The sequence below is a fragment of the Notamacropus eugenii genome, chromosome 4 (genome assembly GCF_028372415.1).
Source record: "Notamacropus eugenii isolate mMacEug1 chromosome 4, mMacEug1.pri_v2, whole genome shotgun sequence".
In the NCBI taxonomy this organism is placed as follows: Eukaryota; Metazoa; Chordata; class Mammalia; order Diprotodontia; family Macropodidae; genus Notamacropus; species Notamacropus eugenii.
In genome coordinates, this window is record NC_092875.1 from 244,663,257 (window position 1) to 244,951,614 (window position 288,358).

The 288,358-nt window shown below is 36.4% G+C and overlaps 1 protein-coding gene across 2 annotated transcripts; it reads right to left on the minus strand.

Moving 5' to 3' along the window:
• Nucleotides 1-28,417: 28,417 nt before the first annotated feature.
• ROCK1 (Rho associated coiled-coil containing protein kinase 1) lies at nt 28,418-177,721 on the minus strand. Of its 2 annotated transcripts, none has more exons than XM_072604357.1 (33): nt 177,269-177,721; nt 128,880-128,961; nt 119,145-119,245; nt 117,063-117,200; nt 115,324-115,499; nt 114,901-114,985; nt 110,335-110,479; nt 109,900-110,038; nt 104,928-105,019; nt 96,891-97,050; nt 92,859-92,925; nt 89,684-89,772; nt 88,754-88,802; nt 71,261-71,396; nt 70,671-70,762; nt 70,285-70,531; nt 67,156-67,262; nt 65,973-66,123; nt 63,263-63,423; nt 57,774-57,958; nt 54,605-54,674; nt 52,089-52,183; nt 49,539-49,704; nt 48,260-48,350; nt 47,363-47,451; nt 46,282-46,470; nt 44,623-44,782; nt 37,136-37,206; nt 36,621-36,709; nt 35,434-35,512; nt 35,028-35,289; nt 33,804-34,011; nt 28,418-29,924 (listed from the first exon to the last, which is right to left on the minus strand). In XM_072604357.1, the coding sequence occupies exons 1-33, from the start codon at nt 177,359-177,361 to the stop codon at nt 29,921-29,923; spliced, it is 4,068 nt and encodes a 1,355-aa protein (XP_072460458.1). In that variant the 5' UTR covers nt 177,362-177,721; the 3' UTR covers nt 28,418-29,920. The 2 variants fall into 2 exon arrangements, with proteins under 2 accessions (XP_072460458.1, XP_072460457.1); XM_072604356.1 differs by having other exon boundaries at nt 89,684-89,769; nt 177,269-177,546.
• Nucleotides 177,722-288,358: the final 110,637 nt, after the last annotated feature.

The following is a 288,358-nucleotide window of genomic DNA, read 5'->3' on the forward strand; positions in this document are numbered from 1 at the left end:
AAAGCTGTTAATTCTCTTTTCATAATTTTTTGTATCACTGTCATTTCTTTTCCCATTTTTTCCTCTATTTTATCTCCTTTAACTCTTCTAGGAATTCTTGTTGGGCTTGTGTCCAATTAGCCTTTTTTTCTTTGAGGCTTTGCTTATGCCTGCTTTCATATGGTGTCTACTTCTAAGATTGGTCTTCCCTGACACTGTAGTAGCTTTATATGGTCAAGATTTTTTATTTGTTTGTTCCTTTGCTTTGCTGTTTGCTCCTTTTTCCAGCCTATTTCTTAACTTTGATTTTATGTTAAAGTTGTACCTGCAGATGGGGTGGCATTGTCCCAAGTTTCAGGATTTTTAATGCTGCAGTTTTCAAAACTAGTTCATGGGGTCTACAAGTTTTTGGTGTTTCCAAGGTGGTATAATTTGGGCAGAATTGCAGTCACTGCTCTCCTGGTATGCACTCTGGTCCTTACCTAAGTAGCGCCCCTGCTCTTCTGTAGCAACAAGCACTAATGCTCCTCCAGCCCTGTTCTCCTGTCAGCAAGTGCCAGCACTCCTTTGTGCCCTGTGACCATGGCCCTTGGTCCCTTATAACTGATCACAAGTACTGCTCTCCATCCTGGAACTGTGGCCCAGAACTGTATAAGGGCAGTATAGGTGTTGATCAGCCACAGTTACACCCAGTGTCAGGAAAAGGTCCCCTATGATCTCTTTCTGACCAGTTGTTCAACCCTCTTACCGTCTTTGGACTGAGAGGTTCCAAAGCTGTTGATGTTGATGCTCTTGCTACTGCCTCAGAGGCCCACTGTTGGTGTGTGCTCTGGGCCAGCCCCCATGCCAGTGTCACATACCTCTCCTGCTGACTGCCTGAGTTTTCATAGGCTGGAAAAAAATGTCTGATTCTGACCTTTTGTTGGCTCCACCACTCAAAAATTTGATTTGAAGCATTATTTTCAAGTTGTTTGAAAAAGAATGTTGAAATAATTTAGCTGAGTTGCTGCCTCTACTCCACTATCTTGGCTCCACCTCTTAAATTTATTTTTATTATTTTCTTAAATGATTTTTTTATTGAATGTTATTTTTTTTGCATTGGCCAGTAAGTGATATAGTTAATATTTCTGCTTGAATACACACTTGCTTTTTGTAAACGTACTAGCCATATTTCCCAGTGGATAAACGATCAAAAGATATGATTAATTTTCAGATGAAATAATCAAAGCTAGCTATAGCCATATAAAAAAATACTCTAATTTAGTATTTATTGAAGAAATGCAAATTAAAACATTTCTGAGGTACTCCCTCATACCTATCTATTAGATTGGCTAATAGATCAGAAAAGGTAAATGACAAATGTTGGAGGGGATGTGGGGAAAATGAGACATTACTGTCCTGTTGGTGAAGTTGTGAAGTGACTCAACCATTCTGTAGAGCAATTTGGAACTATGGCCAAAAGAGTTATAAAACCATGCATACCTTTTGATTTATCAATACCACTAGTAGGTATGTATCCCAGAAAGGAAAAGGACCTACATGTACAAAGTATTTATAGCAGCTCTTTTTGGGGGGCAAAGAATTAAAAATTGAGGAGATGCCCATCAAAAGTAGGGAGTAGCTGAACTAGTTGTGGTATGTGATTATGATGGAATACTATTATACAGGATGCTCTCAGAAAAAAAACTGAAAGACTTGCATGAGCTGATGCAAACTAAAATGTACAGTATAAAAAGTAACAGCAATATTGTAAGATGATCAGCCACAAATGACTGTATTCTCAGCAATGCAACGATCCAAGGCAACTCTGAAGAACTTATAATGAAAAATGCTATCCATCCCCAGAGAAAGAATTAATGGTGTCTGAATACAGATTGAAGTAAACTTTAAAAAAGGAACTTTATTTTTCTTGATTTTTTGTGTCTTTTTTCCGCAACATGACTATTATGGATATGTTTTGCATGACTACACATGTATAATCTATATTAAACTGCTTACTTTCTCAATGAGTAGGGAAGGGGGGAGAATTTGGAACTCAAAGTTTTAAAAACGAATGTTAAAAATAGTCTACCTGTAACTGAGGAAAAACAAAATACTACACAAAAGCTAAAAAAAAAAAAAGAACTGGGCATAGCTAAAATACATATACTCCTATATATTTCCTTCAGTAGTCCCAAGAGGTTTATTATATCTGTATTTTCTAAAATTCTATGTAGATTCTCAACTTCTTTCTTATCTATTGTCTAATTAGATTTGTTGTCTAGCTCTTAGAGAGATATATTGAGGTCCCCAAATTTTATAGTTTTACCACCTATTTTCTTTGCTATTTGCTTAGTTTTCCTTTAAGTATTTATGCCATTTGGTACATATATGTTAAGCATTGAAATGAATTCATTGTCTATGGTATCTTTCAGGAAAATGTAATTTCCTTGTTTATTTAATTAAGTCTACTTTTGCTATTGCCTTATTTGAAATTATGATAACTACCCCCCATTTTTTTGTTTTGTTTTAGTTCACCTTGGGCCAAATAGATTTTGCCCAAATTCCTTACTTTAATTCTGTTTGAATCTTTATGTTTCAACTGTGTGAGGTTGTTTGGTAAACAACATATTTTTGTAAACACTACAGTTTACATTTTGCGAACAACTGCTTTCTAATCCATTCTGTCATATTCTTCCATTCTATTGGATGAGTGCATATCATTCACATTTATAGCAATAAGCATTGTGTATTTCCCTCCATCTAATTTTCTTGTACTTTTTCTTCTTGTTTCTTACTCCCTTCATCTTTATCACAAGTGCTAACCCTTTTTTCTTTTCTGTTTAAATCCCTCTTCCCAATCCTCTTCTCCAAGTTTAGGATTTGTTTTGCTTATTACTAATATGTCCCTTAATCTTACCTGCCACTCATTCCCCCTCTTCTCCAACATGCTTTTTTCACCTCTCACTGTTCCCTCCTGTTTCCCATGTTCTATACCAGATTCTTTATAGGTATGTTCATCTATCCTTTGATCATTTCAGATAAAAGTGAGATTCAAGTGACACCTGTTCCCGCCACCCCTTCCTTACTTGTGTATACAACTACTTGTGTGTTCTGATTATGTGAGATAATAAGTTCTCAACTTTCCTTTTTTTTTCTGAATCAGTGTATCCTTTTTCTCCTCCTTTCCTTTTTTCTTTCAACATAATCAAAACTTAGAACAAGACCAAACACTGGTAGTCCCTTCGTCTTGCCTCTAATTACATTATGATTTGGAGAGGAAACTTATATCATCCTCACTCCCATAATATAATTGTTCATCCTTTCAAAGATGCTTCCAGTTATTTACCTGACATCCTGTTTTATGTTTTTCTTGATTCCTATGTTTGCATGTTAAAGTTTCTATTTAGCTTTAGGGTTTTGGTTTTTTTTTTAGTCAGGATTGTTTCGAAGTTCTCTTTTTCATTGAAGGTTTATTTTCTTTGTAGGAAAAAAAGACACTTTTATGGGTAATTAATTCACTTTTGATTGTAAACCTTATCTTTTGCCTTTTGGAATACCACATTCTCTTCATAATTTTATAGTAGTAGTAGTCAAAGCTTGTATGATCCTGTGATTTCTCAGTACTTAAATTCGTTCTTTGCAGCCATTTGTACTGGTTTTTCTTTGATATGGATGCACTAGATTTTGGGTATGGCTTTCCTGATATTTTTCATTAGGGGATTTCTTTTAGGAGATGAACAGTGGATTCTTTTTGTTTTCACTTTTTCCTCTCGTTCTAAGATGTCTGAAAAAGTTTTATTTTATGATTTTTTGAAATGATATCTAGACTTTTTTTGGTCTTTTAGGTTGTCCAGTGATTCTTATGTTAGCTTTGGCTTTGCTTTCAATATTTCTTATTGCCTTGTAGAATTATTAACTTCTGGTTGATTCTTTCTAATTTTCAGAGAATCTGTTACTTTGGTAAAGTTTTCTAACTTTTGTGCCAAGCTATTTTCTTTCCAAATCTTTTTTCCAGTTTTCATTTCTTTTCCAATTCTTTCCACTATTGCTCTCATTTATAATATCATTGCAACTCTCTTTTAAAATTCATCATTTTTTTAGAAATTCCAACTTATGGGCAAACTCTTTTTCCTTGAAGTTTTGCTTGTAAGTATTTTTGAGTTATTTTCCTTTTCTGGGTTTGTTTCTTGGAGTATTTCTGATATCATACCTTTTTAGTTTACTCATTCTTAGGAATCTGAGTAACATACTCCTCTTCCAGGGGTTGAGTCAATAAACATTTATTAAACTCCAACTATGTGCCAGGCACTGTGCTAAGGGATACAGATATGAAAGAAAAAGATAGTCCCTGCCCTCAAGGAGTTTACAATCCATTGGAGGAAGACAATGGATAAAAGAAAGGTGAAAAGCCAGAGAGAGGAGGAGAAAGGGGGAAAGATATATTGTTAAGAGTGTGTGGGAGAATTCAGTGAAGTAAAAATGAATAACAGCTTGGTGGCAAATGAGTCTCCAATCCCTCCTCTCCTGGAGATTAGAATGTAAGTGACTGTGCTAAAGCCTCTGGGATACGGATAGAAGAAGCCCTTTTCTTTACCCTAGGGACCATGTCCAAAATCTACCCTCCTCCAGGGACTGGGATTAGAGTGACAGAACTATGGTTCCTGTGCCCAGACCTGGGCTTTCTTGTTCTTCCTATTCTTCCATCTTGGTTGGTCTTCACTTCAACTTTTCCATGTTTCTTCATAATTCTCATATTTCAAAAATTGTATTGTATGCCATTCCATCAATATGCCAATCATTGAACTTCCATATTATTTCTAGTTTTTCTGGTAATATATTGGTTACATTTTAAAATGTGTTTTTATATAGGCTTTTAAATTATTCCCTTGGGATATATTCCCAGGTATGGAAAAACTAGACCAAAAGGAACAGCCAGTTATATGAAGCATGCATCACTTTTTAAAACTCAAAAGAATTCACAGCACACTTTGAAAGAGATTAAGTTTTGTCAGTAACATCTTATATTGAAGTAAAATACTGAGAATGGGAGAACATAGCAGCAATAGTGTGAGCTGTGATTACTGCTTAATTTCTCTGGGTCTTAGTATCCTGATCTATAAAATGGGAGGAGGAGTGCTGTGTACTTGATGATCTTCAAGGTTCTTTTCTGATGATTCCTTTCAATGCCACTTCACTGGAATGGACAAAAATTTGCATTTATTACCTCACCATTAGCCAATGAAGTATTGTTTGCATTTTCACTGAAGAGTCCATATATACTTTGTTCAAATAATAAAAGTATGAACACTCTAGAAGTAGTTTTCTATCTTAACAAAGTTTTAAATATGAATATAGCATTTTTTCCTGTCTTCAAGTTTATTAAAACAGGAACATACTAATATCTATTTTTACTATTGCTTACTTCTTTTTACATTAATATGGTGCTATAAGTCATAAACAACCTGCTAAGATCATTAAATGTTGGTGAAATAAGTTTCCCAACTTTTGCTGAAGAATTATTTCTAAAGTAAAAAATAAAATTTGTATCTGTAAAATATTTGGCCAGTTTGGGAGCAAAAAAATTTCCATTTGGCTCCTCTGCAGAAATTCAGATAATTTTACCATAGCTAGTTTGAAATGAGACTGAAATATGTTCTTGTAAACTTCCAAGATACCAAAATTCCCTAGGGAATCCAAATGTAAGCTATTTTTACTTTATTCCAACTTCTCTAGTTTAAATGCCAACACAGCCTGCATTTCACTATTTGCAGCCACCAGTATTACATAATCTTCACTTGATTCTCCTAAAACTTTCTGTAAAGACGTTAAAGATATTACTCTCCAAACTGAGCAAGATTTTAAAGTACTGATGACAAAAGCTAGAGACAAAATGATAAAGTTGGAGAGTTGGGTGGCAGTAAGTACCAGTGAAAACAAAGTAATAAAGAACTTTGATTTAACTACAGAAGTGGTGTATAGTATCAAATGATAAACTTAGCCTGACAGGATTTCTAAAATTATAATTATGCTAATTAATTACTGAAATTCCTACTGGCAGGTCACTCAGATACTATGGCAACCAGTTCAGATGTGTTTTTTCTTTGAAACCTGTTGCCTAGATGTCAACAAATCCATTAGAACAGGTTAACTTAATTGCCCAGGAAGTACCAAAATGTTTTTCTCATGTAGTGTACTTGCTTTCATCTGCTCCATAATTTGTTCCTTGTTTTTCTCTGATTCCATTTGCTTTGAACTAAAGAAAAGCTCATTGTCCCCATTAATTCTGAATTTTCTTGTAGCAATCATTCCTACAAATTGTTTTCCAATGCGCAACAGTCAGTTCATCAAAATCATTTTAACATTTTAACCCCCAAATAGCTATTTTGGGTTGTATCCTAGTATTCTTTGTGGGGGTCAGCAGAGTAGCAGATATGACAGAAATGGCTTCCTTAGTATTATTGTCATCTTTGGGTAGAATGAGTTTAACCCTTTTGTGCTGACATGGGTGCAGTGACAGCAGTATTGTTGTTGACCATCTTTCATTCTCGAAGAGGACCAATGATATCAGGAAGGTGATACCTTGATTTGCAAGTAAATTGGATTTAAGTCAGGCAGGGCTGTGCAAAGTCACCAGCCTCACTCTCTCCTCCACAGTCATGGGGTCCAGTGGCAAGATGTAGATCAGGACAACTGGAGACAGCCCTAGATGACGTGAAGACCTTGGCTTTTTAAGCTAAGGTCTTTCCTAGGTCTCAGTTTATCAGAGGTAATGCCCATTCAGTGATTAAGGCTAGGTAAGAAATGAGACAAAAAATGGACTCTTTTACCTAGTCACAAAAAAAAAAATCAATCTGGGAAGGGAAGACCCTCAGAGTTTCTGACCAAAACAGAAACAACTACTGTATATACATACTATAATTTGTAATAAGAAAGTAAGCAATAAAATTTCCATCGTATAACAAAGGAAAAAGCACTACAAAAATACTTAAGTACAAATTTTCACTGATACCCAGAAAACAGAACAAGAAAAATATCTTGAATTTTTATGACTCTGCTATACCAAACAGCTTGGGCAAAAATGTACTCCTGTATAGGTACTTTCCTGAGATCTTTCAGGTCCTAGTGCCTCCTAACCAAATTAACTTGTATTTATTTTGTATACATTTGTACTTATCTATGTATCTCTCTCTCTCTGTATATGTACAGAAAGGTGGTAGAAGACGTACTTTCAAATCTAAGCTTTATTACTTATCATTTGTGAGTGTAACTTCACCAAAACCTTCGTTTCTTGGCGTGGAATAGAATGCAATATAGATGTCAGTAATTTTGTTGCTGGCAGATATGTCTAATAATGTAATAGGGAACAGGGACATAACACAATAGCCCTGTCTGTATCACCAAGGCTTTTGTTCCCATCCTTAGATTTATTTGCTTACTAATGAAAAAAGCAATGGGAGGGAGGGGAACTTTATCACCTTGACTTTAAAAAATCTCTTATGGAGTTTTGTTCAGAGAATCTCAGGAATTGGTTTTGGGGACAAAGAATGATAATCAGGAATTTAATAGTGGAGAAAAAGACTTCAAATTATATTACAAAGTAGATTTTATCAGAATCAGCTGGTATTGGTTAAAAAATAAAGGTAGACCAGTGGAACAGATTGAACAAGAGAGAATCAGAAACAATGGAAATTAATAACCCAGTATTTGATAAACCCAAACACATAAACTACTTTGGAAAGGATGTCTTACTTGATAAAAATTGCTTGGAAAACTGCAAAGAGGTCTGGCAGGAATTACACTTACATCAACATCTTATACTCTGCTATACCATAAATTGTAAATGAGTACAAGATCATGCTATAAAAAATTAGAAGAGAAGCATATCATATACCTCTCACAGCTATAGGTAGGAGACATAACTTAACCAAACAAGGAACTGAGGCAATTACAAAAGATAGAATAGATAACTTTGATTACATGAAGCTGAAAAGCTTTTGCACAAACAAAATTAATGTATCTAGAATAAGAAAGGAAGCAATCAAATGGGTGAAAAAATATTTCATATTTTTCAGGTAAGGGTTTGGTATTCCAGATATGTAAAAAATGCACATAGCCTGTATATGCATATTTCAAAAGCATTTAACAAAAGCCATTCCCCAATAGGTAAGTCATCAAATGATATGAACAGACAGTTATCAAAAGAAGGATGCTCCAAATCAATGATAATAAGAGAAATGTAAAACAACCCTGAGAGCTCACCTCACAGTCTGCAAATTGACAAAGCTGTCAAGAGATGGAGTGGTTGTGGAAGAAAAGCCCACTAGACCATTGTTGGTGGAATTGTGAATCACTTTAACTATTTTAGGAAGCAATTTGGAATTATACAAATAAAGTGACCAGAATATTTATACCCTTGGACCCAGAGATTCCATTCCTAGACCAAGGTCATTGATAAGAAAGTCATTGTATATAACCAAAATATATATAACAACAATTTCTGTCTTGAAACAAAGTACATAACTATCAATTAGAGAATAGCTAAACAAATTGGGTTACATGAATGTAATGGAATATTGTTGTGAAACAAGAAATGTAACGACTGCAGAGAAACATGGAAAGATCCACATTAATCTAGCATTGCCAAGAAAACAACATACACAATGTTGTATTTACAATGATGTAAATACAACAATCACAAAAAAGTGAATGTTGCAAAATTATAAAGAAGAAGTATAGCTAGAAAGAAGAGATGTGAGAAGATACCCCCTTTTGCCCCTTTGCAAGGATGGGATGCCCTCAAATATACATTGCCCATATTTTCAGACTTTTTATGATGTATCCATCAGTTATGTTGATTTTCACCTTTTCTTTTTGTCTTTAAAAATACTATTTAATGTATGGGAAGGTTCTCTGGGAGGAGGAAGAGGAGAGAGATTATAGAAATTATGGTGATACAAAAAAAAAACCAAGACATTAATAAAAACTTATTTTAACTTAGTTTAAGTGAATGAAGAAACTATGAAGAAAAGTCATGGCTCAAAAGAATAGATATGAGACGACACCCCCAGAACACCGCCTTGTAAAAGGTTCACAAGTTCTGTACATTGCATCTATTTTCAAGCTTTTTCAATGTAGTGATCAACTATGCTGTTTTTTCCCCTCTTATTTTTCTTTCATTTCATTTCTTTCTTTTTTGGTTTTTAAAATACTATTGGCTATATGGAAAAGATCTCTGAGAGGGAAATGGAGTGGAGCACTGAGAGAAATTATGGCATGTAAAAAAGATATCAATAAAATCTATTTTCAAAAAAGAAAGTTTTCTAAACTTTTTAAAAAGAGATAGTTGCCTTGCAACTGTACCAAATAGTTGATATGGTGGGGAGATAGTAACCAAACAATAGAAAGTCTTAGCCTGGGTCATTCTGCTGGCATCTGTTGGCTGCCTGACTGGCAGTGGTCACTTATAGCCATAGTCTATGCACTAAAAGAATTTTAGCTTTCCTTTCCCAGGGAGTCTTAATAGCTGCTGTGTTCTAGTAGAGAACAGCAAAGTGCACCAGATGTGGATGAAGATCAGTAGATGGTAGCAGAGAACAGTTCAGTTACCATAAGATCACCAAAGATGTAGACACCATGCTCAACATATACAAATGTAACATCAAGAGAGAAGTGTAAACATGAAGCTTAACCTCTAGTAACGTGAGGAAATACCAAGAAGACATTGTTGACTCCGAGTTATGTTTCCTTGGCTTCATATTTGCCCTTCCTGCAGTAGTTTAGTGATGACAAAATTTTATCTTTATCCATGTGTCCTCTAGGCATTTCTGTGGCTACACATGTACCTCGCTTCTGTTCCTTTACATAAATATTCCCTACATGTGTGCTTTCTGTGAGTGGTCCCTGGTCATCCATTTCACAGAATTGCTGTAAGGATTAAACAAAATTATTTATGTAAAGAAGTTTGCAGACTTTTAAGTGCTATATAAATGAGTTATTATTTCTGCCCTTCTAACTTTTATGAGTTCTTTATGATAATTATTTTGTTTAAATTCCATGGGAACTTTAAAAGTCATGGAATCATCACTTTAAAGTGGTAAGGGACCTCAGAGGGCAACTAGTTTGTCTTACTCATTATATAGATGAGGATAACTGAGAGCCAGAGAACTTAAGTCATTTGCCCAACATCACACAGAACAGCGAGTAATAAACCTGGGAACTGAACCTGTGTCCTCTGATGCCAAATTCATTGGTCTTTTCACCGTGCCAGATTGATATGTTTTCTATGATTCCCATTCAGAAGACTATGTAGGTCTAGTGAATCCAACTTTTCCTAACATTTTTTCAAGTCTATTCTTTTCTTTTTCTATTGAGTTTATCAATCTCTGACAAAGGAAGGATTAAAGTCACCTAAAATTAGTGTTATACTGCCCATGCCTCTTCATTTCAGTTAGCTTTCCCTTAAGAACTGGGTTTTTTTTAAATAAATGAATGAAAAAATCATTAATTAAGCATACAGACTGGCATATATGATTATGTTATAGGTGTGGTGCTAAAGATGGAACACAAATACAAACATGTAAGATAATCTCTTCGCTCAAGGCACTAACTTTCTAATGGGGTGAGGGGAGGATGCAGCACACAAATGGGAGTTTTAAGGAAGTAGAATGGTACACATGCAGCAGTATATTTTGGAAATGGTCAGGAAATGATATGGAGGCTTGGTCCACAGTAAAGAAGTGGTGAAATCTTTATCAGAGGCCAGGTCCCAGAAAATGATTGTAGGTTTTGGTGGGAGACACGGGGGGAAATGGTCAGAAAATAGATGACTGTCATTTGCTGCACATCTACTAAATAACCACATTGTTTCACAACCTATATCAAGAGCATTTAGGTTTGCTCTACGTTTATATTAGATACTGCTGGAAACATCTGGTATCATGTGGAGATGTAATAGATTTTATTCCACTTGTTTTGAATCTGGATGAATTCTTATGCTTTATTATGCGTTTCTTATAAGATTATTTTCTAATCAATTCTATAAATTGTTTCCTTTTGATTGGTGTATATAACTCATAAGCATTCTTTATAATTGCTGTTTGGCTTTCCTTACATGCAATCTTTTAAAATTACCTTTCATTTTATCAGCACAAGGTGCTGTATTGTCAGTTTTGGGCTTTTTAACAGCTTGGTCTTGATTTAAATACAAAGTGTCTTTTATTTAAAGAGGAAAAGAATAATTTAAAGAGTTAGAAAAATATTCATTGCCCATAACGGGACCATTCTGACATAATAAAAATGACATTACCAAAGTTAAAGCTCTTATTCTATTGTAACTGAAGCTTGGCTTTACTTTGTTTTCTGCAAGTCCTGATCTCCTAGATCACCTAAGATTGGGATACTTTGCTTTTAGAAAATACTCTGCATTCCTATGCCACTTGGGTGGGAGTAGCCCCTTTCTACTGGCCACATAGCCATAACAGACTCTATCTTTAAAAATGATCAGACAAGGAAATGCTTTCTGTGTCTGTGTCTGTCTGTCTGTCTCTCTCTCTCCCTCTCTGTCTGTCTGTCTGTCTGTCTCTCTGTCTGTCTCTCTCTCCCTCTCTGTCTGTCTGTCTGTCTCTCTCTCTCTCTCTCTGTTTCTGTCTCTCTGTCTCTCTCTGTCTCTGTCTCTCTCTTTCTCTGTCTGTCTGTGTCTCTCTGCCTCTGTCTCTGTCTCTGTCTCTTCTGTAGTGTCCAGAATGTTCACCCATAGCATGCATACTTTGGCCCCAAGAATTGGGCTTGGGGTTCTGTTCTGTTCTAGTTCATTTGTCCTTTTCAGTACTAACTGCAGACAGTGGAATCCGCATTGGACCAGGATGTGAGCCATGACAATCTTGGAGACAGGAATCCAGACCAGAGTTACAGCTAACCAACTTAGCAGGGAAGCTTGGACAACCTAGGGTGCCCAGTATTTGAGCCCAAGGGAGTCATTGGACCTTAATTTGGGACTACGCTGCATAGGATCTGAAATAAACTGTGAATCTACACCCTATCTCTTCCATTCCCTTCCCCAGAGGCTGACGTGGTTCAGAGTAGGGGATTATGCCCCCCCAGATGTTGGATGGAGATGTTTGTATGTTTATTCTTATGATACCTTTTAAGTAGGTATTCTTTTATAAAAGCTAATCTGGCTGTTAAGTGGTTAAATGGAACTTAGTTGCAAGAACCCCCTAAAATTAGGGGAACACAATTAGTGGGGTCTAGGACCAATGGTAGAAAATATAGACACCCTGAAACTCCGTTAAAGGTATTGGTCTGTTTGAGGGATGGGTAAATGTAACACACTTGACATTTAGACAGTGGGGGCCAGGATAACCACCCTCACCTGTAGGGGCTCCTCTAAGACAAAACCAGACCCTTTACATTTAAATACAAGAACCTCTGGATAAATTCTTTGCCCAGGATTTTTAATTTATGGCATTCAAAACTTTGAGATCTTAGAGAAATTGGCAGTTTTCTCTCCCCCCACCCCAAACAGAACAAAGCAAAACAAAAAAACCGAAACTGTAATTGTACCATCAATTTTTTCTCTGGTCTGTGTTCCTTGACGTGTCAGTTTCATTGATTTAATCTTGAAAACTTTTCATTTATTACTTGTTTAAATATTGATGCTTTATTATTGAATCTGTATAACTTGATTTTAAGTTTGATGTGAGAAATCTGGACTCACTAGATTGCTACTGTCGAGCAGAAATGTTTGTTTTTAAGTTTTGCATTGAAAAAGACCTAAACCGCTTGCCTTTTTTTGCAAGAGCAAAATGTCCTACAACTTCTTAGGGTAATAATGTTTAAAATCCGCAAGTAGCTGACATTCTTCTCTCATTTCTACTTAGTTCTCTAGCTACTTCTCTAACTGACCCTGCTCTTGTCCTGATAGGTGAGTTTGCAATTCCAAGGGCTTCACCCTTCTTGCAGTGGTGGCAAGATTCCATGGGAGGAATCTGAGGTACCTTTTGGAATAAGAATTCGAGGGCATAACAGCCTTGGAGGCAGAATTACAAACCAGATGTACAGCCAGCCAGCCCAGCAGGGAAGTTTTGAGAAGAGAAGGTGCCTGGGATACAAGATTCTGGGTCCAGTGGGGATTTTACTACATGTGTCTAGAACTGCAAAAAACAAATGAAGCAAAACAGACCAAAACAACACTCCAACCCTGATTCTCGGGGCCACAGGGTGAAGGTGGAGAGAAAGATAGTTCTTTCCCTCATCTAGTTAATTCATGGCACCCATGCCTGGATCAAAATGACCTTACCCTCTTTGGGTGCTTCAGAAAAGTGAAAATCTGATTGTCCCAGTCCTGAAGTTTTAAAGATGCAGCCTGTTACAGCTACTGAGAAAACAGAAAGAGGCGACTCCTTCCCTCCTGGTAGGGGAACACAGCATGGATTCTCTCAGAAGCAGAGGGTCTCCATCTTAGGTGATCTGGACATACATCAAGCTAAGCCCTGTTTAGACTCTACCAATCAAACCGTCAAAGGGAACCTTTACAGAATTTGATATAGTAATACAATTTATTTGGAGGAATAAAAGATCTGGAATATCAGTGGAAATAGTAGAAGAGAAAGGACAGAAGAGGAATAGCATTTCTGGACCTGAAGCTATGTAGCACAGTGTGAGTCCTTGTACTAACACACAGCCCCCTCCCTCTGCAGCCAATGCCAAAAACTGATAATAGTGATCTTACTTTGTCATGATGCGCCGCTTCCCGACATGGCCTCACATTCACTCCAAATGCAGATTGTGGAATTTCTCTTTTGCAAATGAATATAATCTTTTTGTTGTCACTGTGGCTTGATCTATCTTCCCCAGATGAATGTAGCTTTGGAATTATGCTCTCTCCCCAACATCTGCTGTTTAACTTTCAATAATGGCATCAGATTTCAAATGTTATTTCATTTTTCCTGTAAACCTCTTTCCTTTTCAGTCATCCAGATGATGAGTTTCTAGGATACTAGGATCCTACATTCAGAACTGGATGGTACCTCAGAGGCCTACTAGTACAATCCCCTCATACTGAGGGTCATGGAAATTAAATGACCTACCCAGCGCCACATGGTTGAAGTGTCAGAGGCAGGATTTGGCCCCAGACCATCTGATTCTAGAGGCAGTTAGGTGGTGCAGTGTCTAAAGCATTGATTCTGAAGACTTGAAGATCTGAGTTCAAATCCTCCCTCAGGCACCTACTAGTTTTATGACCATAAGAAAGTCATTTAACCTATCTCAGTTTTTTATCTGCAAAAAAGAGATAAAAATGTTACCTATCTCCCAGAGCTGTTGTGAAGATCAATGAGAATAATATTTTCAAAGCACATTGCAAACCTTTAAATGCTAGATGTAATAATTATCATTATTATTTACATCGTACCATCTCCTCATTGGGATAGCAGTGTGAGGGGGAAACTCTTCCTTTGAATTTCTAGCTTTTATCTTTCGAGTGTCCTTATACCCCCCAAAAATCAATTAACTTACTGCAAAAGCAGCCTTACACCTTACTTACGTTAAATCCTAGGTTACCTTTTTAAAATTTCTTTTCGCCATTCAATCAATATATAGCAGTAAAGCCCCTCCCAGCTCTGGATTTCTCTTCAGGAAAGAATCAGAACTTCCAGCCTTCCTTGAGAAAGTTTTCTGTGATACATATGTTTATTTGTTCTTTAATCTTTACTTTTTTAGTCTGCTTAAGCTGCTCTCTTCTGAGTCTACTGTCCTGAGATTTTCCACATTTTTTTCTATAATGTCAGTTCTCATTTTCATCTTTTTAAATCTATCAGTTAACAGATATGTGAACTTAAAGATTTTTAATCTTTCTACTGCTTCCTTTGACTCTAAGTCATTCAGAAGGTTCTAGAAGGATATTAACTCTTGTTAGAGGTATAAATGCTGCTCCGGTATTGTTATTTTCTTCTGGGACGTTCTCTTCATTTTCTTCTACCCTGTATTTTTTATTAGTTATATTGAAAGTTCCTTATAGCTTTTATTTCTGTTCATTTTCCGTTGACTTCTCTTCTATGAGGTTTTTTTCTCCTCCTTTCTCCTGCTACGTTAATTTCTAACATCATATTTAGCACATTTGTCATTGTTTTGAGGTGGTACAAAGGAGTTGGGCTTAGCAACATCCATTTTTATTTTGGAAAAGTAAAAAGTTTACAGCCAACTCAGTTGGCCTGAAATGTGGTTTGCTAAAAAAATGGGCTTCTTCTGAGTTCCGTCTTAAAGATCACTGGGGAATTTGTTTCATCTATTTTGCAATCGCTTCCTATTACTCTTACATTGGTACACAGTGTGATTCTATTTTCAGTTCGTTTCTCTGAATTCTTTCCAAAATTTCTATGCAACTATTAAAAGGTTTCAGAACTCAACTAGTGCTGAATGCACATAAAGGGTATTTTAAAATCTCTTTCTTTGAAAAAAATCCATAATTTTTATTATGATAACTATAAACACCACCCAACACAATCATTTCTACATACAAAGAAGACACAAAGAGGACTGCATATTAAAACTATAAATCAATATTATACATAGTTTGGTTTTTTAAGTTTAAAGTAATTTTAGCACAGTAGTTAGTATAATACTGATGTTAGCATATATAATGCTGATTGATCTCTTCTATACATATTTTAAATGTTTTCTTCATTCTATTTCATTTCTTCTTTTTGGGGGGACCTTATTATCAGTACTTGTCCTTTCAATATTTCCTCCAAATCCCCAAATTAAAAGCTTTCCCTTGTAACAAAAAAGGTAAACAACTTCACTCATTGACTATGTCTGAAAATGTAGGTCTCATTCTACATCTGGCATTTAATAAATGCTAGTTGAATACCTGTCCTTCCATATCATCTTCAATAGTTTTCCTTTTTTGCATTTTTTTCCAAGTAAGATTTGCAAAGTGCCTCACACATATTTTCTTATTTGATTCTTAAAATAGCCATGTAAGTTAGGTGCTATTAGTGTTTCTATTTTATAGATGAAGAAACTGGGATGGAGAGAAATTAAGTGAATTGTCCAAGATCACAAAACTCTTGTTTGAGGATGGATTTGAAGTCAAGACTTCTTGACTACAAGTTCATCTCTTTATCCACAACATGACTTCTCTACCTCACTATCATTTATCTCTTGGAAAATAAAGGATCTTGTTCTTACATATTTGTATCAATTAAATGTATGTCTTGAATATGAGACTTTCACCTGGGAAATTTATTAAAAAGATCTCCCCCGCCCCATTTCTCTTCTAATTCTAAATGCATCAGTATTTGTGCAAAACCTTTTAAAATTTATGTAAGCAAAATCATCAGTTTTACCATTTTATCTCCTATGATTCTCTCTTTTGTTTGGTTAAGAACTCTTCCCCTTCCTTTAGCTATGAAAGGTATCTCTTCCATTGATTCTCCAATTATTTTGTGAAATGATCATTTATTGTTTAAAATGATCTGGTGTGAGATATTGATCTGTAACTAATTTCTGGCTTTCCAATTTTTGCAGAAATTTCCTGGTATTTGAAGTCTTTAGACTTATTGAATAATATACTAACATGTACAATTACCTGTGGTTCTTGTGTAATCTGTTCCACTGATCAAATTTTCTGTTTATTTAAACCAGTAAAAAATAACTGATTACTTTACTTCCTTAGGCATAGTTTAAGATCTGACTCCATTCAAGACTTCCTTCCTTTCTACTTTTTTCTCATTATTTACATTGATATTCTTGGCTTTCTGTTCTCTAATTATTGGCTTTTATTTCTGTAAAGGGTGTTCTGTAGTTAAATTACTATAGTCATGTTCTGTCTTAGTTGGATTCCTGGATATTTTATGCATTCTATTCCTATTTTGAATAGAATATATTTTTCTGTCTCTTCCTGCTGTGTTCGTTTGGTAATATAAAGATTGATTGTTTTTATAGGTTTATTTTATATCCTGTTATTTGGTTTAAACTATTGTTCAACTAATTTCTTAGTTGAATCTTTAGGGTTCTCTAAATCATAATCTCATTTGCAAAAAGTGAATTTTATTTTCTCTTTGTCTATTTTTATTCCTTCAATGGATTATTCTCATATTAATCTAAAACTAGTATTTCTAACTTATATCAAGTAGTAGTGATGACAACGAATAGCTATGCTTTCTCTTTTGATCTTATTATATATGCTATTTATCCTGTGCAGATAAGTTGGCTTATGGTTTTAGATAGTTATTATTTATCACATTAAGGAATGTTCCATGTAATCCAATTTTTCCTTACTGAGTCCCTTTTTAAAAATTAATTTTTTTAATAAATGGAAATCTCCCTTCTTTTGCTCTATCTCCTCACTACATTAAGGAAGAAGAAAAAAATCCCTGTTTCAAATATGTATAATCAAGGAAAACATTCACACCTAGACTTGGTCAAAAATAAAAAGTTTCTGTTTGCCTCCTGAATTTATCACCTCTCTATTAAAACGTGGGTAGCATGTTTTATCACGAGTCCTCTGGAACTGTGGTTATTGCACTGATGTTTTTCATAATTGTTTGTCTTTAAAATATTGTTTCCATGTAAATTGTTTTTCTATTTCTGCTCACTTTACTTTGTCATAGTTCATAAAAATCTTCCTCAGTTTCTCTAAAACTATTCCCTTCATCATTTCTTGTAGCAAATGTGTCATAACTTGTTCAGTCATTCCCTAATTCTTTGTTACCACAGAAAGAGCTGCTATAAATACTTTTGTACATCCTTATACTTTCTTTTGCTTAGAATGAATCTCTCCCTAGGTCCTCTTTCCTTCCTGTTTCCCTGTTTAATGAAATCTATTTAGTTACCCAACTGTGTGTGTATGCATGCACATGTATTCTTCTTTAACTTGGCAATTTCAAATGAAAGGGGGGTTCAAATGTCTCTTGTGTGTACTTCAATTTGTATGTCATGATGATTTGTGATCTTTTTCCCTTTCACTCCTTCTCCGGACCAGTTTCATTCCTCTTACCCTCCCTTTCCATTCTTGTGTTAAGATATCTATCGTCTCCCTTATTTAGAATGTGAACTCTTAGAGAGTAGGAACTGTCTGATTTTTCTATTTGCATCCCCATCATGTAACATTGTTCTTTGCACATACTAAGTTGTTAAAAAATACTTCATTCATCTTTTCAGTCAAAATCATCAAAACAGAAGAGAACTACTCCCCTTTTTACTCGCTCTATGATGACAGAGGTTGGAGGGCATACATAGATCATCCCCCTATATTTGGATATAAACAGTTTATCTTTGTATCCTTATGATTGTTTGCTCATTTACTTTTTTATGTTTCTCTTGACTCTTATGTTTATATTTCAAAATTGATAATCAGCTCTGGTCTTTTCATCAGGAATGTTTGGAAGTCCTCTATTTCTTAAAAGCCCATTTTTTTTCCCACTGTAGGATTATACTCAGTTTTACTGGGTAAATTATTTTTAATTGTATACCTATACCTTTTGTCTTTGGAATATTAGATTTCTGATCCTTTATAGTGGTGTCTGCTAAATCCTAACTGTGGATCCTTGGTACTTGAATTCTTTCTTTCTTTTTGCAACATTTTTACTTTGACCTGGAAGCTCTAGATTTTGGCTACAATAATATTTCTGAGAGGTTTTATTTGAAGTTTCTTTTAGAAGGTGACTGGTGAATTCTTTATTTCCACTTTGCTTTCTGATTTTTAAGAGATCTGGGCAGTTTTATGATTTATTGAAAAATTATGCCTAACGGGTTTTTTTTGTTATAGATTTGAGGTAGTTCAATGATTCTTAAATCATCTCTCCTTGAAATGTTTTTGTGGTGAGTCGTCTTTGCTGTGAGATAATTTATATTGCTTCTAATTTTTTTTTAGTCTTTTGACTTTAATATTTCTTCTTGTCTCATGGACTCATTATCCTTTTTTTTGGTGCATTCTAATTTCAGGGAGTTTGTTGCTTGGATAAGGTTTTGTATCTCTTGTAAACAATGTCTTAATTCTATTTCCAATTCTTTTTTCCATAGTTCTCATTTCTTTTCTACCCTTTTCCCTCAAGAGATCTTATTTTTTAAAAATATAAACATTTTTAAAAATTTAAAACCTCTTGCTTCATCTCTTCTAGGAATTCTAGTTGCATTTTTTTGCCCAAGATATTTTCTTTGAGGTTTTACTTATAGATGTTTTGGAATCATTATTTTCTTCTGAGTTTGTGTCAGTTAGTCAATCAATATTTAATAAGCACCTCCTGTGTGCCAGGCAAACAAGGAAAGGCCAAAAACAGTCCCTTCCCTCAAGAAGCTCACAATCTAATTGGGGAGCTCATGTGTAAACAATTATGTACAAACAAGCTACGTACAAGACAAATGGGAAATGATCAATAGAGGAAAGGCCCTAGAAGTAAGAGATATCAAGAAAGGTGGAATTTTCAGAGATCAGGAAGAGAATGTTCTAGGCATTGGGGTCAGTCAGGAGACAGGGAGTCTTGTGTAAGGAGAAAGCAAGGACACCAGTGTCACTAGGGTACATTGCAGACTGTAAGATGTAAGAAACCTGGAAAAGTAGGGAGGGGCCATGCTATGTAGTGCTTTAAATAGCAAACAAAGAATCTTATATTTTATCCTGGAGGTGATAGGGAAACATTGGAGTTTGTTGAGCAGGGGAGGGGTGGGTTACATGGTCAGATCTGTCAGATCCTCCAAGTGGAGGATGAATTGGAGTGGGAAGAGTCTTATGGCAGGAAGACCACCCAGTAGGCTTTCAGGTGTGAAGGTATGAGGGCCTGCACCAAGGAAGGTGGTGGCAGTGTCAGAGAAGAGAAGGGGTTATATGCAAAAGACTGACTCTTGGTGGGGGCGGGGTGGAAGAGAGTGAAGAGTCAAGGACTATATCTGCCTATACCAGTTGAGAGTCTGGGCAAACAGAAAGATGGTAGTATCCTTAACAGTAATAGGGAAGTATGGAAATGGAATGGTTTTGTGGGGAAAGGATGAGTTTAGTTTGAGACTTGTTGCATTTAAAATATCTACGGTACTTCCAGTAAGAGATGTCCAAAAGACAGCTGGAGGTAAGCAGAGAGGTTAGAGCTAGATTAATAAATTTGAGAATCATCATCAATATAGAGATAGTCATTGAATCTAGTTTGTGAAAGCTAATTAAGTGATTAAATGAGATATTATAGAGGAAAAAGATGAGAACCCAAGACAGAGCCTTGTGGAACACTCAAAGACAGCAGGCATGTCCTGTATGAAGGTCCAGCAAAAGACAATGAGAAGGAGTTGTCATATAGGTTGGAGGAGAATGAGGAGAGTAGTGTCTACAAAACCTGGAGAGATCAGAGTGTAAGGGAGAAGAGGGTGATTGACAGTGTTAAAGGCTGCAGAGAATTTAAAAATGGTGAAGACTGAGAAAAAAAATTAGATTTTGCAAGTAAGAGGTCACTGATAATTTGGGAGAGAGCAGTTTCAGTTGAATGATGAAGCCAGAAGTAAATCTAGAGAACTGAGTGAGAGGAGAGAAAGTAGAGGCACCTATTGTAGAAAACCTCAGAGTTTAGTCATAAAAATGAGGAAAGATATGGGATGACAGCTAGGGTAGGTTTTTTGCGGAGTGGGGAGACACGGGCATGTTTGTAGGCAGTAATGAAGCTGCTAGTAGACAAGGGGTGATCAAAACTAAGAGTGGGGATAATAGAGAGGACAGTCTGCTGGTGGGGATGGTACAGAATGGGACCACCTGTGCTTGCACAGGGCTTAGCATTGGTGAAGGGAAGAGCCATCACTGTGTCAGACAAGGCTGAAGGAGACAGTGGCTGAAGGCATTTGAATAATGTGAAGTAAGGAGAGGGACCTTGTGGAGAACAGCTTTAATTTTTTCTGTAAAATATGGGGCAAGGTTCTCAGCTGAAAGGGTAGGGGTATGAGGAGATGTAGGCAGTTTGAGGGGATGAAAAGGTTAGGAAGAACCCTTGTGACAAGTGGAATATGAAGCTGATGATGGAGGTATAAAAGAATTGCCTGGAAACAGTGAGGGTGGAGTTGAGGTTATGTAATATACATTTGTAGTGAACCCAGTTAGCAGAGTTGTATCATTATGATGATCATGCTTTGCTCTCCTCCCTTATGAAAACATCATAAGACTATTGGGACACTTCTCTTCCCACAGGAGACTTGGGACAGGTCAGGAAGCACAGGACAGTGGAATGGAGCTCTCCCCTTTCTCCACAAAAGAGCAGACAGATGCAACACAATGATGTCTTCTTCCTTTTAACTTAAAGGCAGGATACTGGTTTTTTCATGTAATATTTTATTTTCCCCAACTACATGTAAAAATAATTATTAATATTCTTTTTCAAAAAGTTTTGAATTCTGAATTCTATCCCTTCCTCCTTTCCCCACTCCCTGAGACAGTAAGCAGTATCTGATGTAGTTTATACATGTACACATGTAATATGTAACATGTACACATTTATACATGTATACATGTAAAACATTTCCATATTAGTCATTCTGTGCAAGAAAACTTGAACAGAACAAAAAAAAAAAGAAAGTGAAAAATAGCATGGTCTAGTGTGTATTCAGATGACAGTTCTTTCTCCTGAGATGGATAATATTTTTCATCATTAGGCTTTTGGGATTGTCTTGGATCATTATTGCTAAGAACAGCTTTCATTCACTGTTCATCATACAATATTGCTGTTACTGTTTACGATATTCTTCTGGTTCTGCTCACTTCACTTTGAAAGGGATACTGATTCTAGATGGAGTAGCTTTCCTTCTCTTCCAGAGGAAGTGTCTTGAATATCCCTGTCATCATAATAGCCTTTTTTTAAAAGGCAAGTTTTTATTGGTGACTTTTGTTTTTCACATCAGCACAGCTTTCCCTGATGTTCCTCCCTTCTCCCTTCCAGAGATCCATCCTATATTAAAAAAATAGTATATTCTTAAAGACAGAAAAGAAGAGGAAAAATCAGCATAAATTATTAAGACATTGAAAAAATCTGAAATATATGCAACATGCAACACTTGTCATCTGCTTCTACAGGGAGTGAGTTGGAGTGCCTTCTCATCTCTTCTTTCAAGCCATGCTTGCTCTTTATAATTCTGCAGCATCAGTTTTTGGTGTGTGACCATGCACACGCATGCACGCATGTGGGTTTATGTTCCTTCCCTTTACATTGTTGTACTCGTTGTCTGTTGTATCACCAAGGCAATATTCACAGCACTGAGGGCGACTATGAATATACTGACATAGTTCTGAATCGCAAAGAATAACAAGACTCTTCATATAGAAGGCAGAAGAAAAACATTTATTCAGACACCAGAAAGCCAAATCTGTCATAGTAACCAAGAAGTCAATACACATTAGCACTGTAGGGGACAAAGCCATTCCCAAGCCTCCTCCCCACCCCCCACTTTCCCACAAACAAGAATTCAAGAGTCTAGCTGTGCCTGCTTGCCTGTGTCCTCTCCTCCTTCGGCCCTAACTGCTCTCACTAACTTCCTCCCAGTTCTTCTCCACCCTTCCTGTGCCACCCTTTCAGCAAGCTCCTCCTACCACATGTGACTTAGGTTTCTATGTGATTTAAGCAGGTCACATGGGTTTATTGATGAATGGGAAAGTTCTACCCATTTAAATTACCATTGCACCAATTCATGTAGATTTTTCTGCATTTCTCTGTGTATTAATTAAATTCCTTAAAGCTCAGCAATGCTAGTCCATTACATTCAGGAACCAAAATTTGTGCAGCCATTCCCCAGTGGATGTTAATCTATTTTGTTTGTAATTCTTTGCTATCACAGAAAATGTTACTATAAAAATTTTTATGTGAATTTTCTTATTAATGGCTTACTTAATTTATAAGCTCAGTAACAGAATCTCTGGGTCAAAGTATATGGACTTTTTCATCACTTTATTTGCATCAATTCAAACTGATTTCCAAAATGAATGCACCAATTCACAGATATACCAACTAGGCAATTATGTGCCTTTTTTCCCACAACCTGTGGGAGAATGACTATTGCCATTTTTTGTCATTTTTGTCAATTTGCATGATGTAAGGTGAAACCTCACTGTTGTTTTGATTTTCATTTTTCTTCTTACTGATTTGGAGCATTCCTTCATGTGGTTGTTAACCTGTTTCAGTTCTTCTCTTAAGAACTATTTGTTCATATCCTGTGACCATTTATCTACTGGAGAATGACCATATGTAAATATACATATTATGTTCATTGTTCATATATCTTGGATAGCAAATCCTTAGCAGAAAAATTTGATAAATTTTTTTTGTTTGATTGCCTTCCTTCTATCTTACATTCGTCCATTTTACCTGTGCAGTTTTTCAATTTAGTACAGTCCAAATTATCTATTTTATCTCTTATAATTGCCTCTATCCATTGTTTGATTTTCCCAGTAGTTTTTTTTTTTTATCATATAGACATATGTAAGTAATGTACATTTTCTGGTTTATTGAATGCTGAATTGTTAGGTTCTATTGATTCTTCCTGGCCCGGTATGCTCCACTGATCTCTCTTTCAACAGAATATGGTTTTGATGACTACTGCTTTGTAATATAGTTTGAGGTCTTAACATGCTATTTTGCTTTCATCTCTACTTCTTTTCATAATTTTCTTTGTTCTTATTTTCCCAAATGAGTTTTATCATTTTATCAATATCTCCTTGGTTGTTTGCTTGGTACAACACTAAAAGGGGACTCTTGGCCCTTGCCTGTTTCCAGAGGTTTAATTTCATATTTTACCTTTTGCTTCATTTCTTTAAGTCATTCTTGTAATGCCTGTAGGGGGAGGCATGTTTTTTTTCTCTGAGGCTTTGCATGTACTTGTAGATTCACTCTCTTCTGTGTTTTCCTCTTGGGTTTCTTAACTTGCATTATAGGATTTCTTGACTCTCTGATGGGAGGTTTTTTATTTTCCTGTTTATTCATGTTTCCAGCCTCAGTTCTTAGATTGGGACTTTGTGCTACAGTCAGCCTCTGCTCTTTTGGATAGGGTGGGCTGGCTGCTATAATTGTGGCCTGGGTCAGTAAGAATAAGCCAAAGCTTCTATATCATTGTCCTAGTGGCTCAACGTAAGTTTTGGTCCTTGTCTCCTCTTTGAACAATCTCCTACTGAGACTTTGCTCTGCCCCTGATGTGGCCCTGGCAATCCCTAACCAGATATAGGTTGTGCTGGTCACAGGTCTTCTCCCTGAAGTCTACCACAGTGTACTGCCCCCCAAGTGATAGTTCTAGACCTTGTAGGTATATCAGTGGGCTGGCTAGGGGCTGTGCTGGTCCTGTCTCCTCCTGTGGTACTGGGCCTGCCTAGGTATTGGCTTCAGGCCTCACAGAATGCCCCAAGTGTGCCCACACTGCTTGGCTCTGTCTCCCTGTGCAGCAACCTTTGGGGACTGACTACTCTGACTCCAAACCTAATCAGCCTCTGCCTCTAACTCTACATTTGGATATCACCAGATGGTCAATATTGAAATCAGATTGAGTATATATTTTGCAGCTACAGGTGAAGCTCTATACAGTTGGTTAAAACAAGACCTGGAGCTGACTGTAGCTCAGACCATGAGTTTCTTGTTGCAAAATTCATATTTAAATTGAAGAAAAGTAGGGAAAACCCATTAAATCATATAGGTATGACCTAAATAACACCCCTTAAAATGAAGTGGAAGTGGTGAATAGCTGTAAGGGATTAGATCTAGTAAAGTGCCTGAAGAGCTATGACAGAAGTTAGTAATATCATGCAGAAAGCAGCAAAAAAAAAAATGACAAAGAAAAAAAGAGCAAGAAAGCAAATTGACCGTCTACAATGAGGCTGCACAAATAGCTGAGGAAAGAAGGAAAGGTAAATGAGAAAGGTGAATGATATACTCGAATTCCAGAGAATAGCAAAGAGAGCTACGGTTTTCTTAAATTAGCAATGCAAAGAAATACAAGAAAACAACTGAATGGGAGAGACAAAAGATCTCTTCAAGAAAATAAGAGGTACCAAGGGGATGTTTTATGAAAAAATAGGTATGATAAAAGACAAAAATAGCAGAAAAGATTAAGAGGTAGCAAATACATGAAAGAACTATATAAGAAAGATTTTAACATCACCAGTAACATGATGGTGTGATTACTGACTTAGAGCCACACATCTTAGAGAATGAAATCTTGCTAACAATAAGAAAAATAGTGGAGGTGACAATTCCAGCTGAGCTTTTTAAAATCCTAAAAGATGATGATGTTAAAGTACTGCACTCAAAATGCCTGCAAATTTGGGACACTCAATAGTGGTTGGTCACTGGACTGGAAAAGATCAGTTTATGTCCCAATTCTAAAGGAGGGCAATGTCAAGGAACGTTCACATTACTGAACAATTGCATTCATTTCAAACACCAACAAGGTTTATACACTTAAGATTCTGCAAGGTAGGCTTCAGCAATGTGTGAACCAAGAATAACCAGAACAGGATGGCTTTAGAAGAGCTAGAGAAACTACAGACCAAAATTGCCAACATTTTCTGGATTGTGGAGAAAGCAAGGGAGTTTGAAAAACATCCACTTCTGCTTCGCTGTCTATGCTAAAGCCTTTGACTGTGTGGATCACAATAAAATAGCAAGTCCTCAGAAATGGGAGTGCCGGATCATTTTACAGCTCCTGAGGAACTTGTATGTGGTCACAAACAACAGCTGGAACTGTTGTGTCCGACTCTTCATGACCCCATTTGGGGTTTTCTTGCCATTTCCTTTGCCTCATTTTACAGATGAAGAACAGAGGTTAAGTGACTTGCCTAGGATCATATAGCTAATAAGTATCTGAGGCTAGATCTGAACTCATGAAGATGGTTCTTCCTGACTCTGGGCTGGGCACTGCATGCCCTGCACCACCTTGCTTGCCCCATGTGCTGAGTACATCATGTGAAAAGCCAGGCTAGACAAATCAAAAGCCAGAGAAATATATCAACAGTCTTAGAAATGTAGATGATACCACTGATGGCAGAAAGTGAAGAATTGCAAAACTCCTTGATGAAGGTGAAAGAGAAGTGCAAAAGCTGGCTTGAAGCTTAACTTTAAAAAAAAAACACCTAAGGTCTTGGCCACTGGTCACATTACTCCTGGCAAATAGATAATAGAAGCAGGGTCAGATTTTATCTACTTGGGCTCAAAGGTCACTATAGACAGTGACTTCAGCCATGAAACTAAGATTCCTTGGAAGGAAAGCTTTGGCAAATCTGGACAGCACATTAAAAAAGTAGAGACATTACTTTGCCTGCAAAGGTCCACATGGTCAAAGTTCTGGTTTTTCCAGTAGTAAAGTCTGTAGTTGTAAAGTCTGTGAGAGCTGAACTATTAGGAAAGCTGAGCATCACAAAATCAATACTTTTGTGGATCAAATCAGTCAATACTTTAACTCAGATTACTCATTGGAAGGTCAAATACTGAAGCTGGAGCTTCATAACAAGCCACATAACAAGAAGACAGGAATCATTGGAAAAAACCCTGATGTTGGGAAAAACTGAAGGCAAAAGGAGAAGGAGACAGCAGAGCGTGAGATGGATCACGTCATGAACCAATGAACATGAGCTTGGACAGACTTTAGAAGATCGTGAAGGATGGAAGGGCTTGGTGTACGATGGTCCATGGGATCACGAAGAGTCAGACATGACTGAAGGAACAGCATCTGTCTGTCTCCTGCTCCTCACAGGCAAGGGTCTAAGGTCCACTGGCTCTTGATCGCTCAGAGTGCCCTGAGGCTTCTGGTATTCCTGGATCAAATCCAAGTGGAGGAAGAGGGGAAGCATTTATTCTGAGCACCTACTAGGTGCCAGGCATTACACTTGATCCTCAGACTCTGTGAGGTAGCTACTATTATTACTCATATTTTGCGGTTGAGGAAACTGAGGCAAACAGAGGTAAAGTCACTTGCCCAGGGTCATACAGCTAAGGTTGGATTTGAACTCAGGCCTTCCTATCTCGAGGCCTAGTGCTTTACATTGTGCTACTAAGCAGTAGATTATTTCTACTCTCTGGTTTTACCATTGCTTTTTAGTTGCATTTTGAGAACACTAATGGATGAGCCAGACTCATCCAATATATACTTTGTCATCTTAACCAATCTCCATAGCATATAAAAAAATGTTTATTTCTTTCATAGCATATATAACAAATTTTATTTCTTTTGGAGGATATGTAAAAATTTTTATTGAAACTTTGTTTTTACACTTTCTTTACTTCCCAATTTCCCACCCTTATTACAAAGAACAAAACAGAAAGAGGAAAAAAGCAGATTATTAACACCAATCAGTGCATCTACTGAGTTGATACTCTATAAAGTGTATTATAGTTTCCCACCTTTGCGAAGAAAGGAGAGCATATTCTCATCTTTTCTTTGAGGCCAAACTCAGTCATTATCATTATATTCTTTTTTGTTTGTTTGCATTTTCCAATTACATTGTTTTAGTCATTGTGTGTACTGTTTTATTTTTCCATACTTTACATTGCAGCCATTTGTCTGCCATGCTATGTGTCTTTGTCTACTTTATATTACTTCTAATAGTGTAGTAATATTCTGTTTCATTCATATTCTCCAGTTGACAGATGGGCACTTGGTTTCTAGTTCTTTGCTACTATGAAAATCACTGATAGACATATTTTCATCTATTTAGGAGCTTTCTATTTTTTAGTCTCTTTGGAGCATATGCCTCCCAGTGAGATATCTGCATCAAAGATTTTGAAATTTAAACTACTTTCTTGGGATAATTCAAGATTCATTGTACACATACTTTGATAAAATTTAGAAGAATGTTTTTTTGTTACTGTTAAAATAAAACTTAAAGTCCAAACCAAATAACAATGCAGGGCTCGCTCCGGCTCCGTATTCTTACCTGCACTATGCATACCTAATTAATCTACCCAGTAGTTCTGCAACTTGTTGAGCAATCACTTCCATGAATAAACTAATACAACTGATTGTTCAACCACATAGAGGACAGCAGTGCTCAGTATTGCTTCTACCCTCATATACATAAGACTAAGGCAGGTGCTAGACTGACTTGTACCTGAGTTTCTGGATAGTATCTGTTCTGATAGATTGTAAGGAAACAGGACAAACTAGTCTATTTTTTCTCTTTAAAATGGTATTCCATACCTGCTTTAGAGCAGAAACTACTGTGCTTTTTTTAGAGGGTCAGAAGAGATGCAAAACAGATGGCTGTAAAGGCTGCTGCAGGTGTGTGGCTTGGGTTTTGTTGTTTTTTTTAATAGAGTCTAATTTCAGAACCTTTTTTTTAGCCCTTTTAGAGGAATCAATTTTATATATATAAATATATATGTATATTTACACACACACACACAGACACACATATATACATATACACACATAAAAGTTGATTATTTTGTAGCATGCCCCTATGTATTCTAGAAAACATTCAATTTTAGAAAATATCATAACAGTCATTTCAAAAGTATCCTTTCATAAATTACTTTTATTTCTCATTAAATGAGCACAGAGTCATTAGCATATTAATAACAGATATGTTTATTATTACATATCCATCAGTGCGGCTTTCAATACCACTTGAAACATGCATATCGTCCTAGAGACGAATCAGTTTTCCAGTGCTTCTTATCTGATACACATAACTGCAAAGCCGTTATAAATTACTGAGGAGGTATTTGGTTAAAAAAAATAAAAAAAAAATCATACTGCCCAGACCAGGAATCAACTCTTATCCTAGAAGAAGAGTTTAACAGTATTTATCTGGTAATTCCTATATTAACTGGAAAACACCACAGATGTATGCCATACAGTTTGCTTTTGCTTTTATGAATGCACCTTTCTATACTTTTTGCAGATATCTTTATGAATTCATTCACTGTAGCAGGTAATTTCATGCAAAGATTGTACTCAATTTATGAAATTCAAACCAACCTCTAAAAATACTTTAAATTAAACCAGTTATCAATAAAAAGCCCACTGACACACATTGTCAGGAAATATGGTTTTGTTTTTTGAAATTTCTACATTTAGACATGGCAGTAAAATAATTCTCTCAAATTAAGGCACTAGAAGGGCAATGCACCACCCATTAAAAGTGTTCTAAAAATAATTTACATTTCAAACAGTGCATACATTTCTTATATGTTTGTTAACTTAACGTCTTTATCACTTAAAACCATAAGGAAATAACATTATAAAATTACAGAAATGATGTACCCGAAAATATGCTTTCAAACTTGGTTCTTTTGTACAGTTAGTTCCTAATGCCTCTAATATTACAATAATTCAGTATGGCTTGGCAAAAATGCATAGATTAAATGTAATTATTTTTTTGTCTTCTCCTACCCCTCAATCAAGAAATCTGCTGAGACATATACAGTATTTTGTAAAAGCATAATGTAAAATAATGGCCCACTCTAGAAAGGGTAATTAAAATTTAAGGCTGTTACACTTTACAGTGAGGGCACTGAAGTTCAAGTGATCATATTACTTCTTTAACATAGTTCTGCAGTCCTGCGAGAGCACAAAAACTTGAGTCTTTACAGAAATTTCAGTCTGTCTCATTTTGAGATAGTTTCTTTACTTCTCCCATGAGCTGATCTAGAATATTGAAATTCTCCCTTCCTCTCATCCACAAGAGGAAAATTCTGTTCCATCATGATTGACAGGCATTTTCTTAGAAATGTAAAAAGGCAGCACCTTTTAAAAAAATATACCTAGCTAAGCTTTTTATTTGCTTTTACTTGCATTACATAGTAATAATTAATCTAATCTACCTGTAGGCAAACCCGCAATAAAAACCCTCAGTGTGCTTTTGTGCCAAAGCAAGGAGGATAGAATAACAGCAATCTTAACCCTGAAGCCTGTGATAGTTGTGTCAGAAGGAACAGTCTGTCTGCCTCTGCATGGTTAAAGAAGCCCCGTTTCTCAGATGACATCCCACAAGATTCCGTAAATCAATATGATGTGGTTAGCTGTTAAAAAAAAAGTTTAATGTTTACATTCAGAAGGTGTATCACTAAATATTATTTTAATATTCAATTAATTTTCAATTAATATTCAACATCTGGAAAGTCATTTCTAAGCAATTAAAGCAATAATTTAGGATACATAAACTTAAGTAACATTTACTAAAATCATACAGATTTACTCTGTGGTGATAAATGATTTTACTGCCCTATTAAATATAAATACTAAATAAAACAAGTAGTAAAAGTCATAGCTCAACACGCCCCCCAAGTCAGAACTGTACTGCACATATAATAGGGTTAAGTTAACATTGCAGTTATTTTTAGATTATTATTAATTAATGTTTCTTAATGACAGTGCTAAGTAGTACAGCATTTGAAAGTACCTTCTGAATTAAAAAACTAAATTCTATTAGTCACAATTTTATAGTAAAGCATATTTTCATATTACTTTAATTCTTTAAAAAATGCTAATCTATGTAAGGTAACTCTCATAATATTAATCAATGAGTAAGTATTAATATGCTCAGCATTGTCCTGGGTACTGTAGTGGGATATAAAATAAGTAAAAAGACTTGTTACTTGTCCTCAAGAATTTGATAAACTCTGTTAAAGGGATGACTGATAGATATTATAGGGACAATACAAGAAAGCATACCAGGCACTAAATTGTGATTGATGTCAATTCAGAGGACTAGGGATCCATAAGGTTTGGTGCAATCAGGAAAATTTTCAAGAAGAAAGTGGAAGCAAGCAATGACGTAAGGCTATATGAAACTTGGAGAGGCACTGGGCAAGAGTGAAGTGACATGAAGATAGGAGACACATTTAGGGACTTGAAATCCCTGAGAAAAGTTCAAACTTGATGTAGTAGAAAATAGGGTTCCAGTGAAGTATTTTACAACAAGAACATTAAAGAAGCAGTGCCTAAGGAACAACAATCTAGCCAGCCACGTGGCTAGACTGGAGAAAAAATAAAAGAACTGGAGGCGGGGAGAAAGAAGTTAGCAGGTTATTACAATAAGGTGTAAAAATTTCATCGAGAGGTTGTGGCAGGAGAACTAATGAGGGAGGGAACTACCTAAGGGGCATTTGTAAGAAAGAACTTACAGGACTTGGTGACACTGCTAGATATCGGGGCAAGTAAATAAAAACTCTAAAGATTCTGAACATGAGTAACTTGGGAGGATGATGGTGCTGCTGATAATGACAAATCAGAAGCAAATCCAAGGACTAATTATTCTGGATAAAGGAGTTTGCCAAAATTAGAATTTTGAGAAGTCCAACATATCTCTCTAAGTTTATTACTTAAAAATCATCCAAACAAACACTTACAAGTGGGACAAAGTATTAACGGTTAAGGAGATCATTCTACCATAATTTCTTAAGGAATCTTTAAGCACCTTACAGCTAAAAGGTTTGCAACATAACTTGACTATCCAACATTTTAGTTCTGGAAAGAAAAATGTTCCTAAGTTAATGATACTTAACTTGATCATCCCTTTTTACCAGTTTGGAGGCGAGATGATCTTGTTTATTAGCTGCTCAACATTTACATGAAGGTGGAGGGTGCAAAATATGTTGTCCTGACTGTCGTTTATTTTCTTCCCTAAGTATAGACTGCTGACCTGGAGCTCAGTGTCAGTAGGCCTTCAGATTGCAAACCAATTCCTTATGAAATATGCACTACGGACAACCGTGCCTTCCATTTCCTTGGTTGGCCTCATGATTTAAATTCAGTCCTTTTATTTAACTTTATTTATACTTATATTTTTGGGGCAGGAGGTGCAACAAAGGTCAGCTGAATGGCCTGCACCCCACAAACACGGCAAGCTAGATGCCCTTTTCCCCAAAAAAGGTTTTTGGAGGCCTCTGCCACTGCTAAATAGGCTTCCCACTGCAGATTTAGATGGCCCTGATTTCATTCCTGAGAATAATGACAGCCTTATGCTTAAGAGCACAGCTCCTGGGAATCTAGTGGAGGGTCAAATGAAAGTCTCCTCTCAAGAGAACAGTAAGCCTAGTCCCAAATTTAGCTCAGGAGAGCTACTGGAAAAGTGTTATTTCCTTATATTCAGAACTATTTAGTTTTTATGTAAGTCATTCAAAAATTAAAAATAAGATGTCTGATTTACACAGTTTTTTATAAAAACATCAGAGCCTTCTCTAGCAAGTCCAATCCATATTCTGAGAAGGAAATGCATGGGAAACCATTCACAGGGAGGGTTCTGCTATGCATGTGCAAGGGAGTGGATTGAGGGGAGAAGAGAAACAGTCCTGAAGCTATCTCTAAGGCCCCATGGGAAAAGGTATAGTAAAGCACATTCCTTTATGGAGAAATAATTTACCAAGAACAGTCCATTTTATTACCATTAATACATTTCAAAAACCAAAAAAAATTTTCAAATTTTCCAACTTCTGTTGGACAATTTTTTTGTGGGGGGAGAGTGATTTAAGGAGGGGTTAAAGGAAAGCCACTCTTTATAAAAATTTCTTTTGGAAGGGAGAGACAAGGCAATAGGGGTTAAGTGACTTGCCCAAGGTCACATCAAGTGTCTGAGGCTGGATTTGAACTCGGGTCCCCCTCATTCCAGGGCTGGTGCTCTATTCACTATATTACTGAGCTTCCCCTGAAAAAATTCTTTAATCACCAATATGGTAAACATTCTACATACCTGCCATCTATATTTCTAGGGATCTCAATCATCTGGACCAAAGTCAGGTATATGAAGTGAGAAAATTTCTCTTAGAAAAAAAGTGGTTTTAAAAAAAAATGTTTGCTCTAGTGCAACTACCCACACTACTTAGAATGGTGCAAAATTAAGCTTAATTAGTAATAAGTCTTTTATTTGATTTGTTATACAGGATGGCATATGAAAAGGAAGGGGAGGGAATATTGTTGGAAGGTATCCTATGAGAGTTGAAAGCAAAGGTAGGGGAGACAACTAATAAAGCAGTGCAGTTCTGCACTTGTTTAACTATTGCTGAGGGTATGCTGTATCAGAATTCAGGAAAGGTTTCTAAGGCATCACAAAAAAGGTTAAATAATGTTCATCATACGACATAAGAAGACAAAGAGCTCTGTAATATGTGGGTAAAATAATTTTCAAAAAGTGGTTTCCTGCTGTCAATAAATGAGGTATCACTATACCTTAGTCACCAGTGAAAATGGATTAAAAGAAAACTCCTTTCTTTACTTTTGGATGTTTTATTATTCTAATTTTGGACTAAAATAGGACTACTTTATTATAGTTTATTATTTATTCTACATTATATTTTATTTATATAATCATATTTTATTATATTATAACAATTATTTTTATTATTTATTGTTATATTTATTATATTATTGTATTTTATTATATTATTATATATTATTATATTATAGGACTATTTATCAGAAATCCTCTTTCCATTTACAAAATGTGAAAATTATCACACTACACAGTATCATCTTGGGAAAGTTAAATTGCAGATTATCTAAGTCCACCCTCACTATAGTTTACACAGGGACTGAAACTGCTCAGTCACGGTCCCAGAGGTGGGCACTGGTAGAGTCCCAGGCTTCTTGATACCCAATCCACTGCTCTTCCTATAGTACTGTGTTCCCTTAGATTGAGGAATACTAAAGACCTACGTGTATAGCAATATACATTTAACTTGGAATTAGGGGGTAAATACAAAATGGATGCTCTACTCATTTGTAAATGTTCTTTGTTTCTAAAGACTCACTCAATTCATAACAATTTTTTAATTCATGTCTGAAATCCTTCTACAAATGATAATCTTTTTTATGAAAACTAGGTTTTAAGAACAAAGGTGTTACTACTGTTAACGAAAGATGCCTAATCACTGTGTTAGAAACAATGGTATTTAAAGTCTTACCTAGTTTTTCCAGATGTATTTTTGACAACTTTCCGGAAAGACTGATTTGCACTAGACCTGGTAGAAAGTGTTCTAGGAGATGCACGAACAAAACTGGATGGTGGATTTTTAGGGATCTTCTTTACTAAATGGGTTACCCATTTCTTCTGTTCATCCTGAGAACATGCTAACAGCAGCATATCTCTTGCTGATGTTACATCATAACTCACTATGAGTAGACAGGAAAACACAAAAATTAAATATGTAAGTAAATGTAAATTTCTAAATATGAGTTGTAATACCTCTCAATTTCAAAATATTTCTAATTGCTCTTATTTCATTACGTCAAAGATCTTATTAATGTGGACACTGTTTCCTTTAAAACCCAAGTGTATCTCCTGTTGTAATGGTGCTTATCCATGTCATTCGATAAATCCTTCCAGAAGATCAACATGTGGAAGACTTCCTCTGAGTCTTTAGGAGAGTTTCACTTCTTTTTTCAATCATACATTTCCTCAATGGTATCTCTTCTGCCATTGCTTACTTGCCAAGTCATCACTGGTAATTTACTGTGGTCTGTGTCAACTCTTTTCATACTGTTCTTTAGGTCACCAGTAAGGCCATATAATAACACTGAAAAAATCTTGATGCTAAAAAAAATTTTTTTTTTACCTTCAGAAGCACTGGATCCTTAAAACCACTGCCTCATTAACCAAGATCCATCAAATTTTCTTCCTTCTCCTAATCAATTATGTGATGAGTTCAGTGTCCATATGCAGGGCTTATTCAAGACATGTAATTCTTATATTTTATGGAACTTTTCATAATCATCACCTATTTTCCTAAGGCTGCCAGTTTTGGCCTAGGATTTCAGAATTTTAACAATGCTTTTTAAAGTTGCTTCTGATGGCATCAATGAATAACAATGTAAATAAACTTGTTCATCCAAAATATCCAAATATCTAAAACAAACTTGTTTATCCAAAGATAAAACTTAAAAACTATAGCTCATGTTAAAACTATTTAGGATTAAGAAGCTATACTTATCCCTTTCAAAAACATATAACAAACTATTCCTGGGATTAAATAATGTGAGCTCTATGCTTACAATCAAATTTATAGCTATAAAAACCTGGCTGTCTTCCTTGTATAATGTTTTGGTTAGAAGTGATGCTTTAAGTTCCTCAAAGTTAGGATTAAATGTATTAAAAGTTGTAAGAAAAAATATCTGCCTTTTTCTTTTACCTTTGCATGGTGAAATTAAGTCTTCTTTTTTGTCTAAATGATCTCTGTGGCACTTAACATGGCATCTTCGACATTCAAGGGCAGGGGGTGGCTTAAAAACATGCCAGAGAGGTTTGGCACAAGCCTCACAGTTGGCTGGAAAGTGATAGAGTGTAGGAATGAACTCATGGCCTTTGTGATTCTGGAAATTAGTCTTCTCAGCTTGTTGTACTGGCTCCATCTCCAAATCTTTCCTACATTCACCTTCATTTGCATATAGTATCTATTTTGAAAGAGTTGAGAAAGGAGATAAAATATCAATATATAGAGCAAAGAAATACTGAAACATTTTATATTTACTCTATAAACCAGATGCCCAATTAATACTGAATTAGCATTTAAAAAAATTGTCACTTAGCGTTTTCACCTGGAATATTTTAGGAATTTCTTCAGTTTCTGCTCTATATACATCACCTTGGGTTACAGGTCGAACATGGAATAGTTTGCTGAAATTATATAAAAAAGACATTTTTAAAAAGTCATCTATACTACATTTAATCTATGATAAAGTGAAAACCATTTGATAGAAGGGCTGGAGCACGATATACTTTTAAATCAATTTCCATAAGTATATCTATTTTCACCGCTTACTTGAAATTTCAGTCACCATCGATATTTTCCATCAAGAAGTATCAGAACTCTCAAGTATTTATCATTGTTCTATTGATCACCATCTTCCAATTCTAACAAGGAACCACAAATCCCTGAATTTTTAAAGGCCCTACTTAACATAAATGAACTTCATAAAAGGGAAAAAGTCCTGCTTATTACAGGATATAGCTATTATAAGTCAGTCTCTGCTTGCAATTATAGGACTTACTGCAGGGACTGCCTTTTATCTCAGTGGGCAGATATTCTTTATTTCCCTCCTACTTAGTAAACAGATATTATATGGCAGATTACTAAAACAGTGGTGGAGTAGACTACAACATGTTAGACTAGAATATGTTACCAAAGATAACTTGTAGAGGGAAAACCCCTCCCACAAAATCAGAGCTTTTATGACCAAAAAGGAGGTAGGTTAGCCTTGTAGTAAGATGGAGGATGGTTCACTCAACATGCTTCACCTAGTATCCATGCAACGTCAGAAGATCTCAAGGAAGATACTCATCAAGCTGCATGGCCAGCCTGCAGAAGATTTATGGGAGTGCACGGACAAGCCTCAGAGAGGATGGTTAGATGTGGGTGGTTTGTGATCTAAACCATCAGAGGAAATAACTACATCTACCAAAGAGATCCCAGATTAAGCATCATGATATCTACAATTTAAACCCATTCAGCACTTTAAATCTAAAGTGGAAAACCATAAGCCTTCACTTGTGGAATCTTTGAATCTAGAATTATGGTAGTTTTTCTTGCACATCTTGCCAAAGGAAGATAATAACATTATTTAAAGAAAATATATATGGTGAAAGAAAAATGTAGGTAGCTAAATGACACAGTAATTTGAAAATGACTGTTCTTTTTTAATAACATTAAACTCAAAGTAATTGTGATTACATTGAATTCCATACTTATTAAGAATAAGTTACCTAAAACTGAAAAGCAACTTACTCTATGTCTAGTACCATAGATGGATTTGACTGTTCCTTATCCTGTTCATCATTGTAGAACAAAATTTTTTTGCTGCTTACTACAACATACTGAAAAAAAGGAAAAAAGGGAAAAGTTAATGAGAACAAAACTTGCTTGGTTTAAAAATATAAGAAATCGTTAGAGTTGCATATTTATAGATATTCTAGAACTAAACTCTACTTAGCTTTGAACCTAATGATCTCTAAAGCAAAAATAACAGCCTGTACTAAATATTTACCTGAATCTAATATGAAAGAAGCAAAATCAAATGGAAAAAACTGTCAAATATTAAGTTTCATGTAAAACTCTGTACTCTTAAATTTTAAATTCAGTATATGCTACACATATTTTGATTATATAATATTATGCAACTGCTTTGAAATTAGTCCTATTTGGGCCGCAACATACACAACTTCTCTCTTTAAACAATAAATGGCATAAGTAAATGGCATGTATTAATCTTTAAAAATTCAGAAATAAGAAGTATATGCTACCTGTTTCTTCCAGCCGTATCGTTTTATATTTCCTCTGTTTGGGACTGATAGCCAACCTTCAATTCTTGATTCTATATCAAAACAAATTTCCAATTTGAGATCTTTAAATATATAACAGAGAAAATGAACATAAAGCACATGTGACAGCATGCAGTACAGGCGTTTGAAATAAAAAGTGCTATAATTTGCTTTTTCATGCGTCAATCACAAATTAACTTAACAGCCATACAAATACTGCAGGACAAAATAATAAGCTTTTCCCCCATTAAATTTAACATTTAACATTTAATTACAGAAGAACGGGGTAAAAATAAACCTTCAAGAGCAAGGCAAAAGTATTCAACAATGGATTGCAGCTAAAATGGAACATAATTTAAAAGATCATTTAACATTCAAAGTAGCTACAAAAAATATTTAGCAAAAAAGGATGCGGCAAGTAAAACAAACCAGAGCCATCATGTTTACACAAAAGAGGGCAAGCAAAAGTACACAAGTGTCCTATTACTCACAGAAGACAAGAATAGAAGATAAATAAATAAGGAATGCAGGAAGAATCAACTAGACATAAAGAATAAGAGACAAGCATTTTATTCAGTCTTCATAGGACAATATTCTAATGAGCACTGTGGTAAACCCAACCCAACTATATTAATAAATCTGTCCCAATTTTTAAAAAATGCATCTTTATCTCAATGAGTATAACATGTAAAATTCTCTTCCAAAAGTGAAATATAGGCCTTTTATGTTTGTGGTCTTGGAATTTAAGTATAACAACAACAAAAGAATCTGGGCAGCCAGAGTACAGCTAGAGTTTTTTTGGTAAGAGAAATTTCATTACAACAAATATGATCATGGAATTTCATTTATCATTATTATTATTGTTAGGAAAAATAACTTTTTCAGAAAATCACTCAAGTAAATGGTTCTATTGACAAGAGTTGTTTCACAGCAGGCTACAAAAACATGAAAATCTTCATCATCTATTTCAAACAAATGCTCTTCCAGATTTCCCGAGTAGTTCCTACTATTTTAGTGAAAAGAAATCACAACAGAACAACTCTACTCCAGCCACTTGTTCTTTCTGTCTAACAAGACAATGGAACTGCCACATGCAGTCATTTTTTGGATATCTGGGAAGGCAATGCTGGACTTGATGAATAGATACTAATACCGATCATGCCTATACTGCATTAAAAATTTTAAACCATGATCAATCTAATCCAAATTTTCAATATTAGCTTCTTATAAGTTACGTGAAGAAGCAACAGGTTCTGGATAGTCTGAATTTTTTTAAATTTCTGAATCAGAAATCATAAAAGGCCTGAATTTCACATATCTGTGATATCTGGTATGAGGCATACTCAGCATCTATAGCAGTTAAAATGCAAGAACCTTACGCTCAAATAAAGGTGGATTGAATTTATAGCTTTATGGAGGATACTGCCAAATAAAGAACGCTACAGTGATATGGAAATTTCTTATTGGGAATCAGAGGGCCTTCCTGCTTTCTTTAAAGATGTAGGAAAGGTCTAACAAATTAGAGCCCAGGAAAATTTTCTTTTTGAGGTGTGTAGTGGGTAGGAAGAGGAGAAAACATCACACAAATGCTCTTCCTTGCTCAATGCTCTCTCCCATCCCACTCCCATTCTTGTCATAAACCAAACTTATATGGAGTCCCCCAAAATGTTCACCAGTTACTATGTAACAGGATTTTTGTTACAGTTCTGCATCAAAGGCAAAGGGAACAAATCCATTAACAATGTAGGAAATGTTTCTAACATTTACAATACTTTAATGAATCTCTGATGTTATCTATGTGGACATTCCTTGCAGTGAGCAGAAAGGGAAGGGAAGATGCCTTTATACACAGCCCACTATATACTTTTTACATATATTATTATCTCATTTTATCCTTACAACTCTGCAAGGTAGGAGCTATTATCCTCATTTTACAATCGAGGAAACTGAAACAAAGTTTCAGTGACTTAACCAGGGCCACACACTTAGTGTCTGAGGCCAAATTACAATTCAGGTCTTCCTAATTTGAGGCCTGGTGCTCTATCCACTGAGTATTCAGCTGCTCTAAGATGATGTAGGCCATAATTCATCCATGTCTGCCCATGCAATGCTTCTCTCGCTCAGGGGAAACATGGAGCATGCTGGGGGCCCTCCTCAAGTTCTTTTGACATTGAAAAGATACCAGTGGATCATGCAAATTATGCATAGATTTACATTATTTCTAATATTAGAGTAAAAGTATGTTCTTTTCCTCAAATATTTGTTGCTTTTGGCTACCTCTCCATCACTGTTGATTTTTCTATGATGTCCTTGTTGTAGAGATGCTTGTTATGTCCACCCCTTTCCCTTTCCAGGGCCTTTTGCTTTTGTGCGTTTCCCATACTCTGTACTCTTGTTCTCTCTTCTTTCAGATTACCAAGTTTAGGGGATATCTTTATTTTCCAGAGGTGAGGGGGGTCAGTTGGGACACTGCAACAGGGAGACTCTGAGAAGCAATTGTAATTGGATATATTTTACTGGTCCCATTCTTAAAACACTGCCTTAAACCCAGAGGGTCTGGGTTCAAATACTTTCTGCCACCTAAGCTCGTGTTACATGAGTGAGTTGGACTAGATGACCTCTGAGGTTACTTAGAGCTGTATATCTATCATGTATTGTCTCTAAGGCTGATTTAAGGATTTGTAGCCATCCACTCTCTCTAGAAGTAGGTTCTTTTCCAGGGCTTTACCAAAGAGGCTAACTCCAATAGTTTGCCTAAAGCAGTAACAGCCATAAGGAACAGACAGCCAACCTGTGGTGGTATAGTCACGTGTGGTAGTGGGAAAAGCTGAGGCAGTAGTGCCAGGAATGACAGGCTACTGAGTCAGTCTTCAGTTATTTATTTATTTTTTCAATAAAAACTACCTTCTGGTTACATTTTTTGGTATTAATAAATTAGTGCTGCCTACCTACTGAAATCCATTTCTATTACTTTGTATTTATTTATCAATTTACTTACATCTCTCCAGTAGAAGGCAAGCTCCTTGAAGGCCAAGACTATTTCAGTTTCTATCTTTGAATCTTGGAGCCTAGGACTGTGCTTTACATGCTGTTGCTGTTCAATCCTTTCAGTTGTGTCCGACTCTTTTGTGACCCCACATGAGACTGTCTTGGCAAAGATACTGGAGTGCTTTGCCATTTCTTTCTCCAGCTTATTTTACAGATGAGGAAACTGAGGCAATAGGGTTCGGTGACTTGCTCAGGGTCACACAGCTAGTAAGTGTCTGAGGCCAGATTTGTACTTATGAAAATGAGTTTTCCTGACTTCAGGAACGATATTCTATCCATTGTACCAGTAAGATGCCTATTCCATGTCTGTTAAGTAAAATTCAACCCTTTAACAAACTCAAAGTCTTACTTCCTGTAACCATTTCTTATGAATTGTCAACACTACAATTATATTTTTGGGGAATCACTATAAGGCAGTTTTTGTTAGTCAACATTTACCTAATATGAATTTTCCAAGTTACTAGTAAGTAACAACATAAAACTGGGTAACAAAATCAAACTGTTCACATTATTCTACAATGTCTCTTTACAAATCTGAACATTTTAAGTTTTCCTCTTGAGTCTGCAAAATTTCAAGATAAGGAATATAGCAACAAGAAAAGGTTCACTTTTTTAGGTTTCATTTTTAAGATGTTACAAATTCATTTTTCTCATTTTTTCCCTCACTTTGCAATGTTTTTGCACTTGGTTCATTCTATACTTGCATTACATTTTATTATGTCAATTTACCCTTTAAGCTTTTGCATTCAAGTGGGTCAAAAACTAGAGAAAAATAATTAGAAATTATCTTCATCTAGATTTAGCACACATTTAGAATAAAAGTACAGAGTAAAATCCAATTTACACTCACTATTCACAACCTATATGGAAGAACAATGATGGGTGCTCAGAAAATAATTTCAGAGAGTTTTATTGACTAATGCTCTTCTTAAGGAATTGTTAAAACCCTCAAGGTTCAAAAATCAAAAGAATGATGAGAGGTATCAATAAAAGCTAGTTAGCAACTTCTTAGCAATGACTTTCCTTAAGTTAAGTGAGGTAGGAGAATGAGAGCCCCTCCTTTCTCTTGTACTTTAGATCTGCCCTTTTAAATTAAATCATCCAGTAGTCACAAATCGGTATTGATTCTCTACAAAATTTGACCTTATGTAAAGGAGAAAATGATACAAGTTCCTTTTGCATTTCTAAATAAGTTACCTCATTCTGTCAATTCTACCTCAGTCTCTTTCAATTAGCTTTATACCTATTACCTCTGCCACAACGATCAGAAATCCTCTTTCCCATAAATCTAAACATTGCAATAGCCAAAGACAGCTTTATGCCTTTCCTCTTCATTCCTCACATCCTTGTCATTCATTTTCCTGTAATCTTATCTGGTAATGCCTAAATGGTAATTCCTCTTATCAAAAAGCCTTCACAAGAGCTCCTAATTCTTCAGGAAGTAAAGCTCAAAGCCCTTTGCACAGTACTCATGGTCCTCTACAATCTGGCAGTAAACTTAATCTCATATACTCCCTTAAGCATACTCTATAATTTCAATCAAAGAATGTTTACTGTCCATCGAGCACATAAGCTCTCTTCCATTTTATTTATCTGCTCTCCTCTGTGGTTGGGACATGGTCTCTTTTTGATACCCTTTTGTTTAATTCCTCCTTCCCCAACTTTATTTTAAGATCCACATTTTCTTCCTTCTACCTCCTTTTCTAGTTCCGCTCCCCGCCTCCATCAAGAAAAATAAAACCCATTATAAATCATGTATCATTAGGCAAAACAAATTCCCACGTAAGTCATCTCAAAAAACAAAAAAAGTATTCATCTGCAGTGAGTCCATAAGTTCTCCATTTGGAGGTAGGGACCATGTTTCATCATGAGCTCTCTGGAATTGTGACTGGCCATTGTGTTGATCAGTGTTCCCAAGTCTTTCAAATTTACTGGGATTTTTTTTTTCTTTTTACAATAGTGCTGTTTTGTATAAATTGTTCTCCTGGTTTTGCTCACTTCACTTGAGATCAGTTCATACAAGTCTTCCTAGGTTTCTTTGAAACCACTGCTCTCATTTTTTATGGCACAATTATATTCCATCACATTCATATACCATAACTTTCTAAACCATTCCCATATTGATATACATCCCTTTGGTTTCTAATTCTCTGGTAGTACAAAAAGAAAGGTTCTATAAATATGTTTATACATACATCTCCTTTTCCTTTGATCTCTTAAGAGTACAGATGTAGCATTTGGGACCTAGTATTCGACCTACTATTTATAGGTCAAAGGGAAAGAACAGTTTAATAGCTTTCAGGGTTCAGTTCCAAATTGTTTTCCAGGCTCGAGCAGTTCACAATTCTAACAACAGTGCACTAATATACCAGTTTTCCCTCCTAGTAATTCTTTAAAGTCAAACCTAAAGACCACCTCTTCCAGAAAGTCTTTGGACTAGAAAAGAAAAGACAAAGATAACAGATACCCAAAATATATAAGAATGGAGTATGACAACACCTAGCTGCTGAGGGAAATTATTATTTTTCCATTATATTGATAATCAATTATTTAATTAGGATTAAAGTTTTTTTCCCTTTATCTCCTCATTCAGGGACCAGGCCCTATAAGCCAGTCTCTGAAGGGCATTGCTAATAGATGAGATTGCCCCAATCCTCTGGGTACATTCTCTGTGATCTTCAGTGGGACCCCACCCAACTAGAAAACCTTTCTTTAGAGAGTAAACAGAATCTAATTTAGGTGAATTCTTGCTTTTAGTAAATAAGCCTATGCCACTGTAACCTTTCAGTGGAGTTTAGGTTAACCCAGCTTATAAAGGAGAAAACCCAAAACCAGAGTGATCTGGGTAGAGACAGATTCCCCTGTCCAGATTGCTAGAAGCAGCTGAGTCTCATGAGCCACAGTCTCAGCAGGAGGAGCTGAAGATTTTGAGTCTACCTCCTCATTAATAAGTCCACTCCCTTATTAATTGTTACCAATCAGGGCTGTTTTTCACTTGTGAGGGACATCTCCTTTTCCAAAGATACTTACGCATTCAGGGGGATCTCCATGGTTTTGTCTTTGGTTACCAAGAGACCAATCAATGACCATCAATTTATTGATTAATTGCCACCCTAATTAATAAACTGATCATTACCCAGAAACTCTGTGTCTTGGGCTTTTCATTCATCTTACTGCTACTGATGAATTCAAGTAACTCCCCTAGATGAACTAGATCTTAGGATACTGAAGGAATTGAGGTATGTGATTGTAAAGCCACTGCCAGTAGTCTTTGAACAACTTTGGACATCGATTTGTGGAAAATTGTTGAAAAACCATGGAAACTTGGAAATATCATGGGACTGGAGTAAAACAAAGATTGCTCTAATTTTCAAAATAGGAAAGAGAAAGGAGTATGCTAACTACAGCCTGGTGGGCTTGATTTTGAATCTAAGTAAGATTCTAGAATATATCATTAAAAGGATGGTCAACGAATATCTAGAAGAGGAAGTAATGATCACAATGAACCAGTATGGCTTCACCAATTCTGGTTAAGTTGGACTAAACTTCATTTATTGTACTCTGCCATGGTCAGACCACATACAGGGTATTAGTTTCAGTTCTGGGTGCCATATTTCAGGAATGACACTGATTAATCTAGAGTATCCAGAAGAAGGTAACCAATAAGAGGATTCTGAGACCATGCCACGAAGATCAGCAGCCAGAGGCAACTGCACAGCCACCCTCAGGTACGTAGCTGTGCTCACATATGGGATGTGACCCAGGGCTTCTGAAGGTATGTCAGTGGTGCATAAACCCTGGCAAACTCTACTATGCTGAAAGGGCTTCAAGTATGGCCCCGATAAATGAATATGTATTTAAAATATAAAATTATATTTCAATACTAATAAACAACTCACATTATACTATGTTCAATTTATGACTACTAAGATGGACTTAAAAGTTCACACACCTCAAAGGATGAGTCAAACTTCCATGCCACCTTTCCCTACTAAGGGTATCATAAATCATAATCCTTAGTCCAAGAACACTAACAAGCTAATTTTGAAGAGCTGTTTTTCTTGAAAGAAGTTACAACTCTCTGTAAGTGCACTGGGACACAGAACTGATTTTGAATTTCTTCATAAGATTAGTACTGCTCACAACTGTTCCAAATCTCCTTAGTAACTGAGTCAAACAGTAATAGGTTCACTCTAGAACTATTTTTAGCAGTTTGACATTTATTCTATGTATGTTTAAGTCAATCTAAAATAACATGACTATGAAACTATTCAAGAGGCTTTTGCAAATAGAAATGAACATGTTCTTTAATTCCATGAACAAAACAGAATACAAAAAGTAGAAAATGAAATGAGAGAAAAACACCAATTCCCACAAAGTCAAAAACAATTAAAAAGGTAAATAAAATAGAAGCACCTTACCTGGAAGGTTTCCATCAGTTTCATCGGCACTAGGAAAACTAGTAACACTGGTAGAATCTGAAAGGTCCAAAAGTTTCCCACGCAATTGCTCTATGTCACTTTCTTTGCTAGCCAGCTGCATCTGAAGTTCATTCCTGTGTGTGCACTCTTCAACCAATTGCTGTGTTCATTTCATAATTTTTTAAAAAAATGCAAAGAATGTTAGAACCAAAGAATTTTCAATAACAAGGATCAATTATACTAAATTATAAACTCTCTAGAAACCAAAGAATAAAATGAAGATTACACATAAAAACTACAAAAATGTGTGATTACATGCAAGAAGTTATGAAACCTTGATAAGTAACAACCTCTCAGAAACTCAATTTCCTTATCTGAAAAAACTAGGATAAAAATAAATATGCTCACAACAGTTTATTGTGAGTATCAAATGGATGTAAAAGTATTTTGTAAATTATAAAACACTAGACAAACAATGATAAGAAAAACATTTTCAGAGCCTTGGGGTTTTGGAGATCCAATTCCCTGATTTTTATTATTCTCTTGGTAAGGAGGAGGACTTCTCCCAGTGACACATTTTTTAAAAAAATAATAAAAATTTATTATTATTGTTATTCCTTTAGTTCTTGTAATATGCTTTAAAATAAAATACGCAGTATAGAAAATGTTCAAAGTTGAAGAAAGCATTTTTTTCCTGCCCCAAAACAGCTTACATTAAACAAAAAACCTTCACGGGAAAAAGAAAATTTAATACCAGCAATTATATACTCTTTATTAGAGTATAATTATTAGAATTAGAATTAGAAACTGGTAGTCTAGTGGGAGTAAGTAAACTCTCATATTATTTGTTGCTATTCTGTCATTTCAGTCATGTCCAACTCTTCATGTCCCCATTTGGGGTTTTCTTGACAAAGATACTGGAGTGGTTTGCCATTTCCTTCTCCAGCTCATTTTACAGATGAGGAAACTGAGGCAAACTTGTTAAGCGCCTTGTCCAAGGTCACACAGCTAGTAAGTGTCTGAGGCCAGATTTGCACTTAGGAAGATGAGAATTCCCAACCCTCTATCCATTGTGCCATGTAACTGCCCCAAACTAAATTATCTTTTAAAACTTAAAAAACAATTAAAACCTCCAGCAGAAGTCAAATTCTATTCCAGATATACTAGTGACTGAGTTCTACCCTGCTCAGTTTCTGCCTTGAGATCCTAAGGTAATAGTATTTCTTTAGTTCTTTTTATCAGTCAAACAATACTTGTAGGAATCTTTTGCGGAATAATAGAACAGCTGGGAGGTAGGAGAGGTCCCTACTTCTGATCTCAAAAGTATGACAATCAATCTTAGGGAGAAGTATAAATGTGTAGACAGAAAAATTCAGGTCAGTCTATATAGCGGGTTAATTTGTACATTAGTTAAGACACAGTAAGTATACAAATAGGTATAGGACCTATACTTGGGTTTGGCCTTTTGAATGAGTCTAAGTTTTACAGAACAAATACTTTTATTAAGGGAGGTTGTTCCATGAAGCTTGGATTTGATCAAAGGGCTATATTTGAGAACTTAGAAGGCCACACGCAGCCTTGAGGCCGCAAGTTCCCACCCTCAGTATAGGTAATAAAGTTTTAAGAATAAAAAAAAATCCAACACAAATACAACTTTACCGCTTGCATTTCATTGAGCTCCTTCTGGTGTTTCACTACCATCTGATTGAATTTCTCTCTTTCTTGGTTGAGTTCCAACTGTAACTTTCTGTTTTCCTTTTCCTTCTTTCTCAAATCTTGTGTATTAGCCTTCTTTCTATCAATTTTAAAATCTTTGCGATTCATTATTTCTGCCAACTTGTTTACAGCCTATAAAGCATGCATGAAAAAGGACATAATAGTTCTCCATAAGCAATTTGAGCATTTTTAAAGGGAAAAACTTATTAATAAAAACTTATTCAATATCAAAGTGAAAAAGACTAGCGTAAATAGGCACATCAGTAAATCAACAAGGGCCTATTATGTGCGCGGTCATGTGGAAACAAAGGCAAAAATGAAGCAGTCCTCACGGAATTTACAATGCCGCTGCATTCCATTCTTATAATTTGTAAGACAGGCTTACAAAAATTCTTCAGTAGAGTGCAAGAAATTAAAGTCATCTATTATAAATGTCATTGTCGTTTCTAGAGTGAGAATTAGAAATTTGTATTCATATAAAAAACACCCATACACAACATTTTCCATGAACCCTCATCCTCTAAGTCAAACAGAGCAGTCCCAACGCAGTCCTCTGACCAGAATGAGGAAATTCGAGCCTCACATGACACAGCTTCAAGTTGTTCTGGTCCCTCTCACTCTCACTCTTGTGCCCATAAGTCACTTCACTAACTTTAGTCAATTTGTTCTCCTGCCCAGCCAGGCCCCCATCCATTCTTTCCCACTTTTAATTTCAGGTATTCTATGTAAAATGGAATAGAGCTGTTTTTCACAAATGCTAAGCTATTTTTCCTTCTCAGTACACCCTGAAAAGCTCTATTTTAAACATCAGTATGAATTGATTACTACATGCCCATTCATCCCATTAACAATAAATAAATACTACTATTTATTTTTAATATCATTAAATATAATTGTTAACTGCAAGGTTTTCAAAGGCAGGTCATGATTTATTTTGTTTAGTGTTAAATTACATAAATTAGCATAAACTTAAATATTAAGTTGACAACTGTAAAATAATCTGAAAAATAGTCAAAGTACATACCTGTATTTTTAGGGTTCTTTCAGTATTAATATTCTTTTCAAAAGAAGCTTTAAGATTATTGATCTCCTCTTCTTTCTTCAATTTATAATCTGTTCAATGAGTTAAAATATTTTGGGGAGGCAAAAATAAGTATTTTTCATAAAATAAATATTAAATAACAGGTGGGGTTTTTTTTCTCCTCCAAATTTATTTGTTTTCAATTTTCAACAATTCCATAAGTTTTAAATTTTCTCCCCTTTCCTCTTCCCTCCTCCCCAAGATGGCATGCAATATTATATGGGCTCTATACATACATTCTTATTAAATACATTTTCACATTAGTCATGTTGCATAGAAGAATTAAAACGAATGGGAGAGAGCATGAGTAAAACTAAACAAAACCAAACACAACAAAAGAGAAAATACTCTTTATTCTGTGATCTGATTCCATAGTTCTTTCTCTGGATGTGGATGGCATTTTGCATCGAGTCCTTTGGAAATGTTTTAGATCCTTGCATTGCTGAGAAGGGATAAGTGTATCAAAAATAGTCCTCAAACCCTGTGACTGTGACTGTGTATATTGTTCTCCTGGTTCTGCTTACTTCATTCAGCATCAGTTCATATAAGTCTATCCAGGTATTTCTGAAGTCTGCCTGTTCATCATTTCTTATAGCGCAATAGTATTCCATTACATTCATATACCACAACCTATTCAGCCATTCCCCAATTGATGGGCATTCCCTCGGTGGTGGAATTCTTGGCTAAAAAGAGCTGCTATAAATATTTTTGTACATGTGGGTTACAGGTGACTTTTAAACTTAATATTCTATTATATACTTAGATTTTTGAAAATTTATTTTACCTTAGTCTATTATACACTGAGCAAAATTTCTTTATTAATTATTAAAATCCACTTACCTTCTAGTCCCTTTATTTTTTCAGCAAATTCTTCATTTTCCTTTCTTAATAATTCAATATCTTTGGTTAATGTACTGTTTATTTCTTCCAGCTAAATGAGGCAAAAAAAAAATCACAACCTAAAACTGACTTTCAGTCAAACCAATGATCCTCAAAATGAATTTTTCACGTTTCATATAAATACAGATTATCATGAACTAATCATGGGGAATATCTGAATTTCAACTTAAAATATATTTATATAATAATTATTATAATTATATTACATTATATAACATACAATAAAATTTATTATTATAAAATTTATCATTTTAATCAATTTTAATCAATTCAGGTTCTGCTCATACCCTTTCCTTGCCAGATTAATATAGATGTTTATGGATATGTTCCCATGTGAAGAGTTATAAAAATCAGTCCTAGTTTTTTAGCAGTTGTTGCACAGATATTTCGCAATTTAAAAAGGAACCCAAACAAATCCATCTTTGCTCTCTCTACCCCACCAGTCTGTCTCATCCTGGCTGCTCAGAAGAATGAAGGGCTACAGAAATGCCCTCACATTTAGAGAGTCAGCTCTATAGCTACAGTCATAGAGTTATGTTACTCTAGGGAACTTAGAATCTTTTTGGGCCCAAATCCCTTCATTTGTCAAATAATGGGGTTGGACTAACTCATAGTACAGAGGGTTCAAAGTCAGGAAAGACTTCAGACCTCATCTAATCCAACTCCATCATTATACAGATGAGAAAACTGAGGCTAACAGATATAAAATGACTCGCCTAAAGTCACATAACTACATTAAACCAAATCTATGTTTCTTCATGTTTAAAATTCTATGATTCTAATATTAAGACCAGGTCATATCTGACTATACAATAAACTTTAGATGAAATGAATATATGTGATTATACACAAATATACACATACACACATACAATTTATTTAATATGCGGACCTTTGGAATATTTGGAGTAAATGCTCAGTTTCAAGTATGACTTCTTTCTACCTGGCACATGAGTCAGCACCACATTTTATATTAGTAGATACATGCATAGAAAATAAAAATAAATTTTAATATTTGCCCAAATAAAACTAAGAAAACATGATACCCCAAAGAGAATAGAATATGATACACTTCAAAGCAAAGTACATTTTAGAGTTATCAATGGTTTTGAACTTTCTAAGCTATTGCTCCTTGATTGGGGTAGCAGGAACATGCCAATAGCTAAGGATATAACACTTAGTGGTACTTAAATTCATTATTTTGGTAATGTCAACTTACCCGACTGACAGTGTGATCTTTATCTGCAATTTCTTGTTTATTTCGTGAAGCTACTTTCTTACACTCTTGGGTCAATTCAAAATATTGTTCTTCCAAGAGACGTCGAGCCAACTGCTCTGATTCAGCTTTTGTTTCTGCCAGGTCTAATTGTGCAGCAAACGTTTCTCTACAACAGAGAGTAAAAGATTTAAGAATGGATATTTTTAGGGAAAGTAAATAAATTGAAGTTATCCAATTGGATTATTTGTGTGTGTCTATAAACTGCCATTAAAAAGATCACAGGACCTACAATTTCTTAATCATGGGTATCACACTTAAACTGTTACAAAATCCCAATAAAGACATGAAGTTGGCCTTCATGTATCCCTCTGGAGCTATGAAAAAATAAAGTCAAATGTTTAACAAAGTATTTACTATTCTTTCACCTAAGCAGAGGCAGTAACTAAGTATTTAGTATTGAAAAAAACCTAATAATAGAGCTCTGTGCCAAAAGTTTTATTTCATTTGCCTATAATAAAACAAATTCAGAAACTCAATGTTAATGATGGGAGTAAGGGTCCAAATACACATTCCTCTAAATCACAATTTAGGCACTGGAGGATGTTAATTCTTTCCTGAGACTCAGAAGTTGAAGTATGAAGAATCCTCTCACAAAAATTCTGGCTACAATGCTAATCTGTTGAGCACGACTGCTAGGTTAAAATTTGTGGTGGCCATAGTCAACTGGCAACCACAGACAGTTACACACATTTTTATAGTCTGTAATCTGTGATTTCATTGGTAAGGAAACTCCCTTTACCAAGGCAGTTAAACAACTGCAAAGTCTGGCTTAGAGACCTGCCTGATCAAGTGATTTACTCAGGGTCACACAACCTAATTCATTAGAGGTACGACAAACCACAGCTTTTTGACTTTAAGGCCAGCTCTCTTATCTACTATGCAACACTGCCCCTCGGGGTGACATTCTAACATTTTAATAAGCTTGCCATGGAGGTATACATGGTACAGTTGGAAAAACTCTGCCTTTGGGAGACTGAAGATCTGTTCACATCCTGATGACGCTTAACACTTGTACAACCTTAGCAAAGTCACTCGGGGGCCTCAGATTCTTCATTTATAAAATGAAGTGACTGGATTGGACAGCCTCTGAAGTCACTTCCAATGCCAGCTCTATGATTTACCTTATATCTTGATTTGCTACAATTAACACAGGTTTATTTCTTTAAAATGAATGGGTCATAGAATCCTAGAAATGAGAAGGTCCTCAGAAGTCATACAATTCACTGTCTTGCTGTATCAAATAATTCCTTCTCAACTTTCTGGACAGGTGGCTGGTTATCCAGCCCCTTGCCTGAACATTTCAAATGATGGGAAACTCATTGCTTCACAAAGTAACTCATTTGGGATCTTAAAGACAATTTAAATTATTTTTAAAAGTTCTGCATTATGTTCAGCAGAATTCTGCCTCCTAATAGGTTTCACAATTTGGTCCTATCTCTGCCCTTTGGAGGAGTACCAAATAAATCTCTTTTTATTTGACAGTCATTTGATGTCTGAAGACTGCTATCATATCTCTCTCCTTCGCCAAGTCTATTATTTGTGAGATTATATTTTAAATACAGTTTCCATAATCTACTATCACCTAAATCTACCCTCACACTAAACTATAATCTATCTCTCTTACAATAGGACAATTACCTCCTTTGATTTCTTCTATTAACAATCTAAAATTATGTCAAGTCTATTTGACCAATATTTCAATGTTTTCTCTCATCATACTACCTCCTAACAACAAACTCAATAAGCTCTAAACTTCTGATTTTAAGTACCACACATAAATTTAGTAGCTTCCTATTACCTCAAGGATAAAACACAAACTCTACACCTGGAATTTAAGGCCCTTAACAACTGGCTTCCAACCTAGCTTCTTAGCTTTAAATCACAGTAATACCTTCACACGTGCTACATTCCCATCAAATGGGACTACAGATTTTCCTGGCTCAACATGCATTCATCGCTCTGTCCCGTAGAACTCAAATACAACCAAGTCTCCCTTCTTGTCTCTTAGAATCCTTATCTGACTGTTGTTGTTTGTCCTTCCTTCTTCAAGAGAGCTATGACATCAGGGAGGTGATGTCATGACATGCAAGTGAATTTGATTTAAGTGAGGGATGGTTAACTGTAAGACTCAGCTTTAGTACCACCTCCTTTTGAAGCCTTTCCTGCTTCTGTTCTCCACTCCCCCTCCCCTAAAACTCTCTCTAGGAATTAGTTCTGTCTTCTGTGTACATGTTGAAGTGGGAGACAGATTCATTTGTGTCTAGGTCCCAGTGTCTTGCACAAGTTAAGTACTTAATAAATGTTTGTTGAATTAAATGTTGAAACAAAATTAAAACTTCAGTTCAAACTTACTCCTAACTAGACCAAAAATAAAAAATATTGCATAGGACTGGATAAACTCAGCTAACTTCATTAGTTTTAGTGAATAATTTCAAACTAAAACTTAAGACAACTTTATGTGATTTCTGAGCCAAAGTAAAATAGACATACTTTTCATTTTGCAGTTCCTGTATTTTCTTTAGATTTTCTCGATTTTTTTCTTCAATGTCCTCTTTAAGTTCCTTTACCTGAGTTTTATAAAGTGTCTGCAAAATAAGTACCAAGGAGAAATAAGCGGTTTTTATGTAGCCAGTTAAAAAATAATTCAACTGAATTGTGTTAAGATAATCCAGCAAGCTAATCATCTGAACTTAATAACTACAACTTTTAAACATCACTTCATAAAGTTAATATTGTCTGCAAAACATTCTCCATTTTATTATTGAAATCTATCATATTTAATTTCAACAGTGTATAAATACTACAAAATTTAATTTCAAAATAATTACTTGACTCTAGGATCTAACACTTCCCAACTTTGATATACAATCCTTTAACTTTTATAATTACATTTATTTATTGAAATAAAATGTGGAGAAGGCAAAAGTTAAAGCATCATCTAGTACAGTAATATTTACAAGAAATACTTATGCTGCCAAAGTAACGACCCCTTTAAGCAGAAGCACAAGAATAGTTTACATGATGACATCAATAATGTAAATGGACACAAAAGTGAAAGATTTAAGAATGCTGATCAATGACTTCAGGGGATGCAATTAAGAAATATTGCCTGTCTCTTATTAGAGAGGTTGTGATGTATGGATGTACAATGAGGCATACATTTTCAGACATGGCCAATACACTTTGCTTAGCAGTATTTCTTTGTTACTGGTGACGCTTCTAGGACAGTGGGGAAGAAGCAGAGCAGTGTGGCACTGGGAAGTGATAGTGACTTATGCAAAAAGGACATTAGTAAAACATTTTTTAAAAAATAAGGAAAAGAAAGTTCACTCCTCCAAAGACAAGCTACATGGATGCCTACGGAAACGCAAATAAAATAAGAATGATGATGGCTTGATCTAGTTTAAGTGTCTACATGTCCTAAAGTGTTTCATTCTATCATTAGAAGTTACATTCTCTCACCTCTCTTTTAACCGTGAAATATTGAGCTTCACAAAGGAAACCTACCTAGGGATGAAAAATAATACTCTGCTTCTGAGCATTATAAGTAAGCGTTCACTGAAGTTCCTTACCATACTTGCTGATTACTTATTCTTATCTTCTTTCTTTCTTTTTTAAAAGACTAGATATCTCTATCTTGCCAACATTGGAAATACTGGGGGCTACTCATGGTCCTGGTCCCTCAGTAGCATGGGACCTTTGACCAGTTCCATTTTCTGACCTAGGTTGGTTTCCTCCCAACCTCCTCTTTGGGAAACTTGGTGACCTCTGCTCTCAGAGGCTCACCATATTAATATAGTTTATTCTTATTTTAAACAGTTTAAAACACAGTATTTTGAAGGTACCAAATCAGGCAAATCTTGGCCCTCATTCATAACTCATGTTTAAAAAAAAAAGTTCTCTTAAAATAACTAAGAAGTTTGAATAGATAAAATACGAAAGAATTTAGTATGTGCTATTACACTCTATGGAATATAACTTGAGAAATTACTTTATCTTTCATATTAAATGCCAAACATATGAAAACATTTCTTTTTAACCTATATTCAGGGTTTTAAAATGCCAGATTATTTTTATCAACCGGGCTTTCTGGATTGCTATGAGAATAAACTTCTATTTTTGCAATGTGCAGGGGGTAGGGGAAAGAAGCTGAAGTGGCAACTCATACTCATCAGGAAAGCACGGATTCTTTACAATTCTACAGGTACCCCAAAACAACAAGGCTGCTCTCAGCAGTCAGTGACATTGTGTTTGATCCTTCTCCTGTGAGCAATTCAGTAAAACAGGGCTATGTTACAGATTCAATGCTGCGCAATTACAATACAGAATATGTTCAAGACCCTGGCAGTTCTGTGAATGTGCTTTTCATCTTTTAACTAACAAGTCATTGTTGGTTTAAATTCAACATCCAAAACAGAATTTAATATTACAGAACATTTTACACAATCAGTGCAGTACTGGGAACTTATGAGAAGGGAAATAAAAGAGGCAGCTGAATCTTGCATAAGCAATACTGAACTAATTTTCCTTTTTACTATGAGAAGAGCATATTTTTCAGTTTTATATTGAGAATAAAAAGCAGAAAAGCAAATTAACAAAACATATTAAATCAAGTGATTGACAGAATAAATTATCAAGATAACAAGAGTCTCTTTACCAAACTAGAAAGTACCTCTGGTACATTCAGCTTTGTTTATGGGTGAAACCAGATAAGAATAACTGCCATAACACAAAGCAACACAAAAAACAGTGCTGGATAGAATATGTGCAAAGGACAGAGAACAGAGAGATACCAAAGATAGTAGTATTTCCTTTAATTATTAACCATATCATCAATTCCTTCCATTCAAAACAACAATACAGATCGGAAATGGAGGGAAAAGCCCTCCGCCTCTGACACTTGATAGGCAGAGCCTTTCACTTCTTAGAAGTAGCTGACCACATTTTAAGATTTTTTTTTTTTTACAATTCCTCTACAAAAATCAACAAATGCTTCTATAACTTACTGAAAAATATTGTTCAGCTTCAAGCTGATCCTGTAGTTCCCGCATCTGTCCTTCGTTTCCACAATATTGTCTTCAGAAAAAAGAGGAAAAAGTCAATAAATGTATCTGCTTATAATAAAGTAAATAGTTGTAGAACCTATTTAAACCTATTTAAAATAAAAACAGGATTGTTTAAATAGCTCTATTTTAAATATATCCCCATGCTACTAATATATAAATCAATAATTCAGTTAGTTACAGTATTGTTTCCATTCCTCTGTTGAAAAAAATATTGCATAAAGAACGTTTCTCTTAGTGAGGACCAACTATTCACAAAGGAAAAAAACAAAGAACAAACAACACTTAGGGACTGACCTTAATTGTAAAAAACAACTTAACTGAGTAGTTTGGGAGACTGAAAGAGAAACCAAAAGAGAACATAGATCTAATTTTAAAAAGCTGAACTTATACATTATAGTTAGTTAGGTAAAAGAGACAGAACAGGAAAGAAGGAGGAAGAAACAAAGAGGACAATGATGGAGAAAAGATAGCCTAATAAAGAAAAATTGATAAAAAGGAAGACAGAGAGGGGCAAAGAGGTATATAAATACACTTTATGAAAAACAAGCCCATAATCAAAGACCGAAAGATAGTGACACCAAAGCCGAGTGACACCCAAAGAGAGAAAAAAAATGTATATGTCTGTGTATATTTCATGAAAAAATTCTATCTAGTCACTCCTTAAAATATTCTAAACAATGAAAAATTATAACTACTTTTGAAATCAAGAGGTACAACCAGAGGCATCACATTTTAGTGTTTTCCTATAGGATGCATGACCTCCAAGTCATACCTTCCTCACTCCTACTATAAAACTCTCAACTCAGCAAAGACACTAGTTCTTTTGATACCTCAAGAGCATGGATACCCTTGAATGGTTGGTTGGGAGTAAGGACTAGAAAGAGAAGGGAGAGGGGCAGATTTTTACTGTATGTGCAAAGTATTCATTTTAACTGGTAAACAAACATACAATCTAAAAAGGTAGGAATGGGCATGATTTATGTATGATACAGCAACTTGAAAAGGAGGCATAAACTGTTTCCTAAAAACAGAAAGGTCCAAGAACAGATACTGATTATCTAATTGGCCCTACAGCTTCTCTTTTATCTCTATCCTATCAATGAGCTGGAAATGAGGAAATATGGTGGGAAGTATATTAAATAAAAGGCAGGAATTTGAAAAAGAAAAGAATGTAAGTTTGGTATAGGATCTAAAATTTACTATCTGTAAATTAAAGTGCCAAGTCAAGAGTCAGAGGAACTGAGTTTAAATTTCTATACCATTTATTATTTTTGTGACTCTGGCTAAGTCTCTTAACCTCTCTGGGATCTTAGTTTCTTTAACTGTAAAATGAGGTGGTTTGACAAAATGATGTCCAAGGATCCTTCAAGACCTAAACCTGTGATTTACATAAAAAAGAATTAAACCAACTGTCTCCAAGAGATAAGACCTGGTAGAAGTCACAGGGGAAGGTGGGGGGTAGGATGAGAGGGGGTGGTTGTTAGCTTAGGAAGTTGTTCCCTATAAATACGAAGGACTAAAAGAATTGATAAGACCTTTGTAAATTACAATTTTTTTCTGTTGATTTATCATTGCAATTCTTTATGTTTCCCTGAACTGCTTACTTATTTATTTGCTGTTTTCAGGGAGCACAGTTAAGGCTCCCTCTCTGAGAGCTAAGCTAGATATTGCAGGGACTTGGCTTTCAGAAAAGAAGAGTGGTTAACTATTAGAGAACAGGAGTCTTAGAAAACAGGAGTCAATAGTAAGCTCAATCCTGAAGCTTGCTAAAGGAGGAGAGTCGGAGAAGATCATGGTGGAAATCAGTGATCCCATGGTGCCAACAGCCCTTTAAAACACAAATTACTTTAACCAGTAGTAACTCCATAATAAAATAATCAAATTTTCCTAATAAGAAAAATGCAAATCAAGATAACCTTAGGATACTACTTTATATCCACTTTAAAAAAAAGCAGCAAAAATTAAATTTAATGCTGGTGGTAGTAGGAAAGTAGGTGTTCCAATACATTCCTTGGGGAGGGCTGTAGACTGGTTGAAACATTTATAACTTAGCAAGGATGGTTTGTTCAGCAGTTTCAGTTATGTCCTACTCTTTGTGACCCTATGTTAAGTCTTCTTGGAAAAGATATTAAAGTGGTTTGCCATTTCCTTCTCCAGCTCATTTTACAGATGAAGAACTGAGATGAACAGGGTTAAGTGACTCACTCAAGGTCACACAGCTAGTAAATGTCTTCCTGACTCCAGGCCTGGTGCTCTATTCACTGTACCACCTACCTGCCCAGCAAAAGCAGTTAAAGAGTTATTGAAATAATTGTACCTCTTGACCCAGCAATTGCAATGCCAGGACTTCATCTCAAAAACATCATAAAAAAAAGAAAAAAAAAGTTTACAAAAGTATTTATAGCTGTTCTATTGGAAATATCTCCCACCCCCAAAAAAAGAAACAATTCATTATAGTCTAATAACTGGAAGACAACTGAGCATGGAAATATAATACAATACAAAGAAAAAAGGGGAAAGACCTATACACAGTTATGTAAGTAAAGATCAGCAGACCTATCACCATATATACACTGAAAATGGTGTTGCAAAAAAAGAAGAAAAGAAAAAAACACCACAAGTAGCAAAGTTTCAGGAAGAACTGGAAGGAAACACAGAACAAAGGCATTTTAAAAGTCTTCACGTGTTAATTTGCTTTATTCTACCTATCAAATGTGAAAAGTTTGACATAAAACTTCTTTCTTATTATGAAGATATGAATTTTTTGTTGACATTAAGTTTACAATAAAATTTTTAAACAAAAATTATTTGCAGGAGATGCAGCATACCATCTTATGAATCAACAAGCTTTTAAGGTGAAAGTAATCTAACCAATGATGGAACTGGCTATTTTTCTTATTGTTATGAAGCTTAAACAGGTATCTGGACTAAATCTGGACCAATGTGAGAAACAGATCAGTCAGTACAATGCAAGGGGTTTTAACATATGGTTTCTATTGATCTAAACACATGTTATCAAAGTATCTTGCATACAATATACACCAACAAAAGATCTCAAGTTTATGAGAAAAGGAAATTCACTTAAAATGTTCATTTTATCACAACTTACCTTGTGAGCTGAGCTAGTTCAAATTCCAATAATCTCTTTGCTTCTAATAATGTATTGATCTCTTGTTTCATTTGCTTTTCTAACCCTTTCAAATTGTCCTTCTCAAAAGCTTGAGTTTTCAATTCATTCTGTATCAGTAACCGCTTATTTGATTCTTGCTCCAGCTGCAGTGTTAGATTCTTAACCTACGAATGAGAAACATATATACTTTTGCAACTGCTTAGTGTTCATTTGAAAGAATATTTAACAAACTTTAATGTCCATTATGGTTCCTTAACTTATTTGAGGACATCTAAGCACTCTTAAATGACCCTATTAAAAAGAATTTTTGATAAACCCTATTAACTTGGAAATCAAGCTATTAGTGGTGCATTGTAAACTTAGCTTCAAAAACTTAACTTCTGCCACCTCTATGGGAATGGGAATATATTCTAGAATTCTGCTAGGAAATGAAACCAAGTCCATTGGTCTACAGTTTTGAGTCTCATATTTTCTTCCAGCTTTCTGAAAACTGTCAAATGTTCTTTTCCAGTCCTGTGATGTGTCTCCCATTCACCACAATCTTTAAAATGTCACTGTTCCTTTAGCACCTTGGAATGTAGCTTCCTGGGCTTGGTGACTTCAACTCATTAAAAACAGTTAACACTACCATCAAAATGCTTCATACAGATTATCTCATTTGAGTTTCACAATCCTGTGACATAGGTGCTCTTTATCCCCATTTTACAGATGAAGGAAAAACTGAGGCTCAAAATGATAAAGTCATTCACCCCTGTTCACACAACCATTAAGTTTTGAAGGCAGAATTTGAATGTAGGTCTTCCTAAGGTTGGATCTGGCATTACACCACTTTGTTTTCTCAAGCCCTAGCCTCCTACCAAGTTGGAGAAGCAAATGGGCTTGCCTGATGCAGTCTCCAAGCAGAACTCTCCTTTCCAGGGAGGGTCTCTGGAGTCCAAGCATCACTCAGTCTCCTCATGGACCAAAGTTCTAATATCAAGCTGAATGAATCATTATTGGGAGAAGCAGATTTCGTAAAAAAAACAATTTCCCATTGGGAAGATGGGGATCAAATCTCTCCAAACACTACCTTCTCCTTTAACCCATTCTATACCTCAAGGGAGTAAAGAGAACTTTTGTTTGATGACACCAAGAGCTATACTACCTTGCTTGCTCTAGATAAGCTATGCTGCCCATGCAAAAAACAAAAACAAACCACTCAGTTCCACAGAGGGTCAGTCTGGGGGGACAGGAACATGGATATTCTAAATGATGGGTTCCCATATATCACAGGATCATATAAATGGTCTAAGAACATTTATTTAGACAGTTTAAATCTAAAGTTGACAGCCATGTTTGGGGTCAAAGAGGAAAATGGTTACAAAATTACAGATATTTAAGTTACTCTTTCTTGCGTGCTAGAGAGTAAAAGCTATCTCAAGTGCTCTAATTTTGATCAACTAAGTTTTCAAATCAAGTATCAATATACACAGTAAGTTCTTGAATGTATGAGAAACACACACCTGACACCAAGGATGCTAGTTACTCTTAATCTTCCTATTTACCTTGGGTTTCAATTCCCTAAGCCCCTTTGGGGCCTGACCTTTTGTATTAACCTTAGCTTTCCTCACCAGTCACAGTTTTGAGTTTTATTGCTGACAATTATTTCAGCACTATGCCATGTTTTTGTAGTTAACCTATTGGCTGTGCTTGCTTCTGTATTCTGTATGTTTAAATAAATATTGGTTATTTAGTTCCATGTGTATCTACATTAGTTCCTTTGTAATATATAATTCCTTTCTCCCTTTTCTTTTTCATGAGAATTATTTCTTTTGGTATCTTTAGAACCTTAGATCTTTACATTACTTACAGGCTGACTTCCTTTGGAGAATTTTAATCCATGGGATCTATGTATCCCTCTCCATGAAACATCTGAAATCTAATTTCCCCAAAGCTAGTGTCCATGTCAAATTTCACTCATTTTTCCTCTCCTCTATCACACTTTCTCCTCTAGGACTAGGCACTTTCTCCTCTCCTTCCTTTCCCCCTCCCCTGCCACATACTCATCATTTAGTTTTTCTTTTCTGGTACAGAAGACAAGTTTCTCTAATTTCTTGCTCTACCTTTTAAGGATTGAAAAATTAACCCCCTATCACTCTGACCACCTGGAAGGAAATTATCATCTACTTTGCTTTTAGCAGAAAGAAAAATTTAGTAGTTGTCCAGACACTGATAGCCTTCATCACTGTCTCTACGTCAAGGTTATGATTTGTTTTCTGATTTCATCTATTTCCTCTTTCTGTGCAGGTATTTATAGTATATATCAATGATAATACTGTTTCTGTTTTCGCCTCCACTTATTTGCTTTATAGCATATAGTTTTCCAAACCTCCCTCTGCCTTCTTCCTGAATTTATTCACACCCAGTCTTTTAACTATTCACTTTCTTCTAAATAAAGTATGTTCTTTGAGACCTGTATTTCAATCTTGGGTCTTAATCATGCATCTCATCATCCCAAGCCTCGAGTTTCTCCTTAGTTGGGATCTCCAGTTCACTAGGCCTATCATCCATACTTCAGATATAGCTACACTAAGTCATGCATTTATTGCTGGCTTGATTCATATACTTTTCAGTAACTCTTCTACCTAAGAAGTTATTCTTACTCCATTACAGACAGTATCTATATTATATCTAGGCTTGTGGATATACATGAACAGTTTTCTCCCTATCCCTTCTTTTTATTTTAACATCTTTTTGATTAGATTTTCAAGATTCCAGGAAAATATAGTTTTATTAGTCTTTGTTAGGTGTATTTTATCTTTAAACAAGATCTGAATCCCATTCTCAGAAAACTATTTTTAAAACAAGGCTATTCATTTCCAAATGTGCCCTTCTCTTCTGAAGTCCTTGCATTTGATAAGCAGCAGTGAGAAAACCACCACCCAAACCCCTAAGGTCTTCAGTTTCTTTCCCAAGACCCAATCATTTTTCATAATGCTTTCTAGATTTCTTCTAAGAGAAGAAATTCATGCCCATGTCATTTTTTTTAAATAGTGAAAATATGATTTGAAAATATTTGCAAGGTCATATCCTGAAAACATGCCAAGCAAGATCATAGGACTTATTTTCTAAAAAACATGGCAGATGGAATAAAGTAGCGAAAAAGTTGAGGTAGGGAATGTAATTACTATAGAAAGTTATTGTTAACATAGTCCAGGTGAGAGGTGATTGAACTTAAACTAGGATGGTAGCTCTGTGAGTGAAGAGAAGGGGATGTATATGAGACACTACAGAAAAAAAAAATATAGGATTTGACAAATGAATGGATATGTAGGGTGAGAAATCTAGGGTGACACTGGGGAAGCAGAAGTAAAATGGTGCCTTCAGGAGTAAGTGGGAAATTTGGAGGGGAGATGGGGGGGGAGAGGGGGGAAGACAAAGGAAAATAATAAGTTCTGCTTTAGATACTTGAATTTTGAGATGGCTGTGGGATATTCAGTTCAAATATATTCAACCAAAGCAGTTGGTGATGTGAGACTTGAGCTCTGAAGATAGACAAGGGCTAGATAAACAGATCTAGGAAACACTGTACATACAGTTGATCGATAAACCCATGGAAGCTGATGAGATTACTATAAGAGGGGGGAGGGAGAGAAAAACAGACATAGAGAGAAGATGACCCAATACAAAGTTCACAGTCAGTGAGCATGACATAGATCTTCCCACTCTAATCCATGCACACAGGGACCAAAGTGATTTTTCCTAAAGCATAGGACTAACCATGCTGATCACCCACTCAATAAACTCCAATGGTCCTTTAATATCTCTAGGATCAAATATACACTGCTTTGTCTGGAGTTTAAAGCTCTTCCCAACCTGGTCTATCTTTCCAGGATTTTTGTTTTACATAGTCTTTTCCTTCATGTACTCTGTGGTCTAGCCACACTTAAACTACTTGCCAATCCTGACTCATCATGCTCTCCCTCTTGCCCTCTACTTTTTTAAGAGTGCATGATATTCTTTTAAACTTCAGCTCAGTCACCACTTCCTATAGGAGGTTCCCCATCAGTCCCACAGCTGCCAATGTTTTTCCATTTGCTCTGTATTTATCTTGTGTGTTTAATGTATATGTTGTTTTCCCCTTTATAATGTAGGCTCCTTGATGGCAGAGACAGGTTTTTGTTTTTTTTCTTTTTACTCTCAGACTTTAGGACAGTGTCTGGAATATAACTGCTTAATAAATGTTCGATAACTGACTGATTCCTGACTCAAAAGTTCACTATTCAAAACTAGGACAGGCAGTAAACATCAAAGTGTGACAAAGTCTTTCAGCAACATAAGTAGTGCTAAAACTGATAATAAAAAAAAGGCAAGATAAAAAGGTTTTTTTCTAAAGCTATACTGGGATTGTAGAGGAGATTCTTTTTCATGTACAGGTTGGACTTGATTTCCTCTGAAATCCCTTCCAGTCCTGAGTTTGTGATTCTGTCATTTATCTAACATGTATTAGCTATAAAATAAAATGTTTTAAGCCAAATTAAATTCTCCATGTACTTAAGTTAAATATCTTCTGATATGTATATTTGCTCTTCTTCATATGATTTTTTAGTTAGTTAAAAATTATGAGTGTTTAAATACTATGTTTTAGATTTCATTTCAGGGTATAGCATATCCTATCATCAAAGATGATTTTATCACACAGTAAGTTCCTCTAAAGTTGGAGGTGAATTTCTATCATATTGTTTTATATTCCCAATGCTTAAGAGAATGGACAGTTTATAAGTATTTACCGATGCCCAATTTTGTTAGGAAGTACTCAAACCAACGAAATCACAGCTCTCTCCTACATCCCAACTTTTCTATCAATACCTTTTCTCTTTTTTCCCCACTCCTGGTTGGCTACTGCTGTTTCCCCCAATCCCTATACCACCTATATCCCTAAAGGAATGAATCCAGAGTTTTTTCTCCATTCAAACCCTTGGACTCTTTCCCTGATCTCCCCTTTGCAGCAATCATGAGCTAGATTCCTCTAGCTTTCCCACTCACAAGAACAGACATGGCCATTCACACTTTTTGTATGAGCAGTAAGTAACCAACTCTAATCCTTCCAGTAAGAGGGAAGACTACTGGGCTTTATCAATATGACAGACTGCCTTCTGGACCTCCACACATTGCTACCTTATCTGCTGATGCTCCCTTAGGGTCATTGGGCCTTACCATTTATCCAGCAGCTGACCCCTCCTATATATGTTATCTCCCCCTAATCAGAAAGTTAGCGTCTTGATAGCAAGGTCTATCTTTTATGTTTGCAACCCAGAACTTAGCACAGTCCTTGAAACATTCATTTATAACAGGCACAGCTTAATATCAAGTTATGTCCTTAACACAAATTATCTATACTATTTTACCTCATTCACAAACTTTCTTTAACACACAGCTGTTTCTCTTTCACACTAAGAACAAAGACAATAGTATCCTTTTTTTCTTACTTCATCTTCCATCCTTTCTTTGTGTTCTGTCAAATGCTCCAGTTTTTGCTGAGACTGTTTCAAGTCAACATCCAACATGGAACACTGCTTTTCAACATGAACAATTCTATTTTCAGCTTTCTCTCGTGCTGCTCTCTCTTCCTTCAGTTTCTTTTCCATTTCTATAAAATGATGGAATTAAATTAGTTCTTAACAACTAGCTTCTAATGAGACAATTTTGTTACTCTTTATTCAAAATGGTTCTATCAGCAAAATGCATGCCAAGTGTTTCTAATATCTATGACAATATGAAGTACCATTAACAAGTTTTTGTATACTTGAGTGTTTTTATAAGCAAATCATTACAGGAAGTATAAAAAAAACTGAATAATGTAGTAGACCCTTCCATGTACAGACTGGCCCAAAGGTTATCTGACATTTATCCAGAATCTTTTGTTCATGAGAAGGCAAAGAGCAAATCTGGAACATATATTGACCATAGTCTTCATTCCAAGCCAAGAGAAGAGGAGGAAAAGAAGATGAAAATTAGAAATGAAGAAGCAGCTGAAAATGAAGGCTGAGCAAGGACTAATCATCTCTGTATTTTCCACATCGCCTTGTACATAACAGAAGACCAACAAATACTTAACACACAGTGAAAATGAATGTCTTTTCTCATGGCAGATTTTGTTTTCTAAATTTTAAGCACTTCATAACATTTTAAAAGTCAACTTTATTGATGCTTCTTGTTGTTATTTCTAGGCACTGCACTTACATGGAATTGAATCCTCTCTTGGATTTTCTTTTTAAAAACTAATGCCTTTTGTTTTTATAGTACATTCATTCTTGAATATATCCTCCAAGTCACATGTGCATATATGTATGTATATGTGTACACACACACACACACACACACACATGATCTATGCAGTGTAAATGGGTAGAAATCTCAAAAGGAAGGAAAGCACTAGCAGTAAGAGACGACAGGGAAAAGTCTCTTGTAAATGGTAGTATATGAGATTAGTCTTGTAGGAGGTCTGGGAAGCCAAGAGAGACAGGTCAGAAGGATAAACATTTCAGGCATGGGGATCCACGTCAGTGAAAAGGTATGAATTCAGAAGGTGAGATGTTATGTGCAAGAAACAGCAAGTTGGCCAGTATTGTTGGATTTCAGAGTTGATTTTGGGGAGTAAATTAAGACGACTATAAAAGTAGGAAGTAGGTTGTGAATGGCTTTAAAATGCCCATATGATTATTTTTATATTTGATCCTGGAGACCAAGAGTTGCTGGAGTTTACTAAGTAGAGGAGTGACAAGGTCAGACTTGTACTTTAGAAAGCTCGATTTAGCAATCAGATGAAAGATGGGCTACAGTGGAAAGAGATGCAAGGTGTGGAGACCAACCAGAAAGCTACTGCAATGGCACAGATAAGAAATAATGAAGGACTGTACCAGGGGGAGGAGAAATCTCAAAGTTGTTTTACTTTGCACTTCTCTTATTACTAGTGATTTTGGTGCAAACATTTATGTAGTTGTTAATAGTTTGTAATTCTTAAGAACTGTTTCTTCATATGCTTTAACAGCTTACCCAATGAGGAATAGATCTTGGTCTTCTATATCTGTGTTAGTTCCTTTTTATCCTGGATATCAGATCCATATCAGAGATATATGATGCATCAGTTTTTTTCTTCAATCACTTATTTCTGATTTTATCCCAGCTGCATTAATCTTGCTCTTGTAAAAGCTTTGCAATTTCACACAACCATTATGTGGTCTATTTTACCTTTTACTTTCTCCTCTATGCCTTGTTTTCTTAAGAATTTTCTCCCCAAATTAGCAAAAACATGAATATTATGTATCTACACCCATATACACACATACTGTGTTTTCTTTTGCAACATGGCTAATATGGAAATATGTTTTGCATGACTTTACATGGATAATCGATACCAAAATTGCTTGCCTTCTCAAAAAGGGAAATGGAGAAGGATGGAGGGAATTTAGAACTCAAAATTTTTAAAAATGAATATTAAATATTTTTACATGCAAATGAGAAATATTTAATGAAATAAACAAAAATATATTCCATATACACTGTGTGTGTGTGTTGTGTTTATATTTGTTAGGTAATGGCCAAAGAAACTGTGGTGTATAACTATGACAAAATATGACTACACTTTAAGAAAAGATTAAAAAAAAAAGGAATTCAGAAAAGCACATGAAAGATTTGTATGAACTGATGCAGAGCCAAGAATAAAATACCAGGAAAACAATACACAAAATGATGACAACAGTATAAATGAAAAGACCTCTCCTTCTCCACCCCAAGGACAAACAATTTTGGCTCCAGAGGATAGATAAGAAAAAAGTACAGCCCTCCTTTCTTTGAAGAGGCTGGGGACTAGATTTGGAGTTTTACATAATCTGTCAGAATCAATTAATGTTCTGGTTAATTTAGCTGAATTGATTTTTTTCTTTCTTTTTTATTCTTTGTTAGAAGAGATGGCTGGGTAGGAAATAGGTAAAGAATATAATCAGGAAAAGAGTGCTTGAAAAAAACAAGATATTAATAAACATAAATAATTTTTAAAGTATTGGACTTTCTTTTAAGAATTAAAATACTGATGTCTGATTGGAACTATGGTTGCTCAAAATATAAAGATTACAAAAATTATTTAAAGCTATCAGCTTTCTGCTAATTTTATAGGGAAATATAAAAATTAACACTTACCACACATTGCTACTGATTTTGCCTCTTCAATAGACTGATGCTTGTCAGTTAAACGGGCTTTAGTCACTTTATGCTCATTTACTTCCTGTTCTAATCTTTGTTGTAACGATTTTAGCTTGTAATTTAAATCTATTTCCAAATTATTCTTTTCCTGCAATATAGGAGTAAGTCATATGTAGTTATAAAATAAAAATTGCCACAGAACTCAAATATCAGCTATCCTCATTATTAGTGGTATGAAATAATGATAGCATATTTAATTAGATATTTTTCCTTCCCTAAAACAGCTCCCAGTTAACCATATCAATAACAAAAATCAAGGAATTTTTTTTCCTTTGAATAAACTTTTTTTTTATCCTCTGAAATAGTCACTTATGCATATAGAAATGCTCTTAGGAGCTTAAAGAACATCAAGCAGATTCACAGCTGGAAAAAAATGAATATCATAATTTTTTATTTCTAATTTTTTGCTTCTTTTCTTATAGATCATGGTTGAGTATGTTTTGACAGAAGAGAAGCAAATAACATCAATGAAAAACTTGCCATTCTTCTTTCGACAGGAAAACAATTTACAGCCATTGTGAAATACTGTCTCAATCTAACGTAACCCTAATTTCTGGCTCCTTTAACTGTAACCAACTACATTCTTTATTCCTTCTCTCTTTCATTACTAGGTATAGTCATCTGGTTACTTCAGGTTCTAGCGAACCTGCAATTCTGGTGGGAAATGGGCAAGGGATAGGGATGTCATAGGGATGTCACATTGCACTGAGATGGACATGCAGCAGCTGGTTGCTCTTTTTGGCTGGAAAACCAGGAAACAACCAAAAAACGTGAAATTAGCAAAATAAGGAAATCCTAAATATTTTCAATTATTAGGCATTTTTACTTCTGCTTCTCTCTGCCTCTCACACACCCCCCTTTGACATATGACATAATTCCTTACTTGAAGCACTTTTTCCTCCTTACATTTAAAAAACTTGACTAATAAAATCTCTGCATGATACAAAAACATTTTAAATTTATTTAAAATACAGAATAACACAGTATTTAATTCTTCCCTTTCACAGATTTAAACATTTACATTTTAGGAAATTACTATTGCTTAAAATAGAAATATTAAAAATATGTTAATCTATTAATATTATCTCCAAAACCCAAAGTGAGATACTTCCTTCCATACTTTTTCTGAATGATTAAGCATATCTTGAGCCTCTTTTCTTTCCTCTTCCACTCTTTCAAGATTATGTTTAAGGTGTTTCACTTCCTCTTGTAAGGATGTAATTCGAGCTAACAAGAAAAGAGGAAAAAATCATAAATACTCTGGATAGTATAAATTTTGCTTTGTTTGTTCCTCACCCAGAGTAATTTGAAGCAGAAAATATCCCTATCTGGTGAAAATTATTAAATACATTCATGCAGGTTAGGTGATATAAATGCAAAACAAACAAAAACAAACCAACCAAAACTACTAGAACATTGTATCACCTAATATTAGCTTGTCTATTTCTACAGGCAAATTTCTCTCATAGCTTTTCTGAATTTTGAACCTGCTACAGATTATAGATACAAATCACATAAAAACAGTAAGTCACATCCATATAGGGCTTTAATGGACATGAAGAGCTTTTTATATAGTAATCAACCAACAAGCAATTTAGTAAGCATCTACAATGTGCTAAGCATTGTATTAGACCCTGAGGACACAGAGAAAAGTAACAGCTCTTGACCTCTAGGATTTTACAGTCTAGTAGGAGAAGACAACATATACATAAATAAGGATATCTATAAATCTATATAGACATATGTAGAAAGATATCTATCTATCTATCTAATAGGGATACAAAATAATTTGGGAAAGGAGAAAAACACAGGTGTGTAGAAAGTCCATTGTAGGTATGGGGACAGTCAACACTGAGAGAAGATGAAGAACCATGTTAATGTCACACTTCTTCCCTCTTGCCTCCTCTTTATATCTTCTACTTATATTGTCTTTTCCATTTCTTCCTCAATTTTAGATTTTTGTGGTATAAATGACAAATGACCCCTTTTTTAAAGAATCTCTTTTTATGCAATGACCTTGCTTTGAGCTATTCCATACACACATAAAAATTGGTTATATTATTTTCTGCTTTCAGCCTATGCTAACTCTTGATTCTAAAAACAAAAGTTCCTATTTTGTGATATTATGAAAACAACAAATCACGATCAGAAACTAAAGATTAGACTACACAGAGAAAGATAAAGGCCAGGATTAGGAGACCATGTGTACTGGCTGAAAAGAGTAGATATACTTAAGAGGGATTTATAATTAACCAGTAAACATTTATTAAAGGAAATAATGATCAATCACAAAATCAAGTTCTTTTTGAAAAGACTGCTATTTTAAAAGTTTTAAACTGGAACTAAAACGATGAAAGAATCCTAAGGTCATCTATCTCATCGACATTCTTTAAAGTAAGCATTATGAACCCTTCTAGGAAACTTCTGGGAAAATAAGAATTAATGTCATGAATGACTTCTTTGTTTTATTTTCTGTACCTGACCAAAAGGTTAATTTGGGTCTTTGTCTAATTTAAAGCCTATCCAACTTATTATTTTTAATTTTGAAATGCTTCCTGCTATATTTTAGCTAGTAACATATGTTTACATTGACATATAATATTTTACAGCCTATAAATAATTTCCTTAAAACTATGCAGTAGATATTTCTTCATTTTAGGGGAGGCGGGGAGGGGAAAATGAGACTCAGAAAGGTTAAGCTCCTCATTTTTAGTAAATGTTAGAACTGGGCCTTGAACTCAGGTTTTTCTGACTCCAAAAGCAGTTCTTTTTTTACCACACTATTTACTACAAACTAAACTATACCCTCCTTCAGGACAGGGGCCGTGTCTAAGCTTTGTACATATTAAACATAACAGAGTAAAATTATGTCAATCTTTAGGGAACTGATTCATTATAAAACCATGTAAATAACTACTCAATATTCTTCTCTGTTATCTAAAAACCAGCCTCTAATCAGAGGTGAAATGAGGTGGTAAAAAATCCTCTTGGCCTTTTGATGCATAAAGTTAATACTTCTCCTTGGTTCCAAGATAACACAAAACGTTCCTAGTAGATGATTACTGAGATAACTGTCAAGCATCATGTCGTGATGGTATAATAGAGTTGATTTTCTTTTGCTGCACTTTGGGATAAGTGTAGCCCTGAAAATGATCCAGTTTGCTGCAATAACTTCAGAACCAATGGGATGCCCTACTTTTTCTGCTTCCATAGCCACAGAAATTAAATTTAATTAGTATTCATTAAATAACTAGGAGAAGGCATGGCATTTTGGTAAGTAAAATGTTAAGGAAGGCATATTTCTGCTCTCAAGAACTTACAATTTACTCCTGTGATTTTCTCCATGGAACCAGAATTTAATACCAAACCTAACTTTGAAACCTTACGTATGCTTCCATACCATGATTAAAGCTCAAACATCCCTTTCTTCCTGGGTGTTGTTTTGCTACTGCCAATATTTACCTATTCTGCCATGTTGCAGATGCCTTAAAAGAACAGAGAAGCAGTTGGAATGAGCTGGGCAAACAATGTCAGATATATCTGGGGCAGATGACATTTCGTTTCTACTCCTAAACTAGTACTTCTAGGTCTTATACTCCTTCGTCCTTGTAAAACTCACCCAGAATTTCATTAATACCTTTATCACAACCCCTCCCAAATATTAGTCTCTGTGTACAAAGGTTATATTTCAACATTCATGTTCTCATTCCTGCTGATATAGGGCATAAAGCCATTCTCAGCCCTTATTTCTTAGGTGGGTAACACTCCTGATTCTAATCTCATTCAGTATAAATCTTATGTGAGTCTAAGGAAGTCATATAATTTCTGTTCTGTAGTTTCATCATCTGTAAAGCCATGGATTTTTCCATTTGTCTACCTTCTGGGTTTTACTTACCCTAGTAAGGGTAAAGCAAATTTAAAAAAATAAAAATATTTTAAGAAGTGGTAATGGCATTATGGCTTGAGTATATTTGGGTGCTGGGCCTGGAGTCAGAAAAACCTGGACTTAAATGCTGCCTTGACATTCATTAGCTGTGATGCCAGGGGTACATCCTGTAAGAACTATCTTCATTGGTGGAGGGAGGGTTACAATATCAACAATCCTCCAAGCTGATAAAGTTCAGAGACTCTCTGTGTATTTACAAAGTATAAGTCAAGTAAGGAATTAATTACTTTGAAAGAAATTAAACTGCACCTGCTTCTGGTTTCACCAAAGTATTTGGCTCTGTCCTCTTATTGGACACTTTACCTTGCAGATCTCCAATCAGCTCAGATCCGTGACTCCGGTCTCTTCGTTCAGCTTCTAACGCAGCCTGAAGCTGGTAATAATCCTTGTCCACTTGGGATTTGGTTGTCTCTAAAATTCTGTTTCGCTCTTGTAGTTCTCTGTTTAGGGACTCTAATTGACTTACTGACTTGCTCAGTTCTGTGTGGCTCTTTCTTAATCTTGCTGCTGTGTCTGATTCTGTCCTCAGTAAGTCATTGGCTTCTTTTAGCTGTTAGGAGAGAGACAAATGGGTCTTTGGCTAAAGTACAATCAGGACCACAAAACTATGGTTTAATTAAAATTTATTATTAATTAAAAATTAAAACCACAACACCAAAAGAAAAGTTGATTGTAAAAAGAAGTCTTACTTGCTTCTGTAACTGTGCCATTTTCTCATTTGTGAGCTGAGAATTCTGACTAATTTTCTTCAGGTCATCTAACTGATCTTTTAATGTAGAAACTAGAAAAAATGAACATAATATTTCAAAATTTCTCTCAGAAAAATGCTAAATTCTTTTAAAAAGACAGTCAGAGGTGAAAAATTCATTCACATTAGTCTTCCTCTATCAAGTCTTCAAGCCAAAGGATCTTGATTTCACAATGTAAAACTAAAAACTGATTCCTAATTATATAGCTGCAGTATATATTTTATCACTTTTAAATTTTTAACCATTAATACTCACAAATCTTCCTTAACTCTTCTAGTTGTCTCAATTTTTAAAATCAGAACCAAAATATATCACAACTTTGTTAAAACTATCAACAAGCATTTGTTAAGTGCTTGTATTGTGCTAAAACACACCTTGCTAAAAGAGAAGACTTCTATATAAATTTAATTTATAGTGGGCATCTTTTGAATTACTTCAGAGAGTCACAACCTTATTACCACAACATCTTCTAAAACATAGTGCCAGGGCACAGATCTTCAACCGCAGTGAATTCCAAAACTGTCACTTACCCTCATTCTCAACATTCCGTCTCTTCTCATTCTCCTGTTCTATTTTCCTTTGGTACTCATTAACTCTGTGTTGCAGTAACATTTTCTCTTTCTCAATCTGAGACACTGTGGATTCTAAATTTTTTCTTTGATTTCCCTGAAATAAGAGATATTAATAGATTTCTTACCTTATTGCCATTCTAATCTCTTTAAAATTTTGGAAGGTAGTCTTAAAAAAAAATCTATCAAGGATTATAAGATACTAAGAAGCCAAAGAGAAAGGTTTTGTTTTGTTATTTTTTCTAAAAAAATACAAGAAAAAACTTTTAAAAAACTGGAACTCTAACACTGATCTGCTGATCTGCCTCGTGAGGTAGAGAATTTCACCATTAGAAGTAAAACCTCCAGGAAATTCTGTAGTTATAGGAGGAAAACCTTTAATTGTTTTTCTATTTTTTCTTGAATTTAGGAGAAAATGAAAATATATGAAATGTTTATTACTTTTAGTGATCTCTACAGACCTATAGTGTTAATATAAAAACACAAAAAATATATTATCTTTTTCTGCTCACAAAATTATTGTTTGGCATATTAAATTTAAAAAGGATCATTTTAATCAAGACAATAATTCCAAATTTACTGGATGACTAAAAACGTAAATTAAATTAGTAATTTAATTATTCCTCAAACTTGTTATGAAATGAGCTAAAAATTGCTAAATTTTAATCAATACATCTTAATTTTCTTTGCCAGTTTCTAAGCAGCCAAAAACTTGATAATTGGAGTAGAAATCAAAATTACAGTAAAACAAAGTTACTATATTTTCTGTATTCAATGTCCCATCACTTAGATGCAAAAAACAAAGGAACTGAGGGAAAATAATTCAGTACGTATAATTTTTTTTGGCATATCAAATTCTATCTCATCAATTTCATGTTCTGAGACATCACTCCTAGTAAGCTGTTCTAATGAATAATCTCATAATGAATGTTGGACACGTGAAAGTGTGACTGGATTGAGACATTCTACTTCTTTACATGTTTATTTCTTGATGTGTTACCATTTTAAGCAGACCAATGCCTCTGACAAGCAACAGAAATTTAAGGAACCTAGAGCAGGTTTGTGAAGCATAAAGAATGAGAAGCTGGAAGCCAAGATGTCCAAGTAGCAGGAAGCAATACAACCTACTTCTTTCCCCTCAACCTCCTGTGCCTGCCTCATTTGCTCCAAAAAGACCTAGAAAATACACCAGACTGAATCCTGATAGGGGAATCCAAGAAAAAGTCACAGTGAGTTATTTTTTCCAGTCAAAGTTGGTACAGGGAAGCAGGAAGATCTAGGGACACTTAGATGGGTATGGAATCTGGCCAGAAGCAAAGTATCAAAGGAAAGGCTGTGTAATGGGGCAAGAGGAAGTCTCAGACTCATACCTAGGTAACCCAGATCTATTGCAGAACAGTAATGAGGACAGGTATCAACTGACAGTTTTGTTGCCTACTACCTAGTTCTAGGTCATAGATCCAAGGAGGTAGCATTTAGATAAGGAACAGTAGAAAAGCACTAAATAGTATATTGAGAAGGAACAAGTTCAGAAGCAAGCAGCAGCTGTGTAGCTCAGACCCCCAGAAAGAGAGTGGAGTCTCAGTTCGAGCTTCTCACCCAGTCTAGAAACTTGCAGAAGAATAATCAGGGCAGGAATCCCAGGCCAAAAAGAAGCTTGCATTGCTGTCACTCTGAAATAGCAGAGCTTCCCAGATGGCTAATAAGGGCTGAGCCTAGTGGCAGTCTGCTGTTACTTAGACCCAAATCCAAGTGAGGAATTTGCAGAGCTCAGACCAAGGGGGCAGCAATCAGATTTTGCCCTGGATCAGAACACTTAGTGAGCACTGAACGCTTACAGGTCTCTGCCAGGAGCTATCCCTCAGAACCTGGAATAACACAAAACTTAATACCTCAAGAAAGCAATAGCAGGACCTGCCCAGATCCAAAGTCAGGAAGCAGGCTGGAAGATTAAGCAAACAAAAATAAGAGTCCCATCATAAAAAACTACTGTAATGACAGGGATGCTTAAGATACAAATCCAGAAGAAGAGAATGAAAGCCTCAAAGAAAAACAGCTTGGACACAAATTAAATTAGATTCCTGGAAGAGATGAAGCAAGAATATTAAAAAAAGGAAAAAACGGAAAATAAATGAGAGTCATAGAAGAAAGAATTTCAAACAAGAAGCACAAAATCGTGCCCAAGTAACAAATGCCATGAAAATTGTTGTTGTTCAGTCATTTCATTTGTGCCCAACTCCTGGTAACCCCGTTTGGGGTTTTCTTCATTGAGATACTAGAGTGGCTCACCATTTCCTTCTCCAGCTCATTTTACAGATGAGGAGCCAAGGCAGAATTAAGTGACTTGCCCAGGGTCACACAGTTACTAAGTGTCTAAAGTCAGAACTGAACTCATGAAAATGAGTCTTCCTGACTCCAGGCCTGGCACTCTATCCACTGTGCCACCCAGCTGCCGCTGAAAATAAAAATGGAACAAATAGAAGCCAAGGATTTCATAAAGGGACAAGAAATATTAAAACGAAGTTAAAAGACTAAAAAGAAATAGAATGCATCTTATGACAAAAACAACTGACCTGGAAAACATCAAAGGAAAAAAATTAATTATCACTGGACTATCTGAACACTATGATCAGAAAAAAACCTAGGTATGATTTGTGAAATCTTAATGAGAATTCAAAGGAACATTATAGCCAAAATCTAAAGTTTCTGGGTCAAAAAAAAAAACCACAAGTAGCCAGAAAAAATGAATTCAGTTACCAAGGAGCTAGTCAGAATACATGATTTAGCAATCACCTCTCTGAAGGAATGAAGAGCTTGGAATATGTTACTCCAGAAGGCAAGTGACAGACTTGTAGCCAAGAATATAACTTATCCAGCAAAACTGAGCATAATCCTACATGGGAAAAATAAAACTTTAAATGAAATGGAGAATCTACAAGCATTCCTGAAGAAAAGACCTGTGAGCTATGTAGAAACTACGAGAGGGTAGGGGAAGCAGCTGACACCTGAATCTCATTCTCCTCTGACGTGGCCAGAAGAGGGGAATATACGAATACATGCACACGTACAGAAATACATTCACTCATTAGGGAAATGGGAAAGAAAAGGGGGAGGTGGACTTAGAGGGAGAATAAGTTAAGGGACAGGTTAGTCCTAAGCAAAACAATAAAGGTATATGAAAATATTTATAGCTTTTTAATGAGAATCTGGGAGGATGCCCCAAAACCAGGGCATATAGATAAACAAGTTACAGTATATAAATGTGATGGAGTAATTTTGTGCTGTAAGAAATGATGAAGGGGATGCTTTCAGAGAAACTTGGGAAGACTTGTATGACCTAACAGTGAAGTGAACAGAACCAGGAAAACAATTTACACAATAATAAGGTAAGGACAAATAACTCTGAAAGAATTAGGAACTCAAATCATGATGAAACATACTACCAATTTCATGAAAGGAAAGTAAAAGACTCAGAGTGCACAATGAGGTATATTTCTGAACATGACCCAAGTAGAAATTTGTTTTGTCTAAGTATTTGGTTTTTTTTTTTGGTTAGGTGATACTTTTTTTTCTTTCTTTTTTTTTTTTTAGCATGTAAAGCATCTTTATTTCAGACAGTATCATCATTTCATAATCAAATGTCCCTGTTAGGTTATATGTAGGTACACCTCATTTATCTGGCATCCCTGAGTGATGAGGGCCTCCACCTAAGTGAGTGTTCCTGATAGCTTGAGCCTTTTCTGTTTTTGATCATTTGATCATTTTTTGATTGTTTGATCATTCATTCAACAGAATTGATTTTAATTGTTTTTAAGGAGAATGGTTGCTAAAACACAGACCATCCCTTTATATATTTAAACTACACTAGAATTATGGCATGTTACGAATGGAAAATCAGTAAATCAGAAATAATGATAACATTGACAACACTAATAACTAATTTACATGATGCTTTAGGGCTTGGAAAATACATCACTTAATTATTTCACTGGATCCTCACATCCACCCTGTGAGGTAGGTGCTATTATGATCTCCATATTTTAGATATGGAGAACAAGAGCTTGTGACTTGCCCAGAGGTCATACATCTATTAAGTTTCATAGGCAGAATCTGAATTCGTATCTTCCTGAGTCCTTGTCCAACACTCTCTCCTCTGTGCCACCTCATCTTACAGAGAAGGAAAATGAAGCCTAAAGAGACTGTGACCTGTGCCATGTCATGTAGTTAAGTAAGAGGCCAAAGTGGCATGTGAAACAGGTCCTCTGATGCCAACACGTATGCTCTTTGCACTGGGACCCACATCATGCTGCCTTTCCCAGATCATTAAGCATATGCCTTCCTTCTTCCACCTCTGGCACTTTGGTATTTTTTTTTTAAATTTATTTATTTAACTTTTAAGATTCATTTCCACAAAATTTTGGGTTCCAAATTTTCTATTTGTCCCCTCCCCCCACCCCAAAACACCAAGCATTCTAATTGCCCCTATCACCAATCTGCCCTCTCCTCTATCATCCCTCCCTTCCCTTGTCCCCATCTTCTTTTTTTGTCCTGTAGGGCCAGATAACTTTCTATACCCCATTACCTGTAGTTCTTATTTCCTAGTAGCAAGAACAGTACTCGACAGTTGTTCCTAAAACTTTGAGTTCCCACTTCTCTTCATCCCTCCTTCCCCACCCATTCCCTTTGGGAAGACAAGCAATTCAATATAGGCCATATCTGTGTAGTTTTGCAAATGACTTCCATAACAGTTGTGTTGTGTAAGACTAACTATATTTCCCTCCACCCTATCCTGCCCCCCATTGCTTCTGTTCTCTCTTTTGATCCTATCCTTCCCCAAGAGTGTTGACTTCAAATTGCTCCCTCCTCCCGTTGCCCTCCCTTCCATCATCCCCCCCACCCTGCTTATCCCCTTCTCCCCCACATTTCTATATTGTAAGATAGGTTGTCATACCAAAATGAGTGTGCATTTTATTCCTTCCTTTAGTCAAATGTGATGAGAGTAAACTTTATGTTTTTCTCTTGCCTCCCCTCTTTTTCCCTCCACTAAAAAGTCTTTTGCTTGCCTCTTTTATGAGAGATAATTTGCCCCATTCCATTTCTCCCTTTCTCCTCCCAATATATTTCTTTCTCACTGCTTAATTTCATTTTTTAAAGATATGATCCCATCCTATTCAATTCACTCTGTGCGTGCGTGCGTGCGTGCATGCGTGTGTGTGTGTGTGTGTAATCCCACCCAGTACCCAGATACTGAAAAATTTCAAGAGTTACAAATATTGTCTTTCCATGTAGGAATGTAAACAGTTCAACTTTAGTAAGTCCCTTATGACTTCTCCTTGCTGTTTACCTTTTCATGCTTCTCTTCAATCTTGTGTTTGAAAGTCAAATTTTCTTTTCAGCTCTGGTCTTGTCATCAAGAATGCTTGAAAGTCCTCTATTTCATTGAAAGACCATTGTTCCCCCTGAAGTATTATACTCAGTTTTGTTGGGCAGGTGATTCTTGGTTTTAGTCCTAGTTCCTTTGACTTCTGGAATATCATATTCCATGCCCTTCGATCCCTTAATGTAGAAGCTGCTAGATCTTGTGTTATCCTGATTGTATTTCCACAATACTTGAATTGTTTCTTTCTAGCTGCTTGCAATATTTTCTCCTTGACCAGGGAACTCTGGAATGTGGCCACAATGTTCCTAGGAGTTTCTCTTTTTGGATCTCTTTCAGGTGGTGATCGGTGGATTCCCTGAATACTTATTTTGCCCTCTGGTTCTAGAATATCAGGGAAGTTTTCCTTCATAATTTCATGAAAGATGATATCTAGGCTCTTTTTTTGATCATGGCTTTCAAGTAGTCCTATAATTTTTAAGTTGTCTCTCCTGGATCTATTTTCCAGGTCAGTTGTTTTTCCAATGAGATATTTCACATTATCTTCCATTTTTTCATTCTTTTGGTTTTGTTTTGTGATTTCTTGGTTTCTCATAAAGTCATTGGCCTCCATCTGTTCCATTCTCATTTTGAAAGACCTATTTTCTTCAATGAGCTTTTGAACCTCCTTTTCCATTTGGCTAATTCTGCTTTTTAAAGCATTCTTCTCCTCATTGGCTTTTTGAACCTCTTTTGCCAATTGAGTTAGCCTATTTTTCCAGGTATTATTTTCTTCAGCATTTTTTTTGGGTCTCCTTTAGTAAGGTGTTGACCTGCTTTTCATGCTTTTCTTGCATCTCTCTCATTTCTCTTCCCAGTTTTTCCTCCACCTCTCTAACTTGATTTTCAAAATCCTTTTTGAGCTCTTCCATGGCCTGAGCCCATTGAATATTTATTTTGGATGTTTGGGATACAGAAGCCTTGATTTCTATGTCTTTCCCTGATGGTAAGCATTGTTCTTCCTCATCAAAAAGGATGGGAGGAGATATCTGTTCACCAAGAAAGTAACCTTCTATGGTCTTATTTTTTTTCCCTTTTCTGAGCATTTCCCCAGCCAGTTACTTGACTTCTGAGTTTCCTCTCCACACCAACCTCGCATCCAGATCCATCCAGCTAGTGCTTAGGGGCTGGAATTCAAATGCTGCTTCCCAGCCTCAGGGCTTTCAGCAGGGGTGGGGCTGCTATTCAGTGTGAAATTAAGTTCAGGTGCTGGGGTGGGGGCAGGGCCACCACAAGGGGCTCAGTTCCCTCAGGGGGTTTACAAGGAGACCTTCAACAATGGATCCAAGCTCCTGCCTGCTTTGAGAGCCCCTGTCCGCTGCCACCTCCGCTGCTGCCTCTCGAGGGGGCCTGAGTTATGGAGACACCCCGCTTCCCTCTCGGCAAGCTGAAAAGACCCTCTCGCTGACCTTTGGCACCTGTGGGTGGAGGGACCTGCGAGGCTGCTGAAGATTCCATCCCTGAAGCCTGCTCGGATCTGCTCCTCTTGGTGCCACATGGCCAAGGCAGGGCTGCGCTCTGCTCCGGGTCCGGTGTGCAATGGACCTTTCATGTCGGTTTTTCAGGTCTCTCTGGAACAGAAATCTCCACTTCATTGTTGTGTGGCTTCTGCTGCTCCAGGATTTGTTGGGAGTTCTTTACAGTTATTTTTTGGGCTGTGGGTTTGGAGCTAGCATATGTGTATCTTTGCACTCTGCCACCTTGGCTCCTCCCCCAGGTGATACTTCTTTTTAAAGCATTTACAATATGGAACACAAAAGGATTTTTTTTTTTTAAACATTAACCAACTGAGACACAAATAATATTTATGTTGCTAATTTCACAAGCTCTTGGCCCAATTGTCTCCATAGTATTACTAAGAATTAAAGGACCCTAACTTAATATTGTTGGTCTAAAGTCCTATGCCTAATAGCTTAATTTAAGACAACCTCGGATGTTCCCCTACCAATAATCTATAATTGAATAGATCTGGTATTAAGCTTACAAACCTTTTGACTATAGGAAATTGCCACCAAGAGTAGGGACATTGCGGGGATACAATATCTCCCCAACTTCATGTCTATTCCAGGCAGGATTAGATTATCCACGTGTATTCAGTCAGGTTTAAAGTCTGCCAGGGGAAAATGAGTCAGGAGAATCCCACCTTAGCCTATGCTGAACAGCCGCTCTCCCACCCTTCCCTTGAGATCACCTTATGCAGTTCATACCAGCATCTCATCAGCTTACTGGCATCATGGATTGGAGGCTAAGATCGCCTTTCTTGCTACCCATATCTGGAGTTAGACTCAGAAGAACATTCACTTAATAGTCCCATAGCATCTAAAAATGGCAAGTTCCATTAACCGGGTTTCAAATATGATTATAGTTTCACTTTGGCAAAGGAATATCTTTTGAGGCAAGTCTTAAGTGGCTTACATGTCTTTCTAGACATGTTCTAGTTCCCGATTAAATGGCAATCATAAAATCAAATTTACCATTAAAACCTTGACTTTTCCATCAGTGTCAAACTTTACCAGAGGTAACCTTCCTCTAGGAAATTTGGACTGAAATTCTTTTCTCCAAACTAAAGATGTCATTGATTTATTCTCAGTAATTATTTCAGTCTATTGTTTTAATACTAATTGCTTTTACCACACTTTGTAACATGTCCAGTTTTTCTCCCCATCACTCCTCTCCCCCCGCTTCCTAATACCTTGTATTCTGATTATTCCTTCCCTCCATGTACCCTCCCCTCCATCACACCCCACCCCTCTCCTATCCCCATCTTCTCTCTTTTCTTGCAGGGCAAGATAAATTTCCATACCCCATTCCCTGTAGTTCTTATTTCCCAATTATATGCAATAAAAATTCTCAGCATTCATTTCTAATACTTTGAATTCCAACTTCTCTCCCTCCCCAACCCCACTGAGAAGGGAAGCAATTCAATACAGACTAAGTATATGTTGTTTTGCAAAAGACTTCTAAAATAATGTTGTGTAATATTAATTATAATGGCCTCTGTCCTACCCTATCCCCCTTTATTTTTGCCCCCTACAATTGACCCTGTCCCTTCTCAAAAGTGTTTATTTCTAGTGACTCCCTTCTCTCATTTGCCCCCCACTTCTAACATTCCCCTCACTCCACTTGTCGCCTCCTCTCCTACTTTCCTGTGGTGTATATAAATTTTCATATCAAATTTAGTAAGCATGTTATTCTCTCCTTCAGCCACGTGTGGGGAGAGTAGCTTTATTCCCCCCCCCCTCCCCTTCTCCCTTATCTCCTTCATTGAATAAGATTTTTCTTATCTCTTTTATGAGTTATAGCCTGCCCTGTTCCATTGCTCCCTTTCTCTTCCCAGAATTTTCCTCCTTCACCCCTTAATTTTTATTTTATTTTATTGTGTGTGTGTGTATATATCATCTCTTCTGACATAACACACCCTGTACTCTGTGTGTGTGTGTGTGTGTGTGTGTGTGTACAATCTCTCCAACTACCCAAATACTGAGAAAAGATTCAAGAGTTAAACATATTTTCTTTCCATGTAGTAATGCAAACAGTTCAGCTTTAGAGAGTCTTTTATGATTTTTCTTTTCTGTTTACTTGTTCATGCTTCTCTTGATTTTTGTCTTAGGAAGCCAAATTTTTAAATACAGATCTGGTCTTTTCCTCAACATGAAATCTTGAAAGTCGTCAATATCATTGAATGACCATTTTTTCCCTTGAAGAATTATATTCATATTTGCTGGGTAGGTGATTCTTGGTTTCAATCCCAGTTCCTTTGACTTCTGAAATATCCCATTCCAAGCCCTTCGATCCCTTAATGTTGAAGCTGCCAGATCCTGTGTTATCCTGATTGTATTTCCACAGTACTCAAATTGTTTCTTTCTGGCTGCTTGCAGTATTTTCTCTTTGATTTGGGAACTCTGAAATTTGGCCACAATATTCCTAGGAGTTTCTCTGTTGGGGTTTCTTTCAGGAGGTGATCGGTGAATTCTTTCAACATCCATTTTGCCTCCTGATTCTAGAACACCAGGGCAGTTTTCCTTGATAATTTCATGGAAGATAACGTCTAGGCTCTTTTTTTGACTATGGCTTTCAGGTAGTCCAATAATTTTTAAATTATTTCTTCTGGATCTATTTTCCAGGTCAGTTGTTTTTCCAATGAGTTGTTTCACATTATCTTCTATTTTTTCAAATTTTTGGTTTTGTTTACTAACTTCTTGGTTTAACTCAGTCTTTCATCTCCCTGAACTCAATTCTCTCTTTCAACAAATTATTTTGTTCAGTGTGCTTTTGAACCTTCTCCTCCATCTGGCTAATTCTGCTTTTTAATATCTCCTCCTTGTTGGCTTTTTGGACCTCTTTTTCCAATTGAGTTAGCCTCTTTTTAAAGCTGTTATTTTCCTCAGCATTTTTTTGGTTCTCCTTTAATAAGCTGCTAACTTGTCTTTTAAGGTCTTCCATTGCCTGAGCCCAGTTTAAGTTCCCTTCGCAGGCAGATTCCTTGACTTCCTCTGACAGTATGCCTTGTTCTTCCTCATCCGAAAGGATGGGGGGGGGGGAGACACCTGTTCCCCAAGAAAGTAACCTTCTATGGTCTTATTTTTTTTCCCTTTTTTGGGCATTTTCCCAGCCAGTTACTTGACTTCTGAGTTTCCTCTCCATAACCACCTCGCCTCCAGTTCCACCCAGCCAGCACTTGGGGACTGAGATTCAAATGAGCAGCCCCCAAGTCTCAGGGCTTTTGGAGGGGGCAGGGCTGCTATTCAGTGTGACATTAAGATCAGCAGCTCCAGTGGGGGCAGGGCCGCCACCCAGGGCTCAGTTCCCTTAGGGACTTTCTGAAGAGACCTTCAACAGTGAATGTGTATTACTGCCTGCTTTGGGAGCCCCTGTCTGCTGCTGCCTCCTGAGGAGAGTTGAGTTATGGGGACACCCCGCTCCCCTCTCGGCCAGCTGAAAAGACCCTCTCACTGACCTTTGGCGCCTGTGGTTTGAGGGATCTGCGCTGATGCTGGAGATTCTGTCCCAGAAGCCTGCTCGGATATGCTCCTCTCGGTGCCACATGGCCAAGGCAGGGCTGGGCTCTGCTCCGTGTCTGGTGCACAACAGACCTTTCCCGTCGGTCTTTCAGGTCTCTCTGGAACAGAAATCTGCTCCACTCCCTTGTTCTGTGGCTTCTGCTGCTTCAGAATTTGTTGAGAGTTCTTCTTTACAGGTATTTTATGGGCTGTGGGGTAGAAGCTAAGCGTCTGTGCGTCTTTCTACTCCGCCATCTTGCTGCATATGTCGTGTCTAAGTATTTGTAACAATGGGTTTGTTTTTCTTTTGTTTTGACTCAGAAGTGGGGGTGGGAGTGGGGCTGAGGTAGGAGGGAGTAAAATCTGGTTTTTGCTAATTAAAAAAATAAACTTTGAATGAAATATAAATATTAAAGAAATCAGTCATTAGAAGCCTTCCTGTTGTCCATGTATTTGTTAAACATAAACAGTTCTCTCATCAAAAACAGAAGAGGCTATGCCATACAAAGGTTCTGCCACCATTTCATAGCAGTTATACTGGGCAGAGTAATCGATATAACAGAGTTAAAATGGATGGAAGATGAAAATTATATCAATTCGTTTTGCCTAATTTGTACAGTATTTTGCAACTCCTGAAAATAGCTTTCTAACATCAAATGCAAAGTACACTGGCTTGTTCTGTGGCTCAGGTGGATAAAGTAGCTGTTATCATCACTCCTATATCATGTCTTTGTACATCTTAAATTATGTAGATTAAATGAATTATCATTAAAATTCTTGAGATACTCTATTATTTTTCCTCAAAGAGCTTATCTGATTTTTAATAACGTTATAGAACAATATTGCTCTTTTTCATCAAAGGCCACTACCTCAGAATTTCCACATCACAATTTTCTTTATATCCTCTTATTTTTGTTGTTTCTAAGAGAGAAAGGATTATACAATTTCTTTCATTCTTCTAAAGATTTTTGGAAGCATGTCCAATTTCATGCTAGAGGAAGGCCCTATGATACAGGTCTTTTTGCAGTAACACTTGGACAGTTATCTAGTATGAGTTCTCTCGCTGACTTTATGCTTCAGGTCAGAAATCCTAGGATCAAGTTACAGCTTCTCTCCCACTCCAATTTTTTTTTTAAGAGATTCTCTTTTTCCCTCTGTTCTGAGTAATCAGGAAAAGCTCTTTGATTCTTATCTCTACCAGAAAAAAATGGATGTTACTGGCAGTGTTTACCCTACTCCCTTGAGACCTAGTAAGGAGAACAGGAAAAGCTCTACCAAATTATAGAACAAAAGTCAACAATAAGCCTCCTACAATAAAAAAAATGGCACTGAAACCATTTTTTTTCTTCTGTGAAAAAAGATAGTTTGCCTTGAGAGACAGAATTTGTTTTACTCTTGTAGTTGACAGTTATACTACAGGAACTAAAAATATGATACTAAAGATAGATATAAGAACTTTCACTCAGCATTGTAAAAATATTTTTATAACTGGGACACTAAGATTTTCCATGGAATAAAAAAGGTTAAAAGCAGATAAAGGCAGCATGTAGTGAACAGGGGGATGACCTAGCCTGGAGTGAAGAAGACTTGGTTCAAAACCACCTTTAATCCATATCAGCTGCTCAGACATATTAGATATGCCACCTAGGGCAAGCAGGGGAAACTTTCCGTTCCTCCAGACAACTCTAAGCCTTTAAGATTCACTGATCTGCATTGAAAGATGAAGCTTCCTCCAAGAGAGCTCCCAATACTAAACAAATAATGGATCTTAACTTTGCAACTTCCTCCCCATCTCCCATAACCATTCACTCTGTAGTGAGGTGATGGAGGTCTGAACTATGTTGACGGTAGTGTGAATGGAAGGAAAAGGAAAGAGATGAGAGACTGGTAGAGGTAGAATGAGTAAATTTGGCAACTGATGTAAATATGCAGAAAGAGAAAGAGTAAGGATGAATGTCTGGCATTTTAAACCTAGTGACCATAAAGATGGTGGGATAAGATAGGGAAGTTTGAAAGGGAAGTAAGTTTGCACATGTAAGATATCTATGGCACACCCAATTCAAAATATCCATTAAGCAAACAGATATATAAGAGAAAAACCTATAGCACTGGAATTAGTGGTAGGAATAATGCCAAAATAGACAAGGAAATACTTTAAAAGGGAAGCAAGTAGATCAAAGGTCACCATGCAAAGCCACTATGGGCAGCTGAATGGTACAGTGGATAGAGTGCCAAGACTATAGCCAAGAAGACTTGAACTTCAATCTATCCTCATACACTTACTGAGACCCTGGGCAAGTCATTTAACCCTGTTTGCCTCAGTTTCTTCACCTGTAAAATGAGCCAGAGAAGAAAATGGCAAAGTACTTTGGTATCTTTGCCAAGAAAACCCCAAATGTGGGGTGAGGAAAAATTGGACATGAATGAAATGACATATCATTTAAATCCATTTTTGTGTGTTTCTTAAAGGCATACTATCAGTATGTTTTATTATAGATTGGCTGAAAAAAAGTAGGACAGTCTAATTGCCCTATAAATAACTATTCCTATGACAAACAGCAATTACTACTACTTTTTCCTACAATCTAATTCTTTTAACCAAATGAACTAAATAATCTTAAACAAAACCTTGCCCATTTGAGAATACCTATGTTCACAAAAGTACTATATGTCAATTTTATGATACTATTTTCTTCTTACCCTACTCTTCTGCATTTTCTAGGTTCAAGTCTATTCTACCAGCTTTACTATATACTTTTCACCACTATTACCACCTACAATTGAGAGGCAGCAGTAAATGGTGGATTTAAGCTTCAGATTCAAATTGGTTAAAATACTAAACAAATATTTGGTATCTGTGACATTATGGCAAACCATGTAACCATTCAGGGCCTCAGTTTCCTCATCTATAAAAGGTAACATGCGCACTACATAGTATATAGTTGTTTATAGTAAAGTCCTCTGCAAATATTAAAGTTCTCTAGAAACAAATTATTTTGATTAAAACTTTGATGGCTACATGATCTCATCATTGTAGATACTCCATTAAAATTTGGAGAACACAACACACTCATGCCTTCACATGTGTGAAACTCTTGTCCATGTTCTCCCATGAATCCTTCATAGGAAATCTTATCCTGTGAGTTGGGGGAATCTTCTTCTAGATTTCCTGATCCTACATAGATATAAATAAGAGTATGTAGGCTATCCTGTTGGTTATCCCTTACTCTCAATACAAGACCAGCTTCTCTCTTTTTTCAGCCATACAGATGTACCTCTTATACCACTTTTCTTCTGTGACTTTTTGCTGTTAAGATACTATACTCTCCTCGTGTCAACCATGTGCCTCTCCATTGTCCTTTAGATCACCTATAATTTTTTTTCTAAAGAAGCAATGTGTGAATTCATTAGAAGTATTTTTGCCAACTATTTCAATAAAAAACAGTAATTTAGATTAAGGGGCAGTTAGAGCACCAGAACTGGAATCAGGAAGATCCAACTTCAATTCATTCTCAGACACTTACAAGCTCTGTGACACTGGGAGAGTCACTTAACCCTGTCTGCCTCAGTTTCCTCATCTGTAAAATGAGCTGGGGAAAGAAATGGCAAATTACTCCAGTATCTTTGCCAAGAAAACCCCAATGAGGTCATGGAGAGTTAGATGCAATTGAAATACAACTGAACAATGATTAAATTTAAATGAAATATATGACTATTCACAAAAACACAAACTGCAGACCAAAAAAAAAAAAAAAAAGAATAGCCTTCATAGTTTACCCCAAAGAATAAATTGAACAAATCATTATTTGAACTCTCAAAAAAAAAAAAAAAAGGGTAACCAGAAGGATTTATAAGAAAACCCTATCAAACATTCACCAAACAATTGAATCCAATATCATATTTTTTTTTAAAAAAATCAAAAAAATAGGAAAAGATGAGATCCTACTAAATGTCTACCATGACACAAACATGATCTTGACAATCAAATAAGAATCAAAACAGAAAGAAAACCAAACAACTTCCTCAAAGACACAAAAACTCAAGTAGAATATTAGTAAAGAGGTTACAGGAATACATCAAAAAGATTGAATAGAATAACCAAGTTAGATTCACTACAGCGATAGTGGAATACTAGGCAAACTATAAAAACAATCAAACACATCTACAATGAGAACAATAAAAATTATCTAAGGGAATAAATGCAGGCAAAGAAGAAATAGATCTCCTTAGAGAACCCATTAGCCAACTTTTAAAAATGGAAATAATAACGTTAGCAAAGTTGCAGGACACAAAATAAATCCATACAAGTCAATGGCATCTCCACAAACCACCAAAAAAACTCAATAGGAAGAAACAGAAAGAGAATGATGTTCAGGCAATACCTGCTCTCCCTACCCCTTCTTACATGTTTATGTATTCTTTTTATATACTTCAACTATAAGAATTAAGTTCCATTTCCTTCATCCTTGTTTCTTCCCAGTTTATTCAATTTTGTCTATATTTTTCCTCTTAAGACCATCAGGAGAATGAAACTGCCCCTAACATACTTATCTGTCCTATTTTAATTCTGTTTATGAAATATTACATCAACTATTAGAACATTAAGATTCTGAGTGTTTCTTTTTCTCCCGTTAGGATGACAACACTTAATCATTGTTTAAACCCTTCCAAATCATTCAACTTTTTGGGTTTAAAATTTTAATTATTCAATTCTATTTTATTTTCATTTCTAAATTATCTGCCCCAGTCATCTATAATTTTGAAATTTTTTTCTCAACTGTAGCCATGTTTACCTACTATTCTACTGAAATTTATACATAATATGCTAAAATGTCAAAGTATTCTAAAAATAAAGACATAAAAGACATAAAACAATGCTAAGCAACACAATGACCAAATATAATTTTGTAGTACCAGTAATGGAAAATGGTACCCACCTTCGGACAGAAGTTATAATCCCAATGTGCAGAATGAAAAGTACATTTTTAGACACAGCCAATATAAGAATTTATTTTCCTTACTTTGTTATAAATTTATTATGAGGTTGTTGTTTTTGTTTTTTCTTTTTTTCCAGAAGGGAAGGGAGAAAACAAATGATTTTCATTTAAAAAATTTTTTTTAAAGAAATGAAGTGTACCAGATCTCAAATTGTATTATAAAGCAGCAATTATCAAAACCACTTGGTACTGGCTAAGAAACAGAAGGGCAGACAAGTGGAATAGGCTACATACTCAAGACATAGTAGACAATGAATTTAGCAATCTACTATTTGATAAACCCAAGGACACCAGCTTCCGGGATAAGAACTCACTGTTCAACAAAAATTGCTGGGAAAACTGGATAAAAGTGTGGCAGAAACTAGGTATAGACCAATGCCTGACACCGTACACAAGAATAAAATCCAAATGGGTACATGATCTAGGTATAAAGATGGATAACTATGGACAAATTAGTGGAGCAAGGAATAGTGTATTTATCAGATTTGTGGAGAAGAGAAGAATTTTTGACTAAAGAAGAGACAGAAAACATTAGGAAGTGCAAGATGGATAATTTTCATTACATTAAGCTGAAAAGTTTTTGCACAACCAAACCCAATGCAACCAAAATTTGGAGGGATGTAGAAAATGGAAAGAATTTTTACAGCTAATCTTGGGAATAAAGGCCTCATTTCTATATATAGAGAACTGAGTCAAATGTACAAAAATATAAGTCATTTCACAATTGATAAATGGTCAAAGCATATGAACAGGCAATTTTCAGAGGAAGAAATTAAAGATATTTATAGTCATATGAAAAAATGCTCTAAATCACTACTGATTAGAGAGATGCAAATCAAAACAACTCTGAGGTACCACATCACACCTATCAGACTGGCAAACATGACAGAACAGGAAAATGATAAATGTTGGAGAGGATGTAGGAGAGTTGGAACACTAATTCCCTGTTGGTGTAGCTGTGAGCTGATGCAACCATTCTGGAGAGCAATTTGGAACTATGCCCAAAGGGCTACAAAAATATGCATACCCTTTGACCTAGCAATATTGCTTCTAGGACTGTATCCCCCAAGAGATTATAAAAATGGGATAGGGTCCCACATGTACAAAAATATTTACAGTAGCTCTCTTTGTGGCGGCTAAAAACTGGAAATCAAGGGGATGCCCATCAATTGGGGAATGGCTGAACAAGCTGTAGTATATGAATGTAATGGAATACTATTGTGTTATAAGAAATGATGAACAGGAAGACTTCAGAGAGGCCTGGCAAGATTTATATGATCTGATGCTAAGTGAAAGGAGCAGAAACAGGAGAACTTTGTGCACAGCAATGACCACAGTGTGCAAGAGTTTTTTCTGGTAGACCTGGAACTTCACTGCAATGCAAGGACTTAAAAAAAAAATTCCCAATGGTCTTCTAAGGCAAAATGCCTTCCACATTCACAGAAAGAACTATGGAACTCAACTGCAGATTGTAGCAGATTGTGTGTGTGTGTGTGTGTGTGTGTGTGTGTGTGTGTGTGTGTGTGTGTGTGTGTTGCGTTTTAGTTTGTTATATGATTTCTCCCACTCATTTTAATTCTTCAACACACCATGACTATAGTGAAAATGTATTTAATAGGAATGTATGTATAGAACCTATACAAAACTGTACGCTGTCTCGGGGAGGGAGGGGGGAAAAATAATAATCTAAGTTATATGGTAGTTATTGTAGAACACTGAAAATAAATAAAATTAATTAATAATAATAAAAGAAATGAAGTAATCAGGGAACTAAATTGATACAAAATATTCACTTCATAATTTTGAATTAATTATTGATTACAAACATATTCTGTGACCCATAGTATAGTTACATAGTATAGGCTTTAAAATCCAGTCCTCTATTTCATGGTGTGACTTTGAGTCGAAGGTCAAGCCTTCACCATAAGCTACCCTTCTATTTAGTATTTCAATATGTAGACTTTATGTTAAATATTGTTATGAGACACCAAAACAAACTTTTACATTTAAAAACTCTTAAAGGCCAGAAACCAAAACCTACCTCTTCATCCAGTTCTTTCATTATCTTGTCTAGTTTTATGTTTGAAGTTCTACAAAACAAAATTGGGTATGATGAAAATGCAATCCCTTCTTGATTATTTGGATACTGATTATCAACATCTCTCTTCCCTCTCGTTATTTGTATTTGCATTTTGGCTATTTCATTGATCATTGTCACTTTAATGGAGGATTGGGCAATGGAAAAAAAACCAATGATAAACTTCAAATAATACTGGCAAAAGTGAGGTTTTGGGATCATCTTTGTGTTTCATTTATCCAATAATATCCTACTCTGCGATGACAAGGATATCATTTTAATCTATGGTTATTTCAATCAAGAAACATTTACAGGTCATCTTTAAGTCCCCTACTATGCAGTTACTTAAAAAGAAATTCTCAAATCTTCTATCTTCTTAAGTATACTTTCCTTTCTTGAATTATACTAGAATTAAGCCATTAGAAAAACAGCATTAGGGCTACTGAAAATCACAACAGAAAATAGGGCGTTTCAACAGCATAGCTACATGAGAAATATATTTAAATCCAATCTTGTGATTCTGTCCATTTTACAAAAACTATTTTTTAATTTGTTCCTTCAGTTTGCCAACCAACACTGAACAGTCAACTGCAGTACCGTACTAAATGTCATGTAGATCATTTTAAAACTGTCATGCTACGAAAAAGAAACTGTATTTCAAAACTTTGGGAGAAAACATCTATCATAATTCCAACATCAGCAAATACTCATTTCCACTTCCTGAACAGACATACTCATGAGGCACATGTTCACAATAAGAACTATTAAATATTCCTTTGACAACTTTAAATTGATTATAAACACTTTCCATGACCCTTATTGTACAGGCTTTGAAATAAGCATCTTCTACACAATTTAAAGTTTGTAAGACATGCTATTCAAGTTTAGTCTCACCTGCACTTTTGCTCCATTTCATCTTTTAACTGTATTTCATTATGCAGTTGTTCTTCCAGCTTATAGATTGTATTTTGCAAACTTTCCTGCTTTAAAGAATAACATAACATTCATTTTTTACAAAAAACAGAGCATTCTAAGAGTAATGAACCAAATTTATAAAGATAAATCTCTACTATTTAGAGGCTAATTATTCCATTTTAGATTTTTCTGCTTTTTTGCTTATTACTTTCCAGATTTCACTGTTTGCAGTTCTGTAGGAAGGTTATTTAGATAAGGAGAAGAACTATAATTCAAATCAATAAATTTTCCAACTTTTCTACTTTTATAAAAAAAATTACAGAGGTTTTGGTTGGGGTTAAAGGTGTATTGAAACTAATGGACAAATGAGACCTCTAATAAAACAGCGAGTTTTTATAAAAAACTGATATTTAAATAAATGTAGCTATGTTTATTTGTAATTTGCAGTTAACTATACATTTATCATATAAAGAGACCAAGTTAGCCTAAAGTGGAAACCAAATTTGTTACTGTCTGAAAGACAAAAAAATGAACTCATGTTCATTCACATAGAGTATTATCACACTAAAAAGATAGTTAGAAAAGCTAAAGATTGCACATACAAACAATTATATCAACCATATGTAATGAGTTCCACAAAGGATTTCACTTGGCTTACTATAATGCTTTCAGATCTAAACATGTTAGTATGGAAATATCTTTAACAAAGCTCTACCAAAATGCTTTTAATCTAGGCACTAGATAAGGGGTTGTTAACCTTGCATACCCTGGCAAACTTGATTTTAAGAAAAAAGATTCTGATGATTTTATTTCAATGTAATCAATTTCTTTCATAATCTATATATTTTATTTTATGCAATTAAGAATATTTTTAAAATTCTGAGAAGGGGTCCATATGGGCACCACCAGACTTCCAAAGGAGTTCACAAAATTAAAATAGGTTAAGAGCCCCTATCTAGACGAATTTATATCTTTCAATGAGAGTAAGGAAAAAGACATTGACAAGGGACACTTGACTGACACAAATTATGATCAGTGCTAGTATATATATGGAATGATATTCAAGGAATCTATGAAAAGGTTCAATTAGGGAGTAGGTCACTATGTATGTCATGAGGATACTTTCTGGGATACATAATGAGTAAACAAAAAGCTCAGGCAGTCCCTTCCTTTCTTCAGTCTCCACCTATTCCTTCCCCTTAGCTGGATCCAAGGAGAGGGGAGCCCATACTGAAGCAAGTGCGCTGACAGCTAAGAAACTCAAGATCTCCCTTGGTAGGTAATCCTGTGCCCTTCCCAAGTGGTATAATTAAGTGGCACAGTCTTTTTTTCAGTTACTATAAGGAAGAGGTGCACAAAGAATAAAATAAATATAATATATAAATAAATAATTAATGATAATATTAAATAATAATTATATAATAATAATAAATATAAATTATTTACAAAATAAAATATAAAAATAAATAAATAAATAAATGATAGGGATGATAATAAATAGATAAATAAAATAAATATAAAAATAAAATAAAATTCTCTAATGACTTGGGAAAATGCATCTCTTCGCAGAGGAACAGAGCTATGTGTGTAAAATATTGCATATGCTATGTCAGATTCAGGTAATGACATTTTGGTGAATTTTGATGAACTTTATTCTTTTTCTTCTTTATTCTTTGCTACAAAGGATGGCTCACTGGGTAGGAGAAGGCGAAGAGACATATTTTGAAAATGACTGAATTGTAAAAACAAGTATCAATGAACTTTCAAAAAAATCTTATTTTTGAATTAAGTTGCAGCACCATCTATGTCTTACATTTTATCAGTCAGACACAACACAAAAATCAGTAAGTGCACACGTGATAACTTGGAGAAAGAGAAATTACTAGAAACTAGGGGAGAGGGAGATATGAGGGAAAGATTACAGCTAGCATTTATATACTGATCTAAGGTTTGCAAAACAATATACATGCATTAATATATGTATAATAACGCATACATTTACACATATAATTACAACAACTCTTACGAGTCAGATGCTATTATCATTCTCATCTCATAGATGAGTAAACTGAGTCTGAGAGCTGAAGTGACTTGTTCACACTAAGAAGTGTAAGCTGTGAAATATACCATTGAAGATGACTGGCCAACAACAAAGTAGCTTCATTAAGCATTTAAAATTTCAGTATGCCTTTAACTTTATAAGGAGATAGCAGTTATCTAACCCTACCTTCTGTAGACTCAAGATATTTTAAATTATACAACACCTAAAGAGAGATTCTACTTTGCTTTGTCACTAATTACTATATAACTAAATGTTCTATTGTCTGTGGAAGTAAAAATGGTGCACTACAATTAACTACAGACTAGAAGAAATAAAAAGACACAGGTTCTAATTCTAATTTTGTCAATATTATTTGAGTACCCTTGTGCAAGTCACTTAACTTCCCTGGACCTCTCAGTCTGCTCACCTGAAATAGTAGGTGGACAAGTTGATCTCTAAGGACTTTAAGGACAGTAAATCAAGATCTAGACCTTTTATGCTTTTCTTTTGTTCCATATCCCCTGCCAAATGCTTCAATTCATTTTTGGATGAAAAATATCAGGGAAAAGGGAAAGAATTACACAATTAAACATGGTTGAGAAAAATGTGCTATTTCTCACCAGATAATACACATTATTATTAACAAAGAGTTTGATGAATTGTAGGCTCCCAATGTAGCAGGAATAGGAAAAAAACTCTACTGGAGAACTGTTCCACTAAGTACGTGTAATTCATACTTCAGATTTCTTTGAAAAATACTAGTTAACAAAAAGAATCTCTATTTGTACACATGCACACTAACAAGTAAATTCCTTTCTTTGCTACTCTGTACTGTCTAGAACACCCATTAGAAAGAACTATTTTCCCTAATATTACCTTTCCAAGGCAGTATTTATGTTTCAATGGACAAAATAAATGAATTGTCAGATTCTAAACTCCTAGAATTAAAAGGATGCCTTGGAAAGAAGTTCCATAGCACACTTTTACTGAATAATTGCCTAACCATGAAACAATAACCTCATTTCACATTCAACCACATTTAAACCACACAAATAGTACTTCCTACTTCCATCCCAAACCAAAGTCAACTAATAATCATAAGGAAATACATACCAAGCTTTTATCCACATTGGAGGTGGTTCTATTATCATTAGGATTTGCTGAAGATACAGATAAATATCTAGGAGAGAGGGGTATAAAAAGATTTTAAAGGTTATTTTAAAAGCCAGTATCAATGATCAAGAATTGAACCTATGACATATTTAGTACTATGCTATAAAACAAATGCAAGGATACAAAAACGAAAATTAAAACATAACATAATACCTTATATACTGGGGTTTCCAAAGTTAAAAGTCTTATCTGAAATCGATAGCAAAGACATTAAGAGACTGATCACCTTCCTCACTGCCTGACCATCTCTTCACTGTATTGCTTGCTATCATTCTCAATCTTTCTTTTCCAGGCCCCAATTTTGAATGCTCTCTCTGAGTCTCCCAGCTCTAATTGGTGTTTTTTTACCTTTATCTTGCCCAGAAATAGGTTTTCATACCAACTCTCAGCCACTTCCACATCACGCCATCATGTGCTGCTTCCAGATTCCTGCTCCCCTTTAAATGCTATCTTCCTTTCAGAATATAAACTCCTTGAGGGCAGAGACTGTCTCATATGCTTGGATTTCTATTGCTTAGCACCGTGCCAGGCACATAGTAACCCCTTAATAAATGTTTTATCAATCTATTATCATTGAGTAAAATAAGATCATCCAAATTTCCACTACTTCCTGCTTTAACCCATCACTTGTAACTTTAGAGGTGGAGGAGGTATGAAACTTTAAATAGTTACTTCAAACCTGTCAGAATATCAAATATTCTAGAAAAAATAATACAACAAAAGTTTCTGGGACTCTGGAAGTATCAAGTAGAGGTCAAAGCCCTTAAAACCTTCAAATGGTGGTGTAATACAATGTCACTTCATGTGCACAGAGATATACAAAAAGGGAATAGAGCTGCTTTGAGAGAAGGACACAGGAAATATTAAAGTACAATCTGTCAGCGATCATTCAGACAGGATACCAATATACAATAGGATGTTTGTCATGTGCCTTCTAAGTATAGTGTCCTCCAGCTCTTAAGATTCTATGAAATAATTTTACCTCAGTCTCTCTAATGAATCTACAAGTGGGAAAAAGTTTTAAATACAGTATGGAAAATGCAAAGAAGCTACAAGCACTAAGTTTCTTCTTTTTCCTTTTCCAAAATGGTTCTTTTTTCCTCCCTGTATTGTTTTGTACATTTAGTAGATTTTTCTGGAGGAGAATAGAATAGTTAGGAATTCCAGAAGATAAAGGGAAGTAAAACAATCAAACTTCCTGCCTGAGTGCTATTCACAGCTTTTACTGTGAAGGCTAAGCCACAATTCAGTAGTAAAAAATGTTTCAACTTGATTACAGGGTATCTGGCTTTTACAATCTTCTATTTCACTTCAGAGAGAAGGAGGTTTAAAAAATAAACTTCATGATACCAATAGATCTGATCAATATAGGTGGACTTTACTTTGAGCATCTACAATGTTGCTAGATGCAACAAATATAAAATATGACAACAGAATAAATAAGACAATGCTATCAGTCAATTAATGTATATTTTTGTAAAGATTTTTATATACCAGGGATATTTTTATATACTAAGAAAAGAGACTGAGCTCACAGTTTTCTTGTTACAGGAAACTGCTAGGTGAGAAAAATCCCTCTACCAATGCACTTTGGGACCTTCTCTGCGGCCATACATCCCTCATCTTTTAATTGTGAAGTTGAAATTTGAAACCCAAATGTATTTGATTTCATCTTATTAAAACTGGTCCAAAACTCTAACCTGTCAAAATACATATACGTATCTTATAAATATACATTATGTGTGTATCTGTCATCCAATGTATTAGCTATGTGATCGAGATTCTCTTCATCAGTAGATATGTCTATTATCTATACTCTTATCCAAATCACTGATAAAAATGCTCAACAGTATAAGGCCAAAGCACAGACCTTTGGGAAAGTACATTAAAGACCTCAAGCTGACACCAGAGGATCTCTCTAAGTCTCATATCTGTTACTTAGCTTCAAATGTTCATTGGTTTTTGTTTTCTTTCTATTTTGACATAGATCAGGACTCTCATTTGGATGTTCATACTCTTTTTCTCTTGTTTTCACAATGACGTATTTCTCTGTTTTTAAGAGGACTATCCCTCCTGATAATCTGGAAAGTGGGAAAATATCTGAGGTCTTCTACCTTCTCTTCAATGAGACAGACTAGCTTGCACTTTAAGTAAAGAAAACTGCCACTCAGCTAAGGCAAAAATGCAAAACATTGTATATACTATATAGATCCCTGCAAAATTTGCCCTGCTTTCCATACTTTTTGGAAACGTGACTCTTAGTCCATTGTTATTCTTGTTAGTACCTCCTGGAGAACTCAAAAATAAGGTTTAACTGCTAAAAAATAATAAAAGCCAAGGTAGGCCTTTTCTAGGGGGAGGGAAGGGGAAAGAGAATTGGGTAGGACATTTGCAAAGAGATAAGAACAATGAGATTTTGGATCAAAGCTACTTTCCATCACCAATGGTAAGTTCACCAAAACCAAAACATAGCATTTATCAAAAAAAAATCAGAAGCATTAGAAAAAAAAGATTACTTTTTACAGTTTTGCTGTCTATATTTTGATATGGGATATTTTTCTTACAAACTACCAAAATGAAGTTTAGCCATTTATTTGGTACTATAACAAAAAAAACCCCATAACACAAAAGTCAATATTAATCCTGTGGTATTCATGATTAGAAGATACATAATGCAGTGTTAGTTTATTTTCTCATTTTTTCTGAGACAGATGTGAAGAGGATTCGGCATCTTTTGTAAAAAGATGCAGGTCAAAAAAAAATGAAAATTTTCATAGTAAGGCAATAAATATGGAAGTTTTCAAGGTAATAAAGTCAATTTTTTTTAAACCTGCTCTGTTGAAATGGATATGCAGGACTGGGTTATATAGGTCCTCTAATCAGAAAAAAAAAAAGTTGAGATAAGCAGGTTTACATTTCAGTAAATGTACAATTCTGTGAAATTTTTTGGTATTGTGCTAATTATTTCTCAGAAGGACTAAACTTTCCAAATTTTCAATTACAGAATGTGAGAGCTGCAAAAGATTTCAGAGCCTATTTAGTCCAACTAAATTCATTTTATATGAGAAAACTGAGGCCTAGAGATGGAAACTGATTCAGCTCTAGGTCAGTCAGCCAAGATCATAACCCAGACTTTTAAATTACCCAATTCAGTGCTACTTCCACTAGAACACACTGCCTTCTAGGCACATTCTTGGGTATATTTTTTAATGCTATGTATGATTAAAAAAAAACTAAGCCTTACACAAAGAAATACTAAGGGAAATATATTTTACATTTCCCCTAGTTTAATACAATTGTGGTACTTCTTCAGCAGTTATAGTAAGTCAAGTGGTGTTTTGAAACAAGCATTAAATGTTAATGTTAACTGACTGATTATAAGTTTCAAATATTTAATTAACCAAAGTTTAAATCTGCTCAATATTAGTAGGTTAATCCTAGCATTTTATAATAATTAAGCAATCAAATCAATGACACATATTCTAATAGACTAAAGAAGGCTTGCTCTTTAACTAAAGTTAAAGATGTATCCCAAAGAGCTAATAACTATGATTTTTCAATGGTATTAATTTAATGATAGTAGAATTTCAGGTTTCTGTTATTCTAAAATTCAATTTTTACCCAAATTCTTTGAATGTTAAAATTAACCATATCTTTGAATTTTAGCTATAATACATATACATAATACATGTAATACATAAAACACATAACACAAATGCCCAAATTTGAGGGAAAACATACATTCTGTGTAACTCAAAAGAATTTCTGAAAGGCAATGAGATTTTCACTAAACATGGAATAATATAAAAGAAATTAAATAGAAAATCCTGTAGCTTTTCTTGAAAAGCCAGAAGGTGGATTTAATGTTACTAAAACATCTTCTATGATGTGAAGTATTATTAAAATTATCTATCATATGATGATTTTGCTGTGTCTACTGCTGCTAATAAAAATATTTTTCAGAATGCTTACCTACGATTGCTATAATATGTAAATCCTACAAAAGGTAGCTGATTGCCAACAAAAGCTTTTGGAATAGGGAATGTTTCTTCATCTCCCTTGTCTTCTTCTAAGTCATCAAAATTACTGGTATCGATATCACTACTGAGATCAGGTACAACAGGTGCAACAGCTAAGGATAAAAAAAAAACTGGTTATTTGGCTAAAATGTAAAATAAAAATCAACAAAGAATCAATCCAAACTACTGAGAGTTTCACTTTTTTCTAAGTAACTTGAGGTTGTTCAAGTCTCATGTGGCAAATCTAAAATAATTATCAATAAGCTATATAAGTACATTCCCAATCCACAGAAATTAAGTATGGAATAAAATTGAATCCAGTTCCTCTAGTCATTCTATAATGAGTAAAAAGAAAATGATGTGCTTCTCCCTACAACACTTATATTATCACATTTAGCATATAATCAAATTATGGAATAACACTTATGCAGGAGGCATCACAAAAAAGATTTTTATTATATGGATGGACTAATGTGGAGGATTAAGTGTAACCAAGTTAGTAAAATACCAATAATATCATACAACCTGCTAGCTTGTGGTTATAGGGTTTTTGGACAAAATATTTCATTGTAATGACTATCATCATAAATAGATTTCATCTTTAATAACCATTACTGCCCATAATATTTTGAAATAGATTGAAAATGGCATTCAGAATCAGTCTTTGTTTCAATAATAAAACATCATGCTATTAATAACTTTTATTTCTTACATCTGATAGCTAATAAAGCACTTAGCCAACCACTGTGCCGAGCACTTTACAGTTATTATTTCACTCGATCTTCACAACAACCTTAGGACATAGGTGCTATTATTATCCTCATTTTACATGTGAGGAAACCGAGGCAAACAGATGTAACATCTAGTAAGTGCCTCAGGCCAGATCTGAATGCAGGTCTTCCTGACTTTAGGCCTGGTACTCTTTCCAGTGTACCAAATGCTCAACAAAATGCTGTTACCTAGTATTTTATACTAAATCCATCTTATGTGAGATTATGAGAAATTATGTGAATATTCATGGATGTTATTAGTACATATTCTTCTTCATGCAGATCAAATGACATCATGATGAACTTCATCGTTCTTCAAGTACAATTACAATTATGAGTTCTTCCTCAAGCTTAATTTAAACATTCAGAAAGATACTTCTGCTTTGGGGAGCCTTGTGGTTTTATAATAAATAAAATGCTTAATGCTCTTAAGAACCATAGTAAAAATTGGTTTTCAGAAAACTAAGTGGATTTCCTGTGTGGTAGTAGTGATACATATCAGAGTTCTCCAACACTGTGGGACTGACTATAATTCTTTTCCTTAAAAGAAACTGAAACTGTACTCAAGAGTTAACTGGTTAACTTAATCAGTGAATTAAGGCTCAAGCCATTAACACAGTTTTCTGGTCACCTAAGTAAAACAAATCCATCAGGCAGTCTAGTTGTTTCAGTGGCTTCAAACAAGCAGACCAGCAACATAACTAACACTAGGAGACTATGCTCAACTCAATTGACTATATCCTTGATTAATATCCTTCCTTTTCCTACTCTAAAAGTCCTTCCCCTACTATGGCTATGCAAACCTCCTCTGGTTATAGCTGAGTAAACTTCCTTTTGCTAAGTGTCTAGATGGACTACTAATATTCATTTTGTTCCAGTCTCAAATTTCCACCATATCAGTCTGGTCAGACTTGACCCACTACTACCTTATACTCAAAAAGAATTGACTATATTTAAATGTGGTGTTATTTGTTAACTTCCTTGTAGAATAATGAATGCAAGATGAGGCAGTGGACAGAGCCCTGGATATGGAGTCAAGAAGACCCTAGTTCAAATCTGACTTGGACACTTACTAGCTGTGGGACCCTGGGCAAATCATTAAACCCCATCTGCCTCAGTTTCCTCTTCTATAAAATGAGCTGGAGAAGGAAATGATAAATGACTACAATGTCTTTACCAAGAAAACTTCAAATGGAATCACAAAGAATCAGACAAGATTGAAACAACTGAACAACAACAAAAATTGTGTAACAAATTATAAATAAGAGTAATTTTTTGATACAACATGTCAATTTCTTCCTTTCCAATATTCTTTCCCAAATAACACATTCTTTAAAATTATTTCTGAAATAATCTATTGCTTATTCCTCTCACACTGACACACACACATACACATGCGCACACGCATGCACAGATGCACATACAATACGCACACGCATGCACATGCACTTTAAAAGTTTTGGGGGTTTTTTGTTGGCTTCATTTGTAATTGATTTTATCAAAGCTGCAAAAATTTTTCTAGACTTCCGCCATTCTTCAAATCATAGAAGTTTTATAGGCAAATATTGAACTTAAAAGTGAAAAATAAGTATCTACATAATAAAATGAGCATTTAAAATGTTTCTATTCTGAAAACACAAAAAACTTTACAACTTCCATATACACAATAGAATTCAAAAAAGAAAATATGTAAAATCATGAATCTTCACTCTGTACCACTTGTTTTTTTAAGTATATAATAAATAACACAAGTTGCTTTCAGTACTCTCTTGCTTCTTTGTGCTTGTTTCTGAACTTCCTTCTGTTTTCTTCTTTTAATTTTTTTTAAAATGTTATTTCAATGGCCCCTTTTATCCTAAACTCTTTACAACTAAAAGCGGTGTGGGGAAAAAAAACAATCTTTGTTATAAATAAGCATATTCAAGCAAAACAAATACACTCAGTGGCTATGTCCAAAATACATACACACAATTAAAAAATGTATTTTAGCGTTTGTTATCCACTGCAACATTCAAACATGTATTAAGCATTTCTTATGTACAATGTACTGTTAGGATCTAAGAAAAATACAAAATGTGACAGTCCCTCCTTCCTTCCAGGAGCTTGCATGACCCAGATAGCATGGGTGATAACAGAGAGATCCAAATACAAATGTGATAAGTACGTAGGAAAAATACAAAATCCTATGAGATCGTATGAAGGGGAAATCACTTTTGGCTGTAAAACGATGAGGCAGGAAAACTATAACAATTATACACAGTCCTACAAACTCACCACTAAAAAGTAACATTAGCACCTCATCATGATATGCAAGTGGCTCTAGGTTTCTGAATGTCCTCTCCAAATGGAACATTTTCCAGAGTGGATCTAAAAACATTGGCTCTACACCACCTATCATAAAACTACCTCATCACTAGAAGACTGTTCACTAGGGTCAAATATCTCTTCTGGCCACAGAAATCATTCTAGAGGCTAACTCTAGCTAGAGTTTAGAGGCTAATTTACCTATACTCAAGGAGGTACTAGCCACACCAATGAAATCATAGATTCTTAACATATAGAAGTAATCTCTTTAATGCAATGATTAAGCTATATAAATAAAACTCCATGTACCCAAGGATAAATGTATTATGTCATTACTCCATAACGTTTAGTGAATTGTCTTTTAATAACTTAAGATTTTAAATAACATATTTAAAATTAGGCCTGCTAAATAAAATCACTTTTATCATAAATTCTAAATTTTAAACCTTCTAAGCCCCCCAAATTTCTTTTTTGCACTAAGATCCAAAACTCAGTCTGTTTGATGTTGACAGTTTCCATTGAGGATTTTTACACAACAGTTTTAAAGATTTGATAGCAGATGCATTCTTGCTTTTCCTAGTCTGCTCTGGTGCAGATGGGCTCTAAGTGAAACAAAATAGTATAAGAGTTGCCCTTCTTGTAGCTTTCACTAAGTAGTAAGCTTCTTTGTTTTCACTATACAATATTACACATGTGGGAAAAACCTTTTCTAGTCTCTATTCTTTTTTGACAGAACTGGGAATAGTAAAAGTTATCATAATTCAATTCTGAAAACATCAGAAGGCCACATTATACCCAAAGTCATCATGAATAGAAGAGGTCACCTAAGCAGAATGAAAGAACTCTTGGTATTGGCTGGAATTAAAGGAAGAAGAGAATAACAATAAGATTAAACTCTTTTTTTCCTCAACCACAGAGCAAAGACTAAAGGGGTAAGTAAAACTACCAAAATGTCCATTAAAAGGCAAAATGCAACTGCCAGAGAGAGCTACTTTTTAACTCTCCTCACTACCGGGCTACATCTGGGGGTGATGGTATGCTGATTTCACATTGTACTTATCTCTCATTTAACCCCTGTGTTTGTACTTTCTGCTGCCCAGCTGCTTTATGAAGAATGCTGCAAAGCACAAACTACAGCACTGAATCAATTTAACCATTCACCAGTTCCTTCCTATACAACTAACTGCTTCATTCATGCATCTATTTCTGCTGCAGCATTAAAATGACATGTTCAAAAAATACTTTCCCCACTTTGGGGGAGGGGAATAGGGTAGATGATACCAAAATCTTACTGGTTTTGACATTCACTAAATGGGAAACCCTCACAATGAAAAATCTCCCAACATCTACCTTTCTAGCTAGAGTATTATTATTACTTTACTCTAAAAATAGTCCCTCTTGTCTTCTCAATATTTACTCTAATTTTTGTCACTGGAGCTTCATTTGTTGCTTCATTTATAAAACGTATTAACTAAAGGAAATAAAATTCCACTTTTTAATAAATACTCTATAGACCCTATTTTGTTCTTATTGATATAAGAGGCAGTCATAGAAGAGTGGAATGATAGCTGGCCTCAAGGCCAAAGAGACCTGGGGTCAAATCCTGCCTCTGACATATGCTGGCTGCATGACCCTAGAAATATCACATTCCTCTAGGCAACTCTCTAAGGCTTAAGTTTCAGAGAAAACACTGACTTGCATTAAGAGAGGTATTCTCCTCTCCCAGGAGTTCCCTTTATCAATGAACTCAGTGGGCTAGCCTTACCAATAACTGAACACGTTTTATCATAAAAATAAAAAATGCATCTCAGAAAATTTTATTTTATTTTATTTTTTTATCATTTTATTTATTTATCTAAATTTCTTTAACATTCATTTTCACAAAATTTTGGGTTCCAAATTTTCTCCCCATTTCTCCCCTCCTCCCACCCCAAAACACCAAGCACTGTAATTGCCCCTATCACCAATCTGCCCTCTCTTCCATCATCCCTCCCTTCCCTTGTCCCCATCTTCTCTTTTGTCCTGTAGGGCCAGATAACTTTCTATACCTCTTTACCTGTATTTCTTATTTCCTAGTAGCAAGAACAGTACTCAACAGTTGTTCCTAAAACTTTGAGTTCCAACTTCTCTTCATCCCTCCCTCCCCACCCATTCCCTTTGGGAAGACAAGCAATTCAATATAGGCCATATCTGTGTAGTTTTGCAAATGACTTCCATAATAGTTGTGTTGTGTAAGACAGACTATATTTCTCTCCATCCTATCCTGCCCCACATTGCTTCTACTCTCTCTTTTGATGCTGCCCCTTCCCAAGAGTGTAGTCTTCAAATTGCTCCCTCCTCCCACTGCCCTTCCTTCCATCATCCCCCCCCACCCTGCTTATCCCCTTCTCCCCCACTTTCCTGAACTATAAGATAGGCTTTCATACCAAAATGAGTATGCATTTTATTCCTTCCTTTAGTCGAATGTGATGAGAGTAATCTTCATGTTTTTCTCTCTCACCTCCCCTCTTTTTCCCTCCACTAAAAAGTCTTTTGCTTGCCTCTTTTATGAGAGATAATTTGCCCCATTCCATTTCTCCCCTTCTCCTTCCCAATATATCTCTCTCATCGCTTAATTTCATTTTTTAAAGATATGATCCCATCTTATTCAATTCACTCTGTGCTGTCTCTGTATGTGTGTGCATGTGTGCATGTATAATTCCACCAAATACCCAGATACTGAAAAGTTTCAAGAGTCACAAATATTGTCTTTCCATGTAGGAATGTAAACAGTTCAACTTTAGTAAGTCCCTTATGAATTCTCTTTGCTGTTTACCTTTTCATGCTTCTCTTCAATCTTGTGTTTGAAAGTCAAATTTTCTTTTCAGCTCTGGTTTTGTCATCAAGAATGCTTGAAAGTCTTCTATTTCATTGAAAGACCATTTTTTCCCCTGAAGTATTATACTCAGTTTTGTTGGGTAGGTGATTCTTGGTTTTAGTCCTAGTTCCTTTGACTTCTGGAATATCATATTCCATGCCCTTTGATCCCTTAATGTAGAAGCTGCTAGATCTTGTGTTATCCTGATTGTATTTCCACAATACTTGAATTGTTTCTTTCTAGCTGCTTGCAATATTTTCTCCTTGACCAGGGAACTCTGGAATTTGGCCACAGTGTTCCTAGGAGTTTCTCTTTTTGGATCTCTTTCAGGTGGTGATCGGTGGATTCCCTGAATACTTATTTTGCCCTCTGGTTCTAGAATATCAGGGAAGTTTTCCTTCATAATTTCATGAAAGATGATATCTAGGCTCTTTTTTTGATCATGGCTTTCAGGTAGTCCCATAATTTTTAAATTGTCTCTCCTGGATCTATTTTCCAGGTCAGTTGTTTTTCCAATGAGATATTTCACATTATCTTCCATTTTTTCATTCTTTTGGTTTTGTTTTGTGATTTCCTGGTTTCTCATAAAGTCATTGGCCTCCATCTGTTCCATTCTCATTTTGAAAGAACTATTTTCTTCAGTGAGCTTTTGAACCTCCTTTTCCATTTGGCTAATTCTGCTTTTTAAAGCATTCTTCTCCTCATTGGCTTTTTGAACCTCTTTTGCCAATTGAGTTAGCCTATTTTTTCAAGGTGTTATTTCCTTCAGCATTTTTTTGGGTCTCCTTTAGCAGGGTGTTAACCTGCTTTTCATGCTTTTCTTGCATCTCTCTCATTTCTCTTCCCAGTTTTTCCACCACCTCTAACTTGATTTTCAAAATCCTTTTTGAGCTCTTCCATGGCCTGAGCCCACTGAATATTAATTATGGATGTTTGGGATACAGAAGCCTTGATGTTTATGTCTTTCTCTGATGGTAAGCATTGTTCTTCCTCATCAAAAAGGATGGGAGGAGATATCTGTTCACCAAGAAAGTAGCCTTCTATGGTCTTATTTTTTTTCCCTTTTCTGGGCATTTTCCCTGCCAGTGACTAGACTTCTGAGTTTCCTTTCCACACCCACCTCGTGTCCAGATCCGCCCAGGTAGGCTTAGCAGCTGAGATTCAAATGCTGCTCCCCAGCCTCAGGTTTTTTGGTGGGAGCAGGGCTGTTATTCAGTGTGGAATTAAGTTCAGCTGCTCAGGTGGGAGCAGGGACGCCACAACAATGGATCCAAGCTCCTGTCTGTTTTGGGAGCCCCTGTCTGCTACAGCCTCTGCTGCTGCCTCCTGAGGGGGCCTGAGTTATGGGGACATCCCACTCCCCTCTCGGCAAGCCAAAAAGACTCTCTCACTGACCTTCAGCGCCTGTCGGTGGAGGGACCTGCACAGCCACTGGAGATTCCACCTCTGAAGCCTGCTTGGATCTGCTCCCCGTGGCGCCGCTTGGCCAAGGCAGGGCTGGGCTCTGCTCTGGGTCTGGTACGCGACAGACCTTTGGCGTCGGTTTTTTCAGGTCTCTCTGGAACAGAAATCTCCTCCACTTTGTTGTTGTGTGGCTTCTGCTGCTCCAGAATTTGTTGGGAGTTCTTCTTTACAGGTATTTTATGGGCTGTGGGTTCGGAGCTGGCATAGTGTATCTTTCTACTCCGCCATCTTGGCTCCTCCCCCTCCATCACAGAAAATTTTAAGGAACATAAATGATTTTTTTTCTCACTGTCTCGATTCCATAGGCAATATAAACACACATGACTTACAAACATCTTTTAATGCCAACTGCAGGTGCAGGTTAGTGCCTTCCTTGTTGCCACCCTGGTATTAAAGAAGGGTACATTTTCTTGCTTTTAATGATCTCTATCAAAATGTGAAATACTACTGATGTGCATAACGTGAGTTACTTATTTTTAAGCAGACACAAAAATGACCACATCAATTGGAAAGTAATTTTTTTTTTGAATAAAGAATTATCTCTGTGTACACACATGCATGTGTTAGGATAGAAGAATAGGGTGTGACAACTTACTGTCTCGAAGAGTTTCCCACGCCCACTGATCATTTTTGAAGAAGAGATGTCGTTTGATTTCTTCCACACCATTTCGTCCTAATCTCACTTCCCTGTTTTAAGAAATTAATGACACAAGACATTCTTAAGATACTAAAATAGTTCACAATTACATGGTATTTTATAGTTTATAAGAGTTTCTCACAAAAAAATAACAACACATATAGTAGGTAATAAGGGAGCTTACTGGCTATAAAATACACTGTATTTAAAAATAAAGTTATAATATCCTAAATGTTGATTAATATGAACTTGAAAAGGCTATTTGTAGAATTTTGTATAATTTGTATAATAATCATTTTGATCACACCTCAGCTTGGCTAATAACTGGAGAAAGTAGGAAAAAGGACATTAAAAAGGAAAGTTAGGAGAAATTTTAAGAAAAGAAGTTTCTTAACAGTCAAAGTGATTTTTTAAATTAATAATTAGAATTCATAGATCAAGTGTCTTTATGTAGTTCCATAATAAAACAAGTTCACTTTCTTTGATGACTTTTTAAAAAACTCCCTTAATATCCTAGATACAAATATTGCTTAATAGCTGACTTTTGAATTCTTATTTTTTAAGCAGTAGGAAATTTTGGTTTTGTTCAAACAACAGCCCTGCTGTCTTCTACCAGCTGCTGCATGAATGCTATCTTTTATAATATAACTATTCAAAAGTGGAGCAGTTGGGACCTGAAAACCCACGATAAAGGGACAACAAAACCATCTAAGTCATAGTTCTCATTTATATACGTAGCACTTTGAAAATAAAGTGCTTCTCTCAAAACAACTCTGAGATATGCAGGGGGGAAAAAGGTTTTAGATATAATTCAGAAACAAGGAAATGGAGGCTCAGAGGGTGAGTTGCCCAAGAAATAGAGCTAGTTAAATGGCAAAGTCCAGCCAAGAATTCACCATCTTGTCTTTACTCAGTCCCATGTTCTTTCCACTGTATCATGCTGCCTCCTGACCTCTCTAATAAGATAGGAAATGTTTATCAAAACAGAGAAGCAATGGCATTAAATAGTTATCTGTGGGTCTAACATATAAGCAAAACACATTGGAAAATCTGAAGTTCAACTGCAATCCCACAAACAACAGGAAATTTATCTGGTTTTCTACAAAAGACAGATGGATGCAATGATATTTAGACACAAATGAAAAGGCCAATGATTTGTTCAGTCAAATCATCTAAGTTAGATTTTTTACACGAGCTTATCAGCTTTCTAACCATCAAAAGACTATTAAAAATCTCCCCAGAGAAATTTCTGCACTATGATGCCTAACGTTGGTCCAAGAAGGACAACTGAAGCAGCACCTAGGTTCACCCTTCCAATTTTAAAATTACTAAATCTAAATTAAAGTTTTTTAGGAGGAGGAAGAATATTTTAAATTTCAAAAGCCCTCTGATTTATGCAAGAAATGTCTGTTAAATAGGAAGTTCCAATAAATTGAGATAATCTGTCTGAGTAGGAGAGAGAGTAATTGCTATGAAGATTTTCTACAGTTCCCAGGCCCTGCTTCTATTAATATTTGGTATGCATTGGACCTCTGTTTCTGTCTTTGGCCTCCTCTGGGGACAGTAATTACTAGATCAACAATTCAGGTCACTTTTCCAAATTGATTTCCGGATAGTTGAATAGGACCACCTCAATAGTCACTCCAAAATACAATCTCCACTTTAAAAAAAAATCATCTTTGGCATTGGGGTTTTTTTTTTGTTTTGTTTTGACTACATGTCACAATGACTTCCAGACGGCCTAATTACTTTACGTATAGGAGAGAGAAAAGAGTGTTCTTGAAGAATAAGCCCCTATGAATCATAGCTCTAAGTTCTTCTTTAAAGCTGCACACTTTATCTAAGCCCTCCAGCACTATACTATCTGTTCTCTAATGAACAATTACCTGGAAATTAACTAGATAGGAAAACAGAAAGAAGAGGCAAACCACAACCTCCTAAAATTCTATCTGTCCTTCTGCCTCACTCCTACCTAATCTATCCTGTATCCTCAGCAAGATCCCCAGTGACTCCACCTCTCCCTACTTTCCAGGTCTAGCATTTTTCTCTGGTTTCCCTTTTATCCCTTTGCTTCCTGCCCTTATAATTAATCACTTCAAATAAAAGTCTTTCCACTTTGTCCTACTGTCACTCATGCTCTGACAGATCTCAATCCTGTGTTGTCCTCCCATCATTCATCTATTGCTACACACAAGGGCTGCTGAATGTCACACTAAAGAAAGTTTCACACCTATGCTGTTAACAATATGGTATCCAATACTGACTGGGATCTCACTACTACAAGATAATCATTTTATCTTTTCCTGATTGATTTCCAATCCCACAGCAGCTATTTCAAACCTTCTCTTTTCTTTTCAAGCTTTCTATACCACCCAGTTCACCCACTCCTTCCCTCTCACTTGAGGAAAGCCACTTCTTACTTTACTCTAAGAAAAAAGTTATTCATTATGAATTCCCTCTTCTTGACTATTCATCAAAATATCTATATCATCCTACATTCTCTCCTCTTTTTCTCTTGCTTCTAAGGCTTGGATCTTCCTAAGACCAACTCCTCTACTTGTGCCTCTGATTCTATCTTTGCCTCTTTGATTATCTTTGTCCCACTCATTTGTAATCTCTCCTTCTCCACTAGTTCCTTCTCAACTGCCCAGAAATACACCCACATCTCCTCTGTTCTTAAAACATAACGCTCCCCCACAAAAAACCAGACACCTCACTTGACTCCTCTATTCCCCCTGCCATTTTAAAAGTGATTCTCCCATATCTCTTTACCTTTTCATAGACAAACTCTAAGAAAAAGTCATTCATATTGGTTGCATCCCATTTACTTATCAATCCCCTGCAATGTAACTTCCCTCTCAACTGAACTGGTTCTCTCCAAATAATTAAATCTGATGGAACTGTTCTCAGTCCTTCTCCTTTTTGCGTTTGCTTTTTTTGTGTTGCTTTTGACACTATGGACAATACCTGCTGGGCACTCCTTCCTCAAGGCAATGCTCTTTCCCGATTCTCCTGTCTTTCTGACCATTACTCCTTAGTTTCTTTTGCAAGGTCATTATCCAGATGTTACCCCAAATCTTGGGTGTATCAAATAACTATTCTCTGGGCTCTCTTCTTTCTCTTTGTGACTTCATCAGTTTCCCTTCAACCTCACTACCTTCCAACCACTCATTACAATAATCATTTCTAATGTGGATGATTCCTAAATCTATATCTCTATGCCTCATGTCTTTCCTGAACTCCATTTCTGTATCATCCATCAACTGCTGGGCATTTCCACTTGAATATTCACATGTAGCATTTTAAATTATATACGTCCAAAATGGAACTCCTTATCTGGAAGTCATCAAAAAAATGGTAAACAGCTGCTTTGTGCAATGGTCTAGAGAGAATTCCCTTTAAGGGACACATTGTACTGGACAAGGTCTGACATTGTTCCCAAATCTTATCTAAAATGCTGTGAAAAGAAAATCAAACCAATGTCTTCCCTTAAAAATTACCTCCAAAAAACATTTCCCCTGCTTTGAAATAATCAATTCACTACTGGAAGTTCCTCTAAGTAGACATACACTGTCCTTAAACCATCCCTCCTTTGGCTACACTGGAAAAGAAGTGAGCAGCACTTATTCCTCTTATCTGGCTGCTTGTCATCCTACCATTTCATTATCCTCATCTCCCTCTTCCCTCAAAATGAACTAAGTATACAAAACTAAACATTTTTTAAATTTTCCTTCCATGTTGATGGAAGATGCTAGCAATAAGTTGCAACTGTAGCCCCACAAGGTCATTTCACTGTTAGAAAGGACAAAGGCTCAAGAATGAAATCTGGGAACATGAAAGGTAAGTCTAAACAAAACACTAAGTCTTTCAATAACTTTAAAAGCTCCTTCCTCTCCTAAGCTCTTAGCTTTTGAAAATATGCATGCAGAAGTAGCTTCACATAAACAGTCTCAGTCTAAATATCAAGGAAATTCTGAAAGATGGAAGGTATTTTAAAATTAAATTACAACTAACTAATCCTTCTCCAGTGAATGGACATGAAATAAGTTCTAGGAATTCTAGCAGCACTAGGAAAGGAAGGTAACTTACAGAAGACTTAGCATGGCAAATAAGGTTTCTGCCAAGCAAGCATAACAATTCTATATGGCCAATGACAACTGTTGCAGAAAAGGAAAAGGAGTTAGGTCTTTATGTTACTACAAACCATACCCAACAAGGAAGAAGATAAGACTTGAAAATTTCAGATTAAGAATTAATTTACTTTTGCCTCAACTTTAGAACACCATACCTCAAGAAACTCAGGTACTACTCATAAAGTTCTGTTCTGAGATAGTTATGTGACCCCAGACAAATCAGGGGGCTATGAGCTTTTTCATTAGTAAAAGAGAAGTTATTAGAATAGATCAAGAATCTCAGATCCCAAAGATATAGCCCCACCTACAAGGAGTTCTTTTGTCTTTGTGAAGAAAAAAAAACATTATATAATACAATTGGACTAATACTCTAAACAAAATATGCGATTTTGATGTGAGATCACTGGATTCCATGATCTTTAAAATCCTTTCAACAGCTAAAATTCTATCAATCTATGATCATAGCTTATTTATTTCTGTGCTTTAGTCAATAGGGGAGAGAAGCTCAATGATTAATGAAGGTTGCCAAGAGTTTAAGGTACAAAACAAAATTCAAATACTAGGATAATATCCCTTCTCCCTACCACACACGTTGTTTCAGATTAAAACAAGAGAGAAAATTATGCAACTTTTACTGGGTTCATGAATGAGATACCTGTTAATTTAAAAATAAAACATTTGATATTATGAATACTTAATAGCCACAATATAGGTCCTCATTACAGATAAGATGGAGAATGAAAATCCCCTTGGCATTCTAGTTTTAAAATATTTTGTCTGCTTGTAAGATATTTTACCTGTCTGTAAGGAAGGCACAAATAAGATTTTTTGCTTCTTTTGATATATCATTATCATCAGGGAAGGTAAGAGAATTCTTATGGTTCATAATTTTGCTATATGTCCCAACCAGTGAATCTGCATAAAACGGTGTATCACCTGAAAAATGTAATATGAGAAATAAAACAAAATTTTCCTACATTTAAACCATCAAGATCAAGTTTAAAAAGCATACAAATTTACATGCAATACACATGAGTTAAAGCTAAAAGATAAGAATATTTGGCACTTCAAAAACACTGATATATCACTAAAATATACCTTATGGCTAAATTATTGACTTGAAGTTTTTCTTCCACATAAACAAAAATAAAAGCTAAAGGTTAACAGTTTAATGACAAGTTTTTAGGATAAATAAACTGTGCTATAAATATATTAAGTTCTGTTTTACTCACCTACAAGCATTTCATATAAAAATACTCCAACTGACCACCAGTCACATTCTCGCCCATAATAGCCATCACCACCTTGGGATTTTAATACTTCAGGAGAAATATAGTCAGGTGTTCCAACTGCTGTATCACATCGTACCATACCTTCCTATAAAAAGTGGAAAATCAGAGTATGAATCTGAATATAGAGAGAAACTCATGCAAAGGAATTTTTTTCCTTAATAAAACCTTTTTAGAATTACCACAGAGGAGGAATCAAGGAAAGCCTTCTTCCTTCACACACTGAAACCATCCAGCCTTCCCAGACTTCCAAATTATCTAGAAAAAGATATCTATCTGTCAAGTTTCTCTCACATCAAGAATCTACTTAGAATCTTGAAGTCAATTTATTCTCCATATTTCTAGAAAGTCGGAATTTCCTCTATCCCACAACAAAACTCCAAAACTCACACCCTCTTAAATCTTTCTGTGCAATAACACCACCTAATTAGGTGAAAAACTCTTTCTCCTGCTACTTTGATCCGTATTGTTGTACTTATTCAACCTAATTACACTTTCTCCCCAGTACCTATCCTTCTGTTTCCACCTTTGCCGCTATGTCCTCCAGATATTTATTCTACTGGCATCTTCCAATTTTTTCTTCTTTTACAGACCTTCTATTTTCTGGCACTAAATGAAAGAGGATACTCTTCACTATCACAGTAAGAGAGTATGAGAACACATGGAGAGAGAATGACTTCACTAATTCCTTACTGTCCACTTCCCTGTCGCAACAACCCCATCTCTCTTTCTTTCAAATTCATAAAACAAATGGATTATTCCACTCTTTTTGCATTCTTATCCCTGCCATCTACTGACCTCGAGGACCATCTCTTAACCTCCTCAATGAAAAACACTTAGTTAACAGTCTTCCTTTTCACCCCAACCATATCATCCCTGACAATTGAAAAAAATGGATACTGATGACCACTATACTGGTCTCTTAAGTTCATCAATGTCCTCTCCTTTGGTCCTTCAGATCCACTTGCCCTCAAGCCACCCAAAGAAGTGGCCACATTTTAGAGTTTCCTGTTACCTAAAACTTTTCTACTTCTAATACCCTTAAATCTGAAATTCCTTTTTCTGAACATAATCTCCTATCCTGCTGGACATATCAGTGTGCACACTATGAGTTTAGTCTATTTAAAGCAACCTTTATGTACCTATAGTATATATATCCCTTCTCTCATTTCCTTCTCTATTATCCCTGTTCTGGTTTCCTTTTTCCTCTTTTAATGGTCTTGAATCCAAAGTCAGTCACTTTAATAATACACTGCCCTAAGATGATAAAAGCTTAAACTGCCAATATTAAACGACCTATGAGAAGACAGGCACACTGGTACATTGCTGGTGGAAGTATGAATTAATCCAATCATTCTGAGAAGCAATTTGGAATTATGTGAAAAAAGAAAAAACTTACTATACTCTTCATACCCTTTGACCTAGCAAGTCTACTACTTGGCTTATGATTCCCCAATGAGTTCAGTAACAAAAATTATTTTTAGCATCACTTTTATAAAAGTTAGAAACTGAAAAAGACTGCCCATTAATTGAGGAATGAATGAATAAATCTTGGTATGTGAATGTAACGGATTAACATGTGATAAGGAAAAAAGAACATCGGGAATTCAAAGAAACATGCAAAGCCTCATATGAACTCATATAAAGTGATGAAAGAACTAATAAAATATATACGACTATAATAATGCATAATATATGTATAATAATGTACATATATAATAATGTGAGTATATATATAAAACAATATTAGAGGACAAAAGAAAATCAGAACACGTACAATACTCAATAATGATTCCAGGTGAATGATGTCAGAGCACGTTTCCTTCTTTTCAGAAGAGAAGTTACAGACTACCTCTCTTAGTCATGGCTAGTGTATGAAGGGGTATTGTTTAGAGCTGTTTTGCTGTTTCTGTTTTAAGGGAGAGTATACTTTGGGTGGGAGCAAAGTTCAATAAAAGCAAAACCTACAATAAAACAATCCTTAAAAACACACTATCTGTATCCTTAAAACTTGGTGTCCCCATCCCTTCTCTTTCTACTGTTCCAATCCTAGTAATCCCCAGAATCCCTCTCGTCTCATCACCACCTTTGCTACTAGAATGCTGTTGGAAAACATCACAGAACTGCATAATGAGACAACAAATTCATGCTGAATAACCTTAATTGGACCTTGAGTGTAGCATGGCATCTTACTCATCTACCTCTCTACCACATGCCATAAAGTAGATGTTCCAAACCTCCACTCTCCTCAAGTATCCATCCTCCCACTTCTACTATTAGTCCTTCTTAGTAGATGAACTTTCTCCTTCATTTTCCCTTTACACATCCCAATCTTGGTTCATTCTTTCTCTCTCTCAACTCTCCTGAGCTCATTTTTAATTGCTTGTTAAAAATCTTTTGCCACCAGTAACTCAAATGCAACACACTTGCAAGTGTAATCAGTGTGGTATAAAGGAATGAGTACTGGGTTTTGAGTCAAAGGACTTACAAATCTCAAGTCTGTCATTTACTACCTGTGGAACTCTGAGCAATTCACTTAACCTCAGAGACTCAGTCATCTACAGTGGGGTTGGACAAGATGTTCTTTAAATCCTAAGATCTTACCTGCTCCTCTTCCCTAAAACTTCCCTGTTTCTGTTGATGGCACCACCATCCTGCTGACCACCCAGCTTTAAAAACCTAATCAATTTTGAATCCTCCCATTTCCCCATCACTTCATTATCCAGTCCATTATCAAGCCTTTTTAATTATTCCTCAATAATCTTTCACATTCATTCTGCTATCTCTATTAGATAGCTAGCTTTCAAGTTCAACATCTCATTATTCCTTGCCCATGTTATTTTAACAACTTATCACTGGTATTCCTTCCAGTCTCCAGTCTCTTCCCTTTCCAATCTATATATTCATACTACTGACATCACCACCTTCCTAAAGCACAAATCTGACTGTCACTCCTGGGTTTTTTTTTAAGTGTCTTCCCCAAGCCTTTTAGATGAAATGCAAACCACTTAGGAATGGCATTTAAAGCCCTCAACAAGTTGGCTTCAATTTACCTTCCCAAACTGATTTCACATGACCTTCCCTATGACCTCCAGTCAAACTAGGATACTAGTTGAACCTTAATTAATACTTCCCTCTCCAAATGTGGTTTATCTGCATAGCCCATTCCCATGCCCAAACACACTCCTTTTACATTCTGGCATGTAAAAATTCCTTTACTTCATTTAAGGCCCTACTTTATGTATCAATTTTTCTCTGAAGATTCCCCTGATCTCTGCTGCTAAAAGTGATTTCTCTCACTTCAAGTTTCTTGTTTTTTGTCTGACCAGTTGGTCTTATGATCCTGCATCATACTTATTTGGGTGTGCCTGTTTTATCCTTCATCCCATTAGAGTATAAATTTCTTGAAGGGAGGTACTGTCATTTTTCATCTTTGTATCACTAACACTTAACAATGCCTTGCACAGTATATGCTAAATATTTGAGAAACCTCACTCAAGTGGAATTTTACAACTTTAAGGCATAACATATCTTTAAAGAACCATATATACCCTCAATAAATAAAGGCCTTAGTTATGAACTGCTTACTAAAAGATTCAATAAATAATGCCTGAAAATGCAAAGAGCAAATACAAAAATAAAACTATCTGCTGCCATCTTAAAATATAAGATTAACTACCTCCAACTCTAGGAAGCTTTACCAGATTCTTTCTTTCCTTCTCTAACATCCACCTCAAAGCTAAAGTTTCTCATCTGAACTCATGGAACATTATTCTTTTACAAATTTTTCTCTCCTAATACATTATATGTATCTGTGTATACATGACTTCTCATGTACTTACTAGAATGAACTACGGAAATAAGAGCTTTAAAAAGGTTTACTGAATTAACAAATTCTATATAATTTGTGCAAAACCTGTCCATTTATCAATTTTAAAAACTGCAATAAAACCTTTAGCATAAAAACTGCCAAAAAAGATTTCCTCCTAATACATAATAAACTAATAAATCTTATTTTCTTGGAAAAAGGTAATTTTTCACTATTTGGTGACTATTTTCTGACAAACCTTAAATACTAAAACAAAGTCCTACTTTAATGGGACACTTTTTTAGAGCTATGAACAATAAAATGTAACTCAGAAATCCAAAGACACAATAAAATGTAAAAGTATAAACACGCTGACAGAATTTGTCAGAGCCCACTCACAATACTGATACAACTATTTAGTAATATTAAAACTAAATCCATTTTCAGTTACCAATAAGTACATGTTATAAAGTTGTTATGAAGGATTTAGTAAATCTGGCAATCTACACTCACCCTAAATAGAGAGGAAAAAATAAATCATGAACAAGTTCTTTATACAGCATTGCTACCATGGTATCCAGTTCAACAAATAAAGACAATCCACGTCAATACTGCAGAAGCCCACATAAGGTTAGTAACACTTTCTAACAATGTAATTCGCTTCATTTGGCTAAACCATGTTTCTATCAAAATATACTAACCTTATTCATCTTCATACAAGTACCAAAATCAGCTAGCTTCAAGTGACCAGATTTATCCAGCAGCATGTTGTCAGGCTTCACATCTCTAGAAAAAAAAAAGTAGGCTAAATCCTAAAGTACTACAAAACATTTCTGGCAATGTCTTTCTATTATATCCTGTGTTTTTAAGTTAAGAAGTTAGAAGGAATGTTATGTAAGTATTATTGATTACATGAATGACCTCTACATTAAACAGACCGTGATGAAAATTGTAGAACAATGCATTGCTACCTATTTCAAAAGGAAAGATGAGCCTATGAATTTTAAAAGATTTATCTTCTGGAGTTACATTAGCTGAAAAGGAACCTCAATGCCAGGATATCCTATATAAATTTTTGCCTTTTAACAAACAACAAAATGATTGTTTATGATTTAAATTCTTACCTATGAATAAAGCCCATTGAATGGATTGCATCCAAAGCAAGAACTACTTCTGCAGTATAGAAGCGGGCCCACTTTTCAGGTACATCATAGTTGCTCATTAAATTAACAAGATCCCCACCAGGCATATATTCCATTACCATGTAGAGATACCGATCATCTTGGAATGCATAATAAAGCTATTTAAAACATGAATATACAAAATAGTCATTTTATCAGAAGAATATCAAGAAAATGGTTAGAAATACAAATTTTTTTACTCAGGATAGCCACGCTCTACATACTGTCTGACTCTAAATACCACAGCAAATAAAGTATTATACATTTAGAGCTAGAAGGAACTTCAGAGGTTGAATAGTTCAAGCCCCTTTTTATACATGTGAAAACTAAGGTTCAGAGATGTTAAGTGACTTGTCCAAGATCACAAGGCCCCTGGTTGGTCTTTTATTTTCATAGTTAAGTCATTTTACTTTTGTTAAGTTTCTGGTTTAAGTGATGAGGTTTTTTTTGCTTATTTTCTGAATTTGAAACTTAGAAGGAAGCCTACTATTTTCAGAGATGGAAGGATATCACAGTATATCACATATAACAAGAGGCTATCTACACTATTACATTTAAATCACTAGTATTTATAACCTGTTACTACAGGTTGAAGGGCAGCTCAGTGGACAGAATACTGGTTCTTGAGTCAAGAAGACCTGAGGTCAAATGCAACCTTAGACACTTACTTGTGACCCTAAGCAAGTCACTTAATCCTGTTTGCCTCAGTTTCCTCATCTGTAAAATGAGGTGAGGAAGGAAATGGCAAACCACTCTAGTATCTTAACTAAGAAAATCCCAAATCGGGTCACTAAGAGTTGGATATGGCTAAAAAGAGCTAAATGGTAACAACATTACAGGGATGTGGTTCTCCTTGAAGAAAAAAAAGCACTCCACTTTTTTTTTTTAAACTGTCCAAAAGATGCCAATGGCAATTTCCATTATTTTGATTTGAATCTCAAATTAAAGTTATGTACATATCAGATCACAAAATCAAGGTAATACCATTTATCTGATGAAAATTTCTTCTAATTTCAGGAAAAGTACTAGAGAAAAATGACCTGCCTAATGCTGGATTGAAAAATATTATTCCATAAAGAGAAGGTTAAGAAACTATCTAGAAATTCCTGTCTATGAATAAAACCTACTAAACAGATTGCATCAAATGCAAGAATACATCTGTTATATAGAAGCAGTCCCACTTTTCAGGCACATCATAGTTGCTCTTAACTCCACACAGATTTCCTCAACTATTTCTTATCAATAGCATGAACTTTAATGGCAACTGATTATAATATAACAGGTATGTTAAGTAATAAAAGTGTTTTTATTAAAGTAGAAAACTCTTTATTTAAGTTCCAAGGGTAGTTAGGTGGTGTAGAGGACAGAGTGCTGGCTTTGAGTCATTTGAACCTGAGTTGAAATCCAGCCTCAAACATTTAATAATTGTATGACGCTGGGCAAGTCACTTACCCTCTGTTTCAGCTTACTCAACTGTAAAATAGGGATAATAACTGTATCTACCTACCTCCCAGGGGTTGTTGTGAGAATCAAATAAGATAATATTTGTAAAGTCCTTAGCACAATGTCTGGCCTGTAGAAAGTATTTATTAAGTTCTTTATTCTTTCCTTCCTTCCATATCTTCTCTCATTCCTATTAAGACATTTGTGCTCTAATAAATAAAACAGTGGCACAACTATACCTGAACCACCCAGGGGCTGTTAGCAAAAGCCATAATGTCCCGTTCTTCCCAGAAGAAAGCAGAATCTGATCTCTTAATCATCTCAAATTTGCTCAGCAGCTTCATAGCATACACCTTCCTGGTAGATTTATGCCTTACCTTTAAAACAAAGGTTTTGTTTCAAATTATTACAGTATCTTACATAATGAAGCATTTCTTATTTTCAATAAGTCACAAGTGCAACAATTCACTAAATGAGTATAATAGCTTCATGAGATCTGATAAACATTTCAATTTAACAAAAAGCTATTTTAACAGCTCAGTCACTTCAATTATTCCTTCTTTAGCTGAAATATATATTTAACAAATTATATTAGACTTTAATTCACTTTAATAAAAGATAGAATTTTACTGTCTACATTTTCTGAAAATCTTTGACTATTGTCTTGTGCTATGCAATTACATAAAACAAAAAGTAACATCAAGTTAATTACTAATGTAAGTCAAAACTAATCAAACTGACAAACCAATCTCTATACTCACTTTCCTCCAACCCCTTGTGATGCCTAGCCCTTATCGTTTTGTTTCTACAATGAGATTATATGGAAGAAAAATACCATCTGTTTCAGTGATGGACACCATTTCTATATTAAAAGGAACTAAACAAGCTAGCTTTCAATTTAGGTTATTTATTTTTACACTCCTAATTAGAACTCTCAGTCTAACTCCTGGCTGAACTAACAGAACAGCAATTAATGGTTTGATGTTAGCTTAGAAGAAATACTCCAGCAGAAGAGCCCAGGTAGCCCTATGTTATTTAACACCTTTATCAATGACTTGGACAAAGGTATACAGAATTATTCAAAAATGGAATGGACTGCCTCAGGAAGTAAAGGTTTTTTTCCTAACATGTTTGGCAGCAGCACCTTAAGGGGTTTGGGAGAAAGAAACAGGTAGTAGAGAGAAATTAAGTAAAATTGAGAAGGTGAGGGGAAATGAGAAAAGCGGGTTGGAGGAGGAATCCACACACAACAGTTATCTGAACTTTCAGACTTTTACTCTTCTAAAAATTATACTTATCAGAAGTTATTAAGTTTCACTAGTTTCCTTATTCTATGTTGCTATCTTTAGCACTGTCCCCAAAAGGTTCTAATCTGTGAAACCTACCCACATTCCATATTTCTTAAAATTACTTCCTCTGTAAGAGAAAGAAAAAGGAAAAAGTACTTGAACTCTAACTGGAAGAAAATGAAAACATTTAGCCCCTTTTGGATAAAGGATTTCATTTACATTACTCTTTACTGTACCCCACATAAACTCCTTCCCCACCTTTTTCCAGCTCCCCTTTATGTGTTCTCTTTAATCATTAAAATGTTGGCTTGTAATTGTAATAATCTCAGAACTTAGAACAGTGCCTAGCACTAATAAGCTCATAAAAAATGCTTTATCTATCTTGGATTAGATCTTTAGTAATTAAAGGGATCTGGCTTAAGTGTGTATTCAAAGAAATCTACCAAAAGAAATCCAATAACATGAGAAAGACTCTGATACACAATGTACACTAAATATCATATAATAAACAGATCATTTGTCTGTCAATTTGAAAGTCAACTGGCTGTGAAAGCAAATAACCCAGCAAACCACTAAGATTACCATGCCAGGCAAATATCAGGAAAACACCAGTCTAGATCCAGTCTAGAGAAATACAGGATGGGATGAGACATATGAGGTGTGTTACAAGGTTAGGCAAACAGAAGGAAGTAGGAAGAAAATTATATCCCTCACTCCCAATCCTGCTACTTGAACAGACTATCTAAAACCTTATCGGATACTCAATTCTTACTAATAGGAAGACTCTAGTTCTGAAACTTCAAATTCCTTCTTTTCCTATGCACACATCTTAAGAGTCTTCTATGGAAGATACAGCATTGCAGGTTGAATTTTACCTCAGAATTTGCAGGCTTTTTCAGGAATTAGGCAACCAAAATTCAAACTAATCAATTTTTTAGAAAACCCAATAGTTTAAAATTAAAAACTGCTGAACCAATACAGGCATCCTTACCAAAATAATATATCATCATTAAGTTCACTGAAGTAACCTACCAATTGCACTTCTCCAAATGCACCTCTACCAATCACTTTTACTACTTCATAATCTTCAGCTTTCATGCGCAAATCTCTAATTTTATTCATTGTGTCTTTATCTGTGTAAAAAGAAAAGGTTAGAAATAAGTATTAAGCAATTATTATTTTTAGTGTCATTTATTCCATATTTCATTCCATATTCAAATTATCAGAATAAAATCCAAAATGACTAATAATTTCTCTGTTCAATAAAATATAAATTATAATATATATACTGTATAAAATTAGGCAAAAGGATTTTTTTTAAAGCCTATAACTCCTCTCTCTACTTAATTAATAGTAACACAGTAAAATACAATCTTAGCCACAAGAAAAACAAGTAATGAAAATAGAAAATAAAAGAAGCTTGGGCAGTTAATTTGCCAAGAGACGAACAGAAATTAAAATCAAAACGCTTTAAATGAATAAAGCAAAGAAGTAATATGCTCTGCTCTAAGTCAATGGGATAAAAATTTTATCTTCCTAATCAGAATTTTAAACCTTTTATTTTCTTTCTAAATGGTATAAATAAATGACTGAGATGTTACAAACAGGTACAAGGCACACTAACCTAATCTGGCATCTTCAGCACTTGTTTCATTATGTTTCTCTATTTGAAACTCAACTTTAATTTAAAGCAGCAGTGGGAATCACTGCAATCATTTATATAAACCTGTCATGCTATAAACTACAATAATTTACAAATTCCCAGTGGACAGATATTCTAATTCCAAATTTGGTCATGGGTTAAAATAAGGCTATTTTAATCTGCATGGGTCAACACTGGCATGAAATTACATGGAAAAGCTTCATATTTCAGAGTTGTACAAAGCACAGAACAACTATTAAACTCAAGTACCAAACTCTAATAAAAGTTGCATGGTACTATGCTTGTCTTGTTTCAAAAAGAAAGTTTAAAAAAAATCAAACACACACACACACTCAGTTCAGGCAGTTTTCAGCTGTGTCCTACTCTTCATGACCCCATGTGGGGTTTTCTTGGCAGAGATACTAGACTGGTTTGCCATTTCCTTCTCCAGCTCATTTTACAGATGAGGAAACTGAGGCAAACAGGGTGAAGTGACTTGCCCAAACTCATACAGCTTATAAGTGTATGAGGTCAGTTTTGAAGTCAGGAAAATAAGTCTTCCAGAAGCCAGGCCTAACACTCCATTGTGCCACCTAGCTGCTCCATATACATATAAATATACTGCAGCTTCTATATATGCCTACCTGCAGATAAGTTTATCACCTACTGATGATAAAATAGAGCAAAAAGGCACTGTGAAATTTCTATAAAGTGATAAAAAATAATCTAAATAAACTAGCCAAAGAAGAGTAAGTACCTAAAAAATATACCTCAATGAAATGTCAAAATGCAGCATGGTCATGTTATCATTTTCTAACTGTCCAGAATTAGAACACATTATTTACCTGGGGTAGACGAAATAGCACTGAACATGAAAGCAAAAGCTCTGGTTTCAAGTCCAGGCTTTGCCATTTACTACTAGCTGTGTAACTCTCGTTCAATCCCTTAACCTTTCTGTGACTCTGTTTCCTTATATATAAATTGAGGATAATAACTTTTACACTATCTCATATGAAATGAGGAAAGTTCTCTGTAAGCTATAAAGTGTGATATAAATATAAGCTATTATTATTTCTACAAAGAATTTGCAAGTTAGTGAATCAAAAAACTACGTAAAAATAACCATTATGACTGGAATTTTCTTTTTAAAAACATTAAAATAATAAGACTATTCCACTATACTAGTTTTGGTTAACTCTTTTTTTCTTCTTCTCAGATGTAAGTACATCATTTTTTATTGGAATCTTTTGTTTTTACTTTATCTATAGCTGACCCTGTTGACCATCACCTCCAACTAAATATAGTTTCCTCTCCCTTGATTTCAAAGAAACTCCATTCTCTTGGTTGTCTCTCTCTTCTTCTCTGTCCAATGAAGAATGACAAGAGATGTGCGAGAGGGCTGTGGGGAGGGGGAGTAACCTTATAATCAATCTTTTTTTACATGAAAGGTAGAAAGAAATAATCATAGGGCACCTTAAGAGTAAGCAAGATTTTAGTTCGAGGTCATCCTCCAACAAATAGCTGCGTGACCTGAGCCCAGGAAACTCTCTAAGACCACAAAGAGGCAGAGCTATTATTGATTCAAATTGGTACAGGGAATTTTTTTCCTTGAAGTCTTTTATACCAGTGAAATCATAGGTCTAGTCTGATGATGACTCCTACACTGAATCTTCCCCTTGTAACAAAGAAAAACAATTAAGCAAAGGCAAAAGACCTTAGTAGAAAGAACAGCTGACAGCTATCTAGAGCATCCTCTTGTTTTCTTCTTTTTTGTGTCTCCTCTCTTGAGGGACAGGAGAGAGTACATTCTGACAGTGAGACTGGACCCTACACTGGTCTTAAGGAAAAAAGGAAAAACAAAGTGGTAATGTTCTTATTCCTCATTCCCTGGTCTTCAGATTCCCCCCATCCCGCCCTGCCCAGCAATCTCAAGCTCTGACTATCTGTATGAACATATACTATCAGAACATGTTTTTCCTATTTGCCTCATAATCTTCAGGAGCTCAATTGAATTATCACCAACAACTTGATAATAGGTTTGTGTCAGATATGCTCTCCTTAACAGCAAAGTCTATATATAATAAAATAGGATTATCAATTTTACAAAAATGTTGTCATTGGACTAGCCTTAGTACCTTGTATGATATGTTGCTGCTCTCTCACTTCAGCCATTTCTGACTTTGTGGTCCTATCTGGGGGGTTTTCTTCACAAAGATACTACAGTGGTTTGCCATTACCTTCATCAGTGGCAGAGGTTAAGTAACTTGCCCAAGGTCACACAGCTAGTAAGTGTCTGGGGATGGATCTGAACTCAGGTCTTCCTAACTCCAAGCTCAGCATTCTCTCCACTGCTCTACCTAGCTGTTCCCCCAATTCTCTGGAAATGGGAAGGAAATACATTTCATTGATTTTTTTCTAGAATTAGTCATTATAATTAATCAGAGCTGCTTATTAGTGGCGCTTTTGTTTATGTTATTAGTCATTCTGTATACTGTTTCTTTCACTCTTCAAAAGCTCATATGAGTTCTCTGATGTTTCTCTGAATTCCTCATATTTATCATTTCATTTCTTATGGCCCAATATATCATAATATTAACATACAATTTGTTCAGCCACTTCCCTATCAATGGGTAACTTTTATTTCCTACTTTTTTGTCACTTCAAAAGGCAGTGTTCTGAATTACTGTGCCCTACAATTAATGATTTTAAAAAATGAAATTCATTAATATAATGCAATATTACTGAACCAAAAGATAAAGTGAGCAAAAAGTATTCTGAGAAACATGGTAAGACTTATAAGAAATGATGCAGAATGAAGTAAATAGAACCAAGAGAATAAATCTGCAGTGACTATTACAACATAAAGACAACATTAAAATGAAATACTCAGGTCAAAAACAATGGATGATGTTTGTTCCAAATAACTAAAATTTAAATAGCAAACTACAAAAATGAAAGGTTATAGATACCCTCATGTATAATTACATTAGATTTTTTTTCTCCTTAACTTTTTTTTTTTATGAGGGAGAATTATTTATTGAAAAGAGAATGATACCTCTATAAAAACTTCAAAAAAATGACATGGATAATTTGCCTTAGGAAGATTATCTTGGTATGTGGATAAATGACAAATTAGAGAGACAGGGAAATCATTAAGGAATCTAAGAAGTGATAAAAAAACTTAAAGAAGCTCATGTGTGAAACAAAAGAGAGGGAGAAAAAGTGATCCTATGGAGGTAAATTCAACAGAATTAATGACTGGATATAAAATTGAAAGGGTATAAAGTAGCAAAGGTTACAAACATAAGTGATCGGAGGATGCTGGTAGCCCTCAACAAGAGATCTGGGAAAATCAGTTTCATTCTAGATATTCTGAGTTTGAGATACAAGCATCCAGAAAAAAATTTCTAAAAATGGAAGTCCAAGATTGGAGTTCAGGAAAATGGTATCAAGATTTTGGAGTTATCTGTATATATGCGATAACTGAACCCATGGGAAGCTGATAAAATCACCAAGGGAGATAATACAGGGAAAGAAGAGAAGAGGACACAGAACAGAGTCTGGGGATAGTCAGAGTGGGAGAAGACTGGAACAGGAGAGGAATCCAGAACAGTAGAGAGAGTGGTATCATAGACATCAAAGCAAAGGAGAAAATCTAAAAGGAGGTTGTGAGAACTGAAAAGAGACCCTCATATTTTACAACTTAAAGATCATTGGCAACCTTCAAGAAAAACTTGTTGTTGGCTACAAGAGGCACAATTAGTACCAATGGGTAGAAATTAGAAAGTGGGACTTCAGCTCACCACAAGGAAGCACTTCCTAACAATAAGACCTGTCTAAAAATGAAATACACTGTGAAGCAGTGCAGTGAGGCAGTGAATTCCCCATTATTGGGCAGGGGTAACTGCCAAGTAAAACCTAGAAGTAGATCTTGGCACCAGTATTCAAAAGGATATACTTATTACACTCATATGAACTGAAGGGGAGTGAAATGAGCAGAACCAGGAGAACATCATATACAGTAACAGTCACAGTATGCAAGGACTGTTTGATAGACTTAGTCCCTCACAGAAATGCAAAGACCTAAAACATTTCCAAAGGACTCAATGCAAAATGCTATCCACATCCAGAGAAAGATCTATGGAGTCAGAACACAGAATGAAGCAGACTATTTTCTCTTTTGTTAAGCTTAGTTTTGTTTAGTTTTACTCATGCTTTCTCCCATTCGTTTTAATTCTTATATGCAACATGACTAACGTGAAAATGTGTTTAATAAAAATGTATGTGCAGAACTCATATAAAATTGCATTCTGTTTTGGGGAGAGAGGAAGGAGGGAGGGGGAGAAAATTTAAAACTGACGAAAGCTATTGATGAAAATTGAAAACAAATTAATAAATAAATTTGGAGATGACAAAAAAAAAGGATATACCTACTCAGGTAGAAGTTGAACTAGATGACCCTAGGCCTTTCCTAAGATACTATAATTTTCTTTTTATTTACTTCTCTTTATAACTTGGCATTCTATCCCTGCCTCCGTGTTTTTGAAAGGCCAGCTCCTATACCTAGAATTCACCCTTCTCTTCATCTCTACATGCCAGAATCTTTACCTTCCTTCAAGGCTTAGATCAGGTACACCAAGTTCTCCATGCAGTCTTGCCTTACCCTCCCTTACCTGACCTGACCCTTCTCTTTCTCCCCAAATATTCCTAGAGCATGTTGTCTGTTCTCTTGTCACCCATAACTCTACTTTATACTTAACTGGTGTGCAGACTATACTCCATTCCCTCAACTCCTAATCTCAGTAGACTCTAAGTTTCTTGATCCTCGTTTCATGATTGCCTAGAACAGTGATGTCCACATATATGGTACTTAATGTTTTTTGAACTGAACTGAATACAGAGGAGAGGTGAAACAAATTAAAGATAACAAACGTTTCTAGATAAGAATCTTGAAAAAATAGTGATAGTGACAGTACTGATTCTATTCAATTTAACAATTTTTTTGTTGACTAGAAAACTGTTCTTTAGGTGAACAAGTTGAGTTTATTTTGCGAAGAAAGCTGGATGAAAGGGTTCAAGAAGATAGAGGAAGCTTAAAACACTGCATTTTAATGTTATTAAATATGTAGGAGTAAGCTGTAGGCAACTGGAAATACAGAACTAGAATTAGGAATCAGGATTTGAATATCAATCTCAGAGAAGTGATCATTTTAGTCACAGTGGCAAAAGATTTCTAAAGGTAAGAGACTGCAAAAAGCCCAGCTGAAGACATAGCCACATAAAGGGAACATTCACCATTACCAGAGGAAGGGAAGAAAAGGAAGAGAGTCGGCAAAGACAAATCAAAGACAGAAGAAGAAAGCCAGGGAAGTACAATGTTACAGTAATGAAAAGAACAATGTTTCAAGGAGTGAGTTGTCAACGTTAAATGTTGAGGTCAAAAAGGACAAAGGCAAATTTTTTTTTTAAAGCACCGAATTTGGCAAGAAAAACACTAGTGACCTTTGAATGAAGTTTCAGTGGAGTGTTAGGGATGGAAACCAGATTAGAGAAAAAGAAGGAAATGAATTCAAGTCCATCTCTTCTATAGTCTTGCCTGAAATAACTTCATACTCTAAGCATTACACTTTTAATTTTTCTACTGCATTTTCATACTGTACTATTGATCACACACACACACACACACACACACACACACACACACACACACACTTTCCCCTACTGAACACCATAAGAGGATTTTATCTACCTTTTAAAAAACCAGTTACTTTTATTCTGAATTTAAACATGACATTAAAAAGGCACTTCTATATGACAATAATATAGTGCTTTAAGTGTGCAAAAGGGCTTTACACAAGTTACCTTATTTGGTTCTTAACTCAGGTAGGTACTATTATCCTCATTTTATAGGAGAGAAAAACTGAAGGAGAGAGAGGGTAAGTGACATGCCAAGGTCTGAGGATGATTTAAACTTAGAAATTCCTAACTCCAAGTCGAAGAAGAACACAAAAGAGGATTACTGAATATTCATGTTATGCCATATGTAATATATGCCACGTTACTTTCAAAACTATCGTGTCTAACTTCCTTCTGTTTTCTTTTGCACATTAAAAAAAAATATTTTGACAGCTATCTTGATTTTTGCATCACTATTCCCACCCTCTTCTCACTGACCTCCCTACATCAAGGACAGTTAAAAAACACACACACACAACCTACTATATACATCCTTGTAAAAAAGAGGCATATTCAAGCTAAAAAATACTCAGTGGCCATGTCAAAAAAAAAAAAACTCACCAAAAAAAACTTCCTTTCTGCATTGAGTCAATCATCTTTCTCTCAGGAGGTGTGTAACTTGTTTTATCATAGATCCTCTGGAGATTCAGCTCATTTGTCATTGCATTAATAGAGTTCTTTAGTCATTCAAAGTTGTTTTGTTTTAGCGTTATTTATTCTTATACAAACTTTTCTCCTGGTTTTTGCTCACTTCACTCAACAAGCAGATGTTCTTACTACTTAGGATTCTCTGAAATATCTTTTTCACCATTTCTTCCAGCATAATATTACATTATATTCATATAATACAATTTGTTTGGCCATTTCCCAACTGATGGACACTATCTTAGATTCTAATTCTTTTCTTTTCTCCCCCCAATCCCAAATCTTTTGATCTCCCCATAATTGTCAAGAAGTTTATTCCTGTTATTCTTGATTCTGTTTGGTCTCTTCTAGTTTTCAAGGAATCCATCACTTGGGTAAGGGTTACAACCTTCTCTTCTAAACTATTCTTCTATTTCTTTGCTCCAGAACTTCTATTTTATTTTCTATGTCTTACTACACTTCTAAGTATTCATGTTGTCTTTGCAGAAAATCTATTTTTTATATGAGTCTCTGATTAAAGTTATTACTGTTATTCTCTCTCCTTCTTTGGAAGGATTTCTAGATTTACAACAATTACTGGTAGGTGTCTTCTTGGTGCTTCCTAATGTGCTTTTAGGTGAGGTGTCTGGCCTTGTTTGGTCTTACCCTGTATCAGGTAGGTTCCTATGCTGACCTCTACTTCCCAGGGTTAGACCACCCTGGATTTTCAAATGAAAAACATTCCCTTTTCTTAAGGAACACACATTCTCCAGAGGGATAAAGGAAGTAAAGAGACAAAGATATAATAATCTAACAAGTGAGAGAAACTAACTACTTGGGGATCAGGAAAGGCTTCATGAAGGAGGCAGTATCTGAGGTGAGCCTTAAAGAATGTTGAGTAGTCATGGTAGGGAGTGAGTAAATTTCAAGGAAGGAGAAGGGCCTTTACAAAAACGTGGAAATGGAAAATGAAATACTGAGTTCTAAGAACAAGTAAGTCAATCTGGTTGGAACAAAGAATGAATTAAGTCAAATAATAGGAAATAAGTGTAAAAAAAGGAGAGGGTGGTCAAATTGAGACGGTTTTAAATCCTAAGCTAAGATCTTATTTTAACCTAGAAGTTAACAGAATTCTTGGACAGAGGAGTGGCATAGTCAGACTTATGGTTTAGAAAGGATGTTCTAGAAGCTTTGGAGAGGTGGAAAGGATGGCTTGAAAAGCAGAATGAATGACAGTAGGGAAGATAATTGGGAAGCTACTGTAATACTAGAGAGTCAAAAAGACAAAATCCCAGGGATAGAATAAAGGGCAAAAATAAAGGAGTTAGCATTACAAAGGAGACACCCTTTTGTCAGAAAGGAGAACAACTACAAGAAAATGATGACCAAACAGGAGTTCTGAGCTACAGAACAAAAATGCTTAATGTATAATGTTTATTTTCTAAGTCAAGTAAATCATAAGAGGAGTTGTGGTCCTCTACTGAGACAGGACAGTGGGTGTCATAGGAGGCTTGAGGACAGAAAAGAAGATTTACAATTATATTGTATCTCTCCTGAAAGAAGGTAGACTTCAAGAACACAAGGACTGTTTCAGTTTTGATTCTGTATTCCCAGGAAAAGTACAAAGCTTAGTACATATTAAGGACTTAATTGTTTTTGATTATTTGCAAGATACATGGTGAGGAGCACTACAGCTAATCAGAAAGGAGGATCTAGGAGGAAGCAAGAAGGGATGGGATCTAAAACAGAGGGCAGAATTACCCTTAATGAAGCATGAATAATGGTCTTTTTATAAGTACTTTAGATACTTCTCTAACTTAAAAATGAGTTAATTCAATAAACTCCATTTAATTCAATAAGTATTTATCTAATGATATATGGAATTATATAGCCTTTATAGATCAAAGATAACACGTTAAATATAAATTGAAAGTGAATCAATAATAATAATAGATTGATCCTGACAATAATCTTGAAAAGTAAGTGCTATTATCCCCATTTTTACAGAAGAGAAACCTGAGGCAGAGAAAAGTTGCCCAGGGTCACACAGCTAGTAAGTGTTAGAGGATTTTCACTCCTGCTTCCTGACTCCACTTCCTGTACCCACTATGTTCCCTTGCTGTCTCAATAGTTCTAAGAGACTAAGATATACGGCTATTAAATTCTACAATGTCAACTCCAAAAGTAGCATTATGTCTTAGTACAAAAAAATAATTCTCCACCCAAAAAAAACCCTCTAAGTAAATATCAAACCTGTGATTCTGTCTCAATAGGATTTTATAGATGATCAGTTTTCCACTTAAAGAGTTTGACACTAATTTTTGACAGGTTTTTCAGGCATATAAAAAAAAAAGTCTATATTACAACCCTCTAGACAAAGAAATCTTTTCAAACATCTTTCAGACAAATTTCTAAATAATACTGACACAACCCAAATATCTATTGTAATAAAAGACAAGCACAGAATCATATAAAAGAGGAGTAAGATAAGATAAACATAGTTTGTAACTTTAGAAACCCTTTCCACTTTGTGCTATATTTTTGTGCACACAATCTTTTACAAGTGTTATTAAGAAGCAATAAAAGTGATGATCCTCCTCCTCTCTGACCCTAACTAATCCTATGTTGGAAACTTTAATGAACAAGTGCTTTTTAACCACAGAATGGAAAGAAGAATACGAATTACACAAAATGAGTAGGTTTTAAAATAAGTAATATTTGGTTATATACGTATATGTCGCTCATTATCGAAGATGATTACTTACATTTGCTTAAAAAGTTGTCAATATTTTTGTTTTTTCTTAGTGCAGGAAAATCCAGATCATATACCAAAGCATCCAATCCATCCTAAAAACAAGCCAAAAAAAGATGATTAGTTTTCTTCACTACCTGAACAAAACTTTTTCCTCATTCATGTTCACAATATAAAGCAAATGCTTTGAATTTTTTTGTATACATTTTAAGAATACCCTCATTATTATGAGCAGCCAGAAACCTGGTGGTATTATGCTGGAATTTCTAAGGAATCAATGTTCAACAATCTAATCAAGACTAAAATAGTCTAGAAATCACTTCAACATGATATGAACAGATGTAGTTTAAATTATCAACTCACTTATAAGAGCTTACAAAGTAGGATATTAGAAGATTATCAACAGTAACAAAAATGCAATAGAAGGAAAAACAAATTTAAGGAATGAAAAGAAAGTGGAACAGGGAAGATAAAAATAGAAATCTCTAAAAAATTTATAATAAGCTTTTCACTATCAAGGTCAGTAGGGCCACCATGACTAAATTCTAACATTACAGTATTCAAGGTGCTACATCAAGTAGAAATTATGCTAAAAAACAGAGGTAGAAAGATAAGCTGGATCAGACAAAGTATGCATCAAGAAATTCCATGAGGAAATTGATTCCACCAGAGATTGAATTTGAAGGTATCTGAAAAATGAAAAAAAGCTAAAGATTTTTTGTGAGGTATGAGGTAAATCTCAGATCAAGAGATACTTGTACACAAGATACAAAGTACATACAAGGTAACCTTACAGAGGAAGTTACCTGGAGAGAGAGAGAGAGAGAGAGAGAGAGAGAGAGAGAGAGAGAGAGAGAGAGAGAGAGAGAGAGAGGAGGCCACCTGCTGAGTCTTGAAGCAAGACAGAGTTTCCAAGAAAGGAGAGCATTTTCGCCATGAGGGACTGCTAGTGTAAAAGCACGCAGATGAAAGATATGGTATACATTAGGTACTTAATAAATGTTTGCTGGGGAATAGCAAGCAAACCAAAAAGTACACTGGAGGGGAACAATATGTAGCACCACCAGAAAAGTAGAAAAAGGTCAGACTGTAAAAAAAACTTTAAATTCCAGACAGCAGTTTACGTTTGAATCTAGGGACAACAGGAGGCTACTGGAATTAATAAAGTGGAGGGAATATGGGGCAAAATTTGTTCAGAGCTTCACTTTAGGAAAATTACTTTGGCAACTGTGTGACAGATGTGAAGCAAGACTTAAAGCAGAGACCAAATAGCAGGCAGGACGCCATCAGCTTTATAAAAGCAGATAATATTTGTAAAGTGTTTTGCAAACCTTAAAGTGCTATGTGAATGCCAGCAATTATTAATATTATTATGACTGTCTACATATAATAGTTCAATCTATATATAGTGCTTTAAGGCATAACTTAACACTTTCTTTACAACAACTCTGGTAGATGACAAAACTGAAGCTCAGGTAAGTTAAGTAACTTGTCCATGGTCAGCCAGACATTAAATGTCAGCGGCAAGATCTGAACCCAGAACAACTTTTCCTCCAATTCACACACATGCTGAAGGAGCCACGTTGCCCTGTTTGCTTATTATATTGCAAGGTAATGGAGGCACGTTTTCCACTGGCCTGAAGCCTTGCCCAAGTCTCTTAGACATAATAACAGCAATAACAGCAGCTCACATTAACATATTGTTTTATGGTTTTAAAAAGTGAGTCCAATACAACAAGCCTGCAAAGTAAATGTTTCAGGCATTATTGTTATTTTTTACAAGTGAAGAAACTAACTGAGAAGGGTTAAATGACACAGTAAATAGTGGAGCTAGGATTTAAATTCAAGGTCTCTCCTTTTGTTCCTGCCACTTATTTCTCCCTCTTTCCTCCTCTTCATCACTAAAACTTGAGAAGATTTGCTGGTGTGATTAGTGAGAGGAGATCCCCCTAAAGCCTCTATCCCCAAAGAGTTTACAATTTGCTCTTCTACACCACTATGCATTTGTGGATGGATAAGCCTGAATATGTTACTACCCAATAAGCACTTGGCAGTTAGGTGGAGTTCTAGACTTAGAAGTCAGGAAGATAAGAGTTCAAATCTAATCTCAGGTCCTAGCTGTGTGATCCTGAACAAAGTACTTAACTTCTCTCAGTCTCAGTTTCTCCTCAGCCACTCAAATCCCTTCTATCTCTGTCCACATGAGGGTAGCATAGTTGTTATAATGTAAATTATAAAGGGGGATGGCTGACTGGTAAGAGGGAAGAATGGGGAGGCGAGTGGAGAGCACGAGGAAAGAGGAGAAGAAAAATAAAGTGAGAATGATCCATCTGGATTGTCAGCTTTCTCAGCTAATAAAATAGAAGAGTTCAATCTCCTACTTCATTTGCCATTCTAAATTTTTTCTTTACTGGATGGATTCTCTTTCAAATACCAAGTTTTAAACTTTTGTGCAGCAAAAACCAATATACTTTTAAGAAGAAAAAAATAACCAAACCTCTCTCAAATAACTTAGTAAAATTTTTACACAGTAACACTGTGTAATTATTTTTTAGTATTTACACTCTCTCTCCCTCTCTGAAGAAAGTCAAGTACTTAACTCACAACAATATTGTGAAGTAGAAAGTATTAGCATTATTATCTTAATTTTACAAATGTAAATGCAGCATAGGATAGTGGAAGCAATGCTAAATTTGAAGCTAAGAAACTTATATTAGCATACTAATAATTACCATACTAACTTAGAATGATTGTGGACAGAGGCTCAGTTTGCATATCTGTAAAACAGGGATAATTAGAGCCCTCAGAGGGTTATTGGGAAAGTGTCTTGTAAACACTACAAAAAATGTGAACTATTATGAGGAAATTAAGGCTCAGAGAGGTTAACTAATTTTCTCCTGGTCAAACAACAAGTAAAAAGGCAGTCAGAACTTGAGCCCAAGTCTTTTGACACTGACTCCAAATCTAATGTCATTATCACAGGATCAACTCCAATTCTCCAGAGCAGGGAACAGCCATCAAGTAATATAACAGGCCACTGGATAATAGTAAATTGAGCTAGCAGCTCTGAATTATGAAAACCAGAGGTCTTATCTAAAATATCATATAGGATTTCACTAAAATGGTCACATTTTCTAGAAAGGACCTCAGAGATCTAGTCAAACTTTCATCTATCGAGAAACTGAGGTCTCTACGAGCAAAATGATTTGCCCAAGGTCACAAAGCAAGTAAAATAGCAAGAACTGGTATCACCATGACCTCCTCTAGAAAAGTATTTTTCTGTGGAAACAGAATTGGAATTGGAAGTTTTGTAGATAGATCTCTAGTATCTAAATGTTTAGTATTGCAGTGAAAAGACATTTCTGAATGATGAAATAATAGCCTTTGAATACCATGGCAGGACAAGAACCTTGCATGCATAACTACTTTAAGTACAGAATAATCCAACAGGACCCATTGTCAAGTAACAACTTGTTCATAAAGGTTGTGATGAATTGTTTTTTAAATGAATAGCTTTTTTAAAAATATGGAATTGGAAAAGTGAAGCACATAAAATCATTTCATACATATCCAGTAAAACTAATTTTTTTCAAACCAAGTTCTACTTGTAAGAATATCTTAACCATTTTACGGAGGAAACATAAAGTCCACAAACAATGATTCTCATTTCTTATAGGGGAAGATTATCACTTGAAGCTTACTGTAACCACTCTCCCTGGACCTTGACCTGTGAGTGTGAGTTTTTGTTTCATTTTCCCTAGAATTCAGCCTCCATCTCACTTTCCAGTCACCACCAACAAACCATGCTGGATAACTTTCTCCTACTTTTCCAGATACCCTTTACCTTTCTTTTCACAACTGGAACAAAAACTCCTTGAGGGCCAGAACTCTCTTGCTTACTAGTATTTGTATCACCAAGGCTTAGCATATAATAAGCACTTAATAAATGGTTTACCTAGTTATTTATCCTTAAATATGGTATCTGGAAAAAAATTTCAAAAAAGTAATTAGCACCAAAATTAAATTTGCCTCAAGAAATTTAAGGATCCCTAACACCAAATTCAATTAAAATGCTTTCTGGATCTATTAAATGATATCAGTAGTAATCAAGAAGTAATGAAACCCACAAAAACAACTGCAACTTACAATACCATCTGTTGCAAAAAATGAGGCAGTGAAATTCTATGAACTCAATATGACTCTCAAAATTAAGGGACTTCAATCTAATAGAAAAGCCTGTGAGGAATGGTTCCAATGTAAGACGTGAGAGTCCAAAGATTTGTGGACTACATGCAAGCCTCACATCCATTCGTCATAAATACTTTCTTCGAGAAAAGTTTTCATGTCAGAAAATATTTTATCCATTTCATGTTGGAAACGAATGGAAATATCTTTGCTGTTCTTCACACAAGACACTGCATCACCAAACTCCAGGCATTTTCACTGGCTATTCCCCATGTCTGAAATGCTCTCCCTCCTCATCTCTGTCTCCTGGGCTACCCAGCTTCCATCAAGTCCTAGAAAAAAATCCCATCTTCTACAAGAAGACTTTTCTGATCTCCCTTAACGCTAGTGCTATTCCTCTATGATTATCTCTAGTGCATAGTTGTTTTCATTTTGTCTCTCCTATTGCCCTTTTTTGTAACCCCAGTCAGTGCCTAGAACATAGTAGGTGCTTAATAAATGCTTACAAAGTGAGGAAATAATATTAATATATATAATGATTTCATATAGAAGTTTAACTGACTGCGATCAAATGCCAAAGAAAAAAATGACCAAAAAATTAAGGGCCTGCCAGGTGGATGAGGAAGAGATAATGATGGACTGTCCAAATAATCCATCCGTATCAAAAGAAACAAAAGAAGTCTACAAGCATGAGTGGAAACCTTGAGGTCAATTTGTGGGAGGACATGAACAAGAGTCATACAGTATGGACAAGTATGCATGAGTTAAAAGCTACAATGTTGAACAGAGTAATTAGGTCACTAAAACTTTTCAGTATAAGATGAAGGGAGAATGATATGAGTGATACAAAGAAGCAAGAAAGGACAAAATAAGACCAAGGGATGACTAGGTATCTGGTTTGGTTGAAAAGTACACTAAATAAAGGGAAAAAATAGTAGAGTAAAATAAGATTAGCCTTGAAAACTAGTCCAAGGATCATACAGATTGAGAGCAGGTAGGAATCTCAGAGGTCATCTTGAATTTTATTCTGCAATAATGATAATAAGCTCAAATTTACACAGCACTTACTATGCATCAGGTACTATGCTAAGCATTTTAAAATTATCTCATTTTATCCTCACAACTCTGGGAGGTAGGAGCTATTCTCATCCCCATTTTACAGATGAGAAAACTGAGACAAACTAGTTAAGTGACTTGCACTTAAGTGCAAATGACGTACACCATAAACAATGGGAATTCCGTAAACGTTTTTTCCTGAGGAACAACATGTTTGGGTCTGTGAATTAGAAAGATTACTTTAGCAATAGAGTAAAGAATGAAGCAGAATGCTTTAACAGTTCAAAGTAAGTTATGACAGGGGCTTTAACAGGGTGATGGCAATGAGGGTAAAAAAGGAAGAAGAAGGTGTCAAATGCACTGCAATAATTGACAAAATTTGGTAAATGAGTATATTAGATGATCTGTCCTAACCATGAAGAGTTGGAAAAGCTAGTACTACCTTCTATCTCCAAAATTCCCTAATTTTCTTATCTAGAATTCCACAATAATTTCTTTTAATAATATAGGTAAATACACACACACACACCTTCTTTTCTCTGAGGGTACAATATAAGATGCTGACATGTTTTACATATATATACATTTTATCACCTGGGCCTCACAACAATCCTGAAAGTTAGGTACTATTATTTTTTATGTTAATTTGCTTGTACTGAAGTCAAGGCAAATAGTAGGTCTAGAAGAAAGCCTTTGGAAATCATAGCCTAATTCAATCATTCATTTTTGAAATAAGAAAACAGACCTAAGAGAGGTAACATAATTCTTTTCAAAAAAGCATCTTATAAATCTGAAAACATTATAAAATGTCAGTTACTACCATTATTAATAAACTATGCCTAAATATCCTATATTGTACCTTCCAAGAAAAATATTTTTACCTAAATTTATCCCTGCCTTTTCATCTTTTTATCCTATCATGACCTTGTTCATGAATTATTCCCTCTCTTGTACATATCATGTGTCCCAACCTACAAATATGCTCATCTTCCCTCTCATACAGGAAGAATACAAACTTGGGCTATCTTCCCAATACTGTCAAATTCCTAGTCAACCCTTGCTATCTCCAAGTATGGGCCTTGGTTTTCTCACCTGTAAAATCAAAGGCAAGGAAAAAATAATTCTAAAGTTCCCTCTAGTTCTGAAATTCAAGTGTTCAGGACACAAAGTAATGCTAAGATTAAATAAATTTTTAAAATTAGCATAGAGTGGTGTGGGTAAAATGAATTAGAAAAATTTATTTAACCAAGAGAAATGAAACACTCACTAATGAAACATATTAGAATTTATTAAGTGGCATGTATGTATGTGTGCATCTGTGTATGACAGACATATGCAGATCCTGCACTAAGTGCTGGGAATGCAAAGACATTACTGAAATAGCTCTTGCTCTGAAGATATACAGGTTCTATAGAGAATATCACATGTACACATAAAACACCATGAGCTAGGGAGGAAGAGAATCTGGAAAGACTCACGTAGGAAATATTTGAGCTACCCTTTGAAAGAAGACATGGATTTTAAGAGAAAAAAGTAAAGAAGGAGTATTTTCAAGGAGTGGGAGACAACTTTGGTCAGCAAAGGCACAAAGAAAGGAGACAATGTCAAGTGAGAAACAGCAAAAAAGCCAGCAATGAAAGGATCAAAGAGTGTGAAGGGGAGCAACATGTGATAAATGTGGAAAGGTAGGTAGCCAGGTTGTGAAGAGCTTTAATTGCCAAATGGAGACAAATTTGTATTGAGGCTGTCAATAAGGGTACCAATTATTTTTATAAGTTTTGCATCTTAGTAATATTGGTCTTCAGAAAATTTCAGAAAAAAGAATTAATGTTTTTAAATAAATTCTAAAGAAAAAAGGATCATATATATTTTCTAAAGAAATACACGGTATAAAAAATAATTTTCTTTAATGAAAAATTGTGAGAATTTAACCCAATATATGAGAAAAATACATTCAATTTCAATAAAACAATTGATAAAGTTGCTCAAACTATTCCATGTGAAAAAGATGGAGTGAGGTGGACTAAGTACTAATACAGCTAAACAGATTTCAAATCAGTTGAATAGCCAATCCCAAAAAAATGTAGTCATTTAAGAATTCAGTGTCAACTTGGAAAGGAATCTCCATTGAAGTTCCTTAGAGATCTGTGATTGGCTTTGTGCTGTTTAACAATTTTATTAATGACTTGGATGGAAGCATCGATGGCATGTTTATCAAATCAGAGGATATACAATGCTGTTATAGCCAACATTTTGTATAAGAGTTCAACACGCAACTCAACTTCCACTATATCACATCCATCAAGTGATCTAAAAAGATCCAAGAAATTAGCCTCAATCTCTAGACAGAATCTAATCAAAGGAAATTTCAAAAAGAAAGGTATAAAGTCTTACAGTTGGGTTTAAAAAAATAAACTTTTCAAATGTAACATGGAGAAGACATGGTTAGACAGACCCTTTTCTGACAATATTCTGGGAATTTTAGAAGACTGCAAATTCACTAAGTCAACATTGTAATATGGTAACCAAAAAATGTATGCAATCTTGAGCTGTATTAAGAGGAGTATAATAAACAGGGCTAAGGGGGTCATAATTCCACTATGCTCTATCCTTGTCAGATCACATCTGGATTATTTTGCTTAGTGTTCAGAGCACTATATTTTAAGAAAGACACTGAAAAACTGAAAAGTGTTCAGAGGAGGGCAACTAGAAATGGTGAAAGGTCTCAAATTATTGCCATATGAGGATTTCTTAGGAAATGGAGATGTTTAGCCCAGAAAGAAGTAGACTTGGGGTATGAATGGGGGAGGAAATGAGACATATGATAACTGTCTTTTAGCATTTGAAGGAATGACAAGTAAAAGAAGAAGTGATCAAACAGTTATTAAACACCTAATATGTGCCATACACTGTAGTAAGCACTTTACAAATATTATTTCATTTGATCCTCACAACAATCCTGTGAGATAAGTGTTAGTGTGATCCCTCATATTACAGCTGACTTACCCAGGAAAACAGTTATTAAATGTTTGAGACTTGATTTGAAGTCAAACCTTGTGGAATCTAGGCTCAGTGCTCTATGCATTGTGCCAACTGGCTGCCTCAGAAGTGTCAGACTTCTTGGCCTCAGTGACCAGAACTAGAACCAGTGGATAGAAGGTATGAAAATTCCAATTGAGATTGGACATAAGGAAAACTTTCTATCAATTAGAGCTATCAAAAAAAAAAAATGAGCAACATCAAGTGGTCGTAGGTTTCCCCTCACTGAGGATCTTGCAGCAAAGATTGGATAATTACTTCTTGGGACTACTATTAAAAAAAAAAGATTCATGTTCAAGTATGGGGGAGAAAAGATGACCAAAGAGCCATTCCAACTCTCAGATTTTATTCTGCTGATGGTGTGTCTACTAATGACACTATCATAGTCCCATCTGAGGAAAAATCTCCAATCTCATTCCTTGTCACTACTGCGGCATTGCCCTGCTGGTTGGTTGGCTGTTGTCCTTCGTTCTCAAAGAGGACCAAAATGACATCACCATGATAAACTCAAGTTTCAATGTGTCCAACTGTGACTGATCAGACCAATATGAGCTCGGAAAGCCATACTACAGATTGGGCACAGATAGTCTGTGGGAACACTTGGGGTGGATATCCAAATTTGTGAATCCTATGTTTCCTTTGTGCTGTCTCAATTCTGTTTTGCTCATAGAGCACAGCACCCTTTCTGATGTGGGCATACCATGCTGAGTGGTTCTGTGCTAGTGTCTCCTATGTCACACAATCAAATCCAAAGTTCTTGAGACAGATCTTGAGAGTATCTTTATATCGCTTCTTCTGACCACCATGTGATCACCTGCCCCATGCAAGTTCTCCATGAAACAGTCTTTTTGACAAGTGTACATTTTGCATTTGAACAATGCAGCCAGCCCATCGGAATTGTGCTCTCTGATGCATAGTCTGAATGCTTGGCAGTTTAGTTTGAGTAAGGAAGACCTGAGTTCAAATCTGGTTTCAGATACTTACTAGCTGTGTGATCCTGGGCAAGTCACTTAACCCTGTTTGCCTCAATTTCCTCAACTGTAAAATGAGCTCAAAAAGGAAATGGCAAACCATTCCAATACTTTTACCAAGAAAAGCCCAAATGGAGGCATGAAGACATAAATGAAATGACTAAACAGAATAAATCCTGACTGACTAATGTTTATGAGAACTTCCTTCTTATCAATGGCACCACTCCTGGGCATAAGTGCAATAATGGTATCACAGGTCAAAGGATATGGATATTTTAGTCACTTGATTTGCATGATTCCAAATAGCTTTCCAAAATGATTGATTCACCTCTCCATCAACAATGCACCAGTGTACCCATCTTCTCACAGCCTTTGCAACATGAAATCTTCCCATGTTTTGTCAATTTTGCCAATTTACAGGGTATAAGATGAAATTTTCAATGTTGTTTTGATTTGCATTTCTCTTACCATTAGTGATTTGGAGCATTCTTTCATAAGTAATTCTTCTTTTGGAAAATGTCTGTTTATATCCTTTGACCAGTTATCTATTGGTAAGGAATTTTTGGTCACATGTAAGTTAATGATCTATATATCTCCAATACCAAGCCCTTATCAAAGAAATGTGATACAAAGTTTTTTTTTCCAATTCAAACATTTCCTCCTTCTTATCTTAGGTACATTAATTTTGTTTGTGCAGAAGCTTTTCAGCTTCATATAATCAAAATTATGCATTTTGTCTTTTCTTATTACCTTCAGAGTATATCTCCTACCTAGAGCTACAGGAAGTATATGATCTGCTTCTCTTCCAATTTTTAATAGTATGATCTTTAATATTATAATCACGTATTCATTTAGAATGTATTGTGGAACGTAGTGTTTAAGGTATTAGGCTATGCCTCATTTCTGCCAGCAATTGTTTGTTTTTAAATTTCCCAGCAGTTTTTTCAAATAGGGAGATCTTAGATAAATTATTTTCTAGTTTATCAAATATTAGATTATTGAATTCTATTGTTTCTGAGTGTCCTTGTCTAATATGTTATATTGACTTACTCTATTTTTTTTTTTTTTACCAATATGAGATGGTTTTGATGACAGCTGCAATATAAATTTAACAGATTTTTCTGAGTTAGCCTGGGATCCTAATAATTATTTATCTCCCTGTTCCTATAGCAAAACTATTTCTGAATTGCAAATGACCAACTTAGAAATTACGTAGAACAGAATGTTTACAAATTGAAGAATGCTTTTACCAGAACTCTTGGGTGACTCATTTCAATTGAAAGCTTAACAGCAGAAACTTAGGCTGGGTAAATTATCTAAGCTTTTTTTAGAATCTACCAGTAACAGTTAGTTTCTCTTAACCAATTAGGTCAATCAAATCAACAAGTATTTATTAAACACTTCCTCTGAGCTAAGTATGATGTTAAGCACTAGTATATAAAAACAAACGAAGAGCCTTTGCCCTCAAGGAACTTCTATTCTATCGGAGGAGATGGAACACATGTATGTGTGTCCATGTAAGTATATACAAAACAAACACAATAATACAGGATATCTTGGGGAAAGGAAGAGAGCAAGAAAGGACTCACATAGAAAGTAATGTTTGAGCCAAACTTTGAAGGAAAGCTAGAGATTCTAGGGCATAGAGATGAAAAGAAAGAGAATGCCAAGTATGTAGGATAGCCTTGCAAAGGCACAAAGATAAGAGATGTACTATCATTGATGGGATACAGTAAAATGGCCAGTTTGTCTGTATCATAGAGAACACGAATGGAGTAATATATGCAAGCCTGGAAAAGTAGGCTTATAATTGGTTTAAATAACTTTTTCTCAATCTTTCCCACTTGTTGGTTCTTTTGCTATTGCTTACAAACATGCTTAAGACTTTCTGTCCACAAAAAAAAAAAAATTCTCATTTGACCTTACCAGTACCTCAAGAAATCACTCCTCCCCTTTCACAGACAAACTCCTGGGAGAGGAAGGGGAAAAGACTGTATATTTATTGCTTCTGCTATCTTTCCTCTCACACACATCATTGAATCCCCTTTCAATCTGGCTTCCATTCCCACTCAACTAAAATTCTCTCTCCAAATTTGTCAATAATCTCTTAATTGATAAGTCCAATGGTCTTTTCTTAATTTTCATCTTTCTAGATTTCTCTGGAAGCATCTGATACTGTTAACCACCTTTTTTCTCCTAGAGAAAGCTCCTTCTGTTTGTTTTTGTAACACTGCTGTATTGGTTCTCCTCCTATTTGCTTCCTTTTTCAGTCTTTTGTTGGATCATCATTTACATCCTGCCCCCAAAATGGAATTTACTGATTCTCTCTATAAGTTCTCTTGATTACCCTGCAGCTATCAGGAGTCTGAGTCTCCTTTCTAAAAGTACTAATAAGAAATGGCACTACTGTAAAAGTTTCATTTTTCCTTATTCCCAAGCCTGTTTAAGAATTCATTCAGTGTTACGTCAATTCAAAATAACTAAATTCAGATCTGATCATACATCAATCCTTGAAGAATTACAAAGTCATTCATACTTCACTGAATCTATATGAACTCATGGATTTGGGAATCCCTGCCATTGATGCAGATCATAACCCATCCCTGACTGTTCATCCTATACTACTATTATTCATGTTTTCTCAAAGTTTGCCACAAGGAATCCACTCAATATGCTGAAGATTTTCCTAAGTTTCACCTGATCTCAAAAGTATTATACCAGGGGAGAATTTCGGCTTTCTACTTCAATCTTGTCATGTGATTTACTGATATTTACTTGCTGACATACAAATTCCTTGATGACATACATTACCCTACTTCAAAATTCTTCATCCATCATGTTTGCTCCACTCATTACACTCTAGGTAGTACAACGAATAGAGGGCTGGGCATGGAGTCAGAAAGACCTCAGTTCAAATCCAGCCTCATATACTTACTACCAGTGTGACCCTGGGCAAGTCAATTATCTTGCCTCGGTATCCTCAACTGTAAAACGGGGATAATAAAAGTGCTTATCTCACAAGATTGCAGTGAGGATCAAATCAGAAAATATTTGTAAAGCACAAAGCACAGTGCCTAACATAGCAGATATTTAATAAATGCTTGTTCCCTTCCCCCAGAACCCATGTAATACTCATTTTAGTTCTTCAGAGGCAGCACTGGTAAAATATTAATATTGAAAAGATGAAGCTTCTTTGATAGGAAGTTTAGGATTATCCCCTCAAAGCAATCTAGATTGCTTTCTTCTTCCTTTTCAACTCCTGAGTCCAGTTCATTGTCTATTTCTATTATCACTGACAGATAAAAGTACAATTCAACAAGTTCCATAGGATATCTGTAGGATATAAGATATCATATCCATTCAAATACTTGTTGAAATTTAGACAAGGGACATTATTCATCCACCTGATTATTCCTTTATAGATGGACAGACCAAATGCCTTTTGAGTAATGTCAGGCCTTAATAAAATACACACAAAATCATTTTCACATGGGAGTATCTATCTGGAGGGTCTCACTAACCATGGAGATTCACTCCTCAACTTGGACTTTGTTCAGGATCTCCTCCATTATGGTGGCAAATACTTTTGGTGAGCTTACATCCAAGCCCATTGCCCGGTGAACAAGGATTTCACATTCAGAGTAGAACAGTCAAAATACACTAAGTACTACATTAATCGAAATGTCATCTGAATCTCAACTGAGCTACATTCCAGACATTTTCCCTTTAATTTAACAGACTTTGCAACTTGTTTTCCCTGATTGCGTTTTCTTCTAAATTTGAAAGTTTTCATTTATGCTGCCAAGAATTAAAATAATAGCTCGCTTCTTTGCAGCTTGCAGGACCTCTTTCAAGGACAAGGGGAAAAAAAAGATTCATATACTTGCATCAAGGCAAAGTCTGGCACTGTTAAAATGGTAAGTAGACCAAGGAATATAACTTGAAAGGAAAATATCACAGAAATATAAAACATTCTTTCCATAATGAGTCAATAAAAAGCAAAACCACGGACAGAGTTTCCACCTTTATGCCTTCATAAGCCTCTCTTTATACAATTAAACTTTGATTATCTGGATTGCTATAATGATAAATTTAATTTTCTAGCTAATTCAACAGAAAAAAAATCTTGCAATTAAATACTTTCTAAAATTGAATTCTCTGGGAATGAGGTTTTTATTACAAAGGCATTTTTTAAATAAAGATACAATCCTTTATAAAAATCAGTGCAAAAATAGCTACAATTTGCAAAGTTATATGACATTATATTTCCCTACAAAGTTTTTCTTTGTCCATATTCAGGGAGGTATAAATAGGGAAGAAGCTAACACAGCTGAGACAGCTGTAAAGTGTGTACTTTGCCTTGCCTTCCTTTTTTTTATACCCTTTAGTGATTATCAGCCCTATCAAAATGCTGAATAAGACAGCCATCTATCATTATGATCCTGTTTTAAAGTGACTTAAATTTTCAGTGTACGCACAACATTCTAAGTTTACAAACTAAAGAATAAGTTACTCATTTGCCACTAGAAACTTCTTCTCACTAGAACTTCCTGGCTTAATACCATAAGTCTAGTCTCCAGAAACAAACAAACAAAAAACACCAAGCTATTTCAACAATGAATTAGTAAACTCTCATTTTAGGCAAAGAAGACTATATTATTTATATCCTTGAGTGTCCCCACAAAGCCTCTGTCTTGAATGGGCCCTCTTCTCTTTTCATTCTATACTATCTTAACTTGGTGAACTCAATAGCATCCACGGGTTTATAATTATCATCTCTATACAAATGACTGAGATCTATGAATGGCAGGAGTTTATGGTCAGATAAAGGAATTTCAGTTTTGAATAGCAGAGGTGGAACACTTGGTGGTAATGCTAAGATTCAGGGATTATAATCACCTTCGTAAGTGGCTAAGGTGGAATAAAGGTACAGGTCATGAAAGTTGAGGAAAATGAAGAACTGGGAGGCCAGAGTGCTTAAAAGGATGTCAATATGTATAACTGAAGTTTCCAAGTGTAAGGGCAGGGCTAGAGAAAATGACTGTGTTAGGCAGAAACTCTTAGAGAAAACAGGGACAATGGCCTGGGGGCTGGTAGATAATTGTCACCAGTATCTGGATAGAGTGGTAAGTCTAGATGGAGTAACCCCATAAGGAGGAAAGGTTGCTAAGTGATGACACAAAGGGGAGAATTTATAAGTAGCAGTAAAAAACAAGAACGAAATCTACACCTCCCTGCAGTAAACTGAAAGGAATACTTAATACTGAAGAAGAATACCCAGAAATGCTTTGTCTTCTAAGGAAAGCCAGGTTTCCTCAAATGCAAGGAGACAGAAGAAGTTTTTTGGGGGAAGGTCTATATGAGAATGATCTAGTCATATGGTGGGCAAACTTGATGAAAACATGAAAAAGAAGAGGTCAGCTCATGCAAACATTATACAACAGATGACATCTTTATACTGTCACATAATTGAAATGTTCACAGAATAAAAGATTTGATTATTATTATTGTTAGATGAATATTTTTTTATTTGAAAAAAAAAAAGACTGCCATAAAGGTTTCCTTCCAATGTGGTGTCTCTGATACATATCAAGCACATATAAGGTTCTAAACACAGGGAAATGATTAATTTTTATTATTCTGATTATTAATATTAAGCAAGGCAAAAAATAAGAAATAGCATACATGCCAAAGGTGTTTGCCACCATCATGAATGTTATCCAACACACCGTTCAAACTTAAAAGGTATTCCATATAAGTGGCAAGATCTTCAAATATTCCTTTGCAGATGACATAATGCTGATTATTTCAAGCCTGAAACACTGCAAAGTCTCCTAAATGAGATTTTTAGTAACTCAGAATTCAGTATGATTATTTCCCCAAAGTAAGTGAATGGAGAATTCAATTGTTCAGCTTTTGATACACGATCACAGTACTGATCCATCAGTAATGGATAATAACTTGGGTGGACACTAGAGGTGGAATGTAAATTGGAATCAGAAAGTCAATAGGTGAAAAAGAGATGGGCTAGATTCCACTGCACTGTATATTTCTCTCAAACAAAATCTCATGACTTAACACCAACATTTTTCTGGTAATTCTGTATTGTGTGTGTTCGTCCTTTGCTGCCGAAGAAGACCATGACATCAGAGAAATGATGACATGACCTGCACTTGACTTTGTTTTGAGTGAGGGAGGGCTGTGCAGGTCACCAGCCTCACTTCTCCTCCACAGCCATCTGAATCCAGTGACCAGATATTCATCAGGATGACTGGAGATGACCCACGATAAGGCAATTGGGGTTAAGTGACTGGCCCAAGGTCACCCAAGCTAGTGAGTGTCAAGTGTCTGAGCTGAGATTTGATCTCAGGTGCTCCTGACTCTTGCACTGGTGCTCTATCCACTGCACCACCTAGCTGCCCTATTCCATATGACCAGAAAGCAGGGAAAACAAAATTTCACAAGAATTAAAGTTGCAAGTAATTGTAGTCAAAGGGCAATGAAGAAAGGCCTGGTGAGCATAAGAGGCTGTGGCATATGACCATTGAGGAACTGCATAGAATAAATAGCCTGAAATAAAAAAGGTATACAATCAGAAGAGATGGATCAGTCATGAATCAAGAGTAAGAGATAAGAGATGGACATTTGGAATGCTATACTGGTACATACAAAATGTCAAAAACACTAAAGGAAAGCCCCCAGCAAATTGTGTGGACGCTGCTGATATGTGGAAAGATACCAAAAAAGTATGGAATGAGATTAGAGAGAGTGGATGGGCTGAGACATGGACTGGATAATCTATAAATCTGTTCAATCACAGATCCATTGAAGTATTATTGCCATACAAATTAATATAACAGCAATTTAGTAAAGGATCTATTGACAAATATTTGGTAAATCTCTGCGAAAAGTTTCTCTAAAGTTTTAAAAATTAAAACTAAGTAATGATTTCTTCATTTTCATAGTTCACCAGAGGCTGGAAAACTATGGAAACAATCAGTAATAGCATTAAAAAGGTACTATCATTCTTCTGATCACAATTTTTAATTGGTTATACACTAATGAACATAATTACTTTGACTTTTATAACCCTATAGGGCATGAATTACTAAATTCATATAATTTCATTTCTACCCTGCTTCAAAGAATATTTATAGTGATAACTGAACCTTAAACCTAGAGGTCTTTCTCCTCTCATAACATTAACAAGCATGCACATGCACGCAAGTACACACAAGTATACATACTCATTCACAAACATACACACACACACACACACACACACACACACACACACACACACTTCTTCCCCTATCTTCACCCCTTATCCACAGAGATCATTCCTTTTGTTAAGGGACATGGGTCCAGAAAAGTACTTCTGCCTCCCACTTCATTTTATATAACTGATAAATCAATAAGTAGTTATCAATGTGAACATGGTTGGCATACAATAAAGTGCTGGGGTTGGGGATAGAGGGGACAGAAAAACACAATCCATACACATACTGGGGTCCTGTTTTGAGTATTTCCAAGGGAGTACTCTGTTACCAAGAAGTACATGGCATTTTGTTACTGTGGTTATGATACTTTTACATTCATCTCAGTTCTACTGTTTTCATTATTACATTGTTTTTGTGCCAGTACTGAAAATGTAGCGGTTTTTGTCCTCTACTGTTTAGGTTTGCCCCCATTTCCATCCCTCAGTCCAACTCAAAAAGTCTCTGGGTGTTTAAAAAAAAAATATTCCCCAAAGGCAGGCTTTTCTCCTAACTCCTATGTCTCCTTGGCTTCCTACTAAGTCCTAGAAAAGGGCTAGGACCATTCCATTCCCTCCAAATCTCATTCTACATACTTCTTTTATTCCCTGTCAGACCCATAAGCATTTATTAAGTCCACTGTGCAATGCTTTGTGCTAAGAGCTATGAATACAAAGAAATGGAGGAAAAAAGTTCCTGCTTTCAAGGAGCTTCAGAAGTCCATTAGTATTAGTATGGCATTCTCTAATTTTGTCATAGTCTAGAATACTTTTCTCTAATAGCAAGGTCATTCTGTTAAGATATAGCTCCTATCCTCAAGAAATTAATAATTTTGGTTGGAAGGTAAGACAATTTAAAAAATATATCTCAATGCATCCAATATCTCCACTGACAGAAAACAATGCTAAAAGATGTAAAATATTCCAAACAATAAACAAAAAAGTAGCCTCCAATTTATGAATGAACTGTGTTCCACATATCAACAGTTTTTCACTTGCATATACTTTCCAAAAGAAAAAAGTATTAAATATGGTGGTTAGGTTCCTGGGCCATTTAACAAACAAACAAACGAATGAATGAATGAATGAATGAATGAATGAATGAATGAATGAATGAATGACAACATAATACCCTATGGAACACTAAATGTTTCTTTTGAAAAAACGCATTTAAAATTCCAACTTGAGATACCAATAACATACAGCCTCCCCTACAGATTCTTCCATACTTAAAACAAAAATACCTTTAAAGGTTTCCTAAGGATCATCAACAAAATCTACAAGAAGAATAGATCAAACATGGAAAAAGTTTAAAGAAAGCTCAAAGTCAGACAATAAGATATGTGTTGGAGCATTTAAAATGTAAAAAGAGTTAGGCTTGAACTTTCTGTGCCCTATACAATTGCTTCCCTTTACAAATCTTAATTTGACGCTGGTGCTTGTCCATTCCATATGCTTCCTTCTTTGTCTGTCTCCGTCTGTGTCTCTGTCTCTGTCTCTGTCTCTCTCCCCCTACTAGGAGGATGAGAAAAGGATGATGGTAGGCCTTTAATTGGCCTACAATGGCTAATATAAGTTTCATTACCATTTTAGAGGAAAATCTAGGCTATTATTTAAGATTCTTCCATCTTTTCAAAGGAAAGGTATCGAAAACATTTTATCAAAGGAGTTGGAACAGGGTCTGTAGATAGTAATGGCTCTGAAAAATATTTCAAAAACAACAGTGCAGGAGGAGAAACTGGAACAGTTTTGGGGGAAGGTTAACTCCCTTAACCTCATTCACTGCTATTTCTGCAATTTTGGACCTGACACTGGTATGAGCTGAGAAATAGGAAAGGGAACGGCAAAAAAGGGGGGAGGACAGAGGGAGAGAAAGGAAAGTTATTCAGCTAAGGCTGCTATTAAAAGGACTTTTCTTTCAAATTACAACTCTATGGCTGAACAAGTTGTGGTATGTGATTATGACAGAATAAATCGTGCTAAAAGAAATGATGAGCATGATACTCTCAGAAAAACCTGAAAAGACTTACATGAACTGATACAAAGTGACATACACAAAACCAGGAGAACATTGTATACAGCAACAACAATACTATATGATGATCAACTGTTGAATAACTTAGCTACTCTCAGCAATACAAAGATCCAAGACAATTCCAAAGGACTTATGATGAAAAATGCTATCCACTTCCAGGGTGGATTGATTGAGAAAGAAGTGATGGAGTCTGAATGCAGATTGAAGCATACTATTTTTTACTTTATTTTTCTTCAGTTTTTTTTTGTCCATGTTTTCTTTTGCACCATGACTAACACGGAAATGTTCTGCATGGTGGCAAATGTATATATCCAATTGCTTGCCTTCTCATAGAGTAAGGAGGGGAGGGACAGAGGGAGAGAATCTAGAACTCACAATTTGTAAAAATAAAGTGTTAAAAATTGTTTTTACACATAATTAGAAAAATATTACTTAAATTACCAATTCCATCTATTCTTTCTCCATATCACTTATATCCAATTCATATCTTGCCTCTCTGAGACCTGCTACCTCATACCACGTACTACAATGGCCAATATTCTGAATCTGCCCTTGACTCCCCCTCCATTTTATCTTACTAACTGATGTCACAATCTTTCATATTTCAATCTGGAGCCGCTCTACTTTTTAATAATGCTGGCATTTTTCAACCAGGCTTAAGAGATCAATGCTTCTCATCAGCAGTATCTGTGACACATGGGGCTAGTCACCTCCTATTGCTGCCTGACTTCCAGTCTCCTCAAATGAGAAGAGAAACCAAACCTTCCTCTGACCACAGCCTTAAGCCTTCCATTTCCTGATGGGCATAGTATGCCTCCTGAGGGAAAGCAGCAAGGGCCTAGAGGCTGAGAGTCTAACATCTGCCCTAAAGAGGCTTCCCCCTGCAGAGGGAGTCTACCACTTCCAGCAGTGGCAACTGGAAATTTCCACCTTTCTCAGGTGAGAAGAGGTGCTGCAAAGGGTCAAGATAAGCATATTCCTTTGACCCCAAAGCAGCAGCAGCAAGGTAACTTACACATGCTGCTGCCTGCTCAATCTCCCAATCATGATGTAGAAAACCTCAGGTGCAAAAAGAAGCAACCTCCTTTTGACCTCAGGCCCTCCATCTCTTGCAGTGCCTATCCACTGAGGGAAGAGGAAAAGTTAAATTGGTGGGGAATGGGACTTTTTTCTCTAGCATACAGGTTTGATTTTCATCTCCTGCTGTGCCCTTTTACCTGCCTAATCTTCATCCTTCAGAGGGAAGAATAGTTAAGCAGCACCTTCCACTTGATCATCTGACCATTTGCCTCCTATTTTAGACTGCATTTGCCTCCAGCTCAATCTCCACACTCCTTTGAGAAAGTGGAGTGACACCCTCAGAAGCAATGATGAACATTCCCACACTGACTGGATCCTTCACATTCAACAACTCTGAACCCCTGGAGGTCATCATCTACACATCAGTTCCCCAACCCACCTCCCAATTTCTTATTGCAATCCTCAATCCTCCTTAATCCTGCCATCCCAAAGTTTCAACCAAATACTACTCTGAAGTTTTCATCCCAAAGTTTCAACCAAATACCACCCTTTTACTGAACCCTGAGGAATGCCTGTTTCATAGTCAACAATCTTCCCTTCATTCTAAATCATTTCTTCTACTCCTTCCACCTACTAGTTTTTACTGAAACCTGGTTCCCCTCTGATGACATGGTCTCTTTGGCTACCCTTTCAAGCACTAGCTACACCTTCACTCATTCCCCTCAGTTCACTGTTCAAGTCAGAAAGCTGAAATACTCCTTGCTCTCTGTTACTCCTTCCAACTTCTCTCCCTACCACCATCACTCAGTGACCTCTCCTCTGAGGTTCATGTTATTTATATCTACCACCCAATCAAAATTCTAGTAGTTGTTGCCTACAGGCTTCCAGGTCACTCCTCTTCTTTCCTCAACGAATCTACTATATGACTCACAATTTTTCTCTTTTCTCCAACTCCTGTCCTACGCTGACTCTTCCTCAAAAACCCTAACCACTCAGTTCCTCAACCTACTCCATTCCTATGTTTCACTCCTCTACCCTACCAAAGCCACACACAAAGATGCTCACATCCTTGACCTTGCCACCACCCCTAAAAGTATCACCTCTACATATAAAAATTCCAAAATTCCCTTAATCATAATCTATTGACTTTTTACCTCTCCTTCTATACTCCCTTACTATTCATGGTCTCCAATCCCTTGACAGTTCAAGTCTCTCTCAGGTCATATCCCCCTTCACTCTTGTCCCTACCCTGACCCATTCATGAACCAATCCAACTCTACATTTTCCTCCTCCCCCTAAATTCCCAGGCCTCTTTATCATTTTACCAATCACACTGTGCCAAACTTCAGCCTTGGACCAATCCCACCATTCACTGCCTTTGCTCCTACACATATGCAAAGGTGGAGAAAAATCACACAACTGTTCTAACTGGTCCACTACAAACTTATGTTGCACAACCTCATCTAGGTGCTCACTGCTGCTACTAAGCAATCCTTCTATAATTGCCTCATCGACCCATTATTCCATTCTCCACAATAGTTCAAAACTTTTCATCCTTCCTCAAAACTCCCATGACTTCCACTCTTCATACTCTCTCACAGCTGAGAACCTTGACTTACTTTTACAGAAAAAAAATTGAAGTCATCTGCAGTGAGCTTACTCTTCTACCTGTTGCCTCATCTCATATCACTCATGTGTTTTCTACCACTTTTACCTCTTTCACTTCTGTCTGAGATGATGAAGTAGCCTTACTCTTTACAAGGCTAACCCCTCTTCAAGTGATCCCATCCCATTCCTCCACTTCAGTAAATTGCACTCTCTATCATACCTAATCTCTCACATCTTCAAACTCTCCATCTACTAACTGCTTCCTTATTGCCTACAAAAATATGCCCATGTTTCCTCCATCTTCAAAAAACTTACTTGATCTTTCCATCCCTTCTATTGTCTCAATCTCTTCTGCCCTTTATGGCAAAACACTCAGAATAGTCCATCTGTGCCTCCTCTTTCTCTCCTCTCACTCTCTTAACTCCTTACAATCTGGCTTCCAACCTTACCATCCTATACAAACTTGACACTGTTGACCACCATCTCTTCTTTTCCCTAGGTTTTCAGGACAAGAGTCTTTCCAAGCTCTCCTGGATCTCCTCAATTTCCTTTACTTCCTATCTACATCTAAGTCATGCCCTCTAGCTATAAATGTCCTGAAGGGTTATGTTCTGGGTCATCTTCCCTTTTCTTCTGTACTCTTCTCCTTCTATACTAATTCACTGGGTAATCTCATCAGCTCCTACAAATTTGTCATCTCTATGCTAAATATTCTCAAATCTACTTATCCTGCCCCAAACTCTCCGCTGATCTCCAATCTGACATCTCTAACTGCCTTTCAGACATCTTAAACTCAACATATCCCAACTCTCTGCTGATCTCCAATCTCACATCTCTAACTGCCTTTCAGATATCTTAAACTCAATACATCGAAACCTGAAGTCTTTTGCACCAAACTTTCCTCCCTTCATACCTTCCCTATTACAGTAGAGGGCATCACCCTCCTCCCAGTTCCCTGAGGCTCACAGCCTATAAGCTCACAACCTCTAAGTTTTCTTGGGCTCTTTAGTATCTCAGTCCCCATATCCAATCTGATGCCAAGGCTTGTTGATTTCACCTCTACAAATATTACTTGAACATACTCTCTTTTCTCCTCTAAGTTCTAGTGTAAATCTTCATCACCTCAAGCCTGGACTACTGGAATAGGCTGCTGCCAGTTATTCCCCACTCTTCAATCACTAAAGTATTTTCCTAAAGCATAGGTCTGACCTCATCACCTCCCTATTCAATAAACTTCTGTCCTTACTGCATTCAAAGCCCTTCATAGCCTAGTCCCCCTTTCTACCTTTCCAGTCGTCTTATACCTTACTCCCACCACATACTTACTCTTCAATTTACAGACACTGCCTTCCTTGCTGTTGAACAAAGCAACAATCTGTGGCATACTGCCTCCATCTCTAAGCTCCAGGAATTTTTTCTGGCTGCCCCTGATCCCTAGATTACTCTCCTTTATTTCTGCCTATTGGCTTTACTGGCTTCCTTTAAGTCTCAACCAAAATCCCATCTTCTATATAAGAAACCTTTTCCAACCCCTTTTAATTCTAGCACCTTCCATCCCAATGATTTCCTATTGATCCTATGTATAGCTTGTTTGTATATATTTGTTTGTTTGATGTCTACCCCAGTAGATTATGAGCTCCTTGAGAGTACAGTTTGTCTTTTGCCTCTTTCCGTATCCCAAGTTTAGAAGTTCAGCACAGTGCCTGGCACACAGTAAGTACTTAACAAATGTTTACTGACTGACATCAAAACTACTTCGCTAAGAAAGAGAGTCGTGGATCAGTGGAACAGATTACGTACACAAGACACAGTAATCAATGTCTATAATAATCTATTGTTCGATAAACCCAAGAACTCCAGCTTCTGGGATAAGAACTCACTATATGACAAAAACTCCTGGAAAAACAAGAAAACAGTATTGCAGAAACTGGGCATAGACCAGTATTTTACACTGTATACCAAAATAAAGTCAAAATAGGTACATGATTTAGATATAAAGGCTGATACTATAAGCAAATAGGGAGTGCAAGGAATAGTTTACCTGTTAGATTTATGGAAAACAGAATTTATAACCAAACAAGAGAGAACATTATGAAATGCAAAATGGATTTAATGATTACATTAAATTGAAAATGTTTTTGCACAAATAGCCACTGCAACCAAGTTTTAGGAGAGAAGTAGAAAACTGGGAAAGAATTTTTTACAACCAGTGTCTCTTATAAAGGCCTCATTTCTAAAATATACAGAGAACTGAATCAAATTTACAAGAATACAAGTCATTCTCCAATTGATAAATGGTCAAAAGATTTGAACAGGCAGTTGTCTGAGGAAGAAGTTAAAGCTATCTATAGTCATATGAAAAAATACTCTAAATTACTGTTGATTAGAGAAATGCAAATCAAAACAACTCTGAAGTACTACATCACACCTATGAGATTGACTAACATGATAAAACAGGAAAATTATAAATGCTGGAGAAGATTTGGGAAAATTGAAACACTAATGCACTGTTGGTGGAATTGTGAACTGACCCGACCATTCTGAAGAGCAATTTGGAACTATGCCCAAAGAGCTATAATAATATGCATGCCCTCTGACCCAGCAATACCACCTCTAGGACTATATCCCAAAGAAATCATAAAAATGGGAAAAAGACCCACATGTGCAAAAGTATTTATAGCAGCTATGTTTTGTGGTGGCCATCAACTGGGGAATAGCTGAACAAGCCATGGTATACGAATGTAATAGAATAATATTGGGCTATAAGAAATAATGAGCAGGTGGACTTCTGAAAAACCTAGTTGTTGGGATTGGAAGCTCAAATCCGTGTGGATGGTCTCGGGCAGGTAGTCTTACGAGGCCCTCCATGAACAGCGGGGATTCGAGAAGGTCAGACTGAGCTAGCTCGGCTAGGGCTAGCTCGGGGGCCTCTCCCCGGGAGATACGTGATGGGTGGAGTCTCCCTGCCCTCGAGGTCGTCCCGGATCTGGGCACACTATTGTTATCTAACAGCATGGTATTGAGATGCAAACTGTGTGCCTGAAGGTTAAGTAGGATTGAGGAAGCCTGAAAGCTCTCTTAGCACATAAGGAGCCAAGAGGACAGTAGGCTCCGTTTCTCTCTTTCCTCTCTCCCCTCCCCCTCTCTCCCCGCTTGTACTTCTACTTCCAATCCCTTAAGATCTTAGCCTCCTTAGGAAATCTCCCCCTCTTCCTCCTAAGGAAGACCCCCCTGCACTTGTAACTAGACCCTGAAATAAAGCTCAACCCTTGTTCGACTCTGGAACGTCCTTTCTCTCATATGTGCATCCGGCGTGGCCAGCCGAAGACCTCGGAGGTGAGGTAAGAAAGACTCGGGTAGCCCACACAGGCCTCTAGGCCTGGCACCTAGTAAGACTTATATGGACTGATGCTGAGAAAGGGGAGCAGAACCAGGAAAACATTGTACACAGTTACAGCCACACTGTGTAATAACAAACTTTGAGAGACTTAGCTCTTCTCAGCAATGCAAGATTCTAAGACAACTCCAAAAGATTCATGATGGAAAATGCTATCTACACTCAGAGAAAGAACTACAGAGTCTAAATGCAGATTGAAACATACTATTTGCTCTCTCCCTCATTTTTTTGTTTCTTCTTTCCCATGGTTCATCTCATTAGTTCTAATTCATTCTTTACAACATGAATAATGTGAAAATATGTTTAATATGAATGTATATGTAGAGCCTATATCAGATTGCACACTGACTTGGGGAAGAGAGAAGGGGGCAGAGAAAATTTAAAACTCAAAAGCTTATGGAACTGAATGTTGAAAACTAAAAATAAATAAATTAAAATAAATAAATGTTTACTGATTGGCACTGATATGGGGGGGGGGGTTTGAGCATCTAATAAATGACTTTGGGATCTGAAAGAGGATTAGCTATTTACATTTAGAAATTTTATTGATGTATCTTTTAATATCACAGTAATTTCCTGATATTATTTGTCCCCTCAAACATAAATATGAATTAAAAAACTCAGCCACAAACCATATTTCAGCCAAACTAGACCACTTACTGTTCACTTGTTCAGGCTCTTCTATATACTTGGTTTATACCTTCCACTCCACCTCTTAACCTGCTGAATTCCTATGAATCCTTTAAAGAATTCAAACATCACTTTTCTCCAAGACACCTTCCTGCAAAGCATTTTATTTTCAATGTCTCTAATACACTGATGTTTATTTTTTTCTCAAGTGTCATTGAGAGTCATCTTCTCTCATAACAAGTGTAGTCAAGCAAAACACTTCAACACTCTGATCATGTCTGAAACTCTACTATCTGTACGTTTAGTCTATTACATGTCTGTTATAAGCTCATTGGCATACTTCACTAGGTCACTGCATTAGAATTCTTAGGTCTTTTAAAGTTATTTTCCTTCACATCAGACATATCAAACTGGTAGCCTGCAAATTCCCAAGTGCAGCCTGAACCATATTAAAATATAATTAGAAAGTGTTAAAATAAAGGTATAACAGAAATAATATTAAATTTGTAGTTTTCTAAATTAATATGCAGACCACAGGGATCTATTTCTATTTCATCCCACTGCTTTCCATTATTGTGACCACTGTATGAATTGTTCTAGTCTCATTTCATTCTGTATTAGAAACTTTTCTGGTTAGAATTAGGGTTAACATAAGTTCTTTGCATAGGTGGGCGAGTAAGGGTGCCAAATAGTACATGTAACATAAGTTTTTTCAACATGTTGATTAGTTTTGCCAAACTCTTTTCTTCCCTACTCTTTTTTTTTACTCTTTATTATAAGGAGTAGCTATTTGGGAAGAAATGGAGTAGAGTCAATGGGAAATTTAAGTGATTATAAAAGCAGAAGATATCAATAAAGTGGTTTTTTCCCCCTAAGAACTCTTAACCACTCCCCTCCCCAGTAACAATTTCAAAAGGAACTTGATCTGATTCTCTCCTAATTCTTTATTTTGTGACCTTTACTATTCAGGGAAAGCATCGCTTTTGAACTTATTGTAGTAAGCAGCATAAGCCTTGTTTCTGCTAAACTGTTTCCAGGTTTCCCAGCAAAAAGTCCTGTCAACAGAGATCTCCCCTACCCCACCCCCAAGTAATGTTGTTCTCAGATTTATGGTGCACCTCCTGTACTTCCTTTTTCTAGTCTCTTCTATTCGGCTATTTTTCAATATTTTAAACCAGTATCAGGTAGCTTTAATAATTATTAATTATAGTGTAATGAGATATGGAAGTGGAAAGTGGTCCTTCAAATCAAGAACTGGTATATAACTTGGGCAAAAAGGTTTCTCATTTACTTAACTTGGATTGTAAGTAGTATGTGTCAGAAGTAGAACTTGAACTCAGGTCCTCCTGACTCAGGTCAGTTCTATAACCTGTACATGAGTGCCAAACCTTATTAATCAGACCCCACCGTATCTATCCTCTGTCCTCTGTTATTACTCAGGACAAAGTATGGGTTGATTGCCTGTCTTTTTCTTCTCATGACTTATGATCAACAGAAAAAAATTAAATCCATTCAACTGTGTGCCTAACTTGCTATTTCACACTCAGTTTCTCCCAAGTCAGATATAAAGATAAGTAATATTTGCAAAAAGCCAAGAGTGGGAAGTGAATGTACCAGTAAGGCTGGGATATACACATGCCTATTTTATAAAACAGAAAAACATATAAGATTTCTCCATGCCTTTTTTTCAGTCATTTAGATGGCTTTTGGACCTATGAATGTTCCTACTCATTGTTAAAATACTGTAACAGAAATGTCTGCCACATTACAAATTAGAATGGCAAGTAAATTACCACCTGTAAACATTTTGGGGAAAAAAAATGAATATGTAAGGAACTACACTAAATATGACCTTTATCTGTAAAGAAAATGTGAAACCCTGAAGTTAAGAAAAAAAGAAATTCATAAATGAAGGGAAGACTAAACATCCTAGTTGACATAGACTTGAGCATCAGAATATTACAAGAATTAAAAAGTTTAATTTCAAACTTCTAAAAAAAATTTATTAAATAGCCAACAATTAAAACAATATTTACAGAACTAGATAATATTTGTGCTTTCATACTTTTTCTCCTGTATAGTCTACTTTCCTTAATTTTTATTTCCTCTCAAACAATTAATAATAGCATTCATTTAAAAACATTGGGATATTCAGCAACTTTTTTTTTTAAAGGCTACTGTACACCACACTTAAAATTTTCTTATGTGAGGAAAACCTATTCATTTGCCATTAAGTAAAACTTTTCTCATACTGGATGCATATGACACCAATTAGTGAAATAATCAAAAAGAAGAAAATGAACAATTCCCTTTGTTTACTAAAGATTTCTATATGTGGTCCCTTGGATTAAAAATATTTCTGGATAAATATGACTCAAGAGATTAATGAATGGCCTGATTCATGTCCCATCTATTCCCCTAAATGTTCCTCCATACACCCACAGAGTTGTTTATAGTGCAAGAGTGCCTATTTGTTGAATATGAATTGATATCAGAGTGTAAAGAAGGGAGTGACACATTAACTAAATCTCTATGATTTTCTGAACTTCAGCAATTTAGACTTACCCCACTCCCTGGCCAATAACATTGAGGCCCCCAATAATATTATATAGTAGAAACACAGAGTCCTAGATTCTAAGCCCAGGCTCCATCTCTGGCCTCAGTTTTCTCATCTTCAAAAAAAAAAAAAAGATAAAAACACCTACTCTGCATTCCCTAGAGAAGCAGATGGGAAGAATGGTAGATTGGGAATCAGAAGGCCTAAGGTTAAAGTACTGGCTCTAAGATTTACTGGCTGTATAACTTTGGACAAGTCACTCAACCTCCACAAATCTCAGTTTCCTCATCTGTAAAATGAGTATAATACTACTTGCACAATCTACCTCACAGAATCATGATTTTAAAAATTTCTTTATAAACCTCAAATAATTAAGTAAATGTTACCTAACAATAAGAAGTATTAGCACTTTCAATGGGGAAATATAATCATCAAAGGATCTGATATACATACAACAAGGCACTTTATATACTATAAAACCGTATACAACTATCAGGTTGCATAATTTCTTATTAAACCAAAACTCCCAACACAGAGCAGGTACTCAAGAAATCCCTCCCAAATTAAAATGAAACTCAAAATTCTTCAGCTGTTACTCCCCCCCAATTTGTCCTTTCTAAAAGCACCCCGATTTTCAGCTACATAAACAGACCAGGGACATGTGCTTCTTAAGGGTAGTGTTCCACACATAACACCACCTCCCCTAGGATTTAGGTTTCTTGCTATTTGCACATGACAACTATCAACATTTCCATATACAAAAAGATAAAAAGGATTACACAATGAATTTCTATTATATATATATATGTGTGTGTATATATATATCTCGCTTTTTTTTTAGTTGATAACAAATTCAACATGCTGATTCTGAAGTTGAACTACTGCTTTTCTGTGTTGTGCTCTAAACTTCTCTGTTCTCTTCTGGGCATTAAAAAAAAAAAGTTTCAGCGACATTCTTTTCTTTGTTATTTTTTGGCATCTCTATCACAATCTCCCCAGCCCCAAGGCTTCCCTTGTAACAGAAAAAAGTCAAGCAAAACTCATCCAGCTCCAGCCTATCTGCTGACTTCCAGTCTCACATCTCTCACTGTCTATCATTGGACATCTCAAACCGGATGTCCCATAACACATCCAACATCTCCAAACCTGAACTCATTATCTTTTCCCCCAAAATCCTCCACTCTTCCTAACCTCTATTGCTATCCAAGGTACTATCATTCTCCCAGTCACCCAGGTTCACCACCTGGGTATCATCTTCAACTCTTCACTCTCCCTCACTCCAACTCCACAAGGCCTATCCATTTTAATTTTTATCTGTAATAACATCTCTCTAATACTGCTCCTCTTCTCTCCTCTGACACTGCCACCACCTGACTACTGCAATAGCCTGCTGGTTGGTTTCCCTGTCACAAGTCCCTCCCCACTGCAGTTCAACCTTTAGCCACCAAAGTGGCTACAGTTTGTGTCTAACCATGACCTACATATGTGCACACATGCACACATTCTCTCCTTCTCTCTCTCTCTCTTTCTCTCTCTCTCTCTTTCTCTCTCTTTCACATTTCAGTGGCTCCCTATCATCTCTAGGATCAAATGTAAAATCCTGTTTGACATGCAAAGCCCTTTGTAACCTCCCTAGTCTTCTTATAACTTACACCATCCTTCTCCAGACCATGTATTCTGTGATCCAACAATACTAGCCTCTTTGCTATTCCTCAAACAAGACATTACATCTCTTGTCTCCAGGAATTTTCCCTGGTTATCCCTCCATATCAGGACTACTTTTTCCCTCAGTTAGTTGGTACAGTGCACAGAGTGCTGGACCTGGAATCAGGAAGACCTGAATTCAAATCTCACCTCAAACACTTACTAGCAAGACTCTGGGCAAGTCACTTAAGTTCTGTCCACCTTACTTTCCTCAACTATAAAATGAGATAATAACAGCACCTACCTCATGGGCTTGTTATGAGGATCAAAAAAAAAAAGTACTCACAGAGTGCTTTGCACATAGCAGGTTCTATATAAATCCTTATTTTATTCCTTTTCCCTTCCACCGTCATCTCTACCTCCTGGATTTCTAGCTTCCTTCAAGCATCAGCTAAAATTCTACCTTCTACAAGAAGCCTTCCCCAATCTTTCTTAATACAAAGGCCTTCTCACCATTCTATGATTTGGAATTTATTCTGCAGATACCTTATTTGTACATGGTTGTTTACATGTTGTCTCCATTAAACTGTGAGTTCCTTGAGAGCAGGACCTGTGTTTTGCCTTTGACGCTCTCTGTATCCCCAGTGCCACAGAGTAGGCACATTGCTGTTGTTGTTCAGTTATGCCCAACTCTTCATGACCCCATTTGGGGTTTTCTTGGCAAAGATACTGGAGTGGTTTGCCATTTCCTTCTCCAGCTCATTTTAAAGATAGAGAAACTGACGCAAAAACAGTTAACAGTAAGTATATGGGGCAGGTTTTGAATTCAGGTCCTCCTGACTCCAGCGCCTGGCAGAGCTAGCACTCATCTGTCTAAAAAATGTATGTCTCATTCTGCACCTCCAGTCCACCACCGTGTTGTCAAGAGCTGGGGTGGTATGCTTTATTATGGATCTTTTGGAGTTTTTGGTTATCACTGCCATGATCAAAGTTCTGAAGTCTTCAAAGTTGTTGTTTCTTTATAGCTTATTCTCCTAGTTCTGCTAACTTCATTCTTCATCAGCTCACACAAGATTTCCCAAGTATCTCCAAATCTGTGAGGACAGAGCTTTTTGAAGTGCCTATTAAGATGCTCTATGCAACAACCATACAACGTTCACTGCTCAGCAGTTTCTGTCATGAATTCTTGCCCAGACAATCTTCATTTTTATATTACAATGAGATGAAAGAGGAATGACTTCTACCAGGAAAGATGATAGTTGAGGCTGTGCAAACTAATTCAACGAGACAAGCGAAACTATTTGCCACAATGAAGTTTCAAACACTTAACAGACATTGAGGCAATGACTAGAAAGATAACTGACAAACATCTCATTTCCTCACTAAAAAAAAACATGGCAACATACGGAAGACAATTTTATATAAGTTATTACAGAGGATCACCAACCTAAAAACACTGCTCACAAATTTAGAGGTATTTTCTGGCATAAGAAATGTAACTATCATTATATCCAAATGGATATCAAAAAGGGAAAAATGGGTTTGCTACTAACTTCAAATGCATGCCAAAGAAATCAAACCACATGACTACCAGCCACATCTTTGGTTCAGTGGTTCTGAAAATTGTCCACAATTCAACAATCCTGAGGATTCCCACAAACCCTATATAAAAAAAAAAAAAAAAACCTTTCCAAAAAAGAAACAACTCTATAAGAAGCTAACTCTCCAGTCAAATGAAGGAAGGAGATGACATGAAGCAGGCTAAAAATGTGAAGTTCCCAAAATTGTGGTTAAGAAACACTGGCCAGGATGAGAAAGGCTTGCTATTGACAAAAGGTTTACAAATAGTTATTAATGTTCTGCCAAGCCAGAAAATAGAAAACTTTCCAAATGCAGGTTAGGAATAAAATCACAAACCCTACACAGAAAAGAAGTTCTTAGCTACATCACAGGTAAGTTGTGAGAACATATGTGAAAATGGCCAGTGTGCTAATGTACTTCGCTTGATCAAACTTATCTGTTGCTGGATAAGGGCAGTTAGTGGGTACTGGTAGTGATATAAAAAAAGAAAAAGGCACTGATTTTTTAAAAAATACACAGAAAAAACACAAAGTTCAAAAGGGACCACAAACAGGGAAATTTTGTCACTACCTTGTTAAAATTTAAAGTAGTCTTTTACTTAAAAAAATAACAAGTACAGTTTCATAAACAACCCTCTTTTTTGGTTCTTTATAAATTGAAATATTTAAGTTTACTGATGATTGTTTAGTTCATAACAAATACACACACATATACATATGTATGTGTGTGTATGTGAAAGAATTTGGGAGTTCTCAGGTGAGAAAACCTGTAATAGTCTAGACAGATATTATTCAGCAAGAATTCTGTTCATAAATAAATAGAGGTGTGACAAATTCTTACCTTCAGAATTTCTTTATTCTCTAAAAATTTCTCCATTCTTTGAGAAAAGAAAGACCACTATCAAAACAGTACAAGGGTCAGGTTTTTCTGTTTTGGTTTTTTTTGGTTTGGTGTTTTGTTTCGTTTTTTGGCTCTTCCTTTTCTGGTATCTAAGGTTTACCAATTTGCCTATTAATTTTCCCAAAAAGAAAAAAAAAACTTTCCTCTTTTCAGTTACTTAATAATAGTATTTCCCTATTTTAAACATTTTTTTAAATCCCCAGGCCCTAACATTATCTTCCTGAAGAGCAGCTTGATGCAGTGGATAGGGGGCAGTCAACAACAGGAAAAACAGTGGCCTAAGATCTGGCTGCATTTGAATTCAAGTTTTGTCCGTTATGCTAAATTATTTCTAGTTTATTTTTCCAGTTCTAACAATAAAAGAATCTAAAAAATGTATACCCAAGATATTTTTTCACATCAAACAACACAAAAATGGAAGTCAGTTCAGTAGATTATAAGGCAAATTAGAGTGGAAAGAGACTACAGGTGAGGAAACTTATTGGGAGTCTACAGCAGTACTCCAGATGTGTAATGATAAGGGTGTGAACATGAGTGGATAGCAAGGGAAACAGGAAAGAAAGGAGAGATACAAGAGATGTTGTGAAGGATAATGAACACAACAGGGTTTGGTGATTGGATGTGGTCAAGGATGAGTCAAATGACTTAAGATTTTAAGACTGATTGACAGGAAAGATTACAATACTCTTAAAGGAAAGATTACAATACTCTTAACAAAGTGTCCTTATTCTCACTTTCCTTCAGGTTAGAAATTCTTTCTAAATGCAGAACTCTCAGTAATTTGGACTTATGCATTTATTTCTATTTTTTAACTATCTAACTACCTTTCTTAACTCTGCCATTAGATGGTAAGTTTCTTGAAGGTAAAGTGTGTTATTTTTCTTTGTATCTTTCCTCATATCTAAGAATTTTATATTTGTTGAACTGAAATCAATTGAATTCCATTTCATATATAATTAATTCGCAGTAAGAGCAGACTACTGATTTCTCCCATTCATTTTAATTCTTCTATGTAACATGACTAAGGTGAAAATGTATTTAATAGAAATGTATGTGTAGAACCTATATAAAACTGTATGCCATCTCAGGGAGGGAGTGGGGAGGTAGGGGGTAAGGGAGGGGAAAAATCTAAGATATATGGAAGTGATTGTAGAACACTGAAAACAAATTTTAAAAAAAAGAGCAGACTATCCAAACAGAAATATCTACTAGATAGTAAGAAATACAGAACTAGATAAAGGGGAGAAAGAACAAGACTATGGATAATATTGAGAGTAATCCAAACAGGTGCCACTGAGGTTACAAGAATCAATTCAATGTAAACATTTATCAAATAGACTATTGTAAATGAAGCACCATGATATGAAATAGAGATTTAAAAAAGTACATGATCACTGCTCTCAAAGAGTTTATTATCTACAAAAGAATGAAATTTGTACATGAATAACTGTAATACAGGGTAGAAAATGTACCAATATAAGCATGTACACAAATAACCTTAAAGGAGAACTTTCCATTTAGTGGAAAAATGAAAGACTACTGCAAAAAATTGCATCTGAAATGGCACTTGAAGGAGGAGAAAGAATGGGAAGGCAAGGTGGGAGAACAGAGATGATCATTTCAGGAAGTGAAGAATGGTGTGCAAAACGTACAGTGTTAAGTTCAAGAGACAATGACTAATCTAGTTTGATTGGAAAAGAGAAAATAGGAATATGTGAAGGAAGCTTGGAAAGGTAGATTACAACCTAGCCACAGATGATGAGTCTTGAAGTCTTGGCTTAAGCAGCATGCATTTTATTCAACAGAAACAATGGAAAATCACAAATCATTTTTCAGAAGGAAAGTGCCATCATCAACCAGGGCAATAGAAAAATGCCTTTGGTAAAAGAGTGAAGCATGAATAACAGAGAGACCAGAAGCAGGGACACTAAATAAAAAGGCATTATTACTGGTGGGAGTGATAGGATAAACCACAATGATATGAGTGGAAAAGAGAGGTAAAATGGGAAAGATATCAAGGGAGAAAAGTTAGGACTTGGGAACTGAACAGATGCAGGGGAGGGTGGGATGCAAAAGACAGAAGAGGAAAAAAAAAACCTTTAACAAATACTTTGTATCTTGGAAGTATAAGTATTGCTAGGCAGTACTGCATACACAGAAGAGGATTTGTCGAAGAAGAGTGTCCAAAGCGAAGGCCAGAGAGGAAAGAAGACGTAACTGGGCAAGACACTTCCCTTGATCTGGAAGTTTTGTGTGTGTGTGTGTGTGTGTGTGTGTGTGTGTGTGTGTGTGTGTGTGTGTGTGTGTGTGTGTGTGGTGTGTGTCTGTGTCTGGGTGTGGGTGTGGGTGTGTGTGGGTGTCACCTACAGAATGAGCATACTATCTGCCCTGCAAACCTCACAGGAATGTTGTTTATATCCAAAGAGTTGAAGTGAAAGTACACTGAAAATTGTTAAACATGTGCATCAGGAGACATTATCAGAATAGGAGGTGGGTCACTCATGTGACAATAAAGGAAAATAGCTGTCTAGCTACTGGTAGCTACCTGAGACAGCTATACTGGTACCCATGGAACACTAAATAATCTAGAACCACTACTAGGTCTGTATCCCAAAGAGATCATTAAAAAGGGGAAAAGTATCTAAATGTACAAAAAATATTTATAGCAGCTCTTTTTGTGGTGGCAACGAACTGGAAATTGAGGGGATGCCCATCAATTGGGGAATGACTGAACAAGTTGTGATATATGACGGTAATGAAATACTATCTTTCTATAAGAAATGATAAGCAGGGGGATTTCAAAAATACCTGGGAAGACTTTACAGGAGCTGATGCTGAGTGAAGTGAGCAGAACCAAGAGGACACTGTACACAGTAACAGCAGCACTTCACTGTTACTCTTCAAAACAATACAATGATCTAAGACAATTCCAAAAAACTCATGATAGAAAATGCTATTCACATCCAGAGAGAGAACTAGAGAATCTGAATGCAAATAGAAATCATACTATTTTCTCTTTTTTTCTTTCTTGTGGTTTTTCCCTTATGTTCTGATTCTTCTTTTACAAACATGACTAATGTGGAAATACATCTAATAGGATTGTGCATGTATAGTTTACATCTCATCACATGCTGTCTTGGGGAGGGGGGAGGAGAGGGAAGGAGAAAAAAATCTGGAACTAAAAATTTTATAAAAGTAAATGTTAAAAACTACCTTCACACGTAATTGGAAAAAATAAAATGCTATTAAGTGGGAGAAAAAAAAGAAATCCTTGATCAAGAAGGCCTCCAGCACATTGGGTAGGCTTCCCATGGTAGACTCATGGGAAGAACATAGACTAGGGTCACACAACATAAGCACCAATGTTGATTCGATCACATATCCACAAAAGCCTAATGTATATAAATGGAAAGCATTATTATTCATTAACATTAAAGACAATACTTCAAAATTTTTCTTTTATCTGAATATTATTCCCACAAAATAGTGACATGAACCCCCACTGAAGAAGGAAAAATGGGGAAGCCAGATGCCTTCAATCGCAATCATTTTCATTCTATGTGTCCTTGTAATACATAATATTTTGCAAATTTCTATTTAATATATTATTCAACATTTATAGCACTTAAATGGTAGACATCTTCAATTTAGATGTGAGAAGTATGAGATCCTTATAGTTTAGTCTTCGTACTATCTAGACAGATTATTCAAGAGGAAGGAAGCTCTACTACATATAGAAAGAAACACTTAAGAGGTCAATAAATAGTTGAGGTGTTTTATATATAATTATAAATATGTATGTATACATAAAGAGATATATATATAATTTTTCTGGCAAAATAAAGTATATAAATCAAATATTTGCTGAATTCTTACTATGTGTTTAGCACTACATTAGACACTATGAGATACAGTAGTCGCATGGTTACCACATTGTTCTGCGTGATCTAGTCTAGAATTGGAAAAACCTTAGAAATTACGTAAGATCATTTTTACAGTGTAAGAAACTGAAGTCCAGAGTGCTTAGGTAACTTGTTCAAGGTCACATAGCCCAAGAGTCTGAGATGAGCTCTGAACCCAGATCTTCTAGACTCCAAATCCAATGTTTTATCCACTACAACACGCTATCTCTCAATTTTTATGTAAAATGCATTTATATTCCCACTGAAAAGCTCAGGAATTCAAAATATATAAGGTTATAGAGGAAAATAAAACTGCAAGCTTAAAAAAACTAAATGATTGTATCTGTAATTTTCATTATCAATGCCATGTCAAAAAGTATATGTTGACTTTAATAAAGCGTTATACATGTTAAAGTTGTATTCCTGATCCTTTCTTATCTTCGTTATGTGCATATGTAATATGAATTTATTGCTATGATTATCTCCTCCCCCTCCTCACTCACTAAATTTCAGTAGCTTCCTACTGCCTCCAGGATCAACTATAAAATCCTCTCTTTGGCCATCAAAACCCTTCATAACTTGACCCCTTCCTACCTTTCCTTACTCTTACTCCAATTCATGTACTGTGCAGACACAATACACTCTGTGCTTTTTGACAGACTGACCGCCATGCCTCAAAGATTTTCCCTCCTCACCTCTGCCTCCTGGCTTCCTTCAAGTGTCAACTATAAGGTCCCACCTTCTGCAAAGAATGTCTTCCTTAATCTTAGGACCTTCCCTCTGAGTACACCCCTAATTTATCCTGAATATATCTTTTGTCTACACATAGTTGTTGACATGTTGTTTCCCTGTTAGACTGTGAGTTTCATGGGGCAGTTAAGTGGTACAGTGGATAGTGTTGGGCCTGGAGTCAAGAAGAGAGTTCAAATATGGCCTCAGACACTTACTAGCTGTGTGATCTTGTTTAAGTCCCTTAATTCTGTTTGCCTCAGTTTTCTCATCTGTCAAATAAACTGGAGAAGGAAATGACAAAACACTGCAATATCTTTGCCAAGAAAACCCCAAACTGCGTCACAAAAGGTTGAATACAACTAAAAAAAACAGGAAAATCCTTCAGAAGCAAAATGATTTTTTTCCTTGCATTATATCCTCAGCTCTGAGCACAGTGATTGGCACATGGTAAGCACTTAATAAATTCAAGCTGACTTAACTGACATAAGGTGAGATGATATGGGGCATATAGCAGGCAAGAATATTAGTTTTGCTGAAATATAGACAGCACTATGAAATTAGGTTGAAAAGGAGGGTGGCACCAGATTGTAAAAGGTTTTAAATGACTGACATGAGGAAAATGCCTTGAATCAGTAGGCATCAGGGAGCCAATGAAGATTTTTGAGCAGATTACATGATTTAACTGACATGGATGAATCCATCATGTATACTGTTCTTTTGGTTCTATTTATCACTGCTTTATATCACTTCATATAACTTCTTCATATTGTTTCAAATCTTTACATTTCGTTCTCATGGTACCTTAATATGCCATACAGGTATTGTTGTTTCCATTTAACAAATAATGAAGCTGATTTGCCCAGAGTCACACAGCTAGTGCTGTTTTCAAACCTAAGCCCAGATCTTTGCCAACTCCAAGTCTGGCACTCCTTCCACTATACCACTATTGTCTGTCCAGTGAATTCACAGAAACCAAGAGTGAAGAGTCTGATCCAAAGAAAGGACACAGCAAGAATCAGACAAATAGAAGCCAAGAATGATTCATCTAAATTTGATATGTGGCATGGCAGCACATCAGTAATGGGTTTTGCTTTTGTTCAAGTCAATTTATCAAATATTTAAGCAACATCTGTATACAGAACATGAAATCAAACAAGATACAAAATTTGGAGATAAAAATTAAACAAGGTATAAAATTTAGGTGGACTATCCCTGTTCTCAAAAAGCCTATAATCTAGTGCAGGCTATAATGTGCAAAGAAATAATAATTATAATAATACTGCAAAGTAATACATAAGAGCATGAGAGAAGTGTAATGTGCTACCTGAAGCCTGAGGACCAAAAGCTCATGAACAACTGAAGGTAAGGGACAAAAAAAAAAAAAAAATCAAAGAAAGCCTCATGGAGAAGGCTTTTGAATTGTACTTCGAAAAATGAGCAGAGATTCAATGGGGGCAGGAGCTTCATATACAAAGAACAGCATAATCTAAAGGCTGAAGCTGAAATGGCATGGAGCATGTAGAGGGTAAGAATATTAATTTTGCTGAAATATAGACAGCACAATGAAATGAGGTTGAAAAGGAGGGTGGCACCAGATTGTAAAAGGTTTTGAATGCCTGGCATGAGTAAAATGCCTTGATTCAGTAGGCATTAGGGAGCCAATGAGGATTTTTGAGCAGATTACATGACCTTTTGCCCCACCAAAGCAGCCTGAAGATGGAAAAAATTTCAGAAACATTCAGAAAATCATTTTGAGAAATGTTGTCCATCAAAGCAGTGAGTGTATGATAGATACTTTAACCATTTTTTTTTTTTTGCACAAGTAAATGCACAGAGAGGAATAGGCAACCTGTGTAAAAGGTGCAGTAGTAAAAGCTGCAAAAAACAGGAACAAAGCTTTCCTTCAGTGTCTCTAACATCTGTTCCTTCTTTCACATTCCCATAATCCTAATGCTGGTCCATTTAGACTTATTGCAATAACAACTCATTTCCCAACTTTTAGCCTTTTTTCCATTCTATTCTGTGAAACAAATGCAACCAGATTCAACTTTCCAAAACATTTTTTTCATGCCCAATGGTACTGTCATAAAATCTATGATATCTATGATAGGGCTACCTACCCTCTAGTATCTACTTATCTCTGGGAGATTTTTTACTCTCTTTCATCTCCATAGCTAGCACCATCCACTAGATTTTAGTTTCCACGACTTCTACTCGTTCTCCTTCATTGCCCTCCCAGAATTCTGAGGGTGGGGATCTTCCAATCATCAATTTCTTCATCTTCTCTCCTTTGCCCCTAGTTTCCCAGGCATCATGTAATGTTGGTGTTTTTAAAGGAGATTTTCTACAAAGTACAACAGGTAGAGAAGATGGAGGGAACACTGAGTACATTCAGTATCAGAAAAAAGAGATAAAAAGGTTACTTATTCTTCAAGGTTTTTATGGTTTTATTCTATTTCTAAGCAGCAACTACATGGAATAGAGACTTTATTAGCCGCTCCTTTCCTGCTGACAAATCCTTGATGTTAGTTCAATTCTAGCTATTTTGCTGTGGATTTGGTTGGCAAGGCTATTTCTTAGGCTTCTTAAATCTACTCGCCTACATGGACATTTTGGGGTTTTAAGATAGCACCTCTCTCAAGAAGTTAATTCCATAACATTTAAGCACCTATAAGCATGCTAAGCTACATTTTCTCTAATTTAGTCATTCACAAGTATCTCAACCTAATGGAGGGGTTCTTAACCTTTTCTTTTGTCTTGGTCACAAGAGTGGGGAACCTCTAGATCCTCAAGTATGGCCCTTTGACTGAATCCAAACTTCACAGAATAAATCCCCTTAACAAAAAGATTTGTTCTGTAAAATTTGGACTCAGTCAAAAGACTGCACTGAAGGACCTAGAAGGCTACATGTGACCTTGACGCTGTAGGTTCCCCACCCCTAATGAACAGTCTGAAGTCTATGGACTCCTCAAAGTAATGTTTTTAAATGCATATAACATATAGGATTGTAAAGGAAACAAATTATGTCAAGATACTTTTTTTTTAAAGTTCACAGACCACAAATTAAGAACCCCTGACCTAGAGTCTAATCTGTCAACCATGGACTCAAGCAAGAGGGACCCTTGATCCCCTCAACCTACAAATGATTAAGACTCTTCCCAACCTGGGTCCCAAAACTATCTCCCCTCTCAGGCTTCAGCATTTTCAATCCTCTCACTCCTTATCTAAAGATCTCCCACTTGCTCCCCCACAAGAAAAAAAAGCTCTCTGGATGTGCTTGTTCACATTCCTTCACTCCCTCTCCTAAATCTGTCTTCCCTAGTCTCCCCTGATTTAACTGAAAATAATTATATAAAGGTTCTTCACCTATACATTACTCAGGCCTCTCTGGGCCTGGCCCTCTACCTTGTTCACAACATAACCTCCTTCCTAGCCTGTTGTGAACTACGTACACATGTGGCCCTGCCATTTACTAGCCAAGCAGATATATTCTACTGTCAGTTATACTAAATACTTTTCCTTATTCTCAGCTCTGAGTTTCAGTCATGACACATTCTAAAACTCTGTCAGAGGAGGGGGGGAGGAAGAAAAGAAATATTGACTCCTTGGACCTAAAAAAAAGTTTTTTGTCATAATTACAAATAACACTGCTGATGAACATACAGAGTACATCAACTGTATTTACCCATCTCCTTAACACTCCCTCCTGCCTTCAAAGGGCAGGGACATTTCACCATGACCAGCCTTGTACAGAAAACCTTCAAAGATTTTATTCTCTTGTTGACTGTTGTTGTTCAGTCCTGTTCAGTTGTTTTCATTCATGTCTGGCTCTTCATGACCCCACTTGGGGTTTTCTTGGCAAAGATAGCAGAGTGGTTTGCCATTTCCTTCTCCAGCTCATTTTACAGATGAGGAACAGAGACAAATGGAGTGAAGTGACTTAATCACAGTCACACAACTAGTAAGTGTCTGAGGCCAGATTTGAACTTAAGAAGATGAGTCTTGACTTCAATTCTAGTACTCTATCCACTGTCCACTGTTTAGCCTAGCTGCCCCATCCTGTTGATTAGCTATTCGTTTCTCCACAGTCTGCTCCTAATTTTTTACATTCTTTTCAGGTTCACAAACTCACTTTCACTGCTACTGTACAGCAGCAATTCTCATACCACTCTTAAAAATTATCAGTGACCCACAGGTGCTTTTGTTTATGTGGGTTATAACTCAATATTTGTCATAATAGAACTTAAAATACCTTAGAATTATTACAAAAAGTTTCAACTCACAGATTCCCTGAAAACGTTTCTGGATCCATGGACCACACTTTAAGAATTACTACTTTTACTGAGAAAGTTAAGTCTATCTAACCTGAGTTACCTCAATTTTCCTCCTTCAAATCTGAAAATTTCTCTATATCTGCACTCATTCTGCTTCAAGGAAAAATAATAATAGTATCTGACACAAGTGCTTTTCAATTGGCCATGTGCATCATACCTTATCTAGTTTGAGATGTCTTTTCCACTTTCCAAGAGTAACCATTTCCCACCAACTCTTTCAAGCTCTTCTTGCTCCAACAATAATCTCTCACACACATTTAAGTGGAGACCTCAGCTCAGACATCTCATTTCTCACCTGGCTGCACCACCTTGGGACTTCTCTGGCTTCTCCACCCTGAATCAGCTCTCTCCCCCATTTTCTCCTTTCAACTTCCTTTTTGTTTTGTCTTCCTCCAGTAGATTGTAATCTCCTTGGGCTCAAGGACTTTCTTCTTTCCTATTTGTATGCCAGTTTATGGAATATAGTAAGCACTTAATAAATGTTTATTAGCTTAATTTGACTCCCATATCTTCAGTTCCTCCTTCACTATCTCCTCACCCTCCATCTACAAGCATCTTCAGATCACACTTTGCTCCCCAAAGCCCTTCAACAACCCTGGAATCTGCTCCATATCTTACCTTCCTTTCACCATTACCCTTTCAAACTCATTAGCTACACTCGCTGCCTCCATTTTCTCATCACTTCTTAAAATCTGGCATTTGCCACAAGATTGGTAATGATCTCTTGATAATGAAGCATCTTTTTCATGATTCTGATCTTCCTTGACCTTTTGGTGAGGCTACCTTCTCCTTGCCCTCCCACTTCTCTAATCATTCTGTCTCTTCTCACTCCTGCCAAATGCAAGAGTGAGGAGTTCTGTTCTCAGACATTTTTCCTCTCCACCCTTTTCCTTGAAGATCTTATCCACACAGGGCTCCAGATTTCACTTCTACATATATGACACATAAACAGTCATCTCCAGGCTTGTCCTGTTACTTGGTAATCTAGAATTTCCAACTGTCTACAAGATATATCTCATCAGTCAGTGAAGCAATAAGCATCTATTAAGAACCTACTCTACATATCAGGCACTGTGCTAAGCCCTGGAGATACAAAGAAGGGCAAATGGCCATTCCTATCCTGAAGGAACTCAAAATCTAACAGGAGAAACAACATGAAAATAGGTACAAACAAGCTTAAAACAGGAAAAGAGAACAACGAGGCTACTGTCACTAGGTCAAAGGGTAGTGGGGAAGGGGGTGAGGGATAAGGTGTAAAACTAGAAAGGTTGGGGAAAAGGAAGAGGTGATGAAGAACTCTGAATGCCAAACAGAAGATTTTGCATTTGATCCTGAAAGTAATAGGAAGCCAATGAAGTTTAATTGAGTAGGGTGTCAGACCTGTGCTTTAGGAAAATCACTGTGACAGCTAAATAGAGGCTAGACTAGAATAAGGAGAGACTTGTAAGCAGATCAACTAGCAGGCTATTGTAATTACTGTTATATTGTATCACTATAGCAATAGTCTGGGTGTGAGGTGATGAGGGCCTACAACTATGTGGTAGTAGTGTCAGAGAAGAGAAGGGGACATATTCAAGAGACAGTGCAAAGGTTAAATTAAACAGGTCTTGGAGACAGATTGATTATGGCAGTGGTGGGGAACCTGGGGCCTTGAGGCCACATGTGACCCTCTAGGTCCTCAAGTGTGGCCCTCTGACTGAATCCAAATGTCACAGAACAAATTCCTTTAATAAAAGGATTTGTTCTGTAAAATTTGGACTCAGTCATAAGGCTGCACCCAAAGATCTAGAAGGCCACATGTGACCTCAAGGCTGCAGGTTCCCCACTCCCGGACCACGGGAAGTGAGAAAGAGTGAGGAGTGAAAGATGACATCCAGATTGAGACCTAAGGGATTTGGGTCCCAACTGAGAAGTTTGGAAAGGGGGAGATTTGGGTCCCAACTGAGAAGTTTGGAAAGGGGGAGGGTATAGGAGGAAAAATAATGAGCTCAGTTTCAGACATGTTCAGTTTAAGATATCTAGTGGATATCCAGTTTGAGATGTCTGAAAGGTAACTGGAGATGCAGAACTGGCTGGTCAGCAAAGAGGTTAGGACTGGATTCATAGATTTGAGAATTATCAGCATAGAGACAATAATTACATCTGTGGGAGCTAGTGAGATCACCAAGTGAAGCAGGATAGAGGAAGAGAAAAGGGCCCATGAGACACTCATAGTTAGTGGTTGTGACCTGGATGAAGAACCAGCAAAGGAGATTAAAGGAGCAGTAAGATATGTAGGAAGAGAATTTGAAGACAGTAGTGTCCCAAAAACCTAGACAGAAGAGATTATCAGGGAGAAAAAGGTGATCAAAAGTGTCAAAGGTCCAGAAAAATGAGAACTGAAAAAGGGCCACTGGATTTGGCAAGAAAGAGATCACTGGTAACTTTAGAGACAGTCATTTTGGTTGACTGATGAGACTGGGAGTCAGATTATACAGTTAAGAAGTGAGAGGAGAGAAAGTGAAGGCACCTACTGAAGAAGGCTTTTTCAAGGAGTTCAGACATAAAGGGCAAAATGTTAGTTTACTGAGGATGGAAAGATCAAATAAGAATTTTTTGAAGATAAGAGAGATATGAGCTTGTTTGTAAGCAGTAGGGAAGCAGCCAGGAGACAGAGATTGGAAATAAATGAGATTAGGATAATAGAGGAGGCACTGAAATGAGAATGGTTGTGCAGAGAGAGAAGTTTGCCTTGGCAAGGAGTAGGGTCACCTCTTCATGTGGGATGGGATGAAGGAAGAGATATCAGTAGAAAGCATTTGAGTGATGAGATGAGATGAGGAAGAGGAAAGAAGAAGGAGCTCTCAACAAATGACCTCAGTTTTGTAGTAAAATATGAGGCAAGGTTCTCAGCTGAGAAGGTAGGGGGAGGAGAAGCCATGGGAGGTTTGAGAAGGATGAAATAGCTTGGAAAAGCTTCTGTGGAGAGTGAAACAGTGAGTTGATAAGGGAGGTAAGAAAGGATTGCTTAGTAGCTTTGAGGGCCCAGCTGAGATTAGATAACACTGGTATAATGGACCCAATCCAGCAACTCATACTCAAACGTTTCAAACTGAACTCTTCATCTTTCCCCAAAAAAAGTCCTCTTTCTCTGAACTTCTCAATTTCTGTTGATGACAAAACCATTTTCTCTCACAGTCACCCAAACTTGAAACTTATGAGCTATTCTGACATCTGCAGCTCCCTCCACTTTTCAATTCTAGTTAATAGGTCCTATCAAATTTGATTTCCCAGTCTGTGTTAGTTCTCTATTCATTACTATCTGCAGCATGCCAGTCTCAGTCTTCATTAGCTCCTGCCTGGATTATTACAATAGCTTAACTGGTCTCCTTGCTTCAAGTTCTAGCCACAGAAATCATCCTAACAAAAAAGCAACTCTGATGTCACTGACCAATGAATTACAGTCCTAAACAAGTCTTTACTAAAGACCCTTCCTAATTTGATAGCAACCTACCTTTCTAGCCTGGTTTTTCAACTAGTCCTGTTTTGTATTTTCTAATGGAAACCAATGTATTGTTCCTGAACATACCATGATCTTTTCCTAACTTCATGCTTGTGTCATTCCAACTGCTTAGAATACCTCCTCTCCCCACCTCTGCAAAACCGTAAGATCCTTAAGATCAGGGTGGGTTTCACTCTTTATACCCTCTACAATGCACAAATAGTAGTAGTTCAATTCAACTGAAATATCTATTAAGTATCTACTACATAAAAGGTACAATTCTAAATACTAAAGATGCAAAGACAAGAATCAAGCAGTCCCTTTCTTCAAGGTGTTTGCATTTTACTGGGGGATACACCATGCACACAGAAAATACAATGCATTTTCGAGAGGAAACATACTAACCACTGGAGAAGGCAGCAAAATTAGGAGAGACATTTGAGTTTAAGCCTAGAAGAAAACTAAGAGTCCTAGAGGCAAAGGTAAAAAAGGAATATATTTTTGACCTGTGCAAAGGCAAAGAAACAAGAGGTGGAATGTCAAGTTTTGGGGAATAAGAGGGTAGTTCAGCTGAAAGAGAAGATATGAAGAAGCATAAAATAAATCTGGAAAGATGGGGTAGTTAAATTTTAAAGGGCTTCAATTAGCAAGTACTTTGCATTTCTTCCTAAAGACAAAAAGAAGATCAATAAAATGTTAACTGATTGAAGTGGGCTGACATTCAAAATCCTCCATAATCTATTTGGGAGATTTTACCTATTTACAGGAAAAATCACTGACTCTGGACTCAGAGCACTTAGGTTCAAATTCCATCCCTGAAGCTTACTAATTACTATTTGTGTGGCTTTAGGCAAGTCACTTAAGCTCTTCAGTTCCTCACTGGCAGCTGTTTATCCTTCATTTTCAGGGAAGAGGACCAATGACATCAAAGAATGACGTCTTACCTAGTGCACAAATTGGATTTAAGTTAGGCAGAGTTGCATAAAGTTGGCAGCCTCACTCTCTTCTACAGTCACTGAAGTGCAGTGGCAGGACAAAAGTCAAGACAACTGGGATGCAGTGGAAGACCTTGGCATCTTTAATGTCTGATAGAGCTCTAAGTGCTCCATAACCCCTGTTTCAACTGCCTTCATGGACGCTGGAACACTGTTCTCATTCACCTGTTCTGCCAGGGGAAGTCTTCACATGCTCAGGGTAGACATCCTCCTAACTCACTGATGGGTTTGAGGCCTGTCTGTTACCCTCAACCTGGTTTAGCCAGTTTACTGAGAGGACATTACAAGGTGAGACCCCTTCTCATGCCACATCTTCTTAGAACCACAGGTGAAAGTTAAGTGCCAGGTGGACAACAAAGGTGAACAAACAGCCCTACAAAGGGTTCAGCAAGCCCTCAAGCCAGAGGTGTTAGTCCTCCATGAACATGTATATGCCCCTCCTCACTCATAAAACAAGGAGGAAAGACTAAATGACCTTGAAAGTACCATCCAGCTCTAACTATGTGATCCTGTTCCTCTGTGATCTTTCAGGTATCTCCAAGCTCTGGATCTATGATCCTATAATCTTTTACTCCTCTCCTAATCTGAACATCCCTGAAACCCTGCAACTATACCCTGCCCCTATTCCTTTGTTCATTACATTCCCCCTTTCTCTCCAACTATAATAGGGTCTAAGTTCAACTTCCTTTATGAAGTTTTCTTTGACCACTTCAACCTACAGGGATTTCACTCTCCCTAGGATGAACACAGTACTTATTATCCATGAAGTTTTCCCAGATTTTCTCAGCCAAAAATGATGACAACTCTCACAGTATTCTGATGGCATCTCTTTTCCATTTTATGCCCTATTCTGTATCAGTGTACATGTCTTATCTTCCCTATTACACAGCAAGCCTAAAGGACTGAGTCAGAAGCCCCTTCCAACTATAACTCCATAATCCTATGCTCTTTGTACATCTCTCAGCTTTCAATAAAATAGGCCTTAAAGGTGTATTATTAAATATGTGCCCCTCCTTTGGCACATATGCTAGTCAGTTTTTCATTCATACTGTTCCCCCTATTAGATCACAAGCTCTTTAAAGAAAGAAAACTGTCTTATCATTCTTTGTTTCCTCTTAAGGAATCAAAATTCAACAAATAATTCCTGATTGATTTAATTCACCCATATAAAGGAAGACTTACAGAGGGATCATTTTTCATCTTAAGGACCCATCCAATTCTAAGAGCTATACTTGAGAAAGAAGGAGAAATTACCACTAAAAACACAACAAATAAAGAAAAAAACTGATTTAGAATGAGTTTCAAGAACACAGTAGTCACAAGTATAGAATAGAAAAAGATCTCTACATTAGGCCAAAATGTAATTGTAACCTGTCTACAAATGCTGTTTCACAGAATGATGAGTTCAATAGAGTTAAAAAAAAAAAAAAGATGAAAAAGTGGAAGCAACAGACATTAAACAATAAAATTTCTTAAACTTTATACATGCAAGGCCTGGCATATTTTAAGTGCTCAATAAATGTCTGATTAAATTACAAAGAAATCTCTATCAAGAAGAAATATCTTTCTATTCCCTTTCAACACTAAGTAAAACTCCTAAAAGATTCATAAAGCAAAGCAACCAATTATATATTTTAAAATGTTACATCTGTAAATATGGGCAAGACATTTCTCTATGTCTAAAACACTACTCCCAACAGCTTCAGCACTGCATAGAGATCCCAAATTAAGAAACAATGAAGACTTTAGTTTCTTACTGATAAAGGAGTTTTCAGTTTCTTGGTAACCTATATTCAATCCTCAACAATATTACATTCACTTTAAAATCAAAATAGTTGGATAAAACTAAAATCCATGTTAATTTAAAAACTATCCAACATAATTTGTGTCTTTTATCTAAGCATAACATTTAAAAATAGCATATTTCTCTCAATGACTCAATGACTACTATTTTTTAACTAGCCTCACATTCACTTAGCCCCAAATGGTAAGTTATAAACTGACCCCTTGCATTCTTAACACTAATTCCCCGGAGATACTGTGAAATCTTATCAGTACCCATGCTCCCTGTGACTTCATTTTAAAGAGGAATTTATTTTAGTCCACCAAATGATAATACTTTTACAACTTGGAAAAGCATCATTAGAAACTGACTTGATATAAAGGTCTATTTCAACAGAGCATACAAACAGTAATTTTGTAGAAAAGTGTCAAAACTCCAAAATTCTAAATTACTTGTAAATTGTACACACTATCAGTGCCCATCACTGATTTTTGAAATTGGACTTCGGCTTTCACTATAGAAAACGATAAAAAACAAAACAAAACAGTAGAGTGCTTTAATAGCTAAAGTATGACAAAAGTAATACTATGACTGCTGTTTTTTGTAATGCACAAAATTATTAGAAGATGTTAACAATGTGCTGAAATAAAAACCAACTAAGTCACTGGGAAGGGGAAAACCGACCAACACTCACCCTCCTCAGTTTCACAGAATGTGAGTCTTGGTTTTTTACACTTAACTAATCCAGCAAAAAAGCGGCCACTAAGTTTCTCAAAAGTTAACTACATTTTGGCTAAAAGTCACTTTTCCAAAACTAATCCTCTATGGTCACTTTCTAAGCACTCTGGTACATCTGTTGAAAGGAGAAGTGTGTCCTTTCGTACATAACTGTGTGACACTCATCAGGAAGAAAACTTCCTAATAGAACCTCTATTGCCTAACTACCGGTCCACGCGTCTAATGACAACTCTGACAAGAGAATGCCTTCTTCTGTGATCCCTGCAGTAACAGTTCATGAGTCCTAATACACAGGAGGGACTTGAGGTTGTACAGAGCTGATCAGCCAGGGAGAGAGCTTCCCACACTCCCTCGGGATGAACCACAGAACTGGAATGGTACACCAAGACTCCCGAGGGAATTTTTTTTATCGCGGTCGAGATGCTTTCCGTCGAGTCCCGGGCACAGAGGCAACTTTCCTCGGCAGCGCAGCACTCAAGGCCCCCAAGAGGAAATCAACCTAATCCCGGGCCGAGCGGAGCAAAACAAGGCGCGGCGCGGCCGAGCGGCCCCCACTTACCAGCAAACAATCCGAATTCACTTCCGACTTCGGGTCCCGCAGCAGGTTGTCGATTTTCTCAAACCGAGCCTCAAAACTGTCCCCAGTCGACATGGTGCTGCGGCGGTGACTATCCCCTTCTACCAGCAGCACTAGCGACGGAAAACGCTCGGAGCTCACTTCCTCCGCAGGGCGCCCGGGGCTCCGCGCCGCCCCTTCACTCAGCGGCTCTCCGCTCTCCCGGCCGGGCTCTGGGGGCGACGGCGACCCGTAGCCGCGCCGAAGCCCACAGGCGCATCCCACCCGACAGCCCGCCCCGCCGCTGTCGCCACCGGCCTCGGCGCCCCGGGGAAAGGTGCTCGCGCCTAGCGGGCCCGGGCCCCGGCCGCCGCGGCCGCCTCCATCAAGGGCCGGCCCCCCCTCTGGGGAGGGCAAGAGGGAAAAGAGGAGGCGGGAGGGGCAGGGAAGAGCCTCCCCGGCTAGTCAAGGGAGGGCAGAGCTGGCGCTCCCGGCTGACGCCGCCCGGCCCGCTCCGCTCCGCTCCCAGGCGCTGCAGGCAGGCTAGCTCCGCATGCCCGGCTCCGCTCGGCCAGGTCCGACGTGCGGCTCCGCCTCGCTCGAGAGCAGCTCTCCGCCGCGCTGCCTCACTCGCCCATTTTGTCCGCTCGCCGCCGCCGTTGTTGCCGCTGCTGCAGCGGCTAGAGCTGCTGCTACCGCCGCCGCGGGCTCCGGCGGGGCAGGGCGAGGCCGGTGACCGTCCGAGGAGGCTGGAGGGAAGGAAGGAAGGAAGGAAGGAAGGAAGGAAGGAAGAAAGGAGACGGGGCTGGGGCAGACAGGCCGAAGGGTCCGGTCACCACGACGACTGACTGGGGAGAGCGCCTGGGAGGGGCCGGTCAGCGAAGCCCGGGTTGGGGCGGGGAGGGGATGGTGGGAGGGGGTGGGAAAGGGAAGAGTGAGTTGCGGCCGCGAATGCCTCGGGGGGGTTAGAGGGACTAATATGTCCGCCTTCCTGTTCAAACAAACGGAGACCGCCCGCGCGTACTGCGCATGCGGGGCGGGGAGGATCGGAAGGGGAACCAGCCCTGGTGAGCGCCGCGTTCTCTGGGACCGGAGACAGAATGGGAGGGCAGACGTGCGCGCGCACGCTTGCGACTATCGCGCAGAATCTTTGGGGCGGGGAAGGGGAGGGGGAGGTGCGGACGCGAGCCCTAGGGGCGGGGGCGCGTTCCCCGGAGCTGGCTCCTTGGCCCCGCGGCCCTCGGAGGGGTGGGGCGGAGGCGGAGTGGCCGCGGGGCTCTGCAGCCAGTCCCGGCTCGAGTCCCCTGGGGGGCCCGAGGACATTCTTACCAAAACAGAACCAGACCCTCGAGGCCGTCCTTTTAGAACGAGGACGAGATGTTTCCGGGCATCATAAAATAGATTCTAAGGCATCCGCCACCTCTCAAACACTGCTTAAGATTTCCCTGGGGAGAAAAAAAAAAATAAGCTGCGGCTGCTGTTTGAGCTAAAAGCTGCCAGGGAGCTCAGTCAACCCACTGAGCAGGTTAGGTGATTTTGACCAAAGCCCCGAAGACGAGAGGAGATCTCCTTATGGGTACACCCAAAGGACAGTCAGACTGACCCCACAGAGGGAAATTTAGAGTTGTGATTTTCCCCAGAATGATGCAGGCTGAACAAACCCGTCATTTCCTCCTTGTTCACAGGTTGCTTCACTGGCTGTGCTGAGGAGCGAAAGAAAGGTTACTCAATCTGCAGATGTCCTGATAAAATAACGTAGCCTTGTTTTATTTTTGTTAAATATTTATTATTATAAACACTATATTTATTATATGGTATTAGAAATAAATATGAAATTTTTATTTTATTCTATTTGTTTTCTTTTTATTTATTTTTCATTTCAAGTTGTAGATTCATCAGAAGGGAGCCATGAGGATTTCACTATAAAACCTAGAAGGGACTAGCAAATTTCCTGTAACCAGAGTACTGTGTATGCTCCTGAACTAAAGTCAGTCACCAGGGTGATTAGAAACTTTGTAGTTTGTATGGTCATCTTTTCGCTGGAGTTGGTTTAACTGCCTTTGTTTAGATAGAAATAGGACATTTGATTTCACTTCATCTCATTTACATATAATACATTACAAAAGATCCTTAAGTTACTTTGTATTCATTATTGTTCAGTGGTTTCAAACTCTTCGTGATCCCTTTGGAGTTTTCTTGGCAGGCGCTGGAAAGGTTTGCCATTTTCTCTCCAACTCATTTGACAGATGAAAAAATTGAGGCCAACAGAGGTAAGTGATTTGTCCAATAGTCGGTCACACAGCTACTAAGTATCCAGCGTCAAATTTGAAAGTCTTCCTGACTTCAGGCCTGGCGCTCTATCCACTTTGACACCTAGCTGACATCGAATTTCAGAGATACTTTGTATTTGTAATACACTACAGAAGATTCTCAAGCCACTTTGTATTTATTTTTGCTTATTTATGTTTGTTTTGTATATAACTGTTTGTGTACACACACGTATAATATATACTTGTCTCCATTGTCAGCATGTAAGCTCCTTGTGAATAGGGATTGTTTCAATCATTGTACTGTATCCCCAGCACCTAGAACTTAATATTAATAACATTGTTCCTTTACAAAACTTAGATATTTTATTAAATGCAGTGACTTTTTGGACTCAAGTATTTAAATTATTTGAATTTTTTTAAATTAACCATATGAATTAGCACTGAGCCCAAGGTTTAAAATAAATCCAGCAAGTGACCTAAAATAAATTTACCAACTCTGCCTTTCCTTTTGATTACCATTTTTAGGGGTTCTTAGGAAATTGCTGTTTCTCAAAGAACTTGGAATAGTTTGACTTTCGGTTACTAACTGTTGGGGCCCACAATACAAAATAAAGCTTGAGATGAATGAATGACAAGAGTAATTACTGATGAATCATAAAATTTAGAACTGGAAGAGACCTTAGTTGATCTAGTTTAATCCCATCACTTAACAGAATTAACGAAATAAAGTGACTTACCCAAGAGTTGACATAGCCATTAAATGTCAGAGCAGAATCAAACTCCAACTCTATTCTGTTCCAGTAATCTTTCCATGACACCATGCTACACCTTGGTTCTTAGTCAAGTTTTATAGAGCTAGATGAAAAGGTATATAAATCTTAAGGGTTGTTTGTTTGTTTTGGGGGGGAGCTTTAATAATCTAAATAACTGCAAGGCTTTTCTAAGTATTTTCCTCTGAGATTTGAGTCTGGGCCCTGGCTTTGAATCTCACCTATTTTCTAGCTGTGAGAACTTGCGGCAAATCATTTAATCTTTTTGGGCCACATGAGCTCTGAGTCCCTTTCAGTACTAATTCCTAGAATCCTATGACGAGTAGCTTCCAGTCAATTAATATTTTTGTTTGTATCGTATGAAATAGGAGTAGTTGTCATACTCGTAGTAGCTAACATATGTAGTGCTTGCTATGTGCCAAGCACTATGGTAAATGCTTTACAATTATTATCTCATTCGATTCTCCTAGCCACCCTGAAAGGTAGGTGCTAAAATTATCCTCTCTACAAATGAGGAAACTGAGGCAAATAAGTTCAGTGACTTGCCCAGGGTGACTCAGCTAGTAAGTGTCTAAGACCAGATTTGAACTCAGGTCTTCTTGACTCCAGGTCCAGAGCTCTATCCACTACACCACTAAAATGTTATGATAGGATCTAAGTTTAACTTTTCATTCACTTTATATAGCATGAAGTAGAAGAAAAAGTTGTGGCCTGGAGTTTTACTGCCAGCTGTCAGGTAGTATGGCATTAGGCAATCATCTAACCCAGGGGTGGAAAACCTGGAAACATGTGTGACCTCGAAGCTGCGGGTTCCCCACCTCTGATCTCACCTCTCTAAACCTCAGTTCCTCCATATGTATAATGGGGGATGGTAGAAAGGATAAATGATCTCTAAAGTCCTTTCCAGCTCTCCAATTCAGTGATTCTAAAAGTCCTGTGTGTATTAAGGGGTTTAATGCTGGTGCAAAAATAATGGCACAGATATATTAAATGTAGCAAAATGAACATTCTGAGAAGCGAATTTCTATTACACAAATATGGAAATTAATCACTTTTACATCTGGTACATTAACACGCATAAATTATTCATAGAAAAGAAGTTAATAATCCTCAGCATGACTAAAGTCCATTGTAAACTCCTAGGGAGGAAACAGGGTAATCAAAGCACCAAATAGTGGGGGGTAGGGAGGACTGGGAAGGACTTTGGTAGCATCACCAAAGATAAGGTGGTTAATGTTGGAAGTACAGAGACTTAAAAGGAGGCTGGATTGATCCAAAGTCATGAAGCAATTAACTTCTTGGAAGGGAATAGGTATAATTGGAAAATACCTTTAAGGAAGAAAGAGAAACTTTGGCAGGAGACTTGTGCAAAGCAAAAGAGACTTTAAAATTCCTCCACATGTATTTACTCAGATGTTGTTCTTCATGTGTTTCTAAGAAGCTGAAAAGCAATCATTTAAAAAAATTTATTATTAAATTTATGTATTTGTAGTTTTCAATGTTCACTTCCATAAGATTTTGAGTTCTAAATTTTCTCCCCATTTCTCCCCTTCCCCCACCCCAAGACTGTGTGTAATTTGATATAAACTGTATATATACATTGATATTTAGCCTATTTTCACATTAGTCTGAAAAGCACTCATTTTAATATTTATGCAAATATGTGCAATGTGCAAATACATCTTATTGCAACAAGTTTTTAAACCATGGTATGTTGGTACCATTTATTCTCCTAGGAAAACTGCCCACAGGGGAGGCTTACAGAAAAGCAATGAATCATTCCATCTTTACCATGTATATCCCCACCAAACCTTCCTACTAAGAAGGCATGTACAAAACCTTTATAACCCTAAGATTAAAGGAAACTCTCATATGTCAAAAATATTACCAAGTTATAAAGCTACCATATTCTCAGAGACACCATATTGTACCTATGTTTGTTTTTTGCCAATTTCTTGCACTTTATTGCCTGTTCTATCTTAAGAACATACCATAAAATGCAGGTGTACACCATAAATTGTATATCAATTGTAATTCAGTACAGTAAATTGCATGTTATTTCAAAAATGCATGCCACAAATGTGTAAAGAATGTGATGTGGCCGAGTTACTATAGGAACCGTAGCTTTGTAGACAGTTCCAAGAAAGTAATAGGCTTAATGTAACTTTGCAAAAGTGCACTTAAGGAAAAATACACACACAGAGATACACATATACATATGTATTTACTAGAATAAGCTTCTTTTGATTTCAGGTAACTATAGAGAACAGATAATTAGTCACTGCAACTAAAACATAGTTTACCTTTTTTGTTGCAGTTTTTTTTCCTAACATTTTGTTCCTATGTCCTGGGAAATATCTGAGGCATATAAATTTTTCCAGGCATGGAAATACTTTGTTTAAATCTCAGGTAAATTTGCTTACGGGTAAACCATATGAAATCAGCCAATCTAATCTTATTTTAGAATCATAGGATTTAGAGTAGAAGGTGCCTTGGACATCATCTTCTAGTCTAACAGATGAGGAAACTGAGACACAGGGAAGTTAAATAACTTGCCCAAAGTTTTACTAGATACTAAATAGACGAGCTGGAATTCAAACCCACTTCTATGACTTTAAATCCTCTCTGTTGCCTCCCTCCTGGGAAGATATTCAGAATGGAAAAAAAAATCTTTTAGAGATTTAGGCATAGGTGTCATAGCTCTGGTTTAATGAAATCACAGCTCCAAGATGTTAGACAAGACAGCTCATTTCAGTATGGGTGCAGAGGGTAAGGGGACAGAAGATAGAGGGCCCTGGATCCAGAGCTAAACATAAGGACTTCTCCCTAGTCACACTTTATTCCTGCAATGCTTGCCTGTGCCATCTGTGTTCCATTTTTTCCCACTCTCTCCAGAAGCTGCAACTCTATGCTCCTACCAAAAAATCACCCTATTTATAGTGGTCCTGGTCTTTCCCTGGAAGTAAATAGATTCTAGGGACGTCCACACTAATACATGGGCTCCCCTGGAAAGATACCCCAAGTTCAAAGTACTCTGTGATTTACGTACATTCAACACCGTAACTCATGAGCCCCCACCAATGTATTTCTTTTTAACAATGTTGCACACCATAGCAACTACCCTCTTATGTTTTTTTGTGGGGGGTGGGTCCGGGCAGGTTCATTCATCCAACCTACAATCACACTGTCACTCACATTAGTGGTTCACAGAGGAAGAGGCCACACTGTTGCTACTCACTCAGGGTTCTAAGCTTAACCCTGGTGAGGAGATTACACTTCTACTACTCACAACTATAGTTTCCTGAGCCCCCACCAGTGTGCTTCCCATTTAACAAATCAGGCAGGATGAGACAGTTAACTCCTAATTCAGAACATTTACCAAAACAAAGGCAAAACAAAAATAATTATAGCATAACAACCTATACTCCTTCACTGATGCATGTTGTATATATGGGTAGAAAGTGGACACAAATTTACAGGACCATAGTGAGAAGCCACTTGTGCTGGGCACACATGTGCCCAGGAAACCTCATGATTCTGAATTCTGGACTTTGATGTCTTTCATCCTCTTCAGAAACAATCTACACAACAATTCACTGATGAACTTGACTGATTCTCTGCTGGCTACTGCACTCAGATCTCTCCCCTTCTGAGTAGATGAGGCAAGGTTAAGCTCTGAGCAAAACAAACCTTAAGCTTGGGATTGGCAGACATCTTCCAGGTCTGTTGCCTCAGCTAGGCTCTGAGGGGTTTTGACATCTCAGAAAGCAAGTACTAAGCTCTGAGGTCTATTCCCATTCCTCATCAGAGGTCTCCATTGAGCTCCCAGTTCAACTCTACTCTAAGCTCTGCTCTTCTTTGAGCTTTAAGCTCAGGTCAGCTCAGCTCCCAACCTAGCTCTTCTCTGAGCCCTCAACTCAATTCAGCTCCCAGTAGCAGATGGAAAGCCTTTTCCCCACTCCTGTCAGCTATTCCAAGAGCATTGTGGAACAATGCAGGCCCTGAGGTGTGTTTCTCAATCCAAATGGAGGTCTTTCTTGGTCACAACCCTGAAGATGCTACTCAGACCCAGTTTTAAGACCCCTACAACTCAGAGGTCTGATCATAACTAATCCTACTACTCCAAAGCAGAGTCTCTTGCATAATATGATCTACTTCTATTTCATGGTGAAAAACCAAATTCCATCTAAGCAGCAAGTAGACTATATATGTGCATATATACAAATACATGTGTGTATATGTGTGTGTGTGTATATATATGCCCTAAATGAATGTCTTTTCTCTATAGGGTTCCCTCCTCAGTGTTTCTCTAGCACCTGTCCTTGTTTCTGCCCCTTTCTATTAATGTTGTTTTTTTTGTCATTGTTCAGTCACTGCAGCTATATATGACTCTTTGTGACTCCATTTGGTGTTTTCTTGGCAAAAACAGAAGAGTGGTTTGCTGTTTCCTTCTCCAGCTCATTTGGCAGATAAGGAAATTGAGACAAACAGGGTTAAATAACTTGCCCAGGGTTAGACAGCAAGTATCTGAGGCCAGATTTGAACTCAGAAAAAATGAGTCTTCCTGACCCCAGGCCTTGCACTCTATCCACTGCACCACTTAGCTGCCCTTTCCATTAATAAAATTGTCCAAATTAGAAAGTAGAACCGATTTGGGACCAGTCAATCAAAAACATAATTAATGCAAAAAATAGACACATAAAGGAAAAATGGAGTAAGAAAAGTAGCAACTGCAATTACATTCACTATCAGTGAGAAAAGCAAACAGGCTTAAGAAATGTTCATGGAAGGAAACAAATACAGGAGACACAGTTAGGATACATGTATGAAGGGTCACAAAGTAGCCTTTGAAATCTTCTATAACTAGCCTACTCTTTGTTATTCCCATAGAACAGACGGGCATGCCAGAGAAGTTGAAGGCAGTTTTCTCACCTCAATTTCACTCAGCTTCTTTTCATTATGAAGTAGAGCCCTGGCAATACTTAGTCCAGTTGAGGGGTAAAAGAATTAAAGCTAAAAAAAGATTTCTGATGCTAAATCAGATTAGAGTTGAACTGAGAGAGTTAGAGGAAACATTAAAAGAAAAGACAGCAATAAAAGAACAAATGTGATCTTAGTCTAATCATCTGTTGGCTTATAGTGTAGTCTGGTTTAATGGTTCATAGCCATTATTCAAAGCACTGCCTGAAAAGTGTACTTATTCTCTACAGCCAAAGAAAGGATTATTAACCCATAAGTAAATAGTGGACAGAAGGTGGCTCTGAAAATAGCACCTTTGCCAAAAGATATAGTTGAGATATCGCAAATGATCAATGACCTGGGATCAGAGTGACATAGGAGATGGAGAAAGGGATGTAGTGCCTTTGAGAAATCATACAATACTCTTGCATTGTGGTACAGTTGTGGTGCAGTAGAAAGACTAATGGGTATAGAGTCAGAAGATCTAGGTTTATATATACCTCTGATGCTTGTTGGCTGTGTGACCTTGAGCAAGTCACTTAATTTCCCTGAAATTCAATTTTTTCATCTATAAAATAAAAGGGTTGGACGATATGATCTCTGAGATCTCTTACAGTTCTGGGACTGTGAGACTATGATAGCCCCAACTTCTCCCTGAAACAAAGGTCCATTTTTTTTAACATTAATATCTTTCTAATAATTTTGTATGGACACAAGTCATGGAATACAACAATGTCTGAAGAATTAAAGTTGTAGATCATCAAAAGGAAAATAGAAAGATCCAGGGAAGATGTATGTGCACTACAAAATATTATCAATGAAAAATTTGATAGGAGAAGTAGCATAAAAGATTTATCAGGCATACATGTGAACTGAAAAAGAAGAGGTCCACTAATGTAATTAGTATGATCTATAAACAATAGAAAACCTATTTGCTCCATTGGTATATGTTCTAGTTCAAGAGATCTATAGAAAGAACCAGCAGGTCATTAGATAGACTCATTGTGGCAGATTTATAGGGGAAAGTAGATGAGTTAAACAGAATAAAAAGGTATAGAAGGCTTTCAGTCTGTACTAGAACAGAGAGTAACCTCATCAATGAGATACTTTGAAGTATCAAAGTATAAAGACTGATAATTCATTTTATAAGTCAAATATATTTTGTTTTTGGAGGCCATTGGTATTAAGTGCCTTGCCCAGGGTCACACAGCTAGTGAGTGTCTGAGGTTGGATTTGAACTCAGGCCCTCCTGACTCAGTACTCTATCCACGAAGTCACCTAGCTGTCTCTGAAGCAAATATACTTTTAATTCTCAAATATAGCAAAGAGAAAGGCTGAAAAATAAAAATGTAGACCAAAATCAGTAATGAGTATTGATACAAATATAGTAAATATTGACAGTGTACAGTAGTATATTTTTAAATTATTTATTACAATCAAAAATATAGTTCCAAATTGGAAAAATAGTCACTATTACAAATCATATCAACAAGATAAAAACATAACATGATATCTATAACCATGTGGAAAAATGCTCCAAATCACTAGTAGAGAAATGCAAATTAAAGGAACTGAAGTTTCACCTTGAACTGACAAAATTGTCACACAAAAAAAGGAAATTACAAATGTTGGAGGGTCTGTAGGAAGATAAGTATATTGATGTGCTGTTGAATTGTGAATTCAACTGTGAATTGGTCCAGCCATTCTGGACAACAAGTATGAAAGATAATAAATAAATAAAAGATAATAAATAAATTGCATCACCAATGCAACGATCAACACGATTCCAGAGGAGTAGTGATGAAGAATGCTAAACACCTCCTGACAGAGTTAACAGGCTAATGAAATATGCATTTTTTGGACATGGCCCAATGTGGGAGTTTATTATATGTGACTATACTTGTTTGTTACAAAGGGGTTTTTTTTTTCAGCATGGGTTGGAAAAGGTTGAGAGGTGATAAGGAAACAAAATGGATGCTCGACATTTGAAACAATTTTAAAAGAAAATATAATAATTAGATGACTATAATTAGTCACAATAAGTCTTTAAGAAAATAAAACTTCCATTTATTTTGAAAAATCTGTCAAGTACAGAGATAAACTGTCTAAGCCTTTGATCTTACTAGTACGGCTAAATTAGGATGGTACTACGGTGGACCTAGCCTATGTCCACTCAAGAATATTCACTCAAGATGAAGTGGGTATTACAAGGAGACTATGAAGAGCATTCAGAGAGATGGTGTAAGTCCCTCATGGTTTTGTATAACCTTAAACCCATCAGCGTCTCTCCTAAATAGAATATAGTGTGTTTTTCAAGCTTAAGAGATTCTTCAACTTTTCCTTCTTTGGGTTTTAGCAACTCTCAACTTCAGCCCTTATTCCATCTAATCTGTTATTAGTGATGAAGCTATTTCTTTTGATTATTCTGCATTGTTCTGTGGTACATTGTTATGTGACTTGGAACCGAGGACACAATTGACTAAAAGCAGTATGAAGCTCTTGCTTATAACCATAAGATCTCTTTCTAATTTTATGATATGGTAACTGGCTCATAATGAAAGGAATTCATATCTTCGGTTTATTTCATATATATTCATGGTTTGCTTGCTATAGTGGTCAGTACTATCTGACCACTGACTAAAGCATTTCCAGTTACTGGGATATTGGTATTTCTCATTGGTTCTATTGTATCTTGTCTTCTTGTAGTAAAAGAATATGAAGGAGAGCCTCTGACTCCAGTGTCCTCCATGTCAGGCTAATCATCTTGACAGCTTTGAATAGGACCAGCTGGCAAATCCATTCTGCCCTATTGAATTTTTCGACTTTAGGAGAAGTTGCAACACACCGTCTAGAGTGCTAGTGTAATCAATGCTATCACTACAGTCAAGTTCACCATTTCAAGGTTCCTTTCAGGCCTTTCCAGCTTCACATGGGAAGTCTCTGCTGTATAACTTCTTGGCTAGAAATTCTCCTACTTTGCCTCTGCTTTTGTCACATGCCTCCTAACATTAACAGTAAGCTTTGAATGAATGAATGAATAAAAATCATTTTAAGGCTTTTTTATGTACTAGATGCTGTGTTAAGTACTGAGAATGAAAAACAAGCAAGACAATTCAAACACTCAAGGAGTTTAGATTCTAATAGGGGAAGGCAACACATATAAGAGAGTGGTGACTAGGAAGGAGAATTTTAGAGGGGAAAGTTAAAAGGAATGGTGATTAGAGTTATAAGACGATTATTGACATGATATTTCCAGAAATGATATTGTTGATTTTATTATAGTTCTCAGAGAAAGAGGTGGAAAGATAGGTGGTGTACACTCAGTGGCATGACGTGGAGATACCCAGAGTAGCATGGTGGACCTGGGACTGAGCAAAATAAGGTTAATGCTTGCCTATTAGAGCCCAGGGTTCCTGGGGTAGGAGCCCAAAAGGTGGCAACTAGAATGCAGGCCACATGGCAAGGAAATAGCTTTGAGTGGGTTATTACTATTCATAAAGTCCTACTCAACATATTCCATAGTGATATGAAAATGATCCTGAGTTCTCTTGAAAGCTATGCCAATGAAATGTAAGCTCCACAGTGACAGTGGCACAGTGGTGGGAAAGAGGACAAAAGTTGCTAAGAGTCACAGTCTTTAGGTCATTTATAAATTTTAATTTGACTCTTGGAATTCTAAATGTGAGATCATTGTCCAGTGACCAACAAATGGGCATTGCACCTGAATGGTGTAATGGATAGAGGAATAGACTTGGAGTTAGGAAGATCTGAGTTTGAATCCCGACTCAAACATCTGTTACCTATATGACTCTGGTCAAGTTTTATACCCTATCTTAGCCCTAGTTTCCTTATCTGTAAAATGGGGATAATAATAGCATCTACTTCACAAAGTTGTTGTGAGTATCATATAAAGCACCATATAAAGGTTAATTATTATTTTTATTATATCACTGGAGAAGTTGAATCATAGCAATCTTGGAATCCTTGCTATAAACAAAACCAGAAGAAAGAAGTAAGTTGCAGCTAAATGGAAGGATGATTCATACATACTCTTTGGAGAGATTGAGAAAAGAATTAGTAGAGTGGATTTTATTGTACAACTAAAAATAACAAGGGCCATTTTTTCATGGTATATTTGTTTATCACATATTTTGTTACTATTAGTATTTGTAAAAAGACAACTATAAAAATAATTAACAGCTTCTGTACCCATACTGGTTACTACAGATGAAGAGATAAATTGTATTAAAAACCTCATGAGACCCAGAGTCCATTAAACCAACATATGTTCTGATATTTGGTAGCTTCAGAGCAAAGGTGAGTGAACACTGAGAAGGAAAAGAATACATAGGAAAGCATGATTCAATAGCAAGAAATGAGTGCAAAGACTTATAGATTACACAGAACTCTCATGCTTTTATGACAGGAACACATGTTTTGAGGTAGAAAAAGTAATTGATAGGAGCTGGACAGAGAAGTGCCATATAATATTACATGAAATTAAATATATTTTAATAGGAAAAGGTTTGTTATTTATGTTGGAGATACCCCTAAATTAGCTCTCTGTGCATATTTATACCATCAACTTATCAGAGCTAAGAATAGAATGAGTAAAAAAAAAAAAAAGCAAGAAAAATAATTAGAAAAAGATTATTGTTTGCCCTTTATCGAAGAGGACCAATGACTTCACAGGATGACTTGTGTACAAATTGGATTTAAGTGAGGCTGAGTTGCACAAAGTCATTAGCCTCACTCTCTCTTCCAGAGTCACTGAAGTCCAGTGGCAAGATAACTGGGATCCAGTGGCAGGACTTGTAATTGGCCTGGAATGTAGACGATAACCTTGGTGTCTTTGATGTCTGACCAAACTCTAAGCATTCTACAGTGCCTACTTCATGTAGTAAATCTGTAAAATCATATAGTAATTAGTAAAATTAAAGATTATCTTGTAAACCATGTCTGAAAGTCAAATAACACTTGCAAGCCTAGCACATTGCTTGGACCATAGGAAATAGTCAATAAATATTTAATGAATTGAATGTTTTGGGAAGTATTAAATTAGCTAAAAAGTTGATAGTGCCTGGATGTCTATTTGAGTTTTTAAAAGCAGAGGGAACTCAAGATGTAGGCCAGTGAACTTAATTTCTATTCCTGGCAAAATTTTTGGAGACTTACTTTGTGAACATTTAGAAAGGGAAGTGGTGATCACTAAGAACCAGTATCAGAACTTCATGCCTGAATGACCTCATTTCCTTTTTTAAAAGCAGAGTTGTAAGCATATGTATTAGGGGAATGCCCCAGGCATAATATAACTAGATTTTAGCAAGGCATTTGACAAATTCTGTCTTGATATTCTTGTGGACTGATAAAGAAATGTGTATTGGATAATAGAATTATAGACTGTTAGAACTGAAAGGGGTCTTGGGAATTATCTATCTGGCTGGCACCAAAGTATAATCATTAACAAATTGGAGCAAGGTCTATAGTGAAGGACTCTAAGGATCTGTTCTGTTCTAGTCAACATTTCCATCAATGACTTGAATGAAAGCATAAATGGAATGCATCTTTAAAGATGACACAAGTTGGAAGGGACAAAAGACATTATATGATAGAATTAGGATCCAAAAGTATCTCAAATGATTAGCTTAATCATTAGCTTAATTAGCTTAATAGGGATAAATGTAAAGTCTCACATTTGAATTAAAAAATTAGCGGTACAGGTATCAGAAGTCATATGATTAGAAAGCAGTTTATGTGAAAAAGATCTGGGAATTTCAATGAACTTCAGGGAAAATAGCAGTCACAGTATGACATCTGCCACAAAAGCTCATACAATCTTGGGTTGCATTAACTAAACCTCATAGCTACAGAATCATAGATTTAAAACTTGAAAGGGCTTTAGTCAATGGTTATAGTGTTGAACTCCCTCATTTTATTGATGAGGAAATAAGGCCCAGAGAAGTAAAAGGACTGCCCAAGGTCACATAAGTAATTAGTGACAGAACTGTGATTTCTACCCTGGTCCCTTGACTCCAGATCCATTGCTTTTTTCCACTAGACTTCACTTTTGAGACCAGAATAAAGGAATAATCCTATTGTTCCCTTATATATTCTCTGTTCTGATCAGAATACATCTAGTTAATAAGTAAGTCAATTCTGGGTGTGCCATTTTAGTAGGGACATTTAAATTCTGGTGGATAATCAGGGTGATGGGGAAGTGGGAAATGAGAATTGAAATTGTACAATATGAAGATCATTTGAAGGACCTGTGAATGTGTAACACAGTGAAGAGAAGAGAGTGGGAGACATGGAAGCCATTTTTAAGTATTTGAAGGGCCATTATACAAAAGTGAGTGGAATTAAGCTTGTTTTGCATAACTCTGGTGGGAAGAACTAAAATCAATATGTAAGAATCACCAAAAGTCAGATTTGGGGAAAATTTGAAGAAATCTTTTCTTCAATAAGAGCTGTCCAAAATGATATGGAGACAGATTGCCTTTCAGGTACTGGTTGAACACAATGACCTCCGAGCTTACTTCCAACTGAGATTCTATGACTCAGTGATATGAGATACGTCCAAAATACTATATAGTTATAATATAGCGTCTGTAGTCACAGATCCTGAATAGAACAATTTAACACAACAAACATTTATTAAGCATCTACTGTGTCTCACACCTATAAGATTGGCAAACATGACAGAACAAGAAAATGATAAATGCTGGAGAGGATGTGGGAGAGTTGGAACACTAATTCATTGTTGGTGGAGCTGCGAGCGCATCCAACCATTCTGGAGAGCAATTTGGAACTATGCCCAAAGGGCTACAAAAATGTGCATACCCTTTGACCCAGCAATATCGCTACTAGGACTATATCCCCAAGAGATCATAAAAATGGGAAAGGGTCCCACATGTACAAAAATATTTATAGCAGCACTCTATGTAGTTGCCAAAAACTGGAAGTCAAGGGGATGTCCATCAATTGGGGAATGGCTGAATAAATTATGGTATATGAATGTAATGGAGTACTATTGTGCCATAAGAAATGATGAACAAGAAGACTTCAGAGAGGCCTGGAAGGACTTATATGACCTGATGCTGAGTGAAAGGAGCAGAACCAGGAGAACTTTATGCACAGCAACGACCAAAGTGTGTGAGAGTTTTTTCTGGTAGACTTAGATTTTTGTAATAACACAAGAACTTCTTACAAAAAAAAAAAAATCCCGATGGTGGATCTCAAGGCAAAATGCCTTCCACACTCAGAGAGAGAAATATGGAAGTCACTCACATAATGTAGCAGATCATGTTTGTGTATGTGTATGTGTTTGTGTATCATGTTCTGATTTGTTATACGATTTCTTTCATTTATCTTAGTCTGACTACATAGCATGACTATAGTGAAAATATACTCAATAGGAAAGTATATGTAGAATCTATACAGAATTGTATGCCGTAGTGCGGAGGGAGGGGGGTAGTAGGGGGTAGGTGGGGGGGGATAAAATCTCAATTGTATGGCAGTGATTGTTAAACATTAAAAAATAAAAATTAAAAAAAAAAGCATCTACTGTGTGAAAGGATTTGTGGTAAACACAAAAATAAAAAGAGATGAAATAAAACACAATCTGTTCCTGTCCTCAAGTTGTTTACAAACTAAGTAAGAAAATAATTACAAGACACATTAAAATACAAAAGAAAAAAACTGGAAGGTTCAGTTAAAAATAAAAAGAGGTAGTCATCATATACATAACTCTTTTCCCCCATAGTAACCTCCAGACCAATGTTGCAGAAATTGGATGACACTGCAAATGGACTTTATTTTCTTCTTATTTTATACAAAAATTTAGAATTTACATAGATCAGTCGAAGATAAATGTCCCCTTGGCTTACATTGGGGTAAAGAATGAAGGAGGTAGGAAGAAGTATGAAGTCAATCACCTGGCCTCCAAATCCCCTTCAATATAAACCCTATAAGTATTGTTAATGTATTTTTGCTTACTTTGTATTTTTGCTTAATTTGAAGATCTTTCCCACCCATTAATAGGTCCATGTGACCTACTTGAGTCACATGGAAGCCTAAGTCACATGTGGTGGGAAGAGTTTGCTGACCAGGTGTAACAGGAAGGGGTGGAGCAGCAGCAGAGTTGAGCAGAAGTTGGTCAGACTAATCAGAGCTGGGAAGATCAGAGGAAGCAGGCAGCGAGGATTGTGTTTGTTTATGGGAAGGCCTGATCATGTGCATAGACTTCTTGGTTACTATGATGAATTTCTTTGTTGCTGTGATGGTTTTGGTTTTCTGGTGTTGGGATTCAGCTTTCTGGTGTCTGAATAAATGTTTTGGTTCTGTCTTCCACGTGGAGAGTCTGTTGTATTTCGTGATTCAGAATTACACCAGCGGCATATTTAAAGCTGCCGCAGGCACTGTGAATATCTCATTGGTGCTACAGCAAGGGGAAAAAATAGTCTCCGTTCACTACCATATGTCATATCTCTTCACTTTATTCAAACAGCCACACTAGAATACACACACACACACACACACACACACACACACACACACACACACACACACACTGCTGGAAACAGAATCATGAGTGTTTTGGAGCTAACAGAAAACTGACTAGTGGCTGGGACATAGTAACTGACCCTATAAGATAGATACTACCCTCCAACTGCAAGCCCAGCTGAGGATTAACACAAAACAAATAATTGTGAGGGATCAGCCCAAGCACAGAAGTTGAAAAAGTTGTCATTCTATCCCATTCTATCTCTCTTCATGAGCCCATTTGGGGTTTTCTTGGAAAAGGTATTAGAATGGTTTGCCATTTCTTCTCCAACTGAGAGAACTGGAACAAACAAGGTTAACTGACTTGCTCAGGGTGACACACAGCTAGGGAGTGTTTGAGGCCATATTTGAATTCAGAAAGGTGACTCTTCCTAACTTCAGGCCCAGTACTCTATCTACCATGCCGTCTAGGTACCTACCTTCATTTAAAAGCATGCATGAAATCCTCTGTTTAGACCTTAATTACAGCATGAAAGGCCTTTGCCTTAAGCTTCTCCAGGGCTAAGTTACTCCCAGACTACATCACAGCAGAGCAACATCAAAGTGGCCCCTGATGTGCATTAAAGTCCTCCCACTCCCCAAATTCCAGTCTTCCTCTTTGACTTGGCTAGTGGGCTTGGTCCAGTGCACCTGTTTATGGATCCAACTGAAGTCTGAGGCCTACTTGTGCATTCTTCATCCTAACATGGCTACAGTAGCCAGGATGGCTGTCATGGTGGGTAGAGGATGTACCACCCCCTCTACCCATTCTTGACTGTCATCTCCCTAGCATAGGATTAAAAAAAACAGCTGACATTGCTATGGAAGGGGAAAACTGGCCAGAGTGAGAAAAGGACAAAGACCTAGAGGTAAATGAGGGGCTAGGGGCTCTGTCTCCTAAAAAAAGGCAGCAGTCTGTTACTTTAGTAGCCCCATTATCAGTTTCAAGACACTGATCCCTTTCTTTTTGTTTTACATCAGGTGCTTTGTGTGTTCTATAAAAGTAGAGGTACAACACATCAACAAAGGATTTTTAAAGTTTTTTTCTACTTGCTGTGAATTCCTCTACTTAATACTTTTAATGGAAGCAATACTTTCTGCTGTTATTTTTTGAGTGAAATATATCAATGTTTTAGAAATAAGAAAGTGATCAATTCACTAATGTGAGTTTGTTTATCCACCTAAGAACATTAGTTTTGATTCTATGTATTTGTTTTTCTCTTAGTAACACAAATATAGATACTTCACTTTAAAGATAATTTTTTTAAAAAAATTTTCACATCAGGCTCTATTATCATGTCTTGTTGAAATTAAAGATACTTTCCAAAATCTCTGTACCCAAAACTCATCTCACTGAGCTTTGACTTGCCCTTTGGGGTATTTGTGTTCATTATAGAAACATTCAAAATTCCATTGTTTAAAAGGTGATTAAGTTGTTGTTTTTAACAGAAAAAGAAAAGTTCTATGTAAACTTGTTGCCTCTCCCTAACAGAATGTAAGCTCTCCAGGGCCTGGAACATAATGCATACTTAATAAATGCTTGATTGATTAGGGAATAGGGTTGAAAAATTATTTCCTTTTCTGGTACAAATGGGTATGAGTTTTGATCACGTTTATTTTTAAAGGCTTGTAAAAATAACCTTCTGTGTTTGCTACTATTTTCTACTTCTTAAGGACTTCTCCAAGTATTCCCTTTATGGAGTCATAGCCCAAGATAATTTCAAAGTCCCACCTAAATCCTAAATCATAGTCCCTTCCGTAGCATCTCTTAGAGGATGTCCTCTGGATTGCTGAATCCAGTGATGGAGAATCTAGTATCCCTTCAGAGAGCCCATTTGATTTGTGGAAGGATCTAATTGCTGGACAGTTTTTCCTTATGTTGAACCAAAATCTATTTCCTTTTAGCTTCTACTTACTGGTCCTACTTCTGACCTCCTGGAGTAAGCATGGTACATCTTATCCCTCTTCTACATCATAGTCCTTAAAATATTTACAGACTGATATCATGTCTCCCAAATATTGTCTTGATGTAGGCTAAATATTTCTGTTTCTGATTCTTATATATCCCCTCCCCATTCTGATCCCCATCTCAATTTAACCCAATCGAAAAAAGCATTTATTAAAGCACACATTATGTTCACTCATTATGCTCAAGGCACTGTGCTATATGTTGGCAATACAAAAAGAAAGGAAAACCAAAAAAAGTGTTTCAGCCTTCAGGGAATTTACAATTTAAGAAGGATATTAATAATTTGGAGCACAACCCAAGAAAGGAAATCAGAATGGAGAAGCGCCTCAAATCCATGCTGTATAAGAATCAGCTGAGAGAACTGGAATTGTTTAAGATAGTGAAGGTAAGGTTCAGATAGTACATATTAGTAGTTTTCAAATACTTGAGAGGTAAGATACAGGCCCTCAATTGTTGTTGTGCATCCTGCAGCTGTTTGGAAGAGAAAGGCCTGTCTGAGGAACATATAGAATTGTCTCTCCAGCCCCTCCAGATTTCCTCAAACCTGGTGGAACAAACCTTTACTTCTGTGTTGATCACTGAGTGCATTTTTATAAACTATGGAAGGCCCAAGGGAGCAACTCTTGTTATGTTTCTTTGTGTCACTGCTTAAGTAAAACAACAGCTTGATTGTGTACTTAATATTTCTAATGCTTCATTCAATAAAACAGATCTTGAGTCTTGGCTCAAGACAGATTTGATAGAGCAGTCCTTGCTGCCAACAACCTCAGAATCCACCAGCTCAGATGTTTGGACCTGGAATTTCTAGGAGAAAAATGACAGAAGGAGTTGAGCCAAGTGTGGAATTCAGAATTTGAAATTCACTCCATCTTAGGTTCATTTTCCATTATAAAGTATATATTGTCTATTTAATTTTATGGTACTTGATGTAATCTAATCAGAACAAAATGGAGTGGAATATTCATCTTCACATTAAACACTATACTTCTATTAATGCTGCATCAACTTTTTTGGTTATTATGTCACACTGATAATTCATACTGAGTTTGAAATCCACTAACATTCTCTGATATGTTTAACATGAGCTGTTTCCTAGTCACATCTCCCCAATCCTATACATATTTAATTGATATTTTTAAAGCTAAGTATAAGGCTTTACATTTACACCTATTAAATTTTACTTCATTTCCTTTAACAATTAATTCCAATCTGTAAAGAATTTTGGAAGCTAGTTTTGACATCTAATGTATTAGTTTTCCTTCTAGCTTCATATCAACAAATTTGATGACCTTGTCATCTACATCTTCATCCAAATAATTGATGAATGTTTTGAACAACACAAGACCAAAGGTAGATCCCTGGGACTTTTTCCTAGAAATCTTTCATACTGATATTTGTCAATACCTTTTGGGTCCACTCAGTCAATATACCTAACTCTAGATGATCACCAAAATCTTTTCCAACTCATTCTTTAAATCTACTATCATCCAGTCCAAATTTTTCTGCCTTTCCATAAAGATAATTCAATATGTCCAAAATGGAACTTTTAATTTTCTCCCTAAATCTTCCCTACCTCCTACCTTCCCTATTACAGTAGAGGGTAACACTATCCTTCCAATCCTGCAGGTTCATAAACTAATGGTTATTCTGTATTCTTTACTATCTCTTACCCCCCATATCCAACCTGTTACCAAGACTTGTCAATTTCCAATACCTCTTGAATATGCTTCCTTCTCTTTTTTGACATTGCCACCACTCTAGTATAGGCTATCATCACCTCTTTTTTTAAAGTATAAACTGAGGAAAGGATCTCAACTCAGCAGATGAGGGAAGGTGTGGGAGACTTGGGGAGAGATAAAATAAATTGGAAGAGGTACTACACTTAAAAAAAAAAAAAAGAATCCATTCTCTAAGAGTTTCATCTTGTCTCATATCACTTAACTTCCACTCCATTACTCCTACCTCACATGAAATGGCTGTCTTTCTTACTGCCAAAGCTAAACCCTCTACATGAACAAGTGATCCTATGTGATCTCATGTTCTCCAATAGATTGCCCTCTATAATCCCTGCTTTCTCAGGAATCTTCAATCTCTCCTTGTCTACTGGTTGCTTTTCTAATTCCTATACATATGTTTCTCACATCCTCAAAAAAAAAAAGTTCAATTGATCCATCTCTCTCTGCTAGCTGTCATGCTATATCTCTCCTCCTTTATGTGACTAAACTGGAGAAGGCTGCCTGTAATCAGTGCCTCCTCTTCTCCCTTCATTCTTGTCTTCACTTACTGCAATCTGGCTTCTAACCTCATCATTTAACTGAAACTATACTTTCCAAGTTTAACAATAATCTCTTAATTGTAAAACCTGATGGGATTTTCTTCAGCCTCATCCTTCTTGACCTCTCTGCAGTCTTTGATTGTCAATAACTCTCCCTTGATACTCTCTTCTCTCTAGGTTTTCATTACATTACTTTTTCCTAGTTCTCCCCCTACCTGTCTACTATTTCTTACTTCCCAACTTCTTCTCAGTCTCCTTTGCTTGATTTTCATCTAGCTCATGGTCACTAAATGGGGTATCCCTCCAAGGCTCTGTCCTGGACCCTCTTCTCTTCTTCCTCCATATTATTTCACTTGGTGTTTATTTACATCAGCTCCCATAAATTCAGTTATTATCACTATACAGATGATTCCCAGATCTATTTGTCCTCTTTCCTCATGTCTAGTATTACATCTCCAATTGCCTATTGGACATCTCTAACTGAATGTCTAATAGAAAATTTTAATATGCTCAACATGTCCAAGGATGAATTCATTATTCTCCCGAAAACTTTTTTCTTGATTACTGTAAAATTTATTGATTACTGTAAAAAACATTACAGCCTTTCAACCAAGATGTCATCTGCGATTCCTTACTTTCTTTCATTTCATATACAATCTATTGCTAAGCCCTATCCAATTCTACCTTTGTAACACTCACATTTCAGTCTCTCTTCTGACATTACTACTACCCCATAAGGTCTTAATAACCTCACACATATTGTGAGGACTATTATAATAGCCTTCTGGTAGGTCTTCTTGTTTTAAGTCTCTCCTCATACCAATCTGTCCTCCACTCAGCTGTCAAAGTGACCTTCTTAAAGCATGAATTTGGCCATGTCACTTCCCTATTCGATAAATTCCAGTGGCTCTCTATCATCTCCTTGATCAGATGTGACATCCTTTATTTGTCATTCAAAGGACTCCATAACCTGGCCCTCTCTTTTTTTTTAAATTTATTTTTAGTTTCCAACATTCACTTCCACAAGATTTTGAGTTTCAAATTTTCTCCCCATCTCTCCCTTCTGCCCACCCCAAGACAGTGTGCATTCTGATTACCCTTTCCCCCTATCTGTCCTCCCTTCTAATACTTCCCTCCCTTCTCTTATCCCCATCCCCTCTATTTTCTTATAGGATGAGATAGATTTCTATACCCCATTTCCTGTATAGCTTATTTCCCAGTTGCATATAAAAACAATTTTTAACATTTGTTTTTAAAACTTTGAGTTCCAACTTCAGTCCCTTCCTCCCTCCCCACCCACCCCCACTGAGATGGCAAGCAATTCAATATAGCCTATACATGTGTAGTTATGCAAAAGACTTCCATAAAAGTCATGTTGTGAAAAATTAACTATATTTCCCTCCATCCTATCCTGCCCCTATTTATTCTGTTCTCTCTTTTGACCCTATCCCTCCTCAAAAGTATTTACTTCTAATTATGCTCTCCTCCCATTTGCCCTCCTTTCTGCCATCCCTCTACCCTCCACTTATCCCTTCTCCCCTATTTCTTTGTAGTGTAAGATAGATTTTCATAGCAAATTGAGTATGTATGTTATTCTCTCCTTAAGCCAAATGTGATGAGAGTAAGCTTCATTTTTTTCCCTCTTATCTCCCTTCTCTTCCCTTCCATTGAAAAAAACTTTTTCTTGTCTCTTTTATGTGAGAGATAATTTGCCCCATTCTGTTTTTCCCTTTCTCCTCCCAATGTATTCCTCTCTCACCCCTTAATTTTATTTTTTTTTAGATATCATCCTTTCCTATTCAACTCACCTTGTGCCCTCTGTCTATATGTATATAATCCCTCTAACTACTCTAGTACTGAGAAAAGTCTCAAGAGCTATAAATATTATCTTTCCATGTAGGAATGTAAACAGTTCAACTTTAGTAAATCCCCTATGATTTCTCTTTCCTGTTTACCTTTTCACACTTTTCTTGATTCTTGAGTCTGAAAGTCATATTTTCTATTCAGTTCTGGTCTTTTCATCAAGAATGCTTGAAAGTCCTCTATTTCATTGAATGATTATTTTTTCCCCTGAAATATTATACTCAGTTTTGTTGGGTAGGTGATTATTGATTTTAATTCTAGTTCCTTTGATTTCTGGAATATCATATTCTAAACCCTGCAATCACTTACTGTAGAAGCTGCTAGATCTTGTATTATCCTGATTTTGTTTCCACAGTACTCAAATTGTTTCTTTCTGGCTGCTTGCAATATTTTCTCTTTGACCTAGGAGCTCTGGAATTTGGCTACAATATTCCTAAGGAGTTTTACTTTTGAGATCTCTTTCAGTAGGCAATCAGTGAATTCTTTCAATATTTATTATACCATCTGGTTCTAGAATATCAGGACAGTTTTCCTTGATAATTTCTTGAAAGATGATGTCTAGGCTCTTTCTTTGATCATGGCTTTCAAATAGTCCCGTAATTTTTAAATTGTCTCTCCTGTATCTATTTTCCCTGTTAGTTGTTTTTCCAATGAGATATTTCACATTGTTTGCTATTTTTTCATTCCTTTGGTTTTGTTTTATAATTTCTTGGTTTTTTCATAAAGTCATTACCTTCCATCTGCTCCATTCTAATATTTAAGGAATTACTTTCTTCAGTGAGCTTTTGGATCTTCTTTTCCATCTGACCAATTCTACTTTTTAGGGCAGAATTGCCCAATTTCTTTTCATTGACTTTTTGGATCTCTTTTGTCATTTGGGTTAGTCTATTTTTTACAGTGCTTTTTTCAGCATTTTTTGGGGTCTCTGTTAGCAAGCAATTTATTCATTTTTCGTGGTTTTCTTGCATCACTCTCATTTCTCTTCCCAAATTTTGCTCTACTTCTCTTACTTGATTTTCAAAAGCATTTTTGAGCTCTTCGATAGCCTGAGATCAATTCATATTTTTCTTGGAGGCTTTGGGTGGAGGAACTTTGACTTTGTTTTCTTCTATTTGCATGTTTTGGTCTTCCTTGTTACCAAAGTAAGATTCTATAGTCTGATTCTTTTTTTGGCTTTTGCTTATTTCCCCAACCATTTACTTGACTTTTGAGCTTTGTCGTGGTAGATCTCTGCTTCCAGTGGGGGTAGGGCATGTACTGTCACCGGCAGGATTCCCCCACAATCTGTGGACCTAGAGCTCCAGAACCAGTCTGCTGCCTCTGCCCCTGCTGCTGCTGTGGTTGCTGTGGATTCCTTCTCCTCCTTTCCCCTTTGTTGCCTTGGGACTGGACCACTCCACTCTTCCACACCGGTCCCACAGGCTTTTTCCACTGACCTTCCAATTTGTTCTTGGCATTTTGGGGTCTTGAACTCTGGACACTGCCACAGGTGTGAGATTCAGTCTCCCCAAGGCCTGCTCAGGTCCTGGCTGTGCCAGCAGGGCCCATACTAGACTGCCCCCTGCCCCCAGTGTGGCACAATAGACTCTTCCTGGCAACCTTCCAGGCTGTCTTGGACTAGAGATTTGCTTCACTCCATCATTCTGTGGGTTCTGCAGCTCCAGAATTTGTTTGGAGTCATTTTTTACAGGTATTTCACTGGGCTTAGGGACAGCACTCTAGAAAGAATGTGCTATTACTGGGCCATCTCAGCTCTGTCCCACCCTGCCCCTCCTGTTTTTCTTATACCTTACTCACCCTCATATACTCTACAATCTTACTGTTTCTTGAATAAGGCCCTCTGTCTCCTGACTGACAATTTTTACTGGCTGCCACCCATGACCAAAATGGTCCCCTTCTTCATCTCCACCTCTTGCCCTCTCTGGCTTCCTCTTCAAATCCTAGTTAATATCCCACCCTAAAGGAAGCCTTTTCCAATCTCACTATAAAATCACATCTTCTAGAAGCAGAAAGCTGTGAAACAATTTTTACAACTAGTGTCCCTGATAAGGCCTCATTTCTAAAATCTATAGAGAACCAAAACAAATTTATAAGAATACAAGTCGTTCTCCAATTGACAAATGGTCAAAAGCTATGAACAGGCAGTTTTCAGATGAAGAAATTAAAGTTATCTATGATCATATGAAAAAATGCTCTACATCACTATTGATTAGGGAAATGCAAATCAAAAGAACTCTGGGGTACCACATCACACCTAGCAGATTGGCTAACATAACAAAACAGGAAAAAGATAGTTGGAGAAGCTGTTGGAAAATTGGAACACTAATGCATTGTTGGTGGAGCTGTGAACTGATCCAACCATTCTGGAGAGCAATTTGAACTGACTATATCCAAAGGGTTATAAAAATATGCATACCCTTTGACCCAACAATACCACTTCTAGGGCTGTATCTCAAAGAGATCATAAAAATGGGAAATGTGGGGAGAAAATTTGGAACTCAAAATCTTATGAAAGTGAATGTTGAAACATAAAAATAAACAATGTGCCTTCTCTCTAACGTTTTCTCCAGTTTCTTCTGTATTTTTCTTGTTTGTACATAGTGCTTTGCATATTTTCTCCTAGTGCTTAGCATATAATAGGTGCTCAATAAAGACTTGTTGACTGATTTGTTTATACCCTAGGATACCCTAAGGGAGACTTTTGTGGACTGCTAGAATGACTTATTGGATTTTGTGATCTTCAGAGTGGAGCTCTATGACAGAAGTTGACCTGGACAAAAACCTATGAATGAGTCATTTCCCTAATTACAGAAAGGGTTAGGTTTTAACTTCACCTGTGAGGTGAATTCCTCAGAAAGATAACAGGAGAAACTATTACACACACAATTTAGTTGAAGAGATACTACTTTTGAGAAAACAGCTGCCCTTAAGTGCCTGCAGTCAAAAAGACTAGAGGTCACATCTAGTCTCAGAGACTCAGCTGTGTGGCTCTGGACAAGTCATTCAACCTCTGTCTGCCTCAGTTACCTCAACTGTAAAATGCGAATGATAATAATAGTACCTACCTCCCAGAATTGTGAGATTCAATTGAGATAATATTTATAAAGTGCTTAGCCCAGAGCCTGGCACAGAGTAAATACTATTTAAATGCTAGCTGCTGATGCTACTACTACTACTACTACAACTAATAATAATATTTGAGAGAATTCCAACTCTGTCATTTAATTACCTTATGACATCACACAAATTGTTTCAGTTCAGTAGGCCTCAGTTTCAACTATAAAAATGAGGAGGTTGAACTATATGAGATTTAGAGTTTTTTCCAACTTTTTAACCATCTAAGATTTTAAGATGTTTGAGTGACCATGTAATTGCATGCTCCCCCAACAGCCCTATGTTAGTGGGTACCCAAGGAATAGAAATGAATATTAATAGTGGCTAATTAATACATATTTAGAAAAATAAGTCTGTTGCCCCTAAAGGCAATCATAAATATTTTTGAACTTTCCATTGTTTTGGTTTATCATGCCATTAGTTTCATCTCATAACTTATACTTTCTATTTCTCATAGTTAAGTGCTAGTTTGGATTGATAAGATATAGACTAGGTTTCAAATGGCCTAATGACTTTCTGGTAAATATTCACAGAAAGTGTTTTCCACTAAGAAAAGGTATTTGCAATTTAAATTAATTAGAAAAATGGCAGTGCCAATCTAAGATACACACACACACACAAAGCCAGAAGAACAAAGCACAATACAGGGAGAAAAACCCAGATATTCAAGAACTGCTATTGTTTGAATCTGCCTAATTGCATATCTGCCTTACTCATACAGAGGACGATTTTAAAAGAGGAAAAAAAAGTGTTTGGTACTAATTTTCTACCCTGATCTCATGCAGAGAGATGCTTTGGTATTTTTCTGTTATGCACTCTTCCTCAAAAGGACAGAATTTAAGACTGTTTGTCATGATGCAGTACGAGAGAAGGGTTAGGCTGCTCTATAAACTTGGAGAGATGATAAAAAAAGCTATCCATTTGACTCATGCAGGGCTCATAGCCATATAAATGCTTGCAAAATTGCTTCCTGTGCCGAAGTAGTGACCACAGAGAAGCAGAACTAAGCAAGAGACTCAGAGAATAGGAGAACTTAGCAAATTTTTAACTCCCCCTCGTTTTCTCTCTCCCCCTCTCTATCTCTCCTTCTTGTCCTCTTCTCCCCTTTCTCTGTCTCTCCATCTCTGTCTCTCTCTCTGAAACTGCTGGTTGAAAGGGGCATAGATAAGTACAAGTATATTTTGATAGATTCACTGTTTTTTAAGAAAGGATAGCTCTTGTCAATACTATGTATAATTTGCCTAAGAAATCATATTCCTTTGGTATTTCATTAGTCAGTTTTCCAGAAATAGACTGCCTTCCAGCACCAACTGCTAAACAGAAGATAACTTCTCAGAAGGTCTATGGTTATGTAGGTGATTGGAGATATATGTTTTCTGCTTCAAGCATAAAGAATCCTAACATATTAGAGCTCAAGTGCCTCTAATTCAACTTCTTATTTGACAGATGAAGTAAACTGAGGCCCGCAAGGGATGGTGACTTGAAATCAAAACAAATTAGCTGTTTGAGTTCATCTAAAGGCATTATGTATACACATACATGTTTAATTACTATACTATAAGTAAAAATAAAAAAGAACCCAAATATTAACCAAATGAGTGTAACTTCCCTAGTACTCTTTTCTTCACAAACCTAACCTGTTCTTCCTTAGGACCACAAATTTGGAACTGGAAAAGACCTTCGGCCCTCAATCCAGTTCAACTCCTTCAATTTACAGATGAAAAACTAAAGCCCAAAGATGTTAAATGACTTTCCCAAGGTCACACAGATAGTTCCAGAGCCATTATTTACAGCAAGGCCCTCTAACCCCAAACCCATCATTCTTTCCACTGAGCCAAGCTACCTCTGTGGAATTATTATGAACTGAGCACTTTGTAGACTTTAAAGTGAAACAGCAATGTGAGTTATTTGTCTTATTGTCGTTGTTTTATGTCTTCTACAGGACCCTTCACCACCACCCCCAAGCTTCATTTCACTACTCTTTTATGTTTTAGAGCTTTCCTCTGACAATGTTTTGAACTCATTTGCTTTTTCCTTATTATCCATGTTCTAGGAAAGTCTCCAGCAAACTTTCCCTCAGAAGATTTTTTTTCTTTAATACTACAAATTACATGAATTGAAAAGGAAAATAGATGCGAAGTTCAGGACCCAGATAATAAGCCTGGCACGGAGGCATGAATTTGAATGCAGGCAGACAGTGAGATTTTTCACTGGTCAAAATACTGCTCCAAAGCTAAGAGGTTTTGCTGCTGACAGATATGCCTAATAAAGGCAAGAATGTGGCTACGTAGGTGGAAAATCTTGTCCTGCATTTTGTTCTGGTTCAAGTTCATTTGCATGCTAAACTAGAGAACAAGAGAGAACCTTGGGAATAACCCACCCTAAGTGAGATAGTTATCTAGAACAGAAAGTTTTCATCTCTACCTAATGAAAAAGATCAAGAAAGGAAAGGCCTAATCTTAGTATAGGGCCTGGTTTATGTTACTTTAGTGTGGATCTCCACAGCAAAGATTGAATGAAGACCTATGAATAAGCCAGATGTAGAAAGGGTTAGGATTTAATTTCACTTTGGAGGTGAATTCTGCAGAAAGACAAGAAAAGATATCATTTAGTGGCTATAACTAAAGTGTTCTCCACCTGCCCATGTCAGAGAAAAGTTCAACCAACTGAACTTTTAGTAGACCTGAGAGCAGGAAGCGACGCCCAGTTCCAACTGTGAAACCTACTAGCTACCAGGAGACTATCAAACAATAGCAGAGCTGTGATTCATTGAGGCTACCTAGCTACAAGTCACTAGCAGCTACTACAACCCTATCAGGGACCCAAAGCAAGGTACCAAGTGGAGACATCACCCCCAGGGGAAAGCTGCAAAATGGTATCACCAGAAAACCTTACTGGCTCCATAGAATCAGAAGTATGAGTTGTCTCTTCATGTGTATGGTTTAGCCACTGATGGTCACTATGTCCTTAATGAATGATTCTTATGTTTGTTCACTCTCCCCACTGACAGTGTGTGCATTTGTGGGAGAGAGTGTACAGGTTTATTGGGGGGAAGGCCATGCTACTGAAATTCTTCTTACTCTCTATTTCATTAAATACCTGGGTTATTAATTAGTTGTCTTTCAGCTGACTGAAGAAAAAAGTGAACATAATCATAGAGGTTCATGATTATGATTTTGACCCAAAATTATGATGTGGAACCAGGGAATACCTTAAACTTGCAGGTAACTATTATGGATTCCCCACATGTGAGAAGAGGGAATCACATGAGCTACAGTAATGATAAACTTCAATTTCTAGGTTTTCCCCTATTCTGGTAGAGCTTTTTCTCTCTGTCAAAAGGAGAGGAACTAATAATTTCCTGGCTTATATTAATGAAAATTTTACCCTTTAAAAGGTAAAAGAAGCAATTAGGGGAACTGCTGACCTGTTTTACACTAAGGTATGACACAGCAGAAATAACAGGAATGCTAAAGTTAGAGGACTTGATTTCACATTCTACCTCTGCAACTTCCTACCTGTATGACCTTGGGCAGGTCATTTATCTTCTTTGGATCTCAGTTTTCTAAACTATATAATGAAGGGATTGAACTATATGGTCTTTGAGATTCCTTCCAGCTTTAGTTTTATGACCTTATAAACTGGTTGTCAAAGTAAAATTGATAGGAACTTTGTGAAGAATCTTAAAGTTCTCTTTTAAAATGTGTAATAGATACAGAAAGGAAAGATAAACATAGTCTAGAATGCATATTAGATTTGGGAAGAGTGTGTTTCAAAGGATCAGAGAAAACATAGGCCAAAAATTCTAAAAGGAAAGTCACCCTTGAAAGGATGAGAAGTTCCCAAAACCCAATTTTTTTCATGTTAAACATATTTCCACATTAGTTATGATGTGAAAGAAGAATCAGAATAATAGGGAAAAAAATCACGAGGAAGAAATAAAAAGAGAGAGACAATAACATGCTTCAATCTGTATTCAGACCCCATAGTTTTTTCTCTAGATGTGGATAGTATTTTTCATCATGAGTCTTTTGGAATTGTCTTGCATCATTGTATTGCTGAGAAGAGCTAAGTGTATCATAGTTGATCATTGCTGTTACTATGTACAATGTTCTCCTGGTTCTGCTCACTTCACTCAGCATCAGTTCATGTAAGTCTTTCCAGGTTTTTCTGAAATCTGCCTGCACATCATTTCTTATAGAACAGTAGTATTCCATTGCATTCATATACCACAACTTGTTCAACCATTCTCCAGTTGATGAGCATCCCCTCAACTTCCAGTTCTTGACCACCACAAAAAAAAGTTGCTATAAATATTTTAAAAAATAAATTCTTTCTTTAAAAAAATATTTATTTCTTTTTGGTTTTCAACATTCACTTTTATAAGATTTTGAGTTCTAAATTTTTCCCCTTCTTCTCCTTCCCCCTTCCCAGAATGGCATGCAATCTGATATTGGTATACATGTACAATCATATTAAACATATTTCCGCATTAGTCATGTTGTGAAAGAAGAATCAGAACAAAAGAAAAAAACATGAGAAAGAAAAAACAAAACACAAAAAAAGAGAAAACGGTATGCTTCAATCTTCATTCAGACTCCATAGTTCTTTCTCTGGATATGGATAGCATTTTCCATCATGAGTCTTTGAAAAACAATTCTTGAAGATACAAAGAGAAACAATTCCAATGAGAAAGAGAAGATATGGAAGTTCATTGACCAATTTAGATTTTAAACAGTCATGTACAGAAAGACACAGAAATATCATAATATATTTAGATCCAGAAATGTCTTTAGAGGCCATCTAGATGGTCTAACACTTTCATTTTATTGAGCATTTTTCTTTTCTTTTTTGGCATTTTATTTTTCCCAGTTACATGTAAAAACAATTTTTAACATTTGTTTTTTAAAAGTTTGAGTTCCAAATTCTTCCCCTTCCTCCCTCTCCACACCTTCCCCATTAAGAAAGCAAGCAATTCATATATAGGTGACATGTGTTGTCATGCAAAACATATCCATAATAGTCATGTTGTAAAAGAAAACAGACAAAAAATCTCAAGAAAAATATATAAAGTTTAAAAAAGTATGTTTCAATCTATATTCAGATGCCATCAGTTCTTTCTCTGAGGATGGATAGCATTTTTCATCATAAGTCCTCCAGAGATGTCTTGGATCTTTGTATTGCTGAGAACAGCTAAGTCCTTCACAGCTGATCATCTTCTATTATTGATGTTACTTTGTACATAATACATTTCACTTTGCATCAGCTCATGCAAGTCTTCCCAGGTTTTTCTGAGAACATTCTGCCCATCATTTCTTATAGTATAATAGTATTCCATCATAATCACATAACCACATTGAGGCATTGACTCAATTTCTAATTCTTTGCCCCCAGAAAAGAGCTGCTATAAATATTTTTATACATATAGGTCCTTTTCTTTTTAGCTTTTTATCTCTTTTGGAATACTGGCCTAGTAGTGGTACTGATAAGTCAAAGGATATGCAGGGTTTTATAACCCTTTGGGCATAGTTCCAAATTGCTCTAGAGACTAATTGAATCCTTCACAACTCCACAAACAGTAGCATTATCATTTTAAAGATAAGAAAAGTGAGAACAAGAAAACTTAAGTGACTTGGCATGGTTACACAGCTAATAGACTTCAAATATGGTATTTAACTTGGTCTTCCCAAGCCTAGGATTAGATGATTGAATGAAATAGTGTGTCTAAGTCTAGTTACCATTATCACCTCAGAATAGCAAGAAATGCTTCAAATATTACTAACGGATGTGAGAAAAAAGAAATACTTGTAGGAAAATCCCCACAGAAAAACCTGCAGAAAGATGGAATTAAGTGGAAAACAAAGAAATGCTCATAAAAATAGATTGAAAATATAATAGGGAGTAAAAGAATGCCAAAAATAAGAGAATATTTCTCTAATAATTACTAGAATGCTAATTAACTGGTTGTTGATAGGTTGGTGAGAATAGAGACAAGAATGGTCACAAAACCTTCTGTAATGAGATGAAAGATTAATATAAAATAATTTTACAATATAATATATATATAATATATATTATAATAATATAAAATAATTTTAAGAAAAGATGAGGAGTGAAATTAAAGCTCTCAAGGAAAAACTCAAAAAGATAATTGATGGCTTAGAACAGAAGTTATAAAAACTTAGAATTTGGGACATACTGCAGTAAATTGATGGAAAAAAGAATGATGAAATAGAAGTAAAAATGCAGTTGTGCAGCAAGAATCATTACAGCAAGGTTGAAAGATAGCAAAATTGTTAGAACAGACAAAGTTTCTACAATAAAAAGAAATTTACCTAAAAGACAGAGTTCATAGAGTCAGTTTATTAATCATCAACTTCATAGAACAAAAGGACAACAAAACAAAAGGCCACATTGCAGAAAATCATAAAAGAAAACTGGCCAAGTACTAGAAATAAAAGGTAAAGTAAAGATTGATTAAATCTGCCAGCAGAGAGAAACTTCAAATTTAACTCACCTAGAAATATTGTTGCCAAGTAATATAACTTCCAGGTCAAAGGGAAAATATTGAATGTGAGCAGGAAGACACAGAAAACACACCAAGGAACTCCATGTAAATTTATCTAGGACTACTTACCATCAGTGAGAAAGGAAAGGAAAAAATTAAAATATGATATCAAATTGTATTAGCAACTAGCAAAAGAAAATGGCTTATACTCAATGGTAATTTCTGCGAAACTGAACGTAATTCTACAGGGAAAAATGAATTTTTATCAGAGTTCATGACTTCCTAGCCTTTCTTTTAGGATAGCAGAGTTAGTCTTTGGACTGAAAAAGTAGAACATGAAAGAATTTCAAGAAAGGTAAACAAAAGTAAGATAATGATTCAGTGTTTACCCATTGAAACTAAGTCTGTTGTAGCTGCTCTTTTAGAACTTAGAGATTTCCACAAAAGAGGAAACTGACCAATTTATTATAAGCAAATTTTACCTTATACACAAGCAAAGCACCTAACTTGTGATATTTGTGAGGATGAGAATAAGAGAGTAGGGGAGAGAGACAGGGATAGAATCAAGTAGGCCAGAACACACCTTCAGTTTAACCAACAAACAAGTATCCAGCCCTGCTGAGATGATATTTAGACCACAGTCAGAGGAGGAAAAGGGTCAGTGAGCCAGAGAGGAGCTCCCTTTGGACTCAGCAACCTAGTTAGGCCAGATTCTTGCTATTCCTCTTCATTTCGTTTGAACAGTACTGAGTTCCATCACTCACAACAGGGTCATTCTTCCATGAAAAAGAGGTTCTGCTATTTTGTAGGGAGAGACATGGTCTAGATCATGTACAGCTAATTTGTTCCCCTTCCCCAGTTAAGGACACCAATTAGCTAAGAAGCTGTAAATTTCTACCTTGGAAAGCTCCAGGTATACAGTGCTACAAGAAAGGAAGAAACTGTAGGTACCAAGCAAGGGGAAGAAATATTAGCAGTCACATCTACCAGTTCTGGACCAGGTTACTTGAACTCTTTAAAAGATAGCCAGGAACTCACTCTCATATTCCATCCTTACATGTATTGTTATTGACTTTTTCCAAGCCATTTCTATTCTGTCCCTTCCATTCTGAAGACCATTCTACTTGACAGAGAAAACAGAATCAAAAAAAAATTGAGCAGTCCTGTATTCTTTCTGTCATCTGGATTCATTAGCTCATCCAAACGCTAGAAAGTTGGATCTCTTCTCAGATACTCTTTTTTTTCCCAATATGAAAACAAACTCTTTTTTTTAATTGTTGGCTTTCTTCAGCAACCTCAGTTTCTCCAAAGTTTTAGCAATCCTAATCCTAATTTTAACAAGTCATGTTTTGATAGTCATCCTTTGTTCCTGCCCTTACCTCTACCTTTTTAATTGTCTTTTAATAATCTAAGTTGGTTGGCAAATTCCCTGTGCATCTGCATCAGTACAATCTCTTTGTCAACTTTCTTTTTGTTTCTCCATAAGAATTATTTTTCTCTGCGTCTTCAGAATCTCATTCTTGAGGGCTTTTCATCATCTCTCCTGAGTTAGGTTTCCCAGGAGAATTTTGGTACAAGCAGTTCTATTCTAATGGACGTATGCATCCCCAAAAAAGCACTGAGTTGTGCAAAATCACACAATAAAATCTACATCAGTAACATGTAAAAATATTAAATATATTTTTCTTACATAATATATATGTGACATATACATAATAAAAATGATAGCAAATTTTATTCATGGTAAATGAAAATTTCAAATGTTACAACAACAGAGGCTATATCCAAATCCTTTGACTGCTGCTGCCTGGAGGGCTCTGGGCTACAGGAACACATTGGGCAGAAGGCAACTTAGGACCTCTAGACAGAGGCCATGGGGAGAAGGGGTGGGAGAGCTAACTAGCCTGTCTCCATTCACAGCTTCTACTGCTCCAGAAGATATTAAATAAATTTACCTTTACCTTGACAAAGACCTGAGGTTTGTTTTGTGGAAGTGGGCATTAGAAAGAATGCAGCTTGTGAGTTACTGTGAAGTGGCACAATTTTCTGAGCTCTCTCACTGTTTCTTGAGGAAGACATCAAGAATAAGCAAGTTTGAAACTTGCACTATTCTCAAAGTTGGAATACATTTAAATTTTTGAAATCCAGTTACAGCAGAACTAAAGATACATGTGACCATACCTATCTTTTATCTGAACCTTTTGAAATCTGTCTTAGAAGGTGCATTTAAACCTATGTGTGGCTTTTCTCTCCTCTATATAGATTTTGTTATAAGAACAGATACTATATTTGATCTTAGCCAAAAGACCAACAAATGATCTCTATATAGATTTTTAAATGGAATAATCATCTCCTCAAAGTTCCCCTCATTTCCACCCTAGCAAAATTTTTTTTTCCTGTTGGTGAGGATCAGATGCAAAGTGGAATTGCTTCTCATTCTCATGATTCCTCCATATTTTTAAAGATAAAATAATCATCAAGGCAAGTAAAAACATTTATTTTTATTTTTTTAAGTAAAAACATTATTAACTACTATACTCATGGCAAAGAAAAACTCAAGCAGATGACTGGGCAATTGACGTCATCCATTAATAATAAATCATGGCTCTGTGCCTAATTTGTTATGATTCATTTCATGAAACCTCATCCATTTTCTCTTTCTCTATGTGATCTGTATTCAAATATTTAAAATTCTAAAAATTGAATTGTTGTCTCATAGATTTGGATGTTCCCTTCAACAGTGCAGATCCCAAACAATCCATGCCTATACATCCTGTGTGGGTCTTATCCATGGACTCCCATTAATTCATGATGGAAGGTCCATCCAATGTGCTTGAGTCCTTTTTTGAATTCTCTTGATATTGTGGTAATAACAGGGGAGTACTTGGGCTGTTTGCTTGTCATCTCTCATCCTCCCAATGTGTCTAATCTATCTTTTCTTCACATCCTACCTTTCCCTGATAATATTTTTTACTGCTGTCCTTCAAAAGTTCCTCCTTGATTATATCATGTTTAGATTATATACTGCAGACTTCTCACACCTACTCTGTCCCTCTTTCTTGCTTTTTGTGTTACATTAATCATTAGTTCTTCAGAAGCTGTTATGTTCCATGTCTTATAGTCTTATAACAACACTAGTAAAATATTGTTATTAAAACAATGAACCTTTGTTCATAGGAGAAACTTTGGGTCTTTAAAGAAGCTTTACAATTCCCTAAAGGAAATCTAGGCTAATTTTTGTTTAATTCTGGGCCCAATTTATTGTATATGTATACATGTACATATGTATACATTCTTAATGTTTTCTCCATCATTTTCTTAAATCTAGGCAATCAATAAATTCAGGAATCTTTGATCTGTAATGTTTGTCAATTTCTGAGGCAGAAATTCTCACACTAAAAATTTAACAATCGGCTCTCACAAGCCAGTGTAAGCTGGTTCCCACATGATATAGAACTCTGTAGGTTGTCCATTCAACAGCATGTCATAATCTGCATATAGGCAAACTTCTCCCATTTGGACTTACCTAAAGGAACAGTCAAGTCAAACACTTATCTTTTTTGAATGGCTATGGATCTCTTCGAGGAGGCTCTACAGTATTCCAAGGTTTTATACAACTACCTCCAAGTTGTCCACAAATAGGAACACCTAGAGGATGGAGGATCTCACCATCTACAGAGATTCCTTCTTCGATTTGGTTCAAAATTTTCCTCATATGACTATATCTTCATAATATAGATTCTACCCTTTTAATCAATTCTGTTTCTTTTAAATAAGGCCTATTCATCTAGAACCTAGTCATGGTTCTCCTTCACATGGTTTCTGTTGATATAAGTTGATATAAGAAATAGTAAATTGCTCTTTAAAATTTTGCTATCTGTAAATGTATTTTTTCTTTAAGCATAAAAGTTCATAATATTTGATAAATATTATACACATTGATAATTTAAAATACATTAAGAAACATTAAAAAGAAAAAAGTATTCTGAAATTTTAAATTAAAGTTGAAGATTTGTTTAATCTCTGTAGTTTGAATCAGGGATATTTTGTTTTATCTATGCTGATGGACTACTTGAAAAAGAAATAATTTTAAAACTGCTTTCCAAATACCTACAGTAATTCTTCAAAAGCCATTTATACCCTTCTTAGAATTGTCTCCTTATGTTAATATTTGCAGTCCATATTATTTATTACCTATTCTTTTTACATTTGTGTATAGTCACTAGAGGTCAAAGATTTTGCTGCTGACTCCCTTTCTTATATTTTCTCTGGAGCTTCCACTCTGGAGCCCTCCTGATTGGTTACTGACTTATCTGGCTCATTATTCAGAAAGGATCATCCAAGCTTCATTTCACTCCCAACTGCTCAGTCACCTCACCAGCAATCTTGCTGCCTACTACCCCAGTGTGTAGCCTCTCTGCTGCACCACCTCCTTCCCTTCCAGTTCTGGAAACCATGATCCAATCAACTCTGCCATGATTCATGGAAATGATGTGTCAATCCACTTCTCAATAGTTATTGTTTATTCATGTTTACCTTTTATATTTCTCTTAACTTCTGTGTTTGGACTTCAAAATTTCTATGCAGCTCTGGCCTTTACATCAGGAATGCTTGGAAGTCTTCTATTTCATTAAAGATCCATATTTTCCTCCAGTACCGTTATACTTAATTTTTCCAGGTAAGTTATTAAGATTGTAAGCCCATATCATTTGCCTTCTGGAATATAGTATTCTAAATTCTCTGTTACTTTATAGTGATTTTTGCTAAATCTTATGTGATCCTGATTGTGGCTCCCCAGTACTTGAATTCTTTCTTTCTGGCTGCTTGCAGCACTTCTTCTTTGACCTGGAAACTCAGGGTTTTGGCTATAATGTCTTGGGAGTTTTCATTTTGGGGCTTATTTGAGAGATGATCAGTAGATTCTTTATATTTCCACTGTGTCCTCTGGTTCTGAGAGATCTGAATATTTCCTGAAATATGATGTATCACCAAGACAATATTCACAGCATCAATGGTTACTAAGAATATGCCAGCATAGGTCTGAATCACAAAGTATAACAGACTCTCCGTATAGTTCAGACACCAGAAAGTCAAATCATAGTAACCAAGAAGTCAATACACATTAGTACAGTAGAGGACAATGCCATTCCCCAGCCTCCCCCATTCCCACACCAGGGCCTTCCCCCAAGCAAACACTCACAACACTAACTATGTCTGCCTATGTTCTCTCTCTCCTCCACCCAATTTCTTCTCACCAACTTCCTCCCAGCTCTGCTCCACCTTTCCTGTTCCACCTGTTCAGCAAGCTCCTCCCACCACATGTGACTTAGGCTTCCATGTGATTTAAGCAGGTCCCATAGGCCTATGAATGGGTGGGAAAGATCTTCAAGTTAAGCAAAAATACAATAACAATACCGATGTCTAGGTTCTTTTTGTTGTTGTTGGTATAGTTGTCAGCTAGTTAAATGATACTTAAATTATCTTCCTTGATCTGTTTCCAGATCAGTTGTTTTTTGCTATAAGATACCTTACAACATTCGCTCCCTAAGCTTGAGTCTACTTTACCTTGCACTCTGTATGTATTGATGAGAGGGTTTGTTGCAGACTTTTAGGGGGATGTTTTATGCTATTAGGCCACCATAGTGAAAAACCCTTTATAAAAGCATATTAAGTCTGAATAATTAATTGCTATCAACTTGCCATCAATGTGGAAACACACTGGTGGGAGTTCGTAAGCAAAAGTATTAGAAAACATGTCCCCAGCCCTTCAGGTTCTATTAGAACCCTAATGGTAAAAGTAAGCAGCCATCATCTGGAAACCTAGTCTGCCGGCAGAGATTGGAAAAGTAGCTCCAGAGTATGTGCTGTCCAAATATTGAAGGGCTGTGATGTGGGAAAGAGATCAGACTATTTGTTTTGAGAGGGCAGAACATGGAGCACAGTGTTAAATTTAGATTTGATAACACAAAAGTCCTTAACAATGACAGCAGTCCGACAGTGGATATCTTGAAAGATGATGGATTCTCCCTTCCTAGAAGGTCTTCAAAGAAAGGTTAGGTATATTATGAGGAGTATTTCTTTTAAGTAAAGATTGGTCTAGATGATTGCTGAGTTCCCTTCCAACTTTAAAATACGGTGATTCTATTAGTTCTTGTCCTTCGGCTTCTCCATAAATCTTTACTAATTTCTTTTTCTCAAGTTTGTATCCTCTGTACTTCTTCACATTTACAAAATTCTACAATTCATTTTCCAAGTTTTTTCTCTTTATCCAGTCAAGTGCTCTTTCTTCTCCTATACTTTTTTCTATACAATCTTTATTAGGAAGACAGAAAAAGAATGCACAAATGAACAAAAGAGAGATAGAAAATACCAGTAAGGTGAGCTTATTGTATTAAAAACTACAGACTTCAGAAATTAACAATTCTGAAACAAATAGAAAAAATGGCTGCTTTGAAAATCAGAAGAGTTACGCAAACTGAAAAAAAGTATTAAGACAGTAAAAAAAGCTGGGTTTTCCCAAGAGGTCAATAAAATACATAAGTCATTGAGTAACAATTTGTAAAAGTAAAAGGAAAACCAAATACAAAGATCAAAAATAAAGTACAGAAATTCACAATGAAAGAAGAAATAAATGAAGTTCTCAGAAAATATTATACTCAATTATATGCTAGGAAAATAAGAACAAATGAGTAGATGAAGACATCAAAAATATGAAATACTCAAATTTTTTTAAAAAAGGAAGATCTAAACAAGCTAATCTCTGAAAGAGAAGTCAAGCAAATAATATATGAAGTACTAATGAAAAGCTCTGTAAATTTTATCAAGCATTCAAAGATCAAATTACAGCTACGCTACATAAAATGTTCTCCAGGGTAGAGAAAAAACAAAGCTTATGTTTACTTTGATATAAATATGTTCCTGGCTTCCAACCCAAGAAGAGATAGAAAATTATAGAGCAAAATCACCAATGAAGTGATGTTAAAAAAAAAAAGAAACTTAAACAGAAGGAAAACAATAAAATCTCATAGACCTACAACAGTAATAAATACAGAGGTAAAATTATAAACAAAGTGACTATAGCAACATTATTCACATTAACAAGGTTGTTTTTTCTACCAGGAATATAAGGTTGCTTCAACATTAGGAACACTAATAAAGATACATAATCACATAATCATATCAATACATAAAAATCTTTCATCAATAAATTCACAAAAAAATCTTCTTTTGCTTTAAAAACACTAAAAAGGATATGATATGAATAGAAAGGCATATTCTTAACATGATCAAAAATATCTATCTAAAACCCAGAGATGGCATTATTTATTAGTAAGAAATACTAGATGCTTTTGTAGTAAATCTGGAATAAAACAAATTTGCCCACTATTGTCATTATTAGTTGATATGTTGATAGAGAATATAAACTATTCAGAAAGGGACAATATTTTTCAACAAGAACTTCTGGGAAAGGTGAAAAACAAAATTTTCTCTCTCTCTCTCTATGTATATGTAAAGGTGTGTGTGTGTGTGTCTCTGTGTGTGTGTGTGTATACAAATATATACATATATGTAGGCAACCACTGTCGGACCGGGTCCTGACTGACACCCCGACCAGACCACAGGAAGGAGGGGGGTGTCGTTCAATGGGCAAGAACCTGGATTGCAGCCCCAAGGAATGGTGTGGTGGATAGAGAGAGCATCAGTGCAGGAGTCAGGAGGACCTGAGTTCAAATCATCTCAGACACTTAACACTCACTAGCTGTGTGACTTTGGGCAAGTCACTTAACCCCAACTGCCTCATCCTGGGTCATCTCCAGTCATCCTGATGAATATCTGGTCACTGGATTCAGGTGGCTCTGGAGGAGAAGTGAGGCTGGTGACCTGCACAGTCCTCCCTCACTCAAAAACAAAGTCAGTTGCAAGTCATGTCATCATTTCTCTGATGGTATGGTCTTCTTTGGCAATGAAGGACAAACACACACATATGTACATACATGTATAGATAGATAGATAAAGGTATAAAGGTTTAGGTCAGTACCTCATACCATTTACTGTAATAAATTCCAAGTGTATAAATCATTAACATATTTTTAAAAACCACATCACTTTTATAAAGAAGAAAATAGAAGATTATGTCTTCCAAAGTTATATCTGGAGAATGAGTTCAAATCCTGCCTCATACATTTACTACCTGTGTGACCTGGACAAGTTACTTAACATATCTTGCCCTCAGTTTCTTCGTTTATAAAATAGCATTTACCTCCCTGAGTATTTTTGAAAATCAAATGAGATAACCTATTGTTGTGCAGAAGAACATCGGAACCATACAAGGACAGCAATTAACAAAACTCTATTACTTTTCACAAAGGGAGGAGAGTAGATATTAATAGGCAACAGTCTTGAGAGTGGACCCTATCGCTGAGGGTAGACTTCAGATGTCATACTATGTAATAGCTCTCTCCTTCCCTTTGAAGGTCCTCTCTTAAGAATTCATACTTATATAGTGTTTTAGACAAAGAGCCAGCCCAGCAACAATAGGAGTATGTACTGTCATGAATAGGGGAAGAAAGCATGGTTGGGACCAGCATAATGATGGTATTTTCTAAATTGCCTAACAAGGAATGAGGAACAGAGATATATAGGAAACTTAGCTCCGTGCCATCCCGTAAGAAGTTGGGGGGTGCCAATACCCAGGTTCTGCAGCCTGGGAGACTGGGGTTACATCAGTCAAACCATTTTTCATCAGTTCACACACGTGTAAAGTGTTTTTCAAATCTTTAAGTGCTATGTAAACGATCACTATTAGTATTGTTCTAAAAAAGAGAAGAATTCGTAAGAGACGGAATAGACAATCTCAGTCACGTAACATGGAAAACCTTTTTTCATAAATAAAATACTAAGTGCAGCTAAAATCAGGGGAAAAGGTATTGATTAGGAAAACACATTTGCATTATCTATTTATGAAAAAAGTATGATTTCCAAAACTTATCAAGCATTGTCACTTATCTAGTCTTAATGAAAAAATAGCTAACAGATAGGAATAGATTTCAAAAGAAATACAAACTATTAATCAGAGAGTTATAAATTTATAAAGCACACCAAAGGCCGTCTAATCCATTCATCTTATTTTACAGGTGAGGAAATTGAGGCCCAAAGAAGTTTAGTCACTTGCCCAAGGTCACATATGCAGATAGTGATAGAGACAGAATTTGAATCCAGGTCTCTGGCTCCAAAATTATGTTGCCTCTCAAAAAATAATCCCCTGAAAAATATTTAATATCACTAATAGTCAGAGAAACTCAAATTTAAGTCACCTTGAGGTATTGCATCCCACCCTTTAGGATAACAAAGATGGGAAAAGTCATTTTTGGAAAGACTTATTATTATTGTTTGCCTTTCATTCTCAAAAAGAACCAATGGTATCACTAGGGTGATGTCTTGACTTGAGCATGAATTGGATTTAAATGAGGTAGAGTTTCATCGTGTCATCAGCCTCACTCTTCCAGAGTTATCAAAGTCCGGTGGCAAGGCATAAGTCAAGGCAATGGCCTGGGATGAAGTGGATGACCTTAGTGGTAATAATATCATCAGTCTTTGAAAGACTGTGAAGAATGAGAAGGATATCCCAAAATTGGAAAATGTTCTATTTTTTAGAAAAGGGAAAGAGAGTGGAGCCTTCCTTCAAACCAGTCAGTCCTCAAAATTCTAGCATGCATTTTTAAGGTATAGTTAGTTTATCAATTGAAGCAATGATCATAAAAAGCTTCATCAAGAACAGTACACACCAAACTAAATTTTCTTTCTTTCTTATCCTTTCTTTCTTCTTTCTTTCTTCTTCCTTTCTTTCTTTTTTCTTTTTTCCTCCTTCCTTCCTTTCTTTTTTTTAATATGGTTACTAGATCAATAGATAACAGGAATGCTTTGAATGTAGTTTTCTTAGGCTTTTTTTTTAACCAAAGTGTTTGACAATGTCTGTCATGCTATTCTTTTGAACAAGAAGGAAAAATATGGGCTAAAGAGTAGTATAATTAGATTGATTTAGAACTGGTTCTATGGGAGGAACTAAAAAATAGCCATTTATGGTTCCATCAACTTGGAAAGAGATTTCTCTCTGAGTTCCCCAGGGATCTGTGCTTGGCCCTGTAATACTTAAAGAGATATAGCTACATTTTTATTAAAAACTTGGGTAAAGGCCATAGATGGTATGATTATCATACTTGAAGGTGACACAAAGCTGGGGAAAAAGCCAACAAAATGTCTAACAGAGCCAGTATCCAAAAAGGCAGGTTAGACTTATTGAGCAAATCTAATAATAGGAAATTTAATAGGGATAAATATAAGATAATGTACATAAAAATGAACTTCACAAATACAAAATGGGGGACAGAGTCTCCCTATTTGGCAGACAACTAATTTTTCTGAAAAAGATCTGGGAGTTTTAGTATATGGCAAACCCATGGTGAGTTCATAGAATAATACAGAGCAGCTACAACAAAACTCTCATGTGATCTTAGAGTACATTAAGGCTTTCATAATATCTAGAAATAGAGAAGTAATTGCCCTGCTGTACTCTATCTTAATTCAAACACATCTGGAGTGTTGTATTCAACTCTTGGCATCACATTTTAAGAAGACATTGATCAACTGAAAAAGCATATAAGTGAGGTTGAAAGGATGGTGAAGTCCCTTGAGATTATGCCACGTGAGGATTGGTTAAAGGAACTTTGGGTGGTTATTTTGAGGAATAGATGACATCGTGGGGCTAGGATGGCTCTATTTAAGTGTTTGAATGGCTGTCATGTGGAAAAGATTAGATTTGTTCTGTTAGCTTCAGAGAACAGAAGTAGCAACAATGAGTGGAAGCAGCCCAGAGATAAAGGACATAAGGACAAACTTCCTAACAATTAGACCTATTGGAAAGTGAAAAGGGTTGCCTCAGGAAGTAGTGGATTTCCTCTTACTTGAGGTCTTTCAACACTAGATGACTAGATGACCTCTGAGTTTCCTTCCAATCCTGTGATTCTATAACATCCAAAAATTTCTTCTAAAATACAGTTTCATCAGTGTCGCTCTTAATCTCCATTTTCTATCAGCTGTCCTTGGCTTTTACTCTGGAACAACAAGCCCTCCTCCTTGCCCCCCATGTGCTAATCATCTGAAATCTTATCATCTTGAAGAATGACTCAGGCTTGGGTGTTCTACACTTTGTCAACTCACCCTATTACCTCTCCCCTCTGAGTTGAGGGCTGGAGGGTGAAGCATCAAACCCTTCCTTTATAGGGTGATCAAAATGTTCACCTTTCTTTTATGTGTTGAGATCCCCCAGTAGTTCCCCCTCCAGGGCAGGGACTGTCTCTTTTTCGTATTTATTTGTGTCCCCAGTGCCTGGCACATAGTAAAGGTTTAATAAATATTTACCAAATTGAATTTTGATTGGAAGGAACAAATAGTTTCCCTGAACCTCAGAGTTCTTTCTAAAAGCCTATGTTATCATAGCCATGATGATACATTTATATAACATAATAATTTGCTATAAAAGTCATCATCTTTGTTTATTAAGGAATTTTCCCAGACATTTGCTTGTTAATTAGTATGAACACTTGGTTAATTATACTCAATTCAATTCAACAAGCATTTATTGAGTACTTACTATGTATCAGGTACTGCACTGAGTTATGAAGATAGAAAGACATTCTTTCTCTAGAAATTCACTACAACTAGAATTGAATAAACAAGTCTTATGTTTGGCTCTGATTCTGATCTACTTGTAAAAGAAATTTTTCTCATTTTTCTGTGTGTCTGAGTGGATCATGAAGCATGAACTAAAAGTATGCCCTCCCCAGAAGTCCTACCCTGATGCTTTATTGTGCGTGGTATGAAGGTTGCTCTGGGTTTCTGAAGGTTATACTAGTGGAATTCAAATGAGGTAGTAAAGTTTGGAGGACTGGTCTACATAGAATTATGTGCTTACTGTTTGAGGACTTGCAAGAACTGATTGAATAATCAGACTAAAAAGTAATCATTAATGACTTGATGTCAATATGGAGGCGGGTTTCCTGTGGAATACAACAGGAATCTTTTTTTGTTCTGTGCTGCTCAAGAATTTTTTCAATGACTTTGATGAAAGCATGGATGGCTTATATACTTAACAATTTGTGGGTGATTAAATTTGGACATATGTATATATATGTACATACATACACACACATATACATACACATACATACACATATATGTCTATATATCTCTACATGTGCACATAAATGAATTTATATATGTGTGTGTGTATATATATGTATATATACATATACACTAACAGTATGCCACAATATCTAGATAAATTAATGTCACCATAGGCTGCATTAAGAGAGACCATAATGTTTAGAAAGGAACTGTTGGTCAGACTGTATTCTGTCCTTTTCTGTACATCTGGAGTTATTTGTGTTCAGATCTGCACTCTTCATTTTAGAAAGGACATTGATATGCAAGGTGAGATGATTTTATTTATTGATTATACCTTTAAAATTTCTCCTGAGTTCCAGGGAAAAAAAGTGGGGAGCAAGTCAAGGTTGATTTTTTTTTTTTTTACCAAAAATGGAAGTATCTTGAGGTAGAACTAACCTCTGTGAGTGAGAGGAGAGAATAGAAGGGACACAGACTGTGCTTTATAAACTCTAGCGTTGGAAAATCTTGGACTGAGAGACAAGCAGTGCTTAGTGAAGCAGTTAAGAAGAATGAATTAATGCATGAATAAAGGAGCATTTATATGCTTACTATGTACCAAGCCCTGGATATGCAAATAGAAAATTCAGACAATCCTTCCTCTCAAAGAAATCATATTCTAATTGAAGAGGGCAACTTATATAAGAAGGCCAGCTGCAGGGTGGATGGAAAGGCTCTATGGTCCTGAGCTGCAGTGGCAGGACAAGTGCAATGGCACCACTGGTTTGAAAGGCTTGTGGCAACACTATAAACTCATCCTTTTGTCCACCAGGAAGTACATGTTGTAAAACATCCCCCTGGTCAAGAAAAAACAAAGCACTTTTCATTGTCTGTTATGTTGCAGATGGGTCCCTTTACCATGTCTGACCCTGAGGTGCTGACACCCTGCGTGGGCAAAGGGAAATGACCCATCCATAGCTGTTGCAGTGGCCAAGCCTTCCCTACCACCAGCTGCAAAGAAGGACTTCAAACAGAAAGATGAAAGGGCAGGGAAGGAGTTGGGGTGACTGCTGTGTCCCTAAGCAAACATGGAACCATTGCTATAACTCAAGGCTGACCCAGGCCCACCCTGTAACGGGTACTGTAGTCATTCCCTATCTTCAATTGGCAGGATGCATCTTATTGGAAGGATTATAGCTCGTTACTTTCCTCATAGGATTAGTCCGCCATGATATGGACCCATTCCACTGGTTTGTGGCTGGTTATCCATGTCCACCAGCAGCTGGGGGAGGACAGGAGAGTTGAGGAGCTGGCACTCATTACCACTGGTAATGGTAAGACACCATGCTGCCATCATCTACGATCCAGAGTGTGCAGATAAGTAAAGGAACTAGGAGTCTTGCTATTGACTGAATTAGTCTGCCAGAGATACTTGTTTTACGTACATTCTTTTGTCCTTAAGTGAGGGGATAAATAACCTTCTCCCATGACTCTCTATGAACCTCAAGTGTGTACAGAAAGTCTACCTCCAACTGCTTAAATGATTAGAAAGGAAAAAAGGAAGACAAAGTAGATATAAGTATTGGTACCTTTTTCTGAAAAGGTATAAAAAAGTTTGTTTCCTTAATCCCCTTAATCTATGTATTTTAAAACTGCAATGCCCCATTTGCTTCATGTTTGATTTGATCAGTTCAAAGGGAAGAGAGAATGAATTAACCCAAAGGAGTGAAGACTAGAATCAATGTAATTTCCATATTTTAATATTTAACTAATATTTCATCTCCTAGACTAGAATTTGGAGTATGATATCCTTCCAAAAGGGGTGAATGTTTTATGCCATTTTGACAAAATAGAAAGAGCAAAAACATTGAGATGCCAGTGTGGAGGAAAGCAAAGAAATTTAACTTTTTCAGCCTTTGTGCTCCCTCTAATGGTGAGAAAGGCTATTGAAGCCTGATGAAAAGTTAGTCATCTCCCCAGCAGGATCTCAGTGCCAGTGACCACATCAGCAAACTAAAACCAAATACCAAATCTTCATTGGATGCCTGGACAAGTTGAAAGGGATCCAGAGAAAGGCAGCCAGGGTGCTAAGAGGACTCAGGGCCAAACAATAACAGAATTTGTTGAGATGATCTGGGGATATTAAGTTAAACAAGAGAAGACTTAGGAGACACATGATAGGTGTTTGCAAGTATTTGAAGGGTTGTCATATACGAGAGAAATGAGACTTGTTCTGTTTTGCTCCAGAATTCAGAATGAGGAACAATCTATGGAAATTGCATGGAGGTAGGTTTGGATTTTATATAAGGAAAATATTCCTAAAAATGAAAACTATCCAGAAGAAGGTGAGCTGATCTAGGAGGCTCCTAATGAGCAGAAGTTGTTAAGTAAACATTGTCCAGCCTTTTGTCGAGTATATTGGTGAGTGGATCCCTGCTTATTTATCGGTTGGACAAAATCACCTCTGAATACCTTCTGATTCTGAGATCGTGTGATTCTGTGGAACTAGAGGCAAAATATAACATCATTTCATGGTAGTCAAAGAATCAAAGACAATAATATGTTAGAAGAAGAATGAAAGAAAAGCATTCATTAAATGATTACTATGTCCCAATATATTATGAATACTTCCATCAAGAAGGGAGTTAGATTTCATTTTTCTCTATGAAGCGATGGGGAACTATAGTGTATACAATGTCAGATAAACTTGATGTGTTGGTTAGTTTTGCTTGTCTATTTTTCTTTATTACATGAGAGAATTATGTTGGAGTGCATAATGATACATAAATTATATATAAAAACAAAAGGTAGCAATAATTTCTTTTAAAGAAGAGAATTGGAAAGTACTAGATGTGATAAACACCACATAATATTAAAAAAATGAAGTTAGTCATAAGAGAAAAAGTGAAATTACTTCAGTGAAAAAGGAAATTACTGCTTCTCAACATGGGGATAATTTCAGAATCAGTCTGTGTAGTCAGATTGTTGATTAGTTACTGCAAAAGTCAAAATAAATAGCAGATTAGAAGTTAAATGAATGAAAAGCATTTGTTAGGTGCTATCTAGGAAAGTGGTGGCCAGGGAGGGATGTTTTGTACTCAGAAGTCATAGCAATAGTGAGTGGAGCCACAGGGCAATTGATTTACTAGTTCTTTCAAGGAATACTACTATTTTTAAGAAAATATTTTAATTTATTATTTATTTTAAACATTATTTTATTTTTAAATTTTGAGTTTCAAGTTCTCTCCCTTCTTCCTACCCCCTCCCACACCCACTGAGAAGGTAAGCAAAATGATATCCATTAGAAACTGAAATCATGCAAAACATATTTCCTTATTAGCCATATTTCAAAAAATGGAAGAAAAATAAAGAAAATGAGAAAATTATTCTTCAATTTTCACTCAGAGTTCATCAGTTTTCTCTCTCTCTCTCTGGAGGTGGATAGCAATTTTTCATCATGAGTCTTTTGGAATTGTCATGGATCATTTCGTTGATCAGAACAGCCAAGTCTTACAAAGTTGTTCATGACAACATTGCTATTGCTTATACAATGATCTCCTAGTTTTTCCCACTTAACTTTACACCACTTCACATATTTCTTGTCATTTTTTTTCTGAAACCACCCACCTCATCACTTTTTATAGCACAATAGAATATCACTACTATATTCCACAACTTTTCAGTCATTCCCCAAGTGATGATCATGTCCTTGAATTTCCCCTGCCCCTCCCCCCCTGTTTTTGCCACTACAAAAAAGACCTGCTATAAATATTGGTGTACACATAGGTCCTTTTTTCTTTTCCTTTAATTTTTTTGTAATATAGACCTAGTAGTGGTATTGCTGGGTCAAAGCTTTATAGTTCTTTGGGCATTGTTTGAAATTGTTCTCCAGAATGGTTTGACTAGTACACAACTCCACCAGCAGTTTGTTGGTGTACCTATTTTTCCCTCATCTTCTCCAGCATTTTTCATCTCTAATAGGTGTGAGATTTTAATTCTGACAGGTATGAGTTGTTTTAATTTGTATTTCTCTAATCAAGAAGAATTTAGAACATTTTTTGTATGACTATAGATAACTTTGATTTCTTTTTCTGAAAATTACCTCAGTATATCCTTTGACCATTTACCAATTGGGGAATGGCTCTTCTTTTTATAAATTTAGCTCAATTATATACTCAGTATGTATTTGAGAAATTAGTTATTTTTCAGGGCAACTTGCTGTAAAATTTTTTTTGATTTCATTGATTTGATATTATTTCACTCATTACCTTTTAGCATAATGTAATTTCCCTGATTATTTCTTTTAATTAAGTCTATTTTTATTTTTTCTTTGTTTAAGATCATGATTGCTGCCCTTGCCTTTTTTACTTTAGCTGAAGCATATTAGACTGTTCCAAACCTTTATTTTAGCTCTGTGTATGTGTCTTTCTGTTTCGAGTGTGTTTCTTGTTAACAACATATTGTTGGATTCTGGTTTCCAGTCCATTCTACTATTTGCTTTTGTTTTATGCTTGAACTCATCCCATTCACATTCACAGTTATGATGATTATTAACAGTATATGTCCCTCCATTCCATTTTCTTCTGTTTCTTTCTCACTTTTTTTAATCCTGTCCCTTCTCAAAAGTCTATTTTGCTCCTAACCAGTTCCTCCCTTAATCTGTCCTCTCTTTTATCATCACCCCTCCCTTTCTCTTTTTTGTTTCCTCTCCTATTTTCCTATTGGGTAAGTTACATTACCATACACAATTGAGTGTATATGTATATTCTTCCCTCTCTGAACCAATTACATTAAGACTGAGTTTCAAGTGTTGATGGTTGTGACTCTCCTTCATTTTCCCCTCCATTGTAAAAGCTCTTCCTTACACACCTCATTTATGTGATAAAAATTTCTCTAGTTTATCTTTCCCTTCCCCCTTTTCCCAGTGCAACTTTCTTTCTCACCCCTTCATTTTTTGGAGGACCATTCCAACATAATCGACTCACACCCATGCCCTCTGTCCATGTAAACTCCTTTTAACTGCCCTAATAATGATACATTTCTTAGGAGTTTCATATACCATAGGGCACAGTAGGTTGCACAGTAGATAGAGTCAAGAAGAGTCATCTTCCTGAGTTTAAATCTGGCCTCGATATTTACTAGTTGTGTGACTGGGCAAGTCCCTCAACCCTGTTTGCCCAAGTTTCCTCATCTGCAAAATGAGCTGGAGAAGGAAATGACAAACCTTTCCGGTACATTTGCCAATAAAATTCCAGATGGGATTATGAAGAGTCAGACACAACAGAACAACAACTGAAAAATGACTGAACAACAGCTAACATATGTATCATCTTCCCAAATAGGAATATAAACAGGTTAACCTTATAATTGCTCTTTCATGTTTACCTTTTAGTGCTTCTCTTGAGTCTTGTGTTTGAATGCCAATTTTTCCATTCAGCTCTGGTCTTCTCATCAAGAATGCTTGAAAGTTCCCTATTTCATTGAATGTCCATCTTTTCTCTGGAAGGATTATACTCAGTTTTGCTAAGTGGGTAATTTTTGGTTGTAATTCTAGCTCCTTTGCCCTCCAGAATATCACATCCTACGCCCTCCATTCCTTTAAGGTAGAAGCTGCTAAATCTCGTGTTATCCTGACTGTGATTCCATAGCATTTGAATTGTTTCTTTCTGACTGCTTGAAGCATTTCCTCTTTGATCTGGAAGCTCTGGAATTTGCTTCTAACATTCCTGGAAGTTTTTATTTTGGGATCTCTTTTTTACTTATTTTTATTTTTTTATTTTACACTCTGGTTCTAGAATAGCAGGGCAGTTTTCCCTGATAATTTCTTGAAATATGATGTCTAGGCTCTTGATTTGATCATGGCTTTCAGATAGTCCGATAATTTTAAAATTTTCTCTCCTTGATCTATTTTCCAGGTCAGTTGTTTTTCCAGTGAGGAATTTCATATTTTCTTCTATTTCATTCTTTTGACTTTATTTTATTATTTCTTGCTGTCTCAGAATCATTAGCTTCCACTCACCCAATTCTAATTTTTAAGGAATTATTTACTTCAGTGAACTTTTTTTGTCTCTTTTTCCATTTGGCCAATTCTGCTTTTAAAGCAGTTCTTTTCTTCAGTAGATTTTTGTGCTTCTTTCACTATTTGGTCAATTCTATTTTTTAAGGTATTATTTTCTTCAATTATTTTTGCACCTTTTTTTTTTTTTTTACTTAGCTGTTGGTTCTCTTTTCATAATTTTTCTTGCATCACTCTCATTTCATTTTCCAATTTTTCCTCTTCCATTCTTATCACTTTATTTAACTCTTCTAGGATTTCTTGTTGAAAATCACATTTAGCTCATTGGCAATTAACATTTTTCTTTGATATTTTTTTGGTAGTTATTTTCCCATTGTTTAATTGTTTTGTTTTGTTTCTTTGCCCATTTTCTCAGTCTTTTTCTTGACTTTGAACTTTATGTTAAAGTCGGGCTCTGCTCACCTGGGGTGGGTAGGCACTGTCTCAAGTTTCAGGGGTTTTTTGTGCTGCTATTTTCAGAACTAGTTCTGGGGTCTACAAGTTTTTGGTTCTTCCAAGGTGGTGTGATACTGGAAGAGGCATAGTAACCGATCTCTTGATCTGTGTTCCAATCTTTATCCAGAAAGGGCCCCTCCTCCTTTGGAGCTGCAAGCATTGTACTCCTCTTTGCTTTGGAACTATGACCAGGAACCTACTCTCTTGTAACTAAACAGTAGTCTGCCTTTCCACATTGGAACTACAATTCAGAACTACATATGGGCAATGAGTATCAGCTGTGACCAGTGCCAGCAAAGAGTTCCCTGTAATTTTTTTCATACTAGCTGTCCAAACCCCTTCACAGTCTCTAAGCTGAAAGTTCCCAGAGCTGCTGCTGTTGCTGTTACTGAACGTATGGCCTCTGAACAGGTTTCTAGCTTAGTGTCTCAGACTTCTCTTGACAACCTCTTAAGTTTTTTTAGGTTGGAAAAATGTCTCATCCTGACCTTTTGTTGACTCTGCCACTCCACAATTTGATTTGAGGTATTTTTTTTCCATCATTTGGAGGAGAATGGTAAGAGAGTTCAACAGGATGGTTGTCCCCAATCTACCATCTTGGTTCCACCAAGGAATATTAATATTGATTTTATTACTGCTCCCATTGTTAGAGTTCAAAAGGGGTGGGAGAGAGTACAAAGGTATAGCATGATGAAAATATGGCCAGAGAATAAATGAGGAGACATAGCAGGAAGGTCAGAAGAAGACACTGCAGGTGACTATAGCTGACTCGTTTAAGCAAGCTATCAAAAAGAAAAAAAAGAAGTGAACAAGAGACACTGATTCACTATTGCCTTTTCTTAAAATGTATAACCAATGAAAAGCAGTTGCCATAACAAATAAGAAAGACTCCATCAACCAGCAAATTTAACTATTCCAAATGAAATGACGTGATAGCCAAGGACAACACTAGTTTAGAATACAAGCTAATTTTGAAACTATGAGGAGGGTGACTAAAGATATGTGGGGACTGGGGAAGAAGGGGAGGAGATACGCCTACTATGTGCCAGACACTGTACTATTCATTTTTTTAAAAATAATTTTTATCTCATTTGGTCCTCACAATAAGCCTGCAAGGTAGGTGCTATTCTTATCCCCATCTTACAGTTGAAGAAACTGAGACAAATAGAGGTTGTGACTTTCTCATGGTCACACAGTTGGTAAATGTCTGAAGCTAGATTTGATTTCAAGCCTTTCTGACTCCAAGTCCAATGCTCTATCAACCACTGCCAACTATCTGCCTCTCAGCTGGTATGAATGGTGCTTTAAAATTTTGATATGAGTCTATAATCTCATAGTTAGAGATATTTCCTATGCCAGAACACATTGTAACTTACCCATGGCTTTTTGTTTTTCTTATTAAATTTGATTTAGTTCAGTTTGATTCAATTCCATTAAACCTAAATCAACTAAATAGTTATTAAAACTTTGCTGTGGTCATATCTGGCAACTAGTTGGTGCAATGTATAGAAGACTGGGTCTGGAGTCAGGAAGATCTGAGTTCAAATTCAGCCTCAGAAACTTACTAGCTGTGTGACCTTGGGCAAGTCACTTAACCCTTATTTGTTTCAGTTTCTTAACTGTTAGATGGGGACACACTGGGGAAGGAAATGGTAAACCACTCCAGTATCTTTGCCAAGAAAAACTCATAGAATCAGACAAGACTAGACTAGCCAACTAAACATCATCATCAACATCACGGACATGGCTACTCTGCTAGGTGCTAGGGACACAAAAACGAAAATAAAAACCATGCTAGTCTTCAAAGAGCTTCTGTTGTCACAAGGAGTTCATCATGTTCGTACACAAATAAGTTTATACAAAGTACATATGTAACCCAACTTCTACCCAGGCCTGGAGGGGCTAGGGGACGGTTTATATGCTGCTTTTTATGTAGAGGGAGGAATGACTCCCTGGAGTCTCTCCCTGGTGGAAAGAATGTTGAGTACAATGCTGTGGATCTACTTAGCAGACTCACTGAGGTGGTTCCAGAGATTCCTCAGAGATGGGTGAAGAGAGACTGAAGGTATGTGGGAGAACTCTGCTCTTCAATATATCCTTGACTTCCAGCTTGCCTTCCTTCTCAGTGGGTGAGATCAGATTATCTTGCTCCCAGTTGGAAAGTTCAATTGCTTTTGTGAATTTTTTTGTCTGTTCTAATCTTTGTAACTCCCCCAAGTTTATTGTTTTGTTTAGATAAGAGGATTTACTCACTACTATGTGTGATGACTTTTTGGGTAAAAAGTTTGGTGGGAAGGGGTTAACCTGGTAAGTTTCAGATAAGCTTTATCAGTCTGTCAGTCAGTAAGCACTTTTAAGGGCTCACAGTTTAAGACACTGTCCTAAGCACCAAGGATACAAAGAAAGGCAAATGACAGTTTTTTTCCCACCAGAAGCTCACAGTCTAATGCGAGAGACGATATGCAAAAAATTATATACTAACAAGCTATACGCAGGATAAATAAAAAAATAGTCAGCAGAGGAAAGGCACTACCTAGTTTCTGATAGTTTGAAAGTGCCAAGATTTCACTGGTATGGTTGCTCTTATAATTCACATTACAAACACCTTGCTTCATGAGTTGATTTAGTGGAAACATCATTTGGTTGCAACCAATGGCTCTATGCTTAGCTAGGCTGGTCCTCAGATGACACATAGTTTTCATTGAAGGAGGATGGGGAAGGAGGGGGCGTTACAAGTCCAAGCCTGGCAGCGTAAGACCTAACAGAGCTCATGTTTCATTGACATGACCTTGTAGAACCCCTAGACCTCAATAGAGACGTGTCATCAATGGGGAGATTTCATATAATCTGTACTATATATAAACATAACATCAATATAGTATATAATATAATGTACAATATCTAATAATATATAACATAGATCTATGAAGAGTCACACGCTACATACATGTGCACAGATATATAGATATAGATATGGGTGTTTACAGTACTTTATGGCAAAATTTGGATCGCTATTTTACTATACATATATTTTATGCATTCTGAGTTTCTAAACTTCTTCTGTGTCATCTGTTAGCCTTTGCATATCTTCTGCGGCTTCTGCAAAACTCTCTATTAAGTTGCTTATGCTGACCTGCAATATATTGAAACTGCAATGGGGAAAGTCGCAATGTGGAAGGGTCAGCTATACGTACAAACATACAACGCATATATACATATATTTATAATATCCTGGACTTTATCTACTAAACGCTGTACTAGATTAGGCGCTAGGGGTTATATACTGGAGATACAAAAGCAAAAGTCTCTGCCCACAAAGAACTTAGATTCTATTGCTTTACACACACACACACACACACACACACACACACACACACACACTCATGCATGCACACACACACGCAGTGTGCATGTGAGTATTAGTAGATCTACATTGTAGATTAAATAAAATCTCCCCATTGATACAATAATACATATTAAAGCACTTTGTGAATCTTAAAGCAACATATATACTTGTGTGTACATATATGTATATACACACATGTATACATACACATACAACACCTATTGGTCCCACAGTGTTTTAATATTATCTCATGTGTGTGACTATCACTAGATCTGTATCATAGATCAAAGCACTCAGAGAACCTCAAAGTGATACACATACATGTATGAATATATTTACATATGTGTATCTTTACATGTACACACAAGCACACCTATACACACCACTTTAAATAACATGCATTATCTCATCTGATCTTTACCACAAGGCAGAGAGTGAAATACTATTGATCTCCTGTTACTAATGAGGAAACTAAGACTGAGAGGTTGTTGACTTGCCCATGACATGCTACAGATATTAAGTATCTCACATAAGATTTGGACCCTGATCTTCCTGATGCCATGCCTGTACTCTGTGCTGCTTCTCTGTCTTTTTTTTTTTAAATCATGACTTGTGATTTCATTGTTTTAGGTGATTTCCACTGAGGAAACTCCCCCTATCAAAGCAGATTAGCAACTGTTCTATAATTTATGGTAATGGGACTGGACCTGCGCTTTAGAAGAATCACCTTAGTAGTTGATTGGAAGATGGATTGGAGTAAGGAGAGACAGCAGGTTATTGCAATACTCCAGATGTGAGGTGATAAGAGCCTGCACCAGAGTGGCGGCAGTGTCAAAGGGAGACAGGAGCATATTCAAGAGATATTGCAAAGGTATGAATCACTGAATGCCACAATCTCAAAAAAAAAAATTAACTCAAAACTGATTGCAATATGTTACTAACTAGGAAGCAGGATAAAACACATTAAGAATATGTAAGATCAAGCAATCAATCAATCAAAAAGCATTTATTCTTTAATAAATACTAAAATATAATAAATAATAAATAAAATTCTTTAATAAAAAGCATACTGCTTACTATGTATCAGGTACCATGATAAACGTTAGGAACATAAACAAAAAGCAAAAACAGTCCCTACTGTAAGTTCCTCAAGGAACTTACATTTTAATGATGAAACAGCATATATAGATCGGTAAACACAGAATAAATATAAAACAAATGGAAGCCTTAGAAAGATCAGAAAAAAGTTTTCACTAAATTGTTTACATAATATAAATTTGTTGTTGTTCAGTCTTATCCTACTCTTTGTGAAGAACTCATTTGAGGCTTTCTTGGTAGGGATAATGGAGTGGTTTGCCATTTCCTTCTCTAGCATATTTTACAGATGAGGACACTGAAGCCAACAGGGTTAAGTGACTTGCCCAGGATCACACAGCTAGTAGGTGTCTGAGGCCATATTGGACAATGAGTCTTCCTGACTCCAGGCTTGGCACTCTGTCTACTGTGCTGCCTAGCTGCCTCAACATAGTAAAAATAAGAGAGAACAAATATGTGGCCCATGTACTGCATAACCTTCTGAGGATACTCCAGGGGAATGTCTCCAGGGCGTTGAGTGGACCCTCTCTGGAAGATCTATGAAAAAATACAGGGGCAAAAATTACACCAGATAAGAAATGTTAGTAGAGAGAGTACTGATGAAACCATAATGAAATCCCAAATCATTAAAGCATCAAAAGAACTAGATAACTAAAACAATACATAAATATCACTAGAAAATGTTTGGAAGAAATGTTGTGCAGTGGGAGAGAGTACTGAGTTTGGAATCAAAGAGACTGAATTCAAACCTGCGTATCCCAGCCCACCATCTCTTATGTGTCACTCCCCTTGCTCAGTTTATATAATACAACTGACATTGACCTACCTGCCAAACTATAAGCACTCCATTTCTGTGACGTTGCACTGGCTGAATTCTATGCATGGAATGCTCTGCTTCCTCACCTTCTTTTCCTCCTCAGTTTTTCCCACTTTCTTCAAGACGCTGATCAAATCCCACTTTCTGCAGGAGGCCTTTCCCTTTCAGATTACTTTCATCTACTCTGTTTACATCTTGTATGTATCTAATGATTGACATGTCTCTTCCATTAGAATTTCTTTGCTAAGTGGGGTTTGGGGATGGGGAAATAAAGGAAGTTAAGACAGTTCCTGCCCTCAGGAAGTATATACATTCTAATGGGAGAGTCCATGTTCCAGAGCAGATTTAGGTTCCAGAGAGTTCTGGCTTTGCTCTGACTCTTGGGCAGAGGACTTCAGCCCCAAATGGAGTTACATCTTATCTTCAGGATGGTGACTTTCCAATAAGCTGGAAGCTATCTTTACTTCTGCTTCAGTCTAGCACTTCAAGTCATCATCTTTTCTGACTCAGCTAATGGAGAGACTCAAAACAGTAATATACAGTCAGAAGTAGTCAAAAGATATGTCTCACACTCTGAAGGGTGTGTGTGTGTGTGTGTGTGTGTGTGTGTGTGTGTGTGTGTGTGTGTGTGTGTTGGTGGGAGGATCCATGTACTTGTCTGGAATGCCCCAAGGGGGAATGCACTATATTTTGGAGGGGTACTTTTTCAGAGTTTGGGGGAGAGCAACAGTAACTAGTTACTCTCAGATTATCTTCTGCCTACCACAGAATCATAAAATTGGCCCTGCTTACTATGTAAGAGTCATTGAAGTGCACAGCTTACCTCAGATAGAGCTCCATAAGTGACAGGGGGTTCTTCAGACCCTCAATCAGATGCACAAATAATGTTAGTATGTCAGAATGTCAAAATGTCATGAAAGAGACAGAGACAGTCCTGTTGAGGTTCAGAGGAGAATTCACATCCTCTTGCGGAGGGGGTGGGGGGGAATCAGAGAAGGTTTCATGGTATTTTATTCCTGTACTGCTAAGTCACTCCAAGCTCTGGGACAGGGTCAGAGATCAGGATTGGGAAAACACTGAACTTTCTTTCCGGGATTGCTTAAAGGATCAAATGAGATAGTAATTGTAAAGTACCTCTGGGCATATAGTGAGCACTATACATGTTAGCTGTTGTTATTTTCTAAAGCCAGTATTGGTGGTACAATGTCGGGAGTGCCAGGCCTGAAGTCAGAAAGACTCAGTTTCGTGAATTTAAATCTGGCCTCAGACATGGACAAGTCACTTACCCCACTTGCTTCATTTTCCTTATCTATAAAATGAACTGGAGAAGGAAATGGCAAACGACTCCAGGATCTTTGCCAAGAAAACCCCAAATGGGCTCATGAAGAGTTGGACACGACTGAAAAATGACTGAACAACAACAAAATACAACATTCTATGTGTGGATTATATTAGACAGATGGTAAATTTTATGAAGGAACACAGGATTGCATAATCAAAGTTATACTCATTTCAAATAGATGCTTCAAATCATGTCTTCTTCCTCATTGGCAGTTAAATTCCCATGAAATCTATTGCCCCTCTAATTTCTGCCATTTCCTCATGATTCAGTGAGTTACTCCATTCCTGTTCCCCTTCTTTGGATGTGGGTCACTTGAATAGTACTGATGGTAGAGACCCACATTATCTCTCCTTCACAACTTAGAAAGATCTGCAGTTGTCCTCAGATAATCTGGGTGTTACAAAAAACAGACAAACACACAAACAAAAGATTCTAAGGTCTCCTCCTGAATTATCTAGTGTTAGCACTTGCAGGGAAAGAAAAAAAGATTTTTATTAAGTAAAAATAAAGTTAAAGTTAAAACAAAAAAATTATCAGTTACATTGTTAGCCTAAAAAAGTGGCATGCCCTTATCCTCTAGAACTCTCTCTTTTCTTGTAATTGGCTGAGAGTCACTGATTTAGAGGACCTATGAGTCATCCTAGATCTATTGTCTTTCAACTCTTGCTTGTAGTAAGGCAAAGAACCAATCTAAAGACCCAAACTGCTTCCATGTCATGTTGATGGAGTCTTACTTCAACCTCATTCAGTACTGGTATATATTTTACAAATTAAACACACAAATAAGAAACAACTTCTCTTTCTCACCTCCTCTACCATCCCCAATACCACCACGAGTGACAGAATGAATTTGCCCAAGACAGATATTCTGGGAATGAAAGGATTATAATCTCCAAGGCATGGTTCTTGGATCCCAGTGACAAGTCAGCTGGCAAGAAGATGATCAAAATGCAAAGTGTTACAAATGGAATCCGAGAGCCTGGGTTGGCTACTAGCCAAGTGTTTGAATTTGAGTAGGGTTCTTCCCATCTCTGGGACTCAGTTTCCTCATCTGAGGGAATGAAGAGGTTAAGTTAGATATTGCAAAAGTCCTTTTCAACTCTGAAATTCTGATCCCACTCTAAAGGAGCTTACACAGGTATCCCAAGTCTAGACAGGCAAGTGGGTAAAACTAAGGAAATAAGATACTACAGGAAGGAAACCACAGGTTTGGTCAGGCAAAAAGTCAAGTTCATACAAGTTAGTTAAAGCAGAAGCTATATCTACAAGGATAGGGTTCATAGTCCAGTAGGACTGTGAAGAGTTAGTAAGAATAGTAGTAGAGAGCAAAGTGGGTGACCTTTGAATTTAGGGCAGAGACTGTTTACTTTTTGCCATGCCTTACACAGCCTGCTTGGGTGTAGGTGGCCCTGAACCCACAGTCATAAATTGTAACAAGAAACCAGTAAGGAATACACAAGTAACTTCTTCCTATTTGTATCAGCAACAGAAATCCTGAGAGTCTTTCACAGTATAGAAATAAACCAGATGATAGAGTCTAAAGAGGAAAAAGCTGAATGCCCAAAGTGAAGAGGGTCTGAAGCCACTCTTAACTGTCCATGCAGACAAGGACCTCAATGTTGTAAAGGACAACTGTGAAAGACTAAAGAACCATGACCGAAGCAATAACCAAACATGTTTCCAAACTCCTGGAAGAGTGGTGATGGATGGACCACAGGTACAGAAAGAGACCAGCATTTTCAGACATGACTAATGTTTAACCCCAAAGAAATATCCTAGACACAAAGATGTATTGTAAACATTTATCACCCAGGGTGGGGGAAGGGAGAAAAGATCTTCAATTGTATAATTATATTGATTATGAGAGGGATTGGTTGGGGGTGGGGGGGTGGGGAAGCAGTAAGGGTTTTTAGGAGGAGTGGGGATAGTAGTGATAGTATAACAAATAAAAGCACTTAGAAGGAAGTTCAAAAAGGGACACAAAGAAATAGGACAATGATGAAACTAAAGTGATCAATTTACAATACACTTTTTTAAAAGCATGGGTCATATATAATCTTCTTTTTCTGTTCTTTGTATGGGTATCCTAAAAGTCTGAAGAAAGCTGAAAGAAAATGTTCATATCTTTAGAAGTTAAAAGGAAATGTTCACATATGTTGATGTTGGTTAAGTTCATATAATGATAACAATATAATAATAATTATTATTATTTCTTGGTCTTAGGCCTCAAGTTATTCTAGCCAAGGTTACTTCCCAGCTTAGGCTCTACACTCCAGGTTACCTCAGTATACCCTACATATCCTTAAGCTGTCTTGGAATGCCCTCCTTGCTCCATTCCCACCAATTTTTACTGATCCTTGAAGATCACTCTCAAAGCTCACCTCTATCCTTCCTGACTCTTCTAACCAAATTAATCTATTATCTGAACTCCAAATATGTTGTTACATAGTTTTGTACTTGATCATACACTGTTTTATGTTGTCTTCTGATTATTTCAAGGACACTCATCTTATTTTTCTTCAATTGAATGTGAGCTCCTTAAGGGTAAGGACAATCTTTTTTTTGTATCCTTTAGAGTGTCTAGACACTGTGCTGAAGACACACATGTTCAATTAGTGGTTACTGACTGAACTGGAATGAGTTGCCTTGAAAAGTAATGAGTTCATCTCACTGGGGCTCATCAATCAAAGAGACTGGATGATCACTTGTCAAGAATGTGGCAGGAAAGGGTCCTGCTTGGTCGTGGGTTGAACTACAGATCCCTTCCAACTCTGACATTCTGTGGTTTACTGATCTAATTCAAAGGGAGAAGATGCTTTATCATGTTTGAGGTATGCCTTATAGAACAATAACCTCAAGTAGATTAACACATTCTTGAAGTTATAATAATTATGCAATTGAACATCTTTTCTCCCTATCCCCACCCTGTGTGATAAGTGTCTACAATACATCTTTGTGTCTAAGATATAATTAAACCTCTCACAGCAAATATAATTCAGCAGTGCTAGTCCATTATATTCACACAAAAGGCTGTTGGAATGTGTGTGCCTGGTGTGTATTAGGCACAGACATTCTTGTTTTCATTTATCAGAGTGGGGGCCTGGGTGGAATGGTGCTCTATCAGCTCTATCAGCCCATCTTCTAGAAGCATCACAAAAACTTTCACATCAAACATTCCCTGTGATAGTCATCTAACCACAGAGCACTCGCATGATTCACATCTGAATGCTCAGAATGCAACCTCTAGACATGATGATACAAGATAAATCATCTAAATTTGGAATGCTTGTCAGTAGCAGAGGATATTGGAAGCCTTGGGGGAAAGGATAGGATGCTCTTTCACACTACAAATCTTCAGGATAATTCCCCTCGGACTTCATAAATTTATCTTTTTTTATCACAAGTTGGCAGTGTGTCTGTATGCATACTTACATATATCCTTACACACATGTATGTAGATGTACATATGCATATACACATAAATATAGTAATGCTACTCAAAATACTCAAAAAGATCTGTAATCTCTTCAATGTGGTTATTCCCTCCAGTAGTACAGATTGCAATCGATCCATGTCTGTTTGTCTTTTATCTATGACCTCCCATAACTTCACCACTCAACGTTCTTCATTTTCTCTTGACGTCACAAAGGTATCAGTGGAACATGTAGGCTATCCATTGATCATTCCTTAGTCTTACTGTTATCCATTTTCCTTTTTTCATGCATTTCTTTGACAGCTTGACTTTTCCTTGATAGTTCTTTGTTTGCCATAGGTGGTAGCTTGCTTGTACTCACCGTGTGCCTCTCCAATGACTCTTGGATAATGCTTGACTTCAGTTTTTCAGAGACTATCTTGTTTCATGCTTCATAGTTGCATAACATCAGAACTTTGTATAAAAAAAAGATGGGCCTTTGTTTAGGGACAGCTAGGTAGTATAGTGGATAGAGTAGTAGGCCTTGATTCAGGATAGACCTGAATTCAAACCTGGCCTCAGACACTTACTAGCAGAGTGACCTGGGAAAATCACTTAAATTCTGTCTACCTCAGTTTCCTCACCTGTAAAATGGACATAATAATAGCACCTATCCTACAGTGTTAGTGTAATGATCAAATAAAATAATATTTGTAAAAAGCATAGCACAAGACCTGGAAGATAGTAAATAATCAATAAATACTTGTTTCCTTTGCCTTTCCCTTTTCAGGGATAAATTTGGGGTCATTAAAAGAACTTGAACATTTCTTAAAGGTGATTCAGACTATTCTTTTCTTATTTACGTCTGGGCCCAGTTCATTGTGCATTTGTAATGTCCATCCAGAAGTTGCAAGAAGAATATGTATATATTCTCGTGGACAAGCTCTACATGTGTTTCATCTAACTGCATGTCATAGTCTAGACCATAGGTATTGTTCATCTACTTGATTTTTCCCCGTGTAAATAATTAAGCCAAACAAATTACCTTTTGCCAGGCCCTCTTAATTCTAGTGCCTCCTCTTTGTTAATTATGTCCTGCTTATCATGTTTATGGCTTGCTTGGTATATAATTTGTTGGCATGTCGTCCCTCTCATCAGATTATAAGCTTCTTGAAGACAAGTGCTGTCTTTCTTTTTCTTATTTGTCTCCCTACAACTTAGCATAGCACCTGACATGTAGTAGGTACTTCATGTTATTACTTATATTTATAATTATAATTATTATATTATATAAATGTTATTGATTTATTGATTGAGTATATCTCATATAAGAAGTTCTGTCATGTTCTGGAGCTTGATACAATCAACACAATGTCATCAGCAAAGAGGACCATTTGGAAGACTTCACGATATGTAAGAAATGCCTCTGTGACAGCACTGGTACTGATCCTCCTCGCTGACAATGGTGAGTACTTTAGGCCGGCACACTCTAGCAGGAAGCTGGATAGAGCACCAGAGCTGGAATTAGGAAGACCTGAGTGTTCTTTGATATTTTCTTGGTTCCCTCTCCCTGCTTTTTTCTTAAAAAATATTTTTAAGGTCTGCGATGTTTTCCAGACCTTTTGATGTTTTTTCTCCTTTAGTTACCTTGAGAAAATGTCCCTTCAAAATTGTGTCACTATTAATAGGGACTTGACCTGAATTCTTGGTCTAGTTTAGTTGTTTTCTCCTCTTTATTTTCTTCTGTGAGTGTATTTCCTCTATGACCACATCTGGAATTGTGATATTAGAGTCTAAATGCTGAGGTTCCACAGTCCATGACAGTGAAAAAAGTATGTTATAAAAATTCATTTTCATCTTTAAATGCCTTTGGGATGATTCTGCATTGTTTGGTCACTTGCCAAGCTTTTATTTTCTAGTGAGTTTTATCCTCCACTGCTTATTTACATTTAATGAGGCAATACTGAGCATAATCTTTTATCATCCTTCCCCATAAGATTTTATAAGTGAATTTAAATTCTAAACCACTGCAGTCTTTGGTTGTCATAGCTTTCTGCTTTATGAATCAAATGTTTGCTAAAGCAATTTTGAAAGATTGTTTTGGTCTCCTTGTTATGGTAGTTGATTTAACCTTGTTATAAAAGAATTATCATCAGTTTTTTGTTGTTTTTTTTTTACTGTCCACTTCGAATTGTTCCCATCAATAGCTCATTTATATAGGATAGGTTGTATTTTTAAAAATTGCATGACATATCTTTTTCTCATTTCTATTCTTTCCTTTAGATATGTATTAATTTTTGTCTTTGCTCTGACAAGTTGATGGTCTGACTATACAGGCAACTGAGTCAGTAATGATTCCTTTATTAATAGTGTGTCATTTCCTGTGTGTTAAAATATACTCAGTTCAAGACTTTGTGATGTTATTTGCTACTAGCCATGCCTGGCAGATCAGATTCTTTTCTCAAATAAAATCTCCATGATGTCTAGTATAAGGTTGTATTCTTTTACAATTTGGACAATTTTCATAGTAGAAAGGGGAAAAACAAAGGTAGTTATCAAAGAAACACTTAAAACCATCTCACAAAGAAAAGACATTTTTTACTCAGGGTAAAAATTACTGAATCATCCTACTTCCCAGAATCTAATTTGCATGTGAACAATATAAATAAATCTGAGGAGAGTCCTCAAAGCTGGAACAGGGGAAGATCTTGAGTGAGGTCTGAGAACAGGTCTTGGAGCCTGGGCTACTCACTGAGGCTGTATGCTAAGTAAGGTGACCAAAAGTCTCAGAGAAATGATGCTGAGCTCAGAAGTCAGTAGATCCACCTGGAGAGGCATGAGTAGGAACAGATTTCAGAGCTAATTCTGCCACCTGCTATCTGACAGAAGGAAACCTCTGAGACCAGCCAAAGGAGGAGACGTAGAAAATCTCTGCAGATCCCATTACCTCATATGATCCTTACAATATTCCTTCTAGTATTACTCTCATTTTGCAAATGAGGAAATGGATACTGACAAAAGTTAAGTGACTTTCCCAGGGTCACACAGCTAATAATTTGAACTCAGGTCCTCCTGATTCCAAGTCTAATAAACTATTCACTGCAATACGTAACTACTTCCTGTGAACTATAGCTCAAGTGGATAAAATAATTGCCTTTTGTAATTGTATAAAACACATGAGGATGTGAAGTCATCTTTTATAGGATCACTGAAAGCATCTTTGGGGCAACTCTAATAGAAAACAGGATGATGGGGATAATATATACTTCATTCTGTCCCCACCTGGTTTTGATTTCTTATATTAGTCTTCAACATTTTGAAAACTTTTCATCTCTGTGGTTTGAAGATTATAAACATTCAGCATGTTGACATAGATTTTAAATATTGTACTTAAGAATATCTATGGATCAATGTAATGCTTAGGTAATTCTGTCTGTGACAATGCACTCATTCCAATATAGTTTATTTGTTAAATTGTCAAAAATATTTTTGGGTGAATACCCATCAATTGAAGATTAACTACAAAATTTTTGTTAAGCAAATACAATAAATTATTATTGCACCAGAAGGGTTGCTGGCTATGATGAATTCAGAGAAGCCTGGGAAGATTTGTATGAACTGATGCAGAGAGAAATGATTAGGCTAATCACCACAACAATATAAAGAAAAATGACTTTTAAAGATATCAGAAATCAGATCTGTGTGGTGGTCAATCATGATTTCACAAGACTAATGGTGAAGCACACTTCCTACTTCTTGACAAGATAGGCGAGGGACTTAAGGTGTGGAATGTACGTTCAGGGACGTTGTAGTCTTTTTTTACAACTATATTTACTTGTTACAAGGGAAGACTTTTATGGGGGGAGGGAGTTGGTGAGTAGTCATAATGAGCAAAAAAGAAAAGAAAAAAAAGACACATGTCAACAGAACACCAAAAAAAAAAAAATTACGTAGAAGAACAAAAGAAATTTCAGAAAAGGACACATAAGCAAGGCAGTTTTTTAAAAATTTAATACACACTTAAAAAACAAACTACATAAAAATTCTACAGTTTCATGTACAATCTTTTTCATACATTAGGATGCTCATGTTTATTAAGTTCACAAAAAAATTAAACAATATTTTGGGGTTTGAATTTGTTGTATGGGAATTTGTCATCTGTTAATTTATGAGAGACAAGAAGCTTTCAGTGGATAATTCAGTCTACCTTATCATGGCTACTGGATAATTGAGTGCTTACTCTTGTAACAAATATTTGTTTATTACAGAAAGAAAAAAAGAAAAGCAAAACTCTTGTAACAATTATCAGTCTGTAACACATATTTGTTATGCGTTTGTTTTTCTTTTTTTCTTTTAAATTGGGGGACCTGAAAGGGAGAGAAAAATAAATATTTGTTAATTTAAAAATGAAATAAAATGAAAAAAAAAACACTACAAAACAGAACACATTTCCACACTGTTCATATCCAAAAAGGCATGTCTCATTCTGTGTCCATCATGTCTCTGTCAGGAGGTGGGTAGCATAGATTACCAGAATGATGGTTTTGAAAATTGACCAGACAGAACACACATCATCTATGACCACTCTAATGATGAATCTTAACTAGACTGGTTCTCAAACAAGAGAAACAGTCCATCACCAGGTCTAGACCTGCAAACTTTTCAGTTTGGGAATACATACCCAAGCTTGCGTTCTGCCAATATAGCAAACCAATCAAGAGTCTAGAGTCACCTCCACACCACACTTTGGTACCAGAGGAGGACTTAAATAGAAGCCTCTGGTTTTTACTGGACAAAAGATAGAGAGATGCCTTGGGAATACATGTAGGAGCATAGTCAAGTTAGAACTCCTGAAATGCAAATATCTCATATAATGCTTGGATATAATATAATGCCTCTACAATATCTCAGATCTGGTATCTTATGAAGAAAACTAAAGATACCCAAAAGGGAGTCAGGTATGACTAGAGAAGAAATCAGTGCCTTTTCCTCCTTCTTTCCTCTTCTCCCCCTTTCTCCGCCTTTCCCTCTCCATCATTAAACTTAAGCTCTTTAGTCATGTTTTTCTGAAGCATCATTTTCTAAAAACAGAACAAAACGAAAAAGTTGACTCTTCTTTCCCTGCAATACTGAACTTCTCAAAATGAGCCTTCATAACTGTCACCAATCAAAATAGAAACGGTTCTGATCTCTGTCAAGCACTGAGAGATATACAGTTTAGATGCAATCAGTTCCCTGCCCCCATGCATCTTATAGTCTAGTGGGGGGATAAAGCAAAAGCAAAAGTAAATCTAACAAGTGATAAATGCTTTGCATAACTTTAAAGCCAATGTTATATGAGAGTCAAAGAGGAAGATTGTTCCCAGTTGGGGAGGATCTGGGAAGGGAGTACGCATTTCTATAGAACCTGCTTAATGCCAGGCACTGTGCTAAGGGCTTTTTATGAATATTATCTCTTTTGATCCTCCCAACAACTCTGTGAAATAGGTGCTATTATTATCCCCATTTTACAATTGAGGAAACTGAGCAAACAAAGGTTAGATCACCGGCAAGGTCACACAGCTAGTAAGTGTCTGTGGTCACATTTGAACTCAGGTCTTCCTGACTCCAGGTCCAGGGCTCTATACATTGCACCTCTATGAAAGCTCCATGGAAGAGGTAGCATTTGAATTGGGTTTTAAAGGAATGGGTAGAAATTTAACAGGTGAGGCCGGGAGGGCATTCCAGGGATATGGAATAATATGAGTAAATACACAGGGTCTGGAGGACACAGGGACAAAGAATAGTCTTGTTTGGTTGGGGTGATTAGATGTGCTTTATTTGAGATAAGACTGAAAAGTGGTGCCAAATTATTCAGGTTTGTGCATGCCAGGTAGAAGAGTATGACTCTTACTAGGAAGCCCCAAAGATTTTTGAACAGAATAACATGACTAGTTCTCTGCATTAATATATCTATATATACATATTATTTATGTGTGTGTATATATATGTATATATATATGTGTGTGTGTGTGTGTGTGTATATATATATATATATACAAACATACATACATACATATTCAGTTTGCAGCATGAAAGACAGATCAGAACAGGAAGAGAGTGCAGGTGAGATCACTTGGGAAACTGGCTATAGTAGCCCACAATGCCTACCAAGCTGTAGTAGTAGTGTCAATAAAGGGAGAAGGATGGATTTGGGAAGACAGAGAATTGATTTGTATATGAGAGAAAAAGGAGATTAAGTAGCTAAAGATAACACCAGGATTTGATGTAGCAGCCAGGCAAGTATGATAGGATCGAGGTTAAGATAGTCTCATCATATTAGTCATAACGACCATTGACCTTAGAGTTAGAATGTGCTGGGTTCAAACACTACTTCTGACACTAACTGGGTAACCTTGAGTCAATTCTGAGTCTGAAGTTTCTTCATCTGTAAAATGGAGAATCAATGTACCTCAATGCCTGGCACATAGTAGAAGCTTAGTAAATGTTTGTTGAATTCAATCGAACCTACCTTTAGGGTTGTTGTGAGGAATTCATTTTGTAAGCATTAGAGCATGGCATAAATGGGAGCTATTATTATTAAATCATTTTGCTTATAAGTTGTTGATTAAATTGCTTTTTCCTTTGACCTATTCATGCCCCCTCTTCTTTATAAATCCTTTCTCACTCATTCACTCTGAATGTTGCTTTTTCTTCTAATGTCAAGGTGAAATGCCTAGCTAGCTCCCGATTGCCTTTCTTTCTCCATCATTCCAGAAAATGGAGGGTCATGTTTGGTCAACATGGCCAGATGGTCCATGCTAGTCAAGATGAATTAGTTTATCCCAGATTAGTTTAAGAGCTAATCTTAAGATTATATGAATATCCTTAAGAGCTTTAGAGTCCCAAATAGGAGTGGGGATCAGATGGCATTTCCCCCAACTTACCCACACACACACATTGGAGCATCCCATCCACTGCCCCAGGTAAATTCCCCTGTGGCCTTTTCAGGAGCAGTGATTCCCTCCTGTTCTCTCTTGTCTAGGAAGACAGGTACCATAATGCCTGGTACATAGCAGATGCTTAATAAATGTTTATTGGATGAAGGAAGGAAACTAAGTTGCTGCCTGGGCATCCTTCTGTAGAAGGGCCATGAGGATGTCTAAGGATGAAAGCTCCTCAAATTATCCAGGAGAGTGAGTGGTTGTCCCAGAGGTCCAGCTTCATTCAAACATGTCTGGAGCTGGCAATGCGTAGGGGAAAATGGAGTTTGACCTCTGGTTGACTCAAGAATTTATATATCATAAAACATCAAATGTGGCCCATAAAGTAAGCAAGCAGGAGTCACATCCCTCAGGAAAGACCCTTGGATTAAAATATTTCACAGTGATCCCAAAACATATTCAAAGCTTAGGGATCCATTTAAAAATCTCTAATATGCAGAGGATGCTCATGTGTTGGAAGGAGCTCTACATGGATTTGCTTTATTATTTTTTAAATGGTTCCTGACTTCATTTTAGGCCATGAAGTTTATTTCATTTGGGTCTGATTTAAGTGAAGGGCCCTCGATGAGCTCATTATTTTAAAAACCACAAGGAGAGAACTGATAAAAGACAAAGACAGTCAGACAGAACCTTTTCCAGATATTGTTTCTATTACTGTCACTAGTTAATTTTCAAATTATTTTTTAAATGTGAAAAAATGTTTTGTTTTTGCTTTTTTTAAATTAAAATTTAACTTTGTGGCCTGTTAAGTCAGCTTGGATTGAGTTGAAAGTGAGTCTCCCGTTGTACCAAGGTATGAGTATAACATAACTAGATACATTCTCCTTAGACTATTGAAATAGTTTTAATACCACATCTGTAGCCAGTCATCATTCCACAGTTTGGGGATGGGGATATTCTTTAGTGTTTTCCATCAACCATTTCAAACAAAACTAGTAAAAAGAATGCAGTCTGTATATACAAATAGCCATTCCCTGTAACCTCCAGCCTCCAACCCCCAACAAATCACCCATGACAAGGGCCAATTCATACCTGCATTTTCTTTTTTCATTGTTCTCCCTAGGGTTACTTCTGCTCTCTATCCATTTGTATGCACAGAAAACAAACATCAATCACTGTGATCTGCAAAAGAGGGAAAGCAAACAGCTCTGATCCCCATGCTTGGTAAAATCCAAGGGAAACCACAGAATGATGCATGGGGAAATGGAGGCTTTTACCTAATGCGAGTAGGCATGACATCAGATTCTGGGCAGAGAGAGTGTGTGGCCAAGGACTCCTTTTCAAGCATCTTACAGAGATACACATTTTTATTGAAATGTGGCCACTTAGTGACTAAGGACACATGGTCCTTATGGTGAATCAACAGCCCAAATCAGCGTCCAAAGATTTCATTATCAAGAAGACAGACTCAGTGGAATGTCCTAGGAACACGTTTCATAGACATAACATTGGCACTGAATGCGCATCAGTATTCAAGAGGGAAAAAAATAATCCTTACTTTTTCATCTGGTCTTGCTTTCTATTCTTAATTCTTGCAAGGAACTGAAGCTGAGAACAGTCAGTGCCTAATCCTCTATGCATCTTTGTGCCGAATAGATAAAGCCATCATAATACTTAGGCACACATGCCTTGCAGCACGAGGAGAAGCATCCAGACTAGATTCAGCTCCTGCTGTGACTGATATTCTGGTCTAGCCAGGCCAGCCCAGGATGGGGCTGGGGCAGATCTCTTAGAACACAGTGAACAGCAAGAGGTTCATGATTCTTGCAATTCAGTGACAGAGAATGAATGATTTGTATAGTTGACCATGCTGGGTTTTATATTTATACTTGCAGTGCCTAGCCTGGCACATAAGTAAGAACTTAATACTTTTTTCATTCCTCTCTCCTTTCCCTTCTCACTCCTTCTCCTTTTTCTTCCCTTCCTTTTTCCTTCCTTCTTCCCTGCCCCATCCCTCCCTTCCTTCTTTCATCTTTTCTTTCCTTCTTTCCTCTCTTTTCTTCCTTCCTCTTTTCCTTCTTTCTTCCTTTCTTCCTCCCTCCTCTCCTTTCCTTCCTTTTATTCCCTCCCTCCTTCCTTCCTTTTCTTCTTTCCTCTCTTCCTTTTTTCCTTCCAATAAGTTCTTGAATTTCCTTTTGAATGAGACCCTCACTTTCTATGAGATCTAATTCTCTGACAATCATACATGGACCAACATTAGCCATATCTATGATATAGCTCTCTCTTACTCTATCTATCTATCTATATAGATAGATAGATGGATAGATAGATAGATGGATAGAAAGATAGATAGATAGATAGATAGATAGATAGATAGATAGATAGATAGATAGATAGATAGATAGAGATAGATACATGTCTGAGTTTAAAATGAGACTCTAAAATTCATCTGGGAACCATAAACCTCATCTGGCATTGACTGCACACTAGCAGAGGAGTCTAGTAGCTTGGAAGTTTGTTTTTTTTTCTGTCTATCCTCCACTCTTACAAATTTCCTTCTTCCTCCCAGTATCCTAGATCCACTGCACAGGTGTCACTGTCACCTTCTTTTTCTCACTTCCCCCACCCCACATCCAATCTACTGCCAATCCTTGTCAATGCTCCCTTCGTAACATCTCTCATGCATACTCCTCTCTCTTCTCTGACACTGCCACCACCCTGGTGTAGGCCCTCATGCCTGGACTAGTACTTCAATTGTGCCTCTGCCTCAATTCTGTCTCCACTCTAGTGCACCCTGCACCCAGCTATCAAAATGAATTTCCTAAAGAACAGATCTACTGTATCACTCCTCTATTCAATAAACTGTCGTGACTCCATATTATCTCCAGGATCAAGTAGACAAATCTGTGTTTGGCTTTTAAAGTTTATAAAGCTTATACCTTATTCCCCCATACTCCAGTGATATTCTTCTTTGAGGTTCCTCAAACCTCCATTTCCTGACTGCATTTTCACTAACTGTTCCTCACGCCTGGAATTGTCTCCTTCCTCATTTCCACCTTCTGACTTTAGACTTAGTTAAAGTTGCACATTCGCAAGAGAAGACTTTCCCAAATGCCTTCCCTCTTATATTAGCTCCAATTTATCCTGAACATGTCTTGACTGCATATAGGAGTTTGCATGCTGCCTCTCTGAGTTAGACTAATGAGTTGCTTGAGGGCAAAGACTGACTGTCTTTTGCCTTTTTTTAATGCCTTGTGTTTAGCACAGTGCCTGGCACATAGTAGGGACTTAATACATGCTTGTTGACTTGACTATTTAGCTCAGTTCAACAAAGGTGGATTACATTGCCTCAGATGAGCTCCTAGAAAGATGAAGGTTGGTCCCAAATCTTGGGACTCTAATGAATAGGCAGTAGGTGGTATCCTCTAAAAATCAACTAATATTTATGTATTGAATATAGTGCACAGGTGTCATGCTAGGGACAGTAGGGAATATTGAACAGAGATAACTAAGACCAAGGGGAACTTAATTACAATTTAGTAGGGGGAGAGAAAAATGAAAGGAGGACAATAATATTTGTACCACCTATTTTATAAGTAAAGTGCTTTACAAAGCACTACACTCAAATAGATCTGTAATTTCATAGATCTTTTCATGCTTCCTTCCATAGCACACAGGGTCTGGCACATAGTAAAAGCTTCATAAAGACCTGTTGCCTCATTGTTGACTACAGATCACAACCTACCCAAGCCAGTTCATCCTATCTTAACTAGTTATACCCATACCCTTGCCCTTTTACTCTTTTAAGTCCACCCCAGGGCAACTACCTCAGCATGTCAGGGATCTTCCTAAATTTTTCTCATTGTTCAGGGGATAGATGCCAAGAAAGCACTCAGGATGTTAATTCCCTTGAAGTTCACCTTATTCCACTAATATATTTCTCTGATGCCAGTCTTTACACAGTTCTGCTCTGAAGTTTCTTATTTGTTTATATGTTGCAATCTGCTCTCACATCCATCATATCCTCTGTGTGAAATTCATTTATAATTCTTTTGAGACTCTAATATTCTGTGACTCACAGCCCTACAAAAACTTCTGGTAGAATAGTGGTATTTAAAACATGGGTTTATTTCTGAGAGAAGGTGGAGATCCCAAAAAGAACTTTACAATTTCATGAAGGCAATCCTGCCCACTCTTCATGCTGTTTATGTCTTGGCCCAGAATGTTCATGTGTTCTACCTATCTTACATATACACACATATATATATGGTCTATATGAAACTAGGTCTATAGAATGGGCATCTAATCGCATGTCATCATCTCGCCAATACATTCTTTTTTTGGTTTTGGTTTTTTTTCCTTTTGGAGGCAGTCAGGATTAAAGTGACTTGTCCGCAGTCACACAGCAAGTGTCTCAGACCTGAGCTGAGCTCAGGTCATCCTGACTCCAGAGTTGGTGCTCTATCCACTTCATGACCTAGCTACCCCAATATATTCTTTTAAAAAATTAAAATTTTTTTCAATTACATGTAAAAACAATTTTTAACATTTGGTTTTTTTTAATTTTGAGTTCCAAATTCTCTCCTTCCTTCCCTTCTCTCCCCTCTCTGTGAGAAGACAAGCAATTTGATATAAGTTAAAAATGTGCAGTAATGTAAAACATATTTCCTTATTAGTCATGTTGTGGAAGAAAACAGACAAAAAAATTGAATAAATGTATATTTTAACAAAATATACCTTGACCTGCATTCAGACTCCATCAGTTCTTTCTCTAGAGATGGATAGCATTTTTCATTACAAGTCCTTCATAATTGTCTTGGATCATTGTATTACTGAAAATGGCTAATTCATTCAGAGTTGTTCATCATAAAATGTTGTTGTTACTGTGTACCCTCTTCTCTTGGTTCTGCTTACTTCACTATGTATCAGCTTATGGAAGTCTTTCCAGGTTTTTCTAAAAACATCCTGCTCATCATTTCTTATAGCACAATAGTATTCCATCACAATCATGGACATTCCCTCAATTTTTAATTCTTTGTCATCACAAGGAGAGCTGCTATAAATATTTTTTGTACAATATAGGTCCATTCCTTTTTTTAAAAAAAAAAGTCTATTTGGGGTACAGACCTAGTAGTGGTATTGCTGTGTCAAAAGGTATGCACAGTTTGAAAGCTCTTTGAGCCTCATCCAAATTGTTCTCCAGAACAGTTGTATCAGTTTACAACTCCACTAACACTTTAGTGTCCCAATTTTCCCATATCCCCAATAACATTTGCCATTTTTCTGTCATATTAGCCAATATTATAGGTGTGAAGTAGTACCTCAAAGTTGTTTTAATTCATATTTCTTTAATCAATAGTCATTAAGAGCATTTTTTCACATGATGATAGATAACTTTGATTTCTTCATCTGAAAACTTCTGTTCATATACTTTGACCATTTATCAACTGGGGAATTATTTCATATTTTTATAAATTTGACTAAGTTCTCTATGTATTTGAGAAATTAGGCCTTTATCAGAGAAACTTTTTGTAAATTTTTTTCACAGTTGTCACTGTGCATCTTCCTCCATCCTATTTCCTCCCTGCTTATCCCTCTCTCTCTCTCTCTCTCTCTCTCTCTTTCTCTCTCTCTCTCTCTCTCTCTCTCTCTCTCTCTCTCTCTCTCTCTCTCTCTCTCTCTCTCTCTCTCTCTCTCTCCTTTTAGCTTGTCCTTGCTCAAAATTGTTTTGCTTCTGACCACCACTTCCCCAGTTCATCCTCCCTTCTATCAGCTTCTCTTCTCTTACCTCCCTCCCCTCCTACTTCCCTGTACGGTAAGATACATTTTTGTACTCAGTTGGGTGTGTATATTATTCCCTCTTTGAGTCAATTCCAGTGAGAATGAGTTTCAAGCATTACCCGCCATTCTCTCCCCCCCATTTCCCCCTCCATTGTAAAAGCTCTTCACGTCTCTTTCTATGTGAGGTAATTTACCCCCACGCTACCTCTTCCTTCCCCTTTCTCCCAGTGCATCCCTTTTTCTCATTCCTTAATTTTATTTTTAAAGATGTCATCTCATCATAGTCAACTCACACCTGTGCCCTCTATGTATACTCCTTCTAAGTGCCCTAATAATGATAAAGTTCTTAGGAGTTACAAGTATCATGTTCCCATGTAGGAATGCAAACAGTATAACCTTATTGAATCTCTTATGATTTCTTATTCTTGTTAACCTTTTTCATGCTTCTCTTGAGTCTTGTATATTTGAAAGTTAAATTTTCTTTTCAGCTCTGGTCTTTTCATCAGGAAATTTTGGAAGTCTTCAATTTCATTAAGTGTCACTTTTTTCCCTGAAGGATTATACTCAGTTTTTCTGGGTAGATAATTCTTAGTTGTAATCCTAACTCCTTTGCCTTCCAGAATATCAAATTCTAAGCTGTCCAATTCTTTAAGGTAAAAGCTGTAAATCTTGTATTATCCTGACTGTGGCTCTATGATTTTTGAATTATTACTTTCTTGCAGCTTACAATATTTTCTCCTTAACTTGGGAGCTTTGATATGTGACTCTAATATTCCTGGGAGTTTTCAGTTTAGGGTCTCTTTCAGGAGGAGATCAGTAGATTCTTTTAATTTCTATTTTACCTAGAATATCAGAGCAGTTTTCCTTGGTAATTTCTTGAAATATAATGGTTAGGCTCTTTTTTTTGATCATGGCTTTCAGGTAGTTCAATAATTCTTAAATTATCTCTCCTTGATCTACATTATAGGTAACTTTCTTTTCTAATAAGATATTTCATATTTTCTCCTATTTTTTTCAATCTTTTGATTTTGTTTTATTGTTTCTTGCTGTCTCATGGAGTCATTAGCTTCTACTTGCCCAATTCTAATTTTTAAGGAATTACTTTCTTCAGTGAGCTTTTGTACCTTCTTCTCCATTAGACCCATTCTACTTTTAAGGAGTTCTTCTCTTCAGCGTACTCTTGCGCTTCTTTTATCACAAAATATTCTGCTTGCCTCTTATTATGTATTTGACTTCCATTAAAGTATGCTTTAATTTTTATCTGAGTTTTCATTAATTTGAGTAATTGACTTGTTTTTCATAATCTCTATTGACTACAGTCACAGCTATGCCAGATAAGTGGAAATGCCATTATGTTTCTGGGGGACAAAAATGACAAAATACCACTTATTTTGCTTCTTCAATTAGATATATATATATTTTTTAATGCACATGTAGTTTTTGTTAAGTACAGGATTCTCTAACTTTTTTGAGTCATGGACCCCTGTAATGGTAAGGGAAGATCTTCACTGCCCCTTAATAGGCCCATGTGACCTGTTCTGAGCTTTGGCCCAGCCCACAGCCTGAGTCGTCTGGAGCCAATGGTGGGAGAAGCTTGTCAAACATGTGGAGCAGGAAGGGTGCAGCTGAGAGAATGAGGTTGAGCTGAGAGAGAGCAGGCAGAGTAGAGCAGAGCAGCTAGGGTAAGTGAGAGAGGGAGTGATTCTGCCTAAGAGAGCTTGTTTGTGGGGAGATCTATCAGAGGGAAGGCTTGGGGATGAATATGCTCCCTGCATTTATAATGTGTATAGAGTTCTTTGTTACTATGATGAATTTGGCTTTCTGGTGTGTGAATAAATGTCTCAGTTTCATCTTTGAGGAAGAGAGTTTATATTTTGTGAATTTACCCTGGAAATACACATGCATATCCATAGCAACTGCTGCGGGTATCCCACTGGCATTACAATCCCCATAGTCTGGTGAAAATTATAGATCCTTTCTTAAAATAATGCTTTTAAATGCATAAAACAAAATACATAGGATTGCAAAGGAAATCAATTATACTGAAATAAAGATGTAACTTTTCCCCCATTCCTTGTAGACCCTAGGTTAAAAATGCTAATCAACGTCTAATGACAAACAGAATGAAAGTTTACTTCTTAGGGTTTTAAAAGCATTTCTTAGCAATAACAGCATATGTGGAGATGTACTATTATGAAGCCATTTCTTTGTGTTATCTAATTTGCTCTACACAGTCAGGAAGTCTATTACCCAGTCAATAAGCATTTGTTAAGCACCTCCTTATGTATCAGGTATTATGCTAGCTGCTGGGAATATATAAAAAAAAAGGCAAAAGACAGTCCTTGTCCTTGTCCTTGTCCTTGCCCTCAAGTAGCTCACAATCTAAAGGTGGAGACAACAAGCAAACGCAACTATGCACAAATACTATATAAGCACTATAGCCTTGAGAAATAAGTAGTTCAAAAATTATTTTGCCCATTTTACAAATGAGGATGCTAAGGCTTATTGTGATTATATCACTGGCATAAGGTTACAACACAAGTAGTAAGTACTCCTACTAGTCAGGTCTAGAACTGTGTTCCTCTTATTCCAGGTCCATTGCTTTCTCTGTAACATCTTTTTTTAAAAGAATATTTTATTTTTTCCCAGTTGCATATACTAACAGTTTTTAGCATTCATTTTTAAAAAATGAATTTTACCCCACCGTCCCTCCCTGAGACAGTAAGCAATCTGATATAGCTTATACACGTGCAGTCATGCAAAATATACTCCCATATTAGTCATATTGTGAAAGAAAATACAGACCAAAAAAAGGACAAGAGAAAAATAAAATGAAAAATATTATGCTTTGCTCTGCATTCAGACTTCAGTTCTTTCTCTGGAGATAGATAGTATCATTAATCACGAGTTCTTTGTTCCCTAACATCTTAAAAGGCAGTGTCATAAATGGCAGTGGCTTTGAGTGAATCACATTGAATATGAAGGAAATACATTTTCTTCCTTCTTTCCCCATAGTATCTCCTAAATCAGTCCAGTCTTCAACTGAAGGCTGTTTGGATCGAGAAACCCATAAAAAATGATGAACACTAGGTGTCACTGTTAGATTTCATTTAAGCAAGGAAACATCACTTGTGTAGCAGTACTTAATTTAACTCCCGGTCATGTATAAGTTTGCATAGACGGTGTTCTTTTTATGTTTTAAAGCCACACACTGTTTTGTTCAATTTAAATTCAAACTATGGGATTCTAATATGGAATAAAAGAAACCTTGAAATTTTGGAAAGCTCCATATAGTTGTTGGGTTTTTTTTAAATCTGCATTTCCCTAGCATTTATGAATTGTGCTTCCTTCAATGGTCTGTCTATCCTCTACTTGACACCCACACTTTACAAAGGGCACCCTCTTTTTCTCTAAGTTTGCTAATGAAAATCATGCTCTTAAGTGTATTATTTGAAAAAAAAAGCAATAAAACTTGAAAAAAATCATGTTTGAATATTTGGTATTGATTTTGACCAATTCTGCTTTTTGTTTTAAACAATCTCTATGAAAGAGTTGCATTCATATCCCCTTGCAATGAACCACAGCTGCCTGAATTTATGCTCTTTCATAACCAACATAAGGCATCTACAAATATTAAGTTGTTTGAGAAACAATTGTCTTCATTAGATTGTAAATCAGGGACTGTTTTTTACCTTTCTTTCTATTCCCAGGACTTGGCACAGTGCTTGGCACAGAGTAGGAGCTTAAATTCTAGTTGACAGATTAATGTATGGATTATGACCAGCACTGAGATTTCATTTTCTAAACTGTTTTTAATTATAAAAATTGAAAGTTTTAAAATGTCTTAACCACAGGTATTTCTAATGCAATTTATTTTTCATTTTTATGGACAATTTAAAAATCATTTTTAAGATTAGTCTTAAAGAATATTTAGATCTTCAATCAATCATCAATCAATTATTGATATCAATCAGTGGATTGATGATCTAGCCAATGTTTATTGTAGCAAATGGTGAGAGGCATAACTCTAAGTCCATTTTTTCACTCATAAAAAAATTGACTCTATTTTGTATAAGGGCCTTTTTGATTTTGAGGATGGAAGAGTGACAGCAACATTATTTCCATCAAGAAACAATGTTGCATTCTGTGTGAGATTTTTGAGTGAGTAAATTTATCCAGAAACAAGAAAATTCCGTTGCTTTCTATTCTAAGGGAAAAATCCCAAATTCCCCACCAAGTTCAGTCCTGTGGAGATATTCATCAGCACACTTGTTCTAACTTGATGACTCCCAAACTACAATGGAAAGGGATTAACTTAATTCTAATCAATTCCCTACTGATCCTTAGAGAATTCCATTCCATACTTCGGGAACTAGGTCCTTCAACAGAAAACTCTTCTATACTTAGCTCAGAGAATGCTGGGAAAGATCAAACCCCCACTGAGTTCATAGTCCCTCAAGAAAATAGGTCATTCCTGCCCTTTTATTTCAGAAGGATGCCACTGACAATGTTTTTTGCTTAACTGGATTTCAATTTATCAGGCGTTCCAGATGTAGATTATTTATGTTGGGGGAAGAACACCGAATCTCCAAAGAATTTTCTTGTGGCAATAATACTCTGTTACACTAAACAGATCATCTGCAAATAATTGGAGTTAACATATATGCAAATTCTGAACGCCCTTTTGTTTTTTGTATTTTTTTTGTATGTTTGTTTGTTTGTTTTGTTTTGTTTTGTTTTACTACATTGCATTCTTTTCTATTTGTACTTCTGTTTAAGGAAGAACAATTTTTAACTAGACTAAACTTTCATAGCTGACTTATTTATACTGATTAAGCCAGAGACATCAATATTTTATTATTTCTCCTAAAATGGGTAATCTATCCCATCAATTATACAGGGCATGGGTCAAGCTAACCCATTTTATTTTCCTGGGCATTCTTTTTAATCTTCATCCAGTCAATTAATCTCTGGGTTGAGACTGAGGTAGGGTGTTTTTTTTCCTATTGTCATTGGAATTCAGAAAGCGAAAACCAAATGATAAGATTGGAATAAAGGGCTTGAATTTTTCTTGGTCCTTCAAATTTTTATTCTAGATATTGTCCTCCATATCTCTGAGCACTAAAGGCGACATTAGATCTGTGATAGTTCCAAGACAGACAGATAGATAGATAGATAGATAGATAGATAGATAGATAGATAGATAGATAGATACTGCTAAGTCTTTGCCAAAATGAAGATCATTCATATTTTACAAATTTTGCTTCAAAATTATGAACAAGGTCCTTTCAAATTCTTTTTAGGCTTAGTAGGTGAGGTAAGAGGACAAGACAAAAATAGCTGTATATCTTAGGTATTTATCTTTCTTTTAAAGATTCACTTATATAGCCCTTCATCCAAAATGATATTTACAAGTAAGTCCTGGACATATCTCCCAGATGGAAGGAATCTGTCCCTTTTCTGAGGTAGCGCTAGGTCTCTACTTATCTGATTGCACTTTCACATCCTACCTTGTATAATTGTAGCAGATCAACTCCTTTAAGAGACTGTAAACTCTAGGGATCATGCCATTCTGTGTGTGTTGCACAGCACCTAGCATAATGCCTTTCCATGAAGTAGGCCCTCAATAGACATTCGATGAATGAACGAGTTAATGAATGAATGAACGGAATAGGACAGCAGTTCTCATATGATTTTTTTGTCTCAGGACCCCTTTATACACTTAAAAATTATTGAGGACCCCAAGGAACTTTTGTTTATGTGAGTTATATCTATTGCCGTTTACCTTATTAGAAATTAAAACTAATAAATTTTTAAAACATTTACTAATTCATTAAAAGTAACCATAATAAACCTTATCACACATTAACACAACATTTTTTATGAAAAATAACTATATTTCCAAATCAAAAAAATTTAGCAAGAAGGGTGACTGAGTGTTTTTGCAAATCTTTTAATGTCTGACTTACTTGAAGAAAGCTGGATTCTTTTATTTGCTCTCAATCTGTTGTGATGTTTGGTGGAAGATTATGAAGAAAATCTACCTCATAACAATATGTAGTTGGAAAATGGAAGAGTCTCTTAATAGGCAAATAAATCTTCATGTTCGTTTAAAAATAGTGTTGACCTCACAGACCCCCAAAAGGGTCTCAGTGACCTTCAGGGATCTATAGATTACACTTTCAGAACCGTTGTTATTAGAGAATATTTCATGTTAAAATAACACTACAAAAGTCAAAGGGACTTAAATACGGGATAAAGAGATAGAACCTTTGGCATTTCCTGTTGATTTGGAAGAGCAAATGAAGAAACATGGTTAAACCAAAACACATGAGAGAACATTTTTTTCCAAGACAAATTTAGAAAGCATTGCTAATAAATCATCTTAATCCTTCCCCCCAAAATCCCTCAAAATTAAACGGAGAGGGTGATGAGAAATCTTTTCCAATGCCAAAAGAACCAGTAGCCATTGCCCATTATCTGTGCATTACTGAGAGGTTTCATTAAAATATTCTCTCATCCTTTTCTAGATGTGTACTGAGACAGAGAGGAGGTTAAGTAAACTCCTGAAGATCACGTACCCTGCCAAGGAACAGCACGAGCAAACTAGGGATCTGTCAGTCTTCAGCCCACACTACCAGAAAAAAATTGTAAAGTTTAGTCTAATGGATTGAGCTTTGGAAATAACATTCCATGACCCCTCCTGGCACAGTGTAAAGCTAAAGGATAGAATACCATATGTTAAGTGGGTCAGATGTTAAAGTCCAAAGAAATGCTACATTGGTAGGTGGTAAAGTGAATGTATGTTTGTACTGTTAGCAATAATGAATCCCATTACTCTATTCAGAAATCTTCCATCTCAACTTCCATTATTTTGTGAGCCTTTTGGCTTAATGTGCTCCAGCAAAGGTTTGTGAGGAAGATTAAAGGTTTATTAGAACTGGGGGAAAAATTTCCATTTAAGCTGAGGTCAAAACCACAAATACCCATAATTAAAATTCATCCTCAGTGATCTTTGGGGAGTGTCACAATTTAATGTTTCTCTCTCCAATTTTGTGGTTTTCAATCATAATTGGAAGAGTGTCTGAGGACTAAGTAGCATAGAATTTAGAGATGGAAGCATTTTGTGCTGACTGGGAACACAATGCACAGTTTAGAATTTCAGCCCTTGGATTCCAACCATAGCATCTAATTCAATAACTGCTAACTTTGACTAGATGATGTCTCTAATGACAATAATTCATGAATACATAAACAAGAAAAAGAATACTCAAAAACATAGGCCTGGAAAGGAATTTAGAGAGAATTTAGGAGAAATTATACAGGCTTAAAAATGATAGGACATTACTAAAAAGCAAAGGAAGGAGAATTTTTAAATTCTCTTCTGACCAACCACAACAGTGCTGGCTAAGGGAAGTAACACCTATTTAAAGGATACCAAGAAAGTAAAATTTTTTGTTGCTTCACACCACTAGCTTAACAATGCAGCATGAGGCTGGTCAGATGACACCTTTTGTAATTATAGTGGCAGATGCTGGCCTATATAGATTCCCAAGTCCTGGGATTAAAATCCTGCTTCCTCTTTGAAATGGAGGTCTGGTGAATCCTGCCCCTCCCCCATACTCTTCACTCTTATCTTTTCTCCTTTAAAAAAAGAAAATCAAGAAAAAGGAAAAAAAGTCAGGTTTTACCAAAATTCATGAAAGTTGTCTTATTCTTCTATCCTTTACTTTTTTCTTCTTTGCTCCTTCATTTTTTTTATCTCAAATTTTCTCTCTTTGAAGTAGCACCCTCCCCCAACCCATTTTCTCTTTATTTTTTTCCTGTTAAAAACTAGATATCTAATAGATTGGAGGAGGGAGTATACAAGATGCATTAGAAAGAAAACAGATAAGAACATATAAATCCTGTGAATGATTTAATTTATATTCATAGCCAAGTATATCATACACATCATACATATGTTAATATAATATATAATATAATATGAATTTTAATAGTTTAAGTTCATTAATCACCAACTAAGTATTCTGACAGTAGCTAGTTCTTTGCTCATTGCTATTTTCTTTTGATGATTTTCATGTCTTGGTATAATACTTCTTTAAAATGAGAATTCTTCTAAAGCAGGGGTTCTTAACCTTTCTTTTACATCATAGCCCCTTTTGGCACATTCATAAAGTCAATGAATCCTTAAAAGAATGCTTTTCAAATGCATAAAAAAAATAACATTACAAAAGATGTCCATGATTTTGAAGTACAGTTATCAAAACATATTATTTAAAAATACAAGTTTAGGGACCCCAGCTTAAGAACCTCTGCTTTAAAGCTGAAGGTGTTTTGAGATATAGAGAAGTAAGACTATATCATGATCATGAAAAAAAAATGACAGAATCCTCTGAACTGTATAAGAAAAGATAGTACAGATAGCAAGTATCCAATGTATCCACAAAGACTCCTATGAGTCTTTACTTTTAGGCAATCCAGAAGATTTTCTTAAATGAGAACACTTCCCCTATAGTTCATCTTATATTTTATAAAGTCACAAGTGATCTGAAGAACCTCATATCTTTATTTTTTTCATTGTGGTTGTTCAGTTATTTTCAGTTTGACTTTTCACAACCCCATTTAGGGTTTTTTCTTGGCAAAGGTACTAGAATACATACCCTATGATTTAAATGTCCTTGCTTTTAAAAAACGTTAATTTGGCTATGCCTTACATAAGAATCTTCTTTGAATTAGCATTTAATGAAGGAAGGAATCAATAAATAAATGTTGGTGGACTAAAAATAAAATAAGATGTAAGTGTTCATTTCTTAAAACTCATGATTTGATACTCTCTAATGTTTTACTTGAAAATCATCACAAGCCACATGTAAGTAATTTTGACCAAATGGAAGCCAGCAGGAGTTCGGACCATGCGGAGAAGACACACAGTAGTCTCACTACATTAACATTTAAAAAAAAAAAAGAAAGAAAACAGAACTTAAATATCTAAAGCTACCTGAAAAGGACTTTGGCATCAAAAGCTGTTCAGCTTTTGAAACAAATAATAACAATGATAAAAGACAATTCTATTTGTGAAAATTAAATGATAATACCTGACACGTAGTGATTTAAGATCTGCAAAGTCTTTTACTTACATTATCCTACAGTCCTCATTTAAGATAGGATTTGAATGTAGATTTTTCTTGATGCTGGGCCCAAAGCACTCTTGGCTTTACCTTTATCTCTCTGAAAAGGCAGGTAAACTAATGTAGGTTTGTAAACAAATCATACTTTGGATCTGACCTGACCCAGGCAGGTCTTCATACCACTGAGAAATATTATGGGGTTCTGGAAACATCACCCACAATAACAAAGGTTTGAGTTTTGCTTGGTTGTGTTCAAGATTCCCTAGCTAGAAAGCCCCAGTTAGGCACTTGGTTACTTGGAGATTTAGTCAGAGAGGTCGTAACCTCTACTCTGTTGGGAACTGAGAGGTTCCTCTAATAAAATTCAGCTCATTTCCTAGGATAATAGGATATGGATTCCTAACTAGGTGGGACAGTGAAGACAGCACTGGCCAGGAAGATCAGAGCTCCAACCTTGCCTCAGACACTTGCTACCTGCGTGACCACCTCTCAGCTCCAGTTTCTTCATCAGCAAAGTGGTAACCATAATAGCACCTCCATGCAGGGTTGTGAGAACAAATTATATAGTAATGCCTCTAAAAACATTTTATAAACATAAAAGCTCTATGTAAATATCGACTGGTAATATTATTTATACATTCTGGTAAGAAACTTTTTTTTGACTTTTCTCCTTATTTAACTTGAGATTCATCATCTTTTGGGACTTTTTCTACAGTGATTATAGATAAATTATTTGTCTTACATTAATGCCTGCAGACATGGTCCCTGGCCCTCTTGTGCCCATTCAGTTTGTTTCTGACAACTTCATTCACAAATCAAGATTATTTAAAGGCTAATCCTACTCTACCGATTTCTTTTTCATTTTCTCTTCTGCCCCTATTTGTCACTTTCTGTTAGCTGTAAATTGAGTTAAGGGCTCAAGAAGGGTGGCATAAAATAGGGGCAACTAAAGGCCTAAAAATAGAGGCAGGTAGATGGCACAGTGGAGAGAGTGCCATCATCAAGTCAGGAATACCTGAGTTCAGCCTCAGACGCACTCTGGCTATGTGACCCTGGGCAAATCACATAACTTCAGTCAGTCTCAGTTTCCCCATATGTAAAACGGAATGTAAATTTAAATGGAATAGAACTTACCTCCCAGGGTTGTTGTGAGGATTAAATGAGATAGTAATTGTAAAAGGTTTAGCATAGTGTTTGGTACATAGTAGATGCTATGTAAATGTTAGCAACTATTATTATGCCATCAAATAACTTATTCACAAAAATATTAAAAATAGTAATCATGACATTTCTGTGAAATACCCCGTATGCCCCTGTCCTGCAAGTCTACAATGGGCCACTGATCAGTTTTAAACTATGAAACTCAATCAATGTGTATCTGCTCAATGAAGAGGTGGTATAGTTTCGTAGTTTATGAATTCTATCTTGTGGAGGATGACCATTTGTCCTTTTCCATTTTCTTTCATTAGGAAAGTGGATGTTTCTGTTTTTTCTTATGAGATGACAAATGATCACATCCAAAATGGAACTTTAGATTATTGGCCTTTTTTATTTATATAGGTTTCCCCTAACTTCACAAAATCGTAGAATTTCAGAGATGTAAGAGTTCTCAGAAGCAATTTGAACCATTCTGCCTCTTGTCTCTCTATACTTTTCTATAAGCTATCACCCATGACTGGAATATACTTCCTCCTCTATACTGCCCCTTAGAATATGTACTTAGAGTCTTTCGAGATCCAGTGAAAATGCTCCCTGCAGTGTCTCTCTTGATCTCCCTGGTTCTTAGTTTCTTCTCCTTCAGTAAGCCAGTCACTTATCAATAATAATCCAGTTATTAAGTGCCTACTATGTGCTCGGCGCTGTGCCAAGCTCTGTGGATACAAAGATAAGCAAAAGACAGTCCAGGCTCTCAAGGAGCTCACAATCTAATTGGGGAGGCAACATGCAAATAATTATGTATGAACAAGACACATACAAGATAAATTGGAAATAATCAACAGAGGGAAGACACTAGAATGGAGATTGAGAAAGGCTTCTTAGATTTTAGCTGGGCCTGAGATTTTAGCTAGGACTTGAAGGAAGACAGAGAGGCCCAGAGGCAGAGATGAGGAAAGAGAAGGCATGGGAAACAACTAAAGAAAATTCATGGAGTAGGAATATGGAGTATCTTGTTTGTGGAACACCAACCAATGTTGCTGGAAGACAGAGTACTTGGGGGTGGAAAAGGAGGGAGATACAAAGTGTAAGAAGACTGGAAAGATAGAGAAGGGCAGGTGTTGAAGGGCTTTGCATGTCAAAGGATTTTGTATTTGATCTTGGAGGTAATAGAGAGCCACTGGAGTTTATCTAATAGGATGGGTAACTTGGTGAATCCTGAGCTTTTGGAAGATCTCTCTGACAGCTAAAAAAAGGATGAGCTGGAGTGGGGAGAGACTTGTAGCAGGCAGACCCACCAGTAGGCTATTGCCATAGTCCAGTTTTGAGATGACGAAGGCTTGCACTAGAGTGGTGGCAGTGTCAGAAGAGAGAAGGGCGTGTATTCAAGAGTCACTCCAAAAGGTAAAATTGCTACGCTTGTCTACTTATATATTTTATTGTAATTATTATTACACGTTTACCTTTTTTGTCCCCCAGTATAATGTTTGACTTTTTCCCCCCACTTTTTAATCAGATTGGCTAAATGTTTATAAATTTTATTTATTATTATTCACCCTGAGGTCAGGAGCTCTTGGTTTTTTTTTCCCTTTGTATTCCCAGTACCTAGCACAGGGCTATGAACATAGGAGGCACTTAATAAAAACATTTTGAATTAAATTGAGTCTGGTTCACCAGATACCTGAATGGAAATTCTCTTTGCAACATTGACCAAATGAAATCATTTATTTGCTCTTTCAAGACCTCTAGTGAAGGAAACCTACAACCTTCCAAGCACAGCATTCTATTTTTAGATAACTAATTATTAGGAAAATTTTCATTATTTACAGCCTAAATTTATCTCTTTGCAACTTCTTTCCACAACTGCTAGTTAGTTTTATCTTCTGAGGCCAATTAGAAAAAGTTTAATCTCTCTTCTGTATAAGAATAGCTCACCATACTGGTTATCCTCCTCCAGAAAGGCTTTAGTTTGTTAATGTGGCACCTAGAATTAAATACAACATGTTCAGATGTGGTCTGATCAAGGTAGAAAACACAATAGGAAGATTATTTCCCTATCTCTAAACACTATGACTCTCTTTATAAAGTTTTAGATTCCATTTACTTTTTTGCCTACCTTGACATACTATTGACCTATATTGAGTTTGCAGCCCACCCACCAGAATTCCCACACCCTTTTCCAAACAGTTACCTAGCCACATGCCCCCAAACTTGTCCTTGTGAAGTTCATTCTTTCGAGCTCAAGTGTAGGACTTATATTCCTTTCCAATTTTATCTTACCAGATTTGGTCCATTGTTCTTAATTGTCAAGATCTATTTGAATCCTGACTTTGTCATCCAGTAGTTAGCTATTCCTATCATCAAGCCTTCATTCAAACTAATGATTAAAAGTATGAATCAATCCCTGGTGCAATCAGTTAAAGACCACTGTCCAGGCTGACCCATTCATGACTGCTCTTGTAGTCTGACCATTCAATCAGTTCTGAAGCGATCTCACCGTCTAACTTATATCTCTTCATTTTGTCAATTAAATTACTTAAGACCTCCATTTTATATTCTGTTAATTTAGACAGTTTATGTTTTTGAAAGTAGTCCTTTTTCTCTTATGGCCTCAATTTTGTTGGCATATGACTATGTATAGTAGGTTCTAATAATTCCTAGTTCTTCCTTCTTTGTTAGTATTTCACCTATTCATTTGTTATTTTGTTGACTTGATTTCCTTTCTTTTCCTTTTAAATCAGATAAGGGTTTATTCATTATTTATTATTATAAATTTTATTAATCTTTTCAAATAAGTCTTTAGTTTTGTTTATATTGAGAGTGGGTTCCAATTTATTTATATATCCTCTAATTTACAATATTTTTTCTTTTGTGCTTATTTGGAATTTATTTGTTGAGTTTCAAATTTTTAAAATGTACTTTCAGTTTATTGGTCCTTTCTTTTTCTATTTTGTTAATTTATGTCTTAGGCATATGCTTTCTATTTTAAAGAGTACTTTAGTTGTATAGCAAAAATTAATTTTGGTATGTCATTTCATCACTATCAATGTTTTTCACATAATTATTAACTGTTCCTACAATTTGTTCTATAATCTACTCATTATTTGGGACTTCATTATTAAGTTTCCATTTCAATGTATATCTTTTTTTTTTTTTTGTGGGCTCCCTGAATTGATGAATGCATTGTGATCTCTAGAGGATGTATTTTGTATTTCTGTCTTTTTACATTTATTTGCACTATCTTTGTGCAGTGGATAATTCTTGTAATAGTTCCATAGAGTGCTGAATATTATTATGTATATTCTTTGGTGGTCCCATACAAGAGACTCCATAAGGAGATACCATTCTTTTAGTTCTAATTTCTCCAGCAATTTTTTAAATTCAAGTTTTCTCTTTTGCACATCTTTCTGTTAGATTTGCCTAAAACAAACATTAGTAACATTAAAGCCTCTTATTATTTTGTTATATATATGTCTTCTTGCAATTCATTTATTTTTTTCCTTTACGCATTTAGATGCTATAGCATTTGGAGCATATATAAGTTTAATATAGATTTTGGCATATTGTATAGGGTTTTTTCAATATAAGTTAATTTTCTTGTTTATCTTTTTCTTTTTACTTGCCTGGCAACATATTGCAATTCTTGGTTTGTTTTGTTTATTTGTTTCATTCACCTGGTGCACAGTAAATTTTATTCTAGTCTCTCATTTTTGTTATAGATACATCTTTGCTTTTTTAGATATACTTCTTATAAATAGTATATTGTGGGATTTTGTTTTCTTATCCAGTTTGCCACCTTATTTCATTTTATTGGATTATTTAATCCATTCACACTTAAAGTTATGATATAATTAGGTTTATGTGTTCCTCAATTTGTATTCTCAGTCATCTTGTAGAGTAAAACCTTGTTCAAATACTAGTCTCTGGGGTCTTTTCCAAATCTGAGATTCTACGACTTAGTCAATATTAAGTTATATAGGGATGATAGTCTGTATCAATAGAAACAGTATTGCCACATTGATAAAATCACAAGTCCTTAAAATATTGAAGAATTGGAGAAATTGAAATATTATGATGTTAGCCTGATATTTTCTTTTAAGAAATTATCTCTGAAATGCTATTTCATGCTTAGAAATAGAACTAGCTCTAATTTATTCTGAAGATTTATAGTGATTTCATCATTAGGAAAAAAGTTTATATGTAATAAGACAAAACCAAAGGCACTGCAAGAATATCCTATTGCAATAATGCATTTCAAAGAATCTAAATGACTTCAAAGGAAATGTTCTTAATTTTTCTTTTGACTGTTGATACTTCAAATAAGCCTGCAACAATGTCAGCATTAACATATGAAAAATTGCAAAACAAGGTAGGTCAACACTAGAAGCCAGGGTAGACTAGTAGACAAACCACACCTGAGAACCCACAGGACAGAAGTCACAGTTGACAGCCCATGCATATAGAAAGGGTCTATGCAGTTGCTTTTAGTTCATAGGGGAAAGTCAAGGTTAGAATGTAAGACATCAGGACAAACTGTAGAACATAGGTATCTTTAGCCCCTTCAGTGCATAAGACTGTGCCTTGCACACAGTAGAAACTCAGAGATGTCTGTTAAATGTTGTTCAGAGATTAAATAGATTAGGATGTCCAGAGGTTCAAGTTGAAGAGAATGCAGGCATAACCATGAGGTTCAAGCCATTGAGGAGGTGACAGAAGTGGAGTCAATGAACAGGCTTCGGTCAAGGTTTTGTGCTGGACTCAGTCATAAGAAGATAGTGTCTCAGGAGCAGGACTAAGTGGATGGATACACACAATAATGGAACTGGAATATGACTATTAATCCCAGGAAAAGAGTTGTCTGGCCACTGCCCTGATTTTAAGTAGTGATCTTGATATGGACAGAAAAAAAATTAAGAATTAGAAAGAGGATTATATTTAGAGTCAGAGCACTTTAGTCCAAACCCTGATTGCTTCAAATTTCCTGTGTGACCCTGGACAAGTCATTTAACTTCTCTTGGTCTGTTTTCTCATTGGTTAAAAAAAAAGGGAGAGTTGAATTATATAATATGTAAAGCCCCCTCCAATTGCCAATCCTATGATGATATAAGCACGAGCTGCTCCTACAAGAATGGCAGTGGAAAGAGATCATAAAAAAGGGCAAAGGACCCACATGTACAAAAATACTCTTTTTGTGGTGGCAAAGAATTAGAAATTGAGGGGATGCCCATTAATTGGGTAATGGCTGAACAAGTTTTGATATATGAATGTAATGGAATACTATTATTCCATAAGAAATGGTGAGCAAGTGGATTTCAGAAAAACCTGGAAAGACCTGTATGAACTAATGCTAAGTGAAGTGAGCAGAATTGGAATATTGCACACAGTAATAGCAACATTGTTCGATGACCGACTTTGTTAGACTTAGTTCTTCTCAGCAATACAACGATCTAAGACAATTCCAAAAGACTCATGATGGACAACGCTAATCACATCCAGAGAAACACGGAGTCCAAATGCAGATTGACACATATTATTTTCTCTCTTTTTTTTTCTTTCCTGGTTTTTCCCTTTTGCTCCGATTTTTCTTTCACAACATGTGGCAATATGTTTAATATGATAGTTCATGATAGCCTATATCCAATTGCATGCCATCTTGGGGAGGAGGAAGGGGGGAAATTTAGAACTCAAAATCTTCTAAAAATGAATGTTGAAAATTAAAAATAAATAAATTAGAACAAAAAGAATGGCAGTGGGAAGTTGTTGAATAAATCACTGAAGTCACCCAGCCCTGTTTAAAGTAAGTGATAACATGTTTTACCTTGATACCTTAACTAGGAGAGAACATATCTTATTCAATCAATTATTCTTAGCTTAGGCTAAATACAGAGAAAGAGACTTTGGTCAGCAAAGGAAGAGTGTTCAGATTGATTGAGAAAACTTGGTAATGTCCTATGGGGTCCTTAGAAAACCAAAGAGATCATTCATACACTGGGAAGTTTGAGAAAGATGAGGGGGAAAAATAATCCACCTAATCCCTAAGAAGAAATTGACTGGGAGTTAGGAGGGAGAAGCAAAGCCCCAGATCTCATTCTCTTTCCTCCTCTGTTCCCTCTCCTGAAGGAGGACCTTGTGAACTTGAATTCTGGAGGATTTCCCACCTACCTGAAGTGTGATAGCAGTGTCTCTGGAATTGTTGATGACTGTCTACATCAGATGACAAGTCAAGTCAAGTTGACATGCATTTATTAAGTGCCTATCATGTATCAGGCACCAGGGTAAGTTCTGGGGATACAAAGAAAGGTAGAAACAGTCCCTGCCTTCAAGGATTTCACAGTCTAATGGGAAAGACCACTTGCAAACAACTATGTACAAATAAGAAACATATGAGATAAACTAGAGATAACTTCAGAGGGAAGGCACCAGCACTGGGGGTGGGAGGAAGACCTTCTTGCAGAAGGAAAGATTTTAGCAGACTTATAGCCAGGAAAGCCAAGCAACAGAGATAAGAAGGGAGAGAATTCCAGGCATGGAGGAGAACCAATGAAAATGCACAAAGTTGGGTGATGAAATATCTTATGCAAGCAACTGCAAGGAGACCGGTGTCACTGGATTGTAGAGAATGGGGTAAGATATAAGATGACTGGAAAGGTAGGAGGAGCCTTGAACAACAAATATGGGATTTTATATTTGATCCTGGGAGTAATGGGGCACCACTGGAGCCTACTGAATGGGACAGGCAGTGATCTGGTCAGAACTATGCTTTAGGAAGATCACGTTGGCAGCTGAGGGGAGGGTGGACCAGAGTAGGGAGTGACTTGAGGCAGGGAGATCAGTCAGAAGGCTATTGTAGCAGTCTAGGTATGAAATAATGAGGGCTTGCACTCAAGTGGTAGCAATGTCAGAAGGTGAGGGAGAGTATGCAAGAAATATTACAAAGGTAAAATCAACAGGCCATGGCAATACATACAGGATATGATAGAGAGTAAAGAATCAAGGATGACACCTAGGCTGAAGTCTAAAATGACTAGATACTTATTCAAGACTCTGTAAAGAGCCAAGAAAGAAAAATAAATATACAAACTCTATGTCAAGCTTAAGGTGAACACCTTGAGGATTCCAGCAAAGGGACTTCCAGGATCTATGAGTTATCCTTTGCCACACTGCTGTAAGCTTGAATCTACTTTCCCTCGGACTCAGGATATACTCATGGGCAAATGTCTCATAGACTTAAAAAAATAATATTTTATTTTTTCCCTGGTTACATGCAAAGACAATTTTTAACATTACTTTAAAAAATTTTTGAGTTCCAAATTTTCTGTCTCCTTCCCTCACTTCTCCCTGCCCTGAGATGGTAAGCAATTCAATGTAAGTTATACATGTTCAATCGTGCAAAACAAATTACCATATTAACCATGTTGTGAAAAAAGACACAGACCCAATGGAACAGAAAACCCACAAAAAGAAATACAGAAAGTGAAAAACAGTATGCTTCAATCTGCATTTAGACTCCATCAGTTCTTTCTTTGGAGGTGAATAACATTTTTCATCGTAAGTCCTTTGGAATTGTCTTGGATCATCATATTGCTGAGAATAGCTAAGTCATTTGCAGTTGATCATTGTAAGTATTGCTGTTGCTGTGTGCAGTGTTCTCCTGGTCCTGCTCACTTTATTTTGTATCAGTTCATATAAGTCTTTGCAGATTTTTCTGAAATCAGCTTGCTCATCTTTTCTTATAACACAGTAACATGTCTCACAGACTTTTGGAGAGAATTTTTTTTTTACCATGGTGGGGAACCTATGGCCTCAAGGTCACATGTGGCCCTCTAGGTCCTCAAGTGTAGTCCTTTGACTGAATCCAAAGTTCACAGAACAAATCCCCTTAATAAAAGGATTTGTTCGGTAAAATTTGAACTCAGTCAAAAGGCCACACCCAAGGACCTAGAAGGCCACATGTGACCCTGCGGCTGCAGGTTCCCCACCCTTGAAAACCAACTGTTCCTTCTATAACACCTTAGTAAGATTCCTTTTCTAAAAGTTAAGTCTGACTGACATTTGTATCAATTGACAATCATGGCAGGAAGCAAACTGGTGTAAATTTGAGGGGATGGTATTAGAAAGATACCTCTAGAACCCTAAGAAGGAGATGTAGCAAGTCTGATCCACAGTCCTAAAAGGAAGGCAGGTGCTGGTGAATGAAGCATAAAGTCAAGGACATAGCATACTCATGTCTTTAGATATTTTAATTGAGAGAAGGGGTCCCAGGATGCAATCCTAGATTTCTACAATAGCAAACAGAAAATTGTAGGATGAGTCACAGAATGCCTATTATTCAAACCTGAAATTTTTACAGCCTTGAGTCAAACACATTTTTGACAGATTCAGGAGAAAACATGTGTAAATGATAGGAAAAGTAAAGGTTTTTACCAAAAACTGACAGGTATTCAAAAGGACAAAAACTGAAAGTCAGGCATGAGTTTGACTAACTTCTATTAAATTCATTCTAATATGTTTTTATTAAGCACCTGCCACATACAAACAATTACTCTAGATGTTGGGAAAATAAAGTAAAAAAGGGAATCTTTGGCCTCAAGGAACCTTACACATTAGGCTAATTTAAAAAAAAAAAACCTGGGGTTTTTTTTTATACTTTTAATGCCATTTCCCAATGAATATCCAGTAAAGAGAACCCTCCTAAGTAACAATGAAGTTATAATGGAAACAAATCAAGTCCTCCTCCGCGTCAGACATCGTATGTTTCATTTTGCAGCTACAGTCTACCACCTCTTTGCTGAAATGTGAGGTCTGTTTCACTGTCAGGCTTCTGAAATCAAGACTTGTTAACAGCTTCAATCAGAACCCTGATGTCTTTCATGCCTGCTTTTCTTTACTTTATTGTGATCTTTATGTAAGTTGCTCTCCTAGTTCTATGTCCTTTGATCTGCATCAGTTAATATAAGCCTTCCCACAACTATGGAGCTTCTCATTTGCATAACACAATAATACTGATGATAGCAGCCACTAACACTTATTTAGTTCCTACTATGTGCCAATATGTGATAATCTTCTTTGATCCTCACAACAACCCTGTGAGGTAGTTGCTATTATTAACCCCATTTTACAGTTGAGGAAACTGAAGCAAACAGAAGTTAAGTAACTTGCCCAGGATCATACAGTTACTAAGTGTCTGAGGCCAAATTTGAACTCAAGTCTTCCTGACTCCAGGCCTGACTCTTATCTACTACACCACCTACCTGCTCCCTAAGACAATTGGAAAAATCATGATGTTGAGAGTATGGTATAAATGAAACAGCCATGATTTCAAATTCTGACTCTAATAGATACAAGTTGCGTGACCCTGGGCAAGTCTATCAGTTTCTCTTTAACTCTGTTTCCTCATTTTCATATTAGGTATAATTATATTTACCCCATTTGTCTCATGGGATTGTTTTGCAGAAAATACTTTGCAAAACTTAAAACACTATAGAAATGAGACTTGTTATCATGATGTCAGTGAAAAAATACCATTCTTGACTTAGAAACTCACTTTAGCATTTGTACAGCCAGGATGTCACAGCAAAGGGAATATGGTGATTTTATTTAAGTAGAATAAGGTCTATTGCAAAATGTTGTGACAAAAGGATTTCCTCTGGTTCTATCTTTTGATTGAAATTCTAGGAACTTTGAAGTTACTCTCAGAGGTTAGGTAAAAATGAACGATCCCTTCAAACTAGGGAAGAAGTGATAAGGGAAATACCAGTGACATTGGCTGGACTGCAGTGAGGCTCAAACCAAAAAAAAAAAAAAAGCTTTCTTTTTTCTTACCCAAGCTCCAATATTATTAATGGTAATAATGACTACCTATATTGGATTGCACCTTGTCTTGGGGGAGGAGACAGGAGAGGAGGAGGAGAAAATTTGCAACTCAAAACCTTATGGAAATGAATGCTGAAAACTAAAAATAGATTAATTTTTTAAAATAGTAGAATAGTAAACATTTATATAAAACTTACTGTGTGCCAGACTATGTGCTCATCAATTTACAATTGTGACCTCATTTGATCCTCACAACAATTCTGAAAGGTAGATGCTATTATTATACCCTTTTCACAGATGAGGAAATTGAGGCAAGCAGAGGTTAAGTGACTTGCCCAGAGTCACACAGCTACTAAGTGTCTGAGGCCAGATTCAAACTCAGGTCTTCCTGACTCCAGGCCTGGAATCTATCTATTGTGCCATCTAGCTGCCTCCATTATTATTGGAGTGTACTGAAGATTTAGAGGATGACTCATTGAGCATCATTTTATTTTACGGTCTAGTGAGAAATGTCTAAGAGGCTTTAGAGGAGGATTTGGCAGGATAGTACAGTGGAAGGGAGTGATGACTATAGAATGAGAAGAATGTAAGCTACATCATAACTCAACACCTGATTATCTATGAAACCATGGGTAATGAGATCTCTGACTCTTTGGGAACCTCAGTTTCTTTATGAGTAAAATCAGAGGGTTAGATTACATGGTGGATGAGGTCTCCTTCCAGCTCTACATCTATGGTCCTGGGATTTGAGAAAACCTTTTAGGATTTATTAATCATAGACAAATAATTAGCAACTTGTGACACAGAAATTTGAGAGTGATTTTCTAAATTTTTATGAAGTATTTGGATGGCAGGTATTAATTCTTTGAAAATCAATGACGTAAAGGTGTTCAAATGAACCTTTGTGTGTACTTTGTCTCACCATTTACATTTGCATTAGTGCAGAGTTGTCTAGCTGAAACTCATTGAAGGGAAGCCCAGGTACCAGATGGTCTCACATGACATACTTAAAAACATTCAGACGCTTTCAAGACATCAAGCAAGGCAAGTCAGAATCTTTCTAAAACTAAGACCCTCTGCATAGTGCGAAGACTTGAAAAATTCTGCCTGATATTAGAGTAAATCACTTTACCTGCACCTTGACATATATTGCTCTTCTAGTATAAGTGTCAGCCTTTTCTATGTCATGGATCCCCACAGTCTAATGAAAACTGTGGACCCCTTCCCAGAATACTGTTTTTAAATGCATAAAATGCATCACATTGCAAAGGCAAACAATTATATAGAAATATAGTTGTCATAATATTTTTTAAACGAAGGTTCATGGACCCAAGTTGAGAATCTCAATGTCTTTTGCCAGCTGATTTTGTCAGCTGATACTTCTCATCTTAATCTCACCTTCTGCCTCTAGTCCTTCTGCTGGCTCCACCCCTTACTCTTCATAACTCACGTATATGCTTTTTTTCTTCTTCTTTTTTAAAATTTATTTATTTAACTTTTAACATTTATTTTCACAAAATTTTGGGTTCCAAATTTTCTCCCCATTTGCCCCCTCCCCCCACCCCAAAACACCAAGCATTCTAATTGCCCCTATCACCAATCTGCCCTCTCTTCTAACATCCCTCCCTTCCCTTATCCCCATCTTCTCTTTTGTCCTGTAGGGCCAGATAACTTTCTATACCCCATTACCTGTATTTCTTATTTCCTGGTAGCTAGAACAATACTTGACAGATGTTCCTAAAACTTTGACTTCCAACTTGTCTTCATCCCTCCCTCCCCACCCATTCCCTTTGGGAAGGCAAGCAATTCAATATAGGCCATATCTGTGTAGTTTTGCAAATGACTTCCATAATAGTTGTGTTGTGTAAGACTAACTATATTTCCCTCCATCCTATCCTGTCCCCCATTGTTTCTATTCTTTCTTTTGATCCTGTCCCTCCCCAAGAGTGTTAACTTCAAATTGCTCCCTTCTCCCATTGTCCTCCCTTCCATCACCCCCCCCCCCCACTCTGCTTGTCCCCTTCTCCCCCACTTTCCTGTATTGTAAGATAGGTTTTCATACCAAAATGAGTGTGCATTTTATTCCTTCCTTTAGTGGAATGTGATGAGAGTAAACTTCACGTTTTTCTCTCACCTCCCCTCTTTTTCCCTCCACTGAAAAGTTTTTTGCTTGCCTCTTTTATGAGAGATAATTTGCCCCATTCCATTTCTCCCTTTCTCCTCCCAATATATTTCTCTCTCACCACTTAATTTCTTTTTTTTAAGATATGATCCCATCCTATTCAATTCACTCTGTGCTCTTTGTCTCTGTGTGTGTGTGTGTGTGTGTGTGTGTGTGTGTGTGTGTGTGTGTAATCCCACCAACTACCCAGATACTGAAGAGTTTCAAGAGTTACAAATATTGCCTTTCCATGTAGGAATCTGAACAGTTCAACTTTAGTAAGTCCCTTATGACTTCTCTTTGCTGTTTACCTTTTCATGCTTCTCTTTATTCTTGTGTTTGAAGGTCAAATTTTCTTTTCAGCTCTGGTCTTTTCATCAAGTGCTTGAAAGTCCCCAATTTCATTGAAAGACCATTTTTCCCCCTGAAGTATTATATTCAGTTTTTCTGGGTAGGTGATTCTTGGTTTTAGTCCTAGTTCCTTTGACTTCTGGAATATCATATTCCACTCCCTTTGATCCCTTAATGTAGAAGCTGCTAGATCTTGTGTTATCCTGATTGTATTTCCACAATACTTGAATTGTTTCTTTCTAGATGCTTGCAATATTTTCTCCTTGACCAGGGAACTCTGGAATTTGGCCACAATGTTCCTAGGGGTTTCTCTTTTTGGATCTCCTTCAGGTGGTGATTGGTGGATTCTTTCAATATTTATTTTGCCCCCTGGTTCTAGAATATCAGGGCAGTTTTCTTTGATAATTTCATGAAAGATGATGTCTAGACTCTTTTTTTGATCATGGCTTTCAGGTAGTCCCATAATTTTTAAGTTGTCTCTCCTGGATCTATTTTCCAGGTCAGTTGTTTTTCCAATGAGATATTTCACATTATCTTCCATTTTGTCATTCTTTTGTTTTTGTTTTGTGATTTCTTGGTTTCTCATAAAGTCATTAGCCTCCATCCATTCCATTCTAATTTTGAAAGAACTATTTTCTTCAGTGAGCTTTTGAACCTCCTTTTCCATTTGGCTAATTCTGCCTTTTAAAGTATTCTTCTCTTCATTGGCTTTTTGAACCCCTTTTGCCAATTGAGTTAGCCTATTTTTCAAGGTGCTATTTTCTTCAGCATTTTTTTGGGTCTCCTTTAGCAAGGTGTTGACCTGCTTTTCATGCTTTTCTTGCATCTCTCTCATTTCTCTTCCCAGTTTTTCCTCCACCTCTCTAACTTGATTTTCAAAATCCTTTTTGAGCTCTTCCATGGCCTGAGCCCAGTGAATATTTATTCTGGATATTTCGGATATAGAAGCCTTGACTTCTGTGTCTTTCCCTGATGGTAAGCCTTGTTCTTCCTCATCTGAAAGGATGGGAGGAGATATCTGTTCACCAAGAAAGTAACCTTCTACAGTCTTATTTTTTTTCCCTTTTCTGGGCATTTTCCCAGCCAGTGACTTGACTTCTGAGTGTCCTCTCCACACCCACCTCACCTCCAGTTCCGCCCAGCCAGCACTTGGGGTTTGAGATTCAAATGCTGCTTTTCAGCCTCAGGGCTTTCAGCTGGGGCAGGGCTGCTATTCAGTGTGAGATTAAGTTCAGCTGCTCAGGTGGAGGTAGGGCAGCCACAGGAGACTCAGTTCCCTCAGGGGGGTTATGGGGAGACCTTCAACAATGGATCTGAGCTCCTGCCTGCTTTGGGGACCCTTGTCTGCTGTTGCCTCTGCTGCTGCCTCCCGAGGGGGCCTGAATTATGGAGACACTCTGCTCCCCTCTCGGCAAGCCAAAAAGACTCTCTCACTGACCTTTAGCGTCTGTGGATGGAGGTACCTGCGCAGCTGCTGGAGATTCTGTCCCTGAAGCCTGTTTGGATCTACTCCTCTCGGTGCTGTGTGGCCAAGGCAGGTCTGGGCTTTGCTCCAGGTCCGGTGCAAGACAGACCTTTGGTGTTGGTTTTTCAGGTCTCTCTGGAACAGAAATCTCCTCCACTCGTTGTTCTGTGGCTCCTGCTACTTCAGAATTTGTTGGGAGTTCTTCTTTATAGGTATTTTATGGACTGTGGGTTTGGAGCTAGCATATGTGTACCTTTCTACTCTGCCATCTTGGCTCCTCTCCCCCATAACATGCCATTTGTAAGAGAAGTGAGGTGGTACCTCAGAATTATTTTAATTTGCATTTCTCTAATCAAAATAGTAAGTTAGAGCATTTTTTTCATATGACTAGGACAGCTTTGATTTCTTCTTCTGAAAGCTGCCTGTTCATATGCTTTAACCATTTATCAGTTGGAGAGTGACTCTTATTTTTATAAATTTGACTTAGTTACCTATATAGCTGAGAAATGAGGTCTTTATCAGAGAAACTTACTTTAAAAATTTTTGTACTTCATTATCTATGGTACCTTTTAGCAAACATAGTTTTCCTGGTTATCTCTTTTCATTAGATCTGTTTTTGCTTGTTTTATCTGAGATCATGATTGTTTCCCCTGATTTTTTTTACTTCAGCTGAAGCATTGTTCCAGTTCTTTATTTTAGCTCTGTATATGTCCTTCGGTTTCCAGTATATCTCTTGTAACAGTATATTGTTGGATTCTGGTTTCTAATTCATTCAGCTGTCCTCTTCCATTTTATGAGTAAACTCATTCCATTCCCATTTACAATTCTTTTCTCAGTGGATTTTTGTGCCTCTCTTACCATTAGGCCAATTTTGCTTTTTAAGATGTTATTGTCTTCAGTAATTTTTGAGTCTCTCTTACAAAGCTGTCAATTTTCTTTTCATAACTTTTTTTGCATCACCTCATTTCTTTCCCCATTTGTTTTTCTATCACTCATCTCTTTCTTTAATGATTCCAGAAACTCTTTTTGGGGTTGATTCCAATAAGCATTTTCTTTACTAGTTTTGTTTGTAGCTGTTTTCACATTGTTGTCTTCTTCTGAGTTCATGTCTTGGTTTTTCCTGCCAACATAGTAGTTTTTTGTGGTCAAGTTATTTTTTGTTGTTTTTACTCATTTTCTCAGGCTAATTCTTTTTTTTTTTTTTATAAATTTTTTTATTTTTTTAATGTTTAACAATCACTGCCATACAATTGCGATTTTATCCCTCCCCACCCACCCCCCACTACCTCCCTCCCTCCCCACGACTGCATACAATTCTGTATAGATGCTACATATACTTTCCTATTGAGTTTATTTTCACTATAGTCATGCTATGTAGTCAGACTAAGATAAATGAAAGAATCCGTATAACAAATCAGAACATGATACACAAACAGATACACATACACAAACATGATCTGCTACATTATGTGAGTGACTTCCATATTTCTCTCTCTGAGTGTGGAAGGCATTTTGCCTTGAGGTCCACCATTGGGATTTTTTTTTTTTTCAGAAGTTCTTGTGTTATTACAAAAATCTAAGTCTACCAGAAAAAACTCTCACACACTGTGGTTGTTGCTGTGCATAAAGTTCTCCTGGTTCTGCTCCTTTCACTCAGCATCAGGTCATATAAGTCCTTCCAGGCCTCTCTGAAGTCTTCTTGTTCATCATTTCTTATGGCACAATAGTACTCCATTACATTCATATACCATAATTTATTCAGCCATTCCCCAATTGATGGACATCCCCTTGACTTCCAGTTTTTGGCAACTACATAGAGTGCTGCTATAAATATTTTTGTACATGTGGGACCCTTTCCCTTTTTTATGATCTCTTGGGGATATAGTCCTAGTAGCGATATTGCTGGGTCAAAGGGTATGCACATTTTTGTAGCCCTTTGGGCATAGTTCCAAATTGCTCTCCAGAATGGTTGGATGTGCTCACAGCTCCACCAACAATGAATTAGTGTTCCAACTCTCCCACATCCTCTCCAGCATTTATCATTTTCTTGTTCTGTCATGTTTGCCAATCTTATAGGTGTGATGTGGTACCTCAGAGTTGTTTTGATTTGCATCTCTCTAACCAATAGTGATTTAGAGCATTTTTTCATATGATTATAGATAGCTTTAATTTCTTCCTCTGAAAATTGCCTCTCAGGCTAATTCTTGACTTTGAACTTTATGTTAAAATTGGGCTCTGCTCACCTGGGAAGGCAATGTCCCAAGCTTTAGACTTTTTTGTGCTGCTGTTTTCAGAGCTAGTTCTAGGGGCCTGAAAGATTTCAGTGGTTCCAAGCTGTTATTATCTGGGAGGAGGTGTGGTCATTGCTTTCCTGGTCTTCCCATTGGTTTTTACCCAGGAAAGGCCTCTGTTCCCCTGCAGCCATAAGTGATAGTTCTCCTCTTGGCCCTGGAACTGTGATTAGGTCCTCTGCTCTTCTGCAACCATAAGTATTAGCATTCATTTCTGCCTGGGAACTACGACCAGGATCCCTGATCCCTTGTGATGAACCACAAGTGTTCCTCTCCACTCTGGAACTCCAGCTCAGAACATGGGCTATAGCCTTTCCATTCAGTGCCAACTCTACATAATGCCAGCAAAATGTCTCCTGTAATCGCTTTCTGACCAGTTAACTGCCCTCTTACCATCTCTGAACTGAGCGATCCCAAAGCTACTGTTGCTGCCACTATTATAGCCACCTCCAAAGTCTACTACTGCTGCTGCCACCACTGCAGCCATGGCCACATTCAGGGCCTACTGCTGGTGCTGCTACTACTTGGGTTTCAGGTTGGTACCCATCCCTGGTCACCCTAACGTCACAGACCTTTCCTACTGACCTAAGTTGTCTTAAGCTAGAGGAATGTCTCACTCTGACCTTTTACTGATTCCAAAATTTGATTTGAGGAGTTATTTTAAAGTTGTTTGGAGGAGAATGTTGGGGCACTTCAGCTGAGTTGCTGACTATAATCCACCTCCTGCACTTAGATTAATCACATTTTCTCTATTGGTTTCTTAAATCTAGAAATAAAAATATCATAATAATAAATCAATTCTTGATTTGTAGCATCTTTCAATTTCTGAGTTGTAAATGCTCACGTAGACAAAATTTGATGAATGACACTTGTGAGCCTAGAGCTGGTTCTAACATATCTCTTGATTTACTATAGAAAGGTCCTGGCATCATGGCAAATATGACATATTCTACTGAAATAAAAGGCTATCAGATGAGGAGAGGGAATTGAAACTTTTAAGCAAAGTCCAGATACACTTCTCAAAAATAATGAAAATTCTGTATGTTCTTAATACTATGACACAATGTTCATACAGGATTTTGTTTTTCAGTGATGACTGCCACCTGGTAAAATTAAAACAGATTGGAAACAGACAGAAAGCAAATAAGAATTAAACATTTAAATCATTGCTGTTATGTTATTATTAAGATACTACATAGGGAGCCAAGATGGCAAAGTAGCAGAAGTACAACCAAGTTCCCCAACACAACTCCTCCACAGAGATACTGAGTGTACACCAGTCTGAATCCTGCTGGCAAAATCTAAGGAAAAAAAATCTCAATAGATCAGTCATATTTCTAGCCTAGCTCAGAATAAGGAAAGAGACAGAGAGGTTTATGGATACTGGGGACAGAGTTTCAATAGGATAATGCCATACTAAGCATTCTAGTGTTCAGGAAATGAAAGTGTACAGAGGCTGTGCACTAAGACAAGATGAGGTTCCAGATCCATAAAAGTATCCTTGATCTTGTGTAGATTTTGGGAACATCTATCACATTGGCATCTCTGTCATTCATACCCAAAACTAGGTCACAAATCTAAGACAGACTAAAGTAGGGATCTGCATTGAGTGAAGGCATTGAGTGTCCTCAGGGGCTTTAAGTGACGTACTAAACAAAGAACAAGGTCAGAAGCAAATGTAGTTGGTTCATTCAGATCTCAGGAACTGAGTGGGATCTCAGTTCTAGCCTCTAGCCCAGTCTGAAGTCTGCAGTAAAATAATCAGGGCAGGGAATCCCAGACCAGAGGGAAACTTGTGGTTATGTCCTTTTGACTTGCAGAGCTTTCCAGATGGCTGATAGTGGATCAGTTCAGGAGCAGTTTACTGACATTTTGAACTAGGAGCAAGGCCACAGGAATGTTGTACAGACTTAAATAAAGCTAAGGAACTTGAAGAACTCATGCCATGACAACAGCGATTTTACCCTAGCACCAAAGACGTGCAGGACTCCAGTGTGAGCTGTTGAAATCTTGGAATAACACAACACTCAACACCCTAAGAAAGTAGGTGAAGGATACAAAAATAAAAGTTCATCCCAGATATTTCCCCCAGAATTGCACTGAGTACAGCTCTAACGTAATATCCAAAGTTAGGAAGTAGTCTGTAACAAAGAGCAAGATTTTTAAAAAAAGGCTCCAACTATAAAGAGTTATTATGGTGATAAGGTACTCAAGACATAGATCCAGAAAAAGAAAATGGATTCAAAATATCTACAAATAAAGATTCAAAGGAAAGTACAGCTTGGGCACCAATTCAGTTAGAATTCTGTGGAGAAATGAAGAAATAATTGTTTTAAGCATCTAAAAATGATTTCAAAAATCAAATGAGAGCACTAGCTGGAGGGGGGATGGGAAAAGAAATGAGAGCTGTGGAAAAAAGATTCAGAAAGAAAATTAACAGCTTGCATCAAGAGGTACAACACTGCAAGAAACAAACTCTTTGAAAATAAGAAAGTGTGAAGTAGAAGCTAATGACTCCATGAGACAAGAAATATTAAAACAAAGTTTAAAATAGAAGAAAATGTAAGATATCTCATAGCAAAAACAATTGACTTAGAAAATAGATTGAGGAGAGATAGTTGGGGTTGCCTGCAAACCATGGTCAAAAAAAGAGCTTAGATATCATATTTCAAGAAATCATGAAGGAATACTGCTTAGATTTCTTTGAACCAAAGGGCAAAGTGGAAAAAGAAAGAATCCACTTGTTTGCTGATTAAAAAAAAGCCTCTAAATGAAAATTCCAAGGAACATTCACATCAACATCCAAAGTTTCTGGATGAAAGGAAAAAAAAATGTCATAAGCTGTCACAGAGAAAGAATTCAAGTACTAAGGAGTCATACAGAGTCAGGGTCACATAACATTTAACAGCTACCCCTATAAAGAAGCACAGAACTTGACGTACAATATTTCAGGCAAAGGATATGGATTCACAGACAAGAAAAACTTACCCAATAAAATTGAATATAATTCTACAAGGCAAAAAAAAAAAAAAAAAGGATTTTAATGAAGTCGAGGACTTCTAAGCATTCCAGATAAAAAGATCAGAGCTGCAGAGAAACTCTGAAGTTCAAAAAAAGCCAGTAGCACAGTAGAAAGAGCACTGAGCCTGGAGTCAGGAAGATCTGAGTGCAATTTTGCCTTAGCTACTTATTTGCTGTGTGACCCTGGACAAGTCACTTAAGCTCAGTTTCCTTAACTATAAAAATGGGGATAAGGTTGTTATGAGGATGAGATGAGATAATATTTGTAAAGCACTTAGCACAGTGCCTGATATATAGTAGGCACTTAATAAATGCTTGTTTTCTTCCTTCCTTTAACCTATCACAATTACTTCAAACATATTTTTACTCTATTCACACAAATAAAGTTATAACTTATATGCTTAACATCATTCTGACTTCTACAGAGAGAGCCAAGAGAAATATATGACATGATCTGTTCTCAAACAGTTTATAATTCATTCGGGGAGACATGATTAGCACCATGAATAAACAATACTTCCTTCTTCATTTCAATTAATCTGTAATCTCATTGATGTGTGCTCCTTCCAGTGGTATAGATCACCATTCATTCATGCCTTTTCATTTGGGATTCTTGCCCTTGTCCTCCAATAAATCCTTCACAGAAGATCTGCCCAATGCTTTGAAGGTCTTCGTCTAAGATTTTTCCTATGTCATGGATCCCAGAGCAACACTCAGGCTGTTGTTGTCATTCAGTCATTTCAGTCATGTCCAACTCTCCATGACCCCATTTGGGGATTTCTTGACAAAGATCCTGGAGTGGTTTGCCATTTCCTTCTCCAACTCATTTTGTAGATGACAAAACTGAAGCAAACAGGGTTAAGTCATTTGCCTAGGGTCACACAGCTAGTTAGTGTCTAAGGCTGGATTTGAATTCAGGTCTTCCTGACTGCTGGCCTGGTGCTCTATACGCTACCAATAGACTAATTTAGTGGATTGTCAATTCACCTGAATATCACAGTATAAGCAACAGGCATTTTTCATCTATTTGGCTTTTTCCTCTATGAACGGCTAAGATGATCTCTTCTGAATTATTGTGGATTTTGTTGGGGAAGAGTACTATGGGATACGATGCTCCAGGAGTGAGTAATATAGGACAACATATGATAAAATCTTGAATTGGTTGGTATAGTGGTATAGAAACTCAGAGGTGAGAAAATTCAGAATACTTGAGTTCTTGGGGAAGGTCCTAAAGAGAAGGTGGGCCAAGAAGTAAGCCTTGAATGATGGGAAGGACTTGGATAGAAGAGGAACAGGTCAGGCAAATGGGAAAGGGTAAGTACAAAGGCAAGTAAGTGAAAATGGATGAGGCATTTAAAGGATAGGAAGGAAATAATCTTGCCTAGCGTGGAAGAATAGGATTGAAGAAACAGTAGGAGGCAAGATTTGTTAGGTAGAGTCTGGTCAAAATATGGAAAACCTTGAATGCCAAGTATAAAGAATATGACTTTGATGGGATAGGTAATGAGTGTTTATTGTATCTTTGACAGATAAATAATGCAATTTTGATATGAGTATAAGTGGTCTCTCCCATAGAAATTATAAACATCTTCACTATAGCTTTGAGAGGCTTTGGAATCTTGAAGAGTGAACATTTTACCATTATTCCTTGGAAATTCAATGGGAAAAAATGTGTTTTACCTTTGAGTCATGAAGAGTCAATGAGAATGATGAGTTTTTAATAATCTATAAAAGAGTATGAGTTTTAACTGTCATCTGTAAACAGATTTATTTTAATTGATATTTGGGAGAAGCTGCTAACAATGAGTGAACCATGAGAAGACAGAGAGGAGGACAATGGAAAAATTTTATTTCCTTATAGAACCTGTTATCTCTTGTAAATAAAAAAAAAAAAAAAAGGAGGTATCCTGAGAAACTTTGGTAACAATTTTGACACATGAATAGTGGGAATCAGTTTCAGAAGTGAAGAGAAGTTAAGAGTAACAGTAATGGTTAAATGTGACTGTGATCTTTTTCACTGCTAAAACATTGTAAATAATTATGTCTTTGTGTTATTATTTGCTACATTGCTAATGACATATAGCAAATAACTGGTGTTTATTTAAACCTAGGGGATCAGAAGTACATACACATGTATATAATATATATATACACACACATATATTTGTGTGTGCATGTATAGTGTATCAAATATATGTAATTATGTATGATATGTACAAATGATATATAAAGATAGAGACACAGGTGTTTGTATCTATATATGTCTACATTCAGAGAGAAAGATGTGAGCAAGTGGTCACGGGAAAAGAGGTTTTTCCAATTTATTAAATAAATTATATTTGATAAACTGGAGTAAAGACAGAGCCAATTGTTTGATTAATGAGAAAAATTTTGCTATTTTAATAATGAACAAGGAAATAGCTAAACATATCTCATATACTACCTTAGACCTCTGGATAATGGGAATGAGCATAGTGATGAGTCAAATAGTAGGTCAAAAGGTGATCACCCCATATAGGCCATACACGAGTGTGGTAGATCATAAAACCCTGCTAAATAATGAGAAAGGTATTCAATCTATCTGTCCAGTCATTCAATATTTATTAAGTGATTAATCTATATAGTACATTGTGCTAGATATTGGGAGAGATATACAGTTTAAATAAGATATGTTTGCTTTCCTTATAGAGGTTACAAATCTAGTAAGGAGATAAGACAGAAAATTTTAATACGAAATATTAAATAATAATCAATCAACAAGCATTTATTAAGTGCTTACCATGTGCCAGGCACTATACTGGCCACTTGGGACCCAAAGACAAAAACAAAACAGACCCTGCCCTCAAGAAGCCTATATTCTATGAGGGAAAACAACATGTACATAAATAAATGCAAAATACATGCACATAAACACAAAGCAATTACGAGGGGACGCTAGCAGCTGGTAGAGATCACGAGGGGTTTCACACAGGAAGTGGTACTTACTTAAGCTGAATTTTGAAGAAAGATATAAGTAGACAGGGAGTGCATTCTAGACACTGAGGTAAACCTGTGCAAAGGTAAGCAGATAGATTGTTATATGGTCAATTTTGCTGAAAGGTAGAGTGCATGAAGTGAACATATGAAGAAGAAAAATTTGTAATAAGCCTGGAAAGGTATATAGAGCAAGATTGTGAAGCACTTCACATGCCAAATAGAGAGTCTATATTTTATATGAGAGGCAATAAATACTTTCTTGTTGCTAGTTTTCTGAGAAGGGAAATGATGTGGTCTTGCCTGTGTGTTAGAAAAAGCATTTTGTCAGTTGTGTGGAGGATGAACTGCAGAGTGAAAAGACTGAAGGCAGAGAGACTAAATAAGAAGCTGTTGTAATAGCCCAGATAAAGGGTGTTTCGAGGGTCTGATTTAGGGTGGTGGTCACATAAGCAGAGAGAAGGTAGCATATAGGAAAGATATTGTGGAAATATAACTCAACAAAGTTCATGAGAGCTGCAAAATAAAGTGCTACTTGAAGTCTGAAGGAGAAAGTGATTACTGTCAGGCTTCAGGAAAGGTTTTATGAAGGAAGAAGGATTTGATTTGTGCTTTAAAATGAAATAGAAATTTAACAGGAGAAGGATGGCTGGGGGTGTGGGAACTGAAGGCAACAGGAACACTATGAGCAAAGGCAGGGAGGAACAAAGTGAATGTGGAACTGGTGTATTGGGAGGTTTTAAGACAACAGAGTCTTAGATCAGATACTACTTAGAAGCCTGTTGCAAAAACCTAACACAATAGTTTTTGGTCAGTTTCCTAATTTCTTTCAAAATAATTTTGCTAATGGTAATAATATGGCAATGGAAAATAACAACTTAAGGTATTTATTTGAATTATAATCACATATCAGAAAGCTGATTGAAATGAAATAAATATCATAAAATAATGAGGAAATATGAACACATCAACCACGTATGTATTCAAGATCAGAATGTTCCAATGCTAATGAACTGGTTGGGTCTTTTTTTCCCCCAAACTATAAATCAACCCGATTTACTTGGCTTCCTTCATTCCTACATCAGCCAATTAAAATTATAACTGGAAGAATTTTCAACAGAGAAAAAAGTAAAAAGAAAACCAATAATGGTCCTACTTCAAGTTTAAGCAGAACATTGCAGACAAAGCCTAGAACAGAAATACAATTAGCAAAATGGAGAAAACACAATGCTTGGCTAGGTTCCTAAATAGCCAAACTTCAAGGAAGTTTTTCAAGGACAAATGGGTCCATTAATTGGAAGTAATTCATGCTGGCCCAGAGATAAGGTTGAATTCCCAGGCTTCCTGATCTTGTGTTTCTGATTTAGGTAAAATTTGACCGTGCCACAGATGAATATAGCCACTAGAGTGACTACTTCCTATCAAAGCCGTTTCATATAGATACATATGTCATTGGTAGCACAAATCCAAAAGAAATGTATAATCATCTCCTTCAGCAGCTCCTCTCTAGCAATAATGTTTTGTAATTGGTACAGTTGGTGAAAAAAAGACCTAGTACTGCTGCTCCTAATTTGGGGAATACATCTGGCATTATCCCAAGGTTAAGGCAGTGCTGGGCAGGCAGTAAGGGTAGGGGGTTCAATTGTCTCTTTTACTACACTTGTAGATAGGTTATACTTGGGTTCTTTTTAGAAATCTGTTTGCTAGACACAGTGATGCATAGCATTATTATCATTCTCTCATGATTTTTCGGAGGATATAAACTGTGTGCTAGACACTGACCAATCAAAAAGTTCTTTTAGTAGGTACATTCATCTTCAGGCCTCTAACCTAATTCAATGCCCTCCTCACTCTGGCACCAAGCTCTGATTCTTCAGTCTTTATTTCATATTACTTTCTTCCACATGCTCTATGTTTCAGTTAAATTGGATTATTTGTCATTCTCCCTAAGAATGCTGTACTGTTCTACTTTCTTGACTTCATTCATTTTTAAAATTAAATTTCTATTTTATTTTCATGAAGATATGCCTTCTTTCTCTCTTATCTCCCCCTCTCATTCCCCTCCCTACTAAGAAATCAAGCAAATAAATTCCCATTCTGACCATGTCCAAAAATATATTTCTTGATCTATACTCTGAAGTCATCAATTTTCTACAGGGAGCTGGCAGCATGTTTGCTCATGAGTCCTTTAGAATTATGGTTGATCACTGTGTTCATTACAGTTCAAAATTCCACCAAAATTATTTGTCTTTTCAAAAAAATAATTTTTATTTTAATTTTCAATTCCAAATTCTCTCCCTCCTTCTACTTCCCCACCTATTGAGAAAGTTAGAAAAACAATACTCATTGTACATATGAAGTCATGCAAAACATTTCCACATTAGCCATGTTGCAAAAATTTTTTTAAAGCAAAAAATATAAAGAAGGTAAAAAAAAATTCCATGCTTTTGCTCATAGTGTTCCTTATGTTTGGAATGTTCTCTACCCATTTTTTCCTCTCTTGTTTAATTCTTACCTATCTTTTAAAATCAAACTTTAATGCCACAGCCTCCACAAAATCTTTACTAGTCCCTCCTGCCCTTAGCCTTCATTGACATGGTATAGCACTTTGCTCACACTTCTCTGACAGAACTTTGTAGTGTAATTATTTGGGTTTCTGTATCATATTCTGTTTCTAGGCTGTTGTTTCTTGTCCTTCGTTCTTGAAGAGGACCATGATATCAGGAAGACAATGTCATGACTTGTAAGTGAATTGGATTTAAGTGAGGCGTATTCCATAAACTCTATGAAGGCAGGGACCTCATATTATCTAAAATCTGTTTCAGCAACCACTTGGTGCTCTGCACACAAGAGGACCTTAATAAATGTGATTTAACGTGGAAAAGAAGGGAAGAGAATAAGTATACAGCATTTACTAAGTGCCAGGCACTCTGCTAAGTGCTTTTTACAAATATTATTACATTTGATCAATATACTACTATTCTCAAATATTCCATCTGATAATGAAATGGAATTGAATGGAATTAGAGACTTTTAGAACTAGGGAAAAAAAACCCTTAGAGATTACCTAGTATAGAGATCAATCTCTGTTAATTTTGCAGATAAGTAAAGTGAAGCCCAAAGTCTGAGACTCAGTTGATAACACACTTGCTGTTCAGTCTTTTCAATCATGTCCAACTCCTCATGGCAACATCTGGGGCTTTCTTGCAAAGATTCTGGAGTGGTTTGCCATTTCCTTCTCCAGTTCATTTTATAGATGAGAAAACTGAGACAAACAGATTTAAATGAATTACCCAGGGTCACACAGCTAGGAAGTGTCTGAGGCCTAATTTGAACTCAGGTCTTACCAACTCCAGGCCCAGTGCTCTGTCCCTTGCACCACCTAGATACCCATTCATAATATGTAATTAGTGCTATAAATAGAACTAGAAGTAAGTCTCCCCAGACACTGAAGAAGTAACCTGCTTAATGACATCATAGTGATCAGAAGAGTTAATATTATTTCTCTTGTCTAGAATTCAAGGGTGGAGCCAAGATGATGGAGTAGAAAGATGCACATACTATGGCTCTTCCCCCACAGCCCATAAAATACCTGTAAAAAATGACTCTCAACAAATTCTAGAGCAGCAGAAGCCACAGAACAATAGAGTGAAAGAGATTTCCAGTCAAAGGTAACCTGGAAGGCTGACAGGAAAGGTCTATCCCATGAGATGCTGAGCAGAGCAGAGTCCAGCCCTAGCCACACAGCACCAGGAGGAACAGGACTGGAACAGGCCTCTGGGGAAGGGAGGGTCTCAGATCCCTGAACCCACAAGCTCCAAAGAAAGCTTCAAAGGTCAGTGAGAGGGCTTTCTCAGTTGGGTGAGAGGGGAGCAGGGTCCCCACTAGCATGGACCCCAGGCAGCAGAATCAGTGAGACAGCAATGCTGAGTGGCAGTGACTGAGTCTGCGACAGCTTCCATTGTGGGAGCTGCTCAGCTTAAAGCCCCTGGGGGAACTGAGCAGCTGATCTAAATCTCAGCCCTGAGCATGGTCCTGGGGTGAGGAGGAGCACTAGGACCCTCTTCTTGACAAAGGATTCAGAAGTCAAGTAACTGAATAGAAAAATGCCCAAAAAAGGGGGAAAAAAATAAGAGCATAGAAAGATACTTTCTTGGTGAACAGGTATTTCCATCTATCCTTTCAGATGAGGAAGAACAATGCATACTGTCAGAGGAACTCAAGTTTGGAAGCTTCTGCATCCAAAATGAATATGTAGTGGGCTCAGGCCATGGAAGAGCTTGGAAAGCAAGTCAACAGCTTGCTAAAGGAGACCCAAAAAATGCTGAAGAAAATACACTTTTAAAAATAGGCTAACTCAATTGGAAAAAGAGGTCCAAAAAGCCAATGAGGAGAAGAAGGCTTTAAAAAGCAGAATTAGCCAAATGGAAAAGGAGGTTCAAAACCTCACTGAAGAAAACAGTTCTTTAAAAATGAGAGTGGAGCTGAGGGAAGCTAATGACTTTATGATAAACCAAGACATTATAAAACAAAACTAAAAGAATGAAAAAATAGAAGATAATGTGAACTATCTCACTGGAAAAACAACTGACTTGGAAAATAGGTCAAGGAGAGACAATTTAAAAATTATGGGACTACATGAAAGTCATGATCAAAAAAAGAGCCTAGACGTTATCTTTCATGGAATTATCAAAGAAAACTGCCCTGATATTCTAGAACCAGAGGGTAAAATAAATATTGAAAGAATCTACTGACCACCTCCTGAAAGAGACCCAAAAAGAGAAACTCTTAGAAATACTGTGGCCAAATTTCAGAGTTCCCAGGTCAAGGAGAAAATATTGCAAGAAGCTAGAAAGAAACAATTTGAGTATCATGGAAATACAATCAGGATAACACAGGATCTGGCAGCTTCTACATTAAGGGATTGAAGGGCTTGGAATAGGATATTCCAGAAGTCAAAGGAACTGGGATTAAAACCAAGAATCACCTACCCAGCAAAACTGAGTATAATACTTCAAGGGAAAAAATGGTCATTCAATGATATAGAGGACTTTCAATCATTCTTTTTTTTTTT

Coding starts and splice junctions, on each gene's coding strand:
- ROCK1 (XM_072604357.1), bottom strand. CDS start 177,361: ATGTCGACTGGGGACAGTTTTGAGGCTCGGTTTGAGAAAATCGACAAC. Junction 52,184..54,604: donor AAGCTGAACAATATTTTTCA/GTAAGTTATAGA, acceptor CTTATTTTGCAG/ACACTTTATAAAACTCAGGT. Junction 46,471..47,362: donor AAAGAACCCTAAAAATACAG/GTATGTACTTTG, acceptor CATGCTTTATAG/GCTGTAAACAAGTTGGCAGA.